Source organism: Cetorhinus maximus, chromosome 11 (assembly GCF_964194155.1).
Source record: "Cetorhinus maximus chromosome 11, sCetMax3.hap1.1, whole genome shotgun sequence".
Taxonomy (NCBI): Eukaryota; Metazoa; Chordata; class Chondrichthyes; order Lamniformes; family Cetorhinidae; genus Cetorhinus; species Cetorhinus maximus.
The window spans coordinates 38,569,611-38,801,531 of record NC_135889.1 but is presented as its reverse complement, the minus strand read 5'-3'; the positions used below and the strand labels follow the sequence as shown (position 1 = coordinate 38,801,531).

General features: G+C 41.2%; 1 protein-coding gene across 7 annotated transcripts; it reads right to left on the bottom strand.

Moving 5' to 3' along the window:
- Positions 1-22,633: 22,633 nt before the first annotated feature.
- LOC144686521 (serine/threonine-protein phosphatase 6 regulatory ankyrin repeat subunit C-like) lies at positions 22,634-210,922 on the bottom strand. Of its 7 annotated transcripts, none has more exons than XM_078551828.1 (29): positions 210,711-210,922; positions 142,541-142,624; positions 134,608-134,686; positions 126,137-126,207; positions 114,497-114,697; positions 108,441-108,528; positions 106,262-106,404; positions 100,241-100,453; positions 98,592-98,670; positions 92,816-92,930; positions 92,094-92,176; positions 91,234-91,351; positions 90,439-90,507; positions 89,901-90,041; positions 89,323-89,406; positions 81,678-81,789; positions 68,823-68,849; positions 67,289-67,360; positions 66,966-67,167; positions 64,237-64,324; positions 62,320-62,437; positions 60,842-61,061; positions 60,263-60,350; positions 50,567-50,650; positions 49,101-49,246; positions 42,111-42,193; positions 28,069-28,151; positions 25,667-25,758; positions 22,634-25,421 (listed from the first exon to the last, which is right to left on the bottom strand). In XM_078551828.1, exons 1-29 carry the CDS (start codon positions 210,735-210,737, stop codon positions 25,141-25,143), a joined length of 3,291 nt encoding a protein of 1,096 aa, XP_078407954.1. In that variant the 5' UTR covers positions 210,738-210,922; the 3' UTR covers positions 22,634-25,140. The 7 variants fall into 7 exon arrangements, with proteins under 7 accessions (XP_078407954.1, XP_078407961.1, XP_078407956.1 ...); XM_078551835.1 differs by having other exon boundaries at positions 22,634-24,474; XM_078551830.1 differs by having other exon boundaries at positions 91,234-91,297.
- Between the last annotated feature and the right edge of the window lie 20,999 nt (positions 210,923-231,921).

The following is a 231,921-nucleotide window of genomic DNA, read 5'->3' as shown; positions in this document are numbered from 1 at the left end:
GTGTTCCAATCGCCTAAAACTGCATGTGGTGCTTCATCACATAAGACTTGCATTTATATAGCGCTTTTCATGACCACTAGACATCCCAAAGGCTTTACAGCCAATGGAGTACTTTTGAAGTGTGTTCACTGTTGTAATGTAGGAAATGTGCGCACAGCAAATTCCCACAAACAGCAATGTGATAATGATCAGATAATCTGTTTTTGTGATGTTAATTGGTGAATATTGGTCAGGACACAGGGAATAACTCCCCTGCACTTTTTCAACATAGTGCCATGGATTTCTTTATGTCCACCTGAAAGAGCACAGCTATTTCAGGACCTCAGTTTAACAGGTCATCTGAAAACCAGCGCCAGGGTGACCAACTCTAATGAAATAAAATATGGGACACCTCGATGGGGGTATTGGTGCTGGTGACTGAAAGCCGGTGGGGCGGGGGGGGTCAATGCCTTAACAAGCTTCCAAAGCAGTACTTCTCAAACTATAATAATATAACATCTAACCATGAAAATCTGTGCTTTAGTTTGTAAAGCTTAGTATTTAATGTACTTATATTGATCCTAGTCAAGCTTACCATACTCCTCATTGACAGAAGACTCAGTGAATCCCCTCTGATCCAGCTACCTGGCCCAGGATGGCTGCACATGCTCCCTGCTGCACATTGCCCCCAATAAATATGGCAGTTGCGCATACTTCTCTGGGTAGGTTCCAATCCCCCACCACCTTGTGGCCAGTGGCAGGAGAGTGGCTGCACAAATAACTATAAATACGGGAAAATATAGTCCCAAGAAAAAAACAATAAGGAACCTGGGACAACGAGCAAAATTACAAAGATAAAGACAAAAAGCTAAAAGCTACTGCGGATGCTGGAAATCCAAAACAAAAACAGAATTACCTGGAAAAACTCAGCAGGTCTGGCAGCATCGGTGGAGAAGAAATCAGTTAATGTTTCGAGTCTTCATGACCCTTCGGCAGAACTGAGTATAGTTAGGAGAAAGATGAAATATAAGCTGGTCTAAGGTGGGGGTGGGGGGGGGGGGGGGTGGGGTGGAGAGAGAAGTTGAGGGTATGGTGATTGTGGAGATAAGCAAGCAGTGATAGGAGCAGATAATCAAAAGATGTCACAGACAAAAGGATCAAAGAGGTGTTGAAGGTGGTGATATTGTCTAAGAAAAGTGCTAATTAAGAATGGAAGACAGGATACTCAAGGTACAGCTCTAGACGGGTGGGGTGGAAAGACTAACAAAGTTTTAGTTTTAGATTTAAAAATAATGGAAATAGGTGGGAAAAGAAGAATCTATATAAATTATTGAAAAAAAAGGGAGGGGGGTGAAACGGGGTGGGGGTGGGGATGGGGGGAGGGGGAGTTTAAGATCTAAGGTTGTTGAATTCAATATTCAGCCCGGAAGGCTGTAAAGTGCCTAGTCGGAAGATGAGGTGCTGTTCCTCCAGTTTGCGTTGGGCTTCACTGGAACAATGCAGCAAGCCAAGGACAGACATGTGGGCAAGAGAACAGGGTGGAGTGTTAAAATGGCAAGCGACAGGGAGGTTTGGGTCTCTCTTGCGGACAGACCGCAGGTGTTCTGCAAAGCGGTCGCCCAGTTTGCGTTTGGTCTCTCCAATGTAGAGGAGACCGCATTGGGAGCAACGAATGCAGTAGACTAAGTTAGGGGAAATGCAAGTGAAATGCTGCTTCACTTGAAAGGAGTGTTTGGGCCCTTGGACGGTGAGGAGAGAGGAAGTGAAGGGGCAGGTATTGCATCTTCTGCGTGGGCATGGGGAGGTGCCGTAGGTGGGGGTTGAGCAGTAGGGGGTGATGGAGGAGTGGACCAGGGTGTCCCGGAGGCAACGATCCCTATGGAATGCCGTCAGGGGGGGTGAAGGGAAGATGCGTTTGGTGGTGGCATCATGCTGGAGTTGGCGGAAATGGCGGAGGATGATCCTTTGAATGTGGAGGCTGGTGGGGTGATAAGTGAGGACAAGGGGGACCCTATCATGTTTCTGGGAAGGAAGAGAAGGCGTGAGGGAGGATGCGCGGGATATGGGCCGGACACGGTTGAGGGCCCTGTCAACGACCGTGGGTGGAAAACCTCGGTTAAGGAAGAAGGAGGACATGTCAGAGGAGCTGTTTTTGAAGGTAGTGTCATCAGAACAGATGCGACGGAGGCAAGGGAACTGAGAGAATGGGATGGAGTCCTTACAGGAAGCGGGGTGTGAGGAGCTGTAGTCGAGGTAGCTGTGGGAGTCGGTAGGCTTGTAATGGATATTGGTGGACAGTCTATCATCAGAAATTGAGACAGAGAGGTCAAGGAAGGGAAGAGAAGTGTCAGAGATGGACCATATGAAAATGACGGAGGGGTGGAGATTGGAAGCAAAATTAATAAATTTTTCCGGATCCCGACGAGAGCATGAAGCAGCACCGAAGTAATCATCGATGTACCGAAGAAAGAGTTGTGGGAGGGGGCCGGAGTAGGACTGGAACAAGGAATGTTCCACATACCCCATAAAGAGACAGGCATAGCTGGGGCCCATGCGGGTACCCATAGCCACACCTTTTATTTGGAGGAAGTGAGAGGAGTTAAAGGAGAAATTGTTCAGTGTGAGAACAAGTTCAGCCAGACGGAGGAGAGTAGTGGTGGATGGGGATTGTTCGGGCCTCTGTTCAAGGAAGAAGCTAAGGGCCCTCAGACCATCCTGGTGGGGGATGGAGGTGTAGAGGGATTGGACATCCATGGTGAAGAGGAAGCGGTTGGGGCCAGGGAACTGGAAATTGTTGATGTGACGTAAGGTGTCAGAGGAATCACGGATGTAGGTGGGAAGGGACTGGACAAGGGGAGAGAGAAGGGAGTCAAGATAACGAGAAATGAGTTCCGTGGGGCAGGAATAGGCTGACACGATCGGTCTGCCAGGACAGTTCTGTTTGTGGATTTTGGGTAGGAGGTAGAAGCGGGCTGTCCGAGGTTGGGCGACTATCAAGTTGGAAGCTGTGGGAGGAAGATCTCCAGAGGAGATGAGGTCAGTGACAGTCCTGGAAACAATGGCTTGATGTTCAGTGGTGGGGTCATGGTCCAGGGAGAGGTAGGAGGAAGTGTCTGCGAGTTGACGCTCAGCCTCCGCGAGGTAGAGGTCAGTGCGCCAGATGATCCCATAAAAAATGTTACAGTTGGTCACCCTGGGTGTAGTCTGTTGTATCAAAAACACAAAATGCTGGAAAAACTCAGTAAGTCTAGCAGCATCTGTGGAGCGAGAAACAGAGTTAACGTTTTGAGTCCATATGACCCTTCTTCAGAGCTGAGGAAGAGTCATATGGACTCGAAACGTTAACTCTGTTTCTCTCTCCACCGATGCTCCTAGACCTGCTGAGGTTCCAGTATTTTCTGTTTTTGTTTCAGATTTCCAACATCCGCAGTATTTTGCTTTTATTTTAGTGGTCTGTCGTACTTTGGTTGTGACTGGCTAAGGAACGATAGCTGAGACATCGGTATGTTTAAACTATAAACAGGTTTATTAGATGAACGTAACTATATATATGGATATATAAGTCTAGGTGTTCCTTAGTCTAAGCCATGAGCATTCTCTGTCACTTGAGTTTCGTCTTCCACCTTCTCAGCCGACTCACAAAGTGATGAAGGATCATGATCACACTCAGGTACTCGTTGGTACTCATCCAATTGGTTTGTTTCCTCTTCATTGAGAACAAGTTTACTCTCTGTCTCCTGGACAAGTTCCTGACAAAGGGCTGGATTATCAGCCACTTTGATGAGTGTCAAAAATTCTGTGCTGAAGTCCCAATCCAGATCTTTGGTGCAGTTGGACAATTTGAGGGGCTCCAATTTTGTATCAACGTTGAATGTCTGTTGATTGATGTTATCCACTGTCTTGATGAAGTTGGGATCTACACGGGCGTTTCCGCTTAGAAGAGAGAATTCCTGATGCAAATAACATATAATGCCTCCAGTATCTGTTGACATCTGTACTGGAGCGTTGCCTGCAACATGCCTATAACTTGTAGTTTGATCCCTCCTGGACCATATAATTGGGTTTCAGTTGTCTCCAGCCACTGTGTTACTAGCCACGGTTCTTTGTTGGACATGCTTGCTCCTGTATCCAATTTGAAATTAGTGATGTGTCCATTGACACAATTGTCTGCATTCCAGAATGTGCATCTGGGATCTTTGGTCTCACCTTTCATTGATAACCTTCTGTGTATCTAGAGGTTTTAGTTCTGCACATCTTTCCAAAGTGTCCAAACCTTTTACAATGAAGTGCTTGCAGGACACTGTTCACACCTCTGGGGCTTTTTGGTGCCACAGCACTGTCATGGTTTGATGGTGTCTTGAACCTTTGCTCCATTAGGTGTCCTCTTCTCTGGAGTGTCTTTGACATTCTTTTGTTTAATAAGTTGTACCGTCATTGGGGGTTTTCTGAGCTACAGTTTTTCTTCTGATCTGAGTATGGCTCTATTTTGTTTATGGACCTATATTTGTATCACCAACTGTATTGCATTCTCCAAAGTTAAGTCTTCTTTGGATTGCAGCAGGTCAGATAGGGTGTCATCAATTACCCCGACTACAAAGCGGTCTTGAATTAGCTCAGTTTCAAGATCACCATATTTGCAACCTTCAGCCAGTTGATACAGGCTGTTGATAAAGGTTCATCTGGTTTTCAACCCTTTTGTTGAATTTGGTCCTTTTTAATATCCTGTTACTGCATAAATTAAAATCAAAGGTTTTTAGGATTTCTAAGAATTTGATGTTTCATGAAAGCCTTGCCTTGCTAGAACATAATCTGCAATTGCTCCAATAGAGAACAATAATGTATTGACTTGTTCAGCCTCAGACTTAGTGTCCAATCTGGAAGCAATTCAGAATCTTAAAAATATCTTCCTCGATAGTGCCCAATCCTGTGCTTTATTTGGTCCTTCCATATGTCCAAAATGGTCAGGCAATGTGAATTTGGAATCCATTGCTGTTTTAAGCTTTTAGGACGTTTGCCCTGATTTTTTTAAACTTCTGTTGCAGTAATGGAGTTTTCCCATGCCAACCAGCCTTTTACTGATACCCGTTGCAGTTGCTGACCCTTTGTTGATAACCTTTCTTTAACTTTGCACAGTTTCTAAACTAACCACTGGAAGTTACTATTGAACTCTGTTCACTGTGTTCCTCCTGCTGGGGAATCGTGTTTAAACAGCCACATTTTTTTTCTGATTGCTGCCTCATGGTCATCAAGTGTAATCGCACTGACCTTGGACCCAGACTGTGGGATATATCAAAACCTGCGCTCGCTAAAAATAGAATTTGCACAGTGCTGTCTGATAATTGAAGTTAAATTGAAAATTTTGAGCCTTTTTCAAGGTTTGCTCACCCTTCCTTGATTGTTGGTAGGTTCCCCTGCTCTGCTACTGCATCGGAATTTTTTCACAGACCACCACGTGCAATGGTGCAGTCCTTGGTAAGCTGAACAGTTGATTTTTTCTCTGCCTCTGCTTCCACGTATTTTATGGTACTCTGGTGGCGATTTTCAACTGTCTTACCAAAGTCTTCAGTTTTGGTGCCATTTTTTCAGTTAGACTTGCAAACTTTTTAAAGTTGATTTTCGGAGATTTCAGGGTCCTGCACTGCTGCCACCATGTTGTATGTTGGTTGTGACTGGCTAAGGAATGACAGCTGAGACGTAGGTATGTCTGAACTATAACAGGTTTATTGGATGAACGTAACCATGTACAGATGTACAAGATTAGGTTTTCCTCAGTCTAAGCCATGAGCATTCTCTCCTTCAAGTCTTGGTCATGTGTGTCTTACATCATTAGGTAGGCGGTACTGTTTCTCCAGTCCCACACATTAGCCCTTTCAACCCTGAACACCCTAATACTACATGGTCAACCGTATCAAAGGTTGCAGACAGGTCAAGAAGGATGAGGAAGAAAAGCTTACCTTTGTCACAGTCACATAGGATGTCATTTATGACTTTGAAAAGACCCACTTTGGTACTCTGGCAGGCCAGAAACCTGACCGGAGGGATTCAAATGTGGAATTTTGGAAAAGATGGAAATGGATTTGGGAGGCGACAACACATTATTTACTTCTTTTGAGACCATCCAAAAGCATGCCACAGTCCTTTGGAAATTAATTTTAATTCTCCCATGCTCCAGCTATTCTCAGAGGTAAGACTTTCATTTAGTATCTCTTGACTCTGGATGCCCCAGTCCATTGTTCTGTTGCCCTCTCAATACTTCCAAGCTAATCTGCTGGGTGCTTTCTTTTGCCACAAGACTCTGTGAGGGCCATTGTAGATTTTTCCTCTGGTTTCAAGCTAGGCAATCTTCCAGCTTCTGTTCCCACACAAAATTCAAACCAAGAATAAGCCCTACTCGCATTCCACATAGTAAATGATGAAGTTAGCTTTTACTGTGCTTACAGTGCAGGTCTAACTGTCATTTACTTTGCTAAAAGCAAATACTACAGATGCTGGAAATCTGAAACAAAAACAAAAAATGCTAGAAAAACTCAGCAGATCTAACAGCATCTGTGCAGAGGAAAAAAAAGAGTTAACGTTTTGAGTCCGTATGACTCTTCTTCAGAGTAATATGGACCCAATGTTAACTGTTTTTTCTCTCCACAGATGCTGTTAGACCTGCTGAGTTTTTCCAGCATTTTCTGTTTTTATTTACTTTAGCTATCTTCTCCCAGTGAGCTGCAAACAGCACACACCGGATCCAAGCTGCAACTAACTCTCTCAATAAATACCCAGATAAATTGAAACCAGAGAACCTCCCTAAGCACTACCCGCTTCCATGATGACATAGCAAGCTCTGAGATGTCCTTGAACAGGCCTTTAGGTTAAGTACCCCTCATTCAAAATTCCTTCTTTGTTCTAATGAAAGAATTGGATTTTACAACCCTTCAGAGTTTACAAGTGCTTAACTAATTTAGCTCTAACTCCTAAAATAAAAACATCTCTCTGGACTGTCCATACTGCAAGGATTGCAGATATCATGTCTCCAGTTCTTTAGCTAAGTAAGCCCACCTGCCATTTTAACGATCTTACCTTTCTAGCTATTAACCTCTTAAATCAACATGGCCCCAACTTTTTAAGTGCAATATACTCCAAGCTTGTTTTAGTTGCATTTGCCCCATTTTCTACAGTTAAAACTTTAATTCCTATAACTAAAACAAATGAACCATGAACTAGATGTTCAGAACACTTCCTAAAGTGTGGAGCCCAGAACTGGACACAATATTCCAGCTGGGGGTGAACTAATGTTTTCAAAGGCTTAAGATAAATTCCTTGCTTTTGTATTCTATGCTTCTATTTATAAAGCCCAGGATCCCATATGGTTTATTAACTGCTTGGTTAATCTGTCCTGCCACTTTAAAATATTTGTGCAGCAACACCCCCAGCTCTCTCTCTTTTTGCATCTCCTTAAAGCTTGTAGCATTTTGTATGTATTGTCTCTCCTCATTTTTCTGATCAAAATGTATCATCTGACAATTATTTCTGTTGGATTTCATCAGCCATGTGTTTGCTCATTCCACCAGCTTGTCCACGGTATCAAGGTTTAATATTTTCCTCACTGTTTACTAAATTTCCAATTTTCATGCAATCTTCAAATTTTGAAATTGTGCCCTGTACCAAGTCATTAATGTATATAATCCTTTGTCAATAGATAAGTAGAAACTTCCTTCAATTAAATGTTGAGAAGATAGAAGCCATTGCTTTCAGTCCCTGCTCCAAACTCCATTTCCTAGCTACCAACTCCATTATTCACTCTGGCGACTGTCTGAGACTGAACAAAACTCTCTGGAACCTTGGTATTACATTTGACACTGAGATGAACGTCTAACCATATGTTTGCGCGATCAATAAGATGTAACATTGCCTGACTTTGCTCTATTTCAGTTCATCTGCTGCTGAAGCTCTCGTCCATGCCTTTGTTATCTCTAGTCATGGCTATTCCAATGCATTCCAGGCTGGTTTCCCACATTCTACCCTCCTTAATTTGATGTCATCCAAAACTCTGCTCCCTGTATCCTAGCCCACATCAAGTCCAATTCATCTATCACCTCTGTGCTAGTCGACATACACTGGCTCCCAGTCAAGCAATGTCCTGATTTTAAAATTCTGGTCCTTGTTTTCAAATCCCTTCATGGCTTCTCCCTTCCATATCTCTGTAATTTCCTTTGGATGGGATTTTCCCAAATTTGCACTAAGGGCAGTAGCGGGAGGGTAAAATGGCATGCTGCCTGCTGACAGTGATGGCAGGTTGGCGGGTTTTTGCACTGTATCACCTGAGCCAGCCAGATTATTTATGTACTTCCGGGAAACACGGCGTTTCCATGGCAGGTGGGCTGCTCGTTCGCCCTCCCGTCATCACCCTGCCATTACATCATGCCAGGCATTTTAAAGGCCAGCCACAAGCATAATGCTCATTGCTTCCAGCTCACCACTGCTGCCCAGGAGACATGGCCCTCAAAGGCAAGAAGACTGCAGCCCCCCCAGTTTAATGACAGGTCCCTCGAGTGACTGCAGGGTGCTGTGGAGGCTCGCCAGGATGTCCTGTACCCCCACTCTGGCCACAGGATGGGCAGCAACATGACCAATCCTGCTTGGGAGACGGTGGCAGCAGGTGGTCAGTGCCAATGCCCATCAGAAGAGGACAGCCACCCAATGTCGCAAGATGAATGATCTCCTCCATTCCACCAGGGTAAGTCACTCTTTTATCACTCTTAACGCACACACTCACAAACCCATCACACATCCACAGGGCCCTCACCCACTGCCAGGTTCAATGGACATCACCATTCACTCTCTCACACTCATCGTTATTGTCCTCATCCCATCCATGGGACCACTCACCACCCACACAGGCCAGGCATACTTATCATCTGGCCCAGCAGACGCCCTGCTTACTCTTTTTCCATCTCTATCCATGCAGGACATGCTGGCACACGACAAGATAGAGAGAGGTACAGACTGGTGGCAGAATGCCCGAAATCACAGTCCTCATGGACTTTGAAAACAGAGCCACCCAGCTGGCCGGCGAGGATCTGGGCCATTCCTGTGCTGACGGTGAGGTTGGTGCTGCTCTACCGAGTGAGGATCCAGCAGTGCAACATCCATCAGACAACCATGCTGTGAGTGATGTGTCCTCTTTCACAGGCCACTGCCGTGGACTAATTATCTCTCCTTGCTTTCGCAGGCACATTTGCCAAACAGTTGACAGAGTCCATGACCCAGGGCCTCCAATCAAGCCCCGAAGAAACTCCTGAAGAGGAACCTGGAGGCACCCTCCCTGAAGTCCCGTCACAACGCTCACCCACACCCTCCACCAGCGCAGACACACACACCTCAGTGGTACCTAGCTTTAGAGTAGTCCTGGGATCACAATCTGGTGAGCACATTGCATTGTTTGATCCATTGAAGGCAGCGGCAGGGATTTCCCAGGTGTCCAGCACTTGAAGGACTGCTGGAGGCCAGAAATCTACTGAGTCCAAGTCAGATGATGAGCCTCTGGACTTGGTCATGTCACAGCTGCTGGAGCTGCAAAAGCAAGCTCAGGAACATCAGGAAGGGATCTCCGCTGCACTCCTCAGATTGCAAGGCATGATGGAGGAGTCCATCCGCCTTCAGGCCGAGGTTATAGCGCCAGCATGTCATTGCACCAGGGTCAACACTGGTAGAATGGCGGCCACCATGGAGACCTTGGTCCAGGAAGTTGCTCCTGCACTGCTGCACGGGCTCAACTCCATCACTGATGCCATTGTTGGCCTCCAACCGCGTGTATGCGAGAGGGGTGCTGGACAGCTCAATATCACTCCAGCTACCCCTGCTCCTCAAGGAGTCAGCCTGGAGCTCCCAGGCACCCATAGGAAGAAGGATCCGCAGGTGCACACTCCAGGCCTATCCATCCAGGTGACTCCGAGAGTGTGCGGCCCATCCAATTCCCCTCGTCCTGTGACCTCAGCAGTTCTAGCTCCACAGGCCAAGGAGGGTGCCACTACCACACAGCAGGCTGGGGCCCTCCAAGTCTCGGCCCCCCAGAGGACACCTGCCAAAGTCATCACAGACAGGGCATCACAGTCAGCAGGCTGCCTCCACCTCCTGTGGATGTCCTGGGAGCACCAAGACGTAGCGGCAGAGTTAGGATGGTTAAGAAGAATTAGTCGCACAGCCTGGGCACAGGTGCTAATCACTTGTACATACTGTTCACTATTGTCAATAAACTCCCAAGAATATGTCCCTGCCTATGGCTCCTTGTTCTAATGAGCAATGTTCTTTGATGCTTTTATGTTGCTTGAGTGGGCAGATAAGCCAGGAGTCCGACCCCAGTCATATCAATGTGGCTGCACGTGAACTGTCTCAGTTGCAGAGGAATGGTCACTTTCCACAGGTTTCCCGAATGCGTGGCCACTTCCCTCACCCACCCTAACCCCCCATCCCGAATGCTTCTGCACTATATTCAAAGGCAGGGCTGCCCTTAATCACCACCCCCACCCCCAGTTGCCCCAACAGCAGGCTGCACTTGCCCCCCCCTCTCCCTCACCCTCAAAAATCACCTCCGAGGCAGGGCGGCACTTAACCCTGATCCCTCTGGCACCTGCAAAGCAACAGGTAACCCTGCTGAGCTCTGCAGACTGTTGCTGTGCACTCACCTCCAGTTCACCCAAAGTGCAGACCGCCAAGTGCATGTCGCCTCTGTGCTGCTGTGAAACATGTCAGCATGATTTCCTGCCAACGTGGATGGACGATCCAATGGGGGTGCAAGAGTCTGGCGGGTGAGGTGGATGCAACGAGGCTTCAAGAGGATTTGAGCAGGCTAAGTGAATGGGCTAGAACATGGCAGATGGAATATAATGTGAATAAGTCTGAAGTTATTCAGTCTCAGGCTCTGAGGAAGAGTCATATGAACTCGAAACGTTAATTCTGTTTCTCTCTCCACAAATGCTGCCAGACCTGCTGAGTTTTTCTAGCATTTTGTTTTTATTTTTGAAGTTATTCACTTTGGCAGAAAAAACAGAATTTAGAATATTTCTTAAATGGTGAGAGGTAGAGAAGTGCAGTCATCCAAAGGGACCTGGGTGTCCTTGTTCGTGAGTCACTAAAAGCTAGCATGCAAGTGCAGCAAGCAATTAGGAAGGCAAATAGTATGTTGGCCTTCATCACGAGGGGATTAGAGTAAAGATGTCTTGCTGCAATTGTATAGAATCTTGGTGAGACCTCACCTGGAGTAATGTGCACCAGCTTTGGTCTCTTTATCTAAGGAAGGATATACTTGCCATAGAGGGAGTGCAACGTCAGTTCACTAGATTAATCCTTAGGGTAGCGGGATTGTTGTATGAGGAGAGATTGAGGAGACTGGGAGAGGGGGTGATCTCATTCAAACTTATAAAATTCTTACATGGCGTGACAGGGTGGATATAGATAAGATGTTTCCTCTGGCTGGTGAGTCTAAAACCATGGGACATAATCTCAGGATAAGGGGTAGGCCATTTAAGACTGAGATGAGAAGGAATTTCTTCACTCAGAGAGGTGTGAATTTTTGGAATTCTTTAACCCAGAGGGCTGTGGAAGCTCAATCATAGAGCTTGTTCAAGACAGAAATCGATAGATTTCTGGACGGTAATGACATCAAGGGATATGGGGATAGTGTGGGAAAGTGGCATTGAGGTAGATGATCAGCCATGAACTAATTGAATGGCAGAGCAGGTTCGACAGGCCAAACTGCCTACTCCTATGTACACTTCTCCGCCTCTCTAGCCCACTTTCCTCCTTTAAGACACTCCTTAAAACTTAGTCTTTGACAAAGCTTTTGGTCATCTGACCTAGTATCTCATTGTGGGCCTGGTTACAGATAGGGAGGTGCATTGCTATGGAGGGATTTGAAAACAAGGATGAGCACTTCAAAATCAATGCATTGCTCAACTGGGAGCCAATATAAGTCAATGAACACAGGGTTGACAGGTGCCTGGGATTTGGGGAGTTTGGATACAGGCAGCAGAGTTTGAATGGCCTCAGTGTCTGTGGGTTAAAAGATGGGAGCTGGGAGTGCATTGGAACAATCAAGACTCGAGGTAACAAAGGCATTGATGAGGACTTCAGCAGCAGATAAACGGAGGCAGTGGCTGAGTTGGCTGATGTAATGGAGATGGCAATAGGCAGTCTTAGTGATGGTGCAGATCTGTGGTCAGAAGCTCATCTTGGAATCAAATACAATAAGGTTCAGACAGTCTGGCTCAGCCTGGGGGAATTTGACAGGGAGAAGGATAGAGTTGGTAGATAGGGAATGCAGTTAGTGATGAGGACTGAAGACAATGGGTTCCATCTTCCCAATATTTAGATGGAGTAAAGTTCTGTTCATCCAACACTGGATATCAGACAAGTAGTCCAGCAGCGTAGAGGCAGTGGAGGGATCAACAGAGTGCTGTCCTTAGTGTACACATCGAAGCTGATGCTTCGGATGATGTCACAGATTAACTATACTGTGTACCTCCCTGTAGCCCAACAACCAGCCATTCATCATAACTCTGTTTTCTGAGCCTTAGTCAATTTTGTATCTATGCTGCTACTTCCTCTTTTATCCCATGGGCTTCAATTTTGATAACAAGCCTAATGTGTGGTATTTTATCAAATGCCTTTTGGAAGTCTATACACAACCTTGCCTTCATCCATCCTCTCTCTACCATCATCATCAAAAAACTCAAACCAAGTCAATTAAACATAGTTTGCCCTTAAAGTATACATGTCTGGACAAAAATGAGAGTCAGCATGTCCAAGTGACTTTCCCCCAGATTATTGTTTCTAAAATTTTCCCAACACCAAAACTGACTCAGGCTTTTCTCTGGATTTTCATCTCCCCTAGATCACAACTTATATTTATATAGTGCCTTTAACAAGTAAGACATCTCAAGGTGCTTCACAGGAACATTATCAAACAAAATTTGGCATCAAGACACTTAAAATCTGGGGCAGGATTTTCGGGTCATCTGGCTGGCATGGCGGGCGGGCCTGGATGTGGCTGGGAAAGGGTTCGCCACCCACGATCGGCCCCTGACCGTGATTTCATGCTGGCTAGCCAATTAATGGCCAGCCAATGTGAAAGGTGCGCTGAGAAGCTCAGCACTGCTGGGTTGGGGGCGGGAGGAGGGCGAGTGCTGAAGTCTGCGCATGTGCGGGGGAGCACGTAATGAAAGTTCCCTGAAGGCAGAGAGCTGCTTCAGGGAGCTGAAGAATATAAAACCCTTAAATAAAGATATGGAAAATGTGAAAAAAATGTCCCCACATAGGACTCTCACATTAACATAGACATAATAAAAATTCTGTCAAAACTTTTTTTATTTGTTTTAACTAATGTTGGAAACCTCATCCCGCCCGTGGATGAGGTTTCCTCAAAAATGCAAAAGCTACCTGACTGATTCGCCCACCTGCCAACCGTAAGGCTGGACGAGCAGTGAAAAATAGCATTTAATTAATTGATTAATGGCCTTAATAGGCCTCTTAATTGTCAGCGAGTGCGCTGCAGACTCTCGCGTGCGCCCTCCGACCGAAGTATCATGTGAGTGTGCGATGACATCGGGACACTCATCCGACGTCATTGCACACTATTCTACACCCGATCGGGTCGGGTTTGCGCCCACCTGCGGTATGTAAAATTCTGCCCGTGAAGACAGATCACCAAAAGTTTGGTCAAACAGGTAGGCTTTTTGGTCTGTCTCGAAGGAGGAAAGAAGGTTGGAGGGATTTAGGGAGGGTATTCTAGAGCTTTGGGACTAGACAGCTGAAGGCAGGCCCATCAATGATGCAGTAATTAAAACTGGTGATAGGCAAGAGGCCAAATTTGGAGGTGTGCAGAAGGATTGTAGGTGGCTCCAGAGATAGGGGGAGGGAAAGATGGAATGTTTGAAGAAAAAGATGAAAATTTAAAAATTAGCATGTTGTCAGACTAAGAGCCCTGAGATCAACGAGCGTGGGGTCATAAGATCATCCAAAACTTGCATGCACTCACATTAATGTTGGGTGAAAGATGAGAGGCTAGCCAGGAGAGCATTGATGTGGTCAAGTCTAGAAGTAACAAAGACATGGATGGGGGTTTCAGCAGCAGATGAGCTGAAGTGGAGCAGAGTTGAGCAACGGTACAGAGATGAAAGTTGATACTCTTGGTAATAGTGTGCATGAGTGATCAGAAGTTCGTGGGGTCAAATAAGACACCAAGGTTGCAAATGACCTGGTCCAGCCTCAGACCGTTGCCAGGGTGAGGGATGAAATCAGTAGCTGGGGAACAGAGTTTGAGGCGGGCAACGGTCTTCGCAATATTAATATGGTTTGAAGAAATTTTTGCTCATCCAGTACTGGATATCAAAGAAACAGTGTGACAAATTGGAGCCAGTGGAGGGTTTGAGAGGCGTGGTGGTGAATTAAAGCTGGTTGTTGTCAGCATACATGTGAAACCTGACATTGTCTTTTCTGATGATGTTGCCAAGGGGTTATATGCTGCTGAGAAATGGGGAGGGGACCAAGGATAGATCCTTGGGGGACACCAGTGGTAATGGTGCAGAAGCAGGAAGAGAAGCCACTGCAGGTAATTTTCCAGCTGCAACTGGGTAGATAAGAATGGAATTGGGTTAAACTGGACAATAGAGGAGAGGCAGTAGAAGAGGATGATGTGGTCAACAGTGTCAAAGGCTGCTGAAAAGTCATGAAGGACAGGGAGGAATACTTGACCGTACACAGTCACATAAGATATCATTTTTGACTTTTACAAGAGCTATTTCAGTACTAAGAAAAGTGTTACAGATAGAAGGGAGTTTAATTTAGAACAGCTCTGACTTCTCCACTCACTACCCGTCCGTAAACAGAAAGGTGTTTTTGATTTTTGATTTCCCCTTTTATAAGTGGTGGTGTATGTTCCACAATCCTTCAGTTTTGGAGTGATCGAATCCTCTACTAATAATCCCACAACAAACTCGAGATAAGGTAAAATAAGAGGGTTGGTTTATTTTAAACACACACACACAAAACGTGGGAAAGGGGTTTTGCAATATCTGCCCCTTTTTTGCATTCATACAATAAAAGAGGTATAAGAGAGAAAAAGGGGTTCAGGGCAGAGACCACAACAAAAATAAGAATTATGGTTTCACGTGAGTCCAGAATCAAAGTCCAAAGAGGAATTCTTTCACAGAGCTCAGCTGGCTTGTGGTGTAAGATTCGCATTTCCGGTGGTGCTGATGTGCCAAGGTGAAGTAGGCACACAGAGATTGAATCAATTCTGTAGGCAATAGTGTAAAATCTTCCCAGCAAAATCAGGTTAGATGGGGGCAATTGTCCAACCAGGCCAGAGGTTGCTTCTGTGTGGCCTGCCAGTCAGTTGTTAAACAGCAGACTGAAGATGGGCTCCGAAAGCTGAATAATTAAAGCAGTTCAAACAGCTCAAGTCTCAGTCATGTGACAGTGTGGTTTCGGGATGAATTTTTCTGCTAATGAGGCCTCTTGTTAAAACCCATTGTGTTTTGAACAGGTAACTGTAGAACCATTAGCACAATGTTAGGCATGAGGAGTCACAAATAGCCCTGCCTTTGTCCATAGCTGGCTGGTCCATCTTGTCTACTATCCTTTGTGTTGGCATGGCTGGAATGTTTATACAAGGCAAGGACTGTTACATTCCAGGGTTTGATCTGTTTGCCTTTGTCCATTTTTAAACTGCTCGGAAACTTCCAGAGCTACCTTCATGTGGTCAGTGGTGGCCATTTTATCAGTAAAGCCATTTGTCCACTTTAAAAGAAAAATAATTTTATAAAGTAGCCAGGATGACTATATATATTATACACATTTCTTCATGTCTTCGGATCATGACACGGGGTGAAAATCTGAGTGGAGAGACTCAAATGTGGGAATTGCAGGAAAGAGGGGCATGGATTTGAAGGCAAAGATACCATTCATGAATTTTGAATAGGAAAGGGAGGTTGGAGATGGGATGGTATTTTGCAAGGGCCAAGAGGTCAAGGATTGGTGTTTTGAGGGGGGATGATGGCAGATTTGAAGGTAACAGAGAGTACCTGAGCAGAAGGAACCGTTAACAATATCAGCTAACAGGGGTATGAGAATTGGAAATTAGACCATCAGCAATTTGGAAGGAATAGGATTGAGGGAGCAGATATGGGGTGGACAGGGTTAGGGTGTCTCATAGACTAGATAAGCTCAAAATGAGCTCAGACAGGAAATAATGGGAAATAGAAACAAAGCTAGAGAAAGATGAGAGTTACACATGGTTTTGGATTGGTTGTGGGACAAGTATGATGTACCAGAGGGTTTATAATACAAGGAAATTTGAGGTTATTCACTTTGGGAGTAAGAATGGAAAAGCAGAATACTTTTTTGAAATGCGTCAAACTTGTAAGTGTTGATGTTCAGATGGACTTGGGTGTACTTGTACAAGGAGTTAGCATGCAGGTACAGCAAGCAATTAGGAAGTCAAATGACACATTGGCCTACATTGCAAGTGGATTGGAGTACAAGAATTAAGAAGTCTTGCCACAATTATACAGGGTTTTGGTGAGATCACACCTGGAGTACTGCATGCAGTTTTGGTCTCCATATTTCATTGGCAGCCTTCCGTCTTTGCACCATGGTTGTCAATACCGTGTTAAGCATTGCTTTGTGTGGCTCAGGAGCCCCACTCTGGCATGGCAATTTCTGCCGCATTTGCTGCAGAGGAAGACAGTGTTGAGAAGGTGCAGGATTTGCTGTTCTGTTTCTCTAGACCCTCTTCTTGGCCAGCTGAGCTTTCTGTTTCTGCTCGTCTCTTCCAATGTCCTTCCAAACAGTAAGCCTCCAGAGATCACAGCCATCGGTGACTGTTTCCCAGTTGTCAGTGTTAATGTCTGCCATCTTCAGATCTCACTTGCAGGTATCCTTGTATCACAAATATGGAAGCCTAGAAGGTTGTGACCCAGTGGCTCATGCACCATACCGAAGATCTTTGGGTATATGGCCATCACCCATCCAATGAACATAGCTAAACCAGCACAGACGCCACTGGCTTAGCAATGAGTGTATGTTGATGGAATTTGCACCCTCCATGATTTCTAAGTTGGTGACCTTGTCTTGCTGAGAGATGCCAAAGATACATCTGAGACAGTGAAAGTGTTCAGCATTTTCTCCTGCCAAGCATATGTTGTCTAGGTTTCACTATTGCAGAGGAGCGTGCTAAGGACACAGGCTTGGTAGACTCGCCATTTCATGTTCTCAGTAAGGTTGCTGTTGTTCCATGTTCTCTCAGCTCGGACGTAACAGCTGCAGCTTTTCCAATGCATGCATTAATTTCAGCATCAAGTGACAGATTGCTGGTGATTATGGAGCTTACATTTGTGAAGCTATCAACAATAGCTACATATTTAGGGAAGGATATATTTGTATTGGAGGCAGTACAATAAAGGTTCACCAGATTTGTCCCTGGGATGAGAGAGCTACCCTATGATGAGGTGTCAAGTAAATTGGGTCCATATTTTCTGGGTTTTATAAGAGTGAAATGTGATCTCATTGAAACATATAAAATTCTGTTTTTATTCTCTAAGACCAATAAAGGGTGCACGAGGAGACAGGCAACCATGCCGGACTGAAACAGAGGCTAAGTGAGTAGCGAATTAGGTTCACGTGGGAATTTGGTGCATGAGGGAAAGAGGTGTGTTATACATAGGAATTATTCCAAGTTAATTAAGAGAGTATTTAAATTACGTTATCTAGATAACATAAGTAACAATGGCAGAACAGGTGTTAAGTTGCAGCTGTGGGAATGCGGAAGCTTTTGGACGCCATGGCGATCCATGACAAACACATCTGCAGTAAGTGTAAGCAGCTAGAGCAATTCCGGATCAGGATTATTGATCTGGAAGATGAACTGCAGACACTACGCAACATAAGGGATGGGGAGAAATACCTGAACATTTTGTTCTAGAAGACAGTCATGCCTCTAAGCATAGGATCATCTGTTTTGGTCAGTGGTCATGGATAGGAGGATCTGGCCACATGTCAGGCAGGTCAAGGGACCAAGCAGACAGTAGTGGAAGAGCTTTGGGCTGTGCAATTGTCAAACAGGCTTGAGGTGCTCATAACCCGTGTGGCCGAAAGCGAAGTCTGCAAGGTGGACGAGCAGACTGGCCATGACACTATGGTACAGGAAGCCGTTCAAGCTGGGGAAGCAAACAGGAATGTAATGGTAGTAGATGATAGTATAATGAGGGAAATTAACACTGTATTCTGCAGCAAACAGCAAGAGTCCTGAAGGCTGTGTTTCCTGCCTGGTGCCAGGGTTCGGGACATCTGCTTAGAGCTAGAGAGGAACTTGCATTGGGTGGGGAAGAATGCTGTCATTGTGGTCCAGGTAGGTACCAACAACATAGCCAGGACAAGGAAAAAGACTCTGCATAGTGAGTATGAGAGGCTGGGTACCAAGTTAAGAAGCAGAACCTCAAAGGTAATAATCTCTGGATTATTACCTGAGCCACATGGAAATTGGCATTGGGTAAATAAGATTAGAAAGATGAATGTGTGGCTCAAAGACTGGTGTGGGAGAAGTAGGTTCCGGTTCATGGGGTACTGGCACCAGTTCTGGGGAAAGTGAAGGCTGTACTGTTCAGGTCTACACCTGAACCTTGCTGGGACCAGCGTCCTTGCGAATCGCATAACTAGGGAAGTAGAGAGGGGGGGTTTAAACTAAACAAGTGGCGGGGGGGGGGGGGGGGGATTAAGCTTGGGCAAAAGTAGCAAATCAAGGCAGGAGAGCAAAACTGTAATATGGTAAATAAGGATCATAGAATAGCAGGAAGGGACAGAGAGCTAAAACCTAAGAATACACCAAAAGTCAAGACTAGAAGTTCCAAAAATAACAAAAGGACGAAACTAAAGACTCTGTCTGAATGTGCGTAGCACTCTTAAAGTGAATGAATTGATAGTATATGAAGTAAATAAATATTATCTGATAGCCATTACAGAGATGTGGCTGCATGATGACAAGGATTGGATCCTGAATATTGAGGGGTATATGACATTCAAGAAGAATAGGAAGCTAGGTAAAGGTGGAAGGGTAAGAACTGTTAATCCAGGATGGAATTGGTGCAAGAGTTAGAGATGACCTTGGTTCAGGAGATCAGGGTGTAGAATCGGTTTGGGTGGAGATGAGAAACAGTAGGGGAAATAAGTCACTAGAGGTAGTGGTCAATAGATGCCCGAACAGTAGGACAAAATATACAAGAAATAATATTGGGTGCTTGTGACAAAGGGACGGCAATCATCATGGGTGATTTCAATCTACATATAAACTGGGAAAATCAGATTGGCAGTAGTAGCCTGGATGAGGAGTTCATAGAATGCTTTTAAGATAGTTTCTTAGAGCAGCACGTTCTTAAACCAACCAGACAGCAGGTTATATTAGACTTGATATTGTGTAATATAACAAGATTAATTAGTGACCTCGGAGTAAAGGAGTGCTTACGTAGCAGCGACCACAATATGATTGAATTTTACATCCAGTTTGAAAGCGAGAAGAGTGAATCTAAGACTAGTATTTTAAACTTAAATAAGGGCAACTATGTGGGCATGAAAGATGAGATAGCTGAAGTGAACTGGGATACTAGGCTAGGAGATAGACCAATAGAGAAACAGTGGCAGACATTTAAGGGGATATTTCAGAATATTCAAAATAAGTATATTCCTACTATAAAGAAAAGTTCTGAGTGGAGGACCCACCATCCGTGGTTAATTAAAGAAGTTAAGGAAAGCATCAAACTTAAGGAAAAGGCATATAACTGTGCAAAGATGAGTGGCAGGTCAGATGATTGGTCAGAATATAAAGAACAGAAGAGAATGACTAAAAGGTTAATCAGGAGAAATAAATTAGAGTATGAGAGGAAGATAGCTAGAAATATAAAAACAGTTAGCAAGAGTTTCTACAGGTATTTAAAAAGGAAAAGGATAAGTAAAGTGAGTGTTTGTCTTTTAGAGAGTGACAATGGGGAGTTAATAGTAGATAAGAAGGAAATTGTGGATGAAATGAACAAATATTTTGCTTATGTCTTCAGTATAGAGGATACAAAAACATTCCAGTAATAGCTATAAATCAAGAAGTGGGAGGGAGAGGGGAACTTGGTGAAATTACAATCACTAGGAAAGCAGTACTGAGCAAACTGATGGAGCTGCTGGCTGACAAATCTTCGGGTCTTGATGGATTTCAACCTAAGGCCTTATAAGAGGTGATTAATGAAGTAGTAGATGAGTTGGTGTTAATTTTCCAAAATTTGCTAGATTCTGGAAAGGTTTCTTCAGCCTGGGAAGTAGCAAATACAACCCCTCTATTCAAGAAGGGAGGGAGGCAAAAAACAGAAAATTATATTAGCTTGACACCTGTCATGGGGAAGGTGTTAGAGTTGATCATTAAGGAGGTTATAACTGGGCACTTAGAGAAACTCAAGGTAATTGGGAAGAGTCAGCATGGTTTTGTGAAAGGGAAATAGTGTTTAACCAATTTATTGGAGTTCTTTGAAGGAGTAACCTGCGCTGTGGATAAAGGCGAGCCTGTAGACAAGCTGTACTTGGATTTCCAGAAGGCATTTGATAAGGTGCCACCTTAAAGGTTATTGTAGAAAATAAAAGCCCATGATGTAGGGGGTAACATATTAGCATGGATAGAAGATTGGTTGGTTGGCAGGCAGAAAACAGAGTATACATAAATGGGTCTTTGTCTGATTGACAAGATGTGACAAGTGGAGTCCTACAGGAGTCTGTGCTGGGGCCTAAACTTTTTACAATTTACATTAATGACCTAGATGAGGGGAGCGAAGGCATGGTAGCTAAATTTGCAGATGACACAAAGATAGGTAGAAAAGTATGTTGTGAAGAAGACATAAGGAGGTTGCAAACGGATGTAGATAGGTTAAGTGAGTAGGCAAAAATCTGGCAGATGGAGTATAATGTTGGAAAATGTAAAGTTGTTCACTTTGGCAGGAAGAATACAAAAGCAAAGTATTACTTAAACAGAGAACAGCTGCAGAATTCTGAGGTGCAGAGGGATTTAGGTGTTCCACTGGAGTTTAGAAGAGTGAGGGGTGACTTGTTTGAAGTACATAAGATCCAGAATGGTATTGACAAGGTGAACATGGAAAGGATGTTTCCTCTTGTGGGTGAGACCAGAACTAGGGGGCTCTGTTTTAAAATTAGGGATCACCCTTTTAGGACAGAGATGAGGAGAATTTTCTTCTCTGAGGGTTGTATGACTTTGGAACACTCTGCCTCAGAAGGCAATGGAAATGGGGTCACTGACTATTTTTAAGGTAGAGGTAGAAAGATTCCTGTTATGTGCCTTGCATCAAACTTGAGCTAAACCAGAATAGTAACTTAAGTCATTTACTGCCTAGCATACAGCCAAAATTGCCACTCTGTTCTCTACCTCATTGACACGCGAGACAGCTCTCGGGTAGTTGGAAGCTCATCTACAACAGATTATAAATCTGATCAATTTGATTGAGACTTCATGGAAACGTAGATTGTATTAGTCGCTCACTATTTAATGTAATACTAATCTTAGTTACTTTTTCTTAAAGTTTGTTGTTTAAAACCATTCAGGTTTGAATCTGAGTGGAAGGTTTTGTTGCTGGATTAACAATTCTTTGTTGTGACCCCAACAGAGCTTCCTGAAACTCACGGTCCAGGCTAACAAGTGAAGAATGGAAAATTAAGCAAGATACCAATGACTGCTAGCTCTCATGATAGCCTACTCTAAGATAAATTATCACTTTCAGGAGAGAAGAAAATGTTTGATGCAACAAAGCTTTTTCTTTTATGCAAAGTTACAAAAACAAACCAATAGTCAGACCTTGGTGGACTCCAAAATACTTAAAGTCAAGAAACAAGATGCAGGTTTTGACTTTTGGACAGTCAACCTGTGGTGAGCTCTAGTTGGCCACCCATTCTGGCATAAAGTGGAGCCATGATTTTGAGACTCTGGCCTCATTTAAATGTGTCAGTCAAGCTGCAAGTTGCAAAACAGGCATATGAAATATCTCACCAATAAGTTTCAAGTTGTAAGGGGGGGGTGGGGGGGAGTTCACAATTGTGGAGAGTAGGGGCCCAGACAACAGTGACTCAGATTATTCCTGTGGGCCCTGGAGGAGCACTCTTTCTCTTCTGGGACCCACAAAAATAATTCAAGGGTTCCTGTTATAAAGCTTCTTTCTTCATCCACAGATCTGATCGCAAGTGGGTACCAGAATTTTACGTGTGTCAGAGAACTTCAATTTCTATATTGACAGGTGTCTGCACTTGAAGTAGGCAGGCTCTCTGGACAACCAGCAATAGGCCCCTTTTAAAATGGAGTTGGCTGCATTGTCGACATTATTGTATGGGGCAAGGCTACCAACCCCATTTTAGGCTGTCACCACCCCATTAATACTGGCAAGGGACCTCAAAATTAACCCCAAATAGTTTTTAAAAAAAATTACTAAGCATTACGTGGAAATAAGTGGCTATAAAAGGCTTCAGAATGCTTCTCAATGAAAAGGAGAAAGGATCAATTAATAGATATTATAGGTTACAGTTGCTCAGGAGTTAAGTTTAGAAAGCATTTTAAGAAAGAGAACGTAAATCAATGTGCTGCATCAGTGTCTGTACCCTTTATTTTCATAAAAATATACAGCATCTGAATGCTTTTAATAAAAAAAGTAGTTTACAATTAGGTACTTCTATACATCACTGAAGCATTCAGTAGTTCACAAAAGTCTAAGAGCAAGTGTGCTTGAGGTCCAGGCTGGATTTAGATTGATTTGGATTTACTTCTTATACTTTGACAGTCTTGAAGTACATCAAAAAAAGTCTTAAGGTTTATACCCCCTCCTTAACTATAAGACCAAATACATAAAATTTCCATAGACCACTGCTTTCACCATACATGTTCATTTTCACTAGATTCTTACACATTCACTGCATAAAACAAAATATAACACTGTCACTGTATCATGATACTGTACTATACTGTAACAAGACATATTGCACATGCTAAAGCATATAAGTAGACAAGATTACCAAATGGAAGATATAGGCTTTTTAAATGGATAGACCACTGCATAAGCTTCCACAAATAATTGTTTTTATGGTTTTAAAATACACAGTCAGATTGTCGAATTTCTAAATGCCCTTTTCCAAATAATAACAATTTATGATCAGCAAAGTCTTTTAAGCAAGACTTCATTTAAAATATTTTATAACACTACAAAAACAATCCATGATGGTTTAATGAACAAACCACTCTTCATTCAGATGTTTTTGAACCTTTAAAAAGAAAATTTTACATTCATTGTAAATTTAAAATTTAAATTAACATTATTGCTTGGATATTACTATTAGCAAAATTCTATAAGATACTTGGAAACCATCTGGAAATACTCATGGGCAGAAAGGCACTAACTATTTCATAATGCAACTAAACCAAAATAGTATTTGAACTCAACCCAAGTGAAACCATTTGCTACCAAGATTGCCAATCACAATGCAATGGATCTCAAAGTTCCAGTATTTATTTTGTCAGGCTTTTTTCTATGCTTATATTAAAAACTATAAAAAGTTTAAAAGTACACCAATGCCTGCTCAAATTTATGCACTCAAAAGTGTATCAATTTTGTATTCCACTGATTCAAATAAGTCACCTTAAAAACACAAACAATAAATGTATTTATAAAACAGCTACAGTACATAGAAATCACCAGCTGATTCCATTTCAGTGAATAAAATGGAGAAACAGGTCCAAAATTATACTGTAGCCTTAAGCTTTTAATAAAGTTGGTTAACAAAACACTTATCTTCTCTATATACGGCTATCACTTTTGGCATTTTTCCTTCAATTTCAGTGCTTTAATACGATATGGTACTTATTGCGTTAAAGCAATTTCATATCAGAGGTCTCTATTCTGAAATTTATCTGCTTGGACAGCGATATACAGTACTACTGTAACAAGATAATTAAGGTTTCTTGTAAGTTTTTCAGTGCTTTTAGTCAAAATCGCGAGGTTGCAGTAATTGCTCAGCCACCACAGAGAGCAATGTAATAGTTCCCATGTGAGGTTTTGTAAATTATTCTGAAGCTTTATCTTGCTGATTTATAATCTAACAATATCTGATCTCACTTATGTGAGATGCATTTTATTTGTTTTTGAAATACTGCATTGCTTACTAAAACACGCTACTTCAATGTAGCTGTGAAAATATATGATGATTTTAAAAAGGCTTTAATTTTAAGAGAACAAAAACAGCAACAGTCCCAATCTGTAGCACATTTGGTCCATTTGGCGTAGCTGGCCAGACACAAAAAGAACTTGTCATTCCACCTGCTGCGTCCCTGTCACAGGTGAGAGAATGGGTCCATTTAACACATAAGCTTTGGCAGATGAAGTAGATTTTATCAGAACTGTTCTTTGTGGCAGTTACTCTCTCTTCATCCTACAGGTGGGTAGATTTCAACAAAATTGCTATGCATTGTTTAAAGGCTGCCAATGAGGCTGTATAAAAAGATATGAAATATTACATGCTAACAGAATACTAGCCTAAAGTCGCTGGTACATTTAAAATAAAAGGGTGCCATCAAGTTTTCTTGGAACCCATGAATACTTGACACTGCAATCTGGAACAGGTCATTCATGGTTTATCAGTAGTTAATGGCTCAGGTATATGGTTAGTCACTAGCAACTCTACAACCACAAGTTTTTATTGAAGTGCAAATGCATGTTTGTGCTGATTTGTCAAAGTTCTAATATCTCATTTGTAGGGCAAGCAATTTGGCATGGAACAGCATGGTATCCGTAAATTTCCACAGTTACTGCACGTAGCAAGATTTGATGCCCAAGTACCACAAATTTGCATAAAATGTCCCAGAGACAGTGAAAATGCCAATTTCTGGCAGATTTGCGCAATAGCAAATCACTTGCCCTACTCAATTGTCCTCTTTATGAATTAAAACTCCAAGGTTCTCCTTTCCTCCTAAATCCTGTAAGAAAAGTGCCTTTAAGTAAGTGCTTTTTTAATATGCGGTGATTGATTGATCAATCTACAATCCTTCAACTGAGCAACAAATCAGGACTTTTCCCATGCATGTTAAACTTTCTAAAATCAGAATGTCTCAGAGTCTGAATCATTTTCGTCGTCATCTTCCTGGCCCCTATCCATTTTTCCTGCACTGTTATACAACTGTTTGTTGAAAGAATTAATGTTGCTACCCGTATTAGGGGAATCATAGGATAGAGGTGCGTTCAGACTGTCATTTTTTATTAGACTGATGCTGAAGGACGTCATTGTGCTGGGAGGACAGAAAGGCATCATGGTTGCCAAAATGAGTGCCAGACAGTCAGCCACATCTTTGTTAGGAGCACAAGCCAGGGCTGGGGTGTGACCTGGGCACAAAAGCAGACAAGGGAATGGTTAGTATATAAGTCTTATGCAAAAACAAACAGGGAGGTAAGACAGCAAACTCAAATGTTGCATTCAATACGTCTGCTGCTACTGTTTAAGTCGTGCCAAAGTTATGAGTGCTTTCGGTTAGACTTTTAGAAGTGTTGTAGTATTAAATTGTTACTTCTGGTGGGGTGTTGAATAAATTAAGAGCAGCAACATTAGTAATAAGTTAATCCATACTCACCATTTTCATCCACAGCAAGAACACTTGCCCCTTTGCTTAGTAAATCATGCACCACTTTTTTAAGCCCATTCCGAGCAGCTATGTGAAGAGGTCTGAAAGTGTACATTTAAAATACAAGTTACCAAGGAGTCAAGGCCAACACTGAGTTACCAATAAGGATCGGCCAAATTTATGTGGGGGGTGGGGGGAGGGTGTGGGAGGGTTGGGGGGGTGGTGGGGGGTGGGCTTGGGGGGGGTGGTGCGGGGGGGGAGGGGGGAGGGGGTGGGGGGGGGGGGGCAAAATTCTAGCCCTATATAATTGAAATTGTTATTGATTTACCAGAACTGTAGCATCGAGGTTATGTACTAGTAACCCAGACACCTGGTCTAAGAATTCAGAGAACATTAGTTCAAATTCCACCATTTGAATTCAGTTTAAAGAAAATAAAGTAAAACAAAGAGAGCTGGTACCAGTAAAAGTGGATTATTGTGAAAATTCAATTGGTTCAATAAGGTCCTTTGGAGAAGGAAACCTGGCACCCTTACTCAGCCTAGTTGACATGCAGCTCCAGGCTGCATCAATGTCGTCTAGGAAACCAGTTAAAAATAAAAAAAATCAATTTGGGAGGACCACTCAGCTCTGGCCTAAGCATTGAGTCAGGGCACAACAATGGCACAACCAACAAAGTCAACATTGCAAAGTTCACCTCTCCAACATTTTTTTTTATTCGTTTATGGGATGTAGGCATTGCTGGCTAGGCCAGCATTTATTTACCATCCCTAACTGCCCTGAGAAGATGGTGGTGGTGAGCTGCCTTCTTGAACCACTGCAGGCAGTGTTGTGTAGGTACAGCCATTGTGCTGTTTGATAGGTGGTTTCAGGGTTTTGACCCAACAATGGAGAATGAAAGCAATGCAAGTTAGGATGGTGTGTGACTCGGAGGGAAACATGCAGATCGTGGTATTCCTGTGCAACAAAAGTCAAACTCAATACCATTCAGGTCAAAGCAGTCCACTTGATCAGCACTTCATCCACTAGCCTAAGTATCAATCCCCTTCACCACCAGCTTACTGTGATTGCATTGAATACCATCTCCAGAGTTTAACACAGCAACTTATCAAAGTTTCTCCAGCAGCAGCTCAAAAACCTGCAACCCCCCACTCCTTAGAAGGACAAGGGCAGCAGTTGCACAGTAGCATCATCTCAACCCATGTTCCCTCTCCAAGTCACCCACCATCCTGATTTGAACATATACCACTGTTCTTTCTTCATTATTCGGTCAATGTTCTGGAACTCCCCACCTAACAGCATTGTGGCACATCTTCACCACACAGAATGCAGCAGTTCAAGGAGGTGGCCCTATATCACTTTCTCAGAGAAACTAGGGATGGACAATAAGTGCTGCCCTAGTCATCAATGCTATATCCTGAGAACCAATTTTTAAAAACTGCAACATTCAGACGTCACAACTGCATAGTTTTAAAAACTTTTCTACCCCATCCTCAACACCCATATTCGCAATGGGCCTGATGAAAACTAAACAAAAACTACAAATAATAACGTTTTGGAAGTAAGGAGTTCGTTTATACACAACAACAACTTGTGTATGTATATATAAATATATATATAAAAATAATAGATATTATTAATATATATTTATATATATCACGCCTTTAATGTCGGAAAACATCCCAAGCTTGGCTAAAGACTTAGATTTTAACCAGTATCTTAAAAGGAGATAGAGAGGCTGAGAACTTTAGGGAGGGAGTTCCAGAGTTTAGGGGCCAGCCAGCTGAAAGTCGCAAATGGTGGAGCAATTAAAATTGGGGATGAGCAAGTGGCCAGAATTGGAGGAGCGCAGAGATCTCGGAGGATTGTAGGACTGGAGGAGGTTATAGGAATAGAAGGGACAAGGCCATGAAGGAACTGGAAAACAAGAATAATTATTTTAAAATCAAGGTGTTGCTGGACCAGGAACCAACATAGGCCATGTGCACAGGGATGTTGAGTGAACAGGACTTGGTCCAAGTTAGAATACAGGCAGCAGAGCATTGGAATATTCAAATTTAGAGGTAATGAAGGCATGAATAAGGGTTTCAGCAGCAACTGAGACAAGGGCAGAGTTGAGCTTGGGCGGTCTTGGTCATTGATTGGCTATGTGGTCAGAAGCTCATCTTGGAGTAAAATGCGACATAAAGCAGATACAATGTACTGTGCAAACCTTATAATTAAGTCAAACTAAGTCTATAGATCACTACTTACAAGTGTTACCGCTGCCCAACTTCCCATGTGCATTTAGGTTTGTTTGCATTCTGAAAAAAATCACCCTCTTCTCCCCAAAATAGCTTTCCCTCTCCAAAACAGCCACGATCATTTTGAAATTTTTTTAAAATAAATTTACTGAGAAATAATTATTACTTACGTTTGCAGTGCATTGTTTGTTGCATTAATAAGGCTTGCACCATCCATCTTCTCAAGGATGAACAAGGCACATTTTTCATGACCCTGCCAGAAATTAGCATAATTCATAATATTAAACAGTGTGCATACTCTGTGTGCATGTATGCATTGAAGCTTTATTTATTTAATGAAGTTTTCTTGATCATATGCTGGATTTGAACCATGATGGCTTCATTTCTTAAAAGATAAAAGCAAAAAACTGCAGATGCTGGAAATCCAAAACAAAAACAAAAATACCTGGAAAAACTCAGCAGGTCTGGCAGCATCTGTGGAGAGGAGCACAGTTAACGTTTCGAGTCTGCATGAGTCATGCGGACTCAAAATGTTAACTGTGCTCCTCTCCACAGATGCTACCAGACCTGCTGAGTTTTTCCAGGTATTTTTGTTTTTGTTTTGGCTTCATTTCTTGCTCATCCTGGTATATCCCTGACAAATTTCTACTTCCTACAGTTCAATTCTCACTCAGTTTCAACTTCAGTTGAATCAAAAGCTTTGAAATTCCACCATCTCTCCAAAACGAAATCTGAATTATTGCAGCCCTACTCAGGTTTTACTTCCTATGTGTATGGCATTGAACATTTTATTTCCTACGGCTATGGCATTTATAATTTTCTTCCCAAAAGCTGCAGCATCTAGTACCAGAAATTTCCATAATCAATTGCTGTATGCGGTGAATCAGCTGATTTTTGACAGAACAGCATTTGGGGACATTGCATCAGCACTCCTGGTCTCGGCAAATAAAGTCAAATAGGTTTCTACTTCTAATTGCTAGCCAGTGCCCCTTTGAAAAAAGCATATGTTTGGGAATTAGAAAGAAAAAGATCAGGTTTGGCCCTGATTAAGCCATAGTTAAATTAGCTCCCAGCACTCTGTCCAAATTCACACATGAATAATGGGCATTTGGGTGAGAAACTGTAGGGTACAATCACCCCTAAATTCATACTACAGTGTCAATTAACATATTTGGAAAAAGAAATATGCAAGAAGAAGAATATTGCAGGGTTGAGCGAAGCTATGATATCCCACTACAAAATAAAGTTGTACTGCTGGGTATTTTTGCAACATACTAAGAATCACTTTCTTTTGTGCTATTCTGTTCAGTTTAAAGACATCTTGGTTAATTGTAGCTGTGCAAAGTTTGTCTAGAACATGTTTCATTGCATTTCCATTTACAAACATTTATAATTCATAAACACTAAATTGGGATTCTTCACAGAATGCAAAATGATCCACTGCTCCTGGTACTGTCAGATACAACTTTAGGCCTCACTGGGGTAATGAGGTTTGAGCTCTGGTAAAATAAGTTAATTTCGGAGTAACACAGCAGGTTGGTCTCACTGATTCTGGCAGTTGATAATCGTGTGAACTCAGGTGGTAGGATGAATTTGTACACCCAAGGTGGAAATTTGGTTACATTCTTTCTGCGTTTAAAATTATTTAATCACATTCCTCTTTTGGATTGTATTCTATTGCTGTCTTCCATAACTTTTGCACACTTTACTCTTCAAAAGTTAAAGCCTAGAAATTATTTTGTGCAGTTTTTTTCTATTTATTCATTCCTGGGATGTGCGGCTGGCAAGGCCAATGTTTATTGCCCATCCCTAACTGCCCTTGAGAAGGTGGTGGTGAATTTCTACAGTTCCTGTGATGTAAGTACTCCCATTGTGTTATTAAGTAGGGAGTTGCAAGGTTTTGATCCAGCAATGATGAGGGAATATATTTTCATGGCAGGATAGTGAGTAACTTGGAGAGGAACTTGCAGGCAGTGGTGTTCCCATGAGTCTGCTGCCCTGTCCTTTTAAGTGGTAGAACTGGTGGATCTGGGGGGTGCTGTTAAAGTAGTCTTGACGAGCATTAATACATGAACCCCCAAACATATTCATATGACATGGCTTTGTCAGCTGTTTTAAAAGAAACAGATTAAATCTATTAAAATAGCTGGCAAAGTGATGAAAGCCAAATGCATTGAGCATTCGTACATTATGCAAAGTAATTTTAAACGCAAATTTGACCATAATACTTACATCATAATAACTTTGCTTTTGTATGTAGTATATGGAAGTGGCATAGGAGGATTAGATCAACATTTCATTCCCACAAGGTTATCAAGACAAGAATGTGCAAAACTTTAACTGTGAGTAATTTCTAATTTTACATCTCAAACCTGAGGCTCCAACAGAAATAAGAAATTCATATTTAAATAGTTTGCTAAAAATATACTTAAAAAGTATTTAGTTAGTCAATTAATTCAGAAACATAATTTTATTCTGGATATCCAAATACTGTCAGTTCCAATAATGTAGGGATGTTTCCATTTCACCCATGGCCACAGAAAAGTCTCTACAATGACTTAATGCAAATCTGAAAAGAGCATCGCATCAGAAATATCCTTTTTAAAATAATAATTCATTCAGATAAATGTAATTTAACTCGGCTTAAAAGATATCAATGGAGAACTGAAAAAAGTGACAACTCAGTGTAATGGAGACAAGTAACACCAGTAGAGGTTAAAAGGGGTTCTCTTGCTTCAAATGTAAATATAAATTTTCTTCCCCTGTGCTCAGCTGAGTAACAACTTCAAGACTTTCGCTCATGTTTTAGAAATCAAGAAGTTGAGAAAAATGCAAATCAATAGAGAAACCAGATAGTAAAATGACAATAGTTAATTAAATGATCAGAAAGCAAGGATAGTGAAAAATTCCTCAAGGACATGGTTAGGATAGCATCTTCTGTACTTGCGAAATAACTGCCAGTATTCTCTCATCTCATGAACAAAAAAAAAGTGTGATCAGGTGCCACATAGTAGGCTTGTCATCAAAGTTGAAACCCATGAAATAAAGGAGATAGTGGCAGCATGGATACCAAGTTGGCTGAGTGACAGGAAACATTAGTGGTAAGCAGTTGTTTTATGCGCTGGAGGAATATATACAGTGGGGTTCCCCAGGAGTTGGTACCAGGACCACTACTTTTCTTGATATATATCAGTTGCTCTGACTTGGATGTACAGGCACAATTACAAAATTTGCAGATGACACAAATCTTGGAAGTATTGTGAACTGTGAGAAGGATAGTGATAGACTTCAAGGGGACATAGGGTGGTGGAATTGGAGGGCGGGGTGGGGGGGGGGAACCATGTGGCAGATGAAATTCAATGCAGAGAACTGTGAAATGATATGTTTTGGTAGGAAGAATGAGGTGAGACAATATAAAATATAGGGTACAATTCTAAAACAGGTGCAGGAACAGAGAGACTTGAGGGTATATGGGCACAAATGTTGAAGGTGGTGGGCAGGTTGAGAAAGTGGTTAGTGGTTAAAAAGTCATGTGGGATCCTGTGGTTTGTAAATAGCGGCACAGAGTACAGAAACATGGGAGTTCAATGAATCTTTATAAAACCCCGGTTCAGCCTCCACTGTCCAAAATAAGCACCACACTTCAGAAAGGATGTGAAGGCTTTGGAGGGAAAAGATTTATGAAAATGATTCCAGGTGCGAGGGATAGATTGGAGAAGCTGGCCTTGTTCTCCTCAGACAAGAAAAGGTCGAGAGAAGATATGGTTTTGAATCAAGAAGTTATTAGACAGAGTAGATGTTCTCATTAGCGGAAGGGTTGATAGCCAGAGGTCACCAATTTAAGGTGATTAGCATAAGAATCAATGGTGACATGAGGAAAATCTTTTACCAGTGAGTGGTTTGGATCTGGAATATGCTATCTGGGTGTTTGGTAGAGCCAGATTCAATCATGGCTTTCAAAAGGGAATTGGATAAACATGGTGAAGAGGGAGAGTTTGCAGGGCTGTGGGGAAAGGATGGGGTGTGAAGCTAGCTAAATTGCTCTTGCAGAGAGCTTGTACGGATACGATGGACTAAATGGCTTTCTTCTTTGCTGTAACCATTCCATGATTCTATGAATTTATTTTCATAGGAGACTTACGCAAATTTGGAAACAATACATTCATACACCACAAAAACAAAAATATCTCCCACATATCAGGAAATACCCTGGTGTCAGTACTGTATTCTCCATCTCTCAGAAATGGAGCTGCCATCTGAGGTTGCTGCACTCTCAAGAGCCATTTCAGGAGAAAAAAGGTTACAGGGCAGGCCATTTACACACAAATGACTCCACTGATTTTAATCCCAGCCACTGTTTTGGACACTTCTAGAGATTTCTAAAGTATCACAACATACAGAGCCAGCAATGATTTTTTTCCATAAAGGAATGCCACCACCTGCAAGTTCCCCTCCAAACCACTCACCATCCTGATTTGGAACTATATCGTCATTCCTTCACTTTTGCTGGGTCAAAATCCTGGAACTTCCTCCCTAACAGCACTATAGGTGTACTTACACCACATGGACCGCAGCAGTTCAAGGAGGCAGCACATCACCACCTTCTCAAGGGCAATTAGGGATGGTCAATAAATGCTGGCCTAGCCAGTGGTGCCCACATTCCATGAACGAATAAAAAGTAATATAGTCAGGATAATGTGTGACATGGAGGGGAATTTGCTAGTGGTAGTGTTCCCATGCATCTGCTGCCGTTGTCCTTCTAGGTGGTATATGCTATGGGTTTGGAAGGTGCCGAAGAAGCCTTGGTGAGTTGCTGTAGTGCACTAGTAGATGGTACACATTGCTGCCATTGTGCTTCAGTGGTAGAGAGAGTGAATGTTTAAGGTGGAGCATGGTGTGCCAATCAAGTGGACTGCTTTGTGTTGGATGGTATCAAGCTTGAGTGTTGTTGGAGCCGCATTCATCCAGACAACTGAAGAACTGAAGGCATCACACTTGTGCCTCGGAGATGATGAAGAGGCTTCAAGATAGGAGGTGAGTTACTTCCTGCAGAAGTCCCAGCCTCTGTCCTGCTCTTGTAGTCTCTTGTAGTGCTCTTGTACAGCTGGTCCAATTCAGTTTCTGGTCAATGATAACCCTCAGGATGTGATGTTGGGAATTCAGTGATAGTAATGCTGTTGAACTTCAAGGGGAGATGATTAGATTCTCACTTGATGGAGAGGGTCATCACCTGGCACTTGTGTGCCATGAATGTTACTTGCCACTTACCAGCCCAAGCCTAAATTTTGTTTAGGTTTTGCTGCGTGCAGGCACAGACTGCTGAATTATCTGAAGAGTTGCATATGATACTGAACGTCCGATCATTAGTGAACATCCCCACTTTTGACATCGATAAAGCAGCTGCCAGGCGTAGGACTCCTGCAGCAAAGTTCTGGGGCTGAGCTGATTGGGCTCCACTAACCACAAAAGTCTTCCTTTGCACTGGGTATGACTTCAACCAGTGGAAAGTATTCAACCTTGGTTCCAATGGATCTCAATTTTACTAGGGTTCCTTGATACCACACTTGGTCAAACACTGCCTTGATGTCAAGGACAGTCACCCTCACCTCACCTGTAGAATTCTGCTTTTTTGTCCACATTTGGACCAAGGCTGTAATGAGGTCTGAAGCCAAGTGACCCTGGCGCAACCAAAAACGAGCACTGGCAAGCAAGTTATTGCGGAGTCAGTGCCGCTTGATAGGACTGTTCGCAACACCTTCCACCCCTTTGCTGACAATTGAGAATAGACTGATGGGGTAGTAATTGGCTAGATTAAGTTTGTCCTCCTTTTTGTGGATAGGACACATCTAGGTAATTTTGTCAGGATAGATGCCAGTGTATTGGAACATCTTGGCTAGGGGCAAGGTTGATCCTGGACCACAAGGCTTCAGCACTACAGCTGGCATGTCATCAGAGCTCGCAGCCTTTCCTGTATCCAGTGCATTCAGCTGCTTTATGATACCATGTGGAGTGAATCGAACTGGATGAAGACTAGCATCTGTAATACTGAGCACCTCAAGGTAGATCGAGATTGATCATTCGTTCAGCACTCCTGTCTGAAAATAGTTGCAAATGCTTCAGTCTGGTCTTTTGCACAGATTATCTGGGCTCCATCATTGAGGATGGAGATGTTTGTGGAGCCTCCTCCTCTAGTTAGTTGTTAACTTGTCCACCAACATTCAGACCAGGATGTGTCAAAACTATGGAGCTATAATCTGATCTGTTAGCTGTGGGATCGCTTAACTCTGTCCAAAGCATGCTTCTTTTGCCGTTCAGCATGCATACAGTCCTCTGTTATAGCTTCACCAGGTGAACACCTCATTTTAGGTCTGTCTAATGGCACGCCTGGCATGCCCTCCTACACTCATCATTGAACCATGGTTGTTCCCCTGGCTTGATGATAATGATAGAGTGAGAAATGTGCGAATCTATGAGGCTACTGATTTTGGTTGAATACAATTCTGCTGCTGCTTATGCCCACAGTGGCTCATGGATATCCCACTTTGAATTGCTAGATCTGTTCAGAATCTATTCATTTCATATGGTGGCAGTACCACACAATAAAACAGAGCATGTCCTCAGTGTCAATATAGAACATCGTCTCTACAAAGACTGTACAGTTGTCATTCCTAATAATACTGTTACAGAGGGATGCATCTGTGACAGATAGATCGGTGAGGATTGTGGGTTTTTTCCTCGTTGGTTGTCTCACTACCTGCCATAGGTAATCCATGCAGGCCATGCCAACCATATTAACCTCATCAACCTCCTTATACAAACATATAAATTAGGAGCAGGAGTAGGCCATTTGGCCTCTCAGGCCCGCTTCACCTGTCAATAAGATCATGGCTGATCTGATTGTAACCTCAACTCCACATTCCCATTTACCTCCGATAAACTTTCACCCTGTTGCTTAACAAAAATCTAATCTAGATCTGCCTTAAAAATATTCAAACACTCTGCTTCCACGACCTTTTGAGGAAGAGCGTTCCAAAGACTCACGACCTTCAGAAAAAAATTCTCCTCATTTCTGTCTTAAATGGGTGACCCCTTATTATTAAACAGTGACCCCAAGTTCTATTCTCCCACAAGAGGAAATATGCTTCTCACATTCATCCTGTCAATACCCCTCGGCTTTATATGTTTCAATCAAGTCGCCTCTTACTCTTCTAAGCTCCAGCAGATACAAGCCTAGTCAGCCCAACCTTCCCTCATAAGACAACCTGCCTATTTTGGGTATTACTCTTGTAACTCTTCTCTGAACTGCTTCCAACTCATTTACATCCTTCCCTAAATAAGGAGATGAAAACTGTACACAGTGCTCCAGATGTGGTCTTACCAATGCCCTATATAACTTAAGCATAACCGCCCTACTTCAGTATTCAATTCCCCTTTCAATAAATGATAACATTCTATTAGCTTTCCTAATTGCTTGCTGTACCTGAATACTAACCTTTTGTGATTCATGCACTAGGACACTCAGATCTCTCTGTCTTTCAGAGCTCTTCAATCTCTCACCATTTAGATAATATGCTTCTTTTTTATTCTTCCTGCCAAAATGGACAATTTTACGTCTGCTCACTTACTTAATCTATCTATATCCCTTTGTAGCCTCCTTATGTCCTCTTCACGATTTACATTCCTACCTATCTTTGTGTCATCAGCAAATTTAGCAACCTAACCTTTGATCACTTCATCCAAGTCATTTATATAAATTGTAAAAAGTTGACGCCCCAGCACTGCTCCCTATGGTGCACCATTCGTTACATCCTGCCAAACAGAAAATGACCTATTTATGCCTACTCTCTGCTTCCTGTTAGTGAGCCAATCTTCTATCCATGCCAATAAGTTACCCCTTACACTATGAGCTTTTATTTCCTGCAATAACCCTTGATGTGGCACCATCAAATGCCTTCCAGAAATCTAAATACAGTACATCCATTAGTTCCACTTTATCCATAGCACGTTACTTCTTCAAAGAACTCCAGTAAATTGGTTAAACATGATTTCCCCCTCACAAAACTATTTGACATCTGCCTGATTACCTTGAATTTTTCTAAGGTCCCTGCTATTACATATTTAATGATAGCTTCTAACATTTTCCCTACGACAGATGTTAAGCTAACTGGCTTATAGTTTTCTGCTTTCTGTCTCCCTCCCTTTTTGAATAAAGGAGTTACATTCTCTATTTTCCAATCTAATGGGACATTCCCCGAATCTCGGGAATTTTGGGAAATTAAAACCAACGCATCAACAATCTCACTAGCCATTTCTTTTAAGACCCTAGGATGATGTCCATCAGGACCCAGGGACTGATCATCGCGGAGCTCCAACAATTTTCTCAGTACCGCTTCCCTGTTGATTGTAATTTTGAGGTCCGTGCTCCCTTCCATTTCCTGATTTACAACTGTTTCTGGGGTATTTCTTGTATTCTCTATGGTGTAAACCGATACAAAATACCTGTTCAATTCATCTGTCATCTCATTGTTTTCCATTATTAATTTCCCAGATTCACTTTCTATAGGAAAAATGCTCACTTTGTTCATGCTTTTTTAAAAAAAAATCTGTAAAAACTCTTACTGTTTTTATATTTCTAGCTGGCTTTCTCTTGTACTCTAATTGTTTCCCTCTTTATTAATCTTTTAGTCATTCTTTACTGTTTATATTCTGTCCAACCTTCTAACCTGCCACTATCCTTGCGCAATTATGCTTTTTCTTTATATTTAACTTTTTTAGTTAACCACGGATGGTGGGGCCACCCCTTAGGATTTTCCTTTCTTGCTGGAATGTACTATTCTGAAATATCACTTTAAATGTTTTTTTTAATTCATTCATGGGATCTGGGCGTCGCTGGCTAAGCCAACATTTATTAGCCATCCCTAGTTGCCCACGAGAAGATGGTGTTGAGCTGCCTTCTTGAACCGCTGCAGTCCATGTGGTGTAGATACACCCACAGTGCTGTAAGAGAGGGAGTTCCAGGATTTTGACCCAGCGACAGTGAAGGAACAGCGATATATTTCCAAGTCAGCCTGGTGAGTGGCTTGGAGGGGAACTTCCAGGTGCTGGTGTCCCCATGACTCTGTTGCCCTTGACCTTCTAGATGGTAGTGGTCATGGGTTTGGAAGGTGCTGTCTCAGGAGGCTTGGTGAGTTCCTGCAGTGTTTCTGCCACTGCATCATTATTGGCCTAATCCTTAACCTAATCTGCCAGTTCACTTTAGCTAGCTTTCATGCCCTCATAATTGCCCCTATTTAAATTTAAAAACGTAGTCGTGGACCCACTCTTCTCTCCCTCAAACGGAATGCAAAATTCAACCATATTGTGATTGCTGCTACCAAGGGGCGCCTTCACTATGAGGTAATTAATCAATCAATCCTATCTCATTGCACAATACCAGGTCTTGTATAGCCTGCTCTCTGGTTGGCTCCAGAACTTGCTGTTCTGAGAAACTATCCTGGAAACATTCTACGAACTCCTCATCTAGGTTACCTTTGCCCATCTGATTTTCTGAGTCTATATCTAGACTAAAATCCCCCGTGATTATCGCCGTCCCTTTCTTATTTCTTCCTTTATACTTCATCCTACTGTGTGTACTGTTAGGGGTCTTGTACACCACTCCCACAAGTGACTTCTTGCCTTTATCATTCCTCATCGCAACCCAAACCACTGCTACATCCTGGTTTCCTGAACTTCAGTCATCCCTCTCTAACGTGCTAATACCATCATGAATTAACAGAGCCACCGCCTCCCCCACCACTTTTTCCCAGCTTCTGGTCCTTCCTACATGCCATATACCCTTCAATATTCAGGTCCCAATCTATGTCATTCTGCAGCCATGTCTTGTAATGGCTGTCAAATCGTACTTATTTATTTCCATTTGTGCTATCAGTTCATTGGCTTTGTTTCGAATGCTAGGATCTTAAAAGAAGTGTCTAATGAGATAGTTGACGCATTGGTTTTAATTCGGGGAAGGTCCCACTGGATTGGAAGATAGCAAATGTAACTCCATTATTCAAAAAGGGAGGGAGACAGAAAACAGGAAACTATAGGCCAGTTAGCTTAACATCTGTCGTAGGGAAAATGTTAGAAGCTATTATTAAAGAAGTCATAGCAGGGCACTTGGATAAGCTCAAGGTCATCAGGCAGAGCCAACATGGTTTTGTGAAAGGGAAATCATGTTTAACCAACTTATTGGAGCTCTTTGAGGAAGTAACAAGTGTTGTGGATAAAGGGGAATCGGTAGATGTACTGTACTTAGATTTCCAGAAGGCATTTGATAAAGTGCCACATCAAAGGTTATTGTGGAAAATAAAAGCTCATGGTTTAGGGGGTAACACATCGACATGGATAGAAGATTGGCTGGCTAACAGGAAGCAGAGAGTAGGCATAAATGGATATTTTTCAGGTTGACAAGATGTAACAAGTGGCATGCCACAGGGATCAGTGCTGGGTCCTCAACTGTTTACAATTTGTATAAATGACTTGGATGAAGGAATTGAAGGGATGGTTGCCAAATTTTCTGATGGCACAAAGATAGGTAGGAAAGTAAATTGCAAAGAGGACATAAGGAGGCTGCAAACGGATATAGATAGGTTAAGTGAGTGGGCAAAGATCTGGCAGATGGAGTTTAATGTGGGAAAATGTGAAATTATCCATTGGCAGGAAGAACAAGAGAGAAGCATATTATCTATATGGTGAGAGATTGCAGAACTCTGATGTGCAGAAGGATCTGGGTGTCCGAGTGCATGAATCAGAAAAGGTTAGAATGCAAGAACAGCAAGTAATTAGGAAAGCTAATAGAATGTTATCATTTATTGCAAGTGAAATCAAATACAAAAGTAGGGAGGTTATGCTTCAATTGTACAGGGCATTGGTGAGGCCACATTTGGAGTACTGTGTACAGTAATGGTCACCTTATTTAAGGAAGGATGTAAATGCATTGGAAGCAGTTCAGAGAAGGTTTACCAGACTAATAGCTGGAACGGGGGGGTTGACAGGGTGGATGTGGAGAGGATGTTTCCACTTGTGGGAGAATCTAGAACTAGAAGTCACTGTTTAAAAATAAGGGGTTGCCCATTTAAAACAGAGATAAGGTGGAATTTTTTCATTCAAAGGGCTGTGAGTCTTTGGAACTCTTCCTGAAAAGATGGTGGAAGCAGAGTCTTTGAATATTTTTAAGGCAAGGGTGGATAGATTCTTGGTAAGCAAGGGAGTGATAGGTTATTGCTGGTAGGTGGGATGCAGATTGAAAGTTACTATAAGATCAACCATTATCTTATTAAAAGGTGGATTAGGCTCGAGGGGCTGAATGGCCTACTCCTGCTCATTGTTCTTGTTCGTATGTATGTGCATTCAGATAGAGCCTTTAGTTTTGTCCTTTTATTATTTTTGCATCCTCTATCCTTATTTGTCGATTTACTCTTCGATTTTTACTCTCTATCCCTTCCTGTCACAGTCTGTCTATCATTTTTCACATTAGTACCTTTCTCTCTTGCCCCTTTGATTTACCACATCTTTCCAAATTTGCTCCCTTGACTCCACTATTTAGTTTAAAATTTTCTCTACTTCTAGTTATGCAGCTCACAAGAACTATGGTCCCAGCATGGTTCAGGTGTAGACTGTCCCAATGGTACAGCCCCCACTTTCCCCAGTGCTGGTGCCAGTGCCCCATGATCTGGAAGCCATTTCTACCACACCAGTCTTTCAGCCGTGCATTCATTTCTCTAATCTTATTTGCCCGAGCCAATTTGCATGTGGTTCAGGTAATAATCCAGAAGTTATTACCTTGGAGGATCTGCTTCTTAATTTGGTGCCTAGCTCTTCATACTGGCTATGCAGAACCTCTTTCTTTGTCCTACCTACTTGGACTGCAATGACTGAATCCTCCCCTCCCATTCCAAGTTCCTCTCCAGCCCTGGGTAGATGTCCCGAACCCTGGCACCGGGTAGGCAACACCATTTTCTGGACTCTGGCAGAGAACAGTGTCACTCCCTCTCACTATCCTGTCCCTACTAGCACTACATTCCTTTTTGCTCCCTCCACTTGAATGACTTCTTGTACCATGGTGCCGTGGTCAGTGAGCTCATCCACCCTGCAGCCCCCACTCTCATCCAAACAAGCTTAGAAAACCTCAAACCTGTTGGACAATTGCAAAGACTGAGGCTCCTGCACTCCTACCCTCTGTGACCCCTTACTTGCCTCACATGCAGTCACACCCTCCTGTCCCAGACCAAATCAGAAGACCTTATCCTAAAGGAGGGGCAGGGGGTGGGGTGACCACCTCCTGGTACAAAGCATCCAGGTAACTTTTCCCCTCCCTGTTGCATTGCAGTGTCTGGAGTTAGGCCTCCAGCCTCTGAGCTGAAGCTTCTTGAGCCGCAAATGCTTGCTGCAAGCGCATTTGCCTTGGATTGTACTGGCATCCAGGAGCTCCCACATGCTGTAGCTGTGACACATCACCTGTCCTGCCATCCTTAATGTGTTTTAATTAGCTCAATTAATTATTTTCACTTTTTTATAAATTTTATTCACCTTACCACCAGTTTGTGTACTATTTTAAATCTTAGTAACAGAATAGACCTTAACCACTTACTAGACACTCACCAAACAGCTAGCATTTTCCCCTGTATTAGAGTAAGAACCAATTCCTACATGGTGAAAAAGTTAGAAAAAGCATAGGAGCACCTCCATTCTCTCTTCACCTAACTCCCTCACTCACCCACTCCCAGCACTCTTGTTCAAAGTCATAATTGGTGCTGTGGCACCGAGATGCCTACATTTATATACACTGAAACTAAAGAGTTAGATCAGCCTCAGGTACAGAAAAAACAGTTTAAGCTTGTTTCCTTAATTGACTAACTTCAGCTGCTCTCCCGTGGAGAGCTTGTACATCCTTGCTTAAGGCTGGATGAAATTTAGAATTTAAACAGTAAATTTCAGTTAGATATTAAATGTTAAATACAAACAAAATTAGATTTTTAGAAAAGATTAAGATTCCTTCACTCACAACTCCCAGCACTCTGTTCATTATAATGTTACCTCATTAAAAAAACTCAAATCAAGATGGTTAAACACAATCTGCATTTAACAAATCCATGCTGGTTTCCTTAATTAATCCACACTTGTCCAAGTGAGAACATAAGAAATAGGAGCAGGAGTAGGCCATTTTCCCCTTCGAGCCTGCTCCATCATTCAATAAGGTCATGATGGACCTGAATGTGGCCTTAACTCCATTTTCTGTCAACACCCCATAAATCTCGACTCACATAGATCAAAAATTCTATCTAGCTCAGCCTTGAATATGTTCAATGACCCAGGGTCCCCTGCTCTATGTGCTAGAGGATTCCAAAGATTAAAGATCCTCTCAGAGAAGAAATTCCTCCTCATATCAATCTTAAATGGGAGCCTCCTTATTCTCAAACTGTACCCCTATTTCTAGATTCCCCCATGAGGGAAACATCCTCTTAGCATCTACCTTGTCAAGCCCCTTCAGAATCTTATATGTTTTAATAAGATCACCTCTCATTCTTCTAAACTCCAATGAGTATAGGGCCAACCTGCACAAACTTTCCTCATAAAATAATCCCTTCATCCCAGGAATCAACCCAGTGAACCTTCTCTGAACTGCCTTGAATGCAAGTACTAAATAAGGAGACCAAAACTGTACACAGTACTCTAGGTGGGCTCTCACTACTGTCTATGCAGTTGTAGCAAGACTCCCCTATTTATAAACTCCTTCTCCCTTGCAATAAAGGCCAACTAAACTGAACACAAACTTCCCCTTGGAATGGCTTTGATAGAAGATCAAATCAACGAGAACGTACCATACTGTTCTTCAGCACTGCCGAGGTTTCTGTTTAAGAGCAGGTTGAAAAACGCAACAATAAGATTAATAAAGATGGCTAAATAATTTGGAATACAGCGGATAATGGATGCTATTACATTAGGGCCACAGAACCGTAATTTGTGGAACATGAAGTGATCCGTTTTGAATAACATAGATCAGTATTAGACTGAAATTTTAGATTTTTACAATTTAATGTAGGGAGCTTGAGAAGAAAATAATTCATCTGAAGCTTTATTAAGTGCTTGTCACCCCTGAAGATTAAATTTCCTGGATAGAATCCACAATAACATTAGAATAAGATACCAAATGGCCTTTTCTTGTTCTTACTTTGCTACATGCCAAGTGAAGAGCTGTATTCTTGTTGGTGTCTTTTGAAGTTAAGTCAGCCTTCGCACTGTTTACTAAGATCTCTGAAATGGAAAAATAATAGAAAATCTTTTATTAAAAAGGATTGTTAAAGCTCCAATTGCAGCATAATTGTCAAATTAAAAATTCAAGCTGTCAAACTTGGTGGAATTTGGTCATTTGAGGCACAGATCAAGACCTGTATGCCCTTTGCTTTTTTGGTTTTAGTGTCAACCAAGTATTTGTTACACTTTTAACAATAATAGACACCAATGTTAGCAACATATTTTCTGTTTGGCAGATGCCCCTCTAATTCTTCAGTTCACTTTTTGCTAAACAGCACAATTTTCTCACTATGGATATTTTGTGTGCACTTTTTTTTTAAAAGTAAATCCTCAGAGGTGCTCCAAAGAGGAGTAGTTAACATATATGGTATTTACAATGATATATTCCTTGAAGAGAAATTCCAAAATTGGTGCTTAGAAACAACAGGCTGAATTTAAAGGCTGCAGCAATGCCCCAGTCCACCAGTTGGCGAGTTAGTGGCATCCCTTCTTCAGTCATCTACAGGAGAACATAAGAAGTAGGAGCAAGAGTAAGCCATTAGGCCCCTTGAGCCTGCTGCGCCATTCAATAAGATCAGGGTTGATCTGTTTGTGGCCTTAACTCCACTTTCCTATCTGTTGTCCATAAGCCGAGACTCCCTTGATGGGGAAACATCCTCTCAGCATCTATCCTGTGAAAAGCCTCCTCAGTATCTTATGTTTTGATTTGCTGCAGAATACAGGAGTTGGATCTTCCCTCAGGGGCAGGCCTTGCTGCTGGCATGGTCCTCAGTGGGGCTCAATCCTAAGCATTTAAGGGGATTCTGACAAGGTCAGAAGGAAGCAATCTACTACTAGTAACTGAGACACAACAACTGGAGTGACAGTGTCAAGGGAAGGTTGCCCCCCCCCCACCAAGTTCTCTGAAGCATCCCTGGAGGATGTACTGTGGCCTTTAAGGGCCCACAGAGAAATTTTTCCCAGCAGACCAGAGGGAAAAGCCTGGCTCTGAAACCATGCAGGCATGGCTGAGGTGGTGAGCAGCAAGAATGCGGTCTCTCACACATGGATACTTTGCCACAACAGGTTCAACGACCTTATTAGGGCAGAAAAGGTCAGTGGCATCCCACATTCAAGTGCTTACTGATTTCCCCCGCCTTCTGTTGCACATAACTCCTCAGACCACTCCTGTCTCTCAAGGCAACTCCTTACCCCATCAGGACAAGCACCACTGACAGTCACCTTCATCCTACTGCTACCTCATGCCCATCCCTCATAGTCACCCTCCACAATGTCGTTCCATTCTCTTAACATGTCCCGTTTCTCTCACACACTCTTCTTTCTCTCCTTGCAGGAGAAGAGGGTGTAAAACACCAGGGAGAGGCAGAGAACAATTATGAGGCTTATAAGATTGTTATATGTTGGTACTGTTTCTTTAATTTAAGCAAAATGAAGGGGTCATGTGACTTGTTCTGAAATCTGCCTGACAGCAAGCCTGGGTTTTTTTTGTTGTTAGTGATTAAAGGGGGCCCAAATTGTTTGTCTGGGAAGAAGGTGCAAGGTGTTTTCACATGGAGACAATGGCAGCAGCCTCCATGCCAACAGTGGGTAAACTGTGAGTCTCCAAAGTTCCAGAAAAGTTTTGAGGATGTGAGGTTGTAAACAGTTGTGCTTTAAACAGTCTATTTAGTTCCAAAATGAAAGAGAATTGGGCTCTCAAGGGTGGCTAATCAGCATCTCTAACTGGAAATAAGGCCCATGTGATTTTTTTAAAAAATTCGTTCATAGGATCTGGGAATCGCTGGGTAGGCCAGCATTTATTGTCCATCCTTAATTGCCCTTGTTCAGAGGGCATTTAAGAGTCAACCACGTTGCTGCTCTGGAATCACATGTAGACCAGACCAGGTAAGGAAAGCAGATTTCCTTCCCTAAAAGACATTAGTGAACCAGATGGGTTTTTAATTCCAGATTTTTAATCAATTTGGGATTCAAACCCGTGCATTACCCTGGGTCTCTGGATTACTAGTCCAGCGACAATACCACTACGATCACCTCTTCCACATTGCTATGGTGATAGGCTTCAAGATGGGAAGGTACAGAAGAAACTTACAGGCTTCTCTAAAATATCACTGAATATCACAGACAGATGAGTAAGTCTGCCAGGGTTTGGGAGAGAAAGCAGCTAAATGCTGAAAGTCACTATGGTTCACAGTGCCGCAATGCAGGTGGAAGCTCACACTCGGATTGAAAAGGCCAAATTTGTGAGGAGTTAAAATAAAGCTTGAAGATTCACCTAGCTTGTGCTAGAGAGTGGATCTCCACAAATACACTCACCATGAAGGTCAGTTCTAGGATTAGAAGTTAACAGACTAAGAAAGAAAAGAACAGAAGTAAACCTTTGGCAGCTAAGAATCATTCTGAGAGAAATGAATGTCTACTTAAAAGAAAATATAACATGTACCTGTGTACCTTTTTCAGTTGTGTTAAAAGTTCAATTAGTAAGTTTGCAGACGACACTAAGGTTGGAGGAGTTGCAGATAGTGAAGAGGATTGTCAAAGGATACAACGGGATATAGATCGGTTGGAGACTTGGGCGGAGAAATGGCAGATGGAGTTTAATCCGGACAAATGCGAGGTAATGCATTTTGGAAGGTCTAATACAGGCAAGAATTATACAGTAAATGGCAGAACCCTTAAGTGCATTGACGGGCAGAGGGATCTGGGTGTACAGGTCCACAGGTCACTGAAAGTGGCAACGCAGGTAGATAAGGTAGTCAGGAAGGCATATGGCATGCTTGCCTTCATTGGCAGGGGTATTGAGTATAAAAGCTGGGAAGTCATGTTGCAGCTGTATAGAACCTTGGTTAGGCCACACTTAGAATATTGCGTGCAATTCTGGTCGCCACATTACCAGAAGGATATGGAGGCATTGGAGAGGGTGCAGAGGAGGTTTACCAGGATGCTGACTGGTCTGGAGGTTATTAGCTATGAGGAGAGGTTGGAGAAACTCGGATTGTTCTCACTAGAGCGATGGAGATTGAGGGGCGACTTGATAGAAGTTTACAAAATTATGAGTGGCATGGACAGAGCAGGTAGTCAGAAGCTTTATCCCAGGGTGGAAGAGTCAATTACTAGGGGACATAGATTTAAGGTGAGAGGAGAAAACTATAGAGGAGATGTGCGGGGCAAGTTTTTTAACGCAGAGGGTAGTGAGTGTCTGGAATTCGCTGCCAGAGGAGGTGGTGGAAGCAGGTACGATAGTGGTGTTTAAGAGGCAGCTTGACAAATACATGAATAGAATGGGAATAGAGAGATACGGACCCCGGAAGTGCAAAACATTTTAGTTGACGGGCAATACGATCGGCGCAGGCTTGGAGTGCCGGAGGCCCTGTTCCTGTGTTGTACTTTTCTTTGTTCTTTGTTCTATTTTGTAGTTTAAAGTTTAAGTTGTCTACAAAAATAGCCTTTAATCAATAGTGCTTTTAGTCTTTGTTACAGTAAATGTTTTAAAATGTGAAATCTTGTCATGCCATCTGTTCAGCTGTTAATTGGAAGTTCAAATTTCTTTTTTAAAAGTTCAGTCTCTATGAGGATCGTAACACACTCCACTCATAGTCACCATGACAGCAGCAGAGAACGAAGAACTGGAAATAAACAGAGTCTTGGAATGCATGCTCATTTTCAATGGAGAGGTTGGGGTTTCCCTAATACCTGTTGACAGGTATCAGGGAGACTCCTATTTCACCTTTCACTTTGTCAGTTCTAATTATGTATTTCATCCCACAATTCCTGCAAGTGTCCCTCAGGAGCTGGTGTTGGTTGAGGAGTAAGTCTCCACAAAGGTGACTGCACATCTTAGAAAGCACCAACTCATGCACACCCTCCATAAGGTCAAATATGCACACTTAGGATAGGCCTCCAAGAGAGGTCATAGGATTGTCACATGGTGAGCCATACATCACAAGTGAGCAGGAGCAGGTGTTAGAAATGGGGACAACAGTGGAGAGTCCTGATCGGAGGGTGCAGGACAGTCCAAGCACTTCTAAGCTGGACGCAGATACTGAGCAGCAAGATCATCAAAGAAGAGGACAATTCTGGAGCAGCAGCAGACAATATGTGAGGCACTGTTAGCATTTGCAGAGGCATTGTGCACAACTGGAAAGAGACTGGAGGAGTCAGTTTCCACTATGAGTGCCATGATATCTCAAGCCTTGGCGCGGATGCCTACCTCCATCTGCGTCAGACGCAGCAAGCAATTCAGTGCATGCTGGCCCTGACCAATGGCTTGTACAATGTCTGCCAGCTTAAACAGCATGCAGCAAAGCCTCACCTCATTCACTGGAGCGCTGTCCAGCTCTTGGCTACCAGGATAGGTGTAGGTGGGCCACGAGAGAGAAGATGGAGAAAGAACACAGAATTAAGTACATTATCAAAATTCTCCCACTCCACCACCCCTCCACCTTTTCCCACACCCCTCAGTCAGAATCCCAGATGCTGTTACCTGCCCAGATGGCCAAGTCTGCCCCTGTACAAATGCAGGTAGGGCAATCTTTGGCAGGGCCCTAAACTCAGAGGATACAGTCAAAATAAGGGAAAGTGTGGCCTTCCTCCAGCTTTGCTGAAGTCATAGGCGTAGTACCACACAGGAGTAATAGGAAAGGGAGGTAAAAGCCTTGAGGAAAATGGTATGACAGGAGTAGAAGACAAACAATGGGTGTCAGTGAGAAGGATGGATTGTTGACTATGGGGCTGGGATGGGAACTGTAGGTTCAGAATTGGTGTGCTAAATGTGTGCACTGCCTCAGTTCAATAAAGTATGCCTGATTGAGTTAGCCTTGTGCATTCCTGGCAGCTAAGTTTGCAGCTGCAGGTACCTGGTCACATCAGTCTCCTCCTATTACTCTGAATATGCAGAGTGGTCCTCACCTTCTTTCTCCTCCAGCTCCAGTCCTCTGTTGTACAAGTGCAGCAGACAACTACAATTCTAAACACCCTTGCTGGTGCCCCAGATGTGTCCAGGTAGCCGAATCACATCTCTGGCAACCAAATCATTTGCTCTATGATCACTCTTGTGCTCATGTGGCTCCAGCTGTACATTTCCTCTGCAATAGTAGGCCTCCTCACAGATGCCATCAGTCACAGCCTTAGAGTGTAGCCCTCACTGCCAAGGAACAATCTGTTGACTCTGCTTGGAGGTGCGAAGATCTGTGGCAGACTTGACTGGCACAGAATGAAAGCATTATGGCAGCTTTCTGGGTATCTTGCATGGGCCTGAATGATAATTTTGCAGTGCTCACATACCAGCTGAACATTAATGGAATAGAATCTCTTTCTATTTATGAATACTTCTGGTTGATCGGAGGATGCCCTGATTGCCAGATGTGTGCAGTCCATGACTCCCTGCGCTTTTGGAATCCAGCAAGAGCAGGGTGAATGCCCATTCTAACTGACCTCATCAGTAGCAAAATGGATATAAATGGCAGCCCCAGCAAACATGGCATTATTCATCGGGGAGATGCATTTATACACAGCAGATTGAAAGATTTTGCAGATGTTATCAGCATATCCCTGGAAGGAGCCAGAGGCAAAGAAATTCAGGGCTACAGTCACCTTGACCGCCATGGACAAGGTGTGACCAGCTGGTCTACCAGCAGGTCCTGTTCCATCAGACTGCAAATGCCAGCATGACCTACCATGCAAGTCTGAGGCTCCTGAAGCACTGGCGCATAATCATGCCTATAAAGCTCATCCTCTACTTTTACACCCTGTGTTGGGAGTATTGCCTCCTGTCAGCTGCAGTTCTAAGTTCATCCCTCTATCCAGTGAAATGGCAAGTGGCTGAGAAGAAGGCAGAAATTGCCACCAAAGGTTTGGGAATCCCCTCTAAAGTAGTGAAAGCACACTCTCAGAACAAGTCCTGTGAGAAAAGCCTTTCATTTAGGCAAAGAAGCAACTGTCAATTCCAGACCATCAATCCAAACTGTCCTCTCGCTTTCAACCTGGCAAGTTCAGACAACCTGGGAAATCTGTGTGCTGGCAGTTAAAGCCAGAAATCAAGATTGAAGATGCAGTCAATTATATTTTAATATATGTTAAATCGCAGAGCTGTTTGTCCCACAGGGTTTCCAGCATGTTAACATATATACGAGTCAATTGCAGAAGTTGGCAGGTTCCTACCGGCTTCCTGATATTTCAGCATTTTTTTGCTTTTTTAACCTCCCACACGCTGACACCAAACCACCAGGATGGGTAAAATTCAGCCTGTTAGCTTGGTTTCTCTCTCCATAGATGCTGCCCAGCCTGCTGAGTGCTTAGAGAATTTTCTGCTTTTATTACTGGAAATTATCTGTTTGTAACATTTTTTTCTGCTCTGCAAGCTACACAGCATTCTATTTTCATTCAATGTCATTCTCAAACCACATCTTAATTTGCCATTTTTTATTTTGGGAAACATCTTACCTCCACTTCACAGCCTAGCTGAATTTGAGATCAAGGTCACAAATTCACATCTAACCATTTCAATGCAATTGGAATTAATTATTGAAGCAATAAGTGATCAATAACAGGTGGTAACATACTGGGGGCTACAACATATTTGATTTGAAATAAAGTCAGGAGTTTCCTGAATAAATCTTTTACATTTTCCTAGATATTTTTTCTTACCAATGGAGGGAGGGGAACAGTTTTACGTGAAACAAGAACAACTTACAGTGAAAACACGGTTCACGCTGACATCACATGTACTGACCCATATGGCTCGTCTTAGCGAAAAGATGCAAATTATTTGGACAATGCAACATACCTGTGGTCTTGGCTATTCAAGGATATCTTTGGGCAGAAATGCTTTTAAAGAAGTAAAAAACAATTTCATTGTCTGCTTTACCATTAAAACTATTTTGGAAAGCAGAGAAAAGTCAAGGTTCCATACCTACAACTCCACACTGTCCATTTTCTGCTGCCATCATTAACGGAGTTTTCCCTGACTTATCAACAGGATTCACTTGTGCACCATGACTTAACAGCAATTGCAAACACTCCACATGGTCTGTAAAAGCAGCTGCATGAAGTGGGGTTCTAAAAACACAATCCCAGACCAAGTTATTTTCAAAATGTATGGTCTTCAGTAATTTAATTACAAAAGCTCTAATGAACAAAATCTTTCCTTAAGATGTCACAGTAACGGTGCCATTTAGGCTTTGTCTTGTCCAATCATATATGCCAACTGGTTAATTCTTTGGACAATGTCTGTTTGCCCGGACTTGTGGTTGAAAATCAGTGCCATTTGTGGTTCACTCCTTGATGTACAAATCAGTCTTTTTCCTCACAACTGTTCATTCCCATTAAAACTAGACGAAGTTAATATGAGGGATTTCTAATTAAGACACACAATGTCAGTATCAACAACTCCAAAGTCATGGATATCTCAGGCAGATGTAATATAAAACTCCTCCGATTCTGCTCCAATAAGATAGCTCAGCTGCAACCTTATCTCAGAGGTGACCCTTCCTGCAGCAGTGTGACATTTTTCTCATTTCCACCACCAGCCATCCTTTGGCCTTCCTGATTGAAATGGCCAATTTGTTCTAGGTTTCCATGGTGGACCAATGTCCACATGGAACTTGACTGAAATTCAAACTCATTTTAGAAAGGGCTCTTACAGCTAGCAGACATAGAAGATATTTGTCCCATGGTGTAGGTGCATGGGATATTTGTCCCATATACCTACACCACATGGACTGCAGCGGTTCAAGAAGGCAGCTCACCACCACTTCCTCAAGGGAGGGATGGGCAATAAATGCTGGCACAGCCAGCGAAGCCCGCATGCCGTGAATGAATAAAAAAAAATCTGGACTATATCTGCAACAAGGTCCAGAGGTTCAAGATTAATGCCACCCAGTTCCTCCAACTCAAAAGCTTTTAAGCCATTTTCAGAGCTTTGGATCCATGCTTTGACACAATTACAGTACAAAGTAGAATTTCAAAAGTAACATTCAAAAACATTCAAATCCAAAATCAAAATTATACGGCGGAACCGCAACACCATTCTTATTGCCAAGAAACAAGAATCATACAAATGGCATTTTTAAGTAATCATAATGTTAGAGGCAAAAGTTGTAAAAGGTGCAGAAAATCCACAAAGTGAAGTTCCCTCCTTCGCCCAAATGTCCATACCCTTATAATCCCAACTACTGAGATCACAAAAAATTCCAGAATAACTAAGGGGGACTGGGGTTCCAATTTGTTTAGTGCAATATCTTAAGTAATATTTTTTGAGCATCACAATAAATTTCAGTTTGATTTTAATATCTCATGCAGAAGTTCAAATGATTTTGAATACTGAATTTTTAAAAAATATAGCACTGTGCAACTATAAGTTTCATTTGTTTCTCATACCTTCCGTGGCCATCTCTGGAATCAATAATTGTAGCACCTAAAGCTTCTATTAACATTTCTGCACAATTTTCATGATCATTTATTCTGTAAGCAAAGGAAAAATGTTTGGTTACGCTGATAGAGCAAAAGCACAGTGGAACAATTAGGATCTGGAATGTAATATATCTTATATGCTACTTGCACAGTGACCTTGTACACTACTTTATGCCAACTTATCTTACTGAAAATCTATGTATAGAAGTAGTCACGGATGATTAATGACCATTTTGCCTATCAAAGCTCCTTTGTACTGTAAAGTTCCATTAAAGCATCCAACTATATTTTGAACATCTTTAACATTTAAATTTCTACTACACTTGGCAAGTTATTCCAAACGTTACTGAGCAAAAAGTTCCTTCTGATATGGGATTCAAACATATTTTCAAAAACGTACGTCCTCTGAAACTGATCAACGTAAAACCAATGTTCAATGGCAATGTAAAGAAAAACACAAGTGCAAGCTCTTTCTCTCCCCAAAAAAATTGAAATAAAATATGGTAATGTTAGTTTAGCGAATTCGCAATCCAGGACAAGTAGTATATGACAGAATACCCAGTAAATATCAGTTGGCAGTCATTCTACCATTGTGTTGCACATAGGCAGTCAAGACTAAGCGCAGCCTTCATTATGAGCCAGGTTAGAAGTGAAGGATATCTTGGCCAAGGTTGGAGTGGGAGGGGACGAAGAAGAGGCATGGATTGAAGAGAAACGGTTGAATGGGGGAATGGTGGGTGTGGGGCCAAAATAGCCCTTTGCAGAAGAAAACTTTTGGAAGCTGCAAGCAATGAAATGGATAAAGCTCATTGGCAGTTTTGAAATTTTGTTCAGAATGATTTACTTTTTAATTAATTGTATTTTAGGGCCCATAGCAGTGTAGATTACAACTAAGATATCCACTGAAAAGGACTTGGAAATATTATACTTGACAAAAAGAAACCAGTAAAGGAGACAGTAAAGTATACAGTGGTCTCAGTATTAAACCTGCACCCCACCACATGCATCACCGCCACCACCACAGTAGGTACAAGAGGATTTGTAAAAATTTTAAAATGGGAATCACATCCTTAATGTAGTGTACACATTTTGGTTGTCATTTTCATGGAGGGGAGCTTTGAGGCATACGTGTCCCACATGCAGAGCCCAGGCATTTTGTGACTTATTTAGACTCCCATGGCCTGCACTGGAGTGCTGCTCTGGGTGCATTTAAGTGCTTATGTTGGAGTTTGGTGAGTGAGGGAGTTTTAGGTTTGCTAGTGCTGTTGGGGAGGGGTAAACTAGATTGGCAGGGGGATGGGAACCCAAGGGGAAATTCAGGGTGGAGAGGAGAAAAACTGGCAGTGGGAAGTGGAGAAGTATTAACTGATAAGGAGGATATGTCAGAGAGTAGTATCAAGGTAAATAGAATACTTGAAGAGTTTGATAGAATCAGAGTAGGCATTACTAAGTCACTAGATGGGGTCAGAATAGGAGGGCAAGTAAAATAGCCTAAATTAGGGTTAATATGCATGTATGTGAATGCACAGAGTGTGGTTAATAAGATTGGTGAACTATAGGCACAGGTTAACAAATGGAATTATAATATTATTGGTATAACAGAGACTTGGCTCAAAGAAGGGCAGGATGGGGCATTAAATATTTCTGGGTACAAGGTGTTTAGGAGAGACAGGAAAGGAAGAAAGAGAGTGGGGTTCAGGTCACAATTTCAAAATTTGCAGATGGTACAAAGATTGGAAATGTCAACTGTGATGAGGATAGTCTTGAACTTCAAAAGGACATAGACATGTTGGAGGATTGGGCAGGCAGGTGGCAGATGAAGTTCAATGCAGAAAAGTGTGAGGTGATTTGTTTTGGCAGGAAGAGTATGGTGAGACAGTATAAAATAAAGGGAGAAACTCTAAAGGAGGTGCAGGAACAGAGGGACCTCAGTATATATGTACATGAGTCACTGAAGATGGTAGGGCATGTTGAGAGAGCAGTTAATAAAGCATATAGTATCTGAGGCTTTATTAATAGGGGCATTGAGTGCAAGAATAGTGAGGTCATGTTGAACTTGAATAAGACACTAGTTAAGGCCTCATCTGGAGTACTGCATCCAGTTCTGGGTGCCGTCCTTGAGGAAGGATGTGAAGGCATTGAGGGACTATAGAGGAGATTCACAAGAATAATTCCAAGGATGAAGAACTGTAGCAATGAGGATAGGTTGGAGAGGTTGGGACTGTTTTCCTTGGAGAAAAGAAGGTTGAGAGGAGACTTGACAGGGGTATTCAAGGTCCTGAGGGGTATGGACAGGGTAAATGGTGAGAAACTGTTCCCACTCAAGAGAGCATCAAGAACTTGAGGGCACAGATTCAAAATAATTAGCAAAAGAAGTAAAAGTGAGGTGAGGAAAACATTTTTTCACCCAGAGGGTGGTTGGAGTCTTGAATGAACTTCCTGAGAGGGTGGTAGAAGCAGGTTCAATCGAGGTATTTAAAGGGGAATTGGATTGCTATTTGAAAAGAAAGAATGTGCAAGGTTACAGCGATAAGGCAGGTGAGTGGGACGAGGTAGAATGCTCTTTCAGGGAGCTGGTGCTGACTCAATGGGCCGAATGGCCTCCTTCTGCACTGTAAAGTGTTGTGATTCTGTGATGGTGCAATTGGGAGCCTGATTTAAAGTGAACAATTTCTGTATTTCTTTTCCAGAGCTTGGGAAGCCCCGCAGTGAAAAGTAGGAGGAAGCTGCCAGCTCAAGGAATTGTGCCTTTTTACAGCATTTCACATGGTCTGGGAAGAGCAGGAATGCTCCCCCCAGTCCCTCAATCCTTTTGGCATTTTCTCTCCTGATCATAGCTTCTTTCTTTTCCTCTGCTGTGATCACTGACCTCGCTCCCCTGCAACGTCAAGCACCCACATCTGGTACATGCCACAACTGCGACTGACCTTCCCTTACTCCATTTAATTCCCCTCACATACCCAAGACCCCCACCAAGCACATATATCCAGCCTTCCTCCCTCCTAATTGCTGGGGATGTTCCCAATTTGGCACTGCTGCCCTCCATCAGCTGATAAATCAGTTCTCCTCTATATTGAACACTACTTGGAAGAAGCACTAAGGGCAACACGGAGACAGACTGTACTCTGAGTGGAAGACTTCAATGTCCTTCGCCAAGGTGGCTCAGTAGCAGCACTCCTAACAGAGCACGCCCTGAATGACATAGCTGCTAGACTGGGTCTGCAGGAGGTGGTGAGGGAACCAACAAGAGGGAAAAACCTACTTGGCCTCATTCTCACAATCTACCTGTTGCAGATGCATTTATCCATCACTGTATCTGTAGGAGTGACCACTGCACAGTCCTTGTGAAGATGAAGTCCCTTCACATTGAGGATATCTTCCATCATGATGTGTGGCATTACCACCATGCTAAATGAGATACATTTTGAACAGATCTAGCAACTCAACCATGAGGCACAATGGGGCATCAGCAGCAGCAGAATTATACTCAACCACAATCTCACAGCCTGACATATCCTTTACTTCACCATTATCATCAAGCCAGAGGATCAACACTAGTTCATGAGGAGTGCAGGAGAGCATGCCAGGAGCAGCCCCAGGCATACCTAAAAATGAGATGTCAACCTGGTGAAGGTACAACACAGTACTACTTGCATGTCAAACAGCAAAAGCAGCATGCGATAGAGAGAGCTAAGCGATCCCACAACCAATGGATCAGATCTAAGCTCTTAGTTCTGCCACATCCAGTTGTGAATGGTGGTGGACGATAAACCACTAACCAGAGGAGGCAGCTCCAAAAATATCTCAATGATGGGGGAGGGCCTCACATCTGTGCAAAAGACAAGGCTGAAGCATTTGCAACCATCTTCAGCCAGAAGTACCAAATGGATGATCCATCTGTCTCCTCCACAGGTTCCCAGCATCACAGATGCCAGACTTCAGCCAATTCGATTCACTCCACGTGATGTCAAGAAACGGCTGAAGGCACTGGATCCTGCAAAGGCTAGGAGATCCTGACAATATTCTGGCAATATACTGAAGATCTGTGCTCCAAAACTAGTCGTGCCCCTTGCCAAGCTGTTCCAGTAAAGCTACAACACTGAAATTACCCCGCAAATGTGAAAAATTATCCAGGTATGTCCTGTCCACAAAAAGCGGGATAAATCTAAACCAGCCAATTACCACCCCCTCAGACTACTCCCGATAATCAGAAAAGTGATGGAAGGTGTCGTTGACAGTATTGTCAAGCAGCATTTGAACCATGGAAAAGTTACAGCACAGAAGGAGCCATTCAGCCCATCTTGTCCATGCCAGCCCGAGGACACCCAGGTGCCCTTTCTAATCCCACCTTCCTGCACCTGGCCCACAGCCCTGCAGATTACAGCACTTAAGGTGCAGATCCAGTTATTTTTTAAAAGAGTTTAGAGTTTCTGCCTCTACCACCAACTTGGGCAGCGAATTCCAGACACCCACTACCCTCTGCGTTAAAAAATTCTTCCCCATGTCCCCCCTACATCTTCTGCCACTTATCTTGAATCTATGTGCCCTGGTTCTAGAATTCTCCACCAAGGGGAACAATTTTATCCTGTCCACTCTATTTATTCCCCTCATAATTTTGTACACCTCAATCAAGTCACCTCTCAGCCTACTTTGTTCTGAGGAAAATTACCCCAATCTATCCAATCTCTCCTTGTAGCTACGCTTTTCTAACCCTGGCAACATTTTTGTAAACCTCCTCTGCACTCTCTCCAGAGTGATTACGTCCTTCCTGTAATGTGGTGACCAGCTGCACACAATACTCCAGTTATGGCCTCACCAGTGTTTTATACAATTCCAAAATTATATCCTTACTTTTATATTCTATACCTCTGCCAATGAAGGAGAGCATCCCATATGCCTTCTTTACAACCTTGTCTACTTGAACTGCTGCCTTAAGGGACCTGTGTACTTGTACGCCAAGATCTCTCACTTCATCTACCCCTCTTATTATATTCCCATTTATTGTGTAACCCCTGTAACTGTTTGACCTCCCTAAATGTATGACCTCACACTTCTCTATGTTAAAATCCATCTGCCACTTTACCGCCCACTCCACCAACCCATCTATATCATTTTGGAGATTATGGCTATCCTCTACACTATCCACTACTCGGCCAATCTTTGTGTCATCTGCAAATTTCCCAATCGTACCCCCCACATTCACATCCAAATCGTTAATACATAACAAAAATAGCAAGGGTCCCAACACCGAGCCCTGTGGAACACCACTTGAGACAACTTTCCATTCGCAAAGGCATCCATCGACCATTACCCTTTGTTTCCTGTTACCTTTTATCCAGTTTGCCACATTACCCTGAATCCCATGGGCTTTTACTTTCTTGACCAATCTGCCATGTGGGACCTCGTCAAATGCCTTGCTAAAATCCATGTACACAACATCTACTGCACTACCTTCATCAACCCTTCTTGTCACTTCCTTAAAGAATTCAATCAAATTTGTGAGGCAAGACCTTCCTTTAACAAATCCATGCTGACCATCCCTGACTAATCCATGCCTTTCAACATGACAGTTAATCCTATCTCTCAGGATTGATTCTACTAATTTGCTCACCACTGATGTAAGACTCACTGGCCTATAATTGTTTGGCATTTCCTTTGATCCCTTTTTAAACAGTGGAACTACGTTTGCGTTTCTCCAGTTCTCCAGTACCTCCCCTGTATCTAGTGAAGATTGGAAAATCATCCTCAGAGCATCTGCTATCTCCTTCAACTTCCTTCAGCAGCCTCGGAAACAATCCATCTGGCCCTGGTGACTTATCAACTTTCAAGGATTTCAGCCCTTCGAGTACTTTCTCTCTCTTTATGACTATCCTGTCCAATATCTCGCAGTATTCCTCCTGGACTACTATATCTACATCCTCCCTTTCTTTTGTAAACATGGAGACAAAATATTCATTCAAAACCCTTCCCACAGCCTCTGCATCTACACACAAGTTTCCATCTTCATCTCTGATAGGTTCCACATTTTCCTTAACTAACCTTTTAGCATTAATTTATTGGTAAAACACCTTTGGGTTACCTTTAACTTTACTTGCTAATCTTTTTTCATGCCCTCTCTTTGATTTCCTTATTTCCTTTTTTACTTTGTCCCTGCACTTCCTATATTTGTCTAGGCTATCTGCTGTGCTTAGTTCTTTGTGCCTATCGTACGCTTTCTTTTTTTGTTTGATCTTCCCCTGTATTCCTCTAGACAACCAGGGGGAGGTCTAGATTTGGCAGTACCACTCTTAGTTTTGTGAGGGACATGTCTACATTTGCTTAGCAATAACCTGTTTACTGATGCTCAGTTTGGGTTCTGCCAGGGCGACTCCGCTCCTGACCTCATTACATCCTTGGTTCAAACATGGACAAAAAGAGCTGAACTTCAGAGGTGAGGTGTGAGTGACTATCCTTGACATCAAGTCAGCATTTGACTAAGTGTGGCTTCAGGAGTCCTAGCAAAACTGAAGTCAGTGGGAATCAGAGGGAAAACACTCCACTGGCTAGAGTCATACCTAGCACGGAGGAAGATGGTTGTGGTGGTTGGTAATCAATCATCTTGGTCCCAGGACATCATTGCAGGAGTTCCTCAAGGTAGTGTCCTAGGCCCAATCATCTTCAGCTGCTTCATCAATGACCTTCTCTCCAACATAAGGTCAGAAATGGGGACGCTTTCTGATGATTGGTCAAGGTTTGGTATCATTTGCGACTCCTCAGATACTAAGCAGCCCATGCCAAATGCAGCAAGATCTGGACAACATTCAGGCTTAGGCTGACATTTGGCAAGTAACATTCACACCACAGAAGTGCCAGGCAAGGACCACCTCCAACAAGAGAGAATCTAACCATCACCCCTTGACATCAATGGCATTGCCATCATTGAATTCCTCACCATCAACATCCTGGGGGTTACCATTGACCAGAAACTCAACTGGACCTGCTATACAAATATGGTGGCTACATGAGCAGGTCAGAGGCCAGGAGTTCTCTGGACAGTAACTCATCTCCTGACTCCCCAAAGCCTGTTCACCATCTACAAGGCACAAGTCAGGAGTGTGATGGAACGCTCTGCACTTGCTTGGATGAATGCAGCTCCAACAACACTCAAGGAGCTCGACGCCATCCAGGGCAAAACAGTGGCTTGGCCCCCATCCACGACCTTAAACATTCACTCCCTCCAACAACGATGTAAAGTGGCAGCAGTGTACCAACTACAAGATACATTGCGGCAATGTACCAAAGCTCCTTCAACGGCACCCTCCAAACCCATGACCTCTACCACCTAGAAGGACAAGGACAGCAGATGCATGGGAACACCACCACTCGCAAATTTCCCTCCGATCCACAGACCATCATGACTTGGAACTATTTTGCCGTTCCTTCACTGTCCCTGCGTCAAGATCTCAGAACTCCCTTCGTAACAGCACTGTGGGTGTACCTACACCACATGGACTGCAGCGGTTCAAGATGGTGGCTCACCTTCTCAAGAGCAATTACAAATTAGGCAATAAATACTGGCCTAACTAGGAACACTCACATCCTGTGAATTTTTGAAAAAAAGTCCACCAAGCATAAAAAGGCTGGACAGGGTAAACAGAAGCAGTCTGTAATCAGTCATTTAAGTTCAAGAATGAGCCCAGAGAAACAAAATTAAATTCAAGAGATGTAGAATAGAAAGGAGATTTTTCTTCACACAGAAATGATCAAGTGGCTGTGGAATTAATTTTCAAGTCTTGTGTTTGAGGGAGAAACTACTTACTTGCAAGGAGGGGAACACTAATACAGACTGATTGAGCCGAATGTCCTGTGTCTGTGTTCTAACTTCTATATATTTCTATGAATCTATTAATTCCATTCATTTTAAATACTCCAAATCTCCTCTATACATGGAATAATTTTAAGAAATATATAATTTACACTCAAAGTGCAGGATATGATTGCTAGGAAATAGTTTCTCCAGTTTAAAACCTAATGTCAGCAACAAATATTCACAAGTCAGATTATAGGGTAAATCTTCTTCAATTCTGTACCAGATAAAAGCTCAAAAGTACATCCTGCAAGCTAACCTGTCCATTTCCTACAACTGTTTCAGTGAAATTGACTGGTGAGTTTAGGGCAGTTTTGTGTTGTGGTATTTTATTCAAGTTTATTTCACTACCAATCCTTACAACCAACAGACAGAAAGGACTTCCAAACTATTAGGCTAAACCTCATTCTAAACAAGAGTTCAAAAGTGATAACCCACTATGTGACCCAATCGAAAACAGTTCATCAGAAGTACAATGACTAGACGCTTTGATGTTCTGCAATAGATCCCTTTGAACTGCACAAAGAAAAGTAAAAAAAAACAAAGTTTATTCAAACAAAGAGGACAGCAAACAGAAAAAAGAAGAAAAGTATGTGAAGATCTAATTTAACATTGAACTTTATGATCATAAAATGCTCCATTTATGGGTGGAGAGGAAAGACTGAATCAAACTACTGGTCTTAGCTATATGCTAAAGTTGTAAAAAAAATGGCATGCCAATTTTAGACTATTCCTTCCTGAAAATGACTCCGAATTGAAAACAAAAAATTTTAAACAAAGCAGCATAAAACAGCACACTCTGAACAGTCAATATCTACTATGAACACTGTGAAGTACGCAATAACTTCAAATATTAATAGAGCCATAATGAATGACAACACAACCTAAGTCATCGGCCACTAGAGACCTTCACCTTAAAGAAAATCTGTAAATGCAAAAATTAGATATTAATATGCATAAATATTGATTACAATATTACATTTAACTAAAGACTTAAAAAATGTGTTGTGTCCAATCCCCCGTGTTCACCCTAGGATTGGAACATGGCATTTATATTATCAAAGAAAGTGCAGAGGTTTTCTTCTAGTCCTAATACTGTAGATTTTTCTTACATAATTTATTTTACAGGACATTTAATACTTTGAGAATTCATTTCTAGATTACAGGCTTCAAAAATTGACTGAAATAAACTCAAATCCCAAGTTCCTGTTTTTAAAATCATGAATTCTGTACCCATTTTTAATTCCTTAATATCAATTCAATTTGTTCCAGTTAGGTGAAATTAATTAAAATACGAAATTGACAGCAAAATATAATGCCACAATATACATAAATGATTGCCTTAATGTAATTTTAATATAAATTCATGATCACATTCTTGTGCTGCTTAAAAAAGGCTGGTTGGGCAACATACAAAATAAAAGACAAGCAGGAAAAGGTCCACTGTCTCATCTACAATATAATGGAGCTGCCTAGTGCTGTTTAAACAGAACTGCAGAGTGGTAGAATAGAGGTTCAAATCTATGATCTTTCAACTCATTCTTCCCTCTTATGTTCTCTGTTTCATTCACTTCATAAAGGCAGCATACACTGTGAAGGTGTATACTAGGTACAATGTACTGTAGTTTGATTATGAGTTTGGTTTAAGATTTAATGACAGATGCTGATTACTCAGATATATGAGAACACCAGAGGATGCTGATCAGAAAATTAATTTGACATATTCCAAATCTAAGTAAATAATGTAATTTAATTTCCCCTGCGAAAGCACATTAATATTCACCTTGGTTAGAAAGATTACCTTATAATTAACTTACATAGCACAGTGCATAGGAGTAAAAGGAGCACCCCCAAATTTTATAAATTCTTTTTGTTCCAGCAGGACCTCCAAACAACTTTCGTGACCTAACAAAACAAACATTTCTGAATTTTAAAATCTATATGACCAAAAAAACTTTACAAAATTAGAATGCAGTATTTATGAGGAGCATCTCTATGAATTAATGCAAGTTATTTTCAAATAAACTCAGTGTGGTACAATCCTTTCTTATCAGTATCCTAGGAATTTGACACTTTCTCCTAGAAATGTTAAAATCAATTTTAAACCACACTTTTTTGATGACTCCACATAATCTGTTACTTTGACACATATAAAACAGACAGAGAGTCAAAGATCTTAATCTAATCTTGAATTTCAGAGGACCTGAACCCCAAGATTAGCTAATAATCTTGTAACTCACTCTCAGATTATTCAATAAACGAATAGGTTTGTTAACTTTTTTCTGTTAATATACAGGTATTCAGTTATAAGATTTATTTGAAGTGCTTATGAAAATCTGATGAATCATATATTTAATATTTTTAAGGTAAATTTTCGATTACAGTAAATTATTTACCATTATAACAAGCCCAGTGCAAAGGTGTATAGCCACGATTATCTATTAGATTTGTTAGGGAACTTATAGAAAGTGCTGACTGCAATAAATTGCACAATAAAGTTGCATGACCACAAGCTGCTGCAAAATGCAAAGGGGTTCTTCCTTTGGAATCACGACATAGAATAAATGCATCATGTTCCAATAATGTTTCCACACATTCTTCATGACCAGTAACAACCTATAAAAAAGAAGCAACATTTTAACAACGTACTCCCACAGTAGTTTAAAGTCAAGCTAACACACATTCTCAGTATGACGCCAACACATTCACTCTGAGTCCGGTACTTGCAGCATTTACACAAAAAGCAAACCTCTTAAGTTTTAAAACCAGCTGTGAACATCTAAAGTAGAAGTGATATCAAGCCACCTGACAGACAGCCCAACCATTCTCAAGGCAAATGGAGCTGATTGAAGGCAGAGTCAGAGGGCAAAATCTAACGGAGCTAGTCCTTGGCGCAACAGTGGCACCATTTCAGGGTCAGGGACCCAATACTGGTTGTATGCCAGTATGTGAGGAACCCAATCCTCCAAACAACAAGCCTTTTGGATGCTCTGTAAGAGAGCCGATTGATTAAAAGCCCACTTTGGGGATTACTGTCCAATGAGGGGGAGTGGGTAGAATGAAGCATTAGAAGCACGAATAAAGGATCAGTATTTACACTGGCAGCACTCGCTCAGTGTGCAGTGTGGTTTGCTCAGTGAGAGGCATGAAAAGAGAAGAATAGATGGCAGATGGGGAAGGAATGCCCCCCACCACATCCTCACTTCACAAACATGTCCTGAAGGTAATGTTGGAAGTCAGGGCACAAAAGCAGATGCTTTTTTCAGAGGATAGCAAGAGGAGGCTAGCTATCCTTACCAAATAGGCTTGGCTGGAGGTTGTTGAGGATGCAGGTAGCTAGTGTGGTACAGAGGTTCATGGATTCCATGCAGGAAATGTGTCAAAGACTTATTGAGGTCTGGCAAGGCAAGTGCCATGCAATGCTCAGCTGGCAGTCATTACTTATCTCACACATCAGCAGTCTCCTGCACAGATATCCTCTGAGGCACAGAATTTGTGCCTACACAGAAGAATGCCTTCCCAGGCTCCACCTTAACTCTCCATCTCCACTGACAGTACTGACATTCAACCCCAGCAGATCAGAGGCTAATTATTTTACGTTTGATGCAAATAATCATACTGAACTCATTTGAGGATCAAATAATGCTTTTTTCCAGTAATTTTGAAAATTTTGCCACTTAAAATAAATATTCAAACCAATGAAAACAATCTTATCACTAAAAATATATAAATAAGGAGACGATTTAGGAATTTTAATTTGCCATAAAACTTCATTTAGCTCTTCAGATTCTGAATTGGTTTAAATTTGAATAAACTGAAATGTGATCTTTTTAACTAGTCACATCTACATTTAATTTTCAAATGGATGCCTCACCCCACGATGCAAGGCTGTGCAGCCTTGTTTATCTGCTGCATCTATATTTGCACCTTTTTCAAGTAACAGAATGACAGCATCAATGTGTCCATTAGCAACTGCAAGCATCATTGGTGTCCTAGTAAAGATTGTTTGAGAAAGAGAATAGTTAAGCCGTCATCTCATATCACTTAAGTTAGGAGTATATTAAAAGAATTAAAACACAGAAGCAAAGAATTAGCAATTAAGTTATGGTATAGAAGGAGGTTGATGGGATACTAGATGAGATAAAAATAGTTAGGGAGTACCAGAAAGGCTGATAATACTTGAAGTGGATAGGTCACCTGGTCTGGATGGGTGCATGCTTGGATGTTGATGGAAGATGGGACAGAAGATGTGGGGTTGCTGGTCATAATCTTACAAACCTCCTTAGAGACAGGGATGATGCCAAAAGGTTGGAGACTTGCAAATGTTACACCCTTAATCCAAAGAAGGGAGGGAAGGATAAATCTGGCAATTACAGATCAGTTTAACGTCAGTGGTAGGATGCTTTTAGAAAAAAAATCTGGAAGAAAATTAACAACCACTTCGACATCTACAAACCAATAAAAGAGAGCCAGCACAGATTTTTAAGGACAAATCATGTCTGACACACTTAATTTGAGTTTTTTTGAACAAATTAACAAATATGGTCTTTGAAGGCAGTGCGGTCGATGCTGTGGATATCTACTTCGCAAAGGCATTTGATATAAAATACTACATAACAGACTTGTTAGCAAAATTGAAGCGGGGGGATAATGGGGCAGTAGCAGCATGGATACAAAATTGGCTAAGGAGCAAACAGGAAGCTGTGGTGAATTGCTGTCTTCAAATGTGAGGGAGGTGGAGTAGAGTTACCCAAGGTTAGTTATATGATCACTGCTATTTTTGTATACATTCATGACTTACGCCTTGGGGTACAGGGCACAATTTCAAAATTTGTAGATGACACAAATTTGTCAGTGTAGTAAACAGCGAGGAAAATAGTAATAGATTTCCTGGTGGAGTGGGTGGACACACTGTATATGAAATTCAACACAGAAAAGTGAGAGGTGATAGATTTTGGTAGGAAGTATGAGAACAGACAATACATGCCAAATTGTGCAGATTTTAATCAGGATACAAGAAGAGAGAGACCAAATCTTTAAAGGCAGCAGGACAGGTTAACAAAGTAATTAATAAAGCATATTGGATCCTGGACTTTATAAATAGTAACAGAGTGTACAAAAGCCGGGGAGTTATGCTGAACACTAGTTCGGCGCCAGCTGGAGTATTATATCTAATTCTGGACAGCATACTTAGGAAGTATGTGAAGGCTTTGAAAAGGGCACAGAAGAGATTCAAGAGGAACAGTTCCAAGTTTGAGGGATTACAGTTACGTGGATAGTGTGGAGAAGCAGGGATTGTTCTCTTTAGAGCAGAGAAAGCCAAGAGTAGTTTGTTGAAGGTATTTAAAATAATGAGGGGTTTCGATAGTTTCTGCTTCCAATGGAGGAAGGGTTGATAATCAGAGGTTACAGATTTAAGATTATTGGCAAAAGAATGAGTGGGTAGGATTTGGAATGAACTTTCTGATAGGGTGATGGATACAAGTTCTATAGTAGCCTTGAAGTGAATTAGATAACTGCTTGAAGGAGAAAAAAAATTCAGGGATAAGACTAGGGAAGTGGGACTAATTGGACTGCTCTTCACAAGAGCCAGCACAGACTCAATGGGCCAAATGACCTCCTTCTATGCTTTAATATGCTATGGATTCTATGGCATATATGGCTCTTTTTGGAGTAAGAGAGGTGAAATCCCAGTTGTGCTGAACATTATTAAAAACCACTTCCAGAAAAAAGGCTCCAAAACATTACCAGGGAAAACGTAGTTTGAAATAAAATCATTATGTCCACTTACTGTCCTTGGCCATCCGTCACATCAACTGCATCCAAGCCACCTGCACCCTCTATTAACATGCGCAAGCATGTTGTATGACCATTGGACACTATACAACAGAAGCAAAAAAAAACATTAACCCTTTGTTATGCTAATCTGTCCACACAAAGTATACACCCAGGATAAGACTGCATCATGAGTTTGAAAAAATAACAGCAAAAAGGAAATATTATGGTTCTGTACATTATTTGTAAAATGCAACTTAGTATGAAAAAATACTCCTTCCACAGACAGCAGTCCATTCCCTCCACCCTCCATTTAGTAAATGGTCTGATCACTTAGATATAGGCCAGGATTTTACATTGGTTGGGCGGGCTCGGTGGGAGCAGGCGGAGGGTGGTCATGGAGCCAACCGCCACCTGTGATCGGCTCCACTCTGCGATTTCACACGGGCGGGTCAATTAAGGCCCGCCCAATGTGGATTGCAAGCGGTAGTGTGAGTTCTACCTGTGCGGGTGGGGGGAGGAGGGGGAGTAAGGTCCAGCGCTCTTCCGCGCATGTGTGTGAAAGAGTGCTTCAATCTCCCTGAGGCATGGAGCTTGTTAAAATTATAAATAAATAGAGTAAAAATTTAATGAAACATGTCCCCTCATGTGACGGTGTCACATGATATGGGACATGTTTTCATTTTACAAGGAAAGTTTTTATTTAAGTTGTAATAGCTTTAGGAAATCTCATCCCGCTTGTGGATGAGGTTTCCTAAAAAACGTAAAGGCCACTTGGCCTCTTCGCCTGCCCGCCAAACATTAGGTTGGACGGGCAGTGTAAATTTGAAAATAATTAGTTCGTTCATGGTCTTAATAGGCCTTTCAATTATCGGCGGGTGCGCAGCTAACTCCAGCGTGCAGCCACCGAACAAAATATTACAACACAGCACAATGATGTCGGACGCACGCCCGACGTCATCGCGCATCATTTTACGTTCCGGTATGTCGGGCCTGCCCCTGCACACTGAATGTAAAATCCTGGCCATAGAATTTAATATACTCCTTCATAACAACATATTCATCCTTATATTTCTGTTTAACTTTTAATACCTGCATCATGCCTCATGGTAAAGATGGAGCATATTTCAGCACTTTTTAGAAATAAAATTGGGATCTGGAGAAACATTGAATGTTTCAGTGATGATATACACATACTAGATATTAATCAGAATACCATTTAGATGTATGCAACTCGACTGATGCTTTGGTAATCTGAAGCTGCCAATTTAATGTGAATTCTAACCTCTGAATGTTGATTATGAAGAGATGAAAAATAAATGTAAACCAATCGTCAAAGGTTTACTGTACGTGCTAAATATTTGATATGTCATATATTTGCAAGTTCAATCAAGGATATTCAAAATCACATCTGTGGTTGAAAAAGTGCATCATATTAAGCATTCTTTAAAAAAGCCAATTATGTACAAATTAACTTACTTGATATTGAATGTTTCTCTGTGGAAATTTGTAATAGAAAATGTGCGACTCAATGCAATTGCCATTATTTTAGTGCCTGAACAGTGCCTAGACGAGAGGTTTTTTTTAAGTATGAAAAATCCGATAAAGAACTAGGTGTGCATTTCCAGCTTACCCCTCTCAAATCCACAAAGTTTGATGATTGGTTTCAAGACCAGATCCCTGGCAAAACCTTTGCACATAGTAAAATGCCAGAATTAATCCAGAATAGCTAAGAAATTTAAAGAACCTCAAAGGCATCTAATGAAAAATGCTCACAAATATCAACCCTTCCCACTGCAAACTTGGAAATCTTTTTCACTGAAGCTCTTATCGATTGGAATTTTTAAAAAAATAGCCACATAGAACTCCACATCTGATCACACAGAGGTAGTAATAAGTAAGGTTGCATCAAAGATTCTCCAATGGAGAAACACTGATCTCAATTAGACCAATGGATTTAGAGTAAAAGGTGGAAGGAGCGGAAAGAGAAATTGGCCAAGTCACTTGGTTACTCTTGTCTCAGAACCAATCACAGAATGCCATTGGCAAAGACCTTAGAGAAACTCACCCGCATTCCCTTCAACAAAACTGGCATAATAACCCAGAAGAATATAAACAGATATTGCAGCTACATTAATGAAAATTGGATTGGATCACAGTGGATGGGTAAACTATCCTCTCAGATCTGGGATCTGTGTTACCATCCAACCATACGAACAAATGAAATGCAAATCTCACATTAAATAATAAAAGCGCAAAATGAGTTTCAGCCCAAGTCTTAATGGGCATGACTCAATTGTAGAAAACAGCCATTAAATTGACACCTTCACTCAAAAGGATGATGTCTGTGTTATGAAATGGGTATAATTTATTTACAAACTACCCAAACTTAGAAGACAAAGCATGGAACAAGAAAAGGCTGTCTGTAGATTCTGTATTATCCACCCAACCATGAACTTCAGAAAATGTATTTACATTCCCCAAGAAAAGGTTCTATCAAGTTTCTCACTGTCCCTCATGGATGACAAAGCAGAAATCCAGAATATCTCTTTAAAGTTCCAAATTACACTACTGTTCTGCAATTTTCCTTCTTAACAGAATTACATGATCCCATAGCTAAGCAAACATGAATTTCCACATTATATTTGATCATGTATCACTAGACTAGACTACACCAAAAAATTACTTTCATACATATAATTCTACCATAAGCTAACTGAAAAAATAAAAGATATGTAGAAGTACCTGCTGCATGAAGTGGGGTTCTCTTAGCCACACTATCTTTTACTAGGATGGAAGCACCTTGGTTAATGAGGGCTTCAACACATTCAGTGTGACCTCTAAAGGATGATAAATCTAAGGCTGTACGTCCGTTCATGTCCTTTACATCAAGGTCAATAATGGAATGAATAAGTACTTCAAGTGCTTGGTGATGGCCATTGTAGGCCTAAGAAAGAAGATAAATCAAATTGGAGAAGAAAAATTTAGTGAAGAATTTTGAAGTGCAGTAACATTATACTGAATGTTCCTTTTTACAATGCCCAGCAGAATCAAAATAATCAACTTACAGCCAAATGTAAAGGGCTCTTTGGAGCTGCTGATTCAGAGTCATGAAAACTGTGCCCTGTAGCCTCCATAAGCTATAAAAGAAAATTTCTTTGTTAAAAAAAACTACCATAGAAATTAACACCCAAATATTTGAATTTTTTTTTACAGGCAAACACAATAAAGGTGTTAACAAAAACAGACAGCTGACATTCCTGCAAAATAATAAAGTTTGAACTGAACTCAACTAAAATTAGTATTAAAAGTACAGTCGCTCATAGGCTTGTAGAATTCCCCATGCAAATGGTTTATTTGTTTGCATTACTAATATTTCACACTGTTACACCTAGAGGAAATTTATCAATATAAATTTAAACCTATAAACGTATCTTCATGCAAAAGAATGCAAATTTGAAAGCTCAGTTTTAATTAGGCAACCCAAAACAAGCAGAAAGTTGTCAATGCAGACATGTGAAAAATCTTTAAGTGCTGAGACTGCAGGTTGAGCAAATTTAGACACATGCCCAAACCAAGCATTAAAGGTGCTCCTGCTGTTCAAACTGAAACTGTGGATATTTGAACATGTTATTGGAGACAAATGAGAATGAACTTCACTTCAGCAAAAAAAAAGACATCTGAATGAAAAGTCATCAACTTATCAGGCAACAGAACAAAAATGTAACATTTAAAAGAAAATTAACCTGTATTAACCATCAACACCTATTCTGCATGCAAGGTTGGTGAAAGTAAGAATACCAGGGATAAGTAATTTCTTTTTGGAAATAAACAAAAAAAAAACTGTACATTCAGGTTTAATGAACAAGTGTCCAGGACTTGAATTCTATATATTTTTTAAAATAAGCTTTTAAATTCCAAACACTTATTTCTAATGTCTGAATACCTAAGTATACTTTTTAATGTTAATTTTACCAAAAATAAATCGCACCAATATTTGTATTTGTATATAATATATTTTGCTTCATATGTACAATAGGTCCAACCAACCAATAGGTATGATTTAAAGAAGCACGTTCATAACTTTCCTGGAGCTGGTCAAACTTATCTAGTCACAAAATAATGCTATCTCTCACACAGAGCCATATTCAGAGTACATGAGCTGCAGCTCCAGTGCTGCAACTCATCTCCAGCTTGTGCTCTTATTCATTGTGGCTCCTTGCAGGAAGTGAAGCACTGTTGAATCTACCCTCTTATAATATCTCGTTTGCATTTAATTACAATAATTCACAATATTATTGCCTTGGCGTCAGAATTATGTACAGCAGAAACATCTCAGGGAACACTGAAAATCCATTAATTTTTGTCGTTTTGAGATAAATATTGCACCTGCACCATTTTCCAAAAAGAAAAATCAAAATTAAGGGTTCACATTTAGAAAATATTTGTGAAATTTGGACATCTTGTAGCTTAGCACAGCAGAAAATCACAGCATGCATTAACTGCATGAAAATTGCACAAAAAGATGTTCCATGAATGATCAAATTCATTCCAATGAAAAACAGAGTAAAAGCATCATGCAGTCACTTTACAATTACTTACAAACTCCAAGGAGTTTTTGCTGGCAATCTAATTAAAAAAGTAGATGTTAAAATAATGACAACGTACACAAAAAAAAATGACAATGACAATGTGGAAATGAACTTCACTCTGAACAATAAAATATATTACCTCTGCTAGTCATTGATTTTAATTAGCACATTTAATCAAGAAAATGACCAGATAGGCATTTTTGTAGGAAAAAAGAATTATTTTCAGGGCGGTCCTATCTTTTAACATTAAAGGTAAATTGTATTTACTTTGCTGATTGCTCTTACAACACAACTATTAATACTCAATTGCTGCTGGAAAAAAATAATGAAGGCTGAACAACAATTGCTTAATTTTTTTTCATCATTCATGGGATGTAGGCATCACTGGCTAAGCCAACATTTATTGCCCATCCCTAGTTGCCCTTGAGAAGGTGGTGGTGAGCTGCCTTCTTGAACTGCTGCAGTCCATGTGGTGTAGGTACACCCATAGTGCTGTTAGAGAGGGAGTTCCAGGATTTTGACACAGCGACAGTGAAGGAATGGCGATGCATTTCCAAGTCAGGATAGTGAGTGGCTTGGAAGAGAACTTCCAGGTGGTGGTGTTTCCATGTGTCTGCTGCCCTTGTCCTTCTAGATGGTAGCGGTCCTGGGTTTGGAAGGTGCTGTCTAAGGAGCTTTGGTGAGTTCCTGCAGTGCATCTTGTAGATGGTACACACTGCTGCTATTGTGCATTGGTGGTGGAGAGAATGAATGTTTGTCGATGGGCTGCCAATCAAGCTGGCTGCTTTGTCCTGGATGGTGTCAAACTTCTTGAGTGTTGACTGTGTTCTTCACAGATTGATTGGTGACCTTGAGATTACAATTATATCTGCATTTTCTCCAATACTGATCAACAAGAGCCTCCTGTGTAATTTACCCAATCAATCCATAATAACCATGCGAACATGATTTTTTTTAGTGGTGTGCTTGGTTGCTAATCCTCAAAATAATTTAATATTACATCTCAAAATAAAAGGTAACAATTCTTATTGCTTTTCTTTGTCACAGCTTTATTTGTTCAAGTGGCTGCTGCACTAATGAAAGCTGCGCACACATAGCAACCTCCACTAAGTTAGAAGACCAATCAGCAAGAATCATTATTGGTTTCACATTTTAAACATGTTCACAACTTAACTCTTAAAAAATCAGTGCCAATTTTTAAATGTGGCCAATAAAACAAGCTATTTCAAATTTATATCTAGAGCAATGAGTTTCCATTTTCAGTTAAGATTTTCAAGGTCAGCTAGGCACCATAGAAACACAGGAATAGAAGTAGGCCATTTGGTAATTCAAATCTTTTTTGCCATGTAATTAAATCATGTACCTCAACTCCATTCATGTATTTTGTCTCAAATCTCTTCATAACCTGAACCAATCAAAAAGCTACTGATCTCAGTCTTGAAAATTTCAAATTTCATTTTCTCTGAACCCACCTGATATCATTTTAAACACCTCAATTAAAACACCTTTCAATGTTCTAAAATCAAGGAAGTATAAATCAAATTTGTGCAACTGGTCTTAATTTAACCCTTAAAGCACTGGTATTTTAGTGAATTTGTACATATACTCCTTTTCAAGGGCACCACATCGCTTCTGAGCTTTAGTGCTCAAAACTGAACGCAGTACTTGATTGGTTGTGGAACTAAGGTTCGGACAACTGAGGCATCACTTGTGTTACAATCCTGTTAGGGACCCTTAATGTTTGGAGAGAAATCGAACACCCTGTAATTAACTGACAGAACTATGCCACAAGATGTGTACCTGAACCATTTCCTCTTTAAAGGTAGCCCGTTGTTCCATTACAGTTTGGCCTGCCAATCTTTGATTTCAATTTACCTGCGACAGACCTGTTTCACCCTACTGAAATTGGCCATCCTCCAATTAAGCATTTTCCTCTGGATTGCTCCTTGTCCTTTCTCACAGCCAACCTAAACATTATGAGATACGATGATTATTGTTCCCTAAATGCTCTCCTACTGACACTTTATTCACCTCATTCCCCAGAAACAGATCCAACAATGCCTCCTCCATACAAACTAATGTAGAAAATTCTCCTGAAACTCTTCCCCCTCTATGACCTTCACAATGCTATTGTCCTGGTCAATATTAGGATAATTCAAGTCTCCCATTAGACCTACTCTATTAGTTTTTGCATTTAATTGCACATTTCCTTGTAACTTTGTTCTCTATGTCTTTCCCACCAGTTAGTGGCCAAGAAAATCTCCAGCACTGAAATATTCTCCTTAATCAATAAACTTCTGATCTTTCCAGAATACCTTGTACTCAGTCCTGCCCATTTTTCAGCCAGATCTTGTGTCAGGACATCATATTCCCATGTGGCTAGCTGCACCTGCAGCTCACCAACCTTACTCATCATGCTTTGTGCATTTACTTACATGTGAATGGCGGTGGACAATTAAACAACTAAAAGGAGATGGCAGCTCCACAAATATCCCTATCCTCAATGATGTAGGAACCCATCACAGCAGTGCAAAAGACCAGGCTGAAGCATTTGTAACCATCTTCCGCCAGAAGAGCCAAGTGGGTGATCCATTTCGGCCTCCTTCTGAGGTCCACAGCATCACAGATGCCAATCTTCAGCTAACTGATTCACTCCTAGTGATATCAAGAAAAAGCTGAATGCACTGGATGCTGCAGAGGCTAAGGCCCTTGACAACATCCTGGCAATAGTACTGAAGAATTGTGCTCCAGAACTAGCTGTACCCCCTAGCCAAGCTGTCCCAGTACAACTACAACATTGGCATCCATCCAACAATGTGGAAAATTGCCCAGCTATACCCAGTCCACAAAAAGGGGGACAAATCCAATCCGGCAATTACTGCCCCATCAGCCTCCTCTTGATCATCAGAAGAGTGATGGAAGGTGTCAAGCAGCACTTGCACAGCAATAACCTGCCTACTGGTGCTCAGTTTGGATTCTGCCAGGGAAACCTGACACCTAACCTCATTACAGCCTTGGTCCAAACATGGATAAAAGCCAAACTCAAGAGGTGAGGTGAGGTGAGAGTAACTACCCCTGACATCAAGGTATCACTTGACAGAGTATGGCATCAAGGAGCCCTGGCAAAATTGAAGTCAATGGGAATTAGGGGGGAAATCCACTGTTTGGAGTCATACGAAGCACAAAAGAATTTGGCTGTGGTTGTTGAAGGCCAATCATCTCAATCCCAAGACATCACTGCAAGAGTTCCTCGGGATAAGTGTGCTAGGCCCAAAACCTTCAGCTGTTCCATCAATGACCTTCCCTCTATCATAAAGTCAGAAGTGGGGATATTCACTGGTGATTGCATAATGTTCAGCACCATCTGCAACTCCTTAGATACTGAAGCAGTCTGTGTCCATACGCAGCAAGACATGGACAGCATTCAGGCTTGGGCTAAGTGGCAAGTAACATTCACACCACACAAGTGCCAGGCAATGACCATATTCACCAAGAAAGAATCTAACCATCTCTCCTTGATATTCAACGATGTTACCATTGTCATATCCTGTATTGTGAACATCTTGGGGGTTACCATTGACCAGGAAATTCTGTACCAGCCACTTATATATTGGGGCCACAACAGCAGATCAGAGGCTGGTTATTCTGCAGCAAGTAACTCATCTCCTGGCTCCCCAAAGCTTTTTCACCATCTACAAGGCACAAGTCAGGAGTGTGATTTAATACTCTCCATCAACCACAAATGAAACTGTGGAGAACTTGGTGACTCAGAACAACTTCATTTCAGAAATGGTCAAGGTGATTTGCTACGGCTAAGAAATACAGATGACTGCGCGGAAACTGTGTCCCACTATCAACAATCAAGGCACAAATTGCACTGGTTTTCCAAAAGGAAGTTACAGTTCAAGTTTCTGCTCAAACACGTTTGCATACTGACAAACATAAAATCCTTTATTAACTAGTGCAATTGGACAGAGTAATAGGTCATGATTGTTTATTTCTCTCTCTTCAATTAAAAAATATTCTTTGATCCATTTAAGAGTGGTAACATCTGGTGCAGTTGAAAATGTGTTTATCACAAAATAATAAGCATTTTTAAATTAGGTGTCTAGTCCACCCACCTGTGAATAACTTCATTTTAAATCACTAAAAATGTAATTTAAAAAACTCTTCAGAAATATTTATTAGTTTCACTTGTGCACAGTTTGCAGTTTCTCAGTAAGTTGATCTTTAATATTTAAAGAATTTTAAAGCATGCTTACTGGTGCCTTTACGTCTAAAAAAGCTTAATTTGAAGAGCCTCCTTGAAGGGCTGCAATTAACTAAACTTGTTATCCTCATTCATATGATCTGAGGGCATGGCCAGTTTTGTAGTGGGAGAGTCATCTGCTTTTTAGGCCAGCATAAAAGATTACTAAACTTGATTTACGCTGGACATAACATGCAATTAAAATTCATCAATCTTTCATGCTCGCTTGGCCAATTGGAAAGTAGTGGAATCTCTAAGACAATATTTACATTCCGTGTCCTGCAATAAATCACAGAAACAGTGCTGTTTTACTGATATCATTAACAGTTCTCTCTCATTAGGTATCGTCCCCCACTTTCAAATCAGAGTGGTAGCACAGAGCAGTTGTGAAGAGAGTGCATAATTAACAGAAGTTCAAAGTTGGGAATTTGGTGCAAGTGGAAATTGGTGCAGAGGGGGAGAGAGGTGCTGCACTTTGCTTCCAGTCCTTGGAGTGGTTTATGCAAGCTTGAGGAAGTATTTAACAACTTTGTTTACTGCTTAGTGCAAGTTAATGTCCAAAAAGAAAAACTTAAACTAAAAACCAGATGTAAGTAACATAAGTAATTTTGACTAAGATATGGCACAGTATGTTGTGTGATTGATCTGCAGTATATGGAAGTTTGTGGACAGCGAGATTGTGCCAAGCAAACAGTCCATATCTCCATCTTGAATCCCTCCGACTCACAGTCATTGAGCTGGAGCATGAGTTGGATACACAAGGGAGGGGCAGCAATATCTGGACAGTTTACTCCAAATTTCGGTCACACCTCGGAGAAGTACAGGATCAGAATGGAGTTGGCATAACCAATAGTATGTGAAGCAAAGGGAACTCAGGTGGGATAGAGAACAAGGAACAACAGAAACTGATCCTATTAACAAGTGCAATTTACTTGCTGACTGTGAGGGTTACCATATATAAGAAAAATCAGAAGGATAGCCAGAATGCAGACTATGGCAGCTTGAAGCAGGAGGCTGTTTAAAGGGGGAGAAGGCAGGGAGGGGAAGCCTAATGTGGCCGTGTTAGAGGATTCAATAACTGTGTGGCGAGTGGTGCGGGGGTAGCACATCCTTTGTAAACAGGATTGAGAATCCCACATGACTTGTTGCCTACCTCGTGCCAGGATGACTGACATCTCAAACCAGCTGGTAAGGATATGAGAGAGGGTAGGAGGCGTTCGTTGTGCTAATGATTGGACCAACAAGATAACAAAGAGTAGGCAGGAAGTCCTGTTTACAGAGTACCAGGAACTCAGTTAAATTAAAGGACAGGACCGTAAGGTTGTAATCTCTGGATTACCTGAGTCTTGTGCAAATTGACATAGGAATAAACAGATTAGAGCGGTGAATATGTTGCTGAAGGAATGATGTGGAAAAACAGGTTCCATCTCCTGGGACACTTGCACTAATGCTAGAACAGGAAGGAAGTGCATGATTGGGACTGTTTACACCTGAACTGGTAGGGTCCTAGTGGAAAGGATAAATAAGGCAGTCACTGAAGACTTTGTGCTAGTAAATCTTGAGGGTGGTGGAGGAAGGCTAAGGCAGAAAAGGGTAGTAAAGATAGTAGTTCAAAATCAAACCTAAGGAAGAGAGTAGACTAACAGTCAGAAATTGTGCTTTAGGCACTGCAGAGAAAGAGAAAACTAAAAGATGTAAAATAATTCAACCAGGATAGAGAAATAGGAAACATGTAAGTAAAACATGTAAATAAAAGGACAAGTTACAGTATATGGCCCAAATAAGCGATCCATCCCAGGGTTTTAAAGGAAGTAGGTGAAAACATTGCAGATGCCCTAACTATAATCTTCCAAATCTTCTATTTGTCAAACATTTCTTTGGATTCAAAAATTGTGCTTGTCAAAGGTGAGAAAGGGAAACCAGGAAGTTTTAGACCAGTTAGCCTAACATCCGTTGTTAGGAAATTGAGAGAGTCTATAATTAAGGGTAGTATGACAGAACATCTTGAAAATTTTCAGCTGATCAGGGAGAGCTAGTATGGATTTGTAAAGGGTAAGTCATGCATGACAAATTGATTCAATTTTTTGAAGAGGCAACTAAGGTGATGGACAGGGAATGTCTATGGATGCTACTTTTATAGACTTCTAGGAGTCACTTGAAGTCCCTCATAAGAAATCTTTAACTAAAGTATGTGACTAACGATGTCCTGCGAGGGTCATGATGGGACAAAAAGCCAAGTATCCAAATTTGCTGATGACACAAGGACAAATAATATTGGAAGTATTGTGAATAGAACCATAAAATTACAAGAGATTGATAGATTAAATGAATTTCAGGCAAAACTGTGGCAAATGGATTTCAATGTAGGCAAGTGTGAGGCCTTCTACTTTAATCCTAAAATTAAACAGGATACTTACTAAATAGGGAAAAGCAATAAACAGTGGAAGAGCAAAGAGATTTTGGGCTCCAGGTGCATCAATCATTAAAACAGGTTTAAAGTTGAAGTTAATTATGTCACAAACACTTCAATCACAGAAAATGGTTCATCTTCAAGGACTAAATGTTCTGAAAGAATTTGTGTTTTAAAAGACACTTTCTTAGAGGGTTAATTTAAGTACACGGATTGCTTTTCTTGGAAGAGACATCCATTTTCAAGAAAAGGTAATTAAACAGTTGTTAGGAAGCCAAAACCTCTTGACCCTGATGAACTGTGTGAAAAGGGGTGGTGGGGGGGTGGGTGGTCACATGGCATTTTATGGCTCTGAAAAAAATAATGCCTGGAAAAAATGTGTTTAAAGTTGATTTTTTTGGTTTAGCTTTTGAGAAGGGCCAACTGCTTTGTGAGGAAGTCAGCAGCCTTTTTGCAGTCCAGAATCAGTCCACAGCTGCAAGTGAATATAAGCTGTTCCTAAATTGCTCTACGTGCTGAGATTGAGTACCCTCAAGTATTCCTTAAGCCCGCCTGAAAAGCAATGCAAGAGTCATCAATTGTTTTGTGAATCAGCGCTGAGACCCCAACCATATAACCCAGACACCATTTCAAGGACTCCACTGTCTATTCCTTTCCCTTTGAACCACTGACTTTTAACCTTCGGCAGAATTCTTCTGTTTTTATTTATTTTATTATTGTGTCATATGTGTTATGTGTGAAACTGAGGGTATTTCGAAAGACCTTTGGATTTCATAGTGTATGTTAATAAGCTTTGCCTTTCTATTTGACAAGACTGATTTTATAATAAACCAATAATTTTGTTGTTTATTGAAGAAACATGGCCATTCTGAGAGTAATAGGGAAAGCACATATGTGGCCATATAAGTAGCTGGAAACATCATTTAAATATATGTTGTGACCTGTGGAGTAGTGGGACTAGAGACAGTGCATCCTTCTCATCCTGGTCATAGCAATTAATTAAAGTCTCTATCTAGGATATCCCAAATTGTTGTGGGGATAGATTTCAGGGGGATATGTTTTGGTTTTGGGTTGACCTGTGTGTTTTCCAACAGAAAATGTTAGTTGGAGCCTGGAAGCAGCTTTAAGAGGCAGAGAGAGAAAACTGCCAACAGCTGTGGACAAGAAGCACAGGACTCTCAGAAATCAGAAGTATTTTGGAATTGGAGTCACTAAGCAAGAGTTCAGTGAGGCCCATACTTCAGCTGGGGTGTCCACAGAAGGTGGCGTAGCAGAATGCTAGTGGAAGGACCCCAAGAAATCTCATACCTCAGAATAGCGGGAACACCGAGGGGAAATAAAGTGAATTCCTAAAAGACATGGCACAGCTCGGTTTGGTCCCAGGAGAAGTGGAGGAACCCTCAAGAAACTGTAACACAGGTATTCTTGGGTGGAAATGAAATGCAATAGGGAGTGTCCTGTTGTGTTTTTTGGGCTTAAATAATAAGGGTTTTGAAGTACAGTGGTAAATTAGTCGTACTTGCTTTGTTTAATTCTAAATTTAAATTAACATGTGAAATCTTCTGGCGTAATTCTTTCAGTTAATAACTAAGAAAGTTTGAATTTCTTTTTAAACATTAACGGTCTTCCTTGAGGTTGTAACACTAACTAGGATTGTATTTCCTGGAACTTAGAAGGTTAACAGGTGATTTGATCAAACTTTTCAAGATATTAATGGGAACAAATAGGGTGGATAGTGAGAAACTGTTTCTTCTATTTGGGGAGTCTAGGACTAGAGGGCATAGTCTAAAAATTAAAGCCAAACCTTTCAGGAATGAAATTAGGGAACATTTCTTCATGCAAAGGGTGGCAGAAGCTACCATCCACAGAGGCAATTCATGGTAGAATCAATTGTTAGTTTTAGAACTAACTTGATAGGATGTTGTTGACCAAAAGTATTAAGGGATATGGGGCAAAAATGGCTATGTGGAGTTAGGTTGCAGATCAGCCATGATCTCACTGAATGGTGAAAAGGCTCAAGGGGCTAAATATGGCCTACTCCTGTCCCCATGTTGCTATGTCTGCCATTGCTCCTCTCCTCAAAAACCAACCCGTGACCCCTCCATCCTTGCAACTACTGCCTCCATCTCCAACCTCCCCTTTCTCTCCAATATCCTTTAACATGTTGCCTTTGCCCAAATCTGTTCCCATCTTTCCCTAAACACCATGGGGGTGAATTCTATAGCTCGGGAGTTGGGGGGGGGCAGGGGGGAGCACATAAAATAAAAGTCAGGTGGGTAGCGCACTGCCTTCCTGCCCACCCTGATCTGATCCTTATAATACCTGGGGTGGGTAAGGCTGCCTACACTTAGGACTATTGAGGCCCTTAACCATCCAATTAAGTGGCAATTATGGGCCTCAAACCACCTCCACTGCCGTAATGCACTGGGCAGTGGAAGGCGGATGAGTAGGAAGGCTGTTTTATTACCAAAGCTGGTGAAAGAACAGGAAGGAAGGGAGAATATCTCCTTCGGGGTGCCCTGTGCACATTGTGGGAAATGCAACCCCCATCCAAAGGTTGTATCTCCCCACGTTGTGCCTCCCCGTCTGGCCTCCAAAACCTGCCCACCTCCCTAGGGTGCCTGATCACTTCGCACCCAAGAAACCCCAGGCTCACTTTGTCCGGTGTCCATGACACTTCTTCATGGGCCTCCTTGCAGTCCCAGCAGCACACACTACTCTTCTGATGCTGCTAGGACTGCAAGAGCTGCCAGCCAATCAGATTAGTTGTCATCATTTGGACTATGACAAAGGTAAACTCTCCCCGCTTGACTTTTTTTTTTTTACAGTCTTTGTCATAGTTGACCATATCTCTTCCAGCCACTTCTCCACCACTGTATGGCTAGTTGGGACTGCACTTAATTCTTATCTATCTAATCATAGCCAAACAATCAGCTGCATTGTTTTCTCTTCCTGCTCCCTTGACTGTTACCTTTGATGTCCCCCAAGGGTATATCCTTGGCTCCCTAGTTTTTTTTTCTACATGCTGCCCCTCAATGACATCATCCAAAAGCACACTATTAGCTTTCATACATATGCTGATGACACCAAGCTCTACCTCACCATCACCTTACTCAACCCTTCCACCCTCTCTAAATTGCCAGACTTCTAGTCCTGAACTTTCCTCTAAATATTAGGAAGAGTGAAGCATGAAACTTCATTCCCTAGCCACAGACTCCACCCCTCCCCCGATAACTATCTGAGGCTGAACCAGTCAGTTTGCAATCTTGACATCGTATTTGACTCCGAGATGAGCTTCCAACCATAAATCCTTCCAACCACTAAAGCCACCTATATCCACCTCTATAACATGGCTCGACCCCACCTCACCTCACCTGCTGCTGAAGCCATCTTTCATGCCCTTGTCACCCCAAAACTTGATTCTTCCAATGCAGTTCTCAATGGTCCACATTCTATACCCACTCCCGTAAACAAGGTCATCCAAAGTCTGATGTCCATGTCCTAAAGCGCATCAAGTCCCTTTCACCCCTGTGCTTGCTGTACATTGGCTCTCAATTAAGCAATGCTTAGATTTTAAAATTTTCATCCTTGTTTTCAAATTCCTCAATGGCCTTCTCCCTCCATTTCTATGTTATCTCCTCCAGCCCTACAACTCTCCAAGGTATCTGCCCTCCTTTAATCATGGCCTGTTGAGCAGTCCCAATTTTAATCGCTGCACCAATGGTTCATGCCTTCAACTGTCAAGGCCCCAAGCTCTCCAATTCCTTCCCTAAACCTCTCTGCCTCTCTATTTTTCTTTTCTCCTTTAAGATGCTCCTTAAAACCTACGACACTGACCAAATGTTTAGTCACCTGCCCTAATATCTTACGTGGCTCAGTGTCAAATTTTGGGATAACACTCCTGTTAAGCACCTTGGGGCTTTTTATCGTGTTAAGAGAGCAATTTAAATACAAGTTAATGCTGTTTTACAAATGATTAATTTAATACAATTGAATTGAATATAATGCAAGTGTTTCACTATATAAACTTGTTTCAATGTCCAGCCTAATGTTTGCAAATAAATTAACTTAAACCAAAGTGATCTAGCCACATTTATCTGTCTTCTCTCCTCCCCTTGCCAAATGGATTCCTATAATTATTTAAATTAAAAATAAACTTCATGAATTTTTGGTAATTATAAAGTTTAGAATTCCAAAAGGGCTTGATGGGGTAGACACAGAGGGTAATCCCCCTGGCTGGGGAATCTAGAACATGGGGACACAGCCTCAGGATAAGGGGTCGATCAGTTAAGATGGACATGAGGAGAAATTTCGTCAGAGGGTTGTGGTACTTTGGAATTCTCTACTATAGCAGGTTGTGGATGCTCCATCATTGAGTATATTCAAGGCTGAAATAGTCAGAATTTTGATCTCTCAGAGAATCAAAGGGTACCAGGAGCAAGTGAGAAAGCGGAGTTGAGGCAGAAAAACAGTCTTCAGTCTCAGGGGCCATATGGTCTACTCCTGATCCTATTCCTTATGTTCATAAGTTCAGTCAGAGGGACAACTTTTGGAAAATCAACATTGATGCCAAAGAACCAAATCGGTATAATATTTAAAAGGGATATTTAGCAACAACAAAGTCCCAAAAGGTGCATAGCAGACAACTTTACAGTAAAGTTGATATAATGTAGCTTTATCAAAATGTAATCGTGCAAATGCTCATTGACTTCTTTGAAACATGACAATGGAATGTACAGCGATTTCATATTGATCTTCATGCATCCTTGGCAAGTAATGCTGTGCATTCTGACACTGAGTTATTTATAACTATGTATTAATTTTCAATATATCCCCGCTATTAACATCTGTTTTTCAGCTGTCATCAGTGCAAAAATTCCATTAGAAGAATGACACTTACATGCATTCCATTCATACTTTCACATTTGGGTTTCTCAATCACAGAATGTCAAATGACTTTATATACTTAAACTGTATGGAATTAACACATTTTCTGCCTTTTTACATTGAAGTGTTGTGGCCTCTAAATTAGAAAACTGCATTCACAAGTCGGAAATCTTGAACTTTTATTGCTCTGAATATTTTCTTTTAAAAACAGTTGAGCATTCTTTATCAGTCTCTGACTGGGCCTCAGTTGAGTTTTAGTTCTATTGTTTTGTAACTGCAGCATATGACATGAAGATCAATATGAAATGACTGGGACTTCAAAACTTTCACCTGAAGAGCTAAAATTTTACATATACTACCTTTCAGCCTACCCTTGTGAAATCTGTATATTCTTGAGTTGTCCAATTTTGTCAGTCTCTGTGTTATTCTTTCTCAAAAGAAAGCAAGGCAGGAGATAGCAGAATCCACAAAAGTGGTTAATTTTACTAATCCACCTTATTGGTGCGAGTTGAAGGTACCTAACTCAGACTATAACAAGCTTAAAATATGTAACACTGTTTCTAAATTTGAGAGATTCCCTCACACGCTCATTTCCGTGGCATGCAGGAAGATCAAGACACTCCCAATGTAATTTTAAACATTTTGAAAATGCTACTGAAGTGCATTTGTTCAGATGCTCTACTCATTAAGAGAACTCAAATAATCAAAAATATCCTGAAACACTGCTAAAGGGAAGACACTATTCCATAAGGAATTTGTAAGATGGATATATATAGGTATATTTGAGAATTATTGTCAATTCGTTGCCAGAAGGCATTTGCACATGAAAAATAAAAGTAAAAAGATTTATTCCATTGTACTAGGCAAACTGTTAACACACGTGGAAGTCTATTTATGATGGGCTTCTCTGAATTTCGTTGCTGTTTATAGACTTGTGGTTTAAGTCTGAATTAATATTGGAATTGGAGTAATTTAGGCCAGTTCAAGGACAATTAAGTTGGTTAAAAAAGGTAAAAATTGCACAAGAAAGTCTCAACCCAAAGAAATCAAACATATAATTTATATGAATGGGTTGGGTGATATTTTTCTTTAAAATTGCTGTTATGTTGCAATTTATTACAACCAATTAAAAAAGTGTTGTAAATATGCTCTCAAACAAACCGCAGTCATCAGAAATATATTGTATTCATCTCAACATAGTCAAGCAATCAACATTAAATCTAGCTAAATGACATTTACAGGTTTAAATCAACATTTGAAAGCTTTTTTCTATTAATGAAGAGATTACATTGAATATATATTTTTTAAAAATCGCTTACCAGTTCCAAACATTGCTTATGCCCATACGCAGCAGCATAGTGAACTGCATTATAGCCCTGCTTGTCTCGTATTGCTGGATTGGCATCATTGTGAAGCAAATATTGCAAACAGCTGGAACACATTTGACAAAGGGTAACAAATTAAGCAGTGTTGTATTCTTCCCTTTCCTATCTCCTCTCTTCTCCCAACCCCACCTCACAGCATCACTCATGCTCAGTGTTAATACAATCTTACAATTGTTAGACACATTCGCCTCCTTCAGCATAACCAAGTCAGCTGCCTCCAAAGTAAATACATTTTTGAGAACCTGGTCACATTGCAAAAACTTGGTGAGCCAGTCCACCTAACCTGTTGTTCTGCCCGCTCATGGACCTTCCCAATGCGTCACACAGGGCAGTGCTGCTGCAGTCGGTTTATCCAGGCTTGACTCTGGATATCCTGGACTCAGCCACACCCTAGGGAATCACAGGTGTACTGACATCAACAAATGTGTCAATACAAATTGATACAGCAACTCCTCAAAATATCTAATTTTCATTTTTGAAAAACATGATCATTTCAAAGGCTGTGCATATCTAATTAACAATAAAGGCTTTAGCTGTGGTCAGATAATACTGACCTGTAGAACATTTTAATTCAAATTAAAATGGTAAACCATGTATTTCTTTAATCTGTTAATTAAATGACTATTTTATAAGCCAAATACTTACTATGAAAGGGCAGTAAGGAAAAAAAACTGCAGGACAATAAGAAATTCAGCTTTTTCTTAATAGATATTACAAATTTGGCCACCAAATAATCCATTTCTTATCCATTTCTCCTCCCCCATTACAGAAAATAACTGTAATTCCCAAACAAGGAGAAAAATCAAGCAATAAGCTTACACCAGCCACCAGAATGTGTGGAAGTAGTATCCGTTGTTTTGACTTGACCTTGATGGTCTTCCCCTTCCTTCCTCTGCAGAAAGCATCTTACCTTATGAACTTATACAGGCGTGTTGGGTGTTCCAACCACATCAACAGTTAAGAACCCATTAAGTGGAGAATCACCACCCTCTGGTAATTGGTAGCACAGCATTTTAAAACTTCAACATTTTGCACCACTATAAACAACTTGAATTATAGAATTTAAAGAAAATATCAAACATCCTGAATACAGTTCCTCAAATCAGTTATTCCAAAAAAAATCAATGTCATGCATATGACAATTCATTGCATGTGTGATAAAATGACAAGCTAAAAGCTATAAGATGAAGTACAAACTGCATAAACATTGGGCCTGAACTTCCTCAGAGTGGCAGTCAGATTGCCAATCTGCTCCTAGTTTTTTTACCGTAAGTCTTTTTCGATCCTATCTCGCCCTACCTTCCGACTCAAACTGGACGAGATCCGGGCATTGCAGCGTCCGAGCCTAGTGACGAGTGCAACTCTGTCAGATACAAGGATGCCATGATGCCTTTTTTTTACAGCACTAGCTGCCGTAAACTAGATCAGTTAAATGTCCAGCCAAATTTAAAAGTCCTTGACAGGCCAAGGAGAAGGTAAATGTAGAAGGTAAGTCGGTAGGATTGGGGGAGAGGGTTAGCCTTTGTTTGGTGGGGAGGGGCGAGCTTGCTGGGGACCCCTGGGCGGGGGGGGGAGTGGGTCCCACAGGGTGTCAGTGTGGATCAGTGCGGTATTTACCCAGAAGGTAGAAGAGGTTTTATTTCTAACATTTTCTGGGTAACTATTGATGTAGCCCTGTTGGAACCATCTGAAGTTTGCAAGTTAAATCGCAATTTTCAGATGCTTCCCAGTGCAGGGCAATTGCCCAGGGAAAGTTTACACTCCTGGGCAATTGCCGTGCAAACCTTACCTGGGAATTGCTGGGCGGGGTGAGGAGGGGGTCACCTTGCGCATATTTGGGGTAACCCCCTGCAAATACGATGCCCAGGAGCTCAGAAGTTACAACCCATTAACAGTTAATACAAACCGAACAGCAACAATTTGTACCAACAGACCCCAAAAAACTGTATAAAGCTATTGAGCCGTAACATCCGACTAGCATCAGAAAGTGCTGGCCCACAGGAATTAGAAGAAATAAATACCTACTTACCTGATCTTGAAAATTACATTGACATTTCCGTTCGCCAGAGCTGCTTGGGGCTTGCATTGAAAGACTCCTCGCAGGCCCCAGCGAAGTGTAGCTCCAGCGGATACAGGGAGGTAATGCCCCCTTTTTTACAGCACTTGCTGCTGTAAAGCAGGTACGTTTAAAGGGCCGGGGAAATTGACAGGCCAGGGAGAAGATAAATGTCTAAGGTAAGTGGATAGGATTTGGGGGGTGGGGTTGAGGTCCAAAGTCGAAGGTCCGGGAGTGTGGGGGTGTCTTGAGGTCGGGGGAGGTGGAGGATGTCATAGGTCCGGGGAGTGGGGGATCGGGGAGTAGGGGTGTTGGAGGTCGGGGGTTGGGGGAAGGGGGAGTCCCGTGGGATAGTTACTCAGAAGTTAGAAGAGGTTTAATTTTAATTTGTATAACCCTGGCGGAACCGTCCGAAGTTTGCGATTTAAACCGCATTTTCGGAAGGTTCCAACACAGTGCAATTGTCCACAGGAAGTGTGCACTTCTGGGCAATTGCTGTGCAGACCCTTACCTGGGAACCTCCCAGAGGGATTCCCCAGCACATCTTTGGGGTACCCCAAATCCGACTCTGGGGAGCTCGGAAGTTATGGGCCAATATTTGTTCAAAATATGGGCTTTCAGAAACACATACCAAAAGCAATTGTGAAAGGCAGATTATACAGTCATATTATGTGGATTATGTTATGTTATATTATATTTGAAAAACAAGCATTAGATCATAAAGCAGAACATTATTGTACTTGGTAATATTTGCCCTTACAGCAAGCTGCCAACAATTGTTCAGCTTTCATGCTGCATGTAGCCAAATAATTTGAAGTGGTGCCTTGCATTTGGTTTGGTTGTTACCCAAGAGGACAATGGAAGGGAAAAAACAAAAATCACTCAAGAAGCAACTGGAATGGTTTATTTGAAAAGGGGTCAAGATGGGCTGGGGTTTTGTCAATTCAGATGCATCTTATCCAATACTTGTTCAGATTGGATTATGCTCTACAGGTTCATTGTCCACATTTGATGTGGGTGATGGTCCCTTTGTATCATTGTAATGGTGAGAAATGTCAGTACTGGGAGGTTCAACACTTGCACATTTTGTGATCCATGCTATCATCATGCATTTCCATGCAAATACAAAATGACCAAGAATGCTCTATGAACACCATTTTGCCCACACATTTTAAGCTCCAATATTAGAAGAGCATCTTTTACTAAGCCAATGTGGGTTTTCCATTTCCAAAATCTGCCATCCTTGTGGTCTCCTCTAGTTTAAAATAGTATTTTATAAATAGTTAAATGCTGTGGACCCATACCCAAGAAGAATTTAGTTTGCAGATTGCTTGTTTTATTTTATAGTGTTATGATCCTGATAGGGACTGTTAACGTTTAAAGAGAATTACGAACATCCAGCAATTAACTGAAAGAATCATGCCACAAGATTTCATGAATATAAACAAAAACAAACTTTACTGCATATAAAAGAGAAATTAAACAAAGCAAGCACCACTAATAAAGACTTCTCTTATATGTTACAAGAATCTTGAAGGTTCATTTGCTTCTAGGGTCAACCCAAAGGTATGCCACAGTCCCCTGGAATTCACTTTGATTTCTCCTCAATGTGCTAGAAATTCTCCAAGGAACAAGATTTATGGGGATCCTTACATTAACTTTTGACTAATTGACTTTCCAACTTTTCTTTAAAGCCCTCATGACTGTGGACACTTCAGCTCCTTGTGATGACTTTGCACATACCTAAACTGCTTTTTCCCAGTCTGCTCCCACAGCTTCTGTACAGCTCTTTCCAAGCTAATTGCTCAACCTCATTGATTTCTGCCACAAGGCTAATTGCCTTTCACTATGAAGATCATTGTAGGTTTCATCCCTCTAGCTTCAAGCTAGGCAAATCTTCCCACTTCACTTCCCCTCATGAATTCCAAACTGAGCTCAAGCCCCCACCTGCATTCTGTGTGGTGAATGATAAAGTTAGTATTTTCTCTGCTTAAGGTGCAGGCCTGCCTAACATTTATTTCCTTTTGCTCCCCCAACTCAGTGAGCTGCTGCCTACACAAGACCAAAGCCACACCTGCCTTCTGTGAGGAACACCCAGATAAATTAAACAAAGGAACCTTCTAACCCCCACAACCCATCTCTATGACAATGTGGCACACTTGGAATGTTTTAAGCAGAAATGTAAATGAACTATCTTTTACCTTAAAAACCAACCCCTTGCATTCTGTGACCCATATGAATAATTCATATCTCTAATGGACATAATTGCCCTCTCCAGATGCCCTGGTTCCACTCAGAGGTCCAAAGGTGGGTCATCCATTGCTTAAGTTTATTTTAGATCACAATTGGAAGTGAATAAACACAGGTGACTTTTTAACTGCAATTAACCCATACTCTCATTCACTTTAATGTTACTTACTAGGTTCTGAATCAAGATTTCCATTTATCTTACATTTAACACTTTAATCTCCAACCTAAAAGTAATATTCCTAAATTTAAACCTCTAAAACACATGAATTATGGAATCAAATATTCACAATATCTCATAAGTACAAGGGAGGAAACTATGATGACAGATGAAGCCACAATTTAATCTAGCTCCCATGATAGAGAGGAGAGTTTCTAAGTTCAATGCACCAGTCAATACTCACCCAAAAGCATCATTATTTCCCAAGGTACCAGCCTTGGTTCAAAGGTCATGGGTTCCAACTACTGCAGTACTTTAGCCCAAAATCTAGACTGACATTTCAGTGCAATGATGAGGAATTATTACATTGCCTTTTATGAGACATCAAACCAAGGCTTCATCTGTACCATTAGCTGGACATAAAAATTCCCATTGCACTATTCAAAGAGCAGGGGATTTCACACAGTGCCCTGAGCAACATTCATCTCTCAACTAACATGATTAAAGCAGACTAACTGGTCACTTATCTCATTAAGCAAACTAGTTGTCATGTTTGCCAAACAAACAGCAATGACCACACTACCAAAGTAGCTCTTTGGCTGTAAAGCACTTTGGGATGTCCTCAGAACTTGAAATGTGCTGGCTTAGTCCATCTACATTACTGCTGGGAAGTTTCAGATCAAACTGTTCTATTTGTAAGTAAGGATTCCATATTGAGCTTATTTACAGACGCCATCTCCTTTCCATCACAAAGCCAAATTTCTAACTCCAAAGCATTGCCCCTGATTCCTTATTTTGTTGAAATTGTCATGACATGCCTTTGTCAACTCCACACCTAACTACTCCAATGATCTCCTCAGTGGTCTCACTTCTCCCATCCTCCCACAAGCCCAATGTCTAAAAATCTGCTACAGAATTAGCGTTCAACATTAAGTTCTCCTCTTCCATCACTCTATCCTTGTTGGTTCCCCATCTCCAAAGGCACGGGATTCAAAATTCTCATGTTTATTTTCTAGTCTCATAGCCTTGTCCTATCCAAATCTCCTCCAGCCGGACATCCTACTCCCACCAAAAATAATTTGCTCTTCTGGCCCTGGTCTGATATGGATCCCTCCCCCACCCACAATTCAGTCCTTTTTCCGATTGGTAGCAGGACTTTTAGAATTCTAGGTTCTTCTCAACCTTCGTTTTTTTTTAAAAATCGTCTCAAACCCCATCCTTCAACAAGGTTTTCATTACTCCTTCTAAACTTTCCAATCCTGGCCTGGCATGTGCTTTCATCAGTGAAATGCCTTGAGACGGTTTTCATTTAAGGTGCCATATAAATACAAGTTATGTCCCTAATCTCTTAGCACATTTAAAACCCTCTCCAGTGGCTTAGAGGTAGCCTTCCTAGATTCTAAAATTTACTGGAGAAAATAAACTGAAACAACAGCAGCTTGTACGTTATACAGCATCTTTAACAGAATAAAATGTCCCATGTGCTTAAAAGACATTGTAAAACAAAATATGATGCCGAGGAGATATTGGGGTAGATAACCAAAAGCTTGGTCAAAAAGGTAGATTTTGAGGAGTTCCTTAAAGCAGAAAAGCAAGGAAGAGAGGTTGAGAGGTTTAAGGAGGGAATTCCAGAGCTTAGGACCTAGGCAGCCACCAATGATGGAGCGATTAAAATCGGCAACACTCAAGAGGTCAGTTTTAGTGGAGTGCAGATATCTTGGAGGGTTGTAGGGCTGAAGAAGATTACAAAGATAGGGAGGGGCCAGTCATGGGGTTTTTGAAAACAAAGATGAAAATTTTAAAACTGATGTGCTGTTAAACCAGGAGCCAGTGTAGGTCAGGAACCACAGGGATGATAGGCGAGCAGGATTTCCTGTGAGTGAGAACATGGGCAACAGTTTTGGATGGCCTCAAGTTTACAGAGGGTTGAATGTGGGAGGCCAGACATGTGTGTTAAAATAGTAAAGTCAGCGTTAACAAAGGCATGGATAAGGATTTCAGCAGCGGATGAGCTGAGGTAGGGGTGGAGTTGGTTAATGTTACAGAGGTGGAAATGTGAGTGGATGTGTGGTCAAAAGCACATCTTGGAGTCAAATATGACACTGAGATTGCAAACAATCTTGTTCAGTGTCAGGCAGTGACCAGGAAGAGGGATGGGGTCAGCGACAAGGAAGAGGAGTTGCTGGTGGGGACCGAAGACATTGGCTTCAGTCCCGCTTCAAAACAATTGAAAAATATCATGGAAAGATTAAATTGCTGTTTAGCAGTTTATACACAAGCACAGGTGGCAATAATCATCAGGAAAATATAAACAGATTTGCTGTAATGCAGACAAAGCCTACAAAAAAATGTTGCTCAGTATGTAGACACAGTTCCAGTATTTTAAACTGTACTTCACAAAATATTTGTTGCTCTCAAAATACACCAATTAAGCATTTAGAGGAAAGGTTTGTTGAAGACTTAAAGTAACTTCAAGCTGACATTAAAAATTTATACTTATCTCGTACACATTACATCTACAGATCTAACCACAACAAAGATTATGAGTAGCACTGAAATAAAATTCAGTGAAAGCAATTAAAGATTTTAAATTTTTTTAAAAACAATCTCTTAATGATAAGGCTTAACTTTTAGATTGCATTGTTCATTGCCCTCCTTACTCACCAGTAACTGGGTGCAGGAAGACCCCCATTATTTTCACTGAATTCAATTTCAAAAGAACAGGAAAATGAAATGTTATGGTATCACTGGTTGACATGTCTGTACATGTGCATGCATGTGTGTAAGGTAAACCCATAGAAAATGTAAAAAGATAGATCTGTTAAAGCAGGCAATTGAAGACAGTAACTTTCTTATAAACTTGTCAATTCAGCAGTGCACCCATTTCAGACAGACGTGAGCAACTGGCAGAATGCATCATCATAGCACAGAACACTGCAGATATAAAAAGAAAACCCTTCACATTGAAGTTTAAAGCAAATGATTTTAGTTCCAATTTACAGCAAATCACACTCAGAAGTGAACAAAAATTGCAGCGTTGAAGCCCAAAGAAGCAGCAAGAACCACCACCACAGAAGTTTCAGTTCAAACGTTATGTCTAGAAAATTTCAACTTACAACGAGGCCTCTTTCTCTTTCGACTCATTTGTGTTATCAAGTTCTTCGACATTTGCATCTGAATTCCCCAAGATATTTTTTTTCCTTGGTGAAAGAATCAAAACATTCAGGAGGTTTAGGGTGTTTAATTTAATTAGCTATGATTTCAAAATAAAGCCATTGTTAACCTATTCTTTTTATCGTTAGAAAAACATTTGGGAGGATTTCTAAGAATTTTTTAAATTGCAGTTCCTCCCCTTCTCCCATAATACTTTGTTTTGACAAATGATTTCATATTTCATATAATTATCACAAAATATCCAAAACCCAATTTTATCAGATTAAATTTCAAGTAATTTTATATTTTTGAGGTAGTTGAAGCTGATTTTATATTGAAGATGTATCACAAGGGCTTTTCTGGCCCCGTGAGCTGTGAAAAAATCAAGTAGGCTTACTTCAAAGTCAATTCATGACAAGTGTGTGTATATTCAGTAAGCACTGAAGACTTTGTTGATCATGAGTTTCAGTACAGGAGTCATCAGCTGCAGGACAATGCTGCAGCTCATAACTCCAGACCACAAATAAACAGCTGCCCTTACTTTCTGTCCATATCAGATGCTGCAGCATAATGCAAAGCAGTGCAGCCTCGTTCATCTGTTTCATTAATATTGGCCCCCGTTGACACCAGTGTCATGATAGACTGGTGATTACAATTCGCAGCTGCATAGTGCAATGGAGTCCTGCAAAACATCATTGCATAGAAATGGATTTTAAAAATATTTTCAGCAATATCCAAACCACAAGACAGGATTTTTCCTTTAAACATACTGTGATCTAAGAATACCTGATAGATGTTTAAAGGAACTTTGGAAAGCAAATCAAACACTTCAATTACAATATCCAGACTTAACTACCATTTAACTTGTGCTAACAAATCATTAATACATGTTTATGTGATACATTCTCAATTTTAAATTCAATTATTCAAATTATCTCTATACAAAACTATAAACTGTTGAGAAAGCAAACACAAGAAAAAATTATGCTGCAGACTCTGCCGGCTACTGTGTTCTGCAAAACCACAACATCAACCATGTTGGCTGGATTTATTACAAAAGTCAAGAGTAAGCCACACACCTCCCACATTTGTCCTTGTTATTGAAATCCGCTCCACTACTTAGTAGTAGTTTTATACAGTCAACATTGCTGTGTGATGAAACATAAAGTATTTTAGAGTGAAACAGTGCATTTCCAGGTAATTCTGTTTTTGTTTCTAATTTCAAATATGTCTTCTCAATGAGGTCAAAACCCAAACTAAATTACAAACTAACCCAGTAAGATTATGAGAACAAAACATTACAGGGAGCTGCAAGAAGTTTTGATAAAACACCTGTAAATATTAAATCATCCACTTTAAGCATAGATTTTCAAGTAAAAGTTCTGAGAAGTTCCATGAAAAAATACATTGTCATTTTGCAGTGCAGAACTTTGCTGAAAAAAAAGAGACATTTAGTTGAAGCTTTTCATCTTGCACTCATCAGGACAATTCACAAGAATACAATGCAAGGGAAAACAACAAAATTATACTATATGAGAAGGGAGTACTGATTGGTTGGCAAGTGGACTCTGATTGATGAGCACTTGCCATGGGGAATGCACTAGGTGATGGCAACTCCTCCACCAGTCAGAGTCCACTTGCCAAACAATCAGCACTTTCTTCTCATACAGTATAAATTTGTTGCTTTACCTTACATTGTATTCTTGCGAATTGTCCGGATGAGTGCAAGGCAAAAAGCTTTGACAAAATGTCGTTTTTCAAAATACATTGTTTTAAATTCAGGAGTTAAATGAATAATGAATAAAGGAATCCAACAGAGAAAAGCAAAATAACTTGTATTTGAGAAATGCATGCATGTTCAAAAATGAGCTTACCCTCCTGCAGCAGCAGCATGAAGACAAGTCCTTCCAAAATTATCAGGGGTGTCTATCTCAAAGCCTGCAGACAGCACGTGTTCATTACTAAATGATGACACTATGCTATATTTTTGTCCTAGTAGACCGCAAGAAATGTTGCAAAGACAAAAATCAATTAGCATAGGAAAAGGTTCATAGACTGTCCAAGCAACTGGTTTTCTTCAAAAGGTCCATAAACCTTAGAAAACTAAGATGTCGCTGAAAGAAACAACAGCTAAATTTAAAGTAATAGGTAATTTTGGATACAATTAAATCACATTAATTTTTACTCAATACCTACTTGATGGTACATCTACTGAGAACACAAACATTTTTTAAAGCAAGAGTACATCATCAGTTTTTCTGCCTCTGAGAAAATAAGAGGTCAAAAATCTATTCATATTAAATTTTGGGCTGGATTTCCTGTCTGTTGACCACACTTGCGTGAAAAAGCAGCAAACATTACTTCTGGAATATATGCAGGATTTGCAAAATATTTTATTAGTGTGTTTGAGATAGTAAAATTGACAGGATTATTTATTGACGCAGAAGCTGCTTTTTAAACATCATGTGGAAACGGGCAAGGGTTAACAATCTGTATTCAGCATCACCTCAACTAATGCCAAGATAAACAGATCAGCCATTGATTTCTAAAACAATACAGGATACTGAAACTTTCGACACACAGCCACTCAGGAAAGCCATGTGTTTTGCAAAATTGCAATCATTATGAGACAAGTATTAGAGGACAGCAGAGTGCAGGAAGTCATTCAGCAATGAACAAAATTATGGCTGTTGATGGAATTAATGTGGTCCAACATTGTTTTTAATATACTTGCCTGATGACAATAACTTCCTGCAGCAGTCTGCATGTGCATTTAATGCTGCCAAATGCAATGGAAACATACCATGGATGCCACACCTAAGAAAGAAACATCACAATTATGTCATATGAAGTAATAAGTTTTCAGATCAGTTTTTTTTCTATTTCTAGATATTCTTGTTAAATGTACAAACTTTAGCAAAACAGCCACAGAATTTCACATAACAGGGCAATAAAGCATTCTAAAACTACAGCAAGTATATAAAATAGAAAACTTCCCATCTTGCCACATATGCTGCAACAAAAATACTTTACACTCAGTTTTAAAAAAAAGATCCTGGAACTGAGAATAGCAAACAATGGGGGAGGTTGGCTAGTGGGAGAAAAATTAAACTGAACTGTTGCATGGAGAAGCTGACGTGAACTTCCTTAAGCAACTAATTAACTGATTTTGGACCAACAGAGTGAACTTGCTTTCTCTGGAGAAAACAAACTGGGCAGAATGAAACAATATTGACTTTTTAAGTCATATAATTCTAACAAATGTGATTAATTGGAGCTGCTATGGGGGAGGAAACTGAAGTGGCACACTTTTCTGCAGTTTGATACTGCAGCAAACCGACATGCCATGCTAACAAATAGAAAATGAACACTAGTTGTTAGCACTGAAATGTTAAAAGCAGTTTAAAATGACATGCAATCAGACATTCAGAATGTTGTGCTTCTTTGGAAACTTACTTTGCTGTTTCAGCTCCACTGGTTATCAAGGTATTAATCAGGAGTTCATGTCCATATCTGGCAGCCACATGCAATGGGGTATTGCCATCTTTATCAACACAATCTATCTCACCACCTTCAAGAAAAAAAACACTTTTTTTAAAAAAAGCTTAATTTTCAGATTATACAGATAACTTACACCAAATATTTTGGTGCTGTACTATTAAGCAGGTTAAATTGGTGTGAAAGTCTACCGTGTTCCAAATATCACCTGCTTACATTTCCTCCACCATCTCATCTACAGCTTGCTCATCTCTCAATTCAATATCCAAATATAATACTCAGTACCCTCTCAAGCTCAATCTTATTTAAAATCTAACTCAATCAGAACTCATATCCAGTTCTGCACCTAGTCCTGTAACCCTAGTCATGACAACCCCCATTGGTTTCCTTTCCTTAACCACATCAATTTAGAAATACTTGTTCTCATTTTCAAATTCATCCATGGCCTCCCTCCCTTTTACCTCAGGAATATTCTCTCATTCTTATTCCACAGCGTGCACCTCCAATATTCCAATTCTGGCCTAATCTGCATCCCTCTCTTTCATCAAACCATTAGTAGTAAAGCCTACAGCCAATATACCCTGCAATCAAGAATTTCCTTCCTTACCTCACTGCCTTGCTACTTCTCCCCTTATCTTCAAATACATTTTTATAATTATACCTGTAGCCACCTAATGTATCCTTTCCCCTGCTTGCAACTCTTAACCCTACCCTGCCCCAGAATCTTTTAATATTTATGATCATGCTCAGTCCTTAACAAACTTGGACTGGCTTTTTTTTTCCATTCATTTACGGGCATGAGTGTCACTGGCTAGTCCAGCATTTATTGCCAATCCCTAATTGCCCTCAAGAAAGCGGTGTTGAGCTGTTGCCTTCTTGAACCGCTGCAGTCTCTGTGGTGTAGTTTGCTTCCAGGCCTCTACCCTGGCCAATCTCATGTTGCCAGGGCTCCAAACTGCTCAACAATGTGATCCTCCAATATTCAACCTCGCACTTTCACAAGGAAACATTTGTCTCTATTTCCCATCTTCAATGGTGGCTTAATTAAACAACCCATGCTCCAGTCATATTCCTAATTTGAACATAAGATTAATTTAATTCCTTAACATATCAGTGACAAGAAAAATATCACGCCATTGCACTTAATTTGTGACCAACTTCAGCAGTAAAGCGAACCCAATATGTAAAATCCATTTGTTAAGCAATGCTATGCAAATTTTTTCTGAGATGTGCATTACTTTCTGAATATTTTACTTCAGGCTAAAGAAAGAGGGGAGAAATAATCAAGTTGCCTGGCACCCACAAGTTTTTTTGATGCCCCCCTTGTCTAAAAGAGTACCTTAAAAGTACCATCATACAATCAACTATTCATAAATCTTTCCCACATTCTGAATTTCATCTAAAATCCTGACAGATCGTTGCTTGCAAGTCCAAAGTTCTGAGCAATATTTTATCAAACATCAAATCACACATCTTTTGATAGTTATAGACTTTATACTCAAGAGTCTACCTACAAATAATACTGTATATATTAGATATTACATCTAATAGAAAGCTAAAAACTAGAACACCATGTAACATGCTCCACTCCAACAGGAGGCAGCAGAAAAAGGACTATTGGTCAGCTAAGAAATGCTCATTCAATAGTTTCTTGTTCTGATACAACCAATTGCCTGTCATTATTTTGTTGGACTCTGAGTAAATGTCAGTTACTGAACAGTTCCTTTATATTTCAGGCTTTGAACACTTTGTTCAATCATTGGATAAAATATGAATGAGTTCTTGGTTTTGCATTTAGTTATATTGACTTATTACTTTATCTTCTGCAATTTACACCAATTTGGAAGGAGGTCTACAAAGAGTCATTTTTGCCCAAAGATGATGTTACCTGTCCAGCTATATACAAAAAATAATTGGTGAGCTGAAAATGTGAATAGAGAAACTGTGTTATTTGCATTTCGTCAGAAAATTTACTTCAATTTGTTAAACAAAAGCAGCACTATATCGCCACACAATGTTACAGTGAACTTGGATATTCCTAAAATCATTTGGTTCCTCTAAAGCTGACTTCAAGTACTAAGGGCAGAATTTTCTGTCTGTCAGGCGGGAGGGCCCGACTCAATCTCTGGCGGGCGGGGAGCCGATCTCTGCCAGCGAAGCAGGCCGCGCCGCCATTTTATGTGGGCGGGCCAATTCCACTTTGAAAAATATTAGAAATAGAAAACAAAAATTCCCTAACATGTCCCCGTCATGTGACAATGTCACATGAGATGGGACATGTTCATAATTTACAGAAAAACTTTATTAAAATTTTTAAAAACCTACATGAAACCTCATCCTGCCGGTGGATGAGGTTTCATGTTTTCTCTATTTGCCACCAGGGCTCCTGGCCTGCCCGCCAACCTTAAGGTTGGGTGGGCAGGTCCTTTAATTGTTTAAATGATCCTGTCAATGGCCTCAATTGACCATTGACAGGTCGGCAGGCCCGCAGCTGATTTTGCTGCGCCCCCGCCGTACTGAAAATTTAAATGGGGCGGGATGACATTGGGGGTTCCGCCTGACGTCATCCCGCGTCATTTTACACATCGGCAAGCGGGCCCTGCCCCCTGCTCACCAACGGCAAAATTCTGCCCAAAGTCTTCTTTTAAAGACGTGATGAAAAAACATATTTGAGAAAAACAAACATATTTTAGTAAAAATGCTTACGAGTTTGAACACTCCATGCAATATTGAAGGAAGGAATACAGAGAACAAACACAAGGCACTCAGGTGAAGCCAAAATATGGTCACACTTGTGATGGGGTGGGAAAGCAAATATACACACACATATATACAATCTGAAACTTAAAGAGTAATATTTTCAGGGCTGATGTGGCTGATTATTTGCTCATATAGACCGATTTACAATCTCAACTGATTAGATATGTCCATTTCCAAAATTCTATCAGCTCATTTTCAAGTATACCTTTCACTTGATGAACTAAGAGTGGGGAAGGGTATTCCATTTTAAAGTACTCCCAAGCCATTCAGGGAAAATGGTATAACAGTTTTCATAAATTGGCTGGTGGGGAATTGAGACTGGGGTGTGGTGAGTATGTTTATACTAGAAGAACTTCCCCTCGAACATCATTTTTATCCATAATGTCAAGTGTTTAGGAAGTAAGAGAGCTGCTTGCAGCTTTTCTTCATGCCGGAAGTATTTTGCATGGAACAAAAGAAAGACTATTTCACATACCTTTCCTCAGTATTTATTTACTTCAAATAGAGCAAGAAATCTATCATGTAACCAGATCCGGTGCAGTTTCAGAATCAAGGGCTATTTCAAATAATTATCAAAGATGTATTACATTCTAAGTGATTTAACATTTATCAGTGAGAAAAGCTAATCCACTGTGCACATGGCAAACATGTTTATGTCACAGGGCTATTATTGCCAAGCATACAACTTGAACCTTTCAGTCTAAATATGAAACAGTGAGAGCAAAGAAGTTTGAATCAATGTTAATAATTTATCAACTGGTATACACACAGGTCTTGTAAACTGATTTTGAGTTTAAATCTCAAGATAAACCGCATTTAAGGATCCTGATGAAGTTGGTGCAGATGTGTGGAATTTTGAGGACAATTGGTTAGTCATAGATTTGTAAAATCTCTTCTCTATTCCTTATCCAATTTGAGCTGCACCAAGCATAGAGCAGAGAGGGGGAATCCCCAGGTAAGACTGCAGATTCTCCTGCAGTGGAGGGAAACTGAAAGAAGAAACACACTTGTATACTCTTGGGGGCTAGCCACAGAAAACAGTGTCAACTGAGAGCAGGCTAACTAAAGTCTTGCCATGAGAACAGTTTGACTGAAAACAGAAGGTAGGGGTTACAAGGAAGTTAAATAACACTGGAAGTATTAAAACAAATCTTTAATTCAGGTACAATATAAACTGAGTTGTTCCACATTTAATTCAAGTGAAAACTCAGTGATTTGAACAGGGAAAGTTGAAAAACCTATCAGAAGTACTTCCTCCAGATATTTTCTAAGGATAAATGAGACAAGATAGTCTCAATCCTCCCAAAAGAAAGTGGTCAGCTAAAAACCTGACCGCTGTTAAATTTTAGGGACACTGGAGTATAGATTAGTATCAAGGATTGAAAGGGATGGGAATCTGTACTCACCGCAATGGCAGCCAACCAAAGATGACCCACTAGATATATATAAGTGCATTTTCTGCAGCTGTGAGACACGAACTGATTGTTTTCTGAAAGGTTATTTCTTCATTAAAATAATCTTGAAATTCTGAATTCCACACTTATTTAAATATACAGCTATCCCTTGATTAGCACTCCTAATCTGTTCCTAAAAAATGATGTGCAAACCAGAATTGTACTAAATGGAAATCACTTTCCCATAAGAAAACATAGAATAAAGGTGGGTTAGATTCCTGACCTGTAAAATTTAGGCTAAAAACCTACGGGTTATCTTGAACCGAACTGACCCGGGAGGGGGTCATGGAGGGACGTGGCGAACAGCAGGGACAGGCAGGAAAGCAGCAGTCTGCTTTTAACAAAAGACTGTGTGCTCAGTAACTGCACTAGGACAAAAAATGACAGCAGCGCTATTGGAGAATCAATTTACCAACCGTGCTAAAACAAAAACATGCCATTAGAACATGATTTAAATGGGGCAACACCTGTATAATACTTGCAAGGAATGGCAGTCACTTTGCCTTTTTTCCCCTTCTATCCCAACCTATAAATAATATTCCAAAGACAAATCAAAAAAATTTTAGTCATTAACCTTACTGTAGGAATGTCATGTCAAAGACACAAATGCAACAGAAATGTAATTTTCCTATGTAGATTTTCATTTCCAAAAGATCTTATTGTACGTATCCTGCACATATGAACAATTTTAACCACATACCTTATTTCTGGGAATATTGAGGGAAGACTTGTGGCACAATGGTAGTGTCCCTGCCTCTGAGCTAGAAGCTACAGGTTCAAGTCCCACTTCAGGACTTGATGGCTACAGAGAGTGTTTTTATAATGTGGCCAATGATTATCAATTGACACATCTATGGCAGGCAGTAAGAACATGAGAGTCTCCTGGTAAGAAATGCTTGATGCGGAATGGTGCCCCTCAAGCTATAGCTTCTGGCGATAGGCTAGCCTTGTGTTCAAGGAAAAACTAGCTCGGAAAAGAGACATAAGTGCATGCTTTGTCTGTGTTATGCGCCACTAGCCACAGGAAAGAAATTTTTTTTAAATACTCAATTGCATAACTTGCACTTTATTCTCTTTTTGTGAGCATCTCTTTGGATATTCTTCAAGAGTCTTTTGGACTTCAGTACACATGTTTTTGATTTCATAATAATTAAAATTCAAAAGTAAAAATATTTAATCAAAACGATTCTAAATATGTATTCACTCTCCCCACTAAAAACCTAAATCATTAGGAAAAGCTTTGATATAGAACTGTTAGGATGGAGAGGCAATAACAGCAAAACTTTAAGGATATAAACTGTGAGCAACGGGGCAATTTTCCTAGTTCCAACTGCTATGTGTTTAGTAAGTTAAGATCAAGTTTCTTTTTCCAACTCCAACAGTCGAAAGCATGAGCACAGTCCTTAGTTTCAATATTCAAATTTGGACTTTAGCCATGATGGCTCTTACAAAAAAGTCATATGTAAATGATTTGTGAAACTTCTAAAACAAGTTCTAATGCAAAAAATATTGAAATTTACCATTTTGAATGAGCGTTTGTGACCTTGTGAATCTACCATGGACAGCAGTCATGTGCAATGGATTCTTGCCATCTTTACTCTGAAAGATAACAAAAGTTTTCTAGTAATCATTCTACTGAATCCGATCATAGGTAACATAGATCAATACTCTAAACACATACAAAATAGTTGTGTCTTAGTTGGAAAACATCATTTAATAGAAGTCTGAATATAGAAAATAGGTTGTTTAACATGAGGAAGAGTGTCAACCAAGCACAGTTCCTTGAGTGACCCTGCAGAGGCCTGATGTTTGCTTCTCTTCAGGAAGCTGCTCAGTTTACCAACTCGCCAGATGTTGCACACACTAGATTCTTCTTTGCACAAAAGAAAACATGGCTTATCAAAGACTCTTAATAGTTCTCCAACTTTGTGCTGAACCCTGTATCACTGCACGTTGAAATGAGAAATTTTAGTGAAAGTGAAATTGCTGTCTTTCAAATTAGTATCTATAAAGTCTGACAGTTAATAATCTATAACTTTTCTTGTGGATAGGGGAATGTTCTTTACTTTTAATGGGATAGAAATTTTGATAGGAATTACTGAAGTGCTTAAAAAATACTTAGTTAAAACCATTAGATTTCCTTTTTTGTACAATATACTATCCTAATATCACCTACGAGATAAAGGTTTCAAAACTAATCAGATTTCAATTTATATAGGAAATATTCCAAAGGAAAACTAAGCGTAAACGTCAATGGAACTGACTCAACACAGAGGGGCAAACCCAGTCTGTATAAAGCAAAAACAGAAAATGCTGGAAAAACCCAGCAGGTCTAACAGCATCTGTGGAGGAAAAAAAACAGAGTTAACGTTTCAAGTCCTTATGACTCTTCTTCAGAGATAAAGAGAAGTAAAATGTAATGAAATTTATACTGTTTAAGGGGGTTGGAGCAGATGAAGCTGGATAGAAGGCCAGTGATAGGTGGAGGCAAAGGAGAGATTGCCAGAGATGTCATGGACAAAAGGACAAAGGGGTGTTAATGATAGTAAGACTGGCTAAAGGAGGTGCTAGTGGTGGCATTAAGGTTGGAGATCAGAATGTGATAATGGCAGGACAAGGGTAAGCACTCTAGAAAGAACAACATGAACAAGTGACAGATGGCCCTAGTAGAGGTGGGGTGGGGGGGAGGGGATGGTAGTGGGAAAAAGATTGAAAATAGGATAAACAATGAATAAAAATGAATTTAAATAAAAATAGGAATAAAATAAGTGGGTAAAAAATAAAAATAAGTCTGTATAACTCAGCTACATACAGACTTTACCAACTGAGCCATCAAGGGTGGCCTGGATTCTTGGTTCTTTTGAGGAAAAAAACAAACTTCAAATACACTCAAAGTTCTTCAGGTATGCTTTTTAGGATTATAGGAGAGCACAATGTCCCATTAGCATCCGTGTGTTGCTGTGCAATAATCAGTTTTCAGCGACTGGATGAGACATTTGGGGGCTCCACAATTATCACTAGCATTCATAGATTAAAGCAGGTTCTTACTTCAAAAAGATACAAGGTCTTGACTCAAGACTTATGGATTAATTCGACTTGCCCTCCATACATAATTCAATATTTTTAAAAAATCTTTCCTTTGAAAGACGATATGCAGATTTACATTTACCTGGAAGTTGACATCTGCTCCATTATTTACCAATAGTTCAAGACACAAAGCACCATGGGTTGAAGCAGCAGCAAAGTGCAAAGGAGTAAATCCCTTGTTGTTGGGTTGATTCACATTAGCACCATAGTCAATAAGTTCGTTGACTACAGCATCTTGTCCATTGTAGCACGCAATGTGGAGTGCTGTATTTCCATATACATTTGGCTCATCAATCTACCATAGAAAATAAATTTTGTACAAGTGTAGAAAACAGAAGAGGATCTTAGCATTAGTATTTGCAATAAACCTATTAGGACCATCATAATCACCTGCAGCAGAAGTTTGCTGTGACATTTTTAAATCTAACAACATTAAATTTATAGAGATTGCCCCATATGGGAAAGTAACTCTAGTGTGCAATATACAACACTAGTCAGTTGAAATTAATATCAGGGTAAGGTAGTGTGAATGAATGACAAAGAAAGAAGTCACTCAACACTAATCCTGCCCTACATTAACAAGCCACCATGTGGCACTGATCTGACCGGGTCTTGTGAATTTTTTTAAATGAGGACATATTAAAGGAGCAAAAATGGCAAATTATACATTTGCGTCCAAAATTTAAATTTTACCTCAATACTCCTTTCATTCAGAGATATATGGATTCTTTACTTCTAATTTCATTTGTGCAACTTAAAACACTAAACTTGTTTAAAAAAAAGACAAGGTTCCTTAAAAGGATTTAAAACATCTGAGAGTTTATTTTCTTCTTTTTATGAACATGAGTTAAGTAACTATCTTCAGTCAAATGTACAGACATTAATAAAAAAGATGGGTGTCCCAATATTATCTCCCCCAGTTGGAAACTAACGGCTTAAAACCAGCCAATTACTGCACCTCAAGAGTACACATGTCAGACAGCTAAATTAGCACAAAATCTCGTGGAGATTCACAAAGCTGAACCAAAATAACCCAAAGATTTAATACAGCCAGTTTCACAGACTGGAACATGAAGCCACCAAGAGATATTTTGACAAATAGATAGTCCCTTAACACAATTCCCATTAGCAGCTAAGCTCTTAATCTTGCAGAAAGCTCACACGCTCAAATTAATTTATTTTGGCCAACATCATCATCAATTCTTAATACAAATGAATGAAATATCTTCTACTGAATGCCTACTGAACTAGGCGAATGAACACGTGGTGTAAGTTCATATGAGTGCCTGTGTCAGCGTTAGCAATGGGAGTCAGATTAATAAAGACTAGGGCAGAATTTTCCATGCCCGCTGGCATGAGTGGACAAGATGGTGAGAAGGTGAAAAATTGTTTTCATGATGTCATGAAACCAGTTTGTGATCGTCCGCTCAGTCTGCCGATGGTGAGCCACATTCCCCACCATCAGACATCAGGAACCTCATTGTAATACGTCAGCATATCATTATAAGGCCAGCCCGCTGGACTCATCCACCCTCTCTGGATCATCCACCCATGGCAGCAGGAAAACACACCGGTGCAGGACACATCATAAGTGTAACAGGGGAGAAGATGGCAAATGGGGGGGTGGGTGTAAGAGGGGGTGTGGAAGGTTTAAGGGAAGGAGTTCGGAGGAGTGTGGAGAGGGGAGGGAGTCCGGGGGAAGATCAAATGCGGAGAAATGAGGAAGTCTAGGGGTAGAAAGGAGTGCGGAGAGGGGAGGGAGTCCAGTGGGAGGAAGGAGTGCGGAGAGGAGAGGGAGTAAAGCTGGAGGAAGAAATAATGGTGACTGAGGGAGTCAGGAAGGGGAAGGAGTAAGGCTGGAGGAAGAAGTGAGGCTGGGAGTTGGAGGGAAGGAAGGACTAAGGGTGGCAGAAGAAGTTTTGCTGTCTGAGGGAGTCAGGAAGGAAGAGGGACTAAGCAGGGGTGAGTTTGGGGGTGGGGGGCTGGGAGGACTAAGGGGGTAGATGGGTTCTTTGGGGGGTTGGAGGGGTCCAGGGGGAGGAAGGGGTTCCAGGAGGAAGAGGTCCTGGGTGGGGGGTGGGGGTTGTGGTGTGGGGCTGGGTGGGGTGGAGGGGGGGTGTCCAGGTGAACGTGCAATGGAGGGGTCTGAATGGAGGGGTCTGATGGGTCCATCACTGCCTCCTGGGGAGCGAACTGAAGGAGGCCATGGTATGAGGGAATGGTGAGAATGACCGAGGGCAGAGTGAGGCAGTAGGGTGGGGGGGTGAGGGTTTGACTGTAGCGGTAGAAAGGATGATGAGGGAAAGGTTGGTGGGGACTCGGAGGCAGGCACAGACCCTGGGGGTGGGAAGGAGGAGGTCGGGGAGGTGAATGTGGATGGAGGTGGGATTTTCGTAAGGAAGGGAGTGTGCACGTTTACCAGGACATCCGCAAAAGAAAAGGGTTGAGGCTGGTAGGTCATGGAAGGGAGGTGAAAGATGATGCCGGGTAGGGTCAACAGTGATGGGGAAAGGAAATGGCTGACTGGGGGAGAGTATAGCATGGGGAGTGAAAGTAAAACCGAATTAGTACCATGATGACTAAATTGAAAGTGAAATGGGAGTTATGGTGGACGAGATCAGGTGTTGCATTGGAGTGTGATCAGTGGGTGGGTGGAGATACAGGTCAGCTCAGCTGGACAACTGAAAGTGAACCCAAGCAGGCAGCATGGATGCGTGTGATATGCAAAGAATCCACGTGCAGGGGGGATGCTTGCATGAGGCTCTAAAAGGCCCTGCTCCACACACAGTTCTCCCTCCAGACTCACTTGTGGGCCGGCTGCTCCATCTGCAGTGACCAAGGACGATGGTGAGGGCCTCACAGGCAAAGAGGACTCTGAGGGAGTGGACAGCTTCTGAAATTCCTGAGTGGATGACTCAGGAGTATCCAACAGCTGGTCCTCCTCCCTTTGGGTGCCTGAGAGCCCCATCCCGACTCACTGAGGGGAAAAAGCACCTGGAGGAATGTTGAGGTGCCCCGTTTCCCTCTCGCATTCCCACTGCAGGAACACACCCGTGGTTCCCACAATGGAGTGCAGGTCTGTGTGCATCTCTGCGTTCTGCTGGACCAGGGTCTCCATGGCATCCACCATCCTCCCCATGACACTTCCATACGTGTATATGTGGACACCGCTTAACAGTCAACAAGCGGACGCACTCCTCTGATTCGCAAGCCAATCTGTTGAGGGCTTCCAACAACCCTGCGTGATGTTCCCCCGCTTTCTGCTGACTCTCCAGAATGAGTTGGAAGGCCTAATCCAGAGGTTCATCATCTGACTTGGACCTCATTGATGCATGATTCCCAGCAGTCCTTGAGTGCCAGGGAGCTGGGCTGAATCTGCCTCCTCCTGCTGTGGACACGTGTCCATGCAGTGACCACAGATTGTAAACCTGAGCCTGCTCTAGATCTAGGTCCCACTGAGGCGTGTGTCTCTGTGCTGGTGCAGGGTGTGGGTAAGTACTGTACCGGGTCTTCCAGGCTGCTTATTTCCAGCTTTTCAATGGAGGAGGCGTCCTCTTGGTTGGATGCAGGGACATGGATGGAGCTGAGGGACTGGCTGGCTGAGGGTGTCAGTTGCTTGGCAGAGCTCCCTGTGAATCAAAGTAGGGATAATTACTGCATGGCAGCAGTGTCAAAAATAGGACAGAGAGCACTCACAGTTGCAATGAGAGAGGAATGATGTGATGCAGGTTTCTCAGGAGGGTGTTCACCACTGACCTCACCGTCATTGTTGGCAGGGTCCATGTCCTCACCAGTCAGCGCGATGGCACACTCCTCAAAGTGAGTGAGAGGCCTAATGTGGGCCACTCCACCCCAGGTCTGGGACCTCGCCCTGCTGATGTGAGCAGGCTTCTCCTGCATGGAAACAGATGGAGAGAGTGTGAGCAGGATGCATAGCACTGAACAATGTGTGGCCAGAGGAGCCATGGATGAAGATGCGAGCTCGAAAGGATATGAGCCTGATGGAGATGTGAGGGTGTGAGTGTTAGTGGTGTTGCCCTGTGAGGCATCCCTGTGGATGTGTGATGGGTTTGAGAGTGTGTGAGTGATGAGAAGAGTGAATTACCTTGGCGGAACGGATGAGGCCATTCATCCTGTAGCGGCACTGGGTGGCTGTCCTCTTTTGCAGGGCATTGGTGCTGACCATTGCCACTCAAGCTGGATTGGTGATGCCGCTGTCCATCCTGCGGCCAGAGCAGAGGTAGAGGGCATCACGGCTGGCCTCCATGGTGTTCAAAAGCTGCTCAACCACTAAACCTGGGGGCTGCAGTCTTCTTGTCTTTCGGGACCATATCTTCCATGCAACAGATGTGGGCTGGAAGCACTGAGGTGCACGCGCAACTGGCCTTTAAATATGGTGCCTGGAGGGATGAAGCGATGAGGCGATGGCATGGCAGATGAATGAGAGCCCGCCTGTAATTGAAACAGCGTGTTTCCTGGGAATGTATAATTAATGCGATAGGTTTGGGGCGATATGGTGTGAAAAGCCGCCATTGCGGCCAGCGGGTAAAACATTGGGAAAAATTTTCCCCCTGTCAGGGTGGGGGGGGGGGGGGAAGAGAGGGAGAATGCAGGAGCAGGCGCGCCTCCAATTGGGGGCACACCGCCATTTTACATAGGCAGGCCAATTAAGGCACGCCCAGTGTGATGTCGGCCAGGAAGCGCTACGCGCTCCCTGCGTGGGTGGGGGTGGGATTCCCTCAGCCAGGAGTGCAATCTTTCGCGCAGGCGCACGAAAGAGGAAACTGATCTCCCTGAGGCTGAGTGCTTCCTCAGGGAGATCGGCTCCAAATTTAAAAATGTTAAAGAAACAATATCAAAATTTCCCTGACGTGTCCCCTCGTGTGACACTGTCACATGAATTGGGACATGTCCATCACCTTTATTAAATATTTAAAAACCCTCATGAAACCTCATCCTGTCCATGGATGAGGTTTCATGCTTTTCCTTAAGCCCGCCAGGGCTCCCTGCCTGCCCGCCAACCCTAAGGTTGGACGGGCAGGTCAATTAATGATGTTAAGTACTTTTTAAATGTTCTCAATAGGCTATTTACAGGTCGGCGGACACACAGCTGATTCAGCTGCGCCCCCGCCAACCTGAAAATGGAAATGACGCGGGGTGATGTCGGGAGTTTCGCCCAACATCATCCCACGTCATTTTATGCAATGGCGAGCAGGCCCCACCCCTGCTTGCTGACCGGAAGATCCTCCCCATCGTTTTACCTGCTTGCGACTGCACTTAGTGCAAATCTGGGACGATCCTGCCCTATGCGACTGCACCTTCTATATCCATCACTAATAATTTTTCCAAATAGGTACCATCTGTTATTTGTATGATAAACCCCTATTGGAATGGCAGTTCAATTGTTTCTACTCCCCTCCTTGAAAAACAGCACAACTTCTTCTTAATGGTGCTTTAATAAAGCCATCAGTAGTTTTAAAAAACATATTTTTAAAATTTATCTTTTGTCTTTGTGTAGGAAAGGAACAATTGTTACATGAAATAGCCCTTTCACATCCTCAGGACATACTAAAGCACTTCACAGCCAATTATTTACTTTTGAAGTGTAATCACTGTTTTTGGCAACCAATTTTTGTACAAGAAGAAAATAATATACCAATTCATTATTTTTGGCAGTGCTGGCTGAAAGATAAATATTAACCAGGACACCAGGCAAACCCCCTTGTTCTTCTTCCAATAGTATTAGATATTTTTGTTTACATCCATCTGAACAGGCAGACTGGGCCCTCAGTTTACAATCTCATGCAAATGACAACACTTCCAATAATGCAGCACTCCTTCAGTGCTGCAGTTTTAGGCTAGGTCATATGCTCAAATTTTCAGTGAGGTTTGAACCAACAACCTTCTGACTATATATTACTACTGAGCCTAGCTAATGCTTTTTGGGGGCAAGATGCACACTAGTGCTAGAAATGTATCTTCTGTTCTGCTTTTGTTCAACAGCTAGCTCCTCACCTATTTAATTGTATAGCTTTTCATTATACTTCTTCAGAGGAAAATAAACATGCTAGCTTCATACATTTTGCAAGAAAACAATACTTACCTCTACAGCAAGATTAATCAGTAGTTTAACCACATTAATCTGTCCATTAGATGCAGCTGCATGTAGTGGAGTATAACCTTTCTTATCCTTGCAAGTAACTTCGGCTCCATGATTCAACAACAAAGAAACTACTTCAACATGACCTACAGTAAAAAAATTCATATTATACATAGATTGAAATACATCACCTTTTCATGAGCTTTTACATGGTGGACTGACAATACATCAAACCCTCAATACTCTAAGTTTTAATGACTTTCTAAATCTAGGCATTTATTTTAATTTAAATTTCTCATGTTTAGTAGAATATAAATAGAATTATATAAAGATCCATGGGACAGATAGATAGATGAAGGCTCTCTGCACAGCAAATTCAAATTTTTGTTTTATTTTGTTCATTTTCAGGATGTAAGCATCACTGGCAAGACTGGCACTTATTGCCCATCTCTAGTTGCCATGAGAAAATAGCGATGGATCTACAGTCCGTGGATGGAGATGCATTCATAATTTTATTAGGTAGGGAATTCCAGAATTTTGATCCAGCGATGAATGACAATACATATCCATATCAAGACGTCGTGTGAATGGGAGGCGATGGCCCGTTGCCCTTGTCCTTCTAGCTGGTGAAGGCTGTGGGTTTGGGAGGTCCTGCCAAAACAGCTGTGACAAGCTGTTGTAGTGCATCCTTTGGATGATGCACACTGCAGCCATGGTACCAAAGGAGATGGATGCACAGTGTAGCCAGTTCTAAAGAAGGTGGATGTTTAGGCTAGTTAGGTTTGATTAAGTGGACTGCTGAATCCCAATTGGCATCAAGCTTCTTGTGTGTTGTTCTAGCTACATGCATCCAGGCAAATGGAGAGTGTTCCATCACATTCCTGGTTTGTGTCTTGCAGGCTTGAAGCTGGTAGAGGAGCATTCGAAGTCAGGGGGTCAGAACTCACCCCACCTTACTGGTCAAAATTCTGAATCAAATTAATTAGAAAATAGTAGAATGCATGAAACATTGGCCCAGAACTTTGGTCCCTGGGGTGAATGGCAGGGGGGTGGGGTGATACCCCAGAGATACTCCAGAAGATCCGCTGGCAGACACCCCCCACTCAAGAAATCCCCACCCAAGGATTGCACGGGAATCGACCAGGAAGTTAAAATTTCTGATAAGCAATTACTCTACCAGGAACCATCCAATACTCTAACTTAAACTGGAAACTTCGGATGGTTCAGACTGTCAGCAGAATAGTTACCCAGGAAAAGTTCGGAGGATTAAAACCACTTCTAACGCCTGGTTAACTATACTACTGGCAACCCCTCAACCCACATTTGACCCCTGACTACCTCCCCCACCTCCCCGACTATTCCACCACCCACTGACTGACCTCATGACCCCCCACAGACTCATCCTACCAACCCCACAGACCCATCATACTCCATTCCCCCCACTACTGATCCATCCAAGCCCCACCCACTTACCTTATAGACTTACCTTTCCCTGGCTTCTCAAAGTGCATTTAAACACAGGGACCTCTAATCTTATCTGGTTTAGGCAGCTGGTGCTGTAAAAAGGGGGCGTGACTGCACTTCCCCTGACACTGCTGCCCTGCACCTTAGACCTCAGAAACCAGGTATGCTGCACATTCCTCACCAGGCCCAGATCGGAAAAGCAGGCAAGAAATGCGTAATTCCCAACCTGGGTAAGTGAAAAAGAGTGGAGTGGCAATCCGACTGTGATTGCCACACCTCAGAAGCTCTGGCCCCATCTTTTAGGTTGCCCATAATGCACTGCGCAAAGCAATACTTCACAACGTAATTTAATGTTACAACCTGAATTTCTTCACATGGCATGAAATGAATCAGAATACTTCTATAAACATGGAGGTTATTCAAGTTTATCTTTTAAATGTGGTACGCCTCCCCTGAAAATGGAACAAAATTCAGGAAATCTGCCATGCCTTCCTGCATTTCAATCCAGGTGATAATCAAACAAGAAACAGAATTCATGGAAGAATCCATGTCCAAATAAAAGAACAAAATGGATGGGGTGGTGCCAAGTCTGATCAAAAAATAATTTAATCTTTCACCCATAAATGATACTTGATACATTATTATCTATATTTAGATTAAATATTGTGTAATTAATCTAATTATTCAAAAGAGATATTTTGAACATATTATGACTTACCCATGTAAGCTGCCCAGTGCAAGGCCCTTCTGTCCTTCTTATCAAAAGCATTAATATTAGCCCCTTTTGCTAATAGGAGATTTACCATCTTGAAAGAGAAAAGAAGGGAGAAGAGAACGAAAAATGCTCCAGTAAAAGTTTAAAAATTCAAAATCATCACAATCATGTGGATTTGAATTTCAGTACAAACACAAACTTAATTTAATGAAAATAAAAGTTTTCTAAAGTCACGGTTGGTATAGTGGATACAAATTTCCAATGTGTAAGGTGAATGATGCTGAGAAGAATTCTCTGGCAGTGTGAAAACATCCAGGAAATGCAGTAAATGAAAAAGCTGCATATGTTGCTGCATCATCTATTATGTGCACCACAGCCTTGTTGACACAAAAAGACAAAATTTACAAAATTTCCATTTTATGAGATACACAATGCACTGACATAAAAAAGTCAAAATATCAAAGGAAGAAAGTACATGCAAGCAGAATTTTATAAGTAATATATATATACATTTTTAATGTTTTAGCACCAGCAGAACTTTAGACCCAAAATAGGTTTGCATACATGGCTTATTGTTAATTGGTACCATGCTAACCATTGGGAAAGCCACTGCGATATTCAGGTGTTACATCTGTAATCATGAATACCCACTTGAAAAAAAAATCAAGGTAAAGTCACTCCTAAATATAAAAAAGAAACATTTATGGTTGATAACGAAATGAAGACATTGGATCCAGCTCTAATTGTAAAATAAACCAATAATGAGAGGTTGTTTTATCATTTTACAAAAAATTATGACAATGACAACACTTCACTTAAAGTACTTATTTGATAGTAAAGTGCTTTGGGATTTCTTAAGGTTGTCAACATTTCTAAATAAATGCAAACATTCCTTGTGCCACAGGCCAGTCTGAACTGAATTGCTTATCAACTAAGGTGCTGTAAGAGATGCAACTGGTGGCTTCAGTATGCTTCTGGATTAGGATAGCTAAACATTTTTCATGGACTCTGTTCTCAGTTGCATTGTGGAGGGGACACTTTGGAGACAACTTCAGTGAATTAGTGCTTGCCAACAAGAATCATCAGAAATCAAGCCCATATTTGTCAATGCTGTTTCTACCCAAATCCTGCTTGCTAAGACAAGGATTCTCATGAGGGGAGGAGTCCTTGCTGGGAATCTCTCCAGTAGTAGCTACATACAGGCTGAATCAGTGCTGGGAGAAGAGGAAAGGAAAATAATTGAAGGTGAGAGAAATGAAGGCAAGAGAAAAGAGGCAGAAGCAGAGAAGTCCTTGGGGAGGTGCAGGAAAGAGTAAACAAGTTGGATAGGGAGGGAATATGGCAACAATAACTTAAATGGAGTGAAGAAAAAAAGTGCCATAAAGAACTTGGGTGTTGGGAATGCCAGTTTCTATGTCAGAATAGAAGGAGAAAAGCTGTTTACTTGGAGGAAGAGTAGGATGCCAGGTTAAATTGCAGGGGGCAGGATGAACAACGATGAAGAGTGAAAGTGTAAATTGACCAAATGAAAGAGGGTGTCTCTTTAAAAGGGTTTGGCAGGCAGATGGTAAATCTCTGTGAACTGGGGTGGAGGTTGGATTTGAGAGAATGATATTAACTTTTCGGAAAATGATGGCTTGGTTAGACTCTTCAAAATCCAAATACTTTTTGAAAAACAAAGTTTTTAAATCTTTGACTTACCTATGGCTTAAGTTAAAAAGCCTGTGGAACAACTTGCTTTCATCTATCACACGTATAATTGAGGTGGCCTTGAATGATCAGCGTTTTTCAGGCTTTTTCAAAGCTCCTAATTTATAGCCATTAAAAAATTTCTGATTTCTCCTTTTCAAACTCAAAGTAGATGACGTCAGTTTCACTCATTGAAGTCCTTCTGCCATAATTTTCCCTATTCACTCTATCCATGTCTCATTCATTTATCCTTTGTTTCCTACCTTCCAACCAATTGCTGGCTCATTCCATGCACTCTCATTTCAGCTAATAATCCCTTGTGCTGAACCTTATCAAATGTCTTTTGGATGCAAATACACAGACCCTCCTATCCAATATGCTGGTGACCTCCTGAAAAAAATCCACCAATTACTCAGAAATGACCTACTCTTTACAAATTCATGCCGACTTTCTTCCATCAACTGATGCTTATCCAAGTGTTTGGCCACTTTATCTTTAAAGATAGATTCTATAACTTCCCCACAATTAATGTTAAACTGACAGGTCTGCAGTAATCTGGTTTCTCCCTCCCTTAAATAAGAGAATGACATTTGTAATTTTACAATGTAAAGGTACATTCTTGAATCTAGAGAACATTGGAAAATTATGACATAGGAACAGGAATAGGCCATTTAGCCCCTGGAGCTTGAGCCATCATTCAATAAGAGCATGGCTGACCTGCAAACTGACACCATAAACCCGCCTCTGCCCCCGTCCCTTTAATACCTTTGGTTAACAAAAACCTACCAATCTCAGATTTAAAATAAACAATTGATCTAGCATTAATTGCCATTTATGGACGAAAAGTCTAAACCTCTACCGCCCTACATGTGCATAAGTATTTCCCAAGTTGACTCCTGAACGGTCTGGCTGTAATTGTTAGACATGACCAGAATTTTCTGGTGCTGTCATGGCGGGACTCAACGCAGGAGATGCAGCGGCCCAGCCCAAAGTCCACTGACTTTTGGTGGGGTCAGATGATCCCAGCAGCGGGCGGGGCTGGAAAATCCCACCCTATTTTCCCCAGTGCTTGACACACTGACCAGAAGAAATATTTTCTGCTGATCTACCCTATATTTTCCTCACAACATATTGAAACTTGAATCAAATCACCCCTCAACCTTCTAAATTTGAGGGAATACAACGTGATATAAAAACTAGTATTCCATTGGCATTTGATTATTTTCTGTACCTGTCCATGATGGTTTAATGATTTGCGTACCTGGACCCTCAAGTATCTTTGGACTGCCACCGTTCCTAGCTTTCAGAGCTGATCTCATTCAAACATACAAAATTCTTACAGGGCTCGACAGGGTAGATGCAGGAAGGATGTTTTCCTGGGCTGGGGAGTCTAGAACCAGGGGACACAGTCTCAGAATAAGGGGCAGGCCATTTAGGACTGAAATGAAGAGGAATTTCTTCACTCAGAGGGTGGTGAATCTTTGAAATTCTCTGCCCCAGAGGGCTGTGGAGGTTCAGTCGTTGAGTATGTTCACAACTGAAATCAATATATTTCTACATATCAAAAACATCAAGGGATACAGGGATAGTGCTTGAAAACTCTATTCAAGTAGAAGCTCTCATCTTCTCATGATGATCTCATTTAGTGGCAAAGCGGGCTAGAAGGGCTGAATGACCTGCTCCTGCTCCTATTTCTTATGTTATTTTGCCACTTACATTGTACCCTGTTCTATCCATTTTAGGTCCTAAGTGGATGGTCTCACATTTGCCTACATTGAAATCCATTTGTCAAAGTTTTTCCCCATTCACTTAAACTACCAATATCGCTTATAATTTTGCACTTTCATTTACACTGCTTATAATGCCACCTAATTTCGTAACATCAGTAGATCTGGAAATGTGGCTTTCTATCCCATCGTCTCAGATGTAAATAAATACAATGAATAGTTGAGGCCCCAACACAGATCTTTGCAGGACACCACTAGTCACAACCTGCCCATTGTCCCTACTCTCTGTCAACTGCAGTTGAGCAAATTTCCAAACCAGGTCAACAATTTGTCTTCAGTTCCATGGGAGTCAACTTTAGCTAAAGGTCCCGCATGAGGAACTTTATCAAAAAGTCTTATGAAAATCCATATAAATAGCAGAGATATTCTCCAGCAAGGGCCAAAATATATTTTCCTCCCCCACCCCACCCCCTGACCCCAAGGATTCTTCTTGAGATTTTCTCAAGGGCTACTTTTTGATTTTCAGGGACTCCTTTTTCATTCTCACTAACCCCTTTATTAGGTGATGCAGTCATCTAATAACATTTAAAAAAAATACAAATGCAGAAGGTAAAGAGTTTCCTATTTTAGACAGATAGAATAGCACAAATACCTCACTAATTGCCCTTGAACTGAACTGGCTTGCTAGACCATTTCAGAGGGTAGTTAAGAGTCAACCGCATTATTGTGGATCTGGAGTAACATCTCAGCCAGACTGGGTAAGGTCAGCAGATTCCCTTCCCTAAAGGACATTATTGAAATGGATGGGTTTTTATGACAATCGATGATAGATTCATGCTCACAATTACTAAGACTAGCTTTCAATTCCAGATTTTATTAATTGAATTTAAATTTCACCAGTTTCTGTGGTGGGATTTGAACCCCTGTCCCCAGAGCAATAGCTTGGGCCTCTGGATTACTCGTCCAGTGACATTATCACAATACCACCGTCTCCAACTTGGAATCTATAAATAATATGTTTTTGTCTATTAGAAATAAATCTCCCATACTCCATAACCCAAAATGAAAATTCTAACTACTTGGCACAAGGTAATTATTGGGAATAAGTATCACATCTGCAGACCCTTTTAAAAATCAATTGCAAGCAACTAGCACTCTCAAACATTCCTTGGTTTTGTTTTGCCAGTTTCAGGTTTCTTTCCTCTCATTACTTTTGTTTAGAGTACTGACAAACACATCGGGATACTGACTGCCAGAGGTCCAAATGTGCAACAAGGGGAATACACACAAATTAATTCTGCAGCACCAAGCTTACCATCACATAATAAATGTTTTAATACACATATACTTCACATTTCAGTGATTCTTTTCCAAGCTAATGCACCTCTTCACATGATCATCCATGCTTTAATGAGGCATCATTTTCAAGGGGCGTGCATTGCTCCTGACCACCCTCTTTTTCCTGATAGAATTGTAAGAATTTTGCCTATTGACTCTGACATCCCTTGCAAGCTTTTCATGCTCCTTTTTTTGAGCTCTTAATGTTTTGTCACCCTTTGCTGTTCTTTCTATCTTGCCCATTCACCAGATTCTGCGCTACTTTTTGCATTTCTATATGCTCTTTCTTTTAGTTTCAGATTGTCTTTTACCTCTTCAGTTGTCCATTGCTCTCTTTTTAACCAAAGAGCTCTTGCCCCTTAGGGGTATACACTGGTTCTGCATCACATTAAATTTTTGAACAAGCCCCATTGATCTTCTTTATTTTATCCATTAACGGACTTGCCCTGTTTACTTTGGAGGGTCTTTGTCTCATCCCACTGAAGACAGCCTTACCAAAATCTAGAATATTAGTAACTGTTTTGCATTTCTTCCTTTCAAACACGACACTGAACTCAATCATATTATGTCATTAATAGAAAAGCATTCACGCACCATTAGGCTGTGAACAAAATCTGACTCATTGCTCATTACTAAATCTAATTTACATGCCCCCTTGTTGAGCAATTTGGCTGCAGTTCCATGGCCTGTTAGGAAATGCAAAGAGGGGACCATTAGGTTCTGGAGATTTGTCTATCTTTAGTCTCATTATTTTCTCTGTTACCATCTTTCTACTTATATTAAATCCACTAAAGATGCTCTTTTTAACTTATTTTTAGATTTGCTTGTATCATTGATATTTTTTGTTCCCTACCCCCACTGTGAAAAATGGTGAATAATTACAGATCCACTGTGAATACAGATCCTCTGTGAAATACAGACTCCACTGTGAATAATTACAGATTTAGCAGTAACAAGTCTGCAATTTCATATTATCCATTATAGTCTTCCCTGCAACTGCCTTTCCTACTCTCTTCCTCATATTTATAAAGACTTATGCTCTGAGCTTATCCTTTGCAAGTTTCTTCATATTCCCTTTCTTTCATTCTGTTATAGTTGCAGCTCTTCCAATTCACTAGATTTTTATTTTACCCTGCAACAGCATCAACCAGTTCAGCCTACATTCTTAGTTAATTACATAGATCTTTAAAGGATTGAAAATGCAGGCTTGAAAACCTTAACTATAGCATAAGCATCTACTTGCAAGTGCAAATCTCCATTTCCACGTTCTCACAAACCATGCAATAGCAGGAAAGTTTGACGTACCTCTATATGTCCATTGAGTGCAGCATGATGTAAGGCTGTCCTGCCTCCTCTATCAGAAACATTGACGCTGCTAAGCAATGGAATGATTGCTTCTGCACACCTCATTGCCTTGTTTGCAGCAGCTACATGCAATGGTGTCTGCCAATTTTTGTCACGGGCATTAACATCTGCAGAGTGCTTGATCAAAACGTGGACTGCTTCCTGAAAGAATCAGCATTTCTTAAGACACAAGGGTAGTTAAAACAAAAGACATTGTATTACCTAAACCAACCCAACTTTACATCTATTGCAAGAGCAAAGTACTGATGCTGGAAATCTGAAATGAAAACAGAAAATACAGGAAAAATTCATCAGATCTGGTAGTATCTGTGGAGCGAGAAACAGGATTCATGTTTCGGTGATGTCAGTGACCCTTCGACAGAACTGGGTGTGTTTAGAGATGTAACAGTCTTTTGATTCAACAACAGTTTATATTTTCATACAGCGCCTTTAATAGAAAACATCTCGAGGCACTTCACAGGAGTATTGTAAAACATAATGTGACACCGAGCCGCAAAGAGATATTAGGGCAGATGACAAAAGCTTGGTCTGAGAGGTAGGTTTTAAGGAGTATTTTAAAAGGAGGAAAAAGTGTGGAAGAGGTGCAGAGAGATGTAGGGTATTCCAGAGCTTAGGGCCTAGGCAACTGAAGGTTGCCAATCAATGGTGGAGCCATTAAAATCGGGGTGCTCAAGCGGTCAGAATTAGAGGAGCGGAGATACCTGCGAGGATTGTGAGACTGAAGGTGATTACAGAGATAGGGAGAAGCGGGGCCATGGGGGGATTTAAATAAAGAATGATAATTTTAAATCAAGATGGCACTCTACAGCCTTTCGGACTCAACATTGAGTACAACAATTTCATAACCTTCACCCTTTTTTTTGGTTACAGTTTTTGGTGCTAATTCTGCTTTTCCCCCTCCGCTAGACACAACTTTTGTTTCTTTACTTGTCCTATTACCATCACTTTTTGCCTTGCACTATCATCTCTTTTGTCATTTAATCTTTCCTGCCTTCCACCTTATCAGACCTTCCTATTTGTTCTTCCTCCCTCTCCTCCTCCACTTTCCCTGCCTTACTTTAAAACTCAAAGACTGATCCATTGATGCTAAGCACTCCCAGTTCCGACGAAGGATCACTGACCTGAAGAATTAGTTGTTTCTCTCTCCACAGATGCTGCCAGACCTGTGAGTATTTCTAGAATTTTATCTTTTTATTTCACATCTGTTTTTATTTCACAGTTGTAAGAAATCAGTAGCACTGCTCATTTACTTCCCTCTTTTTTTTATCTATCACAGCGGCTTATCTCTATGCCACATATTTAAAACAAAAAAAGCAAGGAATTGTTTGCTATCCAGTTTACAATACATATGCTGGCTCTATGAGCATGACATAAACCATGCATCTACAAGAGTGTTTCACTACTTCCAGAATAATGATGTCAACTGAAGGCCTAACTGCAACCAAAAATTAAATATAAATACTGGTAACTGATTAAGGGCTAGCCTTTGCAACGTATCTCCACAATAAAAAAACAAGTATGCTGAACAGAAGCTGTATTTTACCATTCCAAAACCTGTCGCAGTTCTATGTAATAATTCCAAAATGTTTTACTTCAAAGTTGAATATATCCTATTGCTATAGAGGTCAGTGTTTTCAAACCCTTGTGTGGCTGGAACAGTGGTGCCTCAATCAAATTATCAGATTCATCTAAGGTAATGATATTGTTCAGAGAGTACAAGGAACTAAGAACTAAATTAAAGAACAGCACCTCGCGGGTTACTCTAGATTATAACACTACCCACATGCAAATTAATGTAGAGGTAAGTAGATTAACGAGGTGAGCACATGGTTGAAGGAGTGGTGTGAGAGAGAGAGGTTTCTATTTCATGGGGCACTGACACCAGTATTGGGAAAGGAAGGGGAACAACCATTGGGGTACATCTATACAAAGCACTAATTAGGGCACATCTGGAGTACTGTAATCAGTTCTGGGCATCACCCCTTAGGAAGAATATAGTGGGCTTGGAGGGGGTGCAGTGTAGATTTGCCAGAATGATAATTGAACTCCAAGGGTTAAATTACAAGGAGAGATTACACAAACCAGGGTTGTATTTTCTGTAATTTAGAAGGTTAAAGGATGGTTTGATAGAAGTTTAAGGGAACAGTAAGGGTAGAGAGAAAGAAATCCCTCTGTTTGGGGTGCCTAAGACTAGAGGGTAGAGTGTTAAAGTTAGAGCCAAATCTTTCAGGAATGAAATTAGAAAATGCTTCCACACACAAAAGGTGGTAAAAGTTTGGAACTGTCTTCCACAAACTGCAATTGATGGAGGGTCAATTGTTCATTTTAAATCGAAGATTGATAGGCTTTTGTTAACCAAAGGTATTAAGGAATATGGGGCAAAAATAGATGTTTGGAATTAGGTCCCTAATATCTTTGTATGGCAGAACAGGTATAAGGGGCTAATTTGCCTACTTCTGTTCCTATGTTAATCTGAAATTCACGGTACAGATTCTCTCTTATCAGATGCTAACCATAGACTGCTTCCTGACTGTTAACCACTGTGTTGCCAACTTTGGTCGGTCTGTCCTACTGGTGGGAAAGGGCATACCCAGGGATGGTGATGGAGGAGCCTGGAACATTGGCTGAAAGAAATGATTGGTGACTACGTGGGACAGCTCTCCCAATTTTGGCACAAGTCCCCAGGTGTCAGTCTATAGCATAGAATGTGAATAAAAACTAATTTAGGAACAACTAGTTTTAAAAAGTCAATTCAAATCAGTTCCAAAAGTTGCCATTAGTGATGCACATACAAGTCACAAAACGATTCAAGTAAAATTTATATTCAAAAGCCACCATCAATTTCAAATAATTTCAGCAGTTCTCAATGCTTATACCAAGGATATTTGATAAATCTGCTGCTGTGTTGAGAGAATTGCACTCAAATGAAAACCCAAGGTAAGCAAAAAGGCATTTAGGCTGTTTTTTTCTTTTTGCTTCTATCACACTTAAGTCATGTTTGCTTTGAAGAATAAAATCTATGAGGGATGGCAAGTACAACTATAGCTCACTATTTTATTTTCAGAAACATACACAGTAGTAGAATACAAGTCTTGCCACCATACTGAACCAATCTGCACTCTTGAAAATGGTACTCACTGCAGCCAGAGTGTGCCAGTGGTGAAAGGAGTGAATGTTTGAAGTGGTAAATGAGGCTCCAATCAAGTGGGTTGCTTTATTCTGATAGTTTCATGCTTCTGGAGTGTTGATGGGGCTACGCTCATCCAAGCAAATGATGAATATTCCCATCACACTCCTGATGGGCCTTGTAATTGGGGGAAAGGCTTTGGGGAGTCAGGTGGTGAGTTTCTCACCACAGTATTAATGTGGCTTATCCTGTTAAGGCTCTGGTCAATGATGACCCTCAAGATATTGATGATGAGGGATTTAACAATGGTAATACCATTGAAAATCAAGATTCTCTCTTGTTGGAAATGTTTATTGTCTGGCACTTGCATGGTCTGAATGTTACTTGTCACTTACCAGCCCAAGCCTGAATATTGTCCCAGTCTTGCTAAATGTGGTCACAGAGTGCTTCATTATCTGAGAAGTAGCAAATGGAACTGAACATTGCCCTGGGGAACTCTAGCAGCAATTTCCAGGGCTGACATGGTTGGATTCCTACAACCACAACCAACTTTATTTTTACTAGGTATGTTTCCAGCCAGTGGAGAGTTTTCCACCAATTCCCATTTTCTTCAATTTTAATAGGTCTCCTTGATGCCACACTCCATCAAATGCTGCTATGATATCAAAGGTAGTCACTATCACTTCACCTCTTGAATTCAGCTCTTTGGTCCATGGTTGGACCAAGGCTGTAATGAGGACAGGAGCTGAACGTTGATGAGCAGGTTATTGGTGAGTAGGTGCTGCTTGACAGCACAGTTGACAACACCTGCCATCTCTTTGCTAATGCTTGGTAGAAGATTGATGGGTCAGTTACATTCTGTGCCCTTGCTACCCTCAGCGTTTCTTCCAAATGGTGCTCAACATGGAACAGTACAGCTTCATTAGCTTAGTAGTGGGTAATCAGCAAGAGGTTCCCTTGCCCATTCTTGATCTGATGCAATAAGACTTCATGGGGTCCAGAGTCAATGTTGAGAACTTCCAGGGTCACTCCTTCCTGACTGTTAACCACTGTGTTGCCCACTTTGGTGGGTCTGTCCTACTGGTGGGAAAGGGCATACCCAGGGATGGTGATGGAGGAGCCTGGAACATTGGCTGAAAGGAATGATCGGTGACTACGTGGGACAGTTCCCCCAATTTTGGTACAAGTCCCCAGGTGTCAGTCAGGATGACTTTGCAGGGTCACCTTGGCTGGGTATGCCTTTGTAATTTCTGGTGCCTGAGTTGATGCTAGGTGATACATCTGGTTTTGTTCTCAGTACACTTTTTTGTTGCAGTTTAATACAACCCAGTGGTTTGCTAGATCATTTCAGAGGGAAGGTAAGAGCCACCACATAGTTGTGGGTCAGCCAGGTAAGGACAGCAAAGTTCCTTCCCTAAAGGACATTAGTGGACTAGGTGGATCTTTACAACAATTTGGTCGTTACGTGGTCACCATTCCTGATACCAGATTTTTATTCCAGATTTATTTAATTACGGACATACGAATTAGCAGGAGTAGGCCACTCGGCCATTCAAGCCTGCTTTGCCATTCAATAAGATCAAGGCTGATCTGAATGTAGCCTCAACCTCACACTCCTGACTACTCCCTATAACCTTTCACTCCCTTGTTAATTAAGAATCTATCTAGCTGTGCCTTAAAAATATTCAAAGGCTCTGCTTCCACTGCCTTTTGAGGAAGACAGTTCCAAAGACTCTCAACCTGCAGAAAAAATTCTCCTCATCTCTGTCTTAAATGACTGACCCCTTATTTTTAAACAGGGACCCCTAGTTCTAGATTCTCCCACAAGAGGAAAAATCTTCTCCACATCCAACCTGTCAAGAAAAGTTTCAATTAAGTCGCCTCTAACTCTTCTAAATTTCAGTGGATACAAGCCTAACCTGTCCAGCCTTTCCTCATAAGACACCTCTCCCATTCCTGATATTAGTCGAGTAAACCTTGTCTGAATTGCTTCCAACACATTTACATCTTTCTTTAAATAAGGAGGCCAGTACTGTACACAATACTCCAGATGTGGTCTCATCATTGCCCTGTACAACTGAAGCCTAACTCCCTACTTTTGTAATCAATTCCCCTCACAATAAGTGATAACATTCTATTAGCTTTCCTAATTACCTGCTGTACCAGCATACTAACCTTCTGGGATTCATGCACTAGGACACCCAGGTCCCTCTGAATCTCAGAGCTCTGCAATTTCTCACCATTTAGATAATAAGTTTCTTTTTTTATTCTTCCTGCCAAAATGAACGATTTCACATTTGCCCACATTGTACTCCATTTGCCAGATCTTTGCTCACTCACTTAACCTATCCAGGTCACTTTGAGGCCTTCTCATGTCCTCTTCACAATTTACTTTCCTACCTATCTTTGTGTCATCGGCAAATTTAGCAACCATTCTTTCGGTCCCTTCATCCAAGCCATTTATATAAACTGTAAAAAGTTAAGACCCCAGTGGTGATCCATATGGCATACCATTCATCACATTCTGCCAACCAGAAAAATACCCATTTATGCCTACCCTCTGCTTCCTGTAAGCTAACCAATCTTCTACCCATGCCAATATATTACCCCCCTACACCGTGAGCTTTTATTTTCTGTAATAATCTTTGATGTGGCACTTTATCAAATGTCTTCTGGAAATCTAAGTACGGTACATCCACCAGTTCCCCTTTATCCACAGCACATGTGACTTCTTCAAAGAACTCCAATGAATTGGCTAAACATGATTTCCCTTTTACAAGACCATGTTGACTCTGCCTGATTGCCTTGAATTTTTCTAAGTGCCCTGCTAGAACATCTTTAATAATAGCTTCTAACATTTCCCCTATGACAGATGTTAGGCTAGCTGACCTGTAGTTTCCTGCTTTCTGTCTCCCTCCCTTTTTGAATAAAGGAGTTACAAATGCTATTTTCCAATCTAATGGGACCTTCCCCGAACCTAGGGAATTTTGGAAAATTAAAATCAATGCATCAACGATCTCACTAGCCACTTTTTTCAAGACCTTAGGGTGAAGTCGATCCAGACTTGGGAATTTGTCAACCTGCAGCCCCAACAATTTGCTTAATACCATTTCCCCGCTGATTGTAATTTTCCCAAGTTCCTCCTTCCCTTCCATTTCCTGATTTACAGCTATTTCCAGGATGTTACTTGTGTCTTCTATGGTGAAGACCGAAGCAAAATACCGGTTTAATTCATCCGCTATCTCCCTACTTTCCGTTATCAATTCCCAGACGCACTTTCTATAGGACCAATGCACACTTTTTTTTTAACTCTTTCCTTATTTAAATACCTATAGAAACTCTTACTATCCATCTTTACATTACTAACTAGCTTTCTCTCATACTCTAATTTTTCCCTCCATTAATCTTTCAGTCACTCTTTGCTGTTTTTTATATTCTTTCCAACCTTCTGATCTGCTACCCGTCTTTGCATAATTATATGCTTAATGGAATTTAAATTCCCCACTTGCCATGGTGGGATTTGGACTCATGTTTGCTGATCCATCATCCAGTCTTCTGGATTACTAGTCCAATAACATAGGGTGTGGTAGCATCGTGGTTAAGGTACTTTGAGTCAGTCAGGTGGGGGCAATTGTAAGTTTAAATGGACAGATAAACATGTTCAATTAAGGGCCTCCCTCATCACTACTTATATTTGTATGGAATTTAATAAAATTCAGCTATCATTCCTGACTGTGTTGTGGTTGCCGATCTCAGCCAGGATAGCAGTAGGTGCACATTTAACTTGATACCCAGGGCTAAGAACAGGATTAAAATGCTAGTCAAGATTTCCACTCCTTACCCAGCAACTTTTCCAGAAAATGCACGTGATCAGATAAATGAAGAATTATGCTCAATTTTCACATTTGCAGCAATTCAACTGCCTTGCAGCACTCACTATTAAGGAACAAGTATTTGGGTGAAGTACCAGATGGTACCTTGTGACTATATAACAATATCCCAAGAGGAATGGGCGTCGTTAGGAAACAGGGGGAATTAAAATGCACACCAGTCCTCTCAAAGATGGTACATGTCACATAAATTACATTTTAGGAGTACAGGAATTTTAAGATGGCTGAGTGTTAAATATATCATATATTGTAGTACGGAGACACACAAATCAAAAAGGTTCTAGATTCAGTATTCAAAAAGGCTAAAAAAAAAAGGAGCACCAAGATATAAGGCATTCGGGAAAGATAGGGAAGCAAAGAAGAGGAGGGGTGAGAGTATTTATTAAGGAGATTAAAAAATGATGTCCTAGAGGGATCAAAGACAGAATCTAAGCTGTTCCTGCTTGTAAAAGGATCAAGAACGAGGGGGCACAGATTTAAAGTGATTTGCAAAAGAAACAAATGTGACGTGAGAAAAAACTTTTCCGCATAACAAGTGGTTCGGGTTTGGATTGTACTGCCTGGAAGTGTGGTGGAAGCAGTTCAATCAAGGCATTCAAGAGGGCATTAAATGATTATTTGAATAGAAACAATGTGCAGGGGTACAGGGAAAAGGCAGGGCAATGGCACTAGGTCATCATGCTCCCTTGGAGAGCCAGTGCAGACACGATGGACCGAATGGCCTCCTTATGTACCATTAAAATTCTGTTATTCTATTTAGTTGGCATTAAGAAACAATAGATGTGATTACACTACTGAACATGCCTTAGAGGCCACCAACTGATGGCAAAGGTGTACAGGAACAAATTTGCAAAGAAATTACAGAGAGGTGCAAAAACTATTGAGTAGTTATAATGTGGAAACTTTAATTATCCTAACATAGTTTGGAATAATAGTAGTAACGGGCAAAGAGGGAGAAGAGTTTTTGAAGTGCATTCAGGAGAATTTTCTAGATCAGCATGTTTCCAGCCCAATGAGGAAGGAGACTTTGCTGCATCTGGTTCTGGGGAATGAGGCGAGTCAAGTGGATCAACTGTGAGTAGGGGAACATTTAGCAGACACTGATCACAGTATCATAAGGGTTAGGTTGGCTATAGAAAAGGATAGGGAGCAATCGAGTAAAAATAATTAGTAGGGTGAAGGTCAGAATAGATCTGACGCAGGTAAATTGGAATCATAGATTGGCAGGCACAACTGTAACAGAACAATGGCCTTTAAAGAGGAGATAGTTTGGATACAGTCAAGGTACATTTTCATGAGGACGGAAAGACAAAACCAGAGCTCCCTGGATGATGGAAGAGATAGAGAGTAAGATGAAGCTGAATAAGGCAGTGTATGACAGATGTCAAGTTGATAACAAGTGAGAACCGGATTGAATATAGAAAGTTCAGAGAAGAAGTGAGAAAAGAAATAAGAGAAGCAGAGAAAGACTATGAAACTAGCAGCTAACATAAAAGGGAATCTAAACACTTTCTACTGGCATATAAAACGTAAAGGGTCATGAAAAAGAGTGGGGCCAATTCAGGACCAAAAAAGGGGACTATGCATAAAGCAGAGGGCATGGCTGAGGCACTAAATAAGTATTTTGCATCTGAAAAATGAAGTAGTTAAGTCACCAGATGAGCCAAAATTTGTTATAAAGAGGTATCGGAAAGGTCAGCTCTACTTAAAATTGATAAGTCACCAGGACCAGATGAGATGCATCCAAGGATACTGAGGGAATTAAGGGTAGAAATTGTGGTGGCACTGGCCATAATCTTTCAATCCTCCTTAGATTAGGGGTGGTGCCAGTGGACTGAAGAATTGCAAATGTTACACTTATGTTCAAAAAGAGGTGCAAGAATAAGACCAGCAACCACAGGCCAGTCAGCTTAACCTCTGTGGTGGGAAAGTTTTTAGAAACAAGCCTTTTTAATGATGTAACAGAGAGGGTTGATGAGGGCGATGCAGTTGACATGGTGTACATAGACTTCTAAAAGGTTTTTGATAAAATGCCAGATACAAACTTGTCAGCAAAGTTAAAGCCCATGGAATAAAAGGGACAGTGGCAGCAACGAAGTTGGCTGAATGGCATGAAGCAGACAGTAGTCGTGGACGTTTGCTTTTTTTATTTGGAGTGGAGGAAGATACATTGTGAGGCTTTTTAAAAATTCATTCATGGGATGTGGGCATCGCTGGCTAGGCCAGCATTTATTTACCATACCTAATTGCCATTGGGAAGGTGGTGGTGAGCTGCCTTCTTGAACCACTGCAGTCCATTTGTGTAGGTACACCCACAGTGCTGTTAGGGAGGGAGTTCTAGGATTTTGACCCAGCGACAGTGAAGGAATGGCTATATATTTCCAGGTCAGGATGGTGTGTGGCTTGGAGAGGGACTTCCAGGTGGTGATGCTTCCCAGGAGTTGGTACTATGACCACTACGTTTTTTGGTCTATATTAGTAACTTAAACTTGGGAGTACAGGGCACAATTTCAAAATTTGCAAGACACAAAATTTGGAAATATTGTGAACTGTGAGGATAGTGATCGAGTTCAAGAGGACATGGACTGGCAGAATAGGAGGACACAAATTTCATGGAATTTAATGCAGTGAAGTTTGAAATTATGCATTTTGGTAGGAAGGACGAGAAGAGATATAATAAAGTGTACAATTCTAAAAGGAGTGCAGGAGTAGAGAGGCCTGGGCATATACGTGCACAAATCGGTGAAGGTGACAGGGCAGGCAGGTTGAGGAAGGCATGTGTGATCCTGGACTTTGTAAATAGAAGCAAAGAGTACAAAAGCAAGGCAGTTATGTTGAGCCTTCATAAAATTCTGGTTCAGCCTCAACTGGAGTACTGCGTCCAATTCTAGGCACTGCACTTTAGGAAGTGTGTAAAAGCATTGGAGAGTGTGCAGAAAAGATTTACAAGAATGATTCCAAGAATAAGGGATTTCAGTTTTGTGAATAGATTGGAAAAACTGGAAAAATCTCTTTAGGGAAGAGTACATTAAGACTAGCTCTGATAGGGATATTCAAAATCATGAAGTGTCTAGACAGAGTAGATAGTGAGAAACTGCTCCCATTGGAAGGGTTGAGAACCACAGGCCACAGAGCCTCTTTACACAGCATGTGCTTAGGATCTGGAATGCACCACCTTTGGAGAGTGGGGGAAACAGATACAGCCATGGCTTGCAAAAGGGAATTGGATAATCATTTGGAGAGAAAAAATTGAAGACATATTGGGAAAAGGGCAGGGGAATGGGAATAGTTGAGTTGCTCTTGCAGAGAACTGGCATGGACGTGAAGAGCCAAATGGCCTCCTACTGTTCTGTAACCATTTCATGATTCAAAGTTAGGAGGTGGAGCAGAAAGATTAATCCGATCATTAGTTGGTTCGTCTGTGTTGGCTTGGCTGTAATTCATTAAAACAACAATGGTATTGCAATAACTTCCCTCAGCATTACTGAACTATGAGGCTTTTTAAAAATAAAAAGAGCCACCATTCCTGCTCACGATTGCTATCCAATGACCCTTGCTGTTCACATGCACATCAAGCAAGGGTGGGAATGGGATTGGTTATAATGGTCACTTTAAATCAAAACCTTGCCAATGCTCATTGCCTTGGCTCAGGCATCAAGGATGGATGAGGTATAAGAGAATCTCAAGTGCTCAATAAACTGTGCACTATAATGAGTCTCCACCTTCCAGAAGGGAGGCAAGATGGAGAGGAAAAAATGGGAAGGATGATTTTTTTTTTGCTTCAAGAGTTGTATCACTCAAATGCAAGCTCCATGCCAAATAGCATTTGATCATAAGCCAATAAACTTCACAGACAAAAATGTTCTTTGGGCACCTGCTCTTTTACTACATCACTCGTAGTGAACACTGAATGTATCATGCCTTCAACGCTGGAATAAAATCCTCCAGTTTTAAATACACCCTGTTTATTGTATTATAGGGAAGGCCCAAGAAAGAGGAGGCACCAAACATAAGGAGACCTTAATGGTCCTTCACAAAGTTGATTTTTTTTTAATGGATCCATACTTTACAAATGATATCATGCCATTATGAACCAAATGATTTAGCTGGCATGAGGGGGGAAATTATACTTGGAATATTTCCTACACTACTGGAGTACATTGCCTCATGATTCTCCTGAGCCTGTGCTTGAAATGCATGCAAGGTAAATCACATAATTTATTCAGATGCATTGATCTGTACTATGTATCAAAATTAGAAGTTTCTTCTGGTTTGCCACTCAGAAGTATGAAATAGAGCCCAAAGTAACTAACCTGTAGTTACCACAAATTACTTTATTCAGAAATATTTAACCTACCAAAAGTAGAACAAAAACATAGTGACATAAAAATAAGAATATAAGAATAATATTAAGTGGTAAGGTCAATTTATATGTGCACCAATCATAGCAACCAAAGTTCTGCAATTCAAAAATATTTAATTTGATAATTAAGAAGTCCCTCAAATTTCCTTCCAAAATGTTCTCCAAAGAACATTCCCAAAATGTCAGGTTGGAAAACTTACATCACTCCGTGAAGCAATGGCACGATGAAGTGGAGTTAACCACATGTTATCTTTAGCATTAACACGGGCTCCTGTAAAATAAAAATGGCAAATACAATAATTTTATTTTGTGTATTGAAAATAAACACACATACTGCTAAGGGTCGTCCACAGTACCTTAGATTAAGGATACCACCATTTATTCCTCTTTAAAACTACAATGTTACAAATCTTTTAAAGTTACTGAATTAGAGCAAGTGGCATCAACAAAAAGGTTCATGAATATATAATTCAAATTGGCACAGACATGAATTATAAACTGCTGTCTCTATACTAGTTCATCAGCATTGAGGGTCATGTTGAACCTGTAGTGATCACACTAGCTCTTCGAAGTTTTCCAATGTGTTCCTGGTCAGGCTCCTACTAATCTTGAGCTCATCCGAAATGCTGCTGCCCATATCCTATCTTGCAACAAAGTGCCACCCAATGATCACACCAATGCTTGCTGACCTACATTACTCTAGCAGCACCTTGATTTTAACATTCTCTTATTTTCAAATCTCCCTGCTTTCTTCCAATTCTGGTCTCTTGCTCATCCAGATTTCCTTTGTTCCATTATTGCCTGGTGTACCTTCAGCAGACTAAGCCTCAAGCTCTGGAATTCTCTCCCTGAACCACTCAGTCTCATCACCTTCTTCTCCTCCTTTAAGTCACATCTTAAAACTTGCAGCTTTGGCAAAGCTGTTATCACCCAGCCTAACATCGCATCGGTTTTTGTGGGACCTGACTTTGTAGAAATTCACTGCTGTATTTTCTGACATTTCTAAAAATGCCTACATTTCAAAAGTGTTTAAATGACTGAAAAACACTTTAGGACATCCTAAGGATATGAAAGGTGTCAAATTATGGCTGATAATATTCCTGTGAAGCGCCCTGGGGCATTTTACTATATTAACGGCACTATGTAATTGCAAGTTACTGTTGGGAGTTCAGAAAGCTTTGTTTGAATGGACGTGGAAATTTCCAATTCAATACCTGTATTCTCAAACTGCCAAGATGATGCATCAAGCTTCTGTACCGTAACAAAGGGATACGTAGACTCCCTGACTCAGCTGCAAATAGTCTTTTATAAAGAACTTACATTTGTAAAGCTCATTCATCTCTTTAGGTGTTGAACTAAAAGAATGTCACAAACTTTGCTCCCTCACCATCCCTCTCCTTGACAACTGAACCTGAACCAGACTGCAGCCTGTCATTTTTGGTCTCAAGACAAGCTTTTAACCACATATCCACACCATCATGAAGACTATCTATTTCCACCTTTGTAACATTGCCTGACTCAAACCCTGCCTCAGCTCTTCTGCTGCTCAAACTCTCATTCATACCTTTGTTACGTCCAGACTTTACTATTCTTACATAATCCTGGCCAGTCTCCCATATTCTACCACAAAAACAAAAAATGCTGTAAAAACTCAGCAGGTCTGACAGCATCTGTGGAGAGAGAGAGACAGAGGTAACGTTTTGAGCCCCTATGACTCTTCTTCAGATCTAAAGGGAGGTAGAGATGTGGTGAAATATATACTGATTAGGGGGGGTGGAACCAGTGAAGCTGGATTGAAAGCCAGCGATAGGTGGAGGCAAAGGAGAGATGGCAAAAGATGTCATAAACAGAAGGTCAAAGAGTTGTTAATGGTGGTGGTACTGGCTAAATGAGGTGCTAATGGTGACATTAAGAAAGCAAAATGTGATAATGGCTCGACCAGGGTAAACACTCCGGAAAGTGACAGATGGCTCTAGTGGGGGTCGGGTGGGGGGAGGGGACGGTGGTAGGAAGAAAGATTGAAAATAGGCTAAAAGCTGGGGATAAAACAACGAATGAAAATGGAAATTAATTTTAAAAATAATAATAATGAAAATAAGTGGGGGAAAAAAGTAATTAAAATTCCTCCTCCCCAAAATCCACAAACAGGACCATCCCGGTAGACTGATCGTGTCAGCCTGTTCCTGCCCCACAGAACTCATTTCTTCCTATCTTGACTCCGTTCTCTCTCCCCTTGTCCAGTCTCTTCCCACCTACATCCGTGATTCCTCTGATGCCTTAAATAATTTCAACAATTTCCAGTTCCCTGGCCCCAACCGCCTCCTCTTCACCATGGACATCCAATCCCTCTACACCTCCATCCCCCACCAGAATGAGGGCTCTCTGCTTCTTCCTTGAACCGAGGCCCGAACAATCCGCATCCAACACCACTCTCCTCCGTCTGACTGAACTTGTTCTCTCACTGAACAATTTCTCCTTAAATTTGTCTCATTTCCTCCAAATAAAAGGTGTGACTATGAGTACCCGCATGGGCCTCTGTTATGCCTGTCTCTTATGGGGTATGTGGAACACTCCTTGTTCCAGTCCTACACAACTCTTCTTTCGGTACATCGATGACTGTTTCGGTGCTGCTTCATTCTCTCGCCTGGACCTGGAAATTCTTTTTATCAATTTTGCTTCCAATTTCCACCCCTCCATCACTTTCACATGGTCCATCTCCGACACGTCCCTTCCCTTCCTTGACCTCTGTGTCTCAATTTCTGGTGACAGACTGCCCACCAATGTTCATTACAAGCCCACCGACTCCCACAGTTACCTCGACTACAGCTCCTCACACCCTGACTCCTGTAAGGACTCCATCTCATTCTCTCAGTTCCTTTGCCTCCATCGCATCTGTTCTGATGATGCCACTTTCCAAAACAGTGCCTCTCACATGTCTTCCCTCTTCCTTAACCGAGGTTTCCCACCCACTGTGATTAACAGGGCCCTCAACCGTGTCCTACCCATCTCCCACACCTCTGCCCTCGCACCTTCCTCTCCCTCCCAGAACCATGATAGGGTTACCCTTGTCCTCACTTTTCACCCCACAAGCCTCTACATTCAAAGGATCATCCTCTGCCATCTCCAGCATGATGCCACCACCAAATACATCTTCCCTTCACCCCCCCTGTCGGCATTCCTTAGGGACCGTTCCCTCCGGGACACCCTGATCCACACCTCCATCAGCTCAACCCCCTCCCACGGCACCTTCCCATGCAATCGCAGAAGGTGCATCACCTGCCCCTTTACTTCCCCCCTCCTCACCTTCCAAGGGCCCAAATACTCCTTTCAAATGAAGCAGCATCACTTCCATCAATTTAGTCTACTGCATTCGCTGCTCCCAATGCAGTCCCCTCTACATTGGAGAGACCAAATGCAGACTGGGTGACCACTTTGCCGAACACCTTTAGTCTGTCCGCAAGCATGACCCAGACCTTCCTGTCGCTTGCCATTTCAACACCTCATCCTGCTCTCATGCCCACATGTCTGTCCTTGGCCTGCTACAATGTTCCAGTGAAGTTCAACACAAACTGGAGGAAGGGCACCTCATCTTCCGATTAGGCACTTTACAGCCTTCCGGACCTAACATTGAGCTCAACAACTTCAGACCATGAACTCTCTCCTCCATCCCCACCCCCCTTTTTTTCCATATTCATTTTTATTTCTTTAATTTTTATTAATTAATTCATTTTTCCACTTACTTTCATTATTATTATTTTTAAAATTTATTTCCATTTTCATTCATTGTTTCATCCCCAACTTTTAGCCTATTTCCGATCTTTCTTCCCGCCACAATCCCCTCCCCCACCCCACCTCCACTAGAGCCATCTGTCACTTTCCAGAGTGCTTACCCTGGTCTGGCCATTATCACATTTTGCTTTCTTAATGTCACCATTAGCACCTCATTTAGCCAGTACCACTACCATTAACAACTCTTTGACCTTTTGTTTATGACATCTTTTGCCATCTCTCCTTTGCCTCCACCTATTGTTGGCCTTCCATCCAGCTTCCCCAGTTCCACCCCCCTTAATCAGTATATATTTCACCACATCTCTACCTCCCTTTAGATCTGAAGAAGAGTCATAGGGACTCAATGCCAGACCTGCTGAGTTTTTCCAGCACTTTTTGTTTTCGTTTCAGATTTCGAGCATCCGTAGTATTTTGCTTTTACTTCCATATTCTACCCTCTGCAAACTTGAGATAGTCCAAAACTCTTGCTGCCTGCATCCAACTCGCACCAAATCCCTTTGACATATCAACATTGTACTTGCTGACCTACACTGCCTCCTGGTTAAATACCACCTCAATTTTAAAATCATCATCCTTCCATGGTCCGGTACATTCTTGGCTGAGAGCTCCGACATCCATTAGTCTGACAAAATAGCTGCGCCCAAAGTAAAACATTGTTCAATTGACAGCTTTACGCACTAAGATCTATTTCTCAATTGCTCAATGTTTCGTTACATAAGGTAAAAGAAGTGGAAAGGTTTCCTAAGAACCCATCTGGTTGACAAATGACCTCTAGGGAAGGAAATCTGCCATTCTTCCCTGGCCTGGTCTACATGTGACTCCAGGCCCATAGCAATGTGATTGACTCTTAAATGCCTTCTGAAATAGCCTAGCAAGCTACTCAGTTGCATCAAACCACTATGGAAAAGTTGATAAGGAATGAAAGCAACCAGGCCACTCAGCATCCACCTAGGCATTGGAAACAACCCAGCCCTATCAACCATGCAAAGTCCGCCTTACTGACACGTGGGACTTGTGTCAAAATTAGGAGAGCTGTCCCATAGATTAGTCTAACAGCCTAACAGTCATATTCATGGAATCATACTTTACAGACAATGTCACAGACACCACCATCACCATCCCTGGGTATGTCCTGTCCCACCAAGAGGTCAGACCCACCAGAGGTGGCAGTATAGTGGTATAGAATCCGAAGGGAGTTGCCCTGGTAGTCCTCAACATCCACTCGGGACCCAATTTAGTCCTATGGCCATGGTCAAACATGGGTGAGGAAACCTTGTGCTGATTACCACCTACTGCTCTCCATCAGCCAATGAATCAGTACTCCCATGTTGAATATCACTTCGAAGAAGCACTGAGGTTGGCAAGGGCACAGAATGGACTGGGTGGGGTCTTCAATGTCCATCACCAATAGTGGCTCGATAGCACCACTACTAACCGAGCTAGCTGAGTGCTAAAGGACATAGCTGCTCGACTGAGTCTGCAGCAGGTGGTGAGGGAACCAACAAAGAGAGAAAAACTTACTTGACCTCATCCTCATCAATCTACCTGTCATCGATGCATCTGTCCATGACAGCATTTGTAGGAGTGACCACCGAACAGTCCTAGTGGAGACAAAGTCCCATTTTCACACCGTGGATATCCTCCAGCATGTTGTGTGGCATGACCACAGTGGTAAATGGGAGAGATTTTGAACCGATCTAGCAACTCAAGACGGGGCATTCATGAGGCGCTGTGGGCCATCAGCAACAGCAGAATTGTACTCAACCACAATCTGTCATCTCATGGCCCGGCAGACCGCCCACTCCAGCATTACCACTAAGTCAGGGATCAACCTGGGCTCAATAAAGAGTGCAGGAGGGCATGCCAGGAGCAGCACCAGGCACACCTAAAAATGAGGTGAAGCTACAACACAGGGCTACTTGCCAAACAACAAAAGAAGCATGCAATAGACACAGCGAAGCGACCCTACAACCAATGGATCAGATCTAAGCTCTACAGTCCTGCCACATCCAGTCGTGAATGGGATGGACAATGAAACAACTAACTGGAGGAGGAAGGTCCACGAATATCCCCATTCACAATGAAGGGGGAGGCCAATACATCAGTGCAAAAGACAAGGCTGAAGCATTTGCAATTATTTCAGCCAGAAGTGCTGATTGGGTGGTCCATTTCGGCCTCCTCCCGAGGTCCCCAGCATCATAGATGCCAGTCTTCAACCAATTCGATTCACTCTACATGATACCAAGAAGCAGCTGAAGGCACGGATACAGCATTCTGGGCCCTGACAACATTCTGGCAATACTACTGAAACCTTGTGCTCCAGGGTTAGCTGTGCTGCTAGCCAAGCTGTTCCAGTACAGCTACAATATCGGTATCTACCTGGCAACGAAGATTTCCCAGGTACGTCCTGGGCACAAAAATCAGGACAAATCCAACCCAGCCAATTACCACTTCATCGATCTACTCTTGATCATCGACAAAGTGATGGAAGGGGTCATCAACAGTGCTATCAAGCAGCACTTACTCAGCAATAACCTGCTCAATAACTTTCAGTTTGGATTCTGCCAGGCCCACTCAGCTCCGGGCCTCATTCCAGCCTTAAATTCAGCTCTTTTGTCCATGCTTGAGCCCAGAGGTGGGGTGAGAGTGACTGCCCTTGAAATCAGGGCAGCATTTGACTGAGTGTGGCATCAAGGAGCCTTAGCAAAACTGGAGTCAATGAAAATCAGGGGAAAACTCTCCACTGGTTGGAGTCATACCGAGCACAAAGGAAGATCATTTGTTCTGATTGTTGAAAGTCAATCATTTCAGTTCCAGGACATCACTGCAGGAGTTCCTCAGGGTAGTGGCCAAGGCTCAACTATCTTCAGCTGCTTCATCAATAACCTTCCCTCCATCATAAGGTCAGAAGTGAGGATGTTCGCTGATGAGTGCGCAATGTTCAGCACCATTCGTGACTCCTCAGACACTGAAGCAGTCCATGTCCCTATGTAGCAAAACCTGGACAATATTCAGGCTTGAACTGATAAGTGGCAAGTAATATTTGCACCACACAAGTGCAAGGCAATGACCATGTCCAACAAGAGAATACCTAACCATCTCTCCTTGACATTCAATGGCATTACCATTGCTGAATCCCCCATTTACAACATCCTGGGGGTTACTATTGACTGGAAACTGAACTGGTCCAGTCATATAAATACTGTGGCTGCAAGAGCAGGTCAGAGGCTGGAAATTCTGCGGCGATTGACTCAACTTCCAACTCCCCTCAGCCTGCCAACATCGACAAGGCACAAATCAGGGGTGTGATGAAATACTCGCCACTTGTTTGGCTGAGTGCAGCTCCAACAACACTCAAGAAACTTGACACCAGCCAGGACAAAGCAACCCACTTGATTGGCAGTCCATCCACACCTGCAACATTTACTCAGATGCACCGTGGAAGCAGTACATACCATTTACAAGACGACTGCAGCAACGCACCAAGGCTCCTTCAACAGCACCTTCCAAACCTGCGACCTCCAGCACTTAGAAGACTTAGAAGGAAAAGAACAGCGGATGCATGGGGACGCCACCATCTATATGTTGCCCTCCAAGCCATACACCATCCTGACTTGGAACTATATTGCCATACCTTCAGTGTCATGGAGCCAAATTCCTGGAACTCCTTCCCTAACAGCACTGTGGGTGTTCCCAAGCCAAGGATTACAGTGGTTCAAAGTGGCAGCGCACCATCACTTTCTCAAGGGCAATTGGCCTTGAGCAATAAATTCTGGCTCAGCCAACAAAGCCCACATCTCGTGAAAGAATAAAAAAAGCTTGCATTTTCTACCATTGATATTTTAAAGAGCTGGTTGATTGACACTTTTTAAAGGGCTGTAATAAAAGGAGGTTTTTTTTTATAAGGAAGTTATGAATGAATGACTTTTTTAAAACTTTTTTCACACATGGCATTGTTACTATAGGATTCATTGGTCTGTACAAAGCATTTACTGAGTAAATGGGCATTGAAGGACCATAGGTGGCATGGAGGGTCTGAGTGGTCATTGTGGTGGGTGGAGGAGCATAAATTGACATGGATGGTATGATTGGTCATTGGGGGTGGGTAGAGGGGAAAATTGGTCTTGGAGGGCATGAGTAACTATTGGGGACAGGTGCAGAGCATAGGTTGGCATGGGGAACACGGGTAAGACCTCTGGAACTTACCTTTCAAAAGGTTCCCTTATCCAGGCTATGGTTCACGAAATCTCTGAGGGGCCGTGAACCATGACTCAATGAAAAGCTGGCCCAACTACACGAAAATTGCGGAGTGCTATGGAGCCAGCCAGGTCAGGAGCGCAGGGCTCGAGCTCACGACCTGGGACCAGACCGCACTCTTATCCTGCACTGAGAAAAATTGGCATGCTGGGAAGAGACCCAGGAAGCCAGAAATCAATAGCTGGCCACCATTTTTGAAGGTCCACAGAGTCTCCCCAACTCTATGAAAATCTAGCCCCACACCACCAAAGGTGGTGGATCCAGATAGCTTAGGAATTGTAGAGATTTTAAGTATGAGATCCTCAGGAAATGCAGAGGTTTACCCCCATATTATACAACATGAGTCCAATAATACAGGGAAATAATGCCTTCTTCCAACAGGATTGTAACGTCTTCATGGTGGAGCAGGAAGAGGCGAAACTAAAAGTAACATGTGTCAACTGCAGGACACATCGAACAACTATTTCCTTAATTTTAAATGAACACAAGGTTTGATTCCACACAATGCTGTGTGCATTTCCAATACTGCTCAGAAAGCTAAAAAGAAAACTTGATGCCAATTTCCCTACTTTGCTCTTCAGAATTAGGTCATACAACTATAGTGATGAAACCCTGGTGAACTCACCTGATAAGATGAGGAGCTCAATGATTTCAGCATCACCGAGAAAGGCGGCCGCGTGTAGTGGTGTCCGCTTCTCAGAGTCCTTTTGAAAAAAATCGCAATCCAGCAAATTAAAACTAGGTACCTGCACAATCATTTCTTCTAAATGCCATTAGTAAATAACTTGGGGTGGGGTGGGGGTGACATAGATTAAAAACTGACCTTGCTAATCATGGACTGGACTCCTGAGCTAACATGGTTAAATGTCTTATCCAAGGCTAAAGTGCAAGTGAATTATCAGTTTAGAGTGTAGGTGCACCAAATCAGTTCCTTTGCACAATTTGTTCATGTGTAGGGAACATCTTTGTATTCATCTCCACAACCAGGGTACATAAACAAAGTACAGGTACCTTGCATTTCTAATCCTAGGTTCTGAAACAGGATTTAACAGCTAAAGGAAACCTAGCAGAAATGGGTTTGAACTGGTAATGTTGCCCAAAGCATAGATGACCAGGTATTTATTCATCCATTTCAATTTTTATTGTACAACCTTTGACCCTGAAGCAATACAGCAAGGAACATTTGTAATTTCTTTAATAGGTCTGTGGAATTTGCAATTGTTTTTAAGAATATTTGAAAAGGACTTTTAAGAGTTTGCATCAATTGTAAAGGGATCAATTTAATTTCTTTGGATAATAGGTCCACGTGACCTGCGACCCTTGACCTGGAAGCAGTACCAACAGGAAAGAAGTTTTAAAAAGTCACTGGCAGACACAAAGGAGAGCTACAAACAGAGAAGCTGGAGGGTGAAGGTGAGAAATGCAGATACAAAGAAAGCAGAGGCAGAAAGAGGAACACAGGGAATTCTTGTGAGGATGAGAAGCAAATCACTCTTGAGAAGGAGGTCAGGTTTTCTGTTTGGCAGAAAAGGTGACAGGACCTCTTGGAGGCACTGTGTGAGCTGGCTAAAATAGTCTAAAATATGGAAAGCTGTGTGAATAGCTCAGAGATACTAATGAGCTGGGTGTTTCCCCAGAAGTAGCCAAACGGTGAACTGGGGTGTTATTGGTTGGTCAGTTGAAAATCAACTCTGGAGAGCTATACAATTAAGGCTATCATGACCCAAGGGAGAGAGGGTTTTTAGAAGCGTGCCTTGCTGGTGATAATTGTACCCATGAAACTGAAAGGTGAAAGCCAATGTTGGATAGGACTCCTGACCTACCCAACTTGAATTAAGAACAGCATATTCTGGAACTGTGTAGCTATGTTGTGCCACATTTGTGCAGGGAATGATGTGATCAATTTGTGTTCTAATTTGTGTTAAAGTAAAAACTACAAAAACACCACCACAACTTCAAGTTTACCTCCAAGCCACATACCACCCTGACTTTGAACTATATCACTGTTCCTTCACTATTGCTGGATCAAAATCCTGGAATTTCCTTCTTATCAGCACTGTGGGAGTACTTACACTACATGGGCTGCAGCAATTCAAGGCGGCGGTTCACCACCACTTCTCAAGGACAATTAGGGATGGGCAACAATAGTTTGCCTAGCCACATCCCGTGAAAAGAATTTTTTTAAAAAGACAAACCTTGGTAATCTCTTCACTGGGGGGTCATTCAGTAAATTTGCTTATTTTGGTTTACAGTTTCCTGGGATTGTAACATTATTCTCTCTTAAATTTGTTTTCCGAATCACCAAATTAAGGGCAGCCACCAATGCCACAACTAAATCACTGGGAAAAGGCTTAGTAAACCTACTCAATGTGTCCACTGTGCAGTAAGGAATTTTAATCAACCACTCACTGTTATTGCTTCCCTTTCCCTTCAGAATAGCCAATCGAGATGGGAATCCAAAGGGAACTGTTGATATAATCTTGATTTCTATCAAACTTTGATATACTGTGTTGGTGCACAGACTTGTTACAAATGTAAATTAGTTTTATGGTTAACTATTTAACTAAAAATTCTTGAGGAGACTTCTTGTAAATGCACACTGACTAGTCAATTTAAGAAGGGTTGTAGAGATAAGCCAGGGAGCTACAGGCCAGTGAGTCTCATGTCAGTGGTAGAGAAACTATTGGAGAAAGTTCTGAAGGACAGTATCTATCTCCACTTGGAGAGGCAAGGTTTGATCAGGGATAGTCAGCATGGCTTTGTCAGAGGGAGGTCATGCCTAATAAATTTGATTGAATTTTTTGAGGAGGTGACCAGGTGTGTGGATGAGGATATGATGTAGTTTATATGGATTTCAGCAAAGCCTTTGACAAGGTCCCACATGGGAGACTTATAAAGAAGGCAAATGCACATGGGATACAGGGTAATTTGATAAGGTGGATTCAAAATTGGCTTAGTTGTAGGAGGCAGAGGGTGATGACAAAAGGCTGCGTTAGTGACCGGAAGCCAGTGTCCAGTGGCGTACCACAGGGATCTGTGCTCGGTCCCCTATTATTTGCCATTTATATAAACGACATAGATGACTATGTGGGGGGTAGGATTAGTAAGTTTTCGGATGACACAAAGATTGGCCAGGTGGTTAACAGTGGGATGTTGAGTGTCTTGGGCTACAGGAAGATATAGACAGGATGGTCAAATGGGCAGATTAGTGGCAGATGGAATTTAACCCTGAGAAATGTGAGGTGATACACTTTGGAAGGAGTAATTTGACAAGGAATTATTCAATAAACGGCATGGCACTAGGAAGTTCTAAGGAACAAAGGGACCTTGGTGTGTGTGCCCATAGATCTCTGAAGGCATAGAGGCATGTTAGTGGGGTGGTGAAAAAGGCATATGGGACACTTGCCTTTATCAATCGAGGCATAGATTACAAAAGTAGGGAGGTCATGTTGGAGTTGTCTAGAACCTTGGTGAGGTCACAGCTGGAGTACTGTGTGCAGTTCTGGTCGCCACATTATAGGAAGGATGTGATTGCACTGGAGGGGGTGCAGAGGAAATTCACCAGGATGTTGCCTGGGATGAAACATTTAAGTTATGAAGAGAGGTTGGATAGACTTGGGTTGTTTTCATTGGAGCAGAGAAGACTGAGGGGCGACCTGATCGAGGTGTACAAGATTATGAGGGGCATGGACAGGGTGGATAGGAAGCAGCTGTTCCCCTTAGTTGAAGTGTCAGTCACAAGGGGGCATAAGTTCAAGGTGAGGGGCAGTGGGTTTAGATGTGAGGAAAAACTTTTTTACCCAGAGGGTGGTGACGGTCTGGAATGCACTGCCTGGGAGGGTGGTGGCGGCGGGTTGCCTCACATCCTTTAGGAAGTACCTGGATGAGCACTTGGCACGTCATAACATTCAAGGCTACGGGCCAAGTGCTGGTAAATGGGATTAGGTAGGTAGGTCAGGTGTTTCTCACGTGTCGGTGCAGACTCGATGGGCTGAAGGGCCTCTTCTGCACTGTGATTCTGTGATAATCTGGAACTATATTTTATGTACCAGTGTTGTTCTTCATTAGGTGATCCTAGTCTGTGTTAAGATCCCTGTACAGCCCCTTTAATGTTTAAAGAGAAATCCAAACACTCAGTAGTTAACCAAAAGAACCATGCCATATAATTTGATGTTTTTAAGCAAAAACAAACATTACAGATATAAAATTTAACAAAGCAAGCACTAACTCAATACTACGTTTTGTCATACATAAGTCGTAAACTCTGTTCTACTTTTCAGTTTCCCACAAGAATTCCCTTATACATTATGAGATCTTGAAGGTTCTTTCACTTCCTCTGGAACCAACCCAAAAGTACACCACAGCCCTCCGAAATTCACTTTGGTTTCTCCTCGGTGTTCCAGCTGCTCTCCCGAGGCACAATATTTCATGGGACTCCATTAGCTTTTGGTTAAATGACTCTCCAGCTTTTCCATAAGACCTCACAACTGTGGAATCCTCAGCTCAAGCTTGGGCCTCACTGCCTTCTCCAACATAACTGCTTGTTTTTTACGATGAGGGTTACTATTGATTTCTTGCTCTTCCCCCATCCCTACATTCCATGCGGTGGACAATAAAGTTAGTATTTTCCCTGCTTAAGGTGCACATCTGGCTAATATTTATCTCTTTTGCTCCCTTGACTCAATGAGCTGCAACAGTCTCTGTCTGTTCCCAAATTGAACTGCTGGCTGCCTACTTCCGTGAGCAAACACAAAGGGAAAAAAAATAATAATCAGGGAACCTCCCTATCCTCTACAGCCCATCTCCATGGCAACTTGGTATGTTCTAAGCAGAAATGTAAACCAATTATCTTTTACCTTCAAAACAACCCTTTGATTCTGTGACTTATATGAATATTTTTTTTATCCTCTAATGGAGTTAACTGCCCTTTATCCAGACTTGTTGGTCCCACCAAGGAATTCTCCTTTTTCACGAGCTGTTTTTATCTTCTTTTCATCTGGGAACTACATAAATAATTTACAACTTTTATTGAGGTAACTGTAGAGAGGCTCTATCACAAACTTAGAGATGGGTCATCCATTGTTTAAGTTTTCTCACTTCCAACCCTGACCTTACTAACTAAACACTTTGAACTGTAATTACCCCAGGTCTGTTTGAATTCTCAAATCAATCAGATTTTTATATTTATCTTAGATTTACCACTTTAATTTCCAACACAAAAATATTTTCCTCAAACTAAAAGTTACACCTCAAACAAATGAATTATGGAATCAGATATTCACAACACCTGGCTTCTTTTTTTTTTAAAGTTAAAAGCTTAAAGAATCACAGCTGCTTTGAACAATTACTGATAATTCTGTGAAAAATCGTCAATTTGACTTACGTCATGTTCCTAAGTCAAACTAAAGTTCATGTAAACAGAAAATAAAACTAAATCATACATGCAAGAACAGAGTTAGGCTGGAATTTTGATTTGCCATTCATGGTGTACCGATTAAGCAGCATTACAGAAAATAGCCATGGAAATTCCTGCAGGTTGGACACGTCTTTTCTCTTATCAATTAAGGGGAGGGAGCAACAGTAGTGTGGGCAAACACCATATAGCAGACTGTATGACCCACACCCCACCCCTAACTTTCAGTTAAGGATATGGCGCAGAGCATGTGGAGGTGAGAATTTGGTGGGGGGTGGGATGGAATAATCCAGAACCTTTAGCTAGAAATAAGGTAGACTCATCATCTCAGGAAAACAGACTTGATTACAGCCCCTTAATAGCATTCAACAGGTTCTTGTTGAATCTAATCTTTTTGTTTCTACTGCTCCATCTTTCAAGATAGCCATTCCATTGATTATGTTTCTCCTAACATCAGTCCTAAACTGATATTTTTACTAGCTTTAGTCTCAGCTAATAAATCTCCTTATTCTGCTCTGTGGCATACTCAAAGTACTATTTAGCAAAGTTCAGGGATTTCTCCTTGGGACCTGGCAAAAATTACCCCAGCCTTTACATCAAAAATTGATTAACTTGTCACTTATTTCCTTTGCTGAGTGTGTGACTTCGCTGAATGCAACTGACTTCCACAATTGGCCATATGATTAGAATTCAAGGAATTAACTGGCTGTGAAACATTCTGAGGATGTGAAAGGTACTAGAGAAATGCAAGATCTTTTTTTCCCTTGAAGCATTTGAATAGAATTACTTTATCTATTTAATGTAACTTTGTAAGCTTCCCTTTCAAGCATCTCTTTTCAACACAATATAGTCCCAGTTCTCCAGCCTTTTCTCTTAGCCCAATCCTAGGACACGAAAGTTACCAAGAATTATTAAGCCTTTACTACAGAGTTAATTATCACAGATTTTGATTCAATGCATACAAAATTAGACGGCCCCAACATCTCCAAGTTAAACCATTGAAGAAGAAAGCATTTTACATTTATTCATGCAGTGATTCATCACACCTTGCTAATGTCAAACTTCAAGGAAGAGCATAAGAACTAGAAGCAGGAGTAGGCTATTATGCTCCGCAAGTCTGATCTGCCATTTAATGAGATCATGGCTGCTCCATGACCCCCAACTCCATTTTTCCTCCCAATCCCCTTATTCCTTAATTCCCCTCGAGTGCAAAAATCTATCCCTCTCAGTCTTTAATATATTCAACAACTGAGCCTCCATAGCCCTCTGGGATAGAGAATTCCAAAATTTCACAATCCTCTGAATGAGGATTCTTTCCTCATCTCAGTCTGAAATGCCCGACCCCTATCCAGAACTATACTCCATAGTTTAGGCTCTCCAGTCAGGGGAAATAGCCTCCAGCATCTGCTCTGCCAAACCCCATCAGAATCTCATGTTTAAATGAAATTACCTCACATTCTGAACTCCAGAGAGTATAGACTTTAGTTTAGGCGTGATAGAGGTATTCAAAAACATGAGGGGTCTAGACAGAGTAGATAGGGAGAAACTGTTTCCATTGATGGAAGGATCAAGGAGCAGAGGGCACAGATTTAAGGTAATTGGCAAAAGAAGCAATGGTAACATGCGGTAAAACGTTTTTACACAGCAACTGGTTAAGATCTGGAATACACTGCCTGAGAGTGTGTTGGAGACCTACACGCGATTCCAGACCCACAATAATGTGGTTGACACTTAACTGCCTTCTGAAATGGCCTGGCAACACTGAGTTCAAGGCAATTAGGGATGGGCAACAAATGCTGACCATGCCAGTGACATCCACATTCCATGAAAGAATGAAGAAAAAAAATTACCATTGGGTTTCTGCTTATTACGATGGACCATAGCTCCCCAAACTCCCTCAACAGAACCTCATTCCTCATTGTACCTATATTGTTGGTTCCCACTTGGGACACAGCAACTGGAAACCCCCCCTTCTCATTCCAAGTTCTTCTCCAACTGTGAGGGAATGTCCTTATCCCTAGTATCGAGCTAGCAACACAGCCCTTAGAACGCCTATTCATTGTTGCAGAGAACAGGTGTTCCCCTGACCAAATTGTCCCCTACCACCTCCACATTCCTTTTCACCGCCATCCCCGAACTTCTCAACTTGAATGGCCTCCTGCATTCAGAAGTGAAAAGATTTCCAACTAAGCCAAGCTCACAATAGTTGTACCAGAGAGAGAAAGACTCCAGTTTACTTGCTGATTTTGCAAATCGCTGTCTGGATAGTAACAGTGGAGCTACAGTATACCTCATCATTTCAAGTTTAGGGAAGGAGGGAAAACTGTCAGCCAGGCATCCAATTCTGGACTGCTCTTCAATTACCTTTGCTGCAAGGATGTTTGCGAATGCTGTTTGAGGGAAGGGTTCAACTTGGCTTTGATGCCTCCCATACTTAAATGGCTTGCCAACATACATCTAAGGCTTAAACATTAATATTAGTTGGTCATGGTGGCCGAGTGTAATTTTTACCATGAAACCACATACAAGCAAGAAATCAATACTTCTGAAGCTAGCTAGATGAGGAGAAAAAGGCTGATGCCGTATCATATTAAAGTTAAACTACTTATCACAAATTCTTCAAATGAATCTTGTATATTTAACCTTTTCAACCAATTCCCGGTCAAAGAAATTGAGTTTACTGCCCTCAGGTAAGATAAAGCGTTACACGCAAGTGAACTGTGTGCATAATGGCTTGCATACAATGGTGCCTATATAGTGATAAATAGGTTCATTCGTTTGACCCACTTGTTACAGGGATATCTATACACGTCATTGTAAATTAAGTTTCAAAACGCAAACCTCCCACAGTATAGAGAGAAATCTAATTCCAATGTTTTTTACTCAAGTACTTGGTAAACTATTCTTGGAATGAAGGATAAATGTCAGCCAAATGCAACCATTGAGAAATGCCCAGGCCTTGCCAACATGTGCTTGGGCATGCAAATTGTGCAACATTTGACTCTGAGGTCCAGCTAGTTGAAGTTGACTAGCACTCATCAGAATGACCCAGATTTATGGGTCCAATTCTATGAACTATTCAGTAAAGAAATAGTGTGTGTTCTGGAAACACATTTCTGGCAAAATTTTTTTAATAGTGACTTACCAAAGCATTGACATCTTCGGTTTTATAAATCAACATCCGCACCTCATCAGGATCCCCGTTAAATATTGCCTGGACCAACGGAGGCTAGGAGAGAGAAAAAAAACATTTCTTTTCTATTTAGTAATTTTACATCATTTAGAAAACATGTGCACAAGTTCAAATAAATCAACTATCTGTAATGAAGCGCTCAAAAATTACAGCACAGAACATTGCTGCATTAAACTGATATTATATGTCCCAAACGTCAGGACAGCTACTTGATAATGCCTCCTTCTTTTCAATTAAAGTACATTAAAAGGTGCTTCAATAGTCCAAAACAATGTAACAACTTGCCGATAAGCACTCCAAAATTCATTAATGTGAAACTAAAATAGTAAAGATTATTACCAAAGCAGACCTTTAATTATAATTCAAAATAACAGGAAATGCTAGAAATACTCAGGAAGGACAGCATCTAAGGAGAGAGAAACAGGGTCAACATCGAGCTGAAATGGCAAATCCTCTCTCCACAGTTACTGTCTGACCACCTGATAGTTTCCAGGATTTTCTTTTCCTTTCAGATTTGTAGGGTCTGAATTATTTTACTTCAGACCACTCAAGTACAGGTACAGTGTCTCAAAACAGACAACCTCAGGACCAAAGCAGTCCAATTTCAGATCTTGCCCGATTTTGGGTCAGGCGGTTCAGGCCTTAGGCAGTTCGGGTCAAGCCAGGTCAGGTGGGATCAAGAGTCATCTGGATCATGGGAACAGGCCCAGACCAGCATGCAAATCTCAAAGGGGATATCTAGTCAAGTGCCACACAATGCCAAGCTGAATTGTCCTGTTAACTTTTTAAAAATTTTACTCAATTAAAATTGATGCATGGCACATTTTAAAAATGTCCGGTTTTCAGACAACTCTGGCTTTTGGGCAGCCGGATTTAAGACACTGCACTGTATTACTTTCTTCTTTTTGCTTCCACCAACAATACTGAAGTAGACACAAAGCATGTTTCACAGGATGTACTTTAACAAAATATTTATTTTCTATGGTTTGTGTTGCTTGAAGTAGTCCAACTTTCAGCAGAAATACCGTAACGTTTAAAAAATTAAGAGATCAATCCTCTAAGGTAGTTTTTTTAAATGTCAAAGAAAACGAAGACAAATGTATGGGATTTTACTCTATGGTATTTCAAATATATTTAACCACATGGATCTTGAAATATTTCAGAATGGAATATGACTGAATTTTCCAATCTGGTATTGTCTCCCATCAATAATGGTGGATGCTCACAAGTTTGATTTTAATTGTTACGAGGATGTGCTTTTTAAAATATATAATCTCTAACTTCTAGCTGGAATTTTAGTAAACACAGGAACACTCTCTACAGACAATGGAAAACTGCCTAGACTGTGGTAATTCACACAATCGCACATTCCACCAAATGGGATGAAAAAAAGACACAACCCCCTAGGGAGCATGAAAGACCCCATCCCCCTATTGGCTTCACACCATCCTAAGACTTTTCAAATGTTTCTGAGGTAAGACATCAAAATGCAATTACCTGTTCTGAAACAATAACTTCAGCAGAAATGAACTAATCGGGTTTCTCTGGAATATACACCTAGCAAGGTACTTTTAAGGACTGCTTGACAAAGCAGGAGAGAGAGAAAACAAAAGACAATGCTATAATGAAAACAGGCTGTGGAAGCCCTCTCTGCCTCTCTCTCTCTCTCAGAAGTGTTGCTCAGTTTTACAAAGTAACCATACCAAGAAGGGAAATCTACTGAGACACCTTTTGGAATAAAACATGGAAATCTGCTCCATACAACTACACCCAGGAAGACAACTGAACAAAATGGCTACAACGCGGAATCACCACCCGCCAAGGAACCAGCTAACCGTACACTCCTCTGTTTTACTTTTCATGAACTGTAAAATATCCTATAAGCCTATCCTCTTGTATGTGAATGTGCACGCCCAGCCGAATGCAATTTACCTATTTTTGTAAGTTCGGGAGATAGCTTCAATAAACTTATCTTGTTCTTTGTTTACCTTACAAAAAACTGTCCGACTAATTCTTTACAATCTGAAAGCATAAATAGCGGGACTCCTACAGGATTGGAAAAGCACATCCTCTCTAAATTCACACAAAACCCTGTTAGGGCCAAACCTAGAGTGGGAGAAAAGGGGGGAATCATTTCTCCCTTCCTCACACGATCGTAACAAAAAAAACTACTCGAGAATGCACATTCACACAAATTCGGCAATTGGATTTACTCCCAAGGCTATTTTACAGTAACATCTAAATGGGTGGTCTTGAAGGATAATTATTTCCCCCACTTCTATCATGGTCTGATTTTGTCCACTTACACAAAAGTGAGTTTGACTGATTTTTATTTTCACTATTGTACCTTTACCAAGATAAACTTCCTTTCAACTGACTTAATGTTGCAGGATAAAGATCGTGGTTTATATTTTGCTCCTAGGATCTTAAATTTAATGCCATTAGTTGCTGAACCAAATGTTAGTTAGGCCTATTAGTACTGTACCATTGAAATACCTCAAACAAATATTCATTAAGATATGCATCCATTTTCTCTGATGGAATTCTGTGTTTGAACTCTGCTAAAAGAGAAATCTGTACTGTGGACATTATGGGTTATGCAGCAGTTGGTGGGTAAGTATCACCAGACACCTACAAAAAAGTAAAATATGAAATATAACTTACAGCATTTAAATTTTATTTCTGTATACCCTAAGGATAGTTCATTCAGGGAAGAGATTTTAGATTATCCCTCTGTACCTTTTCTTACTATCCTCCCCCATAACACCAATTCTTTCTGGTTTTCCAGGACTATGCATCTTCTCTGGCCAAGGGGAAGCCTGCTCTTGGGTCTCAATAGATGTTGCTCTATAGTCAGTCCCTAGTACGTATAAGAGAGCAGCTTAGAGTGACTTACAATTACAAAAGAGAGAGACAGAGAGAGAGAGAGAGACTCAGAGACAGAGAGAGAGAGAGAGAGAGACAGAGAGAGAGACAGAGAGAAAGAGACAGAGAGAAAGAGACAGAGAGACAGAAAGAGAAAGAGAAAGAGACAGAGAGAGAAAAAAGAGACAGAGAGAGAAAGAGACAGAGAGAGAGAGAAAGGGAGAGAGAAAGAGACAGAGAGACAGAAAGAGAAAGAGACAGAGAGAGAAAAAGAGACAGAGAGAAAGAGACAGAGAGAGAGAGAGAGAGAGAGAGACACAGAGAGAGAAAGAGACAGAGAGAGAGAGAAAGAGAAAGAGACAGAGAGGGAAAGGGACACAGAGAGAGACCAAGAGAGAGACAGAGAGAGAGACAGAGAGAGACAGAGAGAGAGACAGAGAAAGAGACAGAGACAGTGAGTTCACGCCCATATTGAAGAGACCAAGTTCATGAGGATTTAAATGAGGCTGGAAGATTTGCCCAGCTTTGGCTAAAGGGAGGAATCTCCTGGGTAACCCTCACTGTGAAAGTCAGTTCAGGTATTAGAAGTTATCTGGCTAGAAAAGGAAAAAGGAAGCAAGCCATCGGGAGCTGAGAATAGCTTTGGACTGGTTCCTGGAAAATGAACTGACCAGTTAAAGGACAGAGTAAATTATAACTATGGAGGGGGATTTTTCAAGCATTTTAAAAATTAAAAGGGGGATCTTTTCTGTAGTTTAGAGTCTAAGCTGTCTACTGAACAGTGTTTCGACAATGTTTCTTTCAGTTTATTTATTACAATAAAAGTCTTCAAACTGGAAAACTTGTGTGGTCATTCCGCTTGGTCACTAGAAATTCAAATAACTTTTGAAAAGTTTTCCGTCTCCATGGAGATTGTAAAAAGTATTACAAACGTGTCAATATTGTTCCATAATTACAGTATGCTTTCTTCCATAGGCTACTCCACCTTAAAATGAGAACTACACACTAGCTTGTGTCCATAAACAGCCCACGTCACAAACGCCACAATTACATTTCTAATTTTGTCATTGAAATGCAAGCAGTTTATTTATTCAGAACACCGAGCTTATAAAATAAACTTTGCTGCATATATTAACAATGCCATTTTATCAATAGTGAGCTATGTATCTTTCAAGGGTTTATATCATGGTTATTTTTGACATTTTAAACCTAAATCCTCAACAGTCATGAGAACAGTAACTTTATCTAGTGTTCTGGTGCTTTCAATTTAGGAAGGAACTCTAGGGGTGGTGGAAGCATACACTGGTAACACAAATTTTCACAACTTCTAAAGAAAATGCCACATCTGGAATCAAGAGCATATTTTGAATGCCATTCCTTTAACCAGTTACATATCTCTACACCCTAAATTCTGATTTTACAGTCGAAACTAGAAACTATAAAACAAAGAGCATTCAATCCAGCGCTATCCTATTAATCACAGCTTCAGAATCAAACATGCAGGACAGGGAATACTAAAAAAGAAAAAGTGCTAACAATAAACAGAATTAATTCTATCATCTATTACAAAGCAGTGCTAATGCTAGTGCAGCATCACAATTTTCTATAATAAATGAATTATTGTCTCTACTTCACAGTTACTTAAATGGTATTAAAGAACAGTTGCATGGAATATTTGATTTTCAAATCAAGTTTTCAACCCTCAAAACAAAACAAAAATTTATATTTATTCAAGTCTGAAGTTAATAAAACCAATTCAGCACTAGTTGTTCAACATGGTAAAAAAAAGTGTTCAGTGACAAGAACACAGTCAAAAACACAATTAAAAGTTGGGAAAATTCACACCTTATATGGACAGGCTATTGCATATTGACTTTATAAAAATGATCTGGCATCATTCAATGCCCTCTGCAACAACACTTATAATAAATGCTTTTAACGTAGTAAAGCATGCCAAGGCGCTTCACAGGAGAGTCAAACAAAATGTGACACCAAGCCACATAAGGAGATATTTGGGCAGATGGCCAAAAGCTTGGTCCAAGATGTAGGCCTTAAGCAGCATCTTAAAAGGAAAGAGAGACAGAGGCAATTAGGGAAGGAACAACAGAGTTTAGGCCTAGGCAGCTGAAGGTGCGACTGCCAATGGTAGAGGAGATTAAAATTGGGTTGTTCAAGAGGCCAAATTAGAGGAAGGCTGACAATCTCAGAGAACTGGAAGAGGTTACAGAGAAAGAGAGAGACAAGACCATGCAGCACTTTAAAAACAAGGATGAGAATTTTAAAGTGCATTACTTAATGAAGAGCCAATGCAGGTTAGCGTGCACGGGGTGATGGGTGAATGGAATTTCATGCGATTTCGGGTATGTGCAGCAGACCTCAAGTTTTCGGAGATGTAGAATGTGGGAGGCCAGCCAGGAGTGTTGGAACAGTCAAGTCTAGAGATAACAAAGGAGAGGTTGAGGATTTCAGCAGCAGATGAGCTGAGACAGGGTGGAGTCAGGCGATGTTACACAGGTGGAAATAGGCAATCTTGATGGTGGCACAGATGGTCATCTAGGCGTCAAATACAACACTCTGGTTGCGTGCAGAATGGTCCAGCATCAGACAAGTAGCAGATGGAAAATTGCATGAATGGATTTAGGGTAAGTGGATCAGGCTCAGCTGTGATGCCTTTTGCCATTGAACAGATTGACAATGCTCAGTGTTGGTAAGCTATTAAATGATACGTAGCATTACACATGAAGTAGGACACCTGAATGAGACACTGGAAGACACACAGATTGATAAAGTTAATAGCCAGCAGGATTTGATGCCTTCAAGAATGGAGGAGAAGAAAGAAGAAAAGGAGATGATCATAATAGAGAACTGGGGCAGCTATTTTACAAATGTCCAGATAGAATTTGACAGGCCCTTAGATGTTATAGGAAAACACGCTTCATAATTCTGAAGACTTTGCTACAAAGCTTTTAACGTTAACAATAACAAAGAGAGTTGAAGGTTAAGGGAGTAAAACCAAACAAAACCTGGAATAGAGTGCCATTAGGCAGTTGTTGTTTCCTTCAAGCAAGCACCTCTGGCAACTCCTGCAATGGACTAGCCCCCAGACGCATAGTCTTTCCACTGGATATCAGCCTACAAAGGGCAAAAAGGTGGGGGGGGTGGTGCGTTCCGACGCTAGTTAAGTCTGTACTTCCTAAAATCATGCTTAGGCTATGCAGCATGTAATGATGTGGTAGGCAATATGTGCCTGGCAGACCAAATCCACAAGGGAAACTTTGCCACGCTATCACAATGGTTTTGCAATTTGTATCTATTGAGAAGATTTGTGCACTGAATTCAGAAAGCGTGAGTCCATGAACAACTAAAGGGATTTTAAAAAATTTAATTAAAATATTTTTTAACAAAAGAAAAGAATTCAAACACAAACATAAGATTACAGTTACTTGAAATTATAACAAATCCCAAAATTCCTAACTAACCTGACTCCCAACTACACACCCCCTTCAAGACAACAATCCAAAATAGATTTTAAATTTAAATAAACAATCCAGCAAGGTTACCACACGCACCCACTCGATAGTGGAATTCCAAAGGCTTTTTAACACAACTTTAGTTACTGGGCACAGCAGGCTTCTGTAAAAGTGGCTAAAGGCTTTTCCCCCAGGCTGCTTTACACAGTACCTTTCAAGATGTTACACAGCAGCACCCTACATAGCCTTCCATCCTTCTTTATAAGTTTCTTTCTCTTTAATGTGTAAGATCCCATTGTTCTACATGTCTTTGGAAATTTACTTTTCCTACAATATACAAATCTTTCATGTTGTCAATATGGTCAGTACCTTTGGGAAAAATGAGCATACTGATTGGCCATGCTGATCTTGTTAGTTGTAAACATCCTACCATCCCTTTGAAGCCCAAACACCTTTCCAGCTATCGTAACATGCAAATTTCATTCACATCTTATCTGTGGAACCCTTATCCTAGCTTATCCATCTCCATTTCAAAAGTCTCTTTACACCTAACTTTTTTGGTAATTTCAACCTTGCAGTCTATCTGACTCTAATCCAATTAAATCAGTCACACAGACAGAACCATCCACACTCACACTCATAAGCCTACAATAATATTATGAAAAATATTATAGTTTCATGACAAGCATGGAAAACAAGGGAGAATTTTCTGGCTTGGAAGCTGGAATGACAAAATTATCTTCCCTGATATGAACAGTGAACAGCACTCCACAGTAAGTGAATGCAAGATGGCACTGACTGACCTGACCTACTCAAGTGTCAACACTGCCGCTTTACAGGAAACCAGATTAGCCAACAGACTGTATATATGAGGCTAACTACACCTTTTGTTGGCAAGGCAAGAGTGCAGAAGACCACCATGTGCTACGTGTAGGCTTTGCAGTCAGCAGATTGACAGAGTCAACTGAGTCACTAGTAGCAACTTCTGAATGCCTCGTTTCTCTGTGTCTATCATCTGATGGAGGCACTGTCAACATCATGTGTGCTTATGCACCAACCTTGAATGCCAGCTTCTCAGACAAAGATCGATTTTATGACTCTGGACATGATATTCTGAAGCACATTCCAAATGGTGAGAAGTTATTCATCCTAGGTGATTTCAATGCATATGTTGGATCAGACAAAGATTCATTGTCAAAGTGACTCCGTCATCATGGGATGGGCAAAATCAATTACAACGCTCAAGATTTTCTTGAGGTTTGTGCTGTTAATGAGCTCTACATCACCAACACTTTCTCCCATCTCCCAGTCAGCTTTTGATGCTGTCCCGTCATGGTTGAGTTAGATGAACAATGTTTATCACTTGAGCTCGAAAAGGCCACTGATTGCTTAGTAAGCAGAAAGGCATCCAGCAAGGAAGGAATTCCAGCCGAACTGCTCAAGCATGGAAAGTCCTACCTATTGCCACACCTTCATGACCTTCTCCTTCTTGTCGGAAGGTGGAATCCATTTCACAGGACATGTGACACAAAAATCATCACATTATACTAAAACAAAGGCAACAGAGGAGATTGCAACAACTACAGAGGTTTCTCACTCCTTAATATCACTGGGAAGGCCTCGATTAGGGTCATGCTGAAAAGACTCCATCTACTTGCAGACCTAGTATATCAGGAAACGCAGTTTCCACACTGGCAAATCTACAATGAATATGACCTTCTCCCTATGCCAGCACTAAAGCATTTGACACCATCAGCGGCACAGGACTCCAAGATTTTGGGGAAAATTGGCAGACCACAAAGCTCCTCAGCCTCATCTGCTCCTTTCATGACAATGTGCACTGTATTGTACAATTTGACTTCATCACTTCTAACAGTTTTGGGGTGAAGAATGGAGTGAAGCAGGGCTGTGTCCTAGCCCCCACTTGGTTTGGTATTTGCTTCTTCATGCTCCTGACCTTTGCCTACTCTGCAGATATGGAAGGTGTTTATCTGCATAATAGGTCAGAAGGCAGACTCTAAAATCTGACCAGACTTAAAGACAAAAAATACAGCACATCTTGATCAGAGAATTCTACACTGACAATGCCGCTGGTCACTTGCACGGAAATTCCGCCACAAAGACTCATCGATTGTCTCTGCCATGCATGTAACTTACTCTCTCTCCCTTACTATAAGCGTCAAGAAAACTGTAGTTGTTGGACAGCGTGTCACATTTACACCCTTGACCACGCTAAATAACACCATGCTGGAAAAGATGAGCAGATTCTGCTACCTTGGGTCCACAGTATAGGAAAGTCTTGTGGCATAGTGTTCCTACCTCTGGGCCATAAGCTCTGGGTTCAGGTCCTGCTTGATGGCCAGAGGAGGAGCCTTCATAACATTGCCAAACAGGTTTATTATCAGCCTATAAATGCTTCCAATATGCCTGATCGCAGGCAATAAGAGCAGGAGTGTTTCCTGGTCAGCCATAATGCAAGAGGCAACAGCAAACCACTGCAGTACTTTTCCAAGCATAATCCTTAAATAATCATATAATCATGGACCAATCCAACCAGTGGGAGAGCAATATAGGGTACAGTGACCATTGTATCATAAGGTTTAGGTTGTCCATGTAAAAGAACAAGGAACGATCTAGAGCAGGCATAATTAATGGTGGGAAAGCCAACTTCGATGAGATGATTATGCATCTGAGTTGAGCAAATTGGAATCAAGTGTTTTTATTCATTCACGGGGTGTGGGTATTGCTAGCTGGGCCAGCATCCTCTGCCCATCCCTTGTTGCCCTCGAGAAGGTGGTGATGAGCTGCCTTCTTGATCCACTATAGTCCATGGTGCAGGTACACCCATAGTGCTGTTAGGAAGGGAGGTCCAGCATTTTGACCCAGTGACAGTGAAGGAATGGCGATATATTTCCAAGTCAGGATGGTGAGTGACTTGGAGGGGAACGTCTAGGTGCTGGTGTTCCCATCTATCTGCTGCCCTTGTCCTTCTAGATGGTAGTGGTTGTGGGTTTGAAGGTATGGTCTAAGGAACATTGGTGAATTCCAGCAGTGCATCTTGTAGATTGTACGCATTGCTGCTACTGTGCAGCGGTGGTGGAGGGAGTGAATGTTTGTGGATGAGGTGCCAATCAAGCAGGCTGCTTTGTCCTGGACGATGTCAAGCTTCTTGACTGTTGTGGGAGCTGCACTCATCCAGGCAAGTGAGCAGTATTCCATCACACTCCTGACATGTGCCTTGTAGATGGTGGACAGGCTTTGGGGAGTCAGAAGGTGATTACTCGCCACATTATTCCCAGTTTCTGACCTGCTCTTGTAGCCACAGTATTTATATGGCTAGTCCAGGTCAGTTACTGGTCAATAGTAACCCCCAGGATGTTGATAATAAGAGATTCAGTGATGGTAATGCCGTTGAACGTCAAGGGGCGATGGTTAGATTCTCTCTTGTTGGAGCTGGTCATTGCCTGGCACAAATGTTACTTGCCACTTGTCAGCCCAAGCCTGGATTTTGTCCAGGTCTCGCTGCATTTGGACATGGACTGCTTCTGTATCTGAGGAGTTGCGAATGGTGTTGCACATTATAGAATCATCAGCAAACATCCCCACTTCTGACCTTATGTTGGAAGGAAGGTCATTGATGAAGCAACTGAAGATGGCTGAGTCGAGGACACTACTCTGAGGAACTCCTGCAGTGATGTCCTGGAGCTGAGATGACTGACCTCCAACAACCACAATCATCTTCCTTTGTGCTAGGTATGACTCCAACCAGTGGAGAGTTTTTCTCCGATTCCCATTGACTCCAGTTTTGCTAGGGCTCCTTGGTGCCACACTCAAATGCAGCTTTGAAGTCAAGGGCAGTCACTCTCACCTCACCTCGGGAGTTCAGCTCTTTTGGCCAGGTTGGATTTATCCTGCTTTTTGTGTACAGGGCATACCTGGGCAATTTTCCACATAGTCAGGTAGATGCCAGTGTTGTAGCTGTACTGGAACAGCTAGGCTAGGGGTGCAGCAAGTTGGCAGAAAAAACAGAAGCTGAACAATGGGCCACCTTCAAAGAAAAAGTATTGTACTTTGTCAAGGTATAGTCCACCTCCCGCACCTCTGTCCTCACACCTTCCTCTCCCTCCCAGAACCATGATACGGTTCCCCTTGTTCTCACTTATCACTCCACCAACCTCCACATTCAAAGGATCACCCTCCGCCATTTCCGCCAACTCCAGCATGATACCACTACCAAACACATCTTCCCTTCACCGCCCCCCCACCCCGTCGGCATTCCATAGGGACCGTTCCCTCCGGGACACCCTGGTAGTGGACCTCCATCATCCTCAATACCTCAACCCCCTCCCGCAGCACTTCTCATGCAATCGCAGAAGGTGCAACACCTGCCCTTTTACTTCCCCCCTCCTCACCGTCCAAGGGCCCAAACGCTCCTTTCAAGTTGCACTTCCCTCAATTTGGTCTACTGCATTCACTGCTCCCAATGCGGTCTCCTCTACATTGGAGAGACCAAATGCAGACTGGCTGACCGCTTTGTAGAACACCTTTGGTCTGTCCGGAAGCATGACCCAGACCTTCCCGTCGTTTGCCATTTCAACACGCCACCCTGCTCTGATGCCCACATGTCCGTCCTTGGCCTGCCGCAATGTTCCAGTGAAGTTCAATGCAAACTGGAGGAACAGTACCTCATCTTCCCATTAGGCACTTTATAGCCTTCCAGACTTAACATTGAGTTCAACAACTTCAGACCATGAACTCTCTCCTCCATCCTCGCCCCTTTTTGATCCCCTTTTTTCAAATATTTATTTTTTAATTTTTATATATATATTTTTTACCACCTATTTCTGTTATTATTTTTAAAATTTATTTCCATTGTTTTATCCCCACCTTTTAGTCTATTTCAATCTTTTTTCCCACACTGTCCCCTCCCCCACCCCACACCCACTAGGGCCACCTGTCACTTACTCATTCTGCTTTCTACTCTTAATGTCACCATTAGCGCCTCCTTTAGCCAGTATCACCACCATCAACACCCCTTCGACCTTGTTTATGACATCTTTCGCAATCTCTCCTTTGCCTCCACCTTCTATTCAGCTTCACCTGTCCCACTCCCCTTAAACAGTATATATTTCACCGCATTTTTTATTTCTCTTTAGTTCTGAAGAAGAGTCATACGGACTCGAAACGTTAACTCTGGCTTTCTCTCCACAGATGCTGTCAGACCTGCTGGAGTTTTTCCAGCAAATTTTGTTTTTGTTTCAGATTTCCAGCATCCGCCATATTTTGCTTTTATCAAGGTATAGTCCCTTGAAAGGGAAAGGTAGGACAAATAAATCCAGAGGGCCCTGGATGATAAGAGAGATAGAGATGAAGATGAAAAGGAAGAAGAAGTGCACGTACGACAGATGTCAGGTAGAAAATACAATGGAGAATCAGGCTGGATACAGAAGGACCAGAGGGGAAATGAATAAAATTAAAAGAAAAGTAAGGAGAGAGCAGGAAATGAGACTGGCAGCTAACATAAAAGGGAATCCCAAGGTCTTCAGTTATGTATATAAATAAATATAGGGTGGGAAAAGAAAGAGTTGGGCCAATTAGGGATTAAAAAAAGGGGACTTGCATGGGGAGGCAAGGGAAATAGCAGAGGTATTAAACAAGTAGTTTGCATCTGTCTTTAAAAAGGAAGATGCTACCCAGGCTGAGGTGAGAGAGAAATTTACAATTGAGAAGGAGGTGGTGTTACAAAGGCTTTCTTTACTTAAAATTGATAAGGTACCACGACCAGATGAGATGCATCCAAGGGTACTGCAGGAAGAGAGAGTGGAAATTAAATTGCAGAGGAACTAGTGATAATCTTCCAGTCTTCTTTAGAAACAGAGGTGGTGCCAGAGGACTGGAGAATTGCGAACATTACACCCTCGTTCAAAAAGTGGTGCAAGGATAAAGCAGGCAACTACAGACCAGTTTGATTTTGGTGGTACAGAAACTTCTGGAAACTATAGTTCGGGACAAAATCAATGATCACTTAGACAAAAGCAGGATAATTAAGGAAAGCCAGCATGGATCCATTAAGGGAAAATCATATTTAACTAACTTGCTGGAGTTTTTTTGAGGTGATAACAGGGAAGGTTGATAAGGGCAATGTTGTTGGCATGGTGTTTATGGACTTCCAAACGGCATTTGATACAGTGCCACACAACAGACTTGTGAGTGAAATTCTAGCTCATGGAATGAAAGGGAAAGTGGGCACTTGGATAAGAAATTGGCACTTGGATAAGAAATTGGCTGAGTAACAGGAAACAGACAGTAGTGACAAATTGTTGTTTTTCAGATTGGAGGAAGGTGGAGTTCCCCAGGGGTCAGTGTTGGGACCCTTGCTCATCCTGATATATATTCATGACCTAAACTATGGTGTTCAGGTCATGATTTCAAAATTTGCAGATGATACAAAGATTGGAAATGTCAACTGTGATGAGGATAGTCTTGAACTTCAAAAAGGACAGACATGTTGGTGGATTGGGCAGACAAGTGGCAGATGAAGGTCAATGCAGAGAAGTGTGAGGTGATTCATTTTGGCAGGAAAAGTATGGTGAGACAGTATAAAACAAAGGGAGAAACTCTAAGGAGGTGCAGGAACAGAGTATATAAGTCATTGAAGATGGCAGGGCATGTTGAGAGAGCAGTAAATAAAGCATATAGTATCACAGGCTTTATTCATAGGGACATTGAGTCCCAGTGTAAGGAGGTCATGTTAAACTTGTATAAGACACTAGTTAGGCCTTACCTGGAGTACTGCGTCCAGTTCTGGATGCCATACTTGAAGGATGTGAAGGCATTGTAGAGACTAGAGAAGAGATTCACAAGAATGATTCCAGGGATAAAGAACTGTAGCTATGAGGATAGATTGAAGAAGTTGGGACTGTTTTCCTTGGAGATAAGGAAGCTGAGAGGAGACTTGATAGAGGTATTCAAGATCCTGAGGGGTATGGACAGAGTAAATAGAGAGAAACTTCCCACTCAAGAGAGCATCAAGAACTAGAGGGCACAGGTTCAAAATAATCAGAGAAAGGATCAAGAGTGATGTGAAGAAAAATGTTTTCACCCAGAGGGTGGTTGGAGTCTGGAATGAGATTTCTGAGAGGGTGGTGGAAGCAGGTTCGATCGAGGTATTCAAAAGGGAATTGGATCTGAAAAGAAACAATGTGCAGGGTTACGAGAATAAGGCAAGGGAGTGGGACTAGGTAGAATGCTCTTTCAGAGAGCCAGCGAGGACTGAATGCACTGAATGGCCTCCTTCTGCACTCTAAAGATTCTGTGATTCTGTGAAATCCATGGTCGCTAATGGCCTCTTAGGGCATGGTGCCTGAAGAAGGAGGAGGGTCCACGAGTCCTGGTGCAGAACTCAATTCTCTGTGTGTGTAAGCAGCTACCACATCTGGCTGACTCATGAAACATGCATGGAATAATGTCAAGCTGTCTCTTAGGACCAAGCTGCTGGTTTAAGGCCTATGTTCTCAGCACCTTGTTGTATTGTTGTGAAACATGGATGACTTATTGCTATCAAGAAAGGGTGCTCAACAACTTTCATTTTTGCTGGCTGTGGTGCAATCTGGGCATTTCATGGAAGGACAAAGTCAATAATCAAGCAGCAATATTCAAGTTACCAAAGACAAAATCACAAATGCAACAGTCCTTTCAAAGTCAAATCTCCTAAATTGGCACTCATTAAGCAGGGGTCAGTCCCCTGGCTTGGGCATGTGTGCAGGATGGAAGACGGACATATACCGAAGGATTTTCTGTACAGCGAGGTAGCCATCAGCACAATGCACCATATAAAGCTACCCCATCTCCATCCAATTTGATTTGCTCCATGTCCATCATCATACGTAGATAGAGGATGCCAATGATGATTTGTTACAAAGTAATTTCTAGTATACTGAAATAATTGCAATAGAAACATTGCAATACCCAACAAAGTCACCTAGATTGCTAACTGATCCTTTCTGCAGAATAAAATCTTAACTTGTGAATTAGTTGAATTTTCAATACTTTCTTGCAATTGAACTTTCCCTGCCTAATGGCAGCTAACATTGGGAGAGGCTCAAGATTTAATGTGGAGTTACCCTTTGGGTTGCCAATTCTGTTCCTACGCATTGTATTCTTGTAGGGCTTTTTTACATGACCTCTTTTCTTCAACTGTATGCTGTCAATAGCTTTTCATCCCATCTCCAATATTTTAATTAAAAATATTAAAGAAAATTAGGTAAAACAAATTTTTTTTTAATGCTGTTATGAATTTTCACCCCGGATGCTCACAACAGTCTCCAGGATATTAATCTTTAATCCCTTGAGACACCAGGATAATCTTGAACAGCTAGCAATCCTACTGGTAATTCTCCATCAACACCTCTGGAAAAGGAGAATTTCTGAAGCTCCAGATATTAGAAACGCTACAAACTACAAGTTGAAAACATAAACACACATCTACACATATTTCAGTCAGCAGCAGTCTATGAGAATAGCATCCTTAATTCAAAAAACATCTCATAGGGGTCATATGTCACTTTGATTACAAAGTGTACTGCTGTTTATCTGTACATTGCTCTTGCAGGAACAATGTAATGTCTGTATTACTAATCCATGCTTCATCGGTCACCAAAATTAGATTAAGTCCACAAACGAGATAATGTTGTTTAGGACAGGAAAAAGAAAATAATTTCAGTGAATTTATCCTCATTTATAAGTCAAGCCTGTGCATACAATACAACTGCCCATATTGCCAAAAGTAAAACTGCAACTAGTCCCACTGGATAAGTATAAACGTTTTCATTTGCACTACTGCGGATTCGATCACCTCATTAAGAAATTAAATGGCCCCCCTTGATAAAGAACGACTGTGGAGTATACCACAATAATCCAAGGCAGTACATTACAGCTTCATTTGCAGACAAAATTTATCCTCAAATATGGAAGTACTTAGTATGTTAAAAAAAAGTGTGTAAAACATAGCCTTTGTCTTTGCACAAACAACTATTTTACCTTTATAGCGAACAAATGACGTTGCTACAAAGTGAAACAGACCATTGGAAGTTTCTCCACACTTAATTTGGTCATGTGATAGAAAGGAAAGGTTACTGGGAATTTTGGTGTATTTTAAAAATGGTCTTAGTGCTCAGACAGTATAAGCCCCATACATGGATGTCAAATTGCATCAAGAGTAGAGATATTGTTGATGTAATTAGTTTTCTACTTATACTATTTCAAATAGACTTCCTATTTAAGTCAGTCAATAATTCATATATCCCATCCCTGCCACCAATTATTATGGCCACTGAACTTTTGCATACTCTGCACAAGACCGCACCGATGTAAAATCAGGGTTATAATTATCACTCTCATAGCTACTGCTAGCGTTCAGAAATTTACAAATCCTACATATGCATTATAAATGAACAAGGTAAGTGTCAATTGCAATGTGAAACCACAAAGAGGATTCCAGAATCCATCAAACTGAGAAGGAGGAGTTCAAGCTGTTTAACATACATCATCTAATTCTGGAGATGTGGAGCTGCATTCTTTGCACTCTTAATATAGGCATGTCTGACTGTTGATTATAAAAATATATGTACAGTTAGCACTGTGTAGGCAATTAGACCAGGCAATTTAAGTGCAGTGAACGACTGATGGGGCAGAGAAGTTGATGTCAACCAGAATATCAGAGAATTAAAGCAGATAGGATATATTTTTTAAAATTGTGAAAGCTAAATTGAACTAATAATTCTGTGATCAACCATGTGAATGCATAAGATTTATTTGGAAATATGGACAGAACTGTAACCATACACCAAACAAACATTCAGCACAGAATAAATATTTTTACCATATATAATGTAATAGCACAGCTTAGGTACATTATACTGCATATACAACTGACACAAGCATAATTCTTGGAAATATTCAAACTCTTCCACCATCTGCCTTTATTGTTCAACAAAGTCAGCAGTGGCCCCCATTCTAAGCTACTATATAGCAAGTAAGTATTTTCACAGATTTATCTGAAACACACAAAAAAGAAATTCACAATAGAAATTAAAAGTTAAGTTGGATTTTGAACTTGCACAGCAATGAAAAATTGAAATTCTTATTTGTTGCCTAGCTCAGAACTCAAAACCCATATGCTCCACATTAATTTAATACAAAATTATGCAAGAATTAGCTCAAACAAAAACAGCACATATTTGGAAAGTTTAAACATACTTCAAATTATAATTCAAAATAGATTACCTTCTTAAACTACAAATTAATTTCTATCAGCAGGGAGTCACAATGAATTATTCACTGCTTATCTAGTTATATATCCCAAGTCATACATTTTTTTACATTATATTTATATTTTCAGTTGTGTTTCAGCAATTAAAACGTCTACATCAACAGCTGACAAAGTTCTGATGAAAGATCACAGGACTGAAATGTTAACCCTGTATCTTACAGATGACGCCAGCCCTACTGAGTATTTCCAGCACTTTCTGTTTTTACATCAACAGCTGAGGATGCCTTAAGCTCGATATCGCAATTGCCTGTCACTTTTGAGGAGTTAAAAGAACTGAATCTTTTGCAGCCTAGACAATACAACTGAATTAATACTTCTGACTCAAAATAGTAACGTCCAATTCCAGAAGACAATCCCGGCCATTGTAAAAGTTGGTTTAAAACCACAAAATCCTCTTCAGAGGACAATACAGATTAGGTAGTTACTTCTATTTCCACTGACCAAGTAATGTTATAGAATAATACATAGAAGGATCCATTCAGCCCATCATGACTGGGCAGGCTCTTGGACATTTGAATTAGTGCCAACACCCTGTTCATTTCTCTTTCAGTATATATACAATTCCCTTTTGAAGATCACTATTGAATCTGCCTCCACAACATTTTCAGGTCATGGATTTCAGATCTAACAATTCACTTCATAGAAAAATTCTCATCTTTCCAAGATAATTATTTTGCCAATTATCTTAAATCATTGTCCTCTGGTTATCAACCCTCCTGCCAGGGCAAACAGTTTCTCCTTATTTACCTTCACTGAAACCAGGGTGGCCAACTCTCAAGGAGAAAAGTAAGGGACACTCTGCCATGGGTGTCCATTAGAGCTGGGGGGTGGGGTTTGCTGCCAGAGCTCTTATGAGCATGTGGTCAGAACTATGGGAGGGTGCAAATGGGAGCTACGCATGCACAAGGTTTAAAGGTTTGAATTGAGGGAATAACAGTGTCCCAGATGCATGCAACCCTGGACACGGGACAAACACATAAAATAAGGTCACCCTGATCGAAATCTTCATATTTCCGAACACCCTCCATAATTTCTCCATAACCTTCTCTGCTGCTCAAAGGAGAACAATCTCTAGCATCTCCACATAATTGAAATCTTTCATCCCTGGCATGTCAGAGGCTTTGTTTTCAAAATGCATGTGTTCTCATGGAAATATTGTAATACACAGACACCAAAAATAATAGGAAGAAATGAATTACAATAATAGACAGTAACGAATCAAAGAATTTAATGAGTTTGTAAGTTGCAAACATAGCCTCAGAAAATTATAAGCCTCTGGGCTGGTTTATCTTACTTTAGTACCACAACATGTCCATTGGCTTTCTGTCATCAGAATAGAAAAATAGAACGAACTGTATAGATTGCAGCAGAATGGCTACAGAATGCTAAACATATTAAATTGTTAATTCCTATACGAAATACTAAGAAAGCTGCTTGTAGCTTTAATACATCAACTGGATACCCAATATTTACTATTCATACTGATCTTCTAGAGAAAAATTAATACTGTGCCTTGGGATTAGCTTATCTATCATGATAAATAACTTCATTCATTCATGGGGTGTGCGCATTGCTGGCTAGACCAGCATTTATTGCCCATCCCTAATTGCCCTTGAGAAGGTGGTAGTGAGCTGCCTTCATGAACCGCTGCAGTCCATGTGGTGTAGGTACACTCACAGTGCTGTTAGGGAGAAAGTTCCAGGATTTTGACCAGCAGCAGTGAAGGAATAGCGATATATTTCCAAGTCAGGATGGTGAGTGACTTAGTGGGGAACTTTCAGGTGGTGGTGCTCCCATGTGTCTGCTGCCCTTGTGCTTCTGGATGGTAGCAGTCGTGGGTTTGGAAGGTGTTGTCTAAGGCTTGGTGACCTCCTGCAGTGCATCTTATAGATAGGTACACACTTTTTCTACTGTGCATCGGTGGTAGAGGGAGTGAATGTTTGTGGAGGGGGGGGCCAATCAAGGGGGCTGCTTTGTCCTAGATGAGGTGTCAAGCTTCTTGAGTGTTGTTGGAGTTGCACTCATACTGTGCCTTGTAGATGATGGACAGGCTTTGGGCAGTCAGGTGAGTTACTCGCCACAGGATGTTGATGGTGGGGGATTCAGTGATGGTAATGCCATTGAATGTCAAAGGGTGATAGCTAGATTCTCCCTTGTTGGAGATGATCATTGCCTGGCACTTGTGTGGTGCGAATGTTACTTGCCACTTATCAGCTCAATCATGGATATTGTCCAAGTCTTGCTCCATTTGGGCATGGGTTACGTCAGTTTTTGAGGAGTCGTGAATGGTGCTGAACATTGTGCAATCATCAGTGAACATCCCCACTTCTGACTTTATGATGAAAGGAAGGTCATTGATGAAGCAGCTGAAGATGGTTGGACCTAGGGCACTACCCTGAGGAATTCCTGCAATGATGTCCTGGAACTGAGATGACTGACCTCCAACAACCACGATCAGCTTTCTTTCTGCTAGGTGTAACTTCAACCAGCGGAGAGTTTTACCCCAGATTCCCATTGACTCCAGTTTTCCTAGGACTCCCTGATGCCACACTCGGTCAAATGCTGCTTTGGTGTCAAGGGCAGTCACTTGCACCTCACCTCTGGAGTTCAGCTCTTTTGTCCATGTTCTAATTTTGTCTGCAATTATAGAAGGCTTTCTGGATTGCTATTCTGGATCTGTCTGAGTTGGTATGCATTCCAAAAATATAGTTTACCAGAATTTAGATGCAAATTTTTCATTCTTTTTAAAATGTCACAGTTCTTGATCACTGGAATATTTTGTGATGGGGAGTCCACAGTCTGCCTTGGCAGCCACACATTATGGATATTGGAGAAGGAGGGAGGGGATCCAGTCATTGTGAGTTGCAGTGAGATGAACAACATAGGAAAGAGTAGGTAATATGTCCTGTTTGCAGAGTACCAGGAACAAGGAGCCAAACCGAATAAGTCTCCAAGGTTGTAGTCTCTGGATTGTTACCCGAGTCACATGCAAATTGGCATAAGGATAAACAGATTAGGGAGGTGAACATGTTGCTAAAGGACTAGTGAAAGAGAGGTTTAATTTCATAGGACAATGGCACAGGAAGGAACTGTGCTGTTTGAACTGGTTCCTCCTGAACCGCTCTCGGACCAAGGCCCTAGTAGAAAGGATAAATAGGGCGGGACACAAGGTCTTTGAACTAGTAAATTGTGGGGAGGTGGGTTCAGGTGGAAAAGATCCTATAAATTATAATTCCAAAACAAAACCCTAAAAATGTATAGGGGCTAAACTGTCAAAAAATGTGCCAGTAAAGGGAAAACTAAAAGGTGTCCCAAGAAAACTAATACTGAATCAGGAATAGGGACTCACCAAAATTAATGTGAGCAAAACAACAGTAATTAAGAGAGTAACAGAACTTGAACAGTGACACATCTCCAGGATCATGTATTTTACATCTCAGAGTTTTAAAGGGTGTAGGTAGAACATTTCAGATGCCCCAATTATAAACTTCGCAAGTTCTCACAATTCAGAAACCATTACTTTGGATTGAAAAATTGTCTGTGTCACTCTGCTATTAAAGAAAGGTGACAAACAGGAAACAGGGAATTACAGACCAGTTAAGCCTAACAGCTGTTGTATACTAGAGTATATAATTAAGGATAGGGTAACTGAACACCTTAAAAACTTTCAGCTGATCAGAGAACATCAGCATGGATTTGTGAGGGGTGGGTCCTTCCTGACACACCTAATCAAATTTTTTTGAAGAGGTAGCTAAGTAGTAGACATCTATGGATGTTGTTCATATGAACTTCCAGAAGTCATTTGATAAATCCTTAATAAGAGACCTTTCGCTAAAGTTGAAGCCCAAGGAAATGAAGGCAAATTATTGACCTGGTTAGGTATTTGTTGAACGGGAGACAAGGCAGTTACTCAAATTGGCAGGATGTAACTAGTGGTGCCCTGCAAATGTCTGTATTTATCAATGACCGAGATGATGGGATAGACAGCCAAATATCAAAATTTGCCGATGACAAAAAGATGGTAAGCAGTGTAGATTGAAATATATAATTACAAAAAGATATGAATAGATTAAAAGAATGGCCAAAACTGTGGCAAATGGATTTCAATGTTGGCAAATGTGAGGTCCATCTATTTAGGGCCTAAAATTGATAGAACAGGGTACTTTCTACATTGTTGTCATGATGATATGACGTCTACATGTGTAATATGAATCTTTAATTTCATTGGCTGGTCAAATATATATTGAACTTCTTTAAAAGGACATGTTTAAAATAAACAGAAACTGACTTAAAATGACTGCCACAAGTCAGGTGACATGTCTGGTATGAATTACAAGTGGATCCGTTTGTGGAAGTTTCCAATGTGAATTACAATTTGGACAGCCAAGGTAATCCTCCTATGGAATTTCACACCTGCTGATATCAGGAATTACTTCAAAGGTTAACTGAAACAGTAACTGGCTCTCACTATTTGCATTTCTATATAGCTACCTTTCTGGCAAAAATAAAGTCCACTAGGACAATGGCTATATAGAAATTGCATCACAGGGAAGAATAGTCTATTTAGAAGTGATGGATGGGACATTAAAGTAGGCCTAGGCCATAACACAATAGCCAAGGTCTATCTGTCCAGTCATGAGCTAATCAGTTACTTTCTGTGGAATACCCAACTCATTATGAGGAAAGCGGTCATGTGACCAGGATAACCATTTTGAAATGTCTTCTATTACAACACCCTGGCTGCTTTTGAGCAGTCTACAAGGAATTGTCCATTGGAGCAGTAGCCATTTCTCTCACTGATGTTCTCAAGTTCAGAGCCGTATCTCTGTTACATTGTGAAATTCCTCACAGAAATAGAGAATTTCAATCAAAAGTAACCTTAGGTGCAACATCGTCGACTTTTGGAAAAGACAGATTACAGTTTAAAAGACTGCCTCCAGAAATTGAAGCTTACATTGGCCTCAACAACACTGGAATTAAGACCACCGTGAAAAATAAATTGTTTCAGCCGCCAACACCAGTGAAGGACTCAAACAGTGAACTCTCCCATTTTTAAAAAATCTTTTGTCATTAATTCTTAATTTCAAAAAGTTAACCTCCTCTAACGTATACTTTATAATCTTGCAAGCTTGTGTGTGTGCACGTATGTGTTGCGAAGGTCGGAACATGTGTTTATCTTTTTACATTTTTTTTATCTCTTTACCTGGGTGGGTTTTCGCTCAATAAAAAACTAACCACTTTGTGTTTAAATTCAAGGAAGCCTGTTGGACTGAGATCTTTGCAATCAGCATGTAAATGGTTAAGTACACTGAATTAATAAATCCTTATAAATTACAAAAAACTCTGTTGCATCAATCAAGGAATGGGAAAGAAAGGGTGAGTCCTGACACGTGTCCTTGCTGGTCGCAACAATAGTGAAAAGCTAAAAACATGGTGGTCCAAAGAGACTTCAGGGGTCCAGGAACACAGATCATTAAAATATCATGAATATCACAAAAAATAGCCAAAATGTTTAATGGAATGCTCGAGAGCTAGAATACATGGGGGCAGAAATCATACTTCAGTAATACAAAGCCCTTGTCAGACCACATCTGGAGTACTCCCAGTAGTTCTAGATACCACATCTTATAAAGGCTACATTAACGCTCAAGGGAGTGCAGCTTAGATTTACCAGAATGATACCTGGATTTGAAGGTTAAATTACAAGGCACAATTACACAAACTTGAAGCAATGAGGAAAGGCATCATCACCCTCATCTACAAGCACAAGGGGGAAAGGGAGGAAATTAGAAATTGGTGACCCATTTCACTGTTGAATGTGGACTATAAGATTCTGTCCAAGGTCATTGCCAATCGGGTCAAGTCCGCTCCGGAATTGGTGATCCACCCTGACCAGACCTGCACTGTGCCGGGCAGGAAGATCTCTGACAGCCTCGCGCTGCTCAGGGATACGATTGCCTATGTGCAGGACAGGGGTGTGGACACCTGCCTCATCAGCCTGGATCAGGAGAAGACATTTGACAGAATATCACACACCTACATGGTGGATGTGCTCTCCAAAATGGGGTTTGGGGAGGGAATTCGCAATTGGATCCAACTGCTCTACAATAACATCAGTCGCGTAGTCTCAATCAATGGGTGGGAATCAAATAGCTTTCCTATTAAATCTAGAGTCAGGCAGGGCTGCCCTCTCTCCCCTGTCCTGTCTGTGTGTCACATAGAACCCTTTGCTGAGTCCATCAGGAAGGATACGGGCATAAGAGGAGTGACGATCCCAGGCAGTGGGGGCACTCCCTGTACATGGACAATGTCGCCGTCTTCTGCTCGGATCCACTGTCGGTGCGCAGACTGATCCACATCTGCGACCAGTTCAAACTGGCCTCGGGAGCCAAGGTAAATCGTGGGAAGAGCGAGGCCATGTTCTTTGGGAACTGGGCTGACCGATCTTTTGTCCCCTTCACCGTCAGGGCTGACAGCCTGAAGGTGCTGGGGATATGGTTCGGAGGGACCGGGGCATGCGTTAGAAACTGGAAGGAGCGAGTGTCTATGGTGAAAAGAAAACTGGGCATGTGGGAGCGACGCTCCTTCTCCATTGCGGGTAAGAACCTGGTCATCAGGTGTGAGGCACTCTCGCTGTTGCTGTACGTGGCACAGGTCTGGCCCATTCCAGACTCCTGCACGATGGCAATCACCAGAGCCATCTTTCGCTTTATCTGGAGGTCGAAAATGGATCATGTCTGCAGGGATGCGATGTACAAGCCTCTAGATAAAGGGGGAAAAAACGTGCCTGACATCGCCCTCATACTGATTGCCACCTTTGTGTGCAGCTGCATCAAGCTATGCGTAGACCCTCAGTACGCAAACACCAAGTGTCACTACATGCTGAGGTTCTACCTGTCCCCGGTGTTGCGAAGGATGGGTCTGGCCACGCTGCCGCGGAATGCTCCAAGTAGTTGGACCGTGCCGTACCATCTGTCCCTCGTGGAAAAATTTATGCAGAGAAACACCTTTGACCACAAGTCCAACAGGCAGTGGTCAGCACGTAACGTCTTAGAGGCCCTGAAGGAAAAGAAGAGGGTGGATCCTGTGGGATGGTTCCCCAAGCAGACTGTCAAAGTCATTTGGCAGAATGCCTCATCGCCAGAACTTTCCAACAAGCACCAAGACGTAGCTTGGCTGGTGGTGAGAAAGGCCCTCCCCATCAGATCCTTCCAACATGCCAGGAGTCTCACCCCCTCTGCACGTTGCCCTCGAGGTAGCTGTGGTGGGGACGAGACCATTGTTCACCTCCTTGTGGATTGTGCCTTTGCAAAGAAGGTCTGGAGAGAGATGCAGTGGTTTCTGTCGAGGTTCATCCCGAGCAGTTCTGTGACACAGGACTCTGTGCTCTACGGGCTGTTCCCAGGGACACACACCAAGACAAACATCAGCTGCAGCTGGAGGATCATCAACTCGGTGAAAGATGCTCTTTGGTCTGCCCGAAACTTGTTGGTCTTCCAGCGCAAAGAGTTGTCCCTGACCAAGTGTTGCAGACTGGCACATTCCAAGGTCCAGGACTACGTGCTGAGGGATGCACTAAAGCTTGGGGCAGCCGCCGCAAAGGTGCAGTGGGGAAAGGTCACTGTCTAAGACCTTTCTGCCATAGTGCACCAAGGGGCTGGGAACTGTTGAGAGCCCCTTGGGCTGTACAGCTCAAAATGAATGTATGCAGTGAATACTAATTGTATTATAATTGTATTGAAGCACCTCAGAGCGCAACATGATGTATGTTGACAACTCCAATACCACTGTCTGATTGTCTGCATTGACCATATTGAAATGATTGTAATATTCATTGATTGTATTGATGCACCTTGGGATCCATGTGTAAATGTTGAATCTGATTGTACTTTTGTGATGGTGATTTTGAAATGTTTTGGAATGTTACTCCAGATATTTTATGAATAAAGTATATTTTTCAAAAAGAAATTACACAAACTTGAGTTGTATTCGTTGGAAGCAAGTAGGTTACGATTTGATCACAGTTTTTTCAAGATATTAAGGGTAACAGATAGGGTAGGTAAAGAGAAGCTATTTCCATTTGATGTTGAGTATAGGACGAGGGAGTATAGTCTAAAGATTAGAATCAGACCTTTCAGCAATGAATTTAGAAAACACTTCTACATGGGAAGGGTGGTAGAAGTTTGGAACACTTCTACAATTGGCAACTAAAGCAAGGTGTTCATTTTAAATCTGATATTGATATATTTCTGTTCACCAAACATATAGAAGATTATGTGACATACTGTAATATGGAATTAGGTCACAGATCAGCCACAATCCCACTGAAAGACAGTTCAGGCTTGAGCAGCTAAAATGGCCTACTCCTGTTGCATTTTTGCACCCTGTAACTAGAGGTCCTGTATTTTATCAAATGCTGTTTCTAGTTTCTAAAAAAAACTGTTTCAGCAGGTGTTTACACGGAACTTGAATATCACCAAAACATCACAGTACAGGTAGTAATAATCCTTGCAGAAACATGTATAAAATTTGAAATATTTGGCACTTGAAGGAGTAAATGCATCTTTATTCTAATAAGTAAATGTTTCCTATAAGCTGCACAGCCACACAACAACCACAAAGCTCCTATGCACAAGGTGGCTCCTTTAAGTTACTGCATGTGCTGCCATATAAAAACATTTAAAGGTGCCGCACACTTAAATAAATCACCCACACAATTCTAAAAAACAGTTAGAGGGAACATTGCTTACCAGTTGCTCAAATTTTAAATAGCAATGACAGATGCACTTTTAGCAAAGTCTGGAGCAAACTCTACAAACTATGAATCAACTTGGCTAACCTTCATTCATTTAAACAGATCATAACACAGATAATAAGCATGAAGCAATGTATTTCTCTTTCCACCACCCAGTGATATTAAGACAGCTTGACTGTACAAGTAATCTTTTAATGATCCCAATCAGCAAAAGCTAATTCCATAAACTTAATTGCCTATATTGTAACAACAAATTAGATGAACTATTGCACAACTTCTTTACTGTTGCGGCAAGGAGGTAGAACGAGGATTTCTGCCTTAATTGCTTTCCAGGTACACTGCAGAAAATGCATGCACGTAATTATTGGGAAGGACAGGATTAAGTTCCATGGGATTACACTGCAGACTTTATCTCTTCAACACCATCTTTGCTTGCACAATAGCATAGGCATTTTACAGATCTACCAGACAACTGGTGCCCATGTAAACAAATCCAACCAAAGTCATTGCCGCCACCATGGCATCTGATTTTACAGCCCACCACCCCCCTCGCCTGCCAGCCTGCGCCCAGGGGGAGCAGTAAAATTTCACCCACTGTTCCAAGTTTAAATACCATTTGGATAAGACCACAGGCTTATCCCCTTGCACCTACTGTCATTTTTCAAAGGGCGCATCAAGGCACCCAGCACTTTTTCCATGAACAACTCATCTCCATCCTACTTTCTCACCAAACCTACCTTCCTGCCGGGACTAAACTTACCATTCTGATTCCATTCTAATCATTCCACCCACCATTGTTACCCTGCAGTCTGCTAGCACATAAATAATCACCACTTCCTCCACATTTCCCTTCAGAATGTCCAAAGTCACAAAGTCCTCGTCATCCATTATCTTATTGAGAATAACTACATTGACATCTTGGATTTGACTGAAACTTGGATCACATGACACCTTACTGAAAGCTCCCCACCAGGTCATACTTTCTATCACTGGATCTGCCCAAACTGGTGCACTGGCAATGTGGCCCTTATCACAAAAATCACATATTGATCTTGCCCCTTACTCCTCTGATACTTCAAGAACCACATCTAATTCAATCCCATTTCTCCTTGCTCACTGCCTTCTCAAATTGCACCCGAAATTTTTCACAACTGCATTTTCCCACCCTCCCTTCCTTCCTCCTCCAGCTCCTCTCCCTAACCTCATTCCCCTTTCAAGCTCATCTTGTCCATGAGACCCATTTCCTGAAAATTTGGCACATTCTCAAAACTCTAGATCACCTAATTTCCCTTCCTGGCCTGAAGTTAGCTGACTATATAAATTGTTTCATCTCCTCAGGCACTGTCCCCTTTCCTTTCAATGTCAGTCATTGGGATTCCCTCAAAAAACACATCCTAATCTCTCTGGCCTGGTTTTTCACGTTCAGTCACGCTAACAGTGTATGAGACCAATAACACATGGGAAATCCAGATGTATGTGAAGCATGTTTTTCAGTGGCTTTTTAAACACAGCCATTGCCTCAACTTTGACTTTCAGGTTTTGCAGTCAATTAATGTCAGCAGATGTGATGGAGACCAGCTTAATTCAATTTCATCTCTGCTATTTGCGGGATCATTCTAAGTATGCAAGTTGAAGTTGCATTGGAGGGTCAAACACTGCCCTCCATTTCAATGATGGCTCCTGAATTTGCTGAAGGCTGTGGGACATGGAGGAGTATATTGTTCCTAGCAGCAGAAGGCTGCCACTGGCTGGGAATACCAAGAATGCATGCTTGGAGCAATGTTGTTGACATGGCGTTCGTGGATTTCCAAAAGGCATTCAACACAGTGCCGCACAGCAGGCTTAGGAACAAAGTTATAACTCATGGAATAAAATGGACAGTACCAACTTGGATACAAAATTGGCTCAGTGACAGGAAACAGTGTACTGGTTAATGGAGATTTTTCAGGCTGAAGGAAGATGTGTAGTGGAGTTCCCCAGAGGTCAGTTTTGGGACCCTTGCTTTTCCTGATATATATTAATGACCTAGGCCTTAGTGTACAGGGAACAATTTCAAAATTTGCAAATGATCCAAAACGTGGAAGCACTATGATCTTTGAGGAGAATAGTGCAGAACTTCATACAGGACATAGGCAAGTTGATGTTATGGGCGGACAACTGGCAGATGATGTTCAGTACAGAGAAATATGAAGTGATTCATTTTGGTAGGAAGAACATGAAGAGTCAACATAAAATAAAGGGTACAACTCTAAAGGGGATGCAGGAGCAGAGGGACCTGGGTCTATATGTGCGTAAGTGATTGCTGGTGACAGGACAGGTTGAAAACACAGTTAATAACGCTTACAGTATCCTAGGCTTTATTAATAAAGGCAGAAAGGAAGTTATGTTGAACTTGTACAAGACATCAGTTTGGCCTCAGAGGGGTACTGCATCCAGTTCTGGGCACTGCACTTGAGGAAAGAATGTAAAGGCATTAGAGAGAGCGCAGAAAAGATTCATGAGAGTGATTCCTGGGGTAAGAAACTTAAGTTATGAAAATAGGTTGGAGGAGTTGGGGCTGTTTTCCTTGGAGAGGGCTGAGAGGAGATTTCATGGCAGTATTCAAAACCATGAGGGGTCCAGACAGATGGGGAGAAACTGTTCCCACTTGTGAAAGGATCGAGAATGAGAGGGCACAGATTTAAAGAGATTGGCAAAAGAAGCAAAAAAACTTTTCATGCAGCAAGCTATTAAGGTCTGGAATGCACTGTCTGAGAATGTGATGGAGGCAGGTTCAATCAAGGCATTCAAAATTAATCAAATTAGACTGTTATCTGAAAAGGAAAAATTTGCAGGATCACAGGGGAATGGCACTAGGTGAATTGCTCATTCATAGAGCTGGTGCAGACAGACACCACGGGCCGGATGGTCTCCTTCTGAACTGTAACAATTCTGATTCTGAAATCAAAGGGAAAGACTGCAGGCTTGATGCAGTAAACCAGCAACAAAAGAATGCACAGCGGAGAGAAAAATGTGCAAGAACTGGGGATGACCACGAGTTCAGAGACAGAAGGAAATGTCCTGCATATGGATCCATCTGCAGAACTTCTGGAAAGCCCAATCACTACAAAAAGATGTGCAGAACAAAGAAAGAAGATGGTAAAGGAGTTACCAGAGGCAGAGCAACAGGGCGAATGAGAAAGAAAATAAATCAAATATCCATACCCTCAAAGATGACAATGAGTTTGAGGACACAACAGACATGGGAACCATACGACTGCATGAAATATCTAGATGTGACAGTTCACAAAGAAATTCACACAACCGTTCAGATCAGGAACATGAGAAATAAGCCCACAACCAAAGCAGAGACTGGATACTGCAGCACAGAGTAACATCATCCCTATCAGACTATACCAGAAAATCTTTCCTGAAAATTTGAAAGAAATGGCCACCCAACATGCCCTAAAAACAAGCAACACCATGCTAACCACATATGGTGGAACTGAGATTCAACAGCTTGGAACAACCCAAAATCAGAGGGACTCGCGAAGGAAAAGACATTAAATTCCATGTGAGAAACAGAAGGTCCTGCTATCCTATGGCTGAGTAGTTGTGAAGAGCTGATCTCAGTAAACAATGAGATAAAGGAAGCACCATTGAGGGTTGGAAAGTAGTACACCCATTGAAAAGCACCCTCCAATCAGACGCAAGAAAAATCTAGTCCTAATGTATCCAGAGTGTTTTGATGAGACAGTTGGATGCTTTGAAGATGTTGAATATCACATCATTATTGATCCAAAGAAGAAAGCAGGGATTCATCCCTCACACAAAGTACCAATAGAACTAAAGGAAAACTTGAAAGAGAGCTCCAAGAGATGAAAGAAAAGATCTTAATCAAGCAATAAAAGAGAAATCATTATACTATTCCAACACTGGAAGAGATCAAGCCAAATGTTTTCCAGTAAGCTTGATGCCAGAAAAGGCTACTGGAACGTGAGGCTTGATGAGGCATCTTCATTATCAACATTCAACACATCTTTTGGATGGTACAAATTCCTGAGTCTACCTTTTGGCCTTAAAGTGAGCCAGGGTGTGTCCCAGCAGAAAGTGGATGAGACATACAGAGGACGTAAAGGAGCAGTCGGCATAGTTGATGACAGCCAAATCTATGGTGTAGATGATCTTTTTCATGACTACCATCTACATAAAGCCATGGAGACAAACAGGAAAGCTGGGACCAAGCCAAATGCAATCAAATGCATGAAGGTGACTGAATGCCAGTTCTTTGGAACACGTACACACCTGATGGAGTCAAGCAGAGTCCTGAAAAAGTCACAGCTTTCTGAAATGAAAGCTCCAAGAGAAAAGAAAGAGCTGGGAAGTTCCCTCAGCTTGAGCCAGTACATAAGTTATTTTATGCCCACATGTCAGAACACACAGCAAACCTATGAGAAAGAATGTCAAGTACCGGTGATCATGTGAGAGGAGTTTCAGCAAACTCAAAGTAGTAGTATGCAAGGAGACAAGTCTTTCATACTACAACAGAAAGGATCCTATCAATCTGCCAGCAGATGCTTCTATAAAAGGACTGAGCACGGCCCAGGTACAACATGGAAAGTTGATAGCATTTGCATCCAAAGTCCTAATATTAGTCGAGACCAGATATACCAAAATAGAAAGAGTTTTTGGCTGTTGTGTATGGATGTGAGAAATTCCATACAGATCTCTAATGGAGAAAATTCATTGTGGAGAGTAATTATTGTCCAATAGAGCGGATCTACAGCAAAGACTACAGAGGTTACTTGTGAGGGTTCAGAGTTATGATTTCACATGACTACAAGTCAGGAAGAGAAATTATGCTAACAAATTCCCTATCTCGGTTGTCGCCACAGCAGAAACACAAGATAAAAGATCTAGGTATAAAGATCCATTACCTAGTGAACTTAACATCACTGAAACCAAGTCAAATTAGAGATGAGGCCAGCAAAGACAGGAGTTATCTCAAAATGATCCAAAGATGGCTTGATGAGATGTAGTGAACACAGACAGCAATACAACAGTATTGGTCTATCAGAGATGACATCTCACCAGAAGATGGTGTTCTGCTGGCCAGATCCAGAAGCACTGTACCCAAAACGATGCAGAAAGAACTTCTCCAGAAGATACACGAAAGCCAATTGGGAATGGAAAAGTGTAAGCTCAGAGCCAGATCAAAGACATCAAAAGAATGATAACTACATGTAGTGAATGCCAGAAGTCTAAGAATACACAGCACAAAGAGAAATGAAGTAACACCCAGACCATGGCATACCGTGGAGCCAATTTATTCACACACAATCAAGAATGCCATCGCATAATAGCAGACTATTAACTCAAAATTCCCTTTCGTCAGAAAGAGGAAAGATTTGAGAGCTACAACAATCATTTCAGTAGTACAAGTTCTTCTTGCAGGGAAAGGGATTCCTAAAAGAGTAATATGTGATAATGAAACCCAATTCACCTCCAGAAAAGCTTAAGGAACTGGCTGAACATTATGGGTTCAACATCATCACCACATTACCTGAGGGGACACGGCTTTATAGAAAGATACATACAGGAGATCAAGAGAACCCTCATGAAATGTCAAAAGATAAAAGAAAGCCCAAACCTTGCCTTATTGCTACTCCAAGCTATATCTCTCAAGGCTGAGATGAAGTCGCCTGCAGAGCTACTATATGGCAGAAAGTACATTACAACTTTGCCAAGCAAGATACTTCCTCCTGGTCATTTGGAGGGTGTAAGACAACAACTTACTGATGCACATGTAGAAGGAAGTCAACATTTCAACATCCTTGCCAGAATTATTCAGAGGGCAAACTGTACAAGTATAGGATCCAATCATGAAAACCTGAAACCCAGCAAAAGTTGTTGGTGAAGTAGAGACTCCAGGGTCATACATCATTGAGACCGAAACCAGTAAGCAAATGGGAAAAACAGAGTCCACATTTGAGCTACACCTGAACTGGAAAAGCAGAAAAGGGCATGAACAACACCAGCAACATCAATAACAAGTGACACAACATCAGCAACTGTATGCACACCATCACCAGTACAGCATGCTTAGCACCCGACAGTAGTACAACAGTGAATGAATGCAGAGACAAATGCCGAATCCACAAGATAGAAGCATAACATCCTACCACCAAAGCGATAGTGAATTATGTTTTTGAGAAAAGAAAACAAGTTATAAAAGACTCTTAAGGCATTCAGTTTAATTATAAAACTCAATTGTTAATCTTTAGTTTAGATATAACATAACAAATGTTTAACAGTTTTATATATAAAAAGGGATGTTACATTGTTATTTATTCATAAAGAGTTAGGGACCATACTGTGCATATATATATATATATATATATATATATCCAGAATGCTACATTCATTCACTGTTGTACTACTGTTGGGTGCCAAGCAACAATGTATCAGCCCTCAGTACATGGCGGGATCTGTGAAATATATCAAAGAAAGCCCCAGCGTTTTGTGTCTAAAAGTGTGATTGTTTTGAAATTCCGGAAACCACAAGATATAACAATTACCAATGTCCTAATGTATATGATCCCTCCCTTTCTTCAAATAAACAAAGAAATAGATGACAAAATCAAGTTACCTGGGTTCTACACTGAAACCAGGTTAAAGAATTTCAACTTCATGGGCAAGTATTGGATGCCAATGCAGCATGTGATTCAGCACAAAATTGACAAAGCAGAGGCCACAGTGTTGCTGAAATGTCACAATATTGTGAAAGGTACTCTTTTTGAACTGGAGCCTAATGCTGCAACTGCACCCACCTTGACCTTATTTCTGAACCAAGGGTGTTTGATGCAGACACTGAATGCAAAAGTTAGCAAAGCATTCTCTTCTCACAATCGCCATTGCTCCCTCCAATTAACACAGCAGCATCATTAGTGCTCTGCAATCTGTCATTCTGAATAGATTCTTGCAAATATTTTAGAGACAGTTAACAAAATTTTAAGCACTTTCTGGTATCGTAAGCTTTTCCATATTTTTATTCAGCCAAGTCTAACTTTAATATTGAGAACAAATGGGTTATCCACAAATAATGCCCATTTTCTACATGAAGATACTGTGCGATTTTACAAGCAGCCGTTTACACCACAGATGTGGCCAATGGAAACATTTCACATGCATGGAGTTTGTAGAAACTGAGACATTCATTCAGCTGAGGTGTAGATCTAAAATAGCAATGGAAAGATTGTAATCATTGATCTTATTTACATTTATTCAAATACGAAAAGAAAGTAATCACAGTAGTAGAAATAGAAACTAAACAGAGTACCATCTCAGAGGAGCTATACATGGGGAGCAGCAGGAACAAAGACATTGTAATCCAATAAGTTTTTTTAAAATTGGGATTATAAATTAAATAACAGTCACAAAGCTAGAAAGAAACTTGCTTTATGGCCAGGAGACATGTCATACTACCAAAATTTTACTTGTCCTCAATTTATATGTTGAATCTTCACTGAAATGTTTTAATATGGCAAAATTGTAACTGGATGGCAACTTTATAACTCTGTTATGATGCACTAGGTTTTCTACCTTCAAAATCGTCCCTGCTGCAACTAAGGTTTTTTTAGAATTGTAAAACTTTTAAAAATAAATTACAATAACATGCCTATAACACAGGAATAAAAGCAGACAAGAATTGACAGAGTATAAATTAGGAGATACAGGAGCAAAAGCAAAATATTTAAGTTTCTGGAAATCAGAAATAAAAACTGAAAATACTGGAAATACTCAGCATGTCTGGCAGCATCCAAGAATAGAAAAACAGAGTTAGTGTTTCCAGTCGATAACCTTTCATCAGAACAGAAACACTGGAGGATTGACTAAAAACTCTGAGGTAGATTTCAAGGGCATAAAGGAGGAGAGAAAGGTGGGGAGGCGGAGAGGGTGAATTATAGAGCTTTAAACCAAGGACACTAAAGCCACACCACCAATGGAGGAACAAAAGGGGTAGGGGATGGACAAGAGACCAGAGTTGGAGGAATACAGAGTTCTCAAAGGGTTGCAGGAAGCTACAGAGACAAGGAAGAATGAAGGCTATGAAGAATTTAAACAAAAGGGTGAGAATTTCAAATCTGAGACCCTGCTAGTCTTGCAGCCAACATTAAATATTCAGTGAACACAAGGATGATTGGTGATCAGATTCAAAGCAACTTAGGATATAGGCAGCAGAGCTTTGGATAAGTTCAAATTGACAGAGAGTAGAAGGCATGAGGCCAACCAGGAAAGCCTAGGGGTAACATAGGCAAGGTTTAGAGCTCCATCCATAGCTGAACTGAGACTGGGATGGAGGTAGGTGATGTTATGAAGTAGGCAGTCTTGCTGAAGAAGCAGATATGTGGTTGTCGGCTCACCTCAGAGTCAAAAAGGACACTAAAGTTGCAACTGGTCTGGTTCAGCTGTGGACAATGATCAGGAAGAAAGATGGAGTTGATTCTATGGCTACTAATGGCTAGGTAAGAATGGAATCAGGCCAGAGCAGTCCATCCAGCTAGATGATGCAGAAGAGATATTCTTGACCCAAGAAGCAGAACTGCAATAGTTTTGAAATACCATGCCACCATAGTTCAATTACCAGAGGCATTCTTCACTTGTGTAGGTCACAAAATGACACAATATTGGCTATTTTTCCACAATAGAAATAAGATACGCAAAATAAAAACTGAAAAATAATTTGGAGGAATGTGCAGGAGGTGCCTCATTAGTTTATATATACGTGCATGAAATCATTGAGTCCATGTACACATCTAATTCATCCTTTCACAAGCCTTGCTTTATAAAATCATTTTAATCTCTTCATTTACAAACTTAATGGGTCAGATTTGCAAATCTTTACCTTTACAGAATGGAAACAATCCTGACACAGTGACACTTATAACTGGAGAACAAAGGCTAAATTTTAATTCATCAACCTGCTCTTTATGTCAGACATTATTCACAGCCAAAAGTCCAACAGCCTTGCTCCTTCCAAATCCACTTGCAGTTGCACAGTGACAGCCAAGAGTAGCTCTCATTTGCATTTTCCATCCTCTGTACAGGCTGCCCCACACAGCACAATAGACCTCAGAAACTGGCCGCATTAGAAAATGATTTAATAGCAGATCATGCTGGAGATCTGCCTGCACTATTTTTGATTTCCTTTTAAAAAATCAAAAAGACCTAAGCACCTGTGAAGAGTCTCTTGTGAACTGTTGCTCAGACAATAAATTAACTGGGTGAGTTGTACATTCCTTTGATTCAGGAGTGTCAATTCATAGCCATTCAGAACTGGCAGTGGCAACCAAATTAAATTTCTATTGGTTCCCTTACACTCAAGGTTCAAATTTAGCCCATGAAACCAAGTAACAAGGCCCTAAGCTATCGCTGAGGCAATAATTCTTAAAATTCTTAAGCACTCAGTTTTGGTCTCAGCTGTACATTACATGTTATTCAATTGTCAAATAAGGGGTACAACATTGGTATTGCAAATTGCAGAAATTTATTCCCATTTTGTTAAAAATAGCAATAAGTAGAATAGTGTCCAAGTAAAACTTGTCCCAACTGGACCTTGTGTACCTTAAAATAAACTCCAGTATTACAGATGCCAGTATGACTAATTTTTACTGCGATTTGAAAATTTTGATCTGCTTTTTCCTTCTGAGTGGTACTCTCAAAATGACTGGTTGCACATGAATTAATATGCTTCTTTTTGCAAGTAATACTGAATGTATTTAACAAAAACAAAGCAGCTACAGTAAAGTGAAACAAAATTAAAATCTAGATTTATTCAGTTTGAATTAGAAAAGGTAACAGGATATCAGGAATTAAAAACAATGCCCAGTCACAATGCCTGGCCCCATTCCCGAGGAAGACTGTGAAATAACTTTTATTTATTCGTTTATGAGATGTAGACATCACTGGCTCGGCCAGTATTTATTTCCCATAGCTAATTGCCTTGAGAAAGTGCTGGTGCCTTCTTGAACCACTGCAGTCCATGTAGTACAGGTACACCCACAGTGCTGTTAGGGAGGGAGTTCCAAGATTTTGGCCCAATGACAGTGAAGGAATGGCAATATAGTACCAAGTCAGGATGACAGGTGGCTTGGAGGGGAACTTCCAGGTGGTGGTGTTCCCACGTGTCTGCTGCTCTTCTCCTTCTAGATGGTAGCAGTCATGGGTTTGGAAGCTGCTGTCTAAGGAGGCTTGGTGAGTGCCTGCAGTTCATCTTGTAGATGGCACACACTTCTGCCAGTGTGTCTTGGTGGTGGAGGGGGTGAATCTTTGTGGATGGGGTGCCAATCAAGCGGGTTGCTTTGCCTGGATGGTGTAAAGCATCTTGAGTGTTGTTGGAGCTGTACTCATTCAAGCAAGTGGAGAGTATTCCATCATGCTCCTGGCCTGTGCCTTGTAGATTGTGGACAGGCTTTGGGGAGTCAGGTGGTGAGTTACTCGCCACATTATTCCCAGCTTCTGACATGCTCTTGTAGCAACAGTATTTATATGGCTAGTCCAGTTCAGTTTCAGGTTAATGGTAACCCCCAGGATGTTGAGAGTGGGGGATTCAAGGATAGTGATGGTACTTAATGTCAAGGGGCAATGGTTAGATTCTCTCTTGTTGGAGGTGGTCATTGCCTGGCATTTGTGTGGTGCGAATGTTACGTGCCGCTTGTCAGCCCAAGCCTGGATATTGTCCCGGTCTTGCTGCATTTGGACATGGAGTGCTTCAGTACTGAGAAATCGCGAATGGTGCCAAACATTGCATAATCATCAGTGAACATTCCCCACATCTGACCATATGATGGAAGGTCATTAATGAAGCAGCTGAAGATGGTTGGCTCTAGGACACTACCCTGAGGAACTCCTGCAGTGATATCCTAGAACAGAGATAACTGACCTCTAACAATCACAACTATCTTCCTTTGTGTTAAGTATGATTCCAACCAGTGGACAGTTTTCCCCAATTCCCAATGACTTGAGTTATGCTAGGGTTCCTTGATGCCACACCCGGTCAAAAGCGGCCATGATGTCAAGGACAGTCACCCTCATCTCATCACCGGAGTTCAGTTCTTTTGTCCAGTTTGAACCAAGGCTGTAATGAGGTCAGGAACTGAATGGCCCTGGAAGAGCCCAAACTGGGTGTCAGTAAGCAGGTTATTGCTAAGCAAGTGCTGCTCAATGGCACGGTTGATGACCCTTCCATTACTTTACTGATGATGGTCCCACCCCTTGGACTCTGGGACTTTCTGCTTTTCTTCTGGGAAATCTGCTCTAGGCAGCTCCCGCTCTCGGGACCAGCTTCTTCTGAGCCTCTCTGTGTAATGGCATTATTCTAGAGTCCCTTGACTTATTTCTCCTGTTTCACTTTTGTTTTCATTTCTTCATCTGTGCAGATGCAGGGCTCCCTTTAAATCGCAAAAAAATGGAAAAGAACAAACTGCGCACATGCGCAGGACCATTTACTGGCTTTACAACAAGGATCCTAACCAACTGCGCCATTGTGCGGCCATTCACTGAGGCCTGCCAGGAACTGTAGTTCCTAACTCCGAGGGCCTGACTTTCGCTTTTAAAAAAGTAAGTTTCCTTTTATTCCTTCTCTCAGGCTCACAACACCAACAACAGTTGACAAGCAAGAAGACTTCTGTTTGCATACTGTAACAGCCAGATGAAAAATGGTAGATAAAAACAAAAAAACTGCGGATGTTGGAAATCCAAAACAAAAACAGAAATACCTGGAAAAACTCAGCAGGTCTGGCAGCATCGTCGGAGAAGAACAAAGTTGACGTTTCGAGTCCTCATGACCCTTCAACAGAACTAAGTAAAAATAGGAGAGGGGTGAAATATAAGCTGGTTTAAGGTGGGGGGGTGGGGGGAGAAGTGGGCGGGGGGGTGGTTGTAGGGACAAGCAAGTAGTGATAGGAGCAGATAACCAAAAGATGTCACAAACAAAAGAACAAAGAGGTGTTGAAGGTGGTGATATTATCGAAAAGAATGTGCTAATTAAGAATGGATAGCAGGACACGCAAGGTACAGATAGCTCTAGTGGGGGTGGGGTGAAATAAGACTAAAAGGGCATAAAAGGTATAGATTTAAAAATAATGGAAATAGGTGGGAAAAGAAAAATCTATACAAATTATTGGAAAAAACAAAAGGGAGGAGGAAGAAACGGAAAGGAGGTGGGGATGGAGGAGGGAGTTCAAGATCTAAAGTTGTTAAACTCAATATTCAGTCCAGAAGGCTGTAAAGGCGCACTGTCTGGTGCGCTGACCTCTAGCTCGCGGAGGCTGAGCGTCAACTCGCAGACACTTCCTCCTACCTCTCCCTGGACCATGACCCCACCACTGAACATCAAGCCATTGTTTCCAGGACTGTCACTGACCTCATCTCCTCTGGAGATCTTCCTCCCTCAGCTTCCAACCTGATAGTCGCCCAACCTCGGACGGCCCGCTTCTACCTCCTACCCAAAATCCACAAACAGGACTGTCCCGGCAGACCAATCGTGTCAGCCTGTTCCTGCCCCACGGAACTCATTTCTCGTTATCTTGACTCCCTTCTCTCTCCCCTTGTCCAGTCCCTTCCTACCTACATCCATGATTCCTCTGACACCTTACGTCACATCAACAATTTCCAGTTCCCTGGCCCCAAGTGCCTCCTCTTCACTATGGACGTCCAATCCCTCTATACCTCCATCCCCCACCAGGCTGGTCTGAGGGCTCTCAGCTTCTTCCTCGAACAGAGGCCCGAACAATCCCCATCCATCACTACTCTCCTCCGTCTGGCTGAACTTGTTCTCACACTGAACAATTTCTCCTTTAACTCCTCTCACTTCCTCCAAATAAAAGGTGTGGCTATGGGTACCCGCACGGGCCCCAGCTATGCCTGTCTCTTTATGGGGTATGTGGAACATTCCTTGTTCCAGTCCTATTCCGGCCCCCTCCCACAACTCTTTCTCCGGTTCATCGATGATTACTTTGGTGCTGCTTCATGCTCTCATCAGTACCTGGAAAAATGTATTAATTTTGCTTCCAATCTCCACCCCTCCATCATTTTCACATGGTCCATCTCTGACACTTCCCTTCCCTTCCTTGACCTCTCTGTCTCAATTTCTGGTGATAGACTGTCCACCAATATCCATTACAAGCCTACCGACTCCCACAGCTACCTGGACTACAGCTCCTCACACCCCGCTTCCTGTAAGGACTCCATCCCATTCTCTCAGTTCCTTCGCCACCGTCGCATCTGTTCTGATGATGCTACCTTCAAAAACAGTTCCTCTGACATGTCCTCCTTCTTCTTTAACCGAGGTTTTCCGCCCACGGTAGTTGACAGGGCCCTCAACCGTGTCCGGCCCATCTCCCGCGCTCCGCCCTCACGCCTTCTCCTCCCTCCCAGAAACATGATAGGGTCCCTCTTGTCCTCATTTATCACCCCACCAGCCTCCGCATTCAAAGTATCATCCTCCGCCATTTCCTCCAACTCCAGCATGATGCCACCACCAAACACATCTTCCCTTCACCCACCCCGGCGGCATTCCGTAGGGATCGTTCCCTCCGTGACACCCTGGTCCACTCCTCCATCACCCCCTACTCCTCAACCCCCACCTACGGCACCTCCCGATGCATACGCAAAATATGCAACACCTGCCCCTTCACTTCCTCTCTCCTCACCGTCCAAGGACCCAAACACTCCTTTCAAATGAAGCAGCATTTCACTTGCATTTCCCCCAACTTAGTCTACTGCATTCGTTGCTCCCAATGCGGTTTCCTCTACATTGGAGAGACCAAACGCAGACTGTGCGACCGCTTTGCGGAACACCTTCGGTCTGTCTGCAAGAATGACCCAGACCTCCCTGTCGCTTGCCATTTTAACACTCCACCCTGCTCTCTTGCCCACGTCTGTCCTTGGCTTGCTGCATTGTTCCAGTGAAGCTCAACATAAACTGGAGGAACAGCACCTCGTCATCCGACTAGGCACTTTACAGCCTTCCGGACTGAATATTGAGTTCAACAACTTTAGATCTTGAACTCCCTCCTCCATCCCCACCCCCTTTCTGTTTCTTCCCCCTCCCTTTTGTTTTTTCCAATAATTTATATAGATTTTTCTTTTCCCACCTATTTCCATTATTTTTAAATCTATACCTTTCATGCCCCTTTAGTCTTATTTCACCCCACCCCCACTAGAGCTATCTGTACCTTACGTGTCCTGCTATCCATTCTTAATTAGCATATTCTATTAGATATCACCACCTTCAACACCTCTTTGTTCTTTTGTCTGTGACATCTTTTGGTTCTCTGCTCCTAACACTGCTTGCTTGTCCCTACAACCACACCCCCCTCCACTTCTCCCCCCACCCCCCCACCTTAAACCAGCTTATATTTCACCCCTCTCCTAGTTTTACTTAGTTCTGTTGAAGGGTCATGAGGACTCAAAACGTCAACTTTGTTCTTCTCCCCCGATGCTGCCAGACCTGCGAGTTTTTCCAGGTATTTCTGTTTTTGTTGAAAAATGGTAGAATGGCTCCCCTCGCTTTCCACCTCTCAATTGACCACAGCAGTTTTATTTTAAAAGAATTTGCTTGCCAATTCAGTGAGTGGTTAACTGTTTTAAGTGCTGTGACTGTAAAAGACACACACACAGACAAGATTTCCTTTAAGTTTTGAAAGGCAAGGGGAGAGTATTTATTGTATTTAACACTTGATGCAAATAAAATAATAAAAATGCTCCAACTCCCACTCTGCGATACACTGAAGAGTACACACACACACACACAGAAGTAAGTTACAAATTGGGACGGTAGGATAATTTGTTGAAGACTGCAAATAAAATCAAATGGATATGGACCCTGTAGATTAATGATTTGGATAGTTTCAGATTGGGCTCGATGGTCTTTCCTGATTCTGTGTCAAGACGATTCAAAGATTTTGATGGATGATTTCTGTCTTTTCTTCTGGAATCAGCAGCTATTGGCTTGATATTTAAGATGCTGCCCGCAGCATGTGGCTGGTCAAAAAACAGGCAGTGCACAAGCAGGGTGAGTGGGTGGGGTTTGGTTCGGTTTCGAGCCAGGACTCGGGTCTGAGATTTCCTCCATTGCTGGGACCCCTCCCCCCAAACACCTGCTGTACACCCTTTGACCACCCCCACCCCCCCAGCCCCCACCAACCCAAACCACCCATCTGCCAAAACTGAATAACCCAAAGGGGAGAGTGCCAGCCGTGGTCCCTTGTGGCTGTAGGGGCTTTGGTCTGCACATGTGGAGCAGCACAGTAGCACAGTATGCATGCACAGACACAAAAGATTCAGACAAGAAAAATCGGGATAAATGGTGCCCCAGGAAGATCAAACCCAGAGCGCAGGATAATAAGCCGAATTCTGGGACAGTCCCAGAAAATCTAGAATGATTGGTCAGTCTGCCCAAACATGGTCTTAACAAACTGATTCCAGATCCATTGTTTAAAAACGATAATATGGCTGGTGGAATTCCCCTCTCAGCCGGGGTTCCACTGTCTAAAGTGATTGAGTCTAATGGCTTGGTCCACACCCAGCTGAATACATAGGTTATGTCTGGATGCTTTGTGAATGATTCAGGAGATGGGTCATTCATGCACATCTAAGTTGATGGCCTCTGGTAAGCTACTTCTAGACAGCCCAGCACTTTGCTGATGGCTTTGAAATTTGTTGGATACAACTGTGTGAATGCTTGGCCATTTTGGAAGCTCCAAAATGCTGTTGTTCAGTCTTTTCAAAAACTTATCTTGGTGGTTTCAGGCCACTGAATAAATAAACTCATTTCTGATATAAAAAATAGTTTTATAACAATACCAATTGTGTTTGGGAATGGCTGACTTGCAGCTGTGTGTCTCAAAAACCTTCCTCTGTTCACAACCAAAAATGGTATTGCAGACTTTTAATGCAATAGATGTGCGGAGCTTTCCAGTTGATGAGATAGTCCAACAAACTGTATATTATTTATAGTCAATGGAGAAATAACATTTAAGCTAACTCAATTCTCATGGTAAGTACCTAAACTATTTTAAAGCATCATTTAAAAGGAACTCAGTGATTCTAACAAATCTTTATTTTTTTTGTCTCAGATCATCTCCATAAGATCATTGCCTCAATTCTTTAGCATCCAAAGTGCAGAATTTGGTTTTAGTACCCAATTTATTTTGCCCTTCTCTTTGATTACATTCAGAACCAGCGTCAAAATGCTTCCGTATCTGAGTTGGTTTGTCTTCACAGTTTGGATCGCCAGCAGTTGTGGTCCATATCGGTACCAAAAGCATAGGCAGAGAGAGGGATGACGTCCTGCAGGTGAATTTTAGGGAGCTAGGGAGGAAATTAGCAAACAGGACCCCAAAGATGACAATCTCCAGATTACTCCTGGTACCATGGGCTACTGAGTACAGAAATAGAAGGATAGAGCAGATAAAATGCTTGACTGGAGAAATGGTCTAGGAGCAAAGTCTATAGACTCTTGGGATATTGGGACCAGTTCTGGAAGAGGTGGCATCTGTATAGGCCAGATTGGCCCCAACTCTGCTGAGGTGCAACCTATGTCCTTGCAGAGTAATTGACTAGTGCTATTGAGGAGGATTTAAACCAACTCATCAGCTGTCTGGGAACCAGTAGAAAGGAAAAAGAACATGCACAAAGGTCTAGGAGAGACAGATAGCACTAGAGTAAGAAACAGTAAGATATTATGTGAAGTCGGATTAAGAGAGAATGCAATATATCCAAATTAGGTACGTAAACACACAAAAATGTAGTCAGTAAGGTCATTGAGCTGCAGGCACAGTCAGATATGGGGGAAATATGATGTATTGACGAAAACAGAGACCTGGTTCAAAAAAAGTGCAGGACTTGGGTACTAAATGTTCCCGAATACCTTATGTTCAGGAAAGATAGGGAAGCAAAGAAAAAAGATGGGGTAAGTATTGATTAAGGAGAAAAGAGAGAATGTCCTAGAGGAATCGAGCACAGAATCTATTTGGTTAGAGGTAAGAAATAATAGGAGGTACTAGTACAGTATTATAGACCATCAACAGAGGAACAAACTTTGCAAGGAAATTACAGATTGGTGCAAAAACTATAAAGTAATTATAAAGAGGGACTTCAATTATCCCAATGTAGACTGGGATATTAATAATAATAGTATTTTATTCAAGAAACACATTCCAAGCCCGAAGAATACGTAAAGGGCAGAAAGGCAGAAGAGTTTCTGAAGTGTGTTCATAATTTTCTAGATCAGTATGTTGCCAGCCCAATGGGAGACATTGCTGGATCTGGCTCTTGGGAATGAGGTGGGTGAAGTAGATCAAATATCAGTAGGGGAACATTTAAAGGACACTGATCACAGTATCATAAGGTTTAGATTAGCTACGGGAAAATAGACAAGGAGAAACTCAGAGTTAAAACAGTTAATTGAGGGGTGGTCAATTTCAAGGGCGAGAACAGATCTGGCCCAGGAAACTGGAATCAAAGATTAACAGGCATAGGAACGGAATGATGGACAATGGACTGCCTTTAAAAAGAAAATGGTTGGGTAGTCAAGGTACATTCCCACAATGGAATAGGTAGGACAAACACAGCCAGACCTCCCTGAATGAGAAATAAAATAGAGAGTAAGATGAAGCAGAAAAAGGGTGCGCATAACAGATGTCATGTTGATGATACAACTGAGAATCAGATAGAGGAGAACAAAAAAGTAATGAGAAGCAAAAAGGGAGTACAAAAGGAAACTGGCAGCTAGCATAAAAGGGAATCGAACAGTCTTCTACAGACACATAGATAGTAAGAGGGTAGTCAAAGAAATGGTAGGACCAATTAGAGACCAAAGAATGAAGAAAAGCAATATGAAATGAAGGATACAACTCTAAAAGGGGGGTAGGAGCAAAGGGACTTGTGAGTATACTGGCATAAATTATTGAAGGTGGCCTGTCAGTTTGAGGAAGTGGTAAATAAGGCATATGGGATCCTGAGCTTTATAATCTGAGTAACAGGAGTACAAAAACAAGGAAGTTGTGGTGAGCCTTTATAAAACACAAGTTTGGCCTCAACTGGAATATCGTGTTAGATTCTGGGTATTACATTTTTAGAGGGATGTGAAGGCATTAGAGAGGGTGCAGAAGAGATTAGAAAATGGTTCCAGTGATGAGATAAGGGATTTCAGTTACTTGGATCAACTGGAGAAGCTGAGGTTGGGAGGAGATTAGGTACAGGTGTTCAAGATCACAAAGGGTAGAGAAGGAATAGATGGGGAGAAATATCCCCATTGGTGGAAGGGTCAAGGACCACAGGACACTGATTTAAAGTGAATTGCAAAGAACCAAAGGTAACATGAGGAAAAAGCCTTTTGTTTTTACACAGCGAGTGGTCTGGAATGCACTGCCTGAGAGTATGGTGGAGGCAGATTCAATCGTAACTCTCAAAAGGGAACGGGATAATCTAGAGAGAAAAGATTTTTCTACAGAGAAGTAGGACTAGCTGAGTTGCTCTTGCAGAGAGCCGGCACAGACACAAAGGACCGAATAGCCTCCTTCTGTGCTGTAGCTGTTCTGATTCTTTTTCAACGTGTCATAAAATTTCCACAAACTGAAAGTTGGGCACAAGAACAACAATTTACAATTCACCATTTGAATTTATCCCTCCCCTCCCAAACCAAAGTTCTTTATATGAAGTACGTAACAGGATCCAAAACAATACCTTGTAGATTGTCACTTGCAGAATAATCACAAGTGAGATACTTCCTGCATGTTATTTCAAAAGCTTTTTAATTTTAATTCTCTTCTCCATTTTCCTCAATTTCTACTGGTTAGGACTACATCTTTTGCTTAGAAAATGGGGAGAAAAAACATACAGAAGTCTCATCATCATCGTGTGTGCTTTGCCCGAAGGCAGGTCCCTGGCTCTTGGTAGTCTTTCCATTCTCTCTATCCTGTGCCAGTCATTTCATTTGCCAATAACCTTCAATTTTCAAGCTATCCAGCATTGATATGCTCTTCCTTCCTCTTCTTTCTTGAGATCTTCCTGCCATAGCCTCTCTTACAAATCCGTTTCCCCTTAAGTTGTGCCCGACAGACTCTTGCCCAGATTTTCACCACAACAGAGAGGCTCTCCATCGTAGTGAAAATAATGGAAATGGCTGAAAATCTTAAGTCCTGACCCCAAAAATAGCACTTTGTATTTTTGCAATGGTGAAGGTGGGGTAAATGGGGTTTATGGAGGCAGCTAGCCATTTAAACCATCAACTGCCTCCAATGAAGTGCGATTTTGGTCAAGGTAAGAGCTGGTCTGAACATTGTGAATTTGTTTGGATAGCCAGGGTACCCCTTTGGAGAGGCAAGCTGTTAATGTTGGGAATGCTGGGACAATTGAGTACATGCTCAAGTTGTGATAAAAAGCAGCTGATACTAACTGATTTGGGTAACAGGAGGAGGTGGCACAGTTAGAAAAGGCACTTGGAGAAAGGCACGCCAAGAAGCAACAGGACAGAGAGAAATGGGCATAGGCAACATTGTTAGAGTTGTGCGCACCATCTTCTGTGGGGAGATGAAGCTAAATGATTTTCAGTTAAAAATTTGCATTTATACAGCACTTCTCACAACCACTGGACGTCTCAAAGCACTTTACAATGAAGTACTTTTGAAGCATAGTCAATGTTATAATGTGAAAAACATGGCAGCCAATTTTCACACCAATAGCTCCTACAAACAATGTGATATTGACCAGATAATTTTTTATAACATTGATTGAGGGATAAATATTGGCCAGAACTCAGGGGATAACTCCCGTGCTCTTCAAAATAGTGCCATGAGATCTTTTACATGCACTTGAGGGGGCAGATAGGGCCTCAGTTTAATTTAAAGATGACATTTCCGACAGTGCAGTACTCCCTCAGTCGTGCATTGGAGTTTTAGCCATGATTTTTGTGCTCAAGTCCTTGAATTGGACTTAAACAAGAAACCCTTTGACACAGAGGTGAAAATGCTACCAATCTATTCATGGTTGACACATTGGTGAATATATGAGATATATCAAGCTGAACAGAATTTGGTATTGAAAGGTGCTTAGGAAAGTAACTGTGACACACAATATATCCAATGTAAGTTTGCCACAGTGGGAAATCTGGTCACCGTAGAAATGTTGCATCTGCTTTTTTTCCTGATTGTGAGTTGAACTTTTATTGTGCAGTCCGAGATTGTGCAGTACACCTAACATCCTGGGATGCATGAGTGCCAATGAATCATCCATACTAACAAGATATCTTTTATTACCTGCTAGCACTTCTTGATAAGTAGCTTTTTTTTTCTTTAAAGTGTTAAAAATTAGGAGACAAGTTTCAAAACTTTTACTTTGGGGTGGGTGAGAGCGTGCACACAAGGCGAGACAAAAAATAATATATATCCTTAACCCTCACCCAAACCCGCAATACTCAGAATGCAATGTGACAAGTTGTATCATATGTAAATCAGGCAGAAAAGTTACAGTTACCATGAGGTATGAGTGACAGCCAATAAAAACTATGAGCTGGTACATGTCATTTGGAAAGAGTATTTTTTGTCACAAAGTGTTCAATGTTGGCACCAGGACCAAAGGGAGATACGAGACACTTCAATGTTGACTTCAGACAACACAGCCAGAATTAGTCAGTCAGTCATGAAACATGGCAAATGATCCACTGAGCAAGATGCTTGTCACTAGAAAATTAATGGCAGGAAGCAGAGTCAGTTTCATCAGGGGCTTCCCTTCTGAAAATGGAAAATAAAAAGCACTTGCACCTGTGGTGGAAGATAATAGATTTACAACATAAATAAGTGAAGATATACATTTCTTCTGACATTATATGCACCTTATACATGTTTTACAAAATAATAGGTGAATACTACAAATATAATGAGGCACTTAAACTTTCAGTATCACAATGCATGTAATATTTTTACCTCATACCGGGTGACAATGTTTTCTTCATCAAATCTATTACAGCAACTGAGAAGCCACTGCCTTGTTCAGGTTGCTGTGTATTCACAGCTAGCACCAGGAAGTACAGAGATAAAAACAAAAAACTACTGCGGATGCTGGAAATCCAAAACAAAAACAGAATTACCTGGAAAAACTCAGCAGGTCTGGCAGCATCGGCTGAAGGGTCATGAGGACTCGAAATGTCAACTCTTTTCTTCTCCGCCAATGCTGCCAGACCTGCTGAGTTTTTCCAGGTAATTCTGTTTTTGACCAGGAAGTACATTCCAGGCCCCAAACCAACATACAATGCCACACAAGATCTCCTATTCTTTAAATTTGCATCACAAAGGTCTCAAAAAGGAATCGTAATAGTTTAACACCAAGCTCAGTGGGCCTAAACAGAAATTCATGCATTTTTAAAAAGTGGTTTAAAATAAGTTTGAAACACTCGGGAATAGGTTTCCAAAGTATTCTTACACAGAGACTTGAGACCTCACTGAATACCTATGCAGTTTGTATTCAATTACACTTAGAATTACATGTGTTAGCCCCCATCATCAACCAAAACACTTAAGTGAAATTGCAACAATCCATCATCACCAGCTTAACTGGATTGGACACATTCTGAGGCCTTGCTTACAACATTAATACTAGTAAGGAACTAAATCAACAGAAATGTCAACCTCTTTATCCCGTGGCAAAGATGTGACAACCACAATTTTATTTATTCTTTCACGGGATGTGGGCATTGCTGGCTAGACCAGCACTTATCGCCCGTCTCCAATTGCCCTTGAGAAGGTGGTGGTGAGTGCAACCTGGAACCACTGCAGTTCATGTAGTGTAGGTACACCCACGGTGCTGTTAGGGAGGGTGTTCCAGGATTTTGACCCAGTGACAGTGAAGGAACAGCAATGGCAGGATGGTGTGTGGATTGGATGGGAATTTGCTGGTGATGGCATTCCCATGTATCTGCTGCCCTTGCCCTTCGAGGTGGTGGAGGTCGCGGGTTTGGAAGGTGAAGGAGCCTTGGCGAGTTGCTGCAGGTCACCTTGTAGATGGTACACACTGCTGCCATGATGCATCAGTGGTAGACTGAATGTGTAAGATGGTAGATAGGGTGTCAGTCAAGTGGGCTGCTTTGTCCTGCATGGTGTCAAGCTTCTTGAGTATTGTTGGAACTGCACTCATCCAGGCAAGTGGAGAATATTCCATCACACTCTTGACTTGTGTCTTGTAGATGGTGGAAGGCTTTGGGGAGTCAGGAGGTGAGTTATTTGCCACAGAATTCCCAGCCTCTGACTAGCTCTTCTAGCCACAGTATTTATGTGACTGGTCCAATTCAATTTCTGGTCAATAGTAACTCCCAGGATGTCGATAGTGGGGGATTCAGTGATGTTAATGCCATTGAATGTCATGGGGTGATAGTCAGATTCTCTCTTGTTGGGCATGGTCATTGCCTGGCATGCCTACCACCAGTCTGATCGAATAAACAAGAATCCCTGTTAGAATCATTCACGGGCTGAGAGTATCATCAGCTGTTCCTAATTGCCCTCAAGAAGGCAGTGGTGAGCCACCCTTGGAACTGCTGCGGTCTGTGGGGTGATGATATACCCATACTGAGGTTAGGGAGAGAGTTCCTGGATTTTGACCCAGCAACGATGAAGAAACAGCAATTTATTTTCAATTCTGTAGCTTGTTCACAACCTACTGATACAAATATAATGAGGCACTTCAGCTTTCAGTAATCTTGCAGGTGGTGTCCCCATGCACTCACTGCCCTTGTCCTTTTAGGTGGTAGAGGTCACTGGTTTGAATTAAAGGCAGGGTATTTTTTTTAATCAGGGGTAATGGAGAGATGAAATGAAAGAGAAGAAGAATTGAAAATCCAAAAGTAGCTGTTGCTATAACTATTGCACAAGTCATGACCTATTCCAAGTTAGCCAAATTCACCTCTGGCAGCATTCGAGTCTGCCATACCGTTTGGGTTTACTGATAGCAGTTGTTCCTTTAATTGCTCTGAACACCCTTTCCTACACCTACAATAATAATCACATGGCCTTGTGACCCAAGACAGATATTCATGCCTTAAACAAATATTTCTTCAATCTCTCTGCAAGGAGATTAAGCTGTCAGTTGGTGAGATCAGAGTTGATGCCAAACATTAAGATGCTTTGTTTCACATTAGGTGAACAAGGAGCAATAGTGTGATCAAAATTTATTATAAATCAATACAATTTAGCATCTTATACCACAAATTCATTACATTTCCCATTTTAATTGGAAGTTAAAACAGAATTACTCCAGAGCATTCTGTATTACAGAAACCCTAATTATTTTTCCAACTATGTTCTGTGGAAAAACTAGGGGAAAAAATCCTGAAATGTGACAGCTACTATAACTGCTCAGTGTTTCTGACCAGGACTGGGGGCAGGGGAAAGAAACAAAAGAAAAGACAGCCAGGTAACCAATGCTGACCTCTACCCTCTGCACATGTGGATGCTGTGAAGGAAGAAGCAATAACAGCTGCAACACAAACAACCCACAAAATTCGCTTGGCCTACGGATGTAAAATGGTCACGTCAACAAAATACCAGAGGCCAACCTTCACTGACACAGATGAAACCCATGCACAAAAATCAGACAAACTTATAAACTTGGAACCAATTTGCCTTGGACAGTGCACATAATTGAATCCCTCTATCCCTAGTCTGAACTCACATCTTGCTCTAGTTACTCTTCTGTCTCCCCTTCATGCCCTCTGAACTCTTGTTGACAAGATACCGCTCTGCCTTTCTCGACCTTACTTCAACTAAACTACTGATCACTCAACTTCCCTCCCTGACTCCTATATTAGCCTTTCCTTTTATTCATTCGTGGAATGTGAACATCACTGGCAAGGCCAACATTTATTGACCATCCAAATTTCACTTAAGATGGTAGAAAGCTACCTTCTTGAACTGCTGCAGTCCATGTGATATAGGTTGAACTGCACATCGCTGTTAGGTAAGGAGTTCCAGGGTTTTTACTCAATGACAGTGAAAGAATGACAATATGTTTCGAAGTCAGCATGGTGTGTAATTTGGAGGGGAACTTGGAGATGGTGTTCCCATGCACCTGTGGCCCTTGTTCCTCTAGGTGGTAGTGATTGTGGGATCGGAAGGTACTGTCAAAGGAGCCTTGGTGAGTTACTGCAGGGCATCTTGAAAATACACATCTCAGCCACAATGCACCTTTAAGGTGGTGGATGGGGTGCCAATTAAAAGGTTGCTTTGTCCTGGATGATTCTTGAGTATTGTTGAAGCTGCACTCATCCAGGCAAGTGGGGCATATTTCAGCACACTCCTGACTCATGCCTTGTTGATGATGGACAGGCTTTGGGGAGGCCAGAAGCAAGTTACTCACTGCAGAATTCCAAGCCTCTGACCTGTTGCTCTTGGCTGTGTTTATATGGTTAGTCGAGCTAAGTTTCTGGTCAATGGTAATCCCCAGGATGTCCCCAGGGGTCATTCAGCGATGATAATTCTGTTGAATGTTAAGTAAAGGTGGTTGGACTCTATCTTGTTTGAGATGGTCATTGCCTGGCACTAGTGGTGTGAATGTGACTTGCCATTAATCAGCCCAAACCCAAATGTTGTCCAGGGCTTGCTGCATGGAGGCTCAGACTGCTCCAGTATCTGAGGAGTCACGAATGGAACTGAGCTTTATGCAGTCATCAGCAGTCATCCCCACCTCTGACTTTATGATGGAAGAAAGGTCATTAATGAAGCAGTAGAAAATGGTTGAACCTACGACACTGGCCTGAGGAACTCCTGCAGCAACAATGGTTTCAGATGATAGGCCTCTAACAAGGACAACCAACTCTTCCTTTGTGTTAGACATGACGCCAGGACAACAGAGCTACCAGATTCCCGCTAACTTCAATTTTACCAGTACTCTTTGACGCCATACTAGGTAAAATGCTACCTTGATGTCAAGAGCAGTCATCTTCCTCTGCAATTCAGCTCTTTTTCCATTGTTTCAACCAAGGTTGTAATGAGGTCTGCATCAGAGTGGTTCTTGCAGAACCCAAACTGAGCATTAGTGTGCAAGTTATTGGTGATTAAGGGCCACCTAATAGCACTGGCAGCAACACCTTCTATCATTTGTTGATGACAGAAAGTAGTCTGATAGGACAGTGATTGACTGAATTGGATTTTTCCTGCTTTTTAAACACCGGGCATACTGGAGCAATTTTCACGTTGTCACATAGATGCCACTGTCATAGCTATACTGGAACAGCTGGCTAGGGACACAGCTGGTTCTGGAGCACAAGCCTTCAATATTACAGCCTGGATGTTTCAGGCCCACATTCTTTGCTGTATCCAGTGCCTTCAGCTGTTTCTTGGTATCATATGCAGTGATGCAGTGAATCAAATTGGCTGAAGACAGACATCTGAGATGCTGGGGATTTTAGAACATGGCCAAGATGGATCATCCACTCGGCACTTCTGGCTGAAGAGAACTGCAAATGTTTCAAGTATGTCTTTTGTACTCACGTTGTTGGTTTTACCATTATGGGTGGGGGTTTGTGTAACTTCCTCCTTCCATAAGTTGTTTAATTGTCTATCTTCATTCACAAATGGATGTTGCAGGACTGCAGAACTCTGATCTCTTTCATTGAGATCACTTGACTCTTTCTATAGCATGTTGCTTAACATACATGTGTTATTGCTTCACCAAGTTGACATCTCATTCTTAGGCCTGCTCCTGGCATGCTCTCCTACACTTCACTTTGAACTAGGGTGGGTCCCCTGGCTTGATGGTAATGGTAGAGTGAGGAATAAGCTGAGACATGAGGTTACAGATTGTGGTGAAATGAGTACACCTGAATGCCCACTTTTGAGCTGCTAGATCTTTTCTGAATCTATCTCATTTAGTACAGTGATCGTGCCACACAACACATTCAAGGGTGTCCTCAGTGTGAAGAAATGGCTTTATCTGTTCAAAGGCTGTGCAGTGATCACTCCTACCAACACTGTAATGGACAGAAGTGACTACAACAGGTGGATTGGCGAAGATGAGGTCAAGTACAAAATTCCCTCATGTTGGTTCCCTCGCCACCTACCCAGTCTGGCAGCTACGTCCTTCAGGGCTCAGGCAGTAGTGGTGCTACCAAGCCACTCCTGGTGCTGGACATTGGAGACCTTCCTGCCCCAACCAGAGTACATTCTGTGCTCTTGCTACACAGTGCTTCTTTGAAGTGGTGTTTGATGTGGAGTATTAATTGAGCTGAGGGAAGACAGTAAGTGGTAATCAGGAGATTTCCTGGCCCATGTTTGGCCAAATGTCATGAGACTTCAAGGGGCTGAGAGTTAATGTTGCCACTCCCACCCAACTATATAGTCTGTGCCACCTCTGGTGGATGTGTCGTACTTGTAGGACTAGACATACCCACACTTATATTAGCTGGCATTGTTGACGTTTCCCTCTCCTCAGATTCTGACCCCATCCTTCAAAGCTGTCATCATCACTTCATCATAAAACAACCTGACTCCCTCCATCCTTGCAAACTACCAACCCATCGTGAACCTCCATTTCCTCTCCAAAGACCTTGAATCTGATATTGCCTCCCAAATCCGTTTCCATTTTCCTCAGAACTATTGATTTTAATCCCTCTAACCAGGTTTCCACCTCATCATAGTAATGAGACTACTTTTACCAAATTCACAATGACATCCTAGTTGACTGTGATAAAAGATAAACTATTCTGCCTTGATCTGTCTGCAGCCTTGGAAACAGCCGACCATGAAATTATACTACAATGCCTCTCCAGTCTCGTCCAGCTGGGAAAGACTGCACTTGCCTTCATTCATATCTATCCTGTCATAGCAAGAGAATCACCTACAATGGCTACTCTTCTTGCTCCCTTACAGTACCTCTGGTGTTACCCAAGGATACAGCCTTGGCCCGCTCCTTTTTCTCATCTACAAGCTGAACTCAGCAACATCTGAAATCATGGCATAAGTTTCCAAATGTACACTGACAACACCAAGCTCTACTTTTCCTCACCTCTCTTGACCACTTCTTTGTCTTTAAGTTGTCAGACTGCCTGTCCAACATCCAGTATTGGATGACCAGAAATTTCCTCCAATTAAATATTGGGAAAACAAGAGTCAGTCCCGGTCATAACTCCATTTCCTGGCCACTGACTCCAACCCTTTTCCTAGCAACTGTCCAGTGCTGAACCAGACTGTTTGTAACTTTGGTGTTATATTTGACCAAGGTGAGCTTCCTACCAGACATCCGCACTGTCACTAAGACTACCTTGGTATATTGTCTGACTTCAACGTAGCCTCCGCTTATCTGTTGCTTAAACTCATCCATATCCTTGTTACTTACAGACTTGATTATTCCAATGCATTCCTGATCTGCCTCCCACATTGCACCCTCTGTAAACCTAAGGTCGTTCAAAATTCTGATGCCCATGACCTAACATACACCAAGACCTGCTCACTCATCTCCTGTGTTTGATAATTTACATTAGGGACTTGACCAGGAGTCAATTTTAAAATTCTGATCCTGGCTTTCAAATCATTTCATGGCCCTGCCCCTTGTAATCTATAATATCCTTCACCCCGACAACCCCATCATCCTCCCCCCACCTCACTACCAATCTCTGCACTCTAATTTCTGATCTATTGAGTATTCCCGATTTTCATTACTCCACGATTGGCAGTTGTGCCTTCAGTTGCCTAAGCCCTGGAATTCCCTCCCTATAATATGTATGTGTGTGCGCACGTGTGCGTGTGTGTGTATATGATTTAATTAAGCTGGGCAGAGAATAGGAGACAGGTTGTCTTGGGGTGGGGGGGGGGTTAAAAACATGAAAAGGATAGCAGTGTTAGGTTTGAGGTCCAAGTGAATAGGTTAGATCTAATATTTGCATTTTTAGATAAATTGAGAGTTTGCTTGAATGTCAAAGGGAAGTCAGAGATAACAAGAAACATGTTTGATCTTGCAGGAGTTCCATAGCTAAACAGAAGGGAGGATATCATATTTTATTGACCTGAAAGCAAAGTTAAGAAGGAAACACGAAAGATCTTATATATGGATGGGTTTGAGTCTCAAAGAGGTGTGAGAACAATGGAACCTGAGATGAAAGGGGAAAAAAGGTATTTTAGTGTTAGCTGTTGAGCTGGGGCTGCGAGATGTAGCAACTGGAGCTATTGTGGGCTGAGTGAGGATGCATATTGAATCAACCATCCAGTCAAGCCAGAAAAGTCTTGGGCTGCAAAAGGCAGTTTTATTCTGAAGTTTGTATTTTCACAGCAGAGTGGAGAGTGTTGCAGGTTATGTGGTGTGTCTTTATTGAAGCTACAGCAGTTTGCCTTGGATAATATTACTGGATTTCTTTTTACAGTTAAACATCTATAAGGGAGTGTTGCCTGAAAGGTGTTTACTTGTGGGTTTTAACAAGTACGGAGTCTTTTTTGGAGGAATGTTTTGTAAGACTGAGTTTAACTGTGTAACTGTAATCTTGTGTGCTTAAGTTTTCTTCTACTCTTGTTAGCAAGACATTTACTTTTAATTTTTAAAATCTCAAAAGTGTTGCTGCATTTCTTGCTGCTGAGATCAGTACGACTTCTTCTCATTTTCAGAATGCACAAAAAAAAACAGTATGGCCCATAAGAAAAACAGAAATACTGGAAAAACTCAGCAGGTCTGACGGCATCTGTGGAGAGAAAAACAGTTGATGTTTCGAATCCATATGACCCTTCTTCAGAACTACGAAGCTCTGAAGGAGGGTCATACGGACTCAAAATGTCAGCTCTGTTTTTCTCTCCACAGATGCTGTCAGACCAGCTGAGTTTTTCCAGCATTTTCTGTTTTTCTTTCAGATTTCCAGCATCCGCAGTATTTTGCTTTTATCTTAGTAATTATCTTTTATCTTAGTAAGCCAAGCTTCCCTCTAGGATTTAGTTTACGCAGCAATTAACATCAGCTGTGGTCATAATAGGCACCCGTTAAACCCTTTCTCTTTAACCAAGTTTTTGATCATCTAGTCCAATATTGCTTTTGCAGCTGGATGTCAAATTTTGTTCCATAATAAAACATAGGCGTTTCATAGGAGCATTATGTTTAAGGTACTATATCAATACAAGTTCACTGGTGGTAGCGGTGATGATTCATTCAGACAAACAGGAAGGAAATAGAGTAAGCATTTGAGGTACAAGCTTTTGGCAGAAGCCAAGCAGGGTGGTTTCAGGCTTGCTGCTGAACAGAAAAACTTTCTGGGACAGCCAAGGCAGACTTAAAACAGGCAGTTCGGCAGTTCGATTGTCAAGCGTGCTGGAAGAAAGGTACAGTGGGTACCATGAGGGTATATATTAAAACATGGAGACAAATGAAAATTTGGGAGGAGAAGGTTGGGAAGAAAGTGTCTACCACATGCAAGTTCACATAGTACGCAAACCCTCTACACATCTTACCAAAGCAAGTTCCCCAAAGACAAACTGCTGTACTTATTGACTTACTAGGATAATCAGAATATCACTGTGTACCAATAAACATTTTCTACAATGATAGCATTACTTTTCCTATGAGTGACCAAAACTTAAATGGGCCAATATACATAGTGGGCTCTACAAAGAAAAGCATGAAAAAAGCTGGAGTACATCAAATGACAGGTTTATAATCATGTATACAAATTGTCCTTCACAAAATGAAACAATTTCTAGACAAACAAGTATTATGTTAAAGCAACAGAATACAGATTCCATCATGCTCCACTTTAGAAGGAAATGTTTTCTTCTATAGGCTGTATGTAGCATCAGTTTCATTCAACGTCAGCAATGAACCACAAGGCTCAACAACAGGAAGTTTCTGCATCTTTGTTGCTTGCAAGGTTTCATTCAATTCAGCAACCATTTCCTCCTCCTCTAGATCTTTTCAAAAGGGAAACAGAATCCTGCAGCAAATCAAGTTTACTGCTGGCTAAATCTTGAGTGTAATTTTATCTGTTTCAGGAAGTGGTGCATGCAACTGCCGAGTACTTGCTTTTAGGCTGCAACTTAAGCTAGAAAATTCACAAGGTAGAATACAAAAATATAACTTTTGTTTTTTTTTCCTCCAGATTTCTGAAGAAATAGTTGCCAGAGATGCAATTAGAAATGGACAGAGGAGGAAATGGGGAACCTTTTTAATCACTGACCCTCTCTGGTCCACATCTATCCTGAACAGAGGACTCTCAGGGACTGGTGGGTCATTGAGCATTATGCTAATAAACTATGGAGACAACACCACATATTAAACATAATACAAATGTATGAAAATCCTCACTATATATTTTTTTCATTCAGGGAATGTGGGTGTTGCTGGCTAGGCCAGCATTTACTGCCCATCCCTAAACTTCCCTTGGTCAGAGGACAGTTAAGAGTCAACCAAATTGCTGAGGGTCTAGAATCATAAGCCAGACCAGGTAAGAACGGCAGATTTCCTTCCCTAACGGACATTAGTGAATGAGGTGGGTTTTTATAACAATCATCAGTCTTTTAATTCCAGATTTTTATTGAATTCAAATTTTACCATTTGCAGTTGGGGGATTCAAATGCAGGTCCCAGAACATTACACTGGAATACTAGTCCTGTGACAATACCATTACAAGATACAGATCAAGACCCACTCCACTCAGTTCATATATGAGCTGTCAGATTCAAAGTTGCATTCCAATCAAGTTAGCAATCTATCAGCACATTCAGCACTCCAGTTCAGTGCACCTGTGTGTAGACTGATCATAAGAAACCAAAACTTTTGTTCATTCAAATCTGATGTACTGGTTAAAATATTTTGATCATCTATAAATAAACCATGAATAACTGATAAGGTAATAGATGTACAATTCACTAATTGTTCGCAAAACAACCATTCTGTTTCTTCAATGGGAGGTTATGTGCGTGAAGTTCTACAGATGTGGATACCATTTTGTGCCAAGTTTCGTGACAAAGATCATGATAAGTATTCACACTTCAGAAAATGTACTTGACCCATCTTAGCTTTCTAATCATTCTTTAATTACACACCCAACACTTTCTCGCCTTAAAAACCCATTCCGCTTTTATGTCACAGGAATACATTTTTCAGCTCGTACCCTCACTCCTTCAGATTTCAAACTTATCCTTTAATAAAATCAAATATTATGCTCCATTTGTGCCACCCTAACAATTCTTGTGAAACATACATGTCAAAATTAAAATGGTTAGGTTTTTAGTTCTCTGAAATTCAAAAATGGCACAGTAAAACCTCAAATAGCAAATTTAGGGAATCACTGCATTCACATCAAGCTTTTTAAAAATTAATTCTTTTTCAAATATAAAATCCAGAAACATGCAAATAAAAAGTCTAACAGGCAAAAAAGCTATTTTATATAATTTCATAAAACTTTCATATGATTTTATTTGCTTGTTTAATTCCCCAGCTTTGTCCAATACCTAAAACTACTGAAGGAGTTCACCCAGATAATTATATTGGCCCAGATTTTGCAGTCAGTGATGAAAGAACAGTGCTTACTATTCACCTTGCTAACAGCTGCCTGAAACATTTTTCCATGGCTTTTGAGTGGAGATAATCTCAAATCTGGCATCTGAACCAGCACAGTGCCCTCTACAGGTTATCCATGGCATCTGTGAGCAAGGTTAGAAACTGAGGTTAAAAACAAAAAGCTAAAAGCTACTGCGGATGCTGGAAATCCAAAATAAAATAAAAACAGAATTACCTGGAAAAACTCAGCAAGTCTGGCAGCATCGGCGGAGAAGAAATCAGTCAACGTTTCGAGCCCTCATGGCCCTTCAGCAGAACAGGGCCATGAGGGCTCGAAACGTTGACTGATTTCTTCTCCGCCGATGCTGCCAGACTTGCTGAGTTTTTCCAGGTAATTCTGTTTTTATTTTGTTTTAGAAACTGAGGTTATTCAACCAAGGCTAGAGAGGTTGCTGGGCATTAATTATCACTTACCATGCCATTAAAAATTCATGTGCTCCTGAATGCACCAAATCTAACATTTTTGGCACCTTTTAGTAGAAAACTAGTGGTGAAGAACCCAACTTCACACCATGACTTTGAGCTCTGCACTGAAATCATCAATGAGGATAGTTATAGCATATCCTGTGGAAGGGCAAGGTGTCCCCGACAGCAATTTCCTGATTACTGTATTGAACTCTGCATGTGTGGATGCCATTTTACTCCATTATATCAGCGAGGGCTATTAACTTCACCCTTATTATTAATGCAAAATCTGGGCCAATGTCATATACCAACTTTCGTTTTAAAATTCAGGTTTCTACCATATATACTAGAACATGGCAGCAGGAGTACGCCATTTGGCCCATCGATTGGCAATGCAGGCTCGAAAAGATCATGGTTGATTTGATTGTGGTCTCAACTCCACTTTCCTGTCTGTCCACCCCACCCCCCCCACCCACCCCATAACACTTGACTCATATGTCAATCAAATTCTATCTAATTGAGGCTTGAACAAATTCAATGACCCAGCTTCCACTGCTTTGAGGAAGAGAATTCCACATACTAACAATCCTCAGAGAAAAAAAATTTCTCCTCATTTCCATCTTAAATGGGAGACCTTTTCATTTTAAACTGTGTCCTCTAGTTCTAGTCTCCCTCACAAGAGGAAACAACTTCCCAGTATCCACCTTATCAAGTCCTCTCAGGATCTTATATGTTTTAATAAGATCACCTCTCGTTCTTTTAAACTCCAAGGGGTATAGGCCCAACCTGTTCAATCTTTCTGCCTAAGGTAAGTCCTTTATCCCAGGATGGAGTTACGCGAACCTTCTCAGAACTGCTTCTAATGCAATTATATCATTTTTCAAATCAGAAGACCAAAACTGTACACAGTACTCCAAATGTGGTCTCACCAAGGTACCATATGATTGCAGCAAAATTTCCCTACTTTTATATTCCATTTCCCTTGCAATTAACGCCAACATTCCATTTGCCTTCCTAATCAGTCGACGTACCTGCATACTAACTTTGTGATTCATGTACCAGGACAACCCAAATCCCCCTGTAACACTAAGTTCTGCAATCTCTCTCCATTTAAATAGTACACTGCTTTTCCATTCTTCCTGCCAAAGTGGACAAGTTCACATTTCATTGATCCCTGTGGCACTCCAATAGTTACAGCTTGCCCAACCCAAAAAAGATTCACTTATCTGCTTCCTGTTAGCTAATCAATTCTTTATCCATGCTAATTTATGTTATCCGCGACACCATATGCTCTCATCTTGTGTCGCAACCTTAGATGTGACAACCTGAAACAGCCTACCATTTTTCTAAAGCATGAACAAAACCTAAATTGAGTGACAGAACGTGCATCTGTTTGTTCAACTTAAAAGAAAAATTTAAGCCACAGTTAAATCATACATTTTGTTTTTCTACTACAGCCACAAAGAAATAATATCCTACATGGTTTGCTCAGTGTCCAAGCAAATACGGCACAAACGAAAGAGTGATAAATAACTCTCTACAAAGAAATGCTTTATTGTAGGTTTGAGGTATTAGTTTCAGTTGAACATGCCAAATTGGTACAGAAACATCCAAACTAAATGGAAAATAAAACCATGGGCACTTACAGCATCAATCTTTAGTAGAATGAAGCAATCTAGCCATGACATACAAATCCTAAACACAGATGTAAATTGTTTATCTAAAAAATGCATAGAGATGCATACAAACATTTCAAGGTTACATGCGAAAATGTGTGTTTAGTGGCCATATTATTTTTCAGGAGCCTCATTCCCAGGATTCTTAGAGTAATCCTCAGCAACTCACCCAACTGCTTTCCATCAATCCTTTCCTTCCTCTGGGACAAATGATCAAAGTTCAAGGAGTGCAGCAATTGGATAATTACGTACATATAGCATCATAGCATTATCACTTTGAATTTTCTAAAGCGATTCCAATCTAAGCTGATCTGTGGGAGAGAAAATAGCAGGCAGCCCCCAGGCACTGATCCATAAAGGAATAAGGAAGGACTTCCATGCAGGAAGGGGGGCAAAGTCCTGGTTTCTGACTACTGCCTCTTAAAAAGGAATGTGTTTTTATTTGGGGACAGGAGAAAAGGAAAGAGGACGAAAAGCAGTGTTACCTAAATCACAATCAACTTTAATAACATTTTTTAAAAACTCAACCCTTGCAATGCAATTGAAAGAGACACTGGTCTGTTCTGGAGGGGGAAATGCTTGAGCAGACTATTGCTGGAACAACCAGGAACAGCTGTTGTACAAACTCCATTTCAGAGCTGATATGTTGGCCATTTGGGGAACCTTGCACTGCATCAATGTCAAACATGCTTTTCTAAAAACTCAAAGAAAATTTGAAAATAAAAAAAAATCAAGGCTCAATCATATTGCTATAGTTTTTCATATTGCTATATTTTTCCATTTAAAATCAGGTAAGCACAAAAGGCAATATCATGTCCTTTCAATATGTGCTCAATTGACTTCTCCACCAAACTTGAATAACTAAGGAAAATGTAGTAGTAGTTTAATGGAAAAACATTAGACTGCATTTTCAAGATGCCATAGTCAGCATCACCTGTGGCTCAGTTGGTAGCACTCTCACCTCTGAGTCACAAAGTCCCAGATTCAAGTCCCACTCCAGGGCTTGAGCATTAAAATCAAGGTAGTACTGAGGGAGCACTAAACTGCTGAAGGTATCATCTTTTGGTTGAGATGTTAAACCGAGGCCCCGTCTGCTCTCTCAGGTGGATGTACAAGATCCCATAGCACTATTTAGGTGCCCTAGCCAATAGTTATCCCTCAGTCAACATCACAGAATCCAGATTAACTGGTCTTTATCACAGTGCTGTTTGTGGGACTGTGCACAAGTCAGTTGCTGTGTTTCCTACAGTACAACAGTGACTACAGTTCAAAGGTATTTCATTGGCCATAAAGCAGTTTGAGACATCCGGTGGTCGTGAAAAGCACTATATAAATGCAAGTCCTGTTTTTGTACCATTCTTATACAGGCAAGAGAATACATGTGTACCTTTCATGGTATTTCTCTGTGATGCAGATGATTTTATAGAATAGGGTGTTACATAAGGAGTATCAGCAGCACTAATTTGTAATGACTGAATATCTTAAATTTTGTTTTTAATGAGTATTGGTGCTTTGGACATTGATTCCATAATTCTGTAAAATGTGACTTTTTTATATCCTTCACTATTTTTAATCCCTTAGCAGTTTTAAAATGCAGAATGAACAAGATGGCAGATAAGACGCATTGTTCAAGGTAGATATCTGGTACTTGGCAATACTTGGGAAGAGCAATGAAGTTTAGCTTCACCTAGGGGCAGTCCTCAGCTTAGTGGCACTGGGGGAATGATCCTGGGATTTGGCAGGACTTGGGTGAAGGTCCTGGAGATTGTCAAAATGCAAAGGGGATAAGAGTTGGAGGTCACTGGATTTGTTATTACTGCAGAGTAAGAATCAGGCATTGTCCAAATTCTGAAAAGTGAACCTGAGGTTTGACACAAGTAGGAGTGGAAAAAATGATTTGACACCAGCACAGTTCTCTTGTTGGTGAGAGAAGAGGATGACATGGGGAATCCAAATGTCTTGGAGCATTGGTTAGTGACTTTTTAAAGGGAGTTGGTGCTTTCCTATTGGTTTCTGGACATGCAAATTTGTGTCTTTCAGACAGTTAACCGTAAGTAAATGTTCTAATTATTAATGATCATACGCAGGTATGAGTTAGACCTCTCATTTGTATTTATACTTGAACTCATTTTTTGTCTTGTTCCTCCCAAATAAAGTAGATGAAAGACACTATAGGGTCGAATTTAATCCCACCTACCTTGCAGAAACAAGGTAGGTGGACAATTAAAACAAAGAGGTCACTTACTCACTCATAATTCAATGCTTTCATCTATTTTAACTTACAAGCCTCTCCTAAGAATAAGTACTGACCAGTATGTTGGAAGAACTCCTCTACTCTTCTTCCTATAGTGCCACTTGAGCAGGTTAGACAGAACCTCAGTTTAACTGCTCAACTGAAATATGGAACCTCTGACAGTGCATTATTCCAGTGAAGTGGCAAGCTAGATTATGGCCTACAGTTTCCTCTAGATTACACTTTTAAGCGCAATTCAAAAAATTGGCCCAACCAATACAAAAGATTCAGGAATTTCGAGTGCAAATGTCAACCACCGCAAATAAAATTACCAAAATCTTTTGTGCTGAAACATCACACTAGAAGCTGGTCCTGCCAACAAACTGGTCACACCTTTAAATCAAAGTAATCACCAGAACAGGTTTATGCTAATTGCACCCATGTGCAGGACCCAAAGAGGGTCTTAAAATTAACTTATTTTTAAATATAGCATCTTTAGTGTAAGAAAAATATATCAGGATGCTTTATAGGAACATTATTAAAAAATGACACTAGCCACTTAAGGATTATTAGGTAAGATGACCAAAAGCTTGGTCAAAAAAATAGGTTTTAAACAGCGTCTTAAAAGGAGGAAGATGAAGTAAACAGATGGAGAGATATGGGGAGGGAATTCCAGACCTTAGGGCTAAGGCAACTGAAACCATAGCCACCAATGATGGAACAATAACAATTGAGGATGCTCAAGAGGCAAGAATTAGATGAGTGTAGATACTAGGAGGACTGTGAGGCTGGAGGAGATTACAAAGAAAGGGGCAAGGCCATGCAGGGATTTGAAAACAAGGATGAGCATTTTGAGGTCAAAGACGTTGATTGATCAGGAGCCAATAACAGTCAGCAGAGCGCAAGGGTGATAGGTGAACAGGACTTGGTGCGAGTTACGACTCAGGCACAAGATTGATGGAGGGTAGAATGTGGGAGACCAGCCAGGAGTGCATTGGAATAATCAAATCTAGAGATAATAAACGTATGAATGAGGGTTTCAACAGCAGATGAGCTGAGGCAGGGGTGAAGTTAGAGTGGAAACAGGCAATGTTGGTGATGGCATGAATGTGTGGTTAGATGATCATCTCAGGGTGAATTATTACGCCAAGGCTGAGAACAGTCTTGTTTAGCCTCAGGCAGTTGGTAGAGAGGGAATGGTGTTTGGAGCGAGGGCCAAAAAACAATGGTTTCAGTCTTTCCAATGTTTAATTGAAGAAAATGTCTGCTCATCTAACACTGGGTGTCAGGTAAGCAGTCTGTCCTGCCAAGACAGCATGAAGAAGGGAGAAAAAAATCTAAAAGAAATTTGTTTCTCTTCCATATTCTCTTGTTTAAATTCTGTTTTAATAGCTGGACTGATAAAATGGCCACTGCTGACCATATGATGGTAGTTCTGTAAGTTTCTGAGCAGTTTAAAAATGGACAAAGACCAACGCCTCAAATCTCTGGAATGTAACACTCCTTGCATTGTATAAACATTCCAGCCAAGCCACACAAAGGATAGCAGATGAGACATCTGCACCACCAGCTATGGACAAAGGCAGAGCTATTTGTGACTCATCTCTAACGTTGCGCTAATGGTTCTACAGTTACCTGCTCAAAACATAGCGGGTTTTAACAAGGGGCCTTGTTAGCTGTATAGCTCAACCCAAAAGCACCGTCACATGACTGAGACTTGAGCTGTTTGAATTGCTTTAATTATACAGCTTTTGGGTTTTTATCTTCAGTTGCTGTTTAACCCAAGAGGTCCAGAATTCCAGACTAGCAGCCTGCACCTCTGTCTGCTATTTGCCACATAACAGAGCAGCAATAGAACCAGAGCTCTGTCCAGATTTTAAATTACCTGGGCCCCATCTACACTGTGTACTAGTGGAACATCTGAACTTCTGTATCTGTGCCTAGAGGACCAGTTCATCGTCCAGATCTCTGAAGGCAGAGAGGCATGTTAGTGGGGTGGTGAAAAAGGCATATGGGACACTTGCCTTTATCAATTGAGGCATAGATTACAAAAGTAGGGAGGTCATGTTGGAGTTGTATAGAACCTTGGTGTGGCCACAGCTGGAGTACTGTGTGCAGTTCTGGTCGCCACATTATAGGAAGGATGTGATTGCACTGGAGGGGGTGCAGAGGCGATTCACCAGGATGTTGCCTGGGATGAAACATTTAAGTTATGAAGAGAGGTTGGATAGACTTGGGTTGTTTTCATTGGAGCAGAGAAGACTGAGGGGCGACCTGATCGAGGTGTACAAGATTATGAGGGGCATGGACAGGGTGGATAGGGAGCAGCTGTTCCCCTTAGTTGAAGGGTCAGTCACAAGGGGGCATAAGTTCAAGGTGAGGGGCAGGAGGTTTAGGGGGGGATGTGAGGAAAAAATTTTTTACCCAGAGGATGGTGACGGTCTGGAATGCACTGCCTGGGAGGGTGGTGGAGGCGGGTTGCCTCACGTCCTTTAAAAAGTACCTGGATGAGCACTTGGCACGTCATAACATTCAAGACTATGGGCCAAGTGTTGGTAAACGGGATTAGGTAGGTAGGTCAGGTGTTTCTCACATGTTGGTGCAGACTCGATGGGCCAAAGGGCCTCTTCTGCACTGTGATTCTGTGATCTCTAAGTGCCTTCTTCCATTGTGGAAGTCATTGCTTCTGGAAAAGCAGATCACCCTGCAACAGTTTCAGCCTGCTAACCCCTGAAGGAATGCATCATTGGACTTTTTGATTCTGGCTCAGGTGAAATCATAATTCTCATTTTAAATCGTGCTCTTTGCCCTGAACCCCTTTCTTTCCCTTATCCCTCTTTTACTGTATGAATGCAAAAAGGGGTGGATGTTGCAAAACCCCTTCCTGTGTTTTGTGTATATGTAAAATGAACTGCCCCTCTTATTTTACTCTATCTTGAGTTTGCTGTGGGGTTATTAGTAGAGGATTGGATCACTCCATAACCGAAGGGTTGGGGAAAATATACAACCACTTATAAAGGGAGAAACCAAAAATTAAAAAACCTTTCTGGTTACAGACCAGTGGTGAGGAGAGAAATCAGAGCAGTTTTAGGTTAAACCTCCTGCTATCCGTAACAAGTCTAATAATTTAAAATTAATGGAGGAGTCAAGTGAGGTGGTGTTGAGGTAGAGCTGGTGCTGTCAGTGTACATATTTAAAATAACACCATACTTTCAGATGATGTCACCAAGGGGCAGCATATAGATGAGAAATAGGGTGAGGCCAACAATGGATCTCTGGGGGACACCAGAGGCAATGATGCAGGAGCCGGAAGAGAAGGGCTATGAGGAGCTGGCACGAAAGAGGAGTTGAGGCCTGAGGCAAATCAGCCATGATCTTATTGGCAGATCTTATCGAATGGCCTACTCCTGCTCCTATTTCTTATATTCTTAAGCCATTTCAACTGATTCCCTGACTATGGTTAGATAAGAATGGAACTAAACAAAAGCAGTCCCACCCAGCTGGATGACAGTGGAGAGGTTTTGGAGGAGGTGTAGTCATCCACGTCAAAGCCTGCAGACAGCTCAAGATGGAAGAGGAGGGATAGTTTATCTCCCCATAGGATGCCATTTGTGACTTTGATAAGAGCTGTTTCAGTACTGTGGCAGGGGCAGAAACCTGATCGGAAAGATTCAAACATGATGTTTGAATGAAGCACCTTTTAAATAGGTTTTAAATATTAAAATAGTTAATAATATAATTTTAAATATTATACATCAATGACACAAGTAAATAGTCTACAGTTCCATACAGGTGATGCTTTTATTTTGTGATAATCCCATTTTCAACCATATCAGTAAATCTGCACCAAGTTTCCACTCTTACATATAATAAGAAATATTTTTAAATACTTGAAAAATGCGCAACTGCATTCTAAAATGCTGCCCAATTACACTGGTTCATAAAAGATCTTACCTTTAATGGTATGCAAATAAGTTTCAGCAGTGACTTGAGCAAAAAATTCAATTCAGAAAATTAGCACAATTCAAATGCAATTTGCACCCAGATTGCCAACTGAGCCAAAGTGGAAACTCTACTCCTATTTGTTTAAATTTCTGGAGTTTTGGATTTGCATCCCAATGCCCCAAGTTATTTCAGAACGATACCCATACTAACAATAAAAAGATGCTGACAGGCAACCAAGCACCTTGCACAGGGAAGGTTTAAAATAAAAAATGACAAAACCAGCACAGTCCTTCTCAGTAATCACTGAAACGTGGTGTTGTCAGCAGTATGGGACCGGTCATCCTGCACCCTCTTAGCTGGTTAGAAAGGCATATGCATGATAATGTAAGAATATAAAAATAATTTACATGATGCTTTTGAATACATCTGGAAATTATTTAAAATCATGGAACATGAAAAGCTACCAATTTTCAGAACTCCATTCCTTCATTCTCAAAAGACTGACCTTAGAAGGTGGACTACATATGTAACAAAGCTCAGACTGAAATGTTGTTGTCACACAACCACTAGAATACATTTCAATGATATGTACAGACAAACAACAGTTGGTAACAGTTAAAACTAATAGGAGGTAAAACTAATAAAAGTTTTATGCTCCCAAAACAGGTGACATGTTCACTTACTTCAATTGTGTTTCAGGGGCCTTGCTGTGCAAAACCTGGCTGCTGTTGTTCCTTGTAGTACAACAATGACTCAAGCACTTAATTGGTTGTGAAGCACTTTGGCACATACTGAGATTGTGAAAGTCACTCTACAAATGCATTTTTCCTTATTTAATGGTATTAGAATTTGCTTGCAGATATCTGCCTTGTTTATATCAAACACGGTGAAACTTAAACAAATACCAGAGAATACTGGAAGTAATTAGGTCAGACAGAATTTGTAGAGAAAACAGATGAGCGAACATTTCAGAGGTGGATCCTTCACAAAGCACTTTGCCAAGGGTCCACATCCAAAACAGTAATGCACGTGCTTCTCTCTACAGGTGCTGCCTGAGCGAGTCACGGATTTTCTGCTTTTATTATTGATCTGATTGCCTCAACCAGAAGAACAATATAAATACGAAGAGCTGTCAAATTTTACATCAGAGCATGTGACACAATGACTATATATAGAAATTTGACAATGTTAAACAACTGATGGCGGCAATGCCTTCTTAAACAATTTACTTCAACTTCGTTAAAATAAACTTTATATTTCTGATCGCAAGGTGTTACTCTGCAGTATTTGTTTTCAGTGCGATTTGCACCAACTGTACACAATGCAAAAAGTAATTTACAAAGAACTGCTCTTATTAACATAGGAGACCGCTTACAATAATCTGCAATCAAAACAAGAAACAATCCAAAATAAAAACAGAAAATGCTGAAAAAACTCAGCAGGTCTGACAGCATCTGTGGAGAGAGAAACAGAGTTGACTTTTCGAGTCCGTATGACCCTTCTTCAGAGCTCTGAAGAAGTCATACAGACTTGAAACGTTAACCCTGTTTCTCCCTCCACAGATGCTATCAGACCTGCTGACTTTTTCCAGCATTTTATTTTTATTCCAGATTTCCAGCATCTGCAGTATTTTGCTTTTAAGAAATGATCAGAAACGATATAACAAGGGGCATGTCAAATTAGAAGCACCTGGAAGACAATTCGTTCCAACTCCTGTCTAACTGTATCTAACAATATTACAAAGCTTTAAATTGGAACGTAATGTAAACAAAAACAAGTTTTTTTAAAAATCAACTGAAATACATTACTGTTTCTAAATTATATGTCTCAATGCTATAATAATCCCCCACTGCAGTTCCTTCCGCTTGCTGGGATTGCAATGCTAAAAACTCCGCATCTCAGTTTTCGCAACATTTCAAATGAGGAAGTCAAGATGAAGTAAATTACAGAACAGGCTTCATCTAAAATGTAACTGACATTTTAGTCTAGGGTAAAGGGAGGGATAAATCTTCGAGATTTTATCATTGTCCTTTTCTCACATACTCTTTTGAAGCGGACATCTTAAATTGACATATATCATAAGCAATTACATCAGGGAAAACATTTTAATTGCTAAGATACAATAAGGACAAAAGCGATTAAATCAATTAGTGTTTCCTACACCCTCCATTCCCCCACTGCCCCCCCCCCCCCATATTAGATCCAACAGCTGATTGCTCATGAAAAGCTTTCATCTTTATGACAGAACTAATCTAACTGCATTGCTGCAAACGGGACAATCTTGTGATATTATTTCAATCTCGAGGTTAAACACAAAACGAGGAGAAATATGTGAAATGTATTTTTATATTCCCAGCAGGGTCCGAAGTGGCAGTTCTCAGAAAATCAACACAGCTCCTTACAAAAAGAAGCCGTGGCACAGCATTGCTCCACATTAAAAATAAAAATATTTTAAAAATGCATCAAACCCATCACCAGCTATTCTCGTTCCACCGGCCAGCCTAGCTCTGCAGCTAATTTTAGTTTAAAGTGCGACGGTTATCGCAGCTTCTTACAGGGCTGCTCGGTGCCCGGCCGCCTTGAAACCGTCCCCGTTCCCCAACCACCTACCACCACCCCCGCCGCCGCCGCTGCCGCTCCGCCCGGCCCCGTAGTGGAACTCCCGGCTCCAGGGGAGGGTGAGGGGGTCGGAGGCAGAGATCAGTCCCAGGCATCGGGGATGCTTGTGCTTCACGTCCCGGCCCAATTCTCCTTTCAGCTCGGCGCTTGTGCCAGTTGGCAGGTCCTCCTCCTCCCTCTCCTCTCCTCCATCTTCACCCCCTCACCCCCCTCCCTCCCTCCCTCCCTCCATCTTCGCCTGCTCCGGGTCCTCGGGCTTCTTACCTGCTCCGTCAGCTTGAGGACACCCATTCCTCTGCCGCTCACATACACACCCCCACAGCCCGTCCTGCACGCTCACAGTAGCACCGATGGCAATTGTGGATTTTTTTAATAAACCTCCCCTCACCGGCTGATGATGAAAAACAATTTTTTTTTAAAAAAAACCGAGTAGAAAGCAACGGCCTCCCCCCGCGCGCGCCGCCTCCCTCGCTCGGAGCGGAAGTCGCGCGAGCAGCCCGAGCCCGATAGGATTCCATCAACTGATGTCATCCGAACGCGAGCGCTGCAACATTCTGTCTTCACATCACCCCTTCAACAGCCACTCGGTGCATCGAGCTGGCTGATGACAATCCGTTCATTCAGACGATTGTTTCTGGGACTCCCCACGTTACCCCACCCCATTCTGCATGCAGCCGCCCAAGCTGCGTCTTTTAAAATGCATGAGTTGCAAACAAAGCGCCAGAAGGGTTACTGTAAAGCAAATCTTAAAGGGACGCCGTTCTGGTCGCCGAAGAATCAGAAAAGCCGCAATGTTATCGGAATGACACCGAAACAATTCCGTTTAGTTGCAGATTACATAATCATACAGCGCAGAAGGCGGCCATTCGGCTCATCGTGCCTGTGCAGGCTCTTTGAAATTAGTCCCACGTCCCCGTTCTTTCCCCATAGCGCTGCAAAAGTTTCATATTTAAGGATATATCCAATTCCCTTTTGAAAGTTACGATTGCATCTGTTTCTCAGGTAGTGCATTGCAGATTATAACAACTCATTGGGATTTTAAAAAATCATCTGCCCTCTGGCTCTTCAACCAAATATTTTACATCTGAGTCCCCTGGTTACTGGCCCTCCAGCCAGTAGAAACAATTCTTTTTATTTTCTCTACCAAAACAGTTTATAATTTTAAACATATCTAATAATTATCCCGTACCCTTCTCTACTCTAAGGAGAACAATCCAAGTTTCCCTAGTCTATCCACTGCACTGAAGTCACTCATCCCACATAAGCAGTTGATGTGTTTGCAAACCAAAAAAAATGCCAAATGCTATTGGCTGAGTGAAGTGCCTTATTTCAAGTGATCCTAAAATCCCACCATCCAGATTCCCTGGGGCAACCTGGGAGACATGCAACTAGTGCAGGGAAGAGGTCCTAATAGTGATCTGCTTAATGCTCATTATCATAGTTGAATAACTGGATGTCCATAGCAGCACAGCTGATTGGGCAGCAGTGGGGCCTTTAAAATGTCAAGGGTTGAGGGGAAATTGGTATATAAAAGAAGTATGATTGGTTTATCATTTTGCCTTTGTCAGTCAATCTTCAGGTTCAATAAAACAGAAATAGGCCAATTCTAGTGTAACAAGTAACATCCACTGCAATTGACAATATAAACATGAAGAACTCTGGTTGAAATCATCATAAGTTCAACATCTAGTTGTCATGAGTGACTTAGCGGTGTTGTTGGTTAGATATTGAGTTAGCTAGATATTTGGTATCAGTGCAAGAAATATAAGGCTATCCTTTGGTAACATGAAAACATGTTTCAGTACATGTCATTAAAGTGGCATTAACACTGTAAATTGAGCATGGATGCTGAACAATTGCAGGTTTGTACTGATGTTAAACTGGTTGTAAATCCAGCACCCCAACCTAACTCAAGATCAAGGTGGGCAACTCAAGATGTTAATTGTATCATTGCTGAGGAAAAGATGATCATGATTACATACTTGACAGCAGCGACTACACTTTAAAAGTATTTCATTGACTGTAAAGCACTTTGGGATGTCCTGTAGTCATGAAAGGTGCTAGTCATGTATCTTTCTTTCTTTGATTTAGGCTTATTTTATACCCCTTAGTTTAAATAGCCTCTAAAGATTTAACTTTGTAACTTTGGGGAGATGGCTCTGCCCATAAATATACCCAGGCATACGCAGAGCTTTCTTGTAACTAGGCAGATAACTTCCAGCCAGGCAACAGCCAAGCAATGCAAACAAATTTCTGACTAGTAGCTGAAGTGCAAATGCAAATCTAAGTGAGATAAAAAATTTAAGTATGTTTAGCAGTGATATCTTTGCTGGCCATAAAACTATCTAATCGTAGCTAAGATAATTTAAATTGTTTCTCAATTATGTCCAGCACTTATGACACAACACCCCATAAAATAAATTGAACACTAATGTTATAACTATGAATACTCTTTCACGAATTCAAGCAAACATCAATATTCTCCTTCATCGATAATGATTCTTTCTTATGGGTCTTACACACTTGTGAGATAACTCTTGTAAGACACATAATTAACAGTGAAATATCCAATGTAGTCATGGACCAATCACCACAGGAGGTGAACCTTGTGACAAATGGTTACACAGATGATACACATTGGATCGCAATACACTATTGCTAAACTGCCTGTAAGTGCAAGGTCCAATCTGACACCAAAGCAAAGCAGAGTAACAATTGGATTTAAAAATCATCATAAATAAAAACAGAAGATGTTGGACATTATGAACAGATCCAGCAAAATTTCTGGAGAGAGAAACAGAGTAAATCAGGTTGATGCCTGGTCTGATGAGTATTTCCACCATTTTTTAAAATTTCATTTTAGATTTCCAGCATCTGTAGTATTTTGCTTTTGACTGAGAAACAATCAGTTAATTCACTATTTAGAGTCTCAGCAGTCCATAATTCTCCACAGATAGTGTTTATATTTGCAAGCGTGTAATAGACTCAGCTTATCTCTAGGTTGTTCCATAAGATGTCACGAGCCTGACTCACAATTCCCCACCAGGAAATATGATGGCTCTACCAGGTGTTACACTCATACCAGCACAGCTCAGGGGCATCAGAGCAACCTAACTTTCCCACCACATCAAGGTGCAATCCATAGGGATGGATTATAAAACATCAGTAGGAAAGTGAACATGAAAAGTTACTTGTTTAGTGTCAGAAGCAGAATATTTTTCATGCATAAGCAGTCATACAATGCAGTCTTTGTGCAGCACATAATGGTGTACAGCACTTGTAATATTAACCAGTTTGTGCATTTGCTCCCTCTGGTGTTCATATCAGTTTCACTTTTCTGTATAATGACAATCTTTCATATTATAGTACAAAAAGTTATCTTTGAAATTATACCCAGCTGGTATAAACTGATGTACACTTCAGATATGTCATATATTGTGATCTAGATCACTAGAAACTGCAAATTGATGTTTGCAATGCATGCATTATAAGACCGTAAGACCATAAGACGTAGGAGCAGAAGTAGGCCACTAGGCCCATTGAGTCTGTTCCGCCATTCAATGAGATCATGGCTGATCGGACAATCATCAACTCCACTTTCCTGCCTTTTCCCCATAATCCTTGATTCCCTTACTGACTAAAGTTCTGTCCATCTTAGCCTTGAATATAGTTAACAACCCAGCCTCTTCAGCCCTCGGTGGCAAAGAATTCCACAGATTCACTACCCTCTCAGAGAAGAAATTCTTCCTCATCTCTGTCTTAAATGGGTGGCCCCATACTCTGGGATTATGCCCTCTGGTCCTAGGCTGTTCCACAAGGTGAAACAACCTCGCAGCATCTACCCTGTTAAGCCCCCTAAGAATCTTATATGTTCCAATAAGGTTGCCTTTCATTCTTATAAACTCCAATGAGTACAGGCCCAACAGACTCAACCTCTCCTCATAAGAAAATCCCTCCATATAGGATCAACCTAGTGAACCTTCTCTGGACTGCTTCCAATGTCAGTATGTCTTTCCTTAGATAAGGGGACCAAAACTGTTCATAGAATTCTAGGTATGATCTAACTAGTGCCTTGTATAGTTTTAGCAAGAGTTCCCCATTTTTATACTCCAATCCCTTTGAAATAAAGACCAACATTCCATTTGCCTTCCCTATTACCTGCTGAATTTGTGTGCTAGCTTTTTGTGATTCATGCACGAGGACCCCCAAATCCCTTTGTGCTGCAGCTCTCTGCAGTCTTTCTCCATTTAAATAATATTCAGCTCCTCTATTCTTCCTGCCAAAGTGCATAACCTCACATTTTCCCACATTATAGTCTATCTGCCAATTGTTTGCCCACTCACTTAACCTGTCTATATCCCTCTGTAGACTCTTTGTGTCATCCCCATCACTCGCCTTCCCACCTATTTTTGTGTTATCCGCAAACTTGGCGATAGTATATTCACTTCCCTCATCCAAGTCATTAATATATATTGGAAATAATAGTGGCCCTAGCACTGATCCCTGTGGCACTCCACTAATTACAGGTTGCCATTCTGAAAATGCCCCCCATATCCCAATTCTCTGTCTTATTTTAGTTAGGCAATCCTCTATCCATGCTAATATGCTACCCCAACACCATAGGCTCTTATCTTATTAAGTAGCCTTATGTGCGGTGCCTTATTGAACGCCTTTTGGAAATCCAAATATATTACATCTACTGGTTCCCCTTTACCTATCTTGCTTGTTACCTTCTCAAAGAATTCTGATAAATTTGTCAGGCATGATTTCCCCTTCATGAAGTCATGCTGACTCTGCTTGATTATATTATGTATTTCTAAATGCTCTGCTATTACATACTTCATAATAGACTCTAACATTTTCCCAATGACTGATGTTAAGCTAACTGGCCTATAGTTTACGTGTTTTTTGTCTCCCTTTTTGAATAAGGGTGTTACATTGGCAGTTTTCCAATCCTCTGGAACTTATCCAGAATCTAAGGATTCTTGGAAGATTACTGCCAGTGCATCCGCTATCTCAGTAGCTACTTCCTTTAATATCCTGGGATGAACCCACCAAGTCCAGGGGACTTATTGGCCTTTAGTTTCCCTAGTACTTTTTCTCTAATGATAGTTATTATATTTATTTCCTCCCCCTTTGTCCCTTGATTACTTAGTACTTTTGGAATGCTATTAACGTATTCTACCCTGAAGACTGATGCAAAGTATTTATTCAACTCCTCAAAGTTTATTTTCTCCCTCTTTATTATTTTTGGTCATCTTTTGTTGGTTTTTAAAACTTTCCCAATCCTCTAGCTTACCACTAACCTTTGCCACATTGTATGTTTTTTCTTTCAATTTGATATTATCCTTAACTTCCTTCGTTAACCATGGTTGGTTTATCACCTTCCTTGAATCCTTCTTCCTCACTGGGATATATCTTAGTTGTGAGTCATGAACTATTTTCTTAAACATCTGCCATTGTTCATCAACCGTTTTTTCTGCTAAACTCCTTTCCCAGTCCACTCCAGCCAACTCTGCCCTCATTCCTTTGTAATTACCCTTATTTAAGTTTAGCACAGCTGTTTACAACCCAAGTTTCTCACTCTCAAACTGAATGCTAAATTTTACCCTGTTATGGTCACTGTTTCCTAGTTGATCTTTTACTCTGAGAACATTTATTAAACCTGCCTCATTACACATTACCAGATCCAAAATAACCTGATCCCTGGTTGGATCCACAACATATTGTTCTAGGAAACTGTCCTGAATACACTATGAATTCTTGCTCATGGTATCTCTGCCAATTTAATTTTCCCAATCTACATGAAGAGGGGAAGAGAGTTGGTACACTTTATTGGTATCTTCATAGCCATGATCAAAAACAGAAAACATCCGTAAAGAAAGTGTTCCAAGCACAATCCTTCATGAAAACTGGAAGATGTTACAAACAATCAACTTATGAGGAGGAGCAAAGGAAGTGAAATGGGGAAGAAAGAAACAGATAGAATCACAACTTGCAATTATATTGCACTTATAATGTAGTAAAAAATCCCAAGGTACTTCACAAAAGTATTATCAGATAAAATTTGACACTGAACCAAATAAAGAGATATTTGGGAAAATGTTTGTTCAAAGTAATGAGCATTAAGAAGCGATTTAAAGGAGAGAGATATTGGGAGTTAGAGGGGTTTAGGGAGAAGATTGCAGAAAATAATGGCTATGCAGCTGCAGGCACAGACACCAATGGTTAGTCATGAATATCAGGAATACATAGGAGGCCATAATTGAAGCAGTGCAGAGATCGTGAAGGGTTATAAGACTGGAGGAGTTAACAATGATAGGGAGGGGTGAGGCCACAGGTATGAACACAAGGATGAGACTTGGAATTTGTGTCAGTCAGCAAACATGGGGTTGATGGGTGAACAGGACTTGATGTGAGTTAGGATTCAGGCAGTCGAGCTTAGGATCAGCTCAAATTTACAAAGGGTGGAAGGTGGAAGGCTAGCCGGATGAGCAACGGAATATTTGAGATTGGAGGGAGCAAAGGCACGATGAGAACACAAGAAGAAAAAAAGAATGAGTGGTATTAGAGTGATTTGGTGGAGAACAAGACATGGCTAACAGCATAAGGTAACAGGAGGCATCATGTCAGAAATTAGAGAAATAAATGATTTTTATGAGACCTAGTGACTGTGTGAATAGTTAACGCAGGTTAACCAAGTTGGAGACAGGGAGCATGAAAACCTGCCAAAGAAGAGCAAGCTCTAGTGGACCAGGAGTCTGATGGAAGAAAATGTAGGTCAAGACTAGGAGTTCAGGTCACCTGCCAGCAGTGTACCAAATTGGGATCCCCATCTCAAGAACCAATCTGCTCCCTCACTCATCCCTATGTGTACAGGTGCCACTCATCTTATTTGACCAGCAACTGCATTTAAATTAAAGTCTAAAGTTGTTGAAGTCAGTATTCAGGCCAGATACTACAAAGTGCTGAGTAGAAAAATTAAGTGCTGAGCCTTGAGCCAAGGATAGATAGGTCAGAGTCAAAGTGGAATGGAGAATTAAAGTGGCAAATGACAGGAAGCTCAAGATTGCTCTTGTGGATGAAACTGAGGTGTTCAGCAAAGCGACCACCTAACTTATGTTTGATCTCCCTGATGTAGAGAAGATTGCATTGTGAACCACAAACATCTCTCAGGAAAGTGCAGGGAGGAGAAAAGAATTGTTAAGTAAAAGATTTTTTTAAATTCCTGAGTGGCCCAAGGAGCCATCTCAAAACTTTTTAGGCATAGTTTTACTTCAGGCTATAGTTATACACATTGGTGTTTATCCTTTGCCATTCAAGAGAACAGCCAAAATTTCATTTTCTGCAATGAGTTCTTTGGTGACTGATGAGATCTACTTTTACCAGCAATGAGTGTTCACAGATTGAACAGTATACCCTGGATACACCAGGTTGATTTTGCAAATGAAACATTCTCAGCTGATGTTTACATACAGCATCAAAAATTCGATGGACCTCTTAGTAATAGGTGTAATTGTGGATGTTTTTTCACCATGCTTTCTCACTTAAGGACACCTGTTTTGCACTTTGCTTTTAAATTGCCTTTATATCTCTTTTGGTGTCTACCATGAACTTGCTTCCGAATTGTCAATGTGCCATAAAAGATCTTCTTCAAGATTTGTTCATCACACATTTGTATCAGAAGCTTAGCTTTTGGTAAACTCAGTGAGCAACTCTGGAACAAGATAGGCAATAGCTTGCAGACCAGGTTCAACATATGCAGAGTTGTTCTGACAACCTGTTTTATGCTTGTGACAACATAGGCTCGCCACTTTAAGGAAATAGATCACTTTCACTGAAGCTGCCTGCAACAACTAATGAAGGTCAGATGGCAAGACAAGATCCAAACATTGAAGTACTTTGAAAAAAACTCTGACATGCCAAGTATAAAATTCCCTGATCTAGATGGCATAGCTACATGGATCAGGTCATGGACAAACTAAAATGCACCAAGTGGTATGAGACTCCCTCCTGGCCTTTTTTCCTGAACGATTTACATGTACTCACCAGCCAGTTACCATTTGCCATAGTTGAAGCCCCTGCCCACCTCTCATGGAAAACAAAAAATAAATCTCCTTTCCAACTTGTTGAAGTAAGCATAATATAGTACATTTTAAAAAGAACATAGCAGATCTGCTGTGAATTGTTTTTCATAAGATGGATTATATGCTCTTTTTAAAAGACAAATTTATTATAGCCTGCAATTAAAGATCTAGTATTCAGCTAAGAATGACCTTTGTCCCTTCAAAGTCAGAACATCAGTTGTTCAATAAATAGATCTCAGTTCAATCGTTGGTTAATTATTGTTTCATTGGGAACTTTTGCAGATTGGAGTGCATTTGTTAGTTTCAGACGAATGAATCCAGCATGTTAATATTGTTTTGCATCTACAAGAAAAAGCAACACCCAGACTGTCCCATCTGAACTTGTCAGTCCCAAAGACTGTCTACTTCCATCTCTGTAACATCACCCACCTTATGCTCCTGCCTCAACTCATCTGCTACTGAAACCTTCACCCATGTTTTTGTTACATCCAAACTCAATTATTCCAATGCTGTCCAGGCCAGCCTCCTGTCTTGCATCCTCCATAAACTTGAGCTCATCCAGAATTCTGCTGCCTGTATAGTAACTTGCACCAAGTCCTGTTCACCCATCAACCCTGTACTTACTGACCTACAATGGCTCCTGATCCAACAGCAACAATAACTTATATTTATATGCCGCCTTTAGCATAATGCAATATCCCAAGGCTCTTCACAGGAGCATTATAAAACAAGGTATGTCATTGAGCCACACAAGGAAATAGTAAGCCGGATGACCAAAAGCTTGGTCAATGAGGTAGGTTTTAAGGAATGCCTGTCTTAAAGGAGGAAAGCAAGGTAGAGAGGCAGAGGGGTGTTGGGCAGGTATCTGGAGCTTGGGACCTAGGCAGCTGAAGGCATGGCCACCAATGGTGGAGCAATTAAAATTGAGGATACACAAGAGGCCAGAATAAGAGGGCCGTAGATATAGGGTTGTGGTTCCAGCAACATCTTGATATTAAAATTTTCAGTCTAGTTTTTAAACCCCCCAATGGCCTCACCCCTCCCCATCCCTGTAAACTAGGCCAACCCTACAATCTACCAAGATAACTGCACTCTTCCAATCCTTTGGTTTTCATCCCTCCACCATTGGGGGCTGTGTTATCAATTGCCTAGACCCAAGTTCTTGAATTCCTTAAACTTCTCCACATCTCTCCTCTCTTTTAGGATGTTCCTTAAAACCTATCTCTTTTAACAAGCTTTGCTCGCCTGTCCAAATAACTTCCAATGTGTCTCGGTGTCAAATTTGATAAAGTTTCTGCAAAGCCCTGTTAAGCAATATAGCTTTTAAATAGAAGTTGTTATTGTCAGACATACAATTATCAATAACAAAAAACTACTGCGGATGCTGGAAATCCAAAACAAAAACAGAATTACCTGGAAAAACTCAGCAGGTCTGGCAGCATCGGCGGAGAAGAAAAGAGTTGACGTTTCGAGTCCTCATGACCCTTCAACAGAACTAAGTAAAAATAGGAGAGGAATGAAATATAAGCTGGTTTAAGGTGGGTGGGGGGGAGAGAGAGAGAGAGAGAGAGAAGTTTGGGGGGGGTGTGGTTGTAGGGACAAGCAAGCAGTGATAGGAGCAGATAATCAAAAGATGTCACAGATAAAGGAACAAAGAGGGGTTAAAGGTGGTGATATTATCTAAGAGAATGTGCTAATTAAGAATGGATGGCAGGACACTCAAGGTACAGCTCTAGTGGGGGTGGGGTGGAAAGACTGACAGGGCATTACAGGTATAGATTTAAAAATAATGGAAATAGGTGGGAAAAGAAAAATCTATATAAATTACTGGGAAAAACAAAAGGGAGGGGGAAGAAACGGAAAGGGGGTGGGGATGGACGAGGGAGTTCAAGATCTAAAGTTGTTGAATTTAATATTCAGTCCAGAAGGCTGTAAAGTGCCTAGTCGGAAGATGAGGTACTGTTCCTCCAGTTTGCGTCAGGCTTCACTGGAACAATGCAGCAAGCAGTTCTTTTTCCAGGTAATTCTGTTTTTGTTACACAATTATCAATGTTTGTCTTTTCTCATTTTTCCCCCTTGTGTCCTCTTCTGAAGACATTGCCTTATTTGACTCTTTGAAGAATTAATGTTCAATAGGAATAGCCACCCCAGTTTATGTATGAACCTTAACAATAATTGTTGACATCACAGTCCTAACCTCCTCTGTCATTTACATAGATGCATTGGATAGCAATAAGGAATATGAACTGACTAATTTGCCTCCCTAAGCCACAGGCGTGTTAAAGAAACTTGTGGCACCTGTCCTGCCACTTCATCTGAAATTAGTTAATGCAGACCAGGACTCAAACTTGCCTGGTTTTAAATGGCTCAGCTGCTTACTGGAGCCATCAAGTGAGCCCTACAGTTTATTACTTTGCAGTTTATTATAAATACTTTTCCAAGCACAGAATTTGTGGTATCTTCCACTGATTCTGAATATTGTACAATAATCATATTGGTAGAATTTCAAAAACAGAAATTTATACTGAGAAATATATACATTTTTGAACATTTCAATTATTACATGATTTTTTGTCAACAGCACAAAGTTGTATTGAGCAAACCTGGCTGAAAGTAAAAAAAATTCCCTTTAGAGAAAACGCAAGAGAACAGAGTCTCTTTATCATCAGCTTTATGAACAGACTTTTACAATTTCCCATGTTAAATAATAAACTCACTTTTTAAGTTCCTTTTCTAGACTTCCAGATAGAAAAATGAATTATCCTGGGTCATGATTGGGCATTTCAACTTCAAATTAAAAGTAAGTGGCATGCTGGGGTTGAGCTTCCCCAAAGAGTATAACAAGTAGTTACCTAAGTCAAATGATCAGGAAACAAAGGCCCTGATTCTAAATAGGACAGGATAATTGCCAGGGATTGGGGTACCTGGGCAAGTGGAAAACTCACATGGAGAGATTTTAGTCCAGATGTTGCCCCAGGGGTGCCTTAAATTTAAATTTCCCACCCAATTCTCACCAGCTACCATTTTGATCGGTACAGGAATCATGGTAGGTGGTGACCCAGTCACTCAAAATCATGTCAGATTCAGCCTTTTAAATGCCTGCTCAATTTTAAATTTCCCTGAGATTGATATTTTCAGTGAGGTAGCTAGGTTCCTGAAGCTTGCGGAAAACATGTCAGATTAGTCAATGTGTGAACCTTGAGGGAAGCCTGTTGTGGAATTGGAAACCATTTGACAGGTAAGGTTAAAAGTTCTAGAAAACTTCAACTGTCATAATTAGATATTGTATCATAAGTTAATTATTTTTTAAGGCAGTGATTGAGCATAGGGCTTTGTCCTTAAAGGGTGAATGGCCATTAAATTGACCAATATTGTGTAGTTTTCATATGCATTAGAGAGCTTTCTCTGGTGGATAAGGTGCTCTTCTATATTCAGCAGTATTGAAAATCTGAAATCAATGTGTCATCTGGTCCCTGTGCTGTGATGTTTACATTAATTTAAAGCCCAGGCATCTGTTGTGCCTTTGAAATAGCCAAACAGATGCCTGACCTCTTTTGATTGAAATTCCACCTGTTGAAACTTTGAAAAAATGTACAGATGGCCATCTGCTCAGGCAACTTCAAAGGCACCATAGTATTGATCTCCAGAGGGTTTATTTATACCAGGGCTTCCCAAACTGTGGGTCACGACCCCCATGGGGGTCACAAGACACAGTTTTGGAGTCGCAAGCACCGAGCGACAACGGCTGTTGTGGAGCTTCGAACAAACATTAACAACTGCGAGGCGCCTTTAAATACTTGTGCTTTTTAAATGATGGGTGTGGCCTATCTGACTGATCTTTGAGGCCTGATTCATGTTCCAAAAAAGCCACTGAAAAAGTAGGTACTTTTTATTTAAAAACTAAAAAGTTTAAATAGTTCCCTGCTCTCAAAGCTCTCCACCCACCCCGCACTTCTCTCACAGCCCTTCATGGCTCCCCTCAAGCTCTCACAGATCTATCCACCCGGCTCACACTCCAGGGTTACAGCGATTTTCAAGCCTCAAAATGGGGTCACAATTATAAAATGTTTTGGAAACACTGTTTTATACGGTTGTGCAATGGAATCTCATTATGAATGCTTGGCTGAGCTCCAAAACCCACAAATGGATTTAGCTCAGCAGGAGTTATTTACACAGCTGGGGAAGGGACTATTATTTTTGTTTGATTGACAATTTGAGGTTTTTGAATGGCTGTTTGTTTATTTTGACAGATTTAGGAGCAATTACATATGAACATATGAAATAGGAGCAGAGGTAGACCATTTGGCCTGTCGAGTCTGCCCCACCATTCAATAAGATCATGGCTGATCTGTTTGAATTACTAATTCCACATTCCCATCTACCCCCGATAACCTTTGATTCCCTTGCCTAACAAGAATCTATCTACCCCCATCTTAAAGGTATTCTAATTACTGCCCCATCAGTCTACTCTCGATCACCAGTAGAGTAATGGAAGGTGTCATCAACAGTGTTATCCAGCGGGACTTGCTTAGCAATGACCTCCTCACTGACGCCCAGTTTGGGTTCCACCAGGGCCACTCAGCTCCTGACCTCATTACAGCCTTGGTTCAAACATGGACAAAAGAGCTGGACTCCTGAACTGAGGTGAGAGTGACTGCCCTTGACATCAAGGCCACATTTGATGGAGTGTAGCATCAAGGAGCACTGGCAAAATTGGAGTCAATGGGAATCAGGGGGAAAACTCTCCACTGGTTAGAGTCATACTTAGCACAAAGGAAGATAGTTGTGGTTGTTGCAGGTCATTCATCTCAGCTCCAGGACATCACTGCAGGAATTCCTCAGGGTAGTTGATTGAGAGAAGTGAGTTTTTTTTCCTGTGGAAGTTGAATGGCTGTGCATTGATTGCCAATTTTATGAGCTCCTAACCGAACAATTGTTTCAAATGGGGTTTGAATGGATGATTGTCTATTTTTAAAATTCAATTCATAAGCATTTCAAAGACTTCCTAGTGCTATAACTCTCATGAGTTCTGTCTAACATGGATACAGAGTGAGAGGTATGGCGGGGGAATGGGGGGTGGGTAAGGGGTGAAGGATGGGGGGATTAATGGTCATATCCATAGAATTGGGCCAATGCCCCAGTACACAGAGGCAGGCCTTCTAACCTGTTGGCCTTGGTATCCGCCCGCCTCCATTGCCAAACTCGGGCCTGTTTCAGGCCGCTCCTGACTCCCTGGGTGAAAATTGCATGTGCATGTGGATTCATTCAGAACTCAGCCATACAATGTCGTGAAATGGCCCGACTCACGCTTCCCAAGCCAATAATGAAGATTCAGCCCTTTGACTCTCATACCACATTAAGTATTCACAAACATGGCAGAAATCATTGTCTGGTCAACAGGTCGGAACAAGAGATTCAGATGGCAGGAGAGAGCCACCAGGGATTAGTGGGAACAGTCCCCACCAGACAGATAAGTGGTGAGGCAGGGGTTTTCAGAAGTTATCACAATTGCTGATGGTGGGGTGAAGATCAAGGCAAGGGAGGCCCAAGGTTTCATTTCGGGGCCTGAAGAAGTATGAGCTCTAGGTCAACAGGAAACTTACATTTTTGTTTTAATTACTTTACTGGACCCCTTCTGGCTCTCAATCCAGCTCGCAGCATGTTTACATGACGGAGAAGCTACTATATCACTGTTTCCCTACTCAGCTGTCAGCTTGAAATTGCAGATTGAAACCTGATGATGTCACAGAGTCCAACATGCATGTTTGAGAGAATCTTGCAGTTTGGGGTTTTGTACCACACAGGGTGATTCATTACCCCTTCAGCTGTTGAGGAAGCTTACTGAAATCTTTCTTCAAAAAAGTCTGCTTCCACCAATTAAAATGATTATATTTAAGGGTAGCCAGCATACTAATCGTTTCAAGGCTGAATGTTTGTACAGCTGTTTATTCACTGAATCTGCTGACCAGAGCTGAGCTGATCAAAACATGGAATTAATGGTGGTTAGAGAGAGGGCCAGTCCTCACTGTTGAGGAAAATTGTGGAGGCAGAAGAACATTGGGAATTTTTTTAGTCTCCAGTTCTGATTTTTGTCCACCAGTACAAATTGCAAAATATGTTTAAATCACAAAACTCTCATTTGATCTCTGCTACAGCTGTTTAGAATTACGTTTCTTTGGTGCACAATCAGCCTGCTGGTTTGGGAAAAGTTGTCTTCTTTTTGACAACGACTGAGCAGTTTGCTCCATAACATCCTTGATTCAGTAAATTCTTGCAACATTGTGCTGTCATTTAGACAACAGTATTCAAAAAGTAAACAAAATGCTGTAGAAATAAAACAGAAATGTGGCTTTTCCGATAAACACACTACACAATGTGGTCCTGAACACGTAATGAGATACTGTGATTATTCTGATATAGTAGAAAAATAATTGAAAATTTCTGACCCTATAGATTTCCATACTTAAACAATTAAGAATAAGCACCCTTGTGGCAACTGACTAGAGTGGTTGACTCAGGCACAAGAAGGCAACATTGGGATACACAAAGAATTTTTAGGTACCCGTCTTCTTGCTGCTACAAATATGCTTTTTGATTTTTAATAACACTATTTTGACTTTTCTAAACATTAGAAGAAAAATTATACTGCCTGTTGTATGAAGTTTCCTCATTAATTGTTACTAAATTTACTTTTTTTCAATAGTTTTAGTTGCAGTGACTTATACATTTGTAATTGCCTTCAAAGGTATGCAGTCATGCAGTAAGAGTGCCATAATTTGTTACTTTGACATTTAAATCTACTCTTAATTTACATATCAGCCCACACATTCTTACTAAAATGATCGTATATTAAAACCAGTGCAGATTTGATTGCCTTTATATTTTTAATATGCTGGAATTATGTAAATTTCACTAGAATGTTACACAAAATGTTGCTCGTTCTACAGTTTCCCAACAATATGTTTATTTGAAATTTAAGAATTGCTATTAAATCTGGAGCTCATTTCCTTTCCTGTCTGCATTCACAAGATGGAGGAAGTGTGGGTTTCTAGAGAGCAAATGGCAGATTCGGGTCATAAAGTGAACTCAGTAGGTGGCGAACATACATTAAACACCCAGATCTTCTGGAAGTTCCAGCGATGCTTGTTTCAGATGTCATAACCTTCAGCAATGATTTTGGTCAAACTTTGTTTTAAATGTTGAAACAGTGTAGAAACCTCATGAAATATTGATTCTGTTTATATAGTTAACTGACAGAAAAATAAAAGTCCCATGACACCAGTTACTGCAACCACAGGAAGTCAAGCTTTTAGTTAAACACAAAACCTAACACTGCACTAAGGGCTCCAAAGGAGAGTAAAATAAATAAGCCATGAATATAATCATTTAGCTTGTTATAGTACCAGCCTGAGACTACAAAATTAGGAGAACCTGGGAAAATATCCAAATATACAATTATTTTAAATAAACAAATATAACTCAATACCATGAAAATATACTGCAAAGTATATGTAAAAAATTCTGAAAAGCTTGTAAAACTGTCATCTTAGATATTACGTTTTATTTCTCACAATATTACACTAAGTTATGCATGAAAAAGATTATTCACTATTTTGCTGATATTTATTTATCGTACTAAATGGACACACATATCACCATATTCTACTTGTTCTGACAACAGAAGAGTCTCCGATACAGATGTACTGTAAGACCATTGTAGATTGTCCTAAAGATTACAACTGTCATTCGTTTTATATTGACAAGTCCACATCAGCTGTGCTAGTGCATATTAAATACAAATGAAGTTATAAATTTCAGTTTGAAAAAGGCAATTGTCTGCCTATAGACGATGTAGTTTGCTGGTCAGGGCCTTAGGATGTTTGACTAATGCCAATAAGCTAGCTTGTAACTAGATCCTAGGAGGCAACAGAGAAGTGAAACCTGGCTGGAATAGCCCACACTTTTACTATGGAGCCGGGAGGAACATTCCTGCTTTTCCTGGCTCCACAGAAACAGAAGTGTAATAATAAAAAAAGTTTACTTAATCTTTTTCTTGGCAGTTTCCAGTTGTTCCTTTGAACATCATTAGTTAGGATAGAAAAGATCTGGATCAACAGGGCATAATTGATATATAAAATTTGATCATGATTTTTGATCTGGGTACTAAAGCCAAAGGTGGTTTTGATTGCATATTCAAGGTGCCTAACACCTGTGTGCAGCAGGTGCATTGAACATTTGGAAGGTGCTGGTTTCCAACCTGGCAGTCAACACACTTCCAGGGAAGGTCGGATGCAAGAAATCACAGCCTAAAATTCGGTTCGCTGTCGACCACAGCCACCCCCCGACCCCAACCAGGAAATGAGCACCATGAGGTTGAATTCTTCACCCAGCATGTTTCCATTCATAACCGATGGATTGCCACTTACTGTTGTACTCAGGGAATTTTGTACAAGAGCATGTGGCTCAGCCATCCTTTATACAATAACGTTAGGTTATCCAGTAAATAATTAATTCATAGTATGGCTCATGTGTTATCTCTTTAGTTTCCATGTCAAATTAAATAAGATAAATATAAAGCCAGGGCAAAATTATTGGCATCTCCATCCTGGCTTTTCACAATGTGCCACTGCACTTGTCACTTGCTGCTGAGTAATTGGGTACAACTGAGCATATAATATTCCAGAGACATTACCAAGGGTTGCAAGAATAATTCTGCACTATTTTGGCAGTTTTTCATAAGTATTTTTAAAATTTTGAAATCTGTTCAATCTCAAAACTTATTGGATAACTTAAAGTTACTGTATGTTAACAGCAAAGAGTACCTCGTCAAGTCATGCAATTTGACAGAATTTGCCAATCGTAGTGCGCATTCAGAAGAGAGAAGGCCTATCAAGCTGCTTTAACCCAACTTTGGTGTCTGGAACTTCCTCCTCAAAGGGTTGTGGATGCTGGATCAATTGAAACTTTTAAGATTGCTATCAATTGATTTTTGCTGGATAATGTTATCAAAAGATATGGAACAAAGTTGAATAAATTGAGTTGAGGTACAGATCAGCCATGTTCTAGTTAAATGGTGGGACATGCTGTAGGGGGTGATGTAACTGGGTATAAAGAAACGTGAACAATATTTCAATGGTTGTTTCCTGGGAACAATCAATATACCTACATTTCAAAGCACCATGCACCCATTAATTACTACCAAGCTATGAGATAACAGTTTATTGTCAATGAAATGCTTTTTTCAATGTATAATGTTAGAACCTGTAAGGAAGTCCCTTTGCTTTTTCTTACTCTTGGAACTTTGTAGGTTGTATCCATATCTTCTTATACTTAAAAGTATAGATTGAAGCCTATTTGGTAACAAATCCATAAAGAAGAATTGTTTCAAACTATCTCGTAGAGAGGTCATTGTCTCATTGTAAAGCATTTGTACCTCCCCCTTGTTCATGTTTGTGTGTTCATTGGTACTTCTGCCCTCCAAATGTGACATGCTGAAAATACTAAGACAGATTTTAATTCATTCACTGTGATAAAATGAAGCCTTTATTAAATTATAAAAGATGGAAAGGCAACCAAGGCAGTCTTTCAAGTAGATATCATCATTATCTACATTAGCTTAGCCTTGATATACTTCTGCAGGTAGATCAGCGATTCAACCTCTCCAGTGAATTCGCAAGTTGCTATCTTCCTTTGGGTTGGCGTGATTTCCAAACTGGGTTACAATCTTTATCAGATTTAACTTCATTGTCATGTCCTTGATCTCAGCTCTCATTTGCAAAATCTTCATCTCAAGTGACAACATGATTTTTGGAATTTCAGTCTCTATTCATTGCTGAATGGAGTCCTTAAGAAAATGTGGTATATGTCTGCGGTGTAAGAGTGCTTATTATTTCATTGTCAACCTGGTCCTTACTAATATGGAAGGAACTTGCAATTTTCTAAACATACTTAACTTTACAAAAAGCCTTCAGTGGGTCAGAATGATATCCAAGTGGCTGACTGTATAGTAACCAGTTCAAATAACTGTACCGTCTCTTGCAGAAGCTTCATTGCCTTGAATGCTCTGTGGCATCTCCTAAAGATTCTTATTTAATAAGTTCCTTATTCTGGTTTAGCTATAACAGTACTAAACAGTTACATAGATATTCTTTCTCTTCTGTATAACATTTATAATTATCAATATGGATCAGCTTTTTCATTCCACTGCACAATCCATGATTCATATGCTATTCCCTCCATGGTTTCTGTTCTCAATTGTCCTAGAGCATGGAGTAGGCAAAATGAATTAGCCCTTTTCTCACTTCTGAAATTCCAACATCAATTGACTGTCTCAAGCATGCATATATTTTAAACCACAGAATTATATGACTATTTAGTTGATTTACTTCCCTTTGTTGAATTCTTTGTATATTTGGCTCCATTGTGAACAGCCGCTCCTCTTTATTCCTATGGTATAAAAGGTTATGGTTAAGCGAGTCAGAGGTCTCCGGCCCTTTACTGGTAGATTTTCCTTAGTTCTTGTCCCTGATTTCACTCCTCTAGTTCTTTGGTATCTTTACAAGCAAGTAGCGGTTTATTTTTTCCAAAGCTAGGAGTTTGTTTTTCAATTATCAATTCATTGTGACTGTATTTCCAAATTCTTCAATTCAGTATTTTAAGTACAGTGTAAATTTACATGCTCTTCAATTCCTTATGCATTCAGTTCAGCGCAATCGGTTCTAAAATGATTGACTTTTTTTCAAGATAATTATTCCTAATGATAAATACCTTATCTACTACAGCACAAACTTTCCTCAAGTATTGATCAGGTCTCAACATTGTTTTTAATTTGTCTCCAAATGTCCCAAAACAGGGCTATTTCTCTCCTGTGGGTATAAATCCACACAATTTTCAGCTATCAGGTCTGTGCAGACCTTTTCCTCTTTGATGGTTTTGAACTATTTTGATTTAAGGGATATTGATTTTTTTGAAAGATTTTGAAACAGATTTCCTAGCTCACTGTCAAACACAAAGTTGAACGTCAGCAAAGCCTGTAAAAACTGTAAGTCAACAGTTTTATCTGGAAAAGCCATTGAGGTAGAAATTGGTAGGTGTTACACTCAATTTGCGAGTGTGGTAGGGCACAGTATACCAATTTAGTAATGGGATGGTCTATGCCCAATCTGTGCAGGCATTGGATCCACTGCTAAATTTGTGAGGCACATTTTAGAAGTGCCCACAGTGCTTTCATAAAATGGGTGTTAGGCCCCTTGAAAATGTTATTTAGTTGAACACCTGTTGAATGACCTGTATGTAAAATTTGTTACCAATGAGTCGAGCAGGCTTAAGCCTGCCCAGCTCTGGATTCTTCAATAGTCTATGCAGATGTCAAGTAAAGCTAATTTTTTTAACCTTTCTGTGGAGCCAGGAAGAGCAAGTGTGCTTCCCTAACTCCACAATCCTGACCATCACCCCCACCCTCCCTTCCCCTCAAAAATGCTGAGGAAGCAAATATTAGACCAATTCCTGATCATATTCAGGATCCTTGGTTTGGGAGCATGCTGCCTCAGCCTCAAAATGAATCCAGATGAAAATCTACCCCATTGTGTCAATATTTTCCTTTTTGCAGTCATGAATTTCACAAATGTGATATCTTGTGGTCCAAGTTGACATAACATAATGGGTTGATTTCTAAATTGCATTTGAAATTGTTTTTCAGAAAGCCAGTCATAAGTAATTGAGAGATATTAAGGTAAGTTGTATGAATTTGTGCTTATGGCATAAAATCCTGCAGGATGCTTTGCCAACCTGCCCGAAATTTGCAATATATGCTCCTAGCAGTTGAAGCTCTGGATCAGCAGGTGATTTCAAAAATCCATCTATATACTATAATTACATGGGTTCAGCTATGTAAATATGGCAAAAGTAATAATGGGGTACCCAGTTTCAAACATAATTGTATGGTTTTATAGTTTTGGCAATTTTTAAAAGCGCACTGAGAATCATATCTATTGTTGTGGTTACATCTACTTAAAAGAATTTTCTTTACTTTAAGTCTCTACCAGCAATACAAAACACATTAACAGTGGACTTTCATTGGACATCAGTAGAAGTAAATGTCTTGAAAACAAAAACTGGACATGTCAGAGTAACAAACGCTCCCTCTCCATTGCAGGTAACAACCTGGTCATCAGGTACAAGGCGCTCTTGGTGTTGCTGTACATGTTGGAGATCTGACCCATAACCCACTCCTGCACCGTGACGATCACCCAAAACATTTTCCACTTTGTCTGTAGGTCAAAAATGGACTGTGTCCACAGAGACACTATGTGCAAATCTCTGGACAAGGGGGGAAAAAAGTACCCAATGTTACCCTCATCCTGATGACTACCTTTGTGTGCAGCTGCATCAAGCTGTGCGTGGACCCTTGTTACCCAAACACCAATTATTGCTACGTGCTGAGGTTCTACCTATCCCTGGTAATGCAAAGGATCGAAACAAAATACTGCGGATGCTGAAAATCTAGAACAAAAACAAAAATACCTGGAAAACTCAACAGATCTGACAGCATCTGCGGAGAGGGATACAGTTGACGTTTCGAGTCCGTATGAGTCCGGGTCATACGGACTCGAAACGTCAACTGTATCCCTCTCCGCAGATGCTGTCAGACCTGCTGAGTTTTTCCAGGTATTTTTGTTTTTGTAATGCAAAGGATGGGTCTCGTCACATTCCCATGGAATGCTCCATTCAGATGGACCATGCTATACTACCTATCCCTCGTGGAGGAGCTTATGCAGAAAAGCACCTTTGGCCAACAGGCAGTGGTGCGTATGTAATATCTTTGAGGTCTTGCAGGAAAAGGACATGCTAGATCCTGTTGGATGGTCCCCTGAACAGACTGTCAAAGTCATTTGGCAGAATGCCTCATCACCAGAACTTTCAAACAAGAACCAAGTAGCATGGCTGGTGGTGAGAAGGACCCTTCCATCAGACCTTTCCTGCACTCTTGGAGTCTCAGCCCCTCCGAACATCACCCTCGAGGTGGCTGTGGTAGGGAAGAGACTGTTGTCCACTTCCTTCTGGAATGAGCCTTTGCAGAGCAGGTTTGGAAGAAGATGGAGTGGTTTTTGCCAAACTGTTCCAGTGCAGCTACAACATTGGCATCTACCTGACAATGTGAAAAATTGCCCAGATACGTCCTGTCCACAAAAAGCAAGACCATTCCAATCTGGCCAATTACCACCCCATCAGCCTTTTCTTGATAGTAAAGTGATAATCAGTGCTATCAATAACCTGCTCACTGATGCTCAGTTTGGTTTCTGCCAGGGTTACTTAGCACCTGAGCTCATTACAACCTTAGTGCAAACATGGACATAAAAGCAAAACTCAAGAGGGGACTTGAGAGTGAC

Bases quoted from the DNA above. Each gene is read 5' to 3' on its own strand.
- LOC144686521 (XM_078551828.1), bottom strand. From the start codon at position 210,737: ATGGGTGTCCTCAAGCTGACGGAGCAG. The intron at 89,407-89,900 runs GTAAGGGCAGCT...TCTTTCACCAAG, and splicing joins GCATCTGATATGGACAGAAA to GAAAAAAAATATCTTGGGGA. The intron at 62,438-64,236 runs GTAAGTGGACAT...AATCTTTACTAG, and splicing joins GTGACGGATGGCCAAGGACA to GACACCAATGATGCTTGCAG.